Source organism: Carettochelys insculpta, chromosome 2 (genome assembly GCF_033958435.1).
Source record: "Carettochelys insculpta isolate YL-2023 chromosome 2, ASM3395843v1, whole genome shotgun sequence".
Classification (NCBI taxonomy): Eukaryota; Metazoa; Chordata; order Testudines; family Carettochelyidae; genus Carettochelys; species Carettochelys insculpta.
Genome location: NC_134138.1, coordinates 253,609,626 through 253,897,983, shown reverse-complemented (window position 1 = coordinate 253,897,983; position 288,358 = coordinate 253,609,626). Strand labels below are relative to the sequence as shown.

At 43.8% G+C, this 288,358-nt stretch overlaps 3 protein-coding genes across 4 annotated transcripts; 1 reads left to right on the top strand and 2 right to left on the bottom strand.

Annotated features, from left to right (window-relative positions):
• Positions 1–37,783: 37,783 nt before the first annotated feature.
• On the top strand, positions 37,784–43,961 carry FZD8 (frizzled class receptor 8). The gene has a single exon (XM_074985008.1). It carries the CDS (start codon positions 38,141–38,143, stop codon positions 40,148–40,150), a length of 2,010 nt encoding a protein of 669 aa, XP_074841109.1. The 5' UTR covers positions 37,784–38,140; the 3' UTR covers positions 40,151–43,961.
• A 12,259-nt stretch (positions 43,962–56,220) lies between these two features.
• On the bottom strand, positions 56,221–60,367 carry GJD4 (gap junction protein delta 4). The gene is made up of 2 exons (XM_074986292.1): positions 60,304–60,367; positions 56,221–57,380 (listed from the first exon to the last, which is right to left on the bottom strand). The coding sequence occupies exons 1-2, from the start codon at positions 60,365–60,367 to the stop codon at positions 56,221–56,223; spliced, it is 1,224 nt and encodes a 407-aa protein (XP_074842393.1).
• Positions 60,368–83,940: 23,573 nt separating this feature from the next.
• On the bottom strand, positions 83,941–281,291 carry CCNY (cyclin Y). Of its 2 annotated transcripts, none has more exons than XM_074985006.1 (10): positions 280,701–281,291; positions 160,848–160,922; positions 155,507–155,541; positions 134,350–134,450; positions 131,148–131,183; positions 129,063–129,120; positions 128,835–128,954; positions 109,219–109,385; positions 98,614–98,776; positions 83,941–86,588 (listed from the first exon to the last, which is right to left on the bottom strand). In XM_074985006.1, the coding sequence occupies exons 1-10, from the start codon at positions 280,852–280,854 to the stop codon at positions 86,472–86,474; spliced, it is 1,026 nt and encodes a 341-aa protein (XP_074841107.1). In that variant the 5' UTR covers positions 280,855–281,291; the 3' UTR covers positions 83,941–86,471. The 2 variants fall into 2 exon arrangements, with proteins under 2 accessions (XP_074841107.1, XP_074841108.1); XM_074985007.1 differs by lacking the exon at positions 280,701–281,291 and adding an exon at positions 243,411–243,543.
• Positions 281,292–288,358: the final 7,067 nt, after the last annotated feature.

Here is a 288,358-nt window from a genome sequence, read left to right as displayed (position 1 = left end):
TAATATCACCATTGGGGCAACATGAGGCATAAAAAAACACTGCTGCCTAGAAACTCCCTGGCCACCCTTGTAAGATTTTACCCCTAAGTTATTTAAGTCATTTACTTGGATTACTGAAAATTGTCAATTAGCAGTTTAAGGTTTGAACTCCAAGCTTCATAAAGAAGTTACTTTACCACTTTGGACTATTAAAGAACCTGCCACAGGCTCAACTACTGCTTTCTGTAGCATATAGAATATGACAGTGGATAAATGTTTTAGGATGTTTCGTTGGCAAGCTTCAGTCAGCATTGTTAACAAGGCACAGTGGGTAAAGTTCCACACACAGAATATTTCTGTTACTATGAGCCAATATTATTTCTCCTTATAAATATATAGAAATACCTTCAAATACCTGACTACACAGTCTCCAAAAAAGACTCTTTTTTAACTTTTGCAATTAACACTACTCTTTGCTGGTTGTTAGAGAAATTTTTTTTCTTTTATGATTTCTAATGACACAAGCTGTCAATGTGCAATTTAATACTCTGGTTAGCTCTAGTCACATATTGTGTTTTAACAAGAATGATTCAAGGACATTTATTAGAAATTAATACTAAATATATCCTAAATACTTAAATCTGCTTCAAGGTTTAATGTCAAACCCTTGAAGAAGTAATTATTCAATCTACATCAACAAAAAATTACCTTTGAATGAATTCCATGCTCCAATGCAGGGAAAGTCAAACAAGTTATAGTTCAAGGCATTGTTATTTAGGTGGTTTGGGGTTTGGATTTTTTCTTCTCTCTTTTGGTTTGTTTGTTTTTTTCCCATCTGCTTGAATGCTTAACCAAGGGGCTCACTTTCTCCGTTAAAATGTAGCGCAGGGTTCACCTCCTCACACACCATGTTAATATTTAACTTGGCATGGTAGAATGGAGAATTCTCTCAGCGTTGAGAGAATCAATGCACAGTGACTGGAAGAGCTAGTACAGACAATACATTCACTCAGAGTAAGGCCAGAACTCTCCAGTGTATCTGTGTGTTAAAATGAAGGCTGCTGGTTTTGCAGTTCAATTAAACATTACCCTAGCAGTCAGCTAAAAGTCAAGCTTTGCTAACAAGTGCTCCTTATTTGTGGCACAATTTTTAATTGCATACTCCATGCACGGATGTCTGCACTGTAATCAGAGGTGGGAGGGCAGTTTGTTTAGACACACCTGTGCCAGCATGGCTAAAAGTAGCAGTGCAGCTGCAGAGGCGAAAGAAGCATCAGCAATGCAATTAGGTGCACAGGGTCTCTAACAGCCTGGTACAGCCTGTGCCAAAGTGGGACAGCCAGGGACAGCTGTACACAAGCAGCTGTGAAAAGCCGGCACACATCTGTGGATGCTCAGCCAGATAGGCAGCCTGAGAGGTGAAGACGCAGGCTGGGGAGGGGCTGCTTTTGGACCCCTAATCTCTGTACCCTATGGAAGTTAGCAAGTCCACCACAGCTCCCCACAACTGTCTTGTCTTCCCAGGTGGGCTCCACTCTGGCCTGGCAGCGGGGTGAGGCCTCAGGGAGAAGAGGAGAGGAAGGGGCGGTGCCTGCCCCAGGTACAAATACATGGGCCAGTCCCCACCACCACTCCATTCCCCTTAGCTGCCATATCTACACTGCTATTTTAGCCATGCTAGCACAGGTGTATCTACCTGAGAGGCAATTCTACCTCTGACTGCGGTGTAGACCTACCCCCTCACCCAGTAGCTTCCATCTGCTGCTCATCCATGGAAAGATGAGGTGTTGAGCTGATGGACACAGGCAAAATTTTCCCATTTCTGAAACCCTGACTGAGATTGACTGATGCTGTGTCCACCTTCTTCCAATCACCATTTCCAGAAACCTAAATTTCATTATACTTTGTGTACCACCTGGCTTCTCTAGGTCAGATATAACCACTAACTTCCACCCAGAATAAATACAAAGAAACCATTACAATCAGGTTTCCTGCCAAAACACAGGCACATCCAAGCCCACTCAGGAATTTAAACTATGCAGGCAGGGTCTTGGCTGAGTATCGTGTGGATGTAAGCTAGAATCAGGCCAGTGAAAGAGAAGCAGTGAGAAAGCCAAGCAGACAGGGACAGGAGCACTGCTAATGCGTCCCTGAAAGAAAACTTTCCAGCACAGAATAGTAACAGAGAGGGAGCCGTGCTAGTCTATATGCTATCAAAACAAAAGAGCAGTAAAGTAGCTCTTTAAAAACTAACAAAATAATTTATTAGGTGAGCTCTCATGGGACAGACCCACTTCTTCATATCATAGCCAGACCAGAACAGACTCAATATTTAAGGCATAGAGAACCAAAAACAGTAATCAAGGTTGACAAATCAGAAAAAAATTATCAAGGTGAGCAAATCAGAGAGCAGAGGGGCAGGGGGGCGGGGAGTCAAGAATTAGATTAAGCCAAGTATGCAAAAGAGCCCCTATAATGGCCCAGAAAATTTGCATCCCGGTTCAAACCACGTGTTAATGTGTCAAATTTGAATATGAAAGAGAGTTCAGCAGTTTCTCTTTCCAAAGCAGACTGAAAATCCAGTGACCTAACCAGGTTATTCACAAAATCACGGGCACATTCTCATGCTCCTCAACTAACATCATATATGCCATCATGTGCCAACAATGCCCAGATGCTTTGTATATTGGACAGACTTCAAACTCTCTCAGACAAAGAGTTAATGGGCACGAAAGACATCCAAACGCTCTTGATCCACAATCCAGTTAGTCTACATTTTAATGGAATGGGTCATTCTGTTAATGACTTAAGAGTTTGAGTGTTATTGAAGAAGAATTTTCAGTCTGCTTTGGAAAGAGAAACTGCTGAACTCTCCTTCATATTCAAATTTTACACATTAACACGTGGTTTGAATCGGGATGCAAATTTTCTGGGCCATTATAGGGGCTCTTTTGCATACTTGGCTTAATCTAATTCTTGACTTCCCCCACCCTCTGCTGTCTGATTCACTCACCTTGATAATTTTTTTCTGATTTGTCAACCTTGATTACTGTTTTTGTTCTCTATGCCTTAAATATTGAGTCTGTTCTGGTATGGCTATCGTCTGAAGAAGTGGGTCTGTCCCACGAAAGCTCACCTAATGAATTATTTTGTTAGTCTTTAAAGTGCTACTTAACTGCTTTTTTTTTTTCTGACACAGAGCATGCACTGGAAGGGCAGGCTTGGAACAGGGAGCCAAGAAAATGTCTCCTGTTTAATTCCCACTGTGTTCACGGAAACAGGACTTTAAGTGTAATCTTTGTAAATAAACAAGACTACATGAAAGGAAATATCTATCAGATTTATCAGTTTGTATCTCCTAACTGGTACAATCCACAATATCCCAAATCTAATTAACTGCCCAACTTAAGCAGAAAAAACACATTATCCTCGCTCTTCCTCCTTGTTTCAGTTAAGTGAAAGCCTAATTCTACTCCCACTGAAGTCAACAGAACATTTGTTATTCATTACAGGCTGTGTCTACACTAGAGAATTTTGTCAACAGAAGGGGCCTTCTGTCGACGTAATTCAGGGAGCATCTACACACATAAAGCATTCTGTCGACAGTCTTGACAGAACTCTGCATTTGTTTCAACAGTGTTATCGCTCGAAAATTTGAGGCATAACAATTTGTTGACAGAGCTCTGTCAACACACCAGTGCAGTGTAGACACTTATGTCAACAGAGAGGGCTTATGGTTCACCAGGCAGCCCTGTTTGCAGAGCTTCAGGTCAGCCGTTCTGTCAACAGAGGGCAGGGCAATCTGTCTGTCTCTGTCGACAGAATGGATTGCTCCATCAATCTACTTTTGTGTGCAGATGCATTCTGTTTCTGTCAACACAACTCTTTTGACAAACATTACTATCGACAGATGCTGCTAGTGTAGACATAGCCTAGATGTAACCACAGGGAATAGGGCTAAGCCCCAAATCACCAAACTTCACAATAGTCTAATTTTACACAAGCATTCAGGTAGCTACATAAATTCATCTAATTTCATCTCTTTCAGTCAACAGTAAGTTGCAGAGAAACCATCAAATGAAAGGAAAGAAAACTTGATCAATTGTTGACTTCTGTTTAGACAAAAAGTCACTCATCTTTCAGCTATACCTAATGTCCTGAAAAGAACAGGTTAAAAAAATTAATCAGAAAAAAACTTAAACAAAACAAGTCCCAAATTTTACAGTTCTAGTAGGTATCCGCAGTTAATCCTACCATGTAATTCAGTCAACCAGCTGTGGGTAAAAGCAATTTCCAGAAGACTGAGTTAGAAAAGGAGTTCTCTGCATTGCTGAACCTTAACAGGAAATGCTTATCTGCAATTAAAAGTAGATTCTATGATAATTTTACTATTTGCTGGATTTCTGGTCCCATCAACAATGGATCTTGGAGCCAGGCTTGAAACTTGTTTGGAATTTGGTTCCAGGCAAACATAGTTTATACACCATGTCCATCCTACTCCTAATCAAACTTTACAACTGTGCATTGTTTTAGCTCACATCAAGACTTAATCTATAAAGTATCTGTGGCTCAATCAATTTACTCTAAAGCCTCCTCTCTACACTAAAAAATGTTCTAAATTCCCCTCTCCTTATGACTAGCACCAGTTCAGTTCTAGCATTAGCCACACAACAGTAGATGGGCTGCCAATATTTTTAACACCATTGTGTAGCCTTGTTCCTTCTGGACCAGATTCTGGTGCCCTTATTCAGGATGAGTATAGCTGACAACACAAAAAGAGCCATAAGACATTAGTCAGTTACTAGCAGGACTAAAAAAAACCAAGCAGTACTGTAGCACTTTAGTTTAGATCTCCACATCCAGAACTTTTTGGATATAGTGGTGTACCAACATAGCTGCCTGTGTCTAAGAAATGCACCCATTGCAGCAGGAGTACAAGGCTGTGTTGAAATAGCGCTTTATTTCAGCATGTGTAGCCATTTAGGCAGCACCACATTCTGAAATAGTCTATTTCGAAATCATCTCGAAATAAACTACACAGTTTCAAGATTAGGCTGTTGTGTAGACATAGCCCTAAAGACGAACAATGTTATTTATTAGGTAATGAGTTTGCATGAGTAAGAGATGTGGGTCTTAGCCATGAACACTCACTACCTAATAAATAAAATTGTTAGTCTTTATGGTGCTACAGAAGTGCTTGTTTTTTTGTGAATCTACTGACTAACACAGCTTCCCCTCTGAGACTAGCAGGACTGACAGCACCATCTGTTAAGGTTGCCCAATATTTCCCATTATAAAGATCCTCCTTTCAGCTACTCCTAACTTTGCCAGGCTTATGGTTTAGGATGCAATTTTCTATGCTGGCTCTTCACACTATGCATTTTTTTTATTATTTCATCCAGCACAGTTCAACCATTTCTGAGCCTGAGGCTGAAGGAAAAGATGCTGTTTCTCTGTGTTAAAAAAAGATTAATTCCTGGTGACCTTTTCTTTGGAAAGATCTAGTGTCCCATACTTTGTGGCACGGAGTTCAAATGTGGAAGGAGGGTGGCCTTGTGTCAAAGATACTTGAAAATTTGCATTTTAATTTGCACATGCTCACTACACACTTACTAGCACTTAAAAGAGCAATTAAGTATGCTCCGTCCCATCCCCTTACAGCTCTTAGTTTTGGCAGTCTGTGCTTGCCCTATCCCCTCACAACACCTGGACTGCACATGCACCATCCCTGCAGAGCGACAAAGCATGCTTCCTCCAGCTTGAGGCTTCAGGAGCAAAGGTGGACTTTGCCAGTAATGGCTGCTCCAGATAAGGGTGGGGCTGGGAACCAGAATAAAGCACGGACCCTGTCTTTCCTGTGACTCTATCAGTGTTCCCACTAATTTTTTCCATCCATGAGCAGAATAAATTTGGTTATGTTCTCCAAGCATGTGTGAATATGCCCCACCAGTAGAAACACATGCTGCCCACTGTGGAGGGCTTCGGGCACTCTGCTTAGCAGGTGGGAGGCACCTGAATCTCTCCTAGGTGGCCGCCCAAGCACTCAGCTTACAGGGAACCCTGGACTACATCCTCTGCTGGCATTCAGGAAGTGTGGAGGAGGTAGCCACTTAAATCAAATAGAGAGGGCAACAAGACAGGAGCCTGGAACAGAGACAGGGACTGGAGACTGACGGGGTGGAGATTGGGAAAGAAGACTAGGAGCTTGTCTACACTTCCGGGAAGATCGACCCAGTCAGGGTTGACATTCCAAGAGTTGATTTTGTGCATCTGATAAAAACATGCAAAATCGTTATATGTGGGGTCAGCAGTGGACCTACTATTGCAGTGAGTAAGGGAGGTCAATGGGAGAAATGCTCCGGTCAACTTTCCTTAGCAAAGAACTGTCACATAAGTCCATTTCCAAAATGTTGATTCTAGTTACGCAATTACCACAGATAGAATTGCATATCTGAAATCAATTTTAGGTCTAGTGTAGACCTGGCTTTAGTCTCAAAGCCAGGAAAAGAAACTGATTGAGACAGAATACAGTTGGGGGGACTGAATCTGAGGAGGAGCCAGGGGAACACTGTGCCTGGCAAGGCTGGGAGACTGGAGCTCGGAGTCTGTGGGATAGGGGCTAGGAACTGGGTGTGAGGAGGTTATTGGAATGGTCTGGGCAGGGACTGGGACAAAGAGCCATAGGAGGCAAAGACATTGAATTTGGATGAGAAGTCTAGTGAAGACTGGTCTTTGGAGTCAGGAAATCTGGTGGGGGAAATGCAACTGGGGAACAGGAGGAAGGAAGGCACATAGACTAGGAAGCAAGTGAGGGAAGTAGTACTGGCTGGGCAGAGACACAAGGCAGGGTGCTAGGGGTGGGGAGAGCCAAGGAATGGATTGACAACGAGAATGGGAGCAGGAATGGGGAGGTACTGAAGAAGGATTTACTGGACAAGGAACTGTAACCAGGATATGAGCCAGAAATGTACAGACTGGAACAAGGATCCAGTGCTGACGCAGGAATAAAACTGAGACAAGAGACAGGTTAGAGGGGATAGGGCAAAACAGATGATGCTCGAGGGGAAGAAGTGAGTGTGTGCACGGGGGCACACTCTGCTCCAGAGCCTGGGATGCAACGCAAGACTCATGAGTCTCGCAGTTCCTTTGCTATCAGCCAATAGTTTTGAAAACCCAGTGTTAAAGCATCCCTCCCCACTCCAGTGCTGATCCTTGCACAGAGGATAACAACCAAGAACTGCTATAAGTTATTCTGTTAGTTCAAGTGGCAGAGATGTGTACAGTGATATCAGCCCCACTGACGAATCATGCAAAACTCAATATAGATAGAACTTTTTAAGTTTGCTTTTTCAAAACAAATCTAAGAAATTGCACACACACAAAGTTACATTAAAACAAGCATTAAGGTTGCAAAATCAAGCACTCAAAAACTGGTAAACACCAGAGGTAAGAGTCCTCGTGCAGCTAAATTTGGCTTCTTGGGCATGCATATGTAGTACCCAGAAGCACTGAGAACTCATCTGGGGTGAGTGACGTCTCTGCTCTACAGCCTTAGCCTGAGAGCCAGCTGGCCTTTAGCTCATGTGATAGAGTGTAGGACTTCAGCCCCTATGCTTGCAAGTTCTATTCCTGGTGCCAGCAACCTGGGTCTGTTGGTATTATAACTGGTGCACTGGCCAGGAAGAACTGCTGGAAGGTATTAGAAGCTCAGGATATGCTTCCTCAGTCCAGGAAAGCATGTAGTACCCAGAGGCATGGAGACCTCATCTGGGGTGAGTGAAGTCTCTGTTCAGCAGACAGTGAGCAGGCCTTTAGTTGATGTGGTAGAGTGCAGGGCTTTAGACCCTACACTCACAGGTTCTAACCCTGGTGTAGGCAACCTGGGTCTGTTGGGCTATGTCTACACGTGCCCCAAATTTCAAAATGGCCATTTTGAAGTTTACTAATGAAGCGCTGAAATGCATATTCAGTGCTTTGTTAGAATGCGGGCTGCCGCGGCGCTTCAAAATTGACGCACCTTGCCGCCGCGTGGCGCGTCCAGACGGGGCTCCTTTTCGAAAGGACCCCGCCTACTTCGAAGTCCCCTTATTCCCATGAGCTCAGTCCTACACTCTATGAGCTCATGGGCATAAGGGGACTTCGAAGTAGGCAGGGTCCTTTCGAAAAGGAGCCCCGTCTGGAAGCACCGCGCGGCAGCAAGTGCGTCAATTTTGAAGCGCCGCGACAGCCCGCATGTTAATGAAGCGTTGAATATGCATTTCAGCGCTTCATTAGTAAACTTCGAAATGGCCATTTGGGTGGCCATTTCGAAGTCTGGGGCACGTGTAGACACGCCCTTGGTGTTACATATATATGGTGATACTCTGTCAGTACAGCATCACATATTATTATTCCACAGGATCCCTGTTGCACTGTGTGGATCTGCGGTGGGGGTGAATCAGGGCTGTATAGTGATGGAAGCTGTTCTCTATAGGACCTTCTGCCTTGTTTCATAAATTAATAGCAGTAAGGCAATGGACTGCAGGAAGAGAAAAGACAGTATGATAGTTAAGGCAGCTGATGCTCTGAAGAATTAGATTATCTCTTCACCTCTGGGCAAACCACTTAAAATCAACTTTTCCAAAGTGGTCACTAAGGCTACATCTACATTACAAGATAAATGTGAACTTATTAATATCAATTTTGTAATTCTGGAATTTTTAAGTTCGCATTTGACTATTCTCACTTGTCACAGGCTCCTCACAAAGTTGACTCATTGCTGCCACACTCAAATTGGCAAGCATCGACTGTTGCAGTAGTGCATTGTGGGAACCTATCCCACAGTTCCCTCATCCCCATAGCATTCTGGGTATGCTCGTTGGTCTTTCACATCATCTTCCCACATTGCATTTTCCTCATTCTCCTCCCATGCTAAGCAAACATCCACTTTTCCCTTTGACAGGAAGGAAACTTAAGGTATCAACACAGATGGCAAAAAAGTTTACAGAAATGTCTTTCTTCTGTAGGTGAATTCTCAGCTCGCCATAATACAGGAACCCTGACTGTATTCTTAAAGTTAGGAGAAAGAGGATAGAAAAGTCTCGGAAAAAACATTTTTGACTTTATTGACACTAATGCAGAGACCCCGAAAAGCATGATGAAAGAGAAGATAGGAAAGATTTTCAGAAAAGAGAGTTGCTGATGGGGAAAGTCTTTGGCTTTCCAGTGCACTATAAGGCTTCTGTGCAATGACCGTGTTCTCAACTGGCCATCCACTGCTGTCCCACCTCCCATCATTGCATGTGATCCCTGAAAATAATACAGTTGCCCAGACTGTATTCTAAAGTGAGAAGAAAGAGGATAGAAAAGTCTAGGAAAAAAGTATTTTTGGTTTCCCCCTCACTATATTGCTTTCAAATGAGGCACACTGGCAAAATGTTTACACAAGAGAAAAAGTAATACAAAGGATAAGAACAATTTAAACAAAGTACATTCTGTAAAAGCTGTCCCTGGACGAATTTCTGCTAAGGTAGTGTTAGAACAAAAGAGAACAACACAGAAAGACTGTCACTGTTGGTATAATAAAGTGATGGTGGAAGCCTCAAATCTCATTGACTGGGGGGAATCAGCTCGTGTTTTTGGGGGTGGAGGGGCAAGCACTAAGGGCCCAGTTGACATGGTCCCTTTATTGGGAAATCAGCCCCCCCCCCAGCTGAGACTTCCCCCCCCCAGAAGCAGCAAAACCCCCAGTATCTTAGCTGCCAAGGGAGACTTCCACATGGAGGCACCAAGCCCTTTTGCCACTGGTGGTGACTTCCCCATATTGGCAGCAAGCCGTCAAATAGGTTAGCCACCTGTGGAGACTTCCCCATGGCGCTAGCAAAACCCCCAGTATCTTAGCTGGTGGGAGAGACTTCCCCGCGGTGGCTGCAAGCCGCTGAACAGCTTTTCTGCCCTTGCAGCCCTAAATGCACACAGTCTATAACATGCTGCTGCCTGGAAGCATGGTCAGCACTGAACAGTAGGCACATCCTTTTATTGGGTGGGGGGCTCCCCACATGATGTGGCTGAGAGAGGGAAAGACCCAAACTGCGTGGCACCTGTTGGGGAAGGAAGGGGGTTCATGCACAAATGTAAACCGCTGAGAAGTTTCTCAGCATCTTATGCAAGCACAACCCCCCACAACAGCCTTGCTGTCACATGGTGCAGTGGGGCAGTGCCTGGCACCAGGCAGTGTAGAAAAAAAAATCACAGGTGTGGAGACAGAGCGACGAACTCCCTGCAGGGGCTATTTGTAATGGGTAGATGCACTCACAGTGCTAACAGCAAAGAGAGAAAGACATTTCTCAGGCATAAAAACATGAGCCCTCAGCCAACGGTTTACTGCTCCTGCTTTGAAATTCACAATCTTCCTATTACTGGAGAGCAATGGCCAGAGTGGGGCACTGAGAGGCATTGTGGATTACATATGGGACACCTTGGAGGCTAATAAATCAATTTTAAGATGTAGCACTTCCACACTGGTCTTTAGTTGAACTTCCGAATTTGAGCTTGGCACCATACCTGTCAGGTAACTGTGATTTTGTAATCTAGATATTATTGCTCCCTAAATTGAGCTAATGGTGTTTACAGTGAAGACAGTCACGTGACATTATCGAGCTAACTGCCTTAAATTCTAATTTATCTTGTAGTGTAGATGCAGCCAAACAGTGTTTCCCCACTTTCCGGGTATGTGATTTTGGGTCTCATTTGCAGAAATGCTGACAACTCACAGCTGCAAGAGAAGGCAATGGGAGTTGTGCTTGACTGAAGCGCTACATAATTAGGAGTGCTGGTTTTGTTAAATTTCATTTTTCAGGGATTATTATTAGCAATTTGACTTTTAAGGAGATGTCCAAAAATTTGCGTGAGATGTGGAGTGGTGTCTGCAGAATCTTTTTAGTACACATCTGCAGGAACTATATAGTCCACTTGATGTGAATCATGTTCGGGGGGGTAAAAATCAATGATTTTTAAAAAAATAAAAACGGATTTTTAATTTAAATCTCATTTTTTATTTTAAAAATCAGGAAACAGTAAATTTCCTCATTTAAAAATAATAAATTACAATCACATCTCATCAAAAACATGCTATACATATACTTACAGTCTCCTAAAATGAATTAATGGCTCTAGTCTGTCCAGCCGAACTACTCGCTCTTGGTTCTTGAAAGCGCTGGGCTTTCAGTTGCTCTTTCTCAGTGGACTAAAAAGTAACCTGTAAAGAAAGACACAAGCTGCCTTTCTGTGCTTATGTGGTGGTGAAGGACCTTGGTCAAGCGCTGCAGAGGAGTTAGTTAAGATACTGTCTTAAAGACAGGGACATGAAATATAGGAAAGGACAGAAGCGTCATAGAAAGGAACATTGGAGCAGTCTACACAGATAAAAGGAAGACATTTTTCTAAACGCACACAGCTTCCTATAGCCACCCTTACTTTTGCCATAGAACAACTGTCATAGATTCTTCGTGTAAGAAAGACCCTATCAGGGAATATTTTGAAGAAATTTATTCTCTTGGTTAAAAAAAACAAAACAGAAAATGTGTCAAATGTAAGCAGTGCAAGAAGATGATACAATTACAAGAATCAAATGTCATAAGGAAAGCTGCTTATTGAATGAAAATGATGTGGCTGAAGATGTGGATATGGCTGAGTCTATCAGATGGTTAGTAACTTCAATAATTCACTTTGCAATGCATCATTCTTCAAGACTCTCTCTATGCCTTTCAGTATTAGGTGATTTGACAAGTAAATCCCCAAGCCGTTTGCTGTGTTGGATGTTGTTAGAAAAAAGAAAAAAACTTTAGTTTGGCTTGTCGAATTAGTTAACTAGATTTAGAATCTATCGCTTGAGCATACAATACACAAAGGGGCAGTAAGAGAAATATAAAGTTGCCAGTTGCCACTGAACATCATTTTCTGATATTCTATTGCATAATACATGCCTCATTTTGGAACCTCATGGCCACAGACCATAATGGTGATGCCATAGGTCTATCTCCTATTTTACTTCAACATAACTCAGCTTTTCCAAGGGAACCCCATTCTGTACTTGTTTTCTCAAAAACCAGATGTGCCAGTGAGTTCAATGAGGTTTACTCTAAAATTAAGTGCACTCTAAGCACAATCAGGCCTAGGTTGTTTTTTTTTCCATAACTTGATTTAAATCTTTTTTTTTTTTGGTGATTTAAATAACCTTGATTCACCATGTTCTCTTAGAGATTTTTGTATGTAACATAAGTAATGGTACTAAAATCTAGCTCCCAAGGATAAAGAAAACAAAAATAGCCTTAGGTTATGGGAGAACACCTGCCTTTTATTTTGTGATTATTGCAATTTCACTAGATGGAAGTATCTCAAAACAGTACAATTTGTCCTCACTACCTCAACTGTGTTCATAAAATGCTGGTGAATAAAACTATTTACTCCATTGTATTCTGAGTGTGGCCCCAATACACAGAAATTCAGACACTAATAACATTGTTCAGCAGGTAGGATCAGTGCTGAGTGAAGTATTTTAGTGAGGATGGGAATTAATCCTAGATTTGATTTTTCTTCTGTCCCAATTTGCCCCCGCACCAAATCAGACACCCACGTGTCTTTCCTTCTGTTAGGGCCTGATCCTACAAATTTATCTGTGTGGGCTGCCTCCTATGCTCTTACAGAACCTCATCATTAGCCACAACCTGTGAAGATTAAAATAGCAGATTGAGCTGTACTGCAGGAAGAGATCTGACACCCTGTTCCACAACAAGAAGTCCTGTGGCACCTTATAGACTAACAGATATTTTGGATCATAAGCCTCTGTGGGCAAAGACCCACTTCGTCAGATGCATGAGTAGGGTTCCAGAGGAGGGTCTAAATTTATAGGGTCATGAAAAGAAGGGAGTTGCAGTCAAGAGGAGGGCCAGAGCTGACAAAGTCAGTTCAATCATGAAGGATGTGGTCCATTACCAGCAGCTAATGTAGAGTTGTGAACATCAAGAGAAGACAAACTAGATTAATTCAGTCAGGGAGGATGTGGCCCATTATCAGTAGCTAATGTGGAGGTGTGAACATCAAGAGAGAAGAAACCATCCACACACTGCATCACTTTAGCTGCTGGTAGGACAAGGAAACAATGAGACCAACACCAAGGGGCATATCTATACGTGCCAGGAGATCAACCCAGTTAGGGTCGCCCTTCCAGGGTTCGATTTAGTGCTCCTAGTGGGGATGCACAAAATTGGGCCATCAGGGCTCATTCCCGGTATTCCTCATTCTTGCGAGGAGTAAGGGAAGTCGACAGCAGCGTTTGTCCCATCGACCTCCCTGGCTATTTGGATGGCCAGAAAAATCAAACTAGGATACAGCGATTCCAGCTACGCAACTGTCATAACTAGAATTGCGTATCTAGGATTGACCCTCAGGTCTACTGCAGACCTGACCTTTGTCAATAACCTGCAGAGGCATAAGAAGATTCTCACATGAAGGAGCACGCCAGGATCACCCACAGTAGGTTCTGGACACATAGGATGTCACCTCAATAATACTAATTGTTCCCATGAATATCATGCTAAACCCCATGCAACATCATCTTGCCAATAAAGCAGCTGAGAGAAGTGACCACTGTCAATGCACACAGGCTGGAGGGATTAAGCCTACTTATATCTGCAGGCTACAATTTAACCATTTACAATAGATAGGAGTATCCAAGACATACGACTCAAAAAGACCATTGCTGGGTATGCCCAGAAGTTGTAACAGATTGAGCCCAGGGAAGAAGAAAGGAAAGTAATGAGACAAGAGTCCTGAAGAAAGAGGCATTAACTCAAACACATGACAAGCCAAGAGGATGTCAGAGCTACGCTGGCGCAGGGGCAGTTACACTAGTAGGATTTGATAGGCCTGCCCTTTCTTAAATTAAAGGCACACATCCAAGAGTTTTACTGTATGAGTTGACAATGACATCTAATGGAATAAATGTCATGGCCAAATTAAGTGCAGAAGTGGGTGTGGGTGTGGGTGCGCGCACGTGCGCGCACACACGCATGCAGTCATGCAGTCCTGGAATTTCTTCAGATTGCAAATGCTTTTATCACTCTTAATGGACTTGTATTACTTTTAAATAGACAGTTTTTAAGTACCCAAAGTTACAAATGTCAGCATTTGATTGATCAGCACAGTTTTGCTGGCTTACCAGCTCTGTTGATATGAACAATTCATTCGTTAATATAGTAAAACACATGTTCAAGATTACAAATTGTTTAATAGGTTTTGACAAACAAGTCTCTTGGTGGTCTTGAAGTTTCTGAGAAGCAGATGGATGAGGTACAATTTCATGCATTCTCTCTCCTATTTCAGTAAAGCTGCTGAGGTCTGAAGTAGGCTTTAGTGCAAACAGGGGACATTGTCAGACAGTAAAGAGACAATTGCCTGTGTTAGCACAACAATTAATTCTGTTTGCTGAGCACCAATCTGTCTATTTGTTACCAGGAATGTGCTAATTATTCCTGCTAATTACATGCAAAACATTCATTATCACCTATATGAGGAAGAGGACCCTTCAGGTTTCAGTGACAAATTAATTACTGTGTTTTCCCTCTGAACCTACTTAGACTGTCCCTGTTATTATCTACAAAATAAATTGGTTAGCAGGAAGCTTGTCTCTCAATGTCATTCTGCAAACTGAAAAGTAGATGAACAAATATTGTTATCTAGTTACTTTTCCCTTTTTTTTTAGACAGATATTTTCTGAAGTTGTCGTAACCATAATATTAATTTACCAACTCTTAATTCTCATAAAGTGTACTGTGTACTGTGCTACGTTCCATTATGTAACTGCTTTCAAAAATCAGAGCTTTATAGGCACCTAAATTATAGAGCAATGGGAAAAAGGCAGGATGGCTTCAACCAAACAAAACAGACAACTGATACAACCCAATGGTCAAACTCCACAACCAAATAAAATTCAGACTCAATGTCATTACTGAAGAATAACTGAAAATTACTAATATGTGAAATGAAGAGGCTGTAAAGAGAGCTGAGGGGAAGGCTAGCTCAGTGGTTTGACTGTTGGCCTACTTGCTAAACTCAAGGTTGTGATCTCAATCGTTGAGGGAACAATTTAGAGTTCTGAGGCAACTCATTTAAAAAAAATGGTAGGGAGGGTGATAGGTTCTGCTGAGAAAACAGCAGAATGGATTAAATGACCTCTGAAGGTCTCTTTGAGGTAGGTATATCTCCTTATTCATGCCTGTAGCCATAGAGATTTTCATTAGCAAATCTCTAGTTCAACAGTCATTTTACCCAAGTCCTCCTTGTACAAGCACATGAATATCCTGAGTTAGGCTGGCTCACCTCCCAGTAGGATGATTTCCAGTTAATTTTAGTTAGACATGTGGTTGGAGGGTTTTTATGGCTGGTTTTGCCCTCAACCACAGTGATTACATCAGTCAACTCCTAATGTGGACAGAGTTATATCAGTATAACAGTGTTCTCTATCACAGTAGCTCACTCATCTAGTTCCTTGGTTCCTACTCATTGTCAATTCTGCAGCCTAGGGAAGGATAAATTCTTGCACCCACACTGATCCCCAGTGCCATTTAAGTTGTCCTGGCTGGTTTATGTGGGCAGTTGTTTGGGTCTTGTCTACATGACAAAAACATGCCATATTTGAACAGGACTGGGTGCACTCAGGTTAGCTGACATGATGCTGAAAGCAACAGGCCTTGGGGTACACTGACTGAAAACTTGTGGACAGCATGGTATGTGCTACCTCAAGTACCTCCAGTAGTAGTTGAGCAATGTTTGGCATCATCAACAAACACCGAGAGGTTTAATAAAAAGCTAGAAACTTATCAGATGACATAGAATTATTCAAGTTAGGATAATATACTAATAATTTCTCTTGCAAAATAGCAGGCATGATCTTTTCAGTGATCACATCCTCCCATTCTAACCCTTTCTTGTCGATCACTCATAAAGTATTGTCGTTACCATTTTTTTGCAACTACTATAGCTGCATTTTCCACTGTAAGTGCCTGTAGGTAGGCTGTAGTGAGCCGCTGTGGCCTTCTGCAGGCTCAGAGGTGGAGGAGGCTGCTCAGAGGCCCTGGTAGGCGGGCCCTGAGCTGGAACACCGGTGCCCCACCCCTCAGAGGGCGGGGCCTAAAATCAGAAGGGCCAGGGCGGAGCTCGGGGCCCATTAACTGCTGGGCCACCATGCTGGGAGGGAGCTCCTGCTCGGGCTCCTGGGCACCAGGGGCAGAGAGCCCACCGCCACCCGGCCTGTCGGCGAGAGCTACCCCCCAGCTGCCCAGACCACCCTGGGCAGCTACAGATACGGATGCCCCAGGGGACCTACCTGGACTTCCCGGATCTACCAGGGCCCTCACGCCGGTGGAGGGCCCCCTCCCCAGAGGGCCCACCAGGCCCAAACGGATGGCCTGGGGCTAGCCACCCAGAGGCCCCGGAAGCGGCCGACCCCGGAGTTCTGCTGGACCCCCACAGTGCACAGGCCCCTGAATGCCTTGGACCCACCGTGCTGCTGCTGCCAGACTACCCCAATGATGTGGAGATGTCGGACTGGCCGGAGCCCCTGAAGGTAGAAGACTTGGAGGGGACCTACCCGCTGGGACCCACCAACCAGGCTGACTGGGACCCTACCCAGATGGAGGCGGAGGTAGGAAGTGGCCCAGGGAATGCTTCACCAGAACCCATGGCGGTGTGTTGCGGTCTGGATCCCCACCGCCATGGTCAGGTGTGAGCGATCCATAGGGCCCCAGGCCAGGTTGCAGTGGAGTGGGAGGGCCTGTGACCCCCTACCCCCTCCCTGGCAGGGTAAACCCTCACCGGGCTAAAGCCAACACCGCGTAGGGGAGAGCTGACTCCGTGTACCTGCTGCCCCGCCCTGCACTAAGGACTGGGCTTTTTCCCAAACTCTGTGTGACTGCAGACTTATCTGTCGCCCACCCTGCCACAAGGGCTGGGGCCATCCCAACTACTTGTGGACTGACTGCTGCCTTGCCCTGAGGGAAGGGCGAGCCTTCAGTGCCACCCCGCCTGGGCCAGAGGCAGCCTCCCCAGCGGGGGCTGACCGCCAGCCGGTTCCTTAAAGGGGACTGAGCCCGGGTTCCGCCAGGACCGTGCCGCCCCGTGGGTGGGGGGGTGCTGTCATAGCATGGGCCTCTACATAGGCACCTAAACCTAAACCAACTGAAGTTTCCACTTCATGCATCTGATGAAGTGGGTTACAGTCCACAAAAGCTTATGCCCAGATAAATTTGTTTATCTTTAATGTGACTAAAGGTGTTGTGGCCTTCCCTGCCCCAGAAGCAGAGGAATACCCCTGGAGGCTTTGGTGGACAGAGCCAGAGATCTCTAGCTCTGCTCTCCAGAGACTGAGGTGAAAGGCAGAGAGTGCCAGAGGTAGGGCATGACATTCTTTAAAACGGAATCCTCTGAGCCAAACAGAGAGTCCCAGCCCAGATCCTGAGAACAGAAATCAAATAGCCCATGCCAAATCAGCAGACTAGCCAGACGTGTCACCTGCCAGCTTCCTGGGGGACACGGACCTGCCCAAGCCTCCGTACCTGCCACGTGCTGCACCTACCCAGAAGACATGTACCTGCCTGACCTCCCAGATGATCCTGAGTGGGATCCCATGAAGACGGAGGTGGGGGTAGGAAGTAGCCTGGAGGATGCCCCACCAGAGTCAGTCTCAGTGTGTTGAGGCCTGGATCCCCACTCACTAGCAGCTAACAATGAATGCTGCTAGGGCTCTGGGCTGAGGCACAGCGGAGTGGGTGGGCCAGTGCCCCCCTGTCCCTCCCCATGGAGAGACAGCTTTTCACTGCTCCAGACCCAGACTGACCTGTTTGCTTGTCTGCTGCCCCACCCTGCCCTGGGGTGAGGTGATTACTTACTGTTTGCCTGCTCAGCCCTAGTAAAGGGGAACTGAGCCCTGAAATGACCACTGCCCCACCCTGAACTGGGTGGCTCCTCAGCTGTAGCAAGGTCTTATGGCCTTCCCTGACCCTGGAGGAAGTGAACTCCTAACACACACATCTACAGAGCCACAGGACACCTCACAGTTTAAACCTGTTCTGAGGCTCCTAAATAAAAGTAGCCTAACATTCAGAGGTGTTGAGCATGCACAATTCCCCCTGAAGTCAATATGCCTTTTATTTAGGTCTCCATATATATAACATTATTGGAATTAATTAACAACAACAAAGAAAAGCCACAAAATATTTCTATGATGTGCACAATGCAATTCTCAATCATCAAAAGCTATACACGGTAAAAGCCAAATTAAGTAATTTTGAGCCACGCAAAGTCTGCAGTTATCAAAGCTGATTTAAATCCTACATGTTACCCTTGACATTTACCATCAAGGGCTTTTATCTTCTGAATATTCCTGCTTACAGAACTCTTGGAACAATATTGTATTTTCTCACACCATAGCTCTTAAATATGGGTATTATTTCCTAGCTAAAGACAAAATATGGCTATAGAGAAAATATTCAGTATCACCTAAGATGTCATTCCCAGGCAAGATTTTAGAAAGGGATCAGCCATAACTTGCTGTGCATAATCAGCACTGGAAGCTAAATACATAAGTATGTCATTTGATTATCCATATAATTTTAAAACAGCTTCAGTGGTAGTAGTTTTATTTCCTGCTAAATGGGATTAAGGTTGCACAACAAGTATTTTCAAACAGGAGCATGTATTTCTGGAGGCACAAAGCTCCTGGAACTGGAGTTGAGAGGGCTTGTTTTTTTTTTCTTTTCCTTAGACTACTTACCCCAAACCCTCCCTGCTCTCTAGAAGACAGTGGCATAGATAAACCATTCCCCATTAGTGCTTATGTGGCCAGCTGCTCCCTTGGAGACACGTTCTCCCTATCCTTCCACATAAACAAACATTAAAATACTGACTAAATGGTAAATAAATGAAGGTGACGTAAATCTATAGATGACTTGAGCAGATAGTTTCTTGCATATGTTGTGGAAGATGTGCGTCTTGAGGACGAATTTAGACAAAGACATAGAAAGACAGAGGCTTTGCAGTCCAGCTCATGGAAAAGACCTCCATGTACAGAGAGCTTCATGGAAGAAAGTGAAGAGTCTGTTATGGGATAAGTGGACAAATAGGTCATCAAGAATCTGAAAAGTAAAGGTTACATGACAGCTGCAGCTAGTGATCATGCAGTGGCCCATGTCCTAATTGGGACATTCTGCAAGTACCATGTCATGCTTCACTGTCCATATCTCACACCAGCTCTACCTTACTGATTCTCCGTCAAGGTCAAGGCACCTGTCCTCGCCTTCAAAGACTTCGATTGACTAGACTTATCCTCTTCCTATGGGGTCCTTTCCTTCCACAGAGCACTGAAGCAGCTACAATTAACAAAGACAGTGTAGCTAAAAGAGCCCATACACAATATCAGAGAATGGATCAAGACATTCTTGGTGGAAGTCTCAAGTCAAGACATTTACCACCAAGGATCAGGCTGAGCTTGTGCTGATTCTATAGCCCTTACATGCTGCATAAACAGATGCAGACGAATGGTATTTTCAGATCAGTGACTGTGTTTGGCTAAAACAAAATATCTTAAATTTCACTCAAGTATTTTATATACAGGGCACAAGTTATGACCTACATATTTCATTAAATCTATTTGATTTATACCAAAATCCATTGTCTCTTTGTGTTTCAAGGGAATGGAAATACACAAGACATTGTGGACAAAATTGATTTCTTATTGGAATAAAATCCAAACAAGAAGCGGGGCAGATTTAAGAATAATCTTTCTTATTATTTCATAACAAGGATTTTCTGAGTAAAGGTACAAGTCATTTGTAGTTCTGATCACTCTAATAGGCTGTTCCTTACCTCATAGTAGAAAATGTTTTAAATATTTAACAAATAAGGCTAAGTATATACAATAATAGAATACTTAGTATAAAGCCTGAAAGATTTCATTTTTCTAATGTTATTTGCTCCTGATGTGAATAACAAGTGAAGAAATAAAAACTACAGACCCGTTAATACTAAGAAGACAGTAAGAATTTGACTGAGGGTACAAGTTAATTATTAAGTTACATTCTTCTTCCACCTCTGCAAGTTATTTTAATTAGCTACTTTATGCCAAATGTGTGTTTTATGTGAGAATAGGAATGTTATTCTATTTGAAACAATGCTTAATAGAACTAAAAGTTACTCAGTGGAGATGTTGTATTGAAAAGCATTTTACAGTATAACCATACCACAGGATTCCTGAGGTATAACCTTTAAGTAATTTTAGAGAGACAACTGAAGGTTCTAATTCAAAGGGTTTTTTTTAAAAAAACTAATATGGAGGTTGCTTTTTTTCATATTAAGTAATTTAATTCAAGCCAGTGAAGATGAGAGAGGTTATTAAGAGTAGTAAGAGCTATTTAATACCATAAGAGCTGCTATTTTTGAATTATTATGATTATTTGCATACATTTACATGCATTGAAAGCAAACCATTCAGAACAAACATGGTTCAACTTATGAAAACAAATGAAGTGTCTGATGGTGTGACAGCACAATGGCTGATTTAAACTTTATTAGTCTCCTGCATTCATTGACTATGTTCTGATGACAGAGGGTCAGTAAAGGATGTCTAGGTCTCTCTGGCCAGGGTGATGGTTTTTATTTATTTATTTATTGGATAAATCCTGAGGCTGCCATTGTTGAGGTGAGAAAGCATGCACTGAGCAACTCTCTAGTCTACCATAACCTCTGATCTTTAATAGGCAATGCTCTATCAAGCTTTCCAAAATAGTGGAATAAGGAGGAAAACTGGTTTAGCAAAAAGACTTACATAGTTCCCTTAACCAGTTCAACATTAAGACATGTATGCATGCATTCCTAGGGCCTGTGACAATAGCAACACTTCCTTTCAGCCTAATAGGTCCTGAGCCCCATCTTTTGTCTGCTGATTAACTGCTCTATTCAATGACCAGACCACTAATTGCATGCTTCTTATAGTTACCCTACATTACTGTAAGAATTAATGAGACACAATTACAGCTCCCAGAAATCTCAGGCCTAGCCAACTGCAAAGCACTCCAACTGAATAAGAACTCCCCAAGAATAAAGAGAAAAATTCAATCCATTGTTCACAGGAAGCAGAATGTTTTTTTGTTAAAAAATTGTATTTATTTGAAGCTGTTTCATAATTAGGCCCTGGAGAAAAAAAGAGGGGGAGAGATTGAGACTAGAGAAAGGACTTGGGAACTAGCATTCATTGAGAAATCACAGTGTATGCTAAGAAACACACAGACACTTAACACAGGAGTAAAAACATGAGGACTGGAGTGCATGAAAAAATGAGAGTTATGAATAATGCAAACATATACAGCCAATCAGCTGTTTAAACAGAGCATGTGGAAATATAAGTGAATCATCTCCAGTCCTACATTTGTCCAAGGTACTTGAAATATGTGCAGTGTAACAAAAATGTGATATGTTATAGCACTTGTGTTTACACCTAGAGGCTGTTTTTATGCCTCCATCCTGCAAGCAGTCACCAAACCTACAGTCATTAGTCACAAAATAGTCAGATGGAAGTCCTGGCTCAGTTGAGCATTGTACATATGGTATAGACTCGTCTCCTAAAAGTTACCAGGTCCTGAAAAGTTGGACATGTCTATTAAAGAGATTCTGTGCACCTTTAATTTGTGAACTAAAGAGCCAGCTATATCCAAGGTCTCAATGCACTTGGATGTGTTAGGTAAGGATTACTTACATGCACATTAACTGTTACTGAACAACTTCTCCAATACACGAGAAAAATAAATCAATCTTCAATAAATCAATCTTAAGTTAATGCAGTCTTTTCTTCCTGCCAATTTATTTTCAACTTAATGTTCATCAGATTTTCCTGACATTATATTTATTTCAAAGACACTGGATGCTTCAGATATACCTTAAGCAAACAAGGACATTTTAAAAGCCCCAGTAAAGGCCTTTCAGCATAACAACCACTCAGAGAACTCAGGATATCAGGCTATAAAAGGATGTCAGACAGCTACACTGCCATGTTTCAGAATTACAACTTTGGTCAGAGAGCGTGCTATCCTCTTTCTAATATAATTGTACAGCAGAGTACCCATCAATTACAACACATTAATTGTCATGGCAGCTTAGATTTATGGAAAATGCGTGTTCTTCTGATGCCATCACTTATTAATGTCACCAAAAAACTCTTTCTTCATGAAGCAGGTTGTTCTTACTGAGAGGTATTGAATCATGAGTGGTAAACCTGGTACCAAGGTCTGCAATACTGCTGTCTCAAGACAGGAGTCATTATCCTCTGACCCAAAGACCTATGGCTATGCAAGAAGCAAGTTGTGCTACACCACAGCTCAGGGTGAAGGTCAGTTGTGGCAAGGATCAAACCTGAAAGCATGAGCCTCTATGGTTTGAGTTAAAAGACCCACATCTGTTATCCAAGGCTGTAACTGGCACTTCAACCTCAGTGTGGCCCAGCCACCAATAGAGGGGGACATAGGGCCACACTGAATGAGAAGGTGTAGCCTGCAGCTGCAAGTTTGACAACATTATTTGAAATGGCTCTCACTGGTGGTAGAAGAGATGTCCAGGCTCTGTATTCATACTATCACATTCTTGGCCCACACCTCTCTGCCCTTCTAGTCCCAGATAGAGGAGAAGGTTAAGGAACACAAGAAATGTATTCCTGCCAAAGTCTTTAAGTGATGTCAGAGTCTTTCCTCTATCACGGTATTTTTTTCAATTTCAGCAATCATGATTTCATATATAAACAGTATATCACCATAATAGCAAGCTAACACCAACTTTTTATGGGCTTAAGGCCAGACTGATTTTTTCAATGAAGATCATCTTCCACCCTGAATAATAATGGAGACAGTTCTGTCTGCTGGGACTGCTACTGAATGCCAACTTTAAGGCAGAGGGTTAGCCATTTTGAGAACACAATGCCAGCCACCATAAGACTGACCTAGAAAATCTCTGAGAATGCGTTTTAAAGATACATGTATATGCTGCAACTTAAGGTTAGAAAAGATCTCCCAGACCAGATTCATCCTCATTTACATCATGTTCACATTGTTCAGTTCTACTCACATCACTAGGGCTCCTCCTGATTTACACTGTATGTCAGCAAGATCAGAACCAGCCACAAAACATGCAAAGCAAGGGGGCAAAAAATGTCCCAAACCCTGCAACTAATGATCTTACCTTTCTGCGCACAATTGAGTCAGTAAAATTCAATAGCTTACCCATGTGTGTAAAGTGCATATGTTTGCAGCCCCCCGAGTCTATTTCCTGGTAAATTATTGATGTAATCCAGGAATTTATCTGCACTACAAAGCATTCCACCAAACCCTTTCTAGTACAGGTAAATCACTTCACAGATTAGTAGTCTACTCTGAAATGGGCTCTGAGCCACTGTTAACTGGTATATTTATATCAGGAAAACCGCCTTATTGAGACTTCTTACATTGGCAAAAGAATATCATCTGCCAGTTTCTCAAATGAAACAAACCATACTGGCAAAAGGACTTTTGCTGACATAACTGTGTTTGCACTTGATCTTTTACTAGCCTGGCATAGCTAGTTACAGAAAATCATATACCTTTCATTGTTATGCAAGCCAAACGTACATGTACATCAGACCAAAGGCTTCCAGCTATGAGAAATCTAGTTCTATACCAGTCATTATGTGAACTTGCAGCTTCTCATGCCCTGAGAAGCCCTTTTGCTTTCTACACGATCAAATCACATCATATTTTCAAATAGTGTAATCTCTCACCAGCACTATGCTATTTTTACCTCTTACAGAGCACGTGGAAATACCAAGGCAATCTGCAAGCCAGTTTGAGACCACATGCACAGCTAAGTATGGTCATGTATATTACATCAACATTATAAAAAGTGAAAGTCTGGGGAAGCCCAGCCTTTTCCATTTTAATTTGTGGGTAGGTTTTGGAGTAAACTAAAAACAAAGTCTGAAAATGTAACTGTTGAATGGTTTCTCATTTTATGTAAACTATAGTAAACTTTCGCAAGGATGACAGGCTAAACAAGATCATTCCCTTTATTTAGTTATGTGCTTGATATTGTGTGTCATTTTAAAGGGAAGTAAGGAGACTGACACAATGTATAAACCACACTCCTTGAAAGTTGAAAGCTACTGTTACACATTGGCTTCAGAAACTAGTCTGTTTTTAAACACAATATTTGCATGTACATTCACAGGACTAGAGTGTGGCATTTAACAATCCTATGTCTGAGCGAGAGCCACAGCACAAGATCCAGCGGTTATACCTGACAAGACTTGTTCCTCCCACACAGTTCTAGAAATAACACAGTGTCCTACAGTTATTTAAACCACTCCCGTGTGATGCTTTCTTATGTTCACTCAGGATTCTGCAGAGGCAGTGAAGGGCCATGGTGCTGCGGCTGCCTCCTCCTTGCCCCCTTTGAGGCAATTTATGGTATACAAGGAGAGATTACTGTTGTTCTTTGGCCTTATGTGGAGCATGTAGTTGGATGCAGTAGCAGGAAAGCTTCTTAACCACCTTTCCATTCTTTCTTCCCTCCGCCACACAAGGACTGTGCACATCCTGGCACTCTCCCTTCAACAGAAGCCTGGTCTTTTGGGCAGTGTTTGAAAGCCTCATGAGATAGGAATTGGAAGGCTGAGCAGCAACAGGACCATCCATGGGCCATCCTCTGCCCCTCCCGCACCGCTCGTGCCTCAGGCATGAGGCCCAGGACAACCCTCAGATGCCACAGCCCCTCTCGACCCCAACATTCCACCTTCTTTCCCGCTCCCCAACCAACCAGGCCAGGGTTACCTGGGGCAGGATGTGGCGGCAGCAGCACCAAAAGGGGGACACCACCCCTTGGCCCAACCCTGCACTCATCACGTGGGTGGCATGAGTTGCAGCCTGCTCCAGTCCACCAAGGATCACACTGGAGTGGTTTAAAAAACACTGTACAGCATTGTCCTCTAATTCTGAGACTGTGTGGGAAGAACAACTCCTCTGAGGTAGAACCTCCTGTGACACTCATGCTTAGGCCTGACACTGACCTCTACTTCTCCACAGGTGGTGGGGAGGTGAGCCCTCTTCTTGCTACCTTGGGAAATCTGGGCTAGTGGGCCAGGAGGGCAAGTCAGAGTGGAGAAGGCTGCTGATCATGCTGCCCACATGATGGATGCAGTGGGGCTAAAGGGAAGAGACCTCCTGCTTCTCCTGCCCACTGCCATGCCCAGACCCAGGTAATCCTGCACCTCCCATCCAGAAATTGACTGGGGTGGCTGCTGTGGGGCCCCCAAAAGCACAGGTCTTGGGACAACTGCCCCAGTTTGTCATATGGGTAAGGTGGCTCTGATTCCAGAGCTCCTGGCTGCCCCCACACATAGTGGCAGCAGCTGGAGCCCCAGCCCCTGTGAATTGTTGGAAATGAGTCATTTTGTACATACCCCCTAATGCAGAGGTATTAGGAATGCCTGAGATTTGTTTCACTATTGCTCCTTCTTTTCTGATATGAATTTTAAATTCAAATTCTATTCTAGAATATCATTTTGAAAGTCTGAGACATTGGGGAACATCAGTCAGACATTGGGGAACACCAAACGTCAGACATGGGGAACATAAGCTGTGCACTTGTGCAACTACTCAGAAGAAATTCAAATGCCTCCCAGCTGATTAGCGGAGTTCCCACAGCTGGTTTTGTGTTTCTACTGGTGGTGCACATTTGCATGTCTTGGTGTGCATAAAATTGTTCTTCACATGAATGGAAAAAAGCTACACATCTGGGAAAGATTTGAGGGAGTGTTGGTCACAGGCATGAGTTCTATCAAGTGGGATGGAAAGTTTGCAAGTCCATTTAGCCTATATCACCGCATTATGGGCTCCCATGGAGCTTCCACTTGGCTGTGCCACTGAGCCAAGACAATAGCACCTAGGATAACTCTTGACGCCTGCGTTCAGGCAGTTAGCTCTCCCATCACAGTTGCCTGGTGTGCCAATAAGCCAGGATAGCAACTCCAGGGGGACTATGGCTCTCTACACTAAGACACTAATGCTTGTGGGGCTTCCCACCACTGCTGATTCATCAGACCAGAGCTGTTCTCTCTCCTAATTCTCACCAGCGATGACTCTGCCTAGCTCAGGCTCTGCTCCCTGTGCCTCCCACTTTCCCAAGAGTGTTCTCTCAATCCTTTTTATCCTGCTTGCCTTCCTACTAGCCCCTTGAGCCAATCATTTCTTGTAATATTTGACATTTAATTACTAGACAATGTGAGTTTTCAAAATTTACATGTTCTTGTCTTAGCACAGAAATGTCAAAGTAAACAGTATAAAATCGTATTTCCGCTAGTCAAAATTGTAATAAAAATTAGGGCGCTGCCTTATTTTACTTTTCTCCAGAACATATAAACTCTTGTAATTAAACTTTTCACCTTTCCAAGTAGCTCACTGTGTATTCCAGCACAGTGGGTGGTTTTCTCTGCAGACATATTGACTTGGAACAATATACAAAGCAGAAATCCTTGAATGGAATTCATGGCTAAATTTAACCATGCATATTTTTAATAAAATTTGCATATCTGTCTTGCAACATTAAGAAAAAATAAGTCCAAATTCAGTTAATTGTAACACTATATTGCTTTGTCAGGGTGAAATAATGAGAGATTTGAATTTATAATTTCCATATTTATTGATTATGTGTGTGAAAGGACATCTATGCATATATTCCTGGCGCTGCCTTTAAGAGATTTCAAGCGTAGAAACATATTAACCTTTCACATGGAGCTTAAATATGGAAAGGGATCTTCCCCTATTCAAAGATGCCAGAGGGCAATTATAAAAGTGCTAGGGGAGAGCCTCTAGAGTTCAGGAAAGCAGCAGCTCTAACCACGCCATCGCAGAACCACCAAATTTTGTTAATAAAAAGCGCTAATTTATTTTGAAAAAGTGCTTTTTAAAATACCTTTAAACTGCTAGTCTTGAATTAAAAGTTTTTCCCCCCTCCAAACAGGTTAATCAATGTCAATTTCTCAGCATCCGTTTTTTTCTTTGATACATGGCCACAGCATCCCTTTATTTTATTCTTGAAAGCAATTTAGCAGACAGTAATCAGCAGCAGAAAAATTCTCCCCTTCTCCCAGCCTCTTTTCAGACTGTTTGCTTTTTTTTAAATAGGGCTGTTCCCATACACCAACTGACCATTTTTTAAACCCCTCAAAGCTAAAATTCTTGACTATACCAATAACTAAGTTTTCACATGTCAGAGGAGTCACCCTGTATCTGGGGAAAAAACACACACACAAGAAAGAGTCCAGTGGAAACTTAAAGTCTAACAGATTTATAAATATAATAAATCTGTTAGTCTATGAGGTTCCATGGGACTCATTGTTTTCACTAATTCTCAGTGATACCGACATAACCATGCTCAATATCAGGCCTGGTCTGTGCTTAAAATTTAAGTCAACATAGCTAAGTTCATCCAGGCAGGGAGTGAAAGGTGCACACCCATGAGCAAAGCTGTTATGCTGACGGAACCTCCCACACAGACACCTCTAGGATGACAGATCATTGTTTCTGTTGAGCTAGGGTGCATCTACACTTGACTGACAAAACTTTCATCTTGCACGGGTGCTTAAAACAATGTGTGTGCACACACCTTGAACAGAGTTTGCTCCAGCAAATGAAAACGTGAGGGCTGCTTTGTCAGCGGGAGTGGTCTCCTGCTGCCAAGGTGAAAACCACTCGGGGGGTGGGTGGAAGGATTTTGTCGGCAGGAAGTGCCAACCAGCAATGTTTTCACACACTGACTTTTAGTGACAAAAATGCTGCATAGTGTATGCATACCGTAGTTACTGTCCAAAAGGGAGGTGGTGCTCCTCCACTAAAAGAAAAAAAAAAACAACAGCCATCAGTGTAGGCTTCTTCTATGCTATGGGACTATGCCAGTATATATCTACAGTGTTGTAGCTATGCCCAGTGCTTTTTTTGTGTCAGTACTTACCGGTACCAAGTACCAGCACCTCGGCAGTCCCCGACGATGGCTTGGCTGGGAGGGTGGGAACCATCTGAGTACTGGCTCCTTACTTTTTTTTTTTATAAAAAAGGCACTGGCTATGTCTCTCTGAGTTCTGAAACTGTTTAAACCTGGCCTTAGCTTTTCATTGGTGAGCTCTCCAATGCTGTCTGCTTTCCACAGCCTGAGCCGCACTTAAAAACTTAGTCCAGCATAGCTATGGTGCTCAGGGATGTGAAAATCTCCATCCCAACCTGAGCTGTGGTATAGGCTTAGATAGGACAATGAAAGAATGTTTCCCTTAAAACCATTGATCGGGGACGTGACATTCCTACAGCAATGGAAAGACCTCTTCCATCACTGTAACCAGCATTGAGACCATGGGGCCAAAAAACAGCATAGCTACAACTGTGTAGCTATGTCACCGTATCATCCATAGTTCAGACTTGACTTCCCACTACTTTGCTGTTTTACTGGGTGTTAAAATTAGACCTAATCCTGCAACAGGATGTGTCCAGGCAGTGCTCATTTTGAGCACGTGGAAGATTGTGATACACTTTTAAGGTCCAGCCACAAAATAGTCTCCACTTCTGTGGAGCATCAAAATGAGATATTACTTTCAGCAGATTGTGCAGGTATTCTGTGTGTGTGTGCGTGTGTGTTTTCATTCTGCCAGCTCCACAAACTTCGTTCCACTTGAATGAGCAACAGTGCATTCATGGACTCTTCTTGGGCTCATCTCCTTTTGGCAGAAGAAAAAAAGAGTGATGGTATCTCCCAAAATGCCATGCATCAGAGTAATCAGAATAGCACATCATTCCCAGCAAATTTGTGGCCCACCTTCTTCTTTCTTATATGAAAAACTGAAACAGTCAGCTGTATTGTTCTTTAACCCCTCATTACTGGCCATCTCAGTTAACAGCTCATTCAGATGAATGGGGTAGCTCAAACCTCTCAGGGCTGTTCAAAACATCCTGCAAACTCATGGACCTCTCTGCAATCTGTTACATGGTTCACACTTTAATTTTTCTGTAACTACAACCACTATGGATTTATTTAATAATGAAAGGTGAGATTACAGCAAACTATGTCATCTCTCCTGATGCTAGGCATCAGATGAATTCAAGGCTGTGCTGCAAGCAGAATCTACCATCTGTGCAGTCCTACTGCAGCCAGTGACATTCATGAGCATATTCCCACATAGGTTGCAGTGTAGGATTAGTGTTTTACACTGATACAAAAGGGATTTTTTGCAAAATGTCATGTGTACTCAGGGCTTGTATTCTTTCCTAGCAAGGATCAATAGGGCAGCAATTGGTCCAGCAGAGGCTGATTTATTGATTTTAGCATAGACACAATAATCAACTGCCGATCGCTCACCTGTCGACTCTGATACTCCACCTCAACAAGAAGCACAAGGGAAGCTGATGGGAGAACATCTCCTGTCAAGGCAGCACAGCGAGGACACCATGCTAAGTACAGCTAAGTGTGTTGACTTCAGCTACATTATCTGTGCAGGTGAAGTTGTATAGCTTAGCTTGATCTTCCCCTGTGGTGTACATCTGCCCATAAGAAGAGACACAGACCATCCAGAGAACAAAGTCATTTTATTCTACAGTGCCGTTAAGTGGAGGTCACCATGAAAATCATGTATGCCCAGCTCTTGCCTTACCCAAGTAGGTCTCCTTCTTAAGAAAAAGGTAAAGTAGAGTAACTGACAAAGATCCAAGCAAGCAAGGTGCTGAATTCCTCTGGAGCAGTACTTCGTGCCCGCAGGTAACATTGAAGTCAATGGCAGTTGAGATCCTCAGCTCAGGGTTTGGCCACTGATCTCCAAACATCAATTTCTAAGTAGAAAATGCACCCACCAGGTCATTCAATTCATAAGTGCTATGTACTGAGAGTAATGAATTAAAGATGTATTGACTTACTAGGTGTGTACATGGTCATCTTGTGGGGCCACAGTCAGGAAGACAACAGATCTTAGCAGATCCCACTCCACCTCAAGCTAATTAGCAAGTATGTTGAATATCAATAAAAGCAGGAGGTGGTAAATGGAAAGGGATGGGAAGTTATACAGAGCGTCAAACTGATGCTTTGTGTCAATAAATGCCAATAAACTCTTGCCTTTCATTTAACCAGTTTAGTTTATTTACAGATGGGATGTACCAAGCACCATCCCTGATCCCTATTTGACCTAATCCCTAAACGGCCTCTTCAAGGATTGAATTCATAACCCCCTGTTTAGGGGGGCTAATGCTCAAACCACTGACCTATCCCTCCCCACCTTCTGAAAGCACTTTTCATCCCTGCCAATAGAAGCCCTTTCCCCGCAACCTCTCTAATGTAATCCAAGTCATTGGAAATGTCAGTTATGTTCATATGGAAGAAAACACCTTTCAACATGTGTAAGAAAATAAGAATGTACAAACTTTATTAACCGGTATATACATGTGAATACACAGACATAAAAACAGGAACATATTTCAACATTTTTAATGAGCTGGATGAGCCTGAGACCCATCAGCTGACCGTCCTGTGCCCCATTTGTGAAATTTCACACACCCCTGAGAGGGTCCACCCACCTCCCCCCTCCCCCCCACTGTGCGCATCCCTGCCTTAGTGCATTGGAAATCACTTTGCAATGGTTTGAAAAAAGCCAAAAAGAAAGCAATGCAGTGCACCATACTGCAACTTATACACTGTACATATTGGAAATTTTAGATGTTCCATATCTGAACTCTTCAATCCCCAATTAGTTCATAGAATAGGAAGAGGACAGATGTGGCATTGCTAATGCAATAAGAACAGAGAGCTGTGCTTTGTGACACAGTAAGGGTGATGCTCTAAGCCTCAGAAAATTATATGAAAAACTACTAATAAAGAATCACAATGAACTTGCATTAAAGAAATAATATGTTGCAGATTTCCTTGATAGTATTGGACAGAACAAAAAAGCAGAAATGTAGCACTTTAATAGTGCTTTTACACTTTAAAGTGCTACATTTCTGCTGTTTCGTTTTGTTGGAGCACAGACTAACACGGCTACCTCTCTGCTACTATTCAGAACTGGACAGAGTCTGCGTAAAAGAAAAACTGATCTGAAATTGCATCCTGCTTGTATGTTGCTGTTAACACAGTTTCATGTGTGTGTGTGTGTGTGTGTGTGTTTCCATTGACTCCAACAGGCTTTAGTTCATAGCCATAATAATGTGAATACATATAGCTAGATGAGACATTAGTGAAGTTTACAAAATTTCTGTAAAAGTGAAAAGAACCCATGAACAAGATACCTGAGACACAAGATTCACAATTTAGTTTACATTCATTACAACCAACTATATTCCACTACTTGATCATTCTTATGTGGTTTGTGCCTTTCTCCAAAGCATGCAGTTTTCATGCTGAAGGGTTAGGAACATTAGATCATGAACCTCTGGCTTTGAAGATCTAGTTCTGCTAAATATCAGTGAATAATTATTTGCCAAATCCTGGATTAAAGCTGTCTCACATACCACTCTGCTTGGGCCTGTGACAGAACAACATTTATGTTGCTGATATTATCCGATATAGACTATATCCAAATTCTATCAATTTAATAGCTTATATTTGGAATCTGAGCCCTTTCAATAAAAGCAAAATTGTTACATCCCTTGAAACAGAGACTGTGAGGAAGACAGAGTCTGTCCCATGAGGTCTGTTCATCCAAGTACCCTCCAAGGGTTATAGCATGTGATGGGTGTGACAAACTAAAAATACCTAGAACCTTGCCAAATTAGTGTTGTTGAATTAATCCAGACGCCCTGCACTGAAGAGGTGTAGGTTAGATATTAGGAAAAACTACTTCACCAGAAGGGTGGTGAAGCATTGGAATGCGTTGCCTAGAGAGGTGGTGGATTCTCCATCCCTTGAGGTTTTTAAGTCCCGGCTGGACAAGGTCCTGGCTGGGATGACTTAGTGGGGGTTGATCCTGATTGAAGCACGGGGCTGGACTAGATGACCTCCTGAGGTCCCTTCAAGGCCTAGGATTCTGTGATTCTGTGAATGATGATGAAGTGGGTCTTGCCCATGAAAGCTCATTACCTAATTAATACAATAGTTACTCGTAAAGGTGCCACAGGACTGCTTGTTTTTTGTGACTGCCTTAAATGAGATTGGGCCTTTAGTGAGCCCATGTGTTTCAGGAATAAAGCGCTCGTCAGAGCCACACATGCGGAACGCCCTCCGCTCACTCTGTACACACACCCCACCACTTGGTGGGATAAGCATGTGGCGGCAGCAGCTCCTCCTGTGGTGCAAACCCAGGCTTGGCCCCAGGTGTGATGGTGGCTCAAGCCATGACATAGCTCATGCAGCAGTGGCTCCAGCCACAGGGGGGTCCTCCAGCAGTACCAGCATGAGGGGTCTCCAGCAGCAGCAGGGAGGGCAACTTGTGTGGCAGCAGGAGGGCCTCTGGTGAGTCACCAGCAGTTTGAGCAGCAGGGCAGGTGCCTGGTTCAGGGGTCAGGGACTGTGGCAATTGTTACATTTCTTTTGGACATCACCAGTCTAGGACCTTACCTCAGAGGCAAGCTGCAGTTTTTAAAGCCCATGCTTCGAGGTGCCTAGAGGTAATACAGGGAGAGGGTGAGACCCAGGCAGCCCATCCACTATTCTGACTCCCAGCCCAAGGGCCTCCACAGCAGCCTTGTCCCACACTCTCCTCCTCTACTGCCTCCTGTTCTCTGGACCTCCTGGCTCCTGCTTGGCCCTTGCATCAAAGCCTACAGCGTGGCAGATATCAAACTGGAGCCTCTCTTACCCTGCATCCCCAAGCCTGCACAGCACTATTACATAAAAAGTGCTTCCCTCCAGCAACTAGTCCTGTACCTTCCCTGACCAGGACCCAACTGCCCACTACTTTACTAGGCAGCTCTTTATAAACAGGGCTGCCTCAGCAAGCTGCCCTATGATTGGCTCTCTAGAAGCCTTTTCCTGATTGGCCAGGGCTCTGCACAGGCTCCCTCCAGTCTGCTTTAATCCTTCCAGCCAGAGGGTGATTATGTCTTCCTTAGGGAAGCATGTGTGTGTATGGCTGTAAATAGATTTCAATTAATTGAGCTCTCTAATGCAGACAATGTCATCCTAAAGCACAGTACAATACATTAGGTGGGAGGTATCTCAGTTAATAAAGAGAATTAGTTAAAATACACTTGTAAAAATAGCCATCTCAGAGGGGTAGTAGCCTTGTTAGACTGTAACTTCAAAAACAACAAGCAGTCCTATGGCACCTTAAAGACTAACACATTTATTAGGTCAGGAGCTTTTGTGGCTAAAACCCACATCTTCAGATGAATGGAGCGGACGAAGTGGGCTTTACTCAGGAAAGCGCATGACTGAATACATTTGTTAGTCACTAAGCTGCCAGAGGACTGCTTCTTATTTCAGTTAAAATTCTTGAGCTTTTCCCTTCAAAGACTATTCAGGAAACAATCACTGGGACATGATATTAGAAACTCTGTATGGTTGGTTATTTGCTTGCTACTCCCTAACATCCAGGGCACAAGATTATATCTAATAAAGGCTACTTTAAGACATTCTAGAAGCCATCTTAGACTATCCTTTGCAAATTATTCAAATCCTTGGGCACATCAAATGATCAGGAGTTTGCTTGCCTAAAGTAACAGAATACCTGTGACAGCTGGGACAGAAGGAAGAGTTCTAGCTACTTGTTAACCAATACTTTTGCAAAGGATTATATTATCTGTAACTGTTCATTGCCTTCATCTGCTGGCTTTCTACTTTTGCATGATTTGACGATTGGACATCTGTTCTGAACTTGCTCTAAGTTACACATCTTACAATAGCAGAGCCCAGTTTTTCAGAAAGCAGCTGCTGATTTTCTGAGGAACACACACAGGTTAAGACCTGATCCAGCATTCCTTGTACACCTTGCACTATCCATAGTCTTCAAGGGAAGGGTTAGGTACACAAGAAATGCAGATAGAGTTGATTTCCCTTGCTTTTAATCAAGCCAAACCTTTCTTCAGCTCTCTCCACAAACATCCTCATTGTGCTTCTTACTTTTTACAACTTTTATGGTAGTAGCTGTGGTTGTCAAAACAGGATTGAGAGGGTGTAGACACTTCCTTCATTAATAGGCCAAAGCAATAATCAAGTTCTGAACATATAACACCCTACAAGCTTATTCTACTATTTTCAAGCTAATGCTTGATTTGCTTAGCAAACTTCACTAATGCAGAATTCGGTTACTGAATGGTTTCTGATTTCTGTAGTGGGGTTACAGCTTCTTTCCCAAAATAGGACAAAACAGCAAACAGAACAGTGAGTGACAGTAAAACATGAGCCAGGCTACTGAGAAACTCCCCAATTTTCCTCTAATTGCTCATTCTAAACCGTAGCATTCAACCCCTCTCCTGAGTTTCCAGACTGAAATACAGCCGTGGAAACTTTACAGCATCTGTTGCTTTTGGAAACAGTCACTTCACATCTGTTGTCTCTGCCATGCAGCGTCTGAGCAGGCAGGGCATATAAAGGTACTTTGTAACAGCCAGTACTGCTCCAGTCAGAGTGGCAATTTACAGATCCATACCAGATCCTCTCACTGGGTTTCCTCCTTTTTAAATCCCACAGAAACAGTTTTAATGGCTGTACTTTTTTGGGGTAGGAAACAAAGACACAGGGGACCTCTCTGAACATGATGCTCAGCAGACAGCCCCATTTCTAGTGAGTGGCCTGCAAGAGGCTTTCCCAAGGATTACAGGGCTGAACTTATTAGAAAGGTGCCACGTTTTCGCAGTTCCTTTCCTTGTATTCTGAACTTCTCTGGGCCCATCAGTATTTCTAGCAGGGGAGATGCCGCAACCTGGCAGCATTCTAACACACACTGCTAATGCCGGGTATTTAAGTGTGGGTCTGGGGTGTTTTGCTTGTAACGATTGGGTTTCCCTGGGGGTGGAAGAGGGTAGGACAATTTGAATGTGGCAAGTTACCAGCATGATTACATAGGAAACTTGTTCACTGCCGTGGTACTGCCCATTTCCTTCTACCTAGATAACCTTTGCATGCAGTTAACTCCAAAAGGAAGGGGCAGCAGCCCCTTAGCTGGCTGTGGTTTTGTGCCACTGGTTTAATACTCACTTAACAGCCTGAGCAGCAGCTTCACATACCTCCCCCTCGCAACTTCATTTCCTAGCAGTGGATTTGGCTGCTTCAAGCCCTGACAAGTCAAACAATTTGCCACCCCCCCACCCAAATAAATCCCACCGTATTGCCACCCTCCTGGCTCCCTGAAATGCTTGTTCCTGCGATTACAGTAATTACAGCCCCAGCGTGAGCTCCATGCAAGCGCTAAATGAAACAGCACATCAATTAAAAAATAAACACTCCGGTTTAGGAGTAAGACAACCCCCTGGGATGTCCTAACGAGCGTGAATGAACCTGCCAGGCTGCCGGCTCCCCGCCTCCTCCCCCGTTTAAGGTGGCTTGGAAAGGAGGAGGGGGAGGTTAATTGAAGTGGGAGATAAAGCTGCCAAACCCCCCCCCGGGTTGTACCTCTTCCCGGGAAACTAGCGGCTTGCTCCGAACCCAGGCGACTGCGGGAGTCACCGGGGAACTAGACCTGGAAAGAACTAAGCCAACACGGCCAGCCCTGCAGAGCAGTGCGCCCAGCAGGGGGCGGGTGTTCTGGAGCTCGGCCTTTCCGAGGGCGATGCTGTGAATTCTGGATTAATTTGGGGTCTTTTTCTAAGTCGTTCCTCCTTTGGGGAAGGGTGTTCGCGGGGGTTTCACGGCGCCACGGCCTTCCTCCTCCCTTCGCAAATCTTAGGCTCTCCCAGGCAGCGTTTCAGGGTGCCTGTGTTTATAGGGCGGGCGGATCTCTGCTGGCATGGGACTGTGGAAGGCCCGATTGTTTCCAATGTGGGGAGCAGTACGGTGCACATCCTGGCAGCCTGTATCTCCCCCCCGCCGGCTGGCAACTGCTCTGAGTGGGAATCGGGAGGAAGATGGTCCCATATTATCTTCTCAATGTGTCTCCCCCCGCCCAGAAAAACTGGTCTGAGTCACACCAACCCGATCACTCAGCCAGCGGGGGCCTTCCAAACCCCAGCCCGCCAGCATGCCAAGCAGGCGGTTGCATGGAGTTTACAGAGTCAAACTCCAAGCAATGAAGGTGACGTTGTGCCATCGGTTACGAACCAGAAACCTTTGTTAACGTCACTACCCCCTTCAGGGAACTCCTCGACTTCGCCTTCCCCGCGGACGCCAAGAGCTGGCCTCTGGAGACCTGACAATCGGGGGCACAAAAATGCGGCCGTATGTAAAGGACCGATGTTCTTTCATCTGTAGCTCCCCCTACAAGCAAAGAGCACGTGGGGGTGGCGGGCTGGGTCCCCCCAGGCCCTACGCTGTAGTCATTCAGAATGGATGGTTTAGTTATTCCGCAGGCGCGCAGAGATACGCACAGCGGGCCACTCGGGAGCCGAGCCCCTTAAGTCCCCCCGGCCCCCTCTCTGCGCGGTTGCAAAACAATTCTCCACAGCTCCGTAAACTTGTTCTCTCCAGGCAAGGGACGGGGGTCAAGCTGAACTCATCTGCGTTCCCTGAGCAGCACCCAAGCTCCGACCGAAACGTCCGCGGCAGGGCGGCAGGAGCCCGCCCCTCAGTGCCAACAGGGTCTGTCAGGAGCAGCGCCCGGCGAGGAAGCGCGGCCGCTCTGAAAGTGACACGCGCAATGTCAGTTTCACGGGGCTCACGCAAAGGTCCCGGCTGCCCGCGCTGCCCCCTCTAGGGCGTGCAGGTTTGTGACTGACGGGAGCTCCGGGACTAACGAGCACTTTGTGGGCTGACGCTTCGGCTGCTCCGTGTGCTCGGCGCTAACTGGCGTCGTTACACCTTGGAGGCAGGTGCGTGGAAGGGGAGGAGAGAAGCGCCGGCTTTAAACCCCTGCCCAGACACGGACACGGGTGTCTCAATCTGCCCGGAGCGCCGTTGTCTGTCCCCAGTGTCCCCACTTCGCCACTCCCGGGAGCGCCCACCCGGCCACGCTCCGCTCTCGCTGGGAGACCCGCAGCCCTGCGCACTGCTGGCGGGAGGGAGCACCGCGCACCCCCGCCCGTGGCGTCTTCCCAGCGCTGCAGTAACTAGTCTTCAAAACGCCGATGAAAACTTATTCTGACTCCCACGCAGAGCGGCGGCCGGCGACCCCGGACAGCCCCCACCCAAGGGAAACGAACCGCCCCCAACGGAGAGCGGAGCCGGCTGCCTCCGGCGCGTCTCGTCACGACTGGCCCAGCGGGGAACGCGCGCGGCTAAGAACTACTCCTTAAAGGGACAGGCAGACTTCTTGGGAAATCATGGGCTGAGGGGAGTGCGTCCCGAGGTTCCACCTTAAGAGCGCTGGCGGGCCGGCTTCCAGACTCCGCCCCGGAGCACGCGCGATAGGCGGCTGGGCTGCGCGGGGCGGGGCCTGCCAGCGCTCCCTATAAATATTCATGAGAGCGCTACGACGGACCTGGCGCTGCCGGGGCCGGAGAGGGAGAAGTTGAGCTAAGACCGCTGGGGCTGCCGCGAGCCAGGCAGCTCCGCAGTGCGGCGCTGCGCGGAGTCCGGGGTGCCGGCCACGGCGCCGTGCTGCGGCTGGGTTGCACGGCTGCAGGGGCCGGGGGCAGCGGAGGCCGGGGCCGGGGCCGGGAGCCCTCAGCCATCTTGGCTGGGCACCGCAGGAACCGACGGCGAGACTTGCGGCCCCCAGCCGAGATGAGAGCGCGGCGGAGGAGCCTCCCTCGAGCGGACTGAGCGCCCAGCACTTGGAGCGCGGCAGGAGGCGGCGCCGCGGCCAGGGCAGAGCGGGCAGTTTGCGAGGCTCCCCCGGCGCCGCACGGGCGCCAAAAGGCGTCCGCGGGGCCGTGTCCCGGCCAGCCCTGCTGGGTGCGGCGGGGCGGTCCCGGCACCTGCGGCAGCGGGACTCGGGGCTGCCCGCAGTCCAACACGCTCGGGCGGGAGCGGGCATTTCCCGTGGCCCCGCCGCCTTCAGCTAGCCAGGCGCAGAGCGGAGCCGGAGCTGCCGGGTGGGCGCCGCCTCTCGCCGAGCATGGAGCGGAGTTACCTGCTGGCCATCCCCTCGCTGCTAGCCGCCTTCTCCCTGCTGCAGCGCTCCGGTGCCGCCGCCGCCGCCGCCTCCTCCTCGGCCGCCGCCGCCGGCGCCTCGGCCAAGGAGCTGTCTTGCCAGGAGATCACCGTGCCCCTGTGCAAAGGCATCGGCTACAACCACACCTACATGCCCAACCAGTTTAATCACGACACGCAGGACGAGGCGGGGCTGGAGGTGCACCAGTTCTGGCCGCTGGTGGAGATCCAGTGCTCGGCCGACCTGCGCTTCTTCCTCTGCAGCATGTACACCCCCATCTGCCTGGAGGACTACAAGAAGCCGCTCCCGCCCTGCCGCAGCGTGTGCGAGCGGGCCAAGGCAGGCTGCGCACCGCTCATGCGCCAGTACGGCTTCGCCTGGCCCGACCGGATGCGCTGCGACCGGCTGCCCGAGCAGGGCAACCCGGACACGCTCTGCATGGACTACAACCGCACAGACCTCACCACGGCCGCGCCGCCCCCGGCCAAGCCCCCGCACCGCGGCGGGAAGGCAGGGGGCGCTGCGAGACCCCCCGCCGCCGCCGCGCCCCCGCCGGAGCCGCCACGCAAGCCCCGGCCGCCTCCTCCCTGCGAGCCGGGCTGCCAGTGCCGGGCGCCCATGGTGTCCGTGTCCAGCGAGCGCCACCCGCTCTACAACCGCGTGAAGACGGGGCAGATCGCCAACTGCGCGCTGCCCTGCCACAACCCCTACTTCAGCCCGGACGAGCGCGCCTTCACCGCCTTCTGGATCGGCCTGTGGTCCGTGCTCTGCTTCCTCTCCACCTTCGCCACTGTCTCCACCTTCCTCATCGACATGGAGCGCTTCAAGTACCCGGAGCGGCCCATCATCTTCTTGGCCGCTTGCTACCTCTTCGTCTCGCTTGGCTACCTGGTGCGCCTGGTGGCCGGCCACGAGAAGGTGGCGTGCAGCGGCGGGGCCGGGGCCGGCGGGGCTGGAGCTGGCGCGGCGGGGGCCGGCAGCAGCGCCGCAGCTGGGGCTGCGGGCGGGCGTGGGGCAGCAGGGGGCGCTGCGGAGCTGCAGCCGGAGCTAGCCGTGGCAGAGCACGTGCGCTACGAGAGCACAGGCCCGGCCCTGTGCACTGTGGTCTTCCTTCTGGTCTACTTCTTCGGCATGGCCAGCTCCATCTGGTGGGTCATCCTCTCGCTCACCTGGTTCCTGGCCGCTGGCATGAAGTGGGGCAACGAGGCCATCGCGGGCTACGCGCAGTACTTCCACCTGGCCGCCTGGCTGCTGCCCAGTGTCAAGTCCATCGCGGTGCTGGCCCTCAGCTCTGTGGATGGTGACCCCGTGGCTGGCATCTGCTATGTGGGCAACCAGAGCCTGGAGAACTTGCGTGGCTTCGTGCTGGCGCCGCTGCTCATCTACTTGGCTATCGGCTCCATGTTCCTGCTGGCCGGCTTTGTCTCACTGTTCCGCATCCGCAGCGTGATCAAGCAGCAGGGTGGCCCCACCAAGACACACAAGCTGGAGAAGCTGATGATCCGCCTGGGGCTCTTCACTGTGCTCTACACTGTGCCAGCCGCCAGTGTGGTAGCCTGCCTCTTCTACGAGCAGCACAACCGGCCCCGCTGGGAGGCCACGCACAACTGCCCCTGCCTCCGTGACCAGCAGCCTGATCAGGCCCGCCGCCCTGACTATGCCATCTTCATGCTCAAGTACTTCATGTGCCTGGTGGTGGGCATCACCTCCGGGGTGTGGGTGTGGTCCAGCAAGACGCTGGAGTCCTGGCGGGCCCTTTGCACCCGCTGCTGCTGGGCCAGCAAGGGAGCTGCAGCTGCTGGGACCACGGGGGTGGGAGGCGGGGGGCAGGGGGCGGCCATGGCGGTGGGGGGACTCGGGGGTGGAGGCGGCGGTGGCTCCATGTACAGTGATGTCAGCACTGGTTTCACATGGAGATCAGGCACAGCCAGTTCTGTGTCCTATCCCAAGCAGATGCCCCTGTCTCAAGTGTAAGCAGGGGCACGGGGTGCTGGCTTCTAGGAAATGTTCCCCTGCTGCTTGGTGCCATTAATGAACCCCTAATGGTCCCCATTAGCCACCGCTGGTGCAGAACAATGCAGCCAGCAGAGGCCTGGAGCACGAGCCCCCTCCCTCCTGCTCTCCATTCATATGCAGGGAGCATGTACTCTGTGTGGGCAGAAGAGGCTGGAGGCTTGGCCTGTCCTGCTTGCTGCAGCTTCTGATGGACTTTCTGGACTTACATCTGGGGCTTTCCTTGCAGCCAGGCCAGTGGCTGAGGTTGATGGGACTACACTTTTTGAATTTTGGGGTATTCTCCATGACCAGGCAAATGCCTTAAACACACACGCTCAACTTCTGTCTTAATTATACACCCAAAATAAATACGGGTTTTGCAGTAAACAATGTATTTATATAATTATTTGTTACTTTGTACAAATATGTAATATATGTATATATCAAAGCTATACAGTCTGTACATTTTTTGTAAAGTTTTAGAGGCTTCCCCCTGTAAGAGCAAATATTTGAGTATTCTATTTTGTCAATAAAAATGACTTTTTTTGAAAAATGATTTTTTTTCCCCATAATTCCCTGTTCCCTACCCTCATTCTTCCAGCTGTTAAGAATTAGGGCCATCTTTGTGTCAATTACATATAGGCAACTGAATTAAAGATTGCATTGCTAATATAACTTAGGTTGAAATGTCTCTTGAACCAAATCAGTGTGCACAGCGACTTGCTGAATGCTCTAAACACAGCAGTGCCTTACAAAATTCTTTTCTGCTCCCTGCTTTACGAGCCATGACACTGTATGTAAACTGAAGTTGTTGGATAAGGTAGTCATCTTCCCCCATGCTTTATGTAGCATGTAAAATAGATGTTATTTTTGGAAAGTGAAGACTTAAACTACCTCTCCATCACTATTGTCTGTTTTCGTAAGCACCTGCCGATAGAGGAGCTGTATGCTGGTCAAGTGTAAAGGTTAATGTCTCAGATCCATAGGGATTTTTAATTGTAGAATACAGTTGAATTTTTAGATCTCTCTTTCCTTAACAGATTAAATGAGCAGGTTAACATCTTAACCTTTCATACTTAACTTTTGTATATCAAAGAGGGTTCTTTGCCAAAAAGAAAAGGTATTGTTCTTCTGTCAAGACTAAGCTAATTTATGTGAGTAGAAGGCTGTTGAATTAACAGAATGCTTTGGCAATTGTTGAACTTTTTACCTGTCTGCTCAGTGGCTCAGAACATCTTTCCTTTTAAGAGGAGTTAAATGAATAGGGTTAATCTGTAGGGAACTTGGTCTCTTTTGAGTTTGGAAAAAACTTTGATCTTTTCTCTTCTCTAAACATGAAGTACAGTTTGAAGTTTCTTTCCCTGCTGCTGCGGTCCTCTTGTTGCAGACCAATTGGCCACCACCGAGCCTTAAAGTTCTTCAATTAAAGGGATGGGAGACTTTTTTAAAAAGAGGAAGACTTGTAACAGTTAGTGAACAGCAGAGGGAAAAAGGAGAACAGCTTTTTCCTGCATTGTTAGCCAGGCTGCAGGCAGCAAGGCATGGTTGGGAGTAGTATAGAAAAGAGGCATGAATGCCCTACAGGTGGTCTGCTCACATAATCTACCCAATTTAAAGCATTTTCCTTTGCAGGACAATCACATTACAAAACTCTCTCTTCTTTTACTCTTAATTGAAGTAAAGAACAACTATTATAAACTAAATGGTTATCCTTTAAAATCCACTTGGCTGGAACTTAATGACTAAACTGGTATGTTTAGAACAAGTAAAATCTGCAGTGGACACTTCTTGGCTCCTGATATTTTTATGCCTCCTACTTATTTTCTGACAGATAAGCAAGTGGTTAGGTTGCATGTTAGGGATGAAAAGATAGCCGCAGGTCCCTTATTAGCCTGTCACTCAAGATAAAGAGATGGGCAGTTGCCCTACTAATGACACAGGCATCAATCACCCTTGGTGGGAAAAACTTTGTCCCATTGATTTTGGACTTGATTATGGTGTCCCTTTCAGGAGTTCCCATAACTAGCTAAATAGGAACTTCCAATTTTATAAAGTTACTTGAGTCATAAAAAGGTTGGGGGGGGCACTATAGGCAGTATTTGTGGCTCATTTTCAGGGAGATGCACTTCCTTGTAAGATTTCAATCTGCTGCTAATTTATGCAGTATCGTAGCAAAGCCTGTCTTAATACTTCATTTCAATATTGTACCGCTCAACAAGACTTTTATAGACATGCCTTTTTCCTTCAGTAAGTCAGTGTGGTTTTAAAAAACATACTTCCTACACTATGTGTGCCACCTATAAAACTAATGTGGTGTTATCTAGCACTGCTGCCCTTGGGGGTGGAGAGACTGTCTCTGTGGGCTAGGAAGGGAGTTTTCTCCTGCAAAAGAATGCTTGACAGAATCACTCATTTTTGCGTGACCTTGTGCCAGATAACATCTGGGCTCCTGTACCTACAATGAACTCTAGAATGAAGGGTTGAAGAAATTTATCTAGAAATGTTCTTTTACGAGAATTTGTTGAGTTGTAGCTGCCAGCGGTAGGTGTAGCAGGATACCATGTACTGTATATAAAAGCACTTTTAGTAAAAAGGTTGGACCATGGCTCAGTGGTGTGACTTGTATAGGCAGCAGCTGAGGAAACCATCTTTGACTATGCACACGTGAGTTTCGAACACTCTGAAAGACTTGGTAGTAGCTTGCCAGCTACTTCATTGTTTGAGAAATATCCTACCACCTAGTCCTGAGTCCTCAGACCATCTCTTCAGCACAGGTACCATCTATTTCACTTATTACTTAACTAATTTGCAAAACTGTCTGATTACAGACAGTGGTTCATCTCATACACCTAATCACTGGCTTAAAAGGTGGTTAGCAGGTAGCATTGCTTTTATCAGGGGGAAATGGGGCCAGGATTGAATAATGGTGCAATGACAATGAAATGCATTTGAAGTTGGAACATCAAAATTTATGCTTGGGCTAGAGAATTTTTATTAGTGTTCACTTTATCAGACTAGGAATACAAGGAAACACAGAAATCAGAAACAAAGCATACTAACCTATGGTTTTTAAACTAGACAGTGACAAAGCATTCCACTACAGTTCATCAGTGTTCAAAATCGGTTTGGTTCCAGATCAAAATAAGCAATGGGGACTGTGAACTGTTACAGAGCAGTTTTAAAGTGTGATGAACTTCCATATGCCCAAAGTTACTAAAAATAATTACAGTAGAAATGCATACAGTTTTAAAATGGACTTTTGGCCGTAATTTATACTACAGCACCACCTACTGGCCAAAATTATGACACTACATACACATTAGGGATCTACAGTAAACTCTTTCGTATCCCAGAGGTAGCCGAGTTAGTCTGTATCTTCAGAAACAAGAAGTCCTGTAGCACCTTATAGACTAACATATATTTTGGAGCATAAGCTTTCATGGGCAAAGACGTGCTTCATCAGACTATAAGGTGCCACAGGACTCCTCCTTATCTTTCATAGCCAGCAGCCCTAGGACTGGGGGGTCCTGGATAGTCTAATCTGTCTAATAGAGAGGTATACCTAGCAATGCATAACACTAAAGAAAAATAAGATTGGATATTAACAAACAAAGATGTATGCAGAGTACTTTATTTAACCAACAGTAGTCTTGTACACTGAACTTACACTGTAATTGCTGTGTTTTTGTATTTACATTCACTTATTTACATTTGTATACAAATACACTTATTTGTATTTACATTCACTATACTTATGGAAAATGTAATTAAAATTTACTTATGGTTAAAATGCCAGTTATTTGAAAGTTCTGGCTAATAGAATGCCAGATATGAAAGGGTTTACTCTATGGGTTTAAACAGCACCTATGCAAAGTTGTATTATTTCACACAGTACTTTTTTTCTTGAAAAAAAAGGTGCCAGAACTCATCTGAAGATTCTCCATATGGGTTATGGTGTTCAGGTTTAATACCTTGATCCTCACACTGCTACAAGGCAGCAGGGGCTCCTGCCTGAGTCCCCATGCTGCTGAAGGGCCAATGGTGAAAATTTTTCTGGTGTTCTAACAGAAAAAAGATGCCAGGACTCCATTCTGGTGAATTGCAGCAGAAGAATAGGCTGTAAAATCAAGGCTTTCTACATAACTGAGTGTGTCAGTGACAGCCTGCCTGGAGTTAATACGAGGCCTTAAAGCTTAGTAGCCAAGCTGAGTTCAGTACTTGCGAAGAACTTTGCCTGCTTTAATTTTTCCCTATCTCTTGGCCGACATATCTTGTAAAATGTACTTTTTCTGGATTCTTTTCCTAATATGATCCTTCAGAAAGAAAATATGTGGGTTGTTTATCCATAATACACCCATGCAGATGCAGTGCTGTAGCTTTCTAAGGAACGAAGCCCAGCTTCCTGCGGGCTTTTTTAATGAGGCAAAACTTCACAGGTGTGCTAGAATGCTGATGAACAACAACCCACCATGGGTTTGGTTCCCTTGGAGTTATATGTTAGCTTCCTGGCTAATATTCCCTCTGCTTTTTTTTTTCCATGTACACACAGAATAAATTTGATGTACACTGAGACATATGAATATATGCACAAACCAGTAGAACAAACATGCTGCTGGCTGTGTGCCCTCTGCTCATCAGCTGGGTGGCCGTCCAAGCACTAAGTTTACAGGGAACACTGCTTTGATGTTTTCCCTGACGTGAGCAAAGCATACAGCTGCCACAAATGATTAGCAGGAGTTAGTGTGACTAGACTTGGGTGGGCGAGGGTGGCTTCTGTGTAACTATACTGAAAAAGTATAGCTGTGGCTGTAAGAGTCAGGCATTCTGGGAGACTTACTTTGGTCCATGCCGTAAAAGAACCCTTACTAAATAGTCACTACAGAAGCAAGAGATGCTTTAAAGGATGTGTTAAGAATGTGTGGGTATTGTGGAGCCTCCCCATGTAATATTTTTAAAAGGCAAAGTATCACAGTACTTTCTAACTTCAGAGTTCTTTGAATGTGCTTGACAAACCCAACACCGGGGAGAAAGGTAAGCAATATTGCACCCAATTCTGCGTGGGGAAGGGGACTTCAGGCTGAAGGACAAGTTCAAGTGCCCAAGGTCAAAGGAGATGCCAGGGTCTGAGTTAGAGGCATTTGAAAGCTGGTAATCCAGCCCCCAGGGAGGTCTGTATTAAATCACCTATTGAGTTCAGTGGAGTGTGGCAACCACTTGCTCCCAAGGCCCATGTACAGTCGGTCATCTTAATTTGTAAAGTGTCCATAGCAGAAACAGGAAGTGTAGCTCAAGCCTGCTCCACTTTTCTTGCCAAATACTACAAAAACACCAGAGCAGAAAGGAAGGTCTTTGCTAGGGTCACTAATAAACTAGAGTGCAAAGAGCATAAAGACTGGGGTGGGGTGTATGTTTTGGCCAATGCAGAGAAAAAGGAGAGAGACGCAGGACCTCAGGAAAAGCCAAAAAAACTGTGCTTCTGGCCAGGAGGAGGAAGTCCAGGGTCATAATAGGGGTTATCTGTTAAGGAAACAGACTCCTCCTGGGTACAAGTGGGAGGAGGGCAGAGAACAATTATTACAAGCTGGGTCACTTTTCAATATGTTTACATTACCAGGCAGCTCCTATCGACTTAGCTTTTAACAGGAGTGCCCGGTGCTCTCGCGTATTTAACATAGGACAAGCAGGAATTGTGCAGCACATCACCAAGAGGATGATGGCATGGGAAGAATAGAGTCTGTTATAGGTTAATGCAATTTAAGCTTGGCACACTGCCTTAGGGGCTATCTACTGTTTCCAATCCAGCAATGAACTGACCCTACTGGAGGGTATGATAATAATTCTCTTCATTCCTATTGGATTTTAGTCTATGGTCTCTGAGCACTTTATATCCACAAATGAATTCTCACAAAGAAAATCTCCACAGGAAGCAAGAGATTACCCTATATTCACAACCATTCTGTGGCAGGTCTGGGAATAGGGCCCAGGTTTTCTGACTCTGGGTCCGGCCCTTTTGATCATCTTTTCCCTCTCACATGATTCAAGGTCATTTACTATCAATAGCCCCATATGCATCCACACTTGCTCAGCTATGATAATGACACCAGACCTACCAGTGCATCTGGCAGCCTTTGCTCATGCTCAAACTGCCATCTTCAAGTTTTGCAACTGTTATGACTTGGCTCAGAGATGTACACATAATTCATTCTGAGGTCTGGAGTGATATGAGAAGGGTGATTAAAAGAGAAACAAAACCACATGTTGAATGGGTTTCTCTGGCTTCAGCCATGAGAGAGGAAAGAGAAAAATGGGAACATGGTATTATAGAATAAAGAGGAAAAGAAGAAACGAGTGCCTGAAAACTTCAGCTTAAACAGTGCAACTTCAAAGCATATTGAAGCTCTCCAGTTATCACAAGGTGATTGGTTATCGTTAATATGTTTATTTAACAAGGCTTATATTAACATACACTGCATGGCAAATATTGATCTGAAAAACAATTGGGAGAGTAACTGATTCTTCCCTTTCTCAAACAACCAATAAATCCTTATGAACAACTCTTACAGAAACATCCATACTTATAAATTAGTGTCTGATGAAAATCACTGTGCAGAACAATAACAACAGAGAGGGAGCCGTGCTAGTTGATATACTATCAAAATAAAAAGCAGTCAAGTAGCACTTTAAAGACGAGTAAAATAATTTATCAGGTGAGCATTCGTGGGACAGACCCACTTCTTCAGACCAAGTTACCTTTGGCTTCTGGCATAGGCCTATGTGAATGGCAGGAAAAGGGTTCTGGCTTCTGGCTTACCACTGCTGTGTTAATGAGAAGCTAGGAGTACCCTCACCTGGCCCAGCAGTAAATGCCACCCTCTTTTTGCCTAATTAATGACTGGCAGTTGTAGATCTGGGCTCCAATTCATCTCAGCCTGCACACTGAGCCATAGTGGGGACCAGGAGGTCATCCAGTCCAGTCCCCTGGATCCAGGAAGAACTAAGTGTTACCAAGACCATTCTTGAGAGGTGTTTGGAGATTTTTAAGAACAGATTAGACAAAGGCTGAGATTTTCTAACCTCCCTGGGTAATTTGTTCAAGTGCTTAACTACCCAGATAGGGAGCTTTTCCTAACGCCTAACCTAAATCCTTCTTAGTGCAATTTAAGCCCATTTTTCTGCTGTACCACTTGTTCTGTCCTCAGTGGTTAAAGAGAACAATTTATCATCTTCCTCTTTGTAGTAGCCTTTGATGTACTTGCAGGGCCATCCAGTGAGCTGTGAGGAGGCAGCACAGGGCAACTTTCCACCCCAGTCCCCATCCCTAGAGGATGTGGGTAACGATGAGGGTGCTCAGCTTCCGACCATCATTATGAAGTGGAGCACAGGGGGTTTGGAAATGGGCAGCATCAGCAGGGCCAACAGTCACCGCAGACCCGGGGCAAGGTGGGAGGGGGGCATGGCTCCCCACCCAGAAGGGGTGTGGCTTAGGACAGTCAGCCCTGCCCACCGCAACCTCCCCCAGAGCTGCACATGGAGTGGTGGCACAGCTCTGCTGCTGCACTTCAAAGGGGTTTGGATCTACTTGAACAGCAGCGATGGCCGGAGCTCTGGGCCCCTTTGAAATGTTGGGCCCTGAGGCAACTGCCCCTTTTGCCCCTCTCCACCATTGGCAGGCCTGTGGAATAGGCTGCTGGGTCATTCCAGCTCCTGCAGCGGGTGCAGGGAGGGTTCAACCCTTGCTGCTGCCCTGCACAAGGCCACACACATAATCCCATGTGCCTCACAGGTCCCATCCATAGGATGGCTGAGGGGGTGCACTCGGAAACAGTTATGTCCCTCCCAGTCTTCCCTTCTCCAGCTGAAACAAATCCATTTTTTTCAATCTTTCCTCAAAGGACACATTTTCTACACCTTAAATCATTTTTGTTGCTCTCCTCTGGACTTTATCCAGTCTCTTTCAATCTTCCCCAAAGTGTGGCGCCCAGAACCTGACACAGTACTTTAGCTGAGGCCTTATCAGAGATGAGTTGAGTGAAAAATTTACTTTTTGTTTCTTGATTAGAACACCACGACTAATACATTCCAGAATGATATTCTGCTTGCTTGTTGGTTTGTGACAGTATTCATTGAACTATTTAATTTGATCCACTATAACACCCCCACTCCCCTTCTGGAGTACTCTTCCTAGGGCAGTTATTTCCCTTTCCGTATTCTTGCACCTGAGGAGTCCTGTCTAAGGGAAGTACTTTGCATTTGTCCTAAGTGAATTTCATTCTATTTATTTCAGACCATTTTTCCAGTTGGTCAAGATCATTTCAAATTTTAACCCTGTCTTCCAAAGCACTCACAACCCCTCCCAGCTGCATATCACCTACAAACTGTATATGGGTATTCTTTATGTCATTATCATCTTTGACTTCAGCTAGATTTAGGCACACAAGTAAGCATTTTGCTATATCAGGGCAGTGGGAAACATTTCTCATCAGAAATAGGAAACAATGAAATAGGAAACACTGTCAACCTGACACACTTTGTCCTGTGACACTTGCGTGGAAAATATTAATGAAAGGATTTCTACCTGCCAGTAAGACTTACCTGTAGGTCTGAAGCTCATGGGAGAAAGTCCTCTCTGGAACTGACCACTTCATAAGTCCCTTGGTCCTAGAAACACTTAAATACTTGGGTGACATATAGACAGTGAGACTACTCACGTGAGAAAAAGTGGTGCTCAGGATCAGAGCTGTAAAGAAAAGCATTTATTCATGGAAGACTAACATATTCCTATACTTAGATAAACAAGCTCAGGTGGCTCATTCCCTTCTCAGAACCTTGCCTCCAACTGACTTCACTACCCATCCTATTTCCTGCCATCTTCTGGATTCTCTTAACTTCTGCTCCATATCTTTCTTTTCATCACTTCCTTGACAGTTTTCCTCATATTTTTCTCTGCTACTCAGCTCTCTGCCGCCTGCTAGGGCAACGCTTTCTTTTTCTTCTATTTCTCTTTCTTTATCCAAATCACTGAATTCCAAGATGTTCACAATTTTCTGGTTCCAGAGTTAAACCCTTCTCTAAATCTTTCACTGTTTGATACTATTATAGCAGTAATGCAAGAACCTACATTACAGACCTGTAAAACATTTGCTTTAGCACATTTTTATATTTAGCTAGGGCTATGTCTACACTAGCACACTATGTCGAAGTAGCCTATTTCGACGTAAGATCATCAAAATAGGCTACTTTGACGCGTATTGTCTACATGTCCTCCAGGGCTGGTGCCATCGATGTTCAACATTGAAATAGTGACAGAGACTGTCGAAAGAAGCCGCCCCGGAAGGAAATGCGAAGTGTCCACACACACAAGTGCTCCCCATTGAAATAAGGGGCCAGCAAAGCCCCAAGCCACTCCCTCAAAGGGCCCCTCCCAGACACACTCAGCCTGCACAGCACAAGATCCACAGAGCGAACAACCAGTTGCAGACCCTGTGCATGCAGCATTGACCCCCAGCTGCAGCAGCAGCAGCCAGAAGCCCTGGGCTAAGGGCTGCTGCACATGGTGACCATAGAGCCCCACAGGGGCTGGACAGAGAGTCTCTCAACCCCTCAGCTGATGGCCGCCATGGAGGACCCCACTATTTCAAAGTAGCGGGACGTGGATCGTCTACACATGCCCTACTTCGATGTTGAACGTCGAAGTAGGGTGCTATTCCCATCTTCAGATGGGAATAACGATTTTGATGTCTCGCCGCCTAATGTCAATTTCAACGTCGAAATAGCACATGGCGCGTGTAGACGCAACGCGTGCTATTTCGATGTTGTGCTGGCTACTTCGAAGTAGCCGGCTCATGTAGACGCACTCTAGCTGTGGGTGTGTAGAAATTTCCAGCCTTTCTAACCAGTTTAGACTAACTGAAAAGGGGTCAGTGTGCTGACATAGGATGGCATCATCTTGTGAGCTATCTGAAGGTACCAAAAATACAGTGGCCCTGTCATACTGGGTGTCTTGCTTTACTGCAAAGTAGAGATAGGGTCATCAGGCAGGACTTCTCGGCATTCTAACCGCATATGCCTATTTTAGGAATTTGTACACATGCATATTCAAAGGGGTGTCTTAGTGTGATCCTCCAATCAAATGTGCACGCCTTCAAAATGTTAATGTGCAGAAGTCTAGTTTTGGTTTCAGGAGGCCTGGCCAAAGTGACGAAGGAAGGCCTATAATATCTCAGGGTTGATAGTGTCACTTGATCAGTCAACCAGTCATCTTTCTTCCGCAAAGAGAGAATTTTCTTCCTCAAACTCTCCTTTATTTTTTCTGTCCAGGAGTACTAGTATATCTTTTAATCTGTCACATTCCTCTGCTAAAATACTCTTACCTCTCACCATCAGCAGAGTTAGGCTGGTCTTTCAGCTCTTTGAGTCTTTAGGAGGGAGAATGAGTATGGCATTATACTAAGCATTTATAATTGTACATGTAGGTTGCACTTTTGCTACAAAAGGTAGAGACTGAATCCATTTACGTGGTCATCACCATAGCCATATTATGGTGTCTGATTTTAACACCAATTGCAATCAAAATTGTTTCTGGAGTTGTATTTTTCACTGTGTGATTGCTGCAGGTCCTGAGACCTACTTTTATACACAGAGCTCTTCTAGCTCTTAACATCCGTAGTCTGAGGTAGAGGGCAAACATCACAGCTACATAGTTCTTTAATAAAATATTTTCCCAAGAACCGAGGGTTGAAACGATAGTTTTATCACAAACTAGAGAGTTGGGATGTCTTACCTGAATGCCTCTATAGTCAGTAATTGGGATAAAAAAGAATGTATTAGTTGTTCGTCCCTGCAGGAGCATGCAACCCCAAAGGCAAGTGATCTACCAGCTGATCTCTTACATCTTTCACAATTGTAAGGGCAGTAGTCCATCAGTTATGCCCTAGTTCAGAACTCTAGTAAAAACTACAAAAAAGGAGCTGCCCAACATTTTTACATACTTAGACCATAAAAGGCCTTTTTGAAAAACTCACTTTACATATATAATCTTTTAACATGGCAGGCTCCTTCAATTCCTCTAGAAAGCAACCAATAGGCTTAAATAAAGTATTAACATGAACTTGTGAAATACTCATGAAACAGAAGAACCTGGTACCGGAAAAAATGTATACTTGCTATCTTTCTTATGCACACTAGCTGGAGAGAGAAAGGAAGCTGAGAATTTTGAGCAGGGGGACTTCAGGAGAAACATTATAACCAAACATTGCAGAAGTGGCTTATCTCTAATGGAAATATTTCACACATGTAATTCTGAGTTATGGAGAAATGTGACACTTGAGAACTGGAAAGTTAAATTTTGGATAAAAACCAACATATCTAGGGCCTTATCCTCGGATTTCAAAGTAATGTAAGGGAATTGTGTCTCCCAGTGAATAGAATCCAGGTGCCTAACCCTTCTAGGTGCCTATGAAAAAGACAATCCTAAATTTCCCAGAAGACACTGAAGGAGACATAAGTGAGCTGAAGAGTATGCAATTGTGACTATGAATGCTATCCTCTGGGTTGGTTCCAGAAATAATTCAGCCATAATCTTTCCAAAATCCCGCATGTTGTAAGACAAAAGCTGCTCCTTAGATTTCTTCCTATATGTTGTTCTCTTCTTGCCTTCTTATCACAACATTGTGCTGGTAGGAAATAAAAAGTAAAAGCCTAAATCTAAACAAAGCTACTATCAGGTTCGAAAATTTGGTGAAACATCAAAGGCAGAGGAGCCAACGAAATGAGAGGCAGGGGATGATTATTTTTGTCCCTCTTATCAAACCTGAGCCAATATTGTTAACTAGACATCATGAAATATGGTCTCCAGTTGTAAATGATTTATTCAGTTGCTTGGAAGGAGGGTTTCTATGTGGCCCTTATCTGTGTAAATGCTAATCATTCAAACATATGGATAGCGTCCACCATGAAAAGCTAGAATACCTCCCAGTCTTTTCTTGACGACTAGGAAGATCATATTTGGAGTATCCAAGGTCACTGCCTGGCCTCATGTGCTTTGAATTTCAAGGATTGAAGACATGACACAAGGGGAAAGCCAGATGTGGGGCGAGCCCATTTCCCAGAATCTGTTTACACATTAGACAGAACAAGAGTTTGCTATGTTTTGGAACAGAAGCTCCAGAACACTATTAAGAATTCAATTCAGCATGAGACTGTTACACTGTAAAACCACTTTATTGCTTAGCAGGGAGATCAAACTATGAAACATTGTACAGAAGTTAGAAATTAAAGAACAGCCTCTCACAGTTCCCCATCCCTTTCTACTTTACATACCATATTTTGATGGTTAAATTATCCTAACACAACATTTGCACCAAATAACTATTGTATTCAATCATTTTAAATGTATAATTTAATATTCCCTTTCTCTGATCAGATCATCACTGCAATAATAACCATGTAAGGGGAGACTATTTTAGTAGTTTGTTATAATATATTAAGGAACTCAATACATCTGTTAACTCAGATTTTCGTAACTTTCTGCTCTGAGCCGAGGGAAACAGAGGACAAGTCTTGCTATGGGTAATTACACATTCACCAGCCAATGGACTAGAGTCTCATTCTGAGAATTTGATGTAGCAGTTTTCCCTTCAACCAGGGTAAGAAGATAACCAGATAAGGTCCCTCCAACTTTGGGCAAAAGGAGAGATATTGATCTTCCTGGGGCAGGCAGGCAGGAGTCAATTTGTCGCCTTCCAGTTTTCAGTCAGCCCTAAGCTATCCATATTGTGTAACACCTGGGACTGACTGACTGAGCAACGAACACAGCTACTGTTTCATAGCATGAGGTAAAGCTGGAATAGCAAGTTGTTGCTCATGGTATATTTGCCTTTTGACCTGGATCCCATTCACTCTCTGAATGTTAGGTCCGAACTTCCCCACACTTAAGGAGGACTGTATCCTATGTTCTGGTCTGGACCCAACTTTCAAAAGGCTTTGCTAAAGAAGCAAGGTTAAGAAGGGATTTGAAGGAGACTCAGTAAACTTAGCATTTGGTCAATGGCAGGCTCCTCCCAACAGAAAGGAACTCACTGAAATAAGTCACAAAGGAGAGAGCAGCAGCAGATCCAGCTATTTCAATGTACCTTTTCTAAGCCAAGATCCTACAATAAAGTAGGATCTGAATTAACTTCCTGTCAGAAGGTCGTTACCTGTCCTCCAGATATTCTAAGAAGGGTAGAAATGTTGCTCAGTGGACTTGGATTCATTCAGTATTTGACCTTAGTATTCCTGGATTCTTGGTGTCAGTAAAAAATACTCTATTCTGGGGTGGGCAATAATTTTTGATGGGGTTCATGCCAAGATTTTGGCAAGTGGTCGAGGGCTCCGCTTTTCTATGGAAGGTGTGCGGGGTCAGGGATGGAGGATGGGTGCAGAAGGGAGCTCAGGTGCAGGATAGGGTGTGTGGTCTGAGAGGGATTTGGGTGAAGGAGGGGACTGTGAGCAGGGCAGGGGCTTGGGAGGCAGGGTCCAGAGGGGGATGGGTGCAAGAGAGGATTCTGGTCTGGGGGAGAGGTATGGGACGAGGTCAGGGTTCTGTGAGGGAGTTGTTGGGGGGGTGCAGAGGGTTTTGGTGGTGACGTGGGGCAGAGATTGGGAGCTGGGTGCCAGAGGCAGGCTTTGGCTGGGAGGCACCCACCTAGGTACCCTGAGCCAGGCTCCCTTCCTGCTGCAGCCCCAGACAACTCAAAACTGCTGCCTGCTCCCTCTGGTTCTCTGCTCCAGACCTCGAGGCTTTGCGTGATGCCTCTCCCCACCAGCAAAATCTCTCCACTCCTATTGGCCAGGAACTAAGCTGAGAGATTTTGCTAGGGGGTGGGATCAGCATACTCAGCCTCCTGCTCCCTGTGACATCTGGAGCAGGAAGCCACTAAAGGCAGAATGCGGCTGCTGGCTGCTATATGCCTGTGAGCCCTAGTGGGGCAGTATGTAGGCCTGATCCATTGTCTTGGTGAGTCTTGCCCACCCCTTCTCTATTCCCTTCATCTCCCTAATATAGCTGAATACTTTTGTTTTTCCTTTCAAGCTGTTTTCCTTTGCCTGATGTCTCTTGCTTCCATCACAGCTCACACCAAATTTATCACTCCTTCTAATCAGCCTTCAGTTGTCCATGCCCAGGACTGCAGCAGGGAGCAGTATAAACACCTACAAGCATCTAAATGAACAGTTTTTGACTTTCCCATGTTTCCACCCTGTTCCCTCAAACGGGTTTTAAAATGACATTGATAGACCTGCTAAGCAGTGGACTACAACTCCAGAACTCCCCTGCAACTGCACAACTGGCCAGGTGCAGGGAGGAATTCTGACCAAGAAGCAAGAGGGCTCTGCTGTGGCATGGTGAGCCAGGAGCTTCAGAAAGATGAATGCACAGATAAACCCCCAGGAACCATACACGGAGCTGTGTGTGAAACATTACAGCCAGTTGCAGGCCTGTGCAGGACTGGGGCTAATGTGGGTGGAGAGCAGCAGCCGGGCAGTGAGCCAGGGCAAAGAAGTCCCAGTGAAAGACCCACTAAGTGATTCTGGCTCGGAACCAGCAAAGTCATATTTACTTGAACAGAAACTGAACTGAAGAGATAATTCCAGACACAAGGCCTGAAGAATCCTCAGGACCATGACCAAGACTTCCCCGGGGAGGGTCAAACAAGAACTGCTGTTGCTCATTTGGAACTGTTTAAGCCTCTGTACCTTGAGTATTTGCAGCTTTTTCCTTTTCTTGATTGTGCTAGTTAAATACCCTTTCATGTCAGCAAGGAGCTAAATGGTTAGTGGAGCCCACAAGGACTAGCACCTACAAGGCCTACCTGCCGAAGCACCTCCAGTGTTTGCCTCTGAGCTGCAGTACACCTGGCACACTCCTGGTACCTTAAAGGTGTGGTGTACTCCAGCTCTGAGAAGCTGTAACTATTACAGTTTCTTAGCACACCAGAGTTAGAAGTAGGCTTGAGTCAGGCAGATATTCGTAAGAGTGTGTTGAAGATTTTATAGTCATGCTAAATGCACAGCCTGAAAGCTCCATTGTTATCATTGTCCATCAAATTCCACATCTACTGTAAGTTTACAGAATTGGCCTCACACTACAGGGATTCTCAGGAGGCTAAAAAACAGACAGAACCCTGACCTGAAATTAAGGGGTCGTGCAGATCAGTGTTTAGTAACTACAAACTATTGAATGGAAGGAGGAAGATGGCTATTAACTTTGTTCCTTTCAGCCACAATCAGGCTCTCTCTTATTTACTGGGGACTCTAGTCATTTAAAAATAGATAGGCATAAAGACAAATAAGCAAGCTCTGCTACAGCATCTGCATTATTAATCCACCTGTCTGTCCACATATCAGTTTGGGAGCTATACAAGATACATTTAACCCATGTTCGTTCCCCACATTCCTTCTCTCAGCTGATAAATTACAGTGACTTACAAAAGGTTTCTTTTCCCTAACATTTTTGTGATTCTACAGTGTAATCAACACTGATCCCATTGAAAAGACTTCAGGGACTGGAGAGCTAAATATTTAATACTTTTCTATTTATGATCAGTTTAATAATTAATGTGGTTCCTACTAAGGACATGGTAAAACCCATCACCATCACACACGAAAAGCTAAACAAGCCAGACTAATAGAGAAAATATTATGTTTGACTATAACAATAATGAAATTAATATATAGCTAAAAGAATAAGTAAGAAACCACATCAATATAGTTATTTGGTGGTACTAGATTCCCTAACATTCAATATTAGACATTGCAAACAGAAAAAGTTACCATCTGAATGAAATCTGCCAGAAGGAGTTATCAAAAATGTTTCATACAATCCTGTCATAGGCACAGCAAGTTCTGTTTCCTGTTTTTCATTTAGCCAGCAGGATGTTTGTGAAATGATATTTTTACATGCAAAAATGGAATTTAACCTATACCGAGGTTTTCTTTTGAAACTAGGCGCAGTAATGCTGTGAAACATGTAGCATTCCAAAACTGTAAATGCAATGCTCAATCACTGCTCTTTAGACCCATTCAGACTTTTTGGATTTCAACTTGTCAGAACTACTACAACTTGAGCGTCCATTAGAAGCTCTTAGCTCCACTGAAGAGTAATGCCCTAAAAGCTTGCTCTGACTTACAGAAGAGTAAACACCAAGATGGGACTTGACATGGGTCTCCTTGGTGAAGGCTTGCTGTTGTCCACTTCTTGTCTGCCTGCATGGAATTCTCTGCTGATCACTAATACACAGAGGCACTTCGTTGCCGCCTTGATTAAAAGCGAGGCTTCCTGCTGTACCCAGCTTATTGCTGTTACTGTTGAGGTTAGATATGGCAGTTGGCTGGGAGATAAACTTCCTGTCTTCCTGAAATTCTTCATCTTCAGAGTGAAGTGAGCAAGATGCTTCACTGTCCGGACTGTCATGTATCACTAGATGGCCCCTGTCCCCTGGAGATGGTGGAGATTGCTCCTGCATGCCAGTTGGAGGCAGAACTGCACTGTGCTCATCCTCTTCCATGCATTTTTTCTGTCCATTTCTTCCTGCCGTTTTTTGGATAGCAAAGGCTAGATCGATGAGGCTAAGTAGAAAAGAGAGGCCACTGACCCCCCAAATGAAAATCATCATGATGGATTTCTCAGTAGGCCTGGAGATGTAGCAATCGACCATGCTGGTACAAGGAGACTGGTAACAGGAAAAGCGCTTAGGAACAAAAAATCCAAAGAGGTAATACTGTCCAACTCCAAAACCAACCTCTGCCAGTGTTCTCAGAAAAAGATGAACTGTGTATGCCGAGGAAAAATCAGGGATACTCAACTTATCTGTCATGCAAGCTGATCTAGTGACTGAAGAGCTTTTGCAGGGTTCCTTCAAAGCTTTATTGCCAGCTAAGCACTCAATTCCTACATATGTATATGTTAAACAAGGTGCTTTCACAACATGTATGGCTACCTTGTGCAGAACATAGACACTGAACATGGCATAAGGTAGCAGGACAGACACTGTCTGAATGAGCCAAAATCGAAAGTGAGAGACAGGAGAGAAAATATCATAGCACACATTAGAGCACCCTGGTTGCAAGGTATTGCAGATGAACCGTTCTTGTTCGTCTTGGTACAGGGGGTACCCGGCTAATACTATCACCAACATTCTCAGCAAGATTACTAATGTGAGCCAGGTCTTTCCTAAAGAGGAAAAAGAAATGGTGATAGATTCAGAGCACAGAAAGCGAAATCTGGTGAGTAAAAGGCCCATACAGTAATGGTTCAGCATGTATCATGTTTATGAACAAAATACAATTCACATCTTTTCACTAACTTCAGTGGGTTTTGGATTAACTCCTTAATTCTACAATCTTTACTTCATTAAAACTTTTAGTAATATTATCTCAGGATCAAGCATTAATTGTTTGGAGTACCTCTTTTTATTTATTATTTTTTTCTACCAGACTCCATGCTGTGTGGGACCGATCTCATCTTTGTTAGATCTTTGCCAAGTAACACATAGGCTGACACTGCTCTGAAAATGAATAAATTTTTGAAAAAAAAAGTCTTTCCAGGGCTGTGGGCCTCTGTTGGCTTGGGGAAAAAGGGCAATTTGAATGAAAAAGCTTTTATTTAAGTCTAGGTTATAAACACAGGAAAAGCTGAGGAGTTTTTACTATGTATTTGGACAAACACTCACCATGGGAAAAATCCAACCCTAATACTAAATATTCTTAAAAGAAAAAAAGCAAACAAAAAAAATTAGGACTTAAACTTGAAGGAAGTTTGCAACTTTCACTGGTATGGTTACTGAAACTTGGTGCTACCTCTAAACTGATTAATATATGCAAGTAGACTGAGTTTGAAGCCTGAACAATCTGAGTTTCAATCCTGGCTTTGCCAGTATCTATGGTCTTTGAAGAGTCACTGAATTTAATAATGTTTCTGCCTCAGTTTCACAACTATAAACAAAAAAGGGGAGAGAGGTTGGATGAGCAATACACACTATCTGCATTACTGCAGGATAAAGGCTAAGGACCAATTCTACTTTCAGATACATGAAATGGTAAAAACCTTTAACAGTAGGAGCAGGAGCGGGTCTGAATTAATGGTTATGCACAGCACTGATAATATAAAGGACAGAGTGGTTTTCTCAGATATTTTCTCACACGTGATTTTACAGTCCAAGAGTTGGGAAAATAACCCCAGTGGGTATTTTTAAAAATAACTCTTAAAAGCAAAATCTTATTTCTGTAGAGCATATGCATGTATATAGTCTTAGCCAATAGCCTCTTCTGCTTGCCAAAAACCTGCATACTTTTATAACGTGTGAGTCTGAAACATTTAAATGTTTGTAAAACAGGGGAGCGTCAATATTTTATTGGCATGTATTTGAGATGAGCAGCATGCCTCTCTTGTGGACAGCAAGAGAGAGACTATACTAACAGAATAACAGCACCATAGCTCTCAAGTTGTGAAACCAGGAGACAGTACATAAATAACTTGTCAGTTCCATAAGACTGCAGAACAGGTGATCACGTGAAACCCTCCCATAACCAACTAAACAATACATTATCTAACCACAACCCATTTCTGTTGGTATCCTTGGTGTTTTCAGTTGGCTATTCTGGTGGAGAAAAAATGGCTAGTACATGAAATGAAAAGTGAAAAAAAATACTTTCAGAGGGTTACCTGTGGTTCTGTAGCTTCCCTGAGCATTCAATAGAGGATTTAAAAGTAGACCTTCTGCAAAAGGATTTCACCACAAGATTACAGAGAGAGACATCTGAATTGGAATTCATCTGTAAATTTAACACCTTAAAACCAGACTTAACAGGGATCTCAAATTATTTTAAGCATTACAAGGGCAATTTCCCCATCTTCAGTATTCACAGGAATGGCACACATTCCACTTAACTTAATTTGCTCTTCTGCTGGTCCTATTAACAACAGTTAACCCCCACCCATGTTTTTACTGCCCCCTCCCCTGCTATATAAACCCTGGATTCTAATTGTCTACTCCAAATCTGAGGAAGTGGGTCTTACCCACAAAAGCATATTACCTAATAAATAAACTTGTTAGTCTTTAAGGTGGTACAGAAATAATACTTGGTAATTTTGTTGCACTTTTAATGCAAGGATTTCAGTGTTTCAAAACCATTAATTAGTTAACACTCTGGGATGTATTATGCCATCAGTTTTTAATTAGAATGTATACATGAAGGAGTTCTGCTTAAAAACCACTGGCTCCCTGGCAGGTCGATCAGTCGTTAAAGAGACAAGGTAAGTGAGGTAACTCTGTCTTATTGGACCAACTTCTTAGTGAGTGACACAAGTTTTTACAGATAACTCTATGCATCATTCTCCCTAAGGGCTCAAGTCCTGCAAATAGTTACTATGGAGTCATTTCATTGAGAACGTGCAGGATTATTGCTGTAGTGAGCAGTGCACCATAATAGGTATTTACAGGACTGAGTTATAAAGGCCAAAGTCCATAAGAGTCAGCTGTCCTCAGTGGTCTTTGGATCTGGCCCTGAGTTACTTGCTCAAAATCACACAGTGAATCAGTGATAGCATCTCATTTAAAAGAAAAAAAAAAAGACAGAGGTCACCATCTAAGAAAATTCAAGTGCGTTTTTACTTTGAACTTGAATGTTGTATACTTGTGAAACCCCATTTATTAGCAGCAAGATTGCTTAGTCACCAAACAGTTTATTGAAAGCAGTGTTCTTTACCCCTCTGTATTATTCAAGTCACTGGTAGAGCAGGCTATGTCATGGAATGGAAAAATGTACTTTTTACAGCTGCCCTGCACATTGCATGTCCCATTTCAGTTCTAATGGAATTGGGAGGAAACTTGGTAGGTAAAAATAGATAGATTTGAGAATTCCCACCCCCCGCCTCATTTCTAACATTTAGAAAATATTAATAGTAGATGAAGTCAGGATCAATTTAAGAAAAAATCCCAAGTTCATGTCCCCATAGCAAAGCAATATGAACTCCTCTTTTGGGGGCACTGGGTCAAACTGTGGCTGGAAATAAAAGCAGGTTAACAGGAAAAAACATAAATGATTTGAGGATATGAAACTCTAAAAGAAAGAACATACTTTTAAAAGATACTTACCTACCATTGTAACATTGTAGTTGAGAGTGATAATCAAAAACCCCAATGAGTCCCAGTGCTCCATCTTAGAACTAGTTCTTTATATTTTCAGCTTCTGAAGGCTTGAGAAGAATCCTGGTGTTTTCAAAGTAAACGAGACCTAGACAACAAGTGAAGACAATAAATATTTGGGGGAAAATACTCAGCTACTCGCAACTTTATTGAAGAAGAATATTTTGATAAAAGAGCTGATTAGGGCTGCTGTTTTTGCAAATTGAGAACAAACCCTTCCTAGGAGGCAAAGTTAATTTCACAAAAGTTCTAGCTTCACAGATCTATTTGCTGCACTTACCTCTGTAGTCCTGACAACTGCAAGTAGACAAAAGGCAACAGGGGTAATCTCAACCATTGTGGGCTATTCTTACCCTCCCAGAGCATTCCAGCCTCGTGGCATTGCTGGGATATTTCAGTGGCAAAAATCAGACAACCGTGCAGGAAATAATAGACACTTCTCTGTCCCTCCAATAGGAATACGGATGAAAAATACAAGGAAAGAGGATACAAAGGCACCCACATCCCTGTCTTTGAAAGGGATTTTCAGTTTAACAACTCTTTATTAGGAAGGTATTCCACTGCAATTTTCCCAAAGCAATTTTATTAATAAAACATGCCCTCTCAGAGAGAACATCATGGTCTTGTCAATCACAGATGCACCAAAAATTCCATCACTTGCCTTCAGCCTGACAGGAGAAAAAGCCCTACCCAGATGGAGGACGAAATTGACAAAATCTTTGTGAGCATTTTGGAAAATAAAAATCTCTTTTTAAAGTTAGTTTTATTTGGATGCGTTCTTCCTGTGTGCACTGTTGGGCATTGTAATTATTGCTGGGAAGAAGCGCCTGGTAGAAATTGCCTTAAGAACTGATAATCTAAGCAGATATTTGTGATGTTTACTACAAGTTTAACTTCTGTTACCTGGAACTCTCTCATCTGGTATTCGTAATCTGGCATGATTTTCATGAGCCAGATGGCCACTTCTGATGGCTGTGGCCAAGTTTCCCATGGCACCATAAAGTTTGTTCACAGCCACCAGTTCTGGCTCAGTGTTCTGTGATGATCTTTAGTGCTAATTTACCCCAACATATCTTCTCTGAACCCAATAAGCAGTGGAAGTGTCAGTAACGTGCTGGGCAATAATGACCTTCTGTTGTCTGGTAAATTCTCTTGTTCGTCACTGATCGGGTTCCAAGGGTGCTGGAGGAAAGAGGTTTCAACCTCTGTTTAAGAAGTAACCCATGATTGAAGCATGTAAATACTAAATGGGACTTTTCCAATCTGCTCTAAATAATGAGCACAGCATCTCCAGAGCAAACAAGAGGGAATTCTGATTCTAAGGCTGTGTTTATACTTCCAATGGCATTTAGAGAACAGCAGGGTGTTTCCACATTGTGGTGTGTAGCTATGCACGGCAGTGAAAGGCTCCAGGAGCAGAGAAAAGGGCAGCTGAGAAAGGCTGTAGCAGTGGGAGAAACAGCAGTGTGGACTGGGGAGACCCTAACTGAGTAGATAGAGAGTCATGTACTTGAAGTGTCTGGTTCTGCCCTCTACATGCCTAAGCACTTCCTCTCCATCTCCAGTGTTCTCTATCCCTGTGCTACATGGATATGCAGCTCAAGTATAGCTTAAGTCATCCCTAGCTCCAGAGAGAAAATCAGCTACTACTGTCAGAGACTAGGATCCTTCCATTCCCCACCACCTACATTGTGTGGTGGGGGAGGAAATAGTGGCCCAGAGTCCACTTTTTCCTTCCCTCTCACACCCCTTGGGGTGACCCACAGTATGCGCTGTGGTTGTATGGGTCATTCACATCTGCACCCTAAAGTACTAGAGTGAAGAGGAGATTAAAGCGAGAGGAGTGTGTATATACGAGAGAGAGAGAAAGAGAGAATGTCTATTTAGCGCTGAAGAAAAGCCTCTGTTGAGCCACAAAACACAGAAGTGCAACCTTGTCAGTGCTATCCGGTGAATGAATTTCTACCTGGTGATCACCATTGCAAAGGTAGTGGTGATCATTTATCACTCTTGAGGTCCACACAAACCTGGGCCTATGTGTAGATTTGGCAGAATTAGTTTTTAAATGTAACTATGATAGATTAAAAGTAATAATTGATATTAACATGATTTTATAGATCTAAAATTTCACAATCGTGGGCTATTATGGGAGTCTTGGATAATGTGGGAGAGCAGACATTATTTAGTGATTGTAGACATGGATTCAAAAATTATAACCCTTAAAAAGGCATTGTCACCAACACATCAAAATATGCAAAGTAAATATCTTTGAACCAGACTCTAAGAAGTTCTCTAGCACCATTTTTTTCTTACTTTGCCTATCAGTAATTTTCATTTATTAGCATAGAGATGTTTTTTCCATTGGCCTTGTGTGTGTATATTAAAATTGATATTTACCCATTAAATATATCTAATCCTTCCAATCCCACCTACCTGATGAAACTGTCAAAAAGTGCGTCAGCGCAAGACGCAGCATGGCTGGCTGGTGTGAGATGGACACTGGTCCATTGGTAACTGGATAATTTCCCATTTGTCTGCCTCATATTTTCACAACATGTGATGATTCCAGAAACATTTTCTCTAGGCACTCTCTGAATTAAAGGAGACCTAATCTGGAATGCTCCAGACCTCAGACAGGACAACAAGAGAATCATTTGTTAGTCTGCCTGAGACCAGAGAAACAAAAAACTGTGTACAGTGATGGAACTTCAAAAAAATAAAACAATGATTTACCCAAGTAAAAGGTTTTAATCTGAAGGGAGAAATATATGTAGTATTGTGGTTTTAGTATTCTCGTAAATTAATAAACCCTTTTTCCATCCAAAAGGAAGTTCCTTAGTAGTGCATTGTACAGTTTTTACAGGTCTTTGGCATGGGCAGTTGGGAGTTAGGAAAATAGCAACTAACCTTATTATTAATTCTGGAAAAGTAACTTACTCTTGTGAAACTTCCTATATCAAAAATAGTCCGGAATGTTAAGATGCTGACAGGATACTAATGCACAGCAGCTGCATTGACACAGTAGGTCATAAATTGTTCATCAAGTCAAAAAACCACAAGTTAAAATGTCCTTAGCACTTTTAATATGATAGGCCATAACATATGTGAAGAATAAGCATATTTTGTCCTTAAAATCCTATCTGCCACTATCTTGACTGTGGCAGATGAGGAAACCATGGAGCCTTTGTGCCTAGATAGGGAGATATGCTGAGGTGGGTTTATTTTCTTCTTTTAAAAAAATAAAGCATTATTCTCTAGGCTTATACACTGTGATGTAATCTATGCCCCGGTGAAGAGGAACGTGGGCACAGTAAGGAGACCTTTGTTCTACTCTCTCCTATACTTTGCGACTTTAGGCTAGTCTCTTCAGTTTTCTGTGTATCTCTTTTCTCTGTCTTGTCTCTTTAGATTGTGAGCTCTTTGAGGCAGGGGCTATCTTTGCTTGTTTTTGCATAATGCATAGCACACTAAAGCCTTGCTCATTTGCAATATGGAATTACTTATGTAATACAATTAACCATAAATGTTAGATGCAGAGCCATGTGGTATTTCGATGTTGCCTATTGAATTATGCAAAACATTAGCTGCTTCTTCACTACTGTTCATATTCAAAATGTAATGTTTTTATCTTTCAAGGAACTGGAGGCAGAAACAGCTTCAGTTTTCCTTTACCTCCTGAAAAATGAAAAGCAGTCATGAGAATTTCCCCACACCGCTGAAGTTGTCTTTCATAGATGTCTGATTCCTTGATGTTTACTATTCCCCTTCCACTCTTACCTAGGATCCTTTAGAATTTATCGTAAGTTGTAAGTGGGAAGAAGCACAACTAGTTAAACAAAACTAATAAGCAATCAGAGAAGTGAGTGGTTAAGAGGAAACCTAGACTAAATTAAGGGAAGCCAACACAACTTGGCAATAAGTGTGTGTCTCGGAAGGACCCGCATTTGCACACACCACATGCATTCTTTAAAGCAGTCCAACAGCGTGAACAATTCTTTCACTACAACTGCCAAAAAGGAACTAAGGTAACGTAAAATACCTAGCGAGAGAGAGTTTTCAAAGGCACAAAGGGGAGTAAAAGATTCAAGTCCTCTGGACTGTCAGCGGGAATAGGGCACCTAACTGACCTTTGTGTCTCTGCAAGCTTTCCCTTAGGTCTCCATCTTGCATTCACACAGCTAATTACTGCAAGTGAGAAATAATCAAAGTAAGTCACGCTGCCCAGTACTAGCACTCCTACAATACCAGCAGAGGAAGCAAGAAAAACACAACGAAGGAGCAAAGGCTGCAGACCATATACAACGTAGGTATTGATGCTGTTCTGGAGAAGCATATGTTTGACACTACCCTTTATAGAGGTTCTTTGCCACAAGATGTGTCTGCTAGGAAGCGGTCTTTCCCCCTTGCCATTTCCTTTTCAGTCTCATGGGGCCTTAATTGGGTCTTCAGAAACAGCCGGTTAGCCACTTCCCCATCAACTACTTTCAGGGAGTCATCTGGTTCTGTCACTGCCTGTTCTGCTCCCGCAGAGCTCTTGGAGAAATGCATGTGAGATTTAATGGTTTTAGATTCAAGTCTGGGCAGCGGCTGGGCTTGATACTTGTGTGATATCCAAACTGGCTTGCCCATCCCCAGTTATTAGGAGAATATATGGCACATGAGGTACATACAGTAGGCTATACTTGTTCCCTCCTCCTCCAATTGTTTTAGGATAGGACCACTGAGGGTTGATCCATTCTGATTCCTGTTTTACCTCAAGGTAAATTACCCTCTCTGCAAGCATCTGGAGAGGTCCCCGTTCTTTATGAAGCTTGCGTTCTAAGATAATACACTATCCAAGACTCTGATTCAGTAAAGAAATTAAGAACATAATCCCATGCCTATTCAGAAAAGCACTTAGACACGTGCTTAACTTTGAAAACATTTAACTCTGACTTCATTGGACCATGAGCATGTGCTGACGTGCTTTGTTAAATCAGGAATTTGGGACCTGCTTTGTCAAACCTATCTAAGTGTCTCAGGATGCAGGTAGGCCTCAGTAGCATTTTCAAAAGCACCCAAGCAGGGAAAGCACGTCATTCCCATTGGAATGTGTAGCATTACCTCCATATTCCATACCTATTTTGCTCCCATGTAATTACTTATACCACTGTAAAAAGCTCTGGTACAGAAGGGGACTAGGCTATGTTGTGACTCAACATTTTTACATGATACTCCAGATTTGGAATTATGCTGTACACAGTAAACAAGAGTCTCAAAATGCTGAACACTTTCTGGGCTTGATTCCAGTGAGGGTAAATGTGGGCGAAAAACGTTTACCCACTCCTCATTTGGATAATATAGACTTTCATGCAAGTTTATCCACTTTTTTTTTTAAACCATTATGCCACTGGCTTGAACATGCACTCTTAAGAGCATCATTTGTTTGCACCAGTGCCCACTATCTGCTACTCACTTTTCAAACACAACAAGGGCCCAGCCTCTGATCCATAGAGCTCAATGAACTACAGAAATACAGACAAAAGACAAGGGGAGAGAGTGAAGCAAGTTGGTAAAGTGGATTTGACCATGGCCTGGTAATAAGGCTAATTGCTCAAGTTTATCCTTCTGGAGTTATTACTAGTCATGTCCAAGCGTGGCAGTGTAATCAGCTGGCTTCCTAGTAGTACCACAACAGAATGGGATTTGAGCTCAGAGGAAGGAGTACCCTTGCTCTTGAGCTTTTTTAATTTGCCTAAATAGGGAGTTCCAGATCAGCCCTTTCAAGAGCACTTTGCAGCTGTCGAGTCGCACTATAACCTTGTTTTAGTCCAGCCAGAGACAAAGAAAACATAAACTTGCAGGTAATGAAAAATAACTGGGACAGCAAAACATCAGAGAGATTTTCAAAGCCACAAACAAAAGGTATGCACCCAACTCTCATTAAAAATCAACACTAGTTGGATGCAGCTCCTATGTGTGCCTTTGCAAAACTTCCCCAAGCCACAGTAGGATGACTTGCTTAATTTGCTGGCTATTTCTTCAGCTCACACAAATCCCATTGGTATGAACGTGAGATATGCACATATATCACAATACACCATAGCCGAGAATCAAGAAATTAAGCAGTCTCTATAGTATGACTTAAGAGATTCCTTTAGCCTAGTTAATTTTATTTAGTTTCATTGGTATTGTTTGTGGAAGGATTTCATATGTTAAGGAAACCTGGGTACTAACCATGTGGCATACCAATTAATACCATGGAAATTATTAAAACAAGATTTCAACATCTGCAAATACTAAAAATAATCAAGCAAATTTTAACATTGACTAGACAGTATAATAGTACATGGAATATCTGACTATAAGTTCACAACTCAGTGCTGTATATCCTGGTACATACCAGGAAACAGAACTCGAAACACAGCCAGGTTTGTGGAGAATAAATGGATTACTGTTTCCAGCATTCACAACTAAAGAAGTTATTGTGCTGGTTTTGGTCTTTGGTAAATAAATCTGTCATATCAGGTTTAACACACAGGCAGCCGTTTTAGAATTAAAATAGGGTTCTTTACACCTTCTTGTATTTCATGGCTAACCATTGTAAGAAACAAAACCCACACTGTTATTTCAGTTATTGAGGACTGAGACAGCTTTTTCTTACATTAGAGACAGATGATTTGTAGTAAGATGGTCATTCAACTCAAGAAAACCAGGTCCCACAAGGAAATGGCAAATGTTTAAGTGAAAAAAAGACTGATGGAATAAGAAATATACTGACATTTCCCTTTCTCGTTTTATTTAGAAAGGAAAATTCAGAATGCGAAAGAGAACTAGTGAACATTGATTTCTTCTTGGAGGCAAAGCATTTCTTCACAATAGACTAAGTTCATTTCTGTGCAGGCCACCAGCACAAAACCTATGCCTCACATGAGTCCTGTGGAACAACCCTCATGTTCCAAGATTTATTAAAAAAGTAATTAATAACTCAGAACTCAAAAAACAAGCAGCCTTGTAGCACCTTAAAGACTAGCAATTTTATTTATTAGATAACGAGCTTTTGTGCGCAAGACTCATTTAATCAGATTTGGTGCTAAATTAAGAATCCAGGTTTTATATAGTGTGTGCGTGGGGATGAGGGGGAGAATGGGACAAATGGAAGTAGAGGAGAGGGGAAAAAAAAGAAAGTGGGGGGAGATCCTCTCATTACTATGATCTGTGAAAGAAGTAAATTAAGTGGGATGGGTGCCATTCTGCAAATATCAAAAGTGGGAAAATTGCCCTTTAATATGTAAAATAACTGAGATCTCCATTAAGTCCCAGGTTAAATGCTTCAGACTTTCAAATGAATTCCAATTCAGATGTTTCCTTCACTAATCTTGTGGTAAAATCCTTTCACAGGACAATGGCAACTTTAAGATCCATTATTGAAAGTCCAGGGAGGTTGAAGTGCCCCTACAGGTTTAGGTATAATACAGTTACTGATGTCTGATGTATGGCCATTCATCCTTTGGCACAAAGACTGTCCATTTTGTCCAATGTACATGACAGAGGAGTATTGCTGCCACATGACAACTTATCACATTAGTAGATGTGCAGGTGTATGAGTCCCTGGGGGTGTGGCTGATGTGGCTAAGTCCAGTCTCTAGTATACATATGAGGACAAAGCTGGCGATGGGGTTTATTGCAGGGACAGGTTACTGAGTTAGTATTTCTGTGGCATGGTGTGTGGCTGCTAGCGAGTATTTTCTTGAGGTTGGGTGGCTGTCTGTGGGAGACATCAAGCAGACAAGGAGAACAAGGCTGTCTATAGGAGAGAGTAGCAAGGCCTCAGAGTGATGGATCATGTTCCAGTATAGGTTGTAGATTGTCAGTAATGTGCTGGAGGGCCTTAAGCTGAGGGCCTTAGGTGAGGACAAGTAGTGTTCTGTTATTTTCCTTCTTAACTCTAATGGCTGTAGATTTTTCAGTGAGACGTTAGCCTGCCTTTTCAGCTTTCCTGTATTTCCCAACTGCTGATTCGTACTCACTGATATCAGGTTTCCCCTTTTGTTATTTTTTTATTGCTGCCCCTTTACCTTTTCCCACTAAACAAGTTTTTTCCCCCCCCCAATCAAAATGCCTTCTTTTGTGATTGTGAAATTGTATGCGTGGAGGGGGCAGACAGGAGTTAGGCATCTAAAAAAGTATTTTTAAACAATTTCCCATTATTCATATTTTTGTGCTTAAATGTTTCCTCCCATTCTGGTTCAGGATTGCGTCAGCTTTAGGAAACTGGGTTTCTAAAGCAGCAGGCACATATTCCTGGATGAGACTATATCCATTTCACACATAACAAATGAAAAGTTTGTGATCACTCAGACCAGGGCAACCACACAATGATCAATTAATTTTCACTCACTAGAATGAGGTCCAATTTAGAATTATCCCAAATCAGGTACAATACTCTAATCTATCTTTCTAGAACCTCAAAGACTGTTTTACCACTGGCAGCATGAGACCTCCAGCAGATGTCTCCCAGCCTGAAATTTCCCAATAATGCATTTTTTCATTCTACCTATGCAAGATGAGTGTCTGCTCATCCTGTTCCTTCATCTGATTTGAAGTCAAGAGCAGCCTCCCACCATTATCCCATTTTGTGATTTATCAGGTAGAACACTGAGCCACAGGTATTCCAAGTCCCAGCCCTCTAAACTGTTAGTATCTCTTGTGCAGACTGTCCCTCCCACCTCTTCTGCCTATTCTATTGTTCTTAAATGGAGCATATCCAGTAATTTTAACATCCCAGACATATGACTCATACCACCAGATTACTAGTGTCGTGTAACACAAGTGCCATTACCATAGAACACTAATATAACCTGCAGTGATTTCACAGTGGCATGCATTCTTGGGGATGGTGGTTGCTAGGAGATGTCCACCTTCCAAACAGGTCTTCTGAAACTGAAAGTGGAAAAGATCACGAATACAGGCCGAACCTCTCTCTCGTCCAGCAACATCCATAATCCAGCACGATTTTAGTTAGCCAGACAACCATGTATCACGTCTGTGGCCAAGTTTCCCATAGTCCCATAAAGTTTACAGCCACCAGTCCTGGCTTTCAATGTTCTGTGCTGTTATTTAGTTCTAATTTACCCCTAAATTTCTTCTAAGAGCCCAGTAAGGCAGTGAAATTGTTGGTAATGTGCTAGCCAACGTTGACTTCTCATGGTCTAGCAAATTCTCTCCTTCGGCACCAGTCAGGTCCTGAGAGTGCCAGACAAGAGAGGTTCAACCCGTACTGTTTATTTGGCTAACTGGTTTGCTCTGAACCAGAACTTAATTCCACTACCTCCTCTCTGACCTTATATTTGTTGATGCAGCCCCCCAGTAACCACAGTTATATCTACAAGTATCAGCATTTTGGCCTACTTTATGTGCTTCAAAAAAGACCATTTATGGCATTACTGAAACTCAGGCATACACCCAGCAATTACTGGGAGACTCAAGGGTCTCACTGTAACGTATGGAATAAACTCATCCCAGTGTAAAGTCAGTTAGGAAACCAAGGAGGGAAAAATAGCTTCATTTCCCCAACACATCCTTGCCAGATCTGGACACTGATTAGGGTGATCATCCATTCCGTATTAGGTGGGATAGTCCCATATTTGGGATGCCAAAAAGGCATCCTGACTTCTTTTTTAAAAAGGGACTAATAGTCCCGTATTTGAGCCCTCCCCATGCTGGCTGGAGTCACTTCCCGGAGCCTAGGGGAAAGTGGGGAGCATGAGCAGTTGCTGCAGCCTTGCCACTTCCATGGGGCTCAGGGAGTGCTGGTGGCTGCCGCTTCCCAGGGTTCCTGGGAGCACTGGTAGCTGCTGCCTCCTTTCCAGCTCCCTGGTGCTTCGTGGAGCTGGGAGGAGCCACCCCTCCCACCCATATCTCCCTGTCCCGTATCTGGGACATATATAATCATATAACCATACCTATGAGACTGTATGTATATATTGTGTATATGTGTATATAATCAATTCTATAATCATACTTATGAGACTGTATGTGTATATTGTGCACATATAACCAGACCATTCAAAGATGTACAAATTTGCATATTAGTGTCATAATTATCCACAAGGGGGAGTAGGAGGGTAACTTGTTTGCAGTAAGACTACTGTATGGGTTTCAGGCCTGCATAGTTAAGGCCAAGGCTGTGTAGGGCTATAGATTTCTCACCACTGCTTCATAGATCCCAGCACTGAAATGCTCTGTGTAAGCTTTCAACTGGTCTGAAGAAGTGGTCCTTCTTCTCCCTGTTTCGATAGCACCCCACACTTGTTTTTGCTCTATGTCAGAGGTCCCTCTCTCAAGTTCTCAGGGTATGGTAATTTGAAGGCTTTTAAAATCTTCCTAGATTTAGAAGAAGTTGCAATGAGGACAGAGACTTTTATTTCAGTGCAGGTTATACAATAGAAGAGTGGGGTTGAAGAGCTTCTGATGTACAACAGAAGCTGTGAGAGAAATTGTGTTAACTCCAGCTTTCAGGTTTGTTCAGGAGTGTAATTTTTTAGATAATTTGTTCGTGTTACTGGCTGGATGGCAAACCTGGGAGAGGAGTGGTCTCATTTCCTACTAGGAACAGGTATCAGATTAGTGTATGCCAAAGGAGAGCAAAAGGATGTTAAAATGTTTTCTTCTATTGTCACAATATGTTACAGGGAGTCCTCAGTGTACATCGGAGATGGGGGAGAGGTTGTCAGAGGCTGCAACTTAAAGCTAAATGATGTATAATGAAGGTTTTTCTCCCAAGAGAAATAATATACATAGAGGGGAATAAGGACTGTAAGAATATAAGTTTTGCCTGTGTGACCATCTAAACCCTACTGTACCAGTCATTTACTGCACCATACATTTAAAGCATTTTATGCAACATTTAAAGAAATGATCCAAACCCAAAATACATTTTAAACCATTCTCATCTTATGTGCAGTATGAGCCAGAGGACAGTCACAGAGGATGCTGGGAAGGTATGCTTATTTTCCCTTTTCTAAATGACATAACTTAAGTGCAAGGAATATTTACACCATGTTCCTCAACTTTTCAATGGTGCGTGAAACAACTTATATTGGCATGACTTACAACAAAGATTGACTGTACCACACAATTGCCATTAGAATTCATTATCTAAATGCTAGTAGAAACATAAAATAAATACTAAACAGGCTCAAGTTAAGGGAGCTTCAGATCTAATTCATGCACACACAACCTTCTGAAATGAGATGGGGAGAGAAATCAGATACTGGTCTGGTAGTAGAATCGGTGTGATGCCTCATTTAAAATTAATTTTTGTTCCTTATTTAGCGAGCAGTAGAAAAAGACAGCTAGCAAAGCTAAAAGGAAAATGTCACAGCTGGATCCAAAGTTCTGAGGCAAACACAGAAGTTCTAATTATATGTACAGTTTCATGTGCAGAATATCTTGGTTCAGCTACCGGCTAACAACAAACCTTTTCAAAGGCCAGTGCATTGTAATGAGAGGATGGAGGAGGGGGTGCTGTGACTTAATTATCTGGGATTTCATATGGGGCAAATGTACTGGAAAATATTTTAATTAGGATTCACCACTGGGTCATTAACAGTCATGTGGCCAATGAAGAAAATGGAAAAAGAATCTACATGTCCTTCCTTCTAGTCAGCCAATACCTTATGTAACAACTTTGTGATCCACCATTACCCCTAAAATGCAACACTGTGAACTTGCATAACAACAATGATACAACAAAGAGGTAAAACCTAGTTCTTCTATATTCTTGTGCAACATTATTTGGCATTAATTCCTCACAAGGAAGTATAATGACTAGGATGCCACAACAGTTAATGCTGAAAATACTTTCCATTCTACTCATACATATATACAAACTGATGCTTCATAGCAAAAAATCATTTCTTGGGCTAAAGTTTTCCCAAGCTAGGTCTCTGGGTGGGAGGGAGGTGAACTTGTGTGTGTGTGTGTTAAGTCTGAGCTAAACCCCTGCAGCCATTTTCTGAGTTATGGGAGATTAGGAAAAGTGCTTCTCTCTGTAAAATATTGAAGCTAAGATGTCACACATTACACAGTCAGAAACTGAAGTCTAAAGCAAAGCATGGATATAGTCTTCAGTGAGGACTAGCTCTTTCTTCTGTTCTGTATTCCACTTTAACAAAGAGCATTTTCAAACTGTGTGGGCAAATGTTTGTTGTCTTTAGATTGTCATATAGGTCATTGTCCTACCCGTTTCCTCAGAGAGTCTCTAGTAGGCTGGCAACCAGTGCAGCTACACTGCCTCTGGGCAGGAAGCATCTCTGGAGTATGTCAGAGGTGCACACCCCCACGTGGAGCATAGAATCCATTGCCACATTGGAGCCTTTGTGCCAACCTACAAGAATAATTCAAGCTGGGGAGGGCAATGGGACAAATGGGGAAAGGGGAGTGAGGGCGTTTGCTGATGCTAGCATTTTCCTTCCATCCCCCATTTCACAGAAACTGCATGGAAGTTATTAACCTTCAGGAGCACTGAAGAAAATTCCTCCCCTCACCCTGCTGGAGGAGAGCAGGGCACAGCCCAGAAGCTCAGACATCTAACCCTGGTTCTTCTGAGTTACAGGTTATGTACCACCAGGTCCTCTTTCCTGCCCTCCACCCGCCACCCCCACGGCCTCTCTTTTTATACCCCATCATCTCACAGTGAAATCTGAATCCACCATTGCCAGCAGCTTGGTTCAAGATTAGGAGGAGGAAAGTGGGAAATAAAAAAGTGCAGATTGATTGTACCGGCCTAATGAAAACATTTTTGAGTTGAGGTGGCAGGCTAGGAGCTGCATGAGCATATTCACGTTCCTCTGTGATATTACAGGGAAGTATTTCTAGCAAATCTTATTCTTATGAGACTTGCTCTGCTGGGGCCAGGGAGAGCTGGAATTACCTGTCACATATGAGTGACACAAAGCCAGGCACTGGAATCACTATACAAAAATGTAACATGCACAAGTGGAGGCCCACATTCTCAGCTGTGCTCCAGGAACACTAGGCACAGCTGGGAATGAGGCAGTGGGGGACAGGTGACTAAAAGAACTGGGTTTGTGCCAACCTGGTTCCAAATTGTACTCGCGGCCTCCGGCCCTTTGACTCCATTCCATCATACAGCGATCAAGTAGGGCAAAAGGATGCACCCGCCCCACGCAAGGGGCTGCATAGGCATGGTGTATGAGTGTGAACACAAATGGCTGAGTCTGAAATGAATTACATCAACATTATCTGAAACTAAGTGCCTCCCTTCGATTGAATTAATTCACATTTAGGAGATTAATTAGTGCTTGTGCTAAACATTTATTTCCATCTGGATTTTGTTAAGAAAACCAAGTGCTAATTTGGCATTCCAGAGAGCAGTACTCTGCATTGCACATGCAGGTCACCTGAAAATAATGAAGACAATTCCAAGCTGCCCTTTCCCCACTCAAAAGCGATCTCTGCAGCTATAGATTCTTTGCAGATTTATCCTCACCTTGCAAACCAGATGGATTCACAATTACACAGGTTCCTCTACAAACTACTGCAATATTTTTCCACAAACTGTAGGATAGCTCATACCTTTTAAACAATGCAAGCAAAAGGTGTCCATGAACAATGACACTGGGCCAGGCTTTTCGTATACAGATGAGCTCCACAACCCACCTGGGGCATGCGTGTACACTACCATTTCCAATGAGGTTCTAGTGTGGGGTAATTAATAAGATTACAAATTGTAGCATGTGCAAGTCCTTGGTTCTTACACTGCTCCAGACATCTTTCTGTGTTTTCTGTGCTGAATTTTTCAGATCTTTCCTTATGCACCAGGCTATGTTTCAATGGGCTGCACTTTGCTAGTAGCTCCCTGAATTTTCCAAACTCTTCATTCTTCAGCCATCACCATTGGCAAGTCTTACCATTTTTGTTTCCTTTAAAGCTTTTCATTTAGCTTTGGGGAATGTGACCAAAATTAAAGTAATACTATGGTTTCATATTTACGCTTTCTGGCAGCCAAGCACGTAGCCACTTAGGCTATGTTTACACAGCAGCATTGCTCCTGAATAAGCTGTTCTGGAAGAGGTATTCCAGAGTAGCTTTATTCCTAAATAGCGCAGCTACACACCAAATGCATGTTGAAATAGTGCTCAGCTATTTCAAAATAGAGCATCTACACACAACAGAGCCTATTTCAAATAGAGCCATTGGACACACTGTGGCTTATTTCAAAATAGGCTCTGTTCCCTCTCTACACGGACCCCATTTTGAAATAGAATTATAGAATACTAGGACTGGAAGGGACCTTGAGACGTCATCGAGTCCAGCCCCCTGCCCTCACGGCAGGACCAAGTACTGTCTAGACCATCCCTGAAAGACATTTATCTAACCTTTTCTTAAATATCTCCAGAGATGGAGATTCCATAACCTCCCTTGGCAATTTATTCCGGTGTTTGACCACCCTCACAGTTAGGAACTTTTTCCTAATGTCCTACCTAAACCTCCCTTGCTGCAGTTCAAACCCGTTGCTTCTTGTTCTATCTTCAGAGGCCAAGAAGAACAAGTTTTCTCCCTCCTCCTTATGACACCCTTTTAGATACCTGAAAGCTGCTATCATGTCCCCACTCAATCTTCTCTTTTCCAAACTAAACAAGCGAAATGCTTTCAGCCTTCCTTCTTAGGTCATGTTCTCTAGACCTGTGATTATTCTTGTTGCTCTTTTCTGGACCCCTTCCAATTTCTCCACATATTTCTTGAAATGTGATGCCCAGAACTGGGCACAATACTCCAAGTGAGGCCTAACCAATGCAGAGTAGAACGGAAGAATGACTACTCGTGTCTTACTCACAATACACCTGTTAATGCATCCCAGAATCATAGTTGCTTTTTTGCAAAAGCAGCACACTGTTGACTCATATTTAGTTTGTTATCCACTACAACCCCTAGATCCCTTTCTGCCATACTCCTTCTTAGGCAGTTGCTTCCCATTGCTTCTAACTCAAAGATGTGCAGGGTAAAATGAAAAATATTATTTTAGCCTGTTATGATCTGGAAGCTAATTTCACTCACTAGTTTCATTAGAAGACAGCAGATTTAGAGTCTATGAAATTGTGGAATTCATTTCTTCAGGCAAAAAATAATATTGTGGTAGACATTATTAAAATAATGAACAATTTAATGACTAATCACATTTAAGGTTATGAACACAGTGATATTTTCCTGGTTTTGGGAGCAAAATAATCCCACACAGAGGGCAGAATCTTCTACCACTGCTCATACTTTTCTGAATAGCATTCCAGAAGGAGCATTATTGGATTAAGGGCAGATTTATAGCTTAATTATTGGGCCCCCACCCACACAGCTCACACCTATTTCAGAAGTTGAAAGTATTGTCTATCACTGCAAGCAGCAGAATAGACTATGTTGACCTATGAGATGCTCAAATAGTCAGATCTGTTTCCACATATGCATATAATGATGCTGTCCACACAGATACAGTTTCTGCATGTTTCTTTATGCAGAGGGACTATGAACGTAAGAGCAGAGCTCTTTAGGCATTTCAGCGAATGTGCCAGATTTTCTGTGTAGTCTGCACCTGACAGCTCCTACACAGAACAAAGCCTGGCGAGCACACCCAAAAATCTGAGTACGTTTATGTGCCTAAATAGCTCAGCTTTTTAGAAAGCCCAGTCCCGGCTTTGTCCTTAGTTATTATAAAAATTAAGCCCTTGGTGGGGTTGTTGATTCTCACATTTCAGATACTGATGGAATACCTAGTGCTGTCCAAATACAGGACTATTTAGTTCCTGCTGTGAATCTTTAAAAATACAAAGAAGATGGATATAATGTACAAGTAATAAATTATACACTATAAATTCCTCCTTCTCCCTACACAACTTAACCACTCATCTTTCTGCCCACACCAATTCTCAGCTTCGCTTCTGTCTTTCCTGGAGGGTAGATTCTTCCCTCCCCCCCGCCATCTCCATGCTGCTTTTATATATATCAATATAGCGCCCCCCCCGCCACACACACACTGCTCTGTTTTCCCAAAGATCATTTTGCTACTTTCTTTGAAACTTAAGACAAAATTAAAATGAAACACTAACAGACTTTGAGCATTGGCCTTCTAAACCCAGGGTTGTGTGTTCAGTCCCTGAGAGGGCCATTTAGGGCTCTGGGGCAAATAGCTCAAAAAAAAAAAAAATCTGTCAGGGATGGTAGTAGGTCCTGCTGTGAAGGCAGAGGACTGGTCTTAACCTCTGAAAGTCCCTTCCAGTTCTGTGCACTAGGTAGGTATATCACTTACCTGGGGAACTTGACTAATGATTCTGGCTTGCTGGGTGGGGAGCCCTCCTCTTGTATGTTAGAAAGGATGACCAAATTTCGAACCACACACTCCTCTTTTAGTGCTTTTCTTGTGTGTTGGTGTGGATGCTTTTGCATTACACACCATCCGTATTTTACTATACTACAGTTGCACTTTTCAAGTAAGATCCAATACAATGAACAATAAAAAAAGTTTGTCATTCTGTTTAAAATACACATTGTTTCCTGGAGAAGTAAATGAGCAGCTCAGGGGAGCTCCAGAAAGCTGGCATTTTGCCGTACATCTCCTCCCTTTTCTGTCGATGAGCACTGCAGTCACACGAGTCTAGTTATACCCCTAGTGGATGGCAACCTCGATGTGTGCCAGTGGCTTGAGCGTGCCTATGATTTTGAGAGTGATGCTGTCAGGAATCTTGAACTCCTGAAAAGGTCACCCAAGACAAAGATCAAAGGCGAGGATCCCGACAGAGAGCAATCCGATCCCCTCCCTCCCAAGTTTTCCATGGCAGAACAGTGCGGTGGGGGTCAGGCCAATGGAGTGGCACCCAGCACGCACAGGCCATCCCCTTGTCTCTCCACAGGTCCATTGTCGAGAAGCTGCCACAGCCCACCAGAATGGGCTACAGTGGGCCGGGACGCCAACCCGTCACCCGAGCCTGTATCCCCCCAACACCGGGCCTCCTGGAGACAATACTGGGGGACAAGGCGGTGGCCATCAAATGGGCAGTCATGCAGATGATGACCAGGGTGCTCCCAGACTGGCTAGCAAGGGAGCAGGAAGTGTAGGGGCAGGGGTCACGAGCTGGGACACCATGGCCCAGGCCTTAGCTGTCAGCCTCCCCCAACCCCACTCCCCCAACCAGCCCAATGCGCAGCCACCCCTCTGGCAGCCACCTGCCATGTGGCCAACTTGTCGCTAGCCTCCCACCTCAAGCTGGCTTCATGGCTGCTGGCCAAGGTGGGCACACCTGGCTCAGTCCCAGTGCCCCCTGCCCTCCCCCACACCCTGTGGAGGCTGAGCCCATGGCACCCCCACCCCAGCCCTACCTCCCTGTGGTCCTGGCCTCATCGCAGCCCCACAGGGGGCTCCAGACCTGGGGCAGTAGGGGCAGCCACTGCCACTGCTGCTTCCAGTCCCCCAGGCGACTAGCCTTTCTCCCATCCCAGGCGCCTGCTCTGTCCAGTACCCTCACCTAGCCCCGCCCTTCCCTCCTGTGAACCATTCCTGCCATGTAACGTAAATAGTTTCACACATTCTGTTTTGTTGTACAACGACATTTATTCCCCAACGTAAAGTTTATTGTTCCCACCCTAACCTTGGTAGGAGAGTGGTGTAGGGGGGAAGTAAGAGGGTGTGCATGTGGCTGAGAAACGTGAGGGGTGGGGGAAGTTGGAGGGCCCATGGTGCAGAGGGCAGCTGGGAGGCTCAGGGCAGGCCCTGTGTGAAAGCCTGACACAAGGCCTCCCAGACCTTGACCGTGTCCCGTTGGGTCTCACAGCATGGGGCAGTGGCCAGCTGTTCATACCCAGCCCCCAGGTCCATGGCCCAGCCCTCCTAAAGGTTGTGGAGGACACAGCAGGCGGCAACAACTAAGGGAATGTTTGGGAGGCTGACATTCAGCTTGGTGAGGAGGCTGTGAAACCTCCCTTCAGCGTTCCAAACACCCACTCTACTGTGCCCCTGGCATGGCTGAGGCACTCTTTAAAGGTCTTTGCCCTGGACTGATGTGGCACGTCCGGTATAGGGCCGCATGAGTCATGGGTGCAGGGAGTACGTGGCATTGCTCATGATGCAGGGAGCCATCGTGATGTCTCTGAGCAGGAGCTCCCGGGGGGTACATACATGACCTGCATCTGGCGTCCCAGCCACGAATTCTGGAACACCCAGGCATCATGGGCCCTGCCCGGCCACCCCACGCACACATCCAGGAAATGGCCCCTCGCATCCACTGGGGCCTGGAGTACCACCAAGTGGTACCCCTACCTGTTAAAGGTAGGTGCCTTGGTTGTGATCTGGAGCCCTGGTCACAATGTGCGTCCCATCCAATGCTCCTAAACAATTGGGGAAGCCCAGGTCCATGAACCCAATGAGGGCAGCTTCCAGGTCCCCCAGTGTCATGACACATCACCCGAGCACCCTGTTGGTGGCTTGGCATCATGTTGATGGCTTAGATAACCTGTGGTGGGGGAAGGAAGGCACATCCATGAACGCCTGACCAGAAGGACCCACTGTCCCCTCCCTGCCAGGGGCCTCCTTCCCCTGTCCTCTCCCCAATGTGGGTCCATGGTGGGGGTCAGGACTTACCTCTATCACCAGCACTCCAACAATGGCATTGCCAATGCCAAATTGGTGGCTGATGGACCAGAGGCTGTCAGGGGTGGCCAGCCTCCACAGCGTGATGGCCACTCTCTTCCACATTGGGAGCGCTGGCTGTATGCATGTGTCCTGGTGCTGGAGGACTAGGGCGAGCCAGTGGCAGAGGTCCTTGAATGTCTGGTGGGTCATCCGAAAGTTCCTCAGCCACCACTCACCATCTCAATCCTCCAGCACCAGGCAATCCCACCACTGGGTGCTGGTGACGAAGCCTCACTGGTGCTGGATCGGGGGGAACCTGGGGGACAGGCAACAGGGCCATGGCCAGGGCCTGTAGGCTAGCTCCCACGTGGGCAACCTGGCCCCGCCGCTGAAAGAGCAGGGCGACCAGCATGGCCGCCAGGGTGGAGAGGACATTGGATCTGGGGAAGGTGTGAGGGGGCATGTTGATCAGCTCTTCTCCCCAGCACATACTTTGCTGCTGTCTGCAGCCTAGAGCATATGCAGGGTGGCATGGTGGGAGGGGCCTTTAAGAAGTCAGCTGGCTGCGAGCCTGGAAGGGCTTGTTGGCCATGCAACCCCATGCCTGAATCATATCCTGGCTCCTTACTTCAAAGTAGGAGCTAATTGTGTGTAGACATTTTACTTCAAAGTAGGGGTGGCACCTACTTTGAAGGAAGCCAGGGTGCTTTCTATGTGTAGATGCTCTACTTCGAAGTTGCTTACTTCAAAGTTATACTTCAAGGTAAGCAGCTTCCAAGTTACTTTGCAGTGTTACATGCAGCCTAGGAGCAATTTTAGTTTTTTAATGTACATTATACAATACAATACCAGAGGTATAGCTAAGGGAGTCTGTATATAAATAAATGCATTTAAAAAGAACAGAAGCAAATTAAAAGGGTTATTATGAACTCTGATGATAGGTAGATTCTTTATTGCAAGAAATAATTTATTCATACTGCTCTGTCAGATACTTACTGTGAATCTGTCTCCTGCTGTTGCTGGCCCTCTTGGGGCTGCTTTCCACTTGCCTAAGGATCTAGTAATGTTACAAAAATAAACAGAAGTGCTATACGTGAGTTTACACACTTAAGGTGAAACAAAATACCAGCTGCTCTACTAATATCAGAAAAAAACTTCATCATTTTCCTTTTTTCCCTTGAAGTTATACTGTAGATCTGTGCCACACACAAAGGGAGACTAGTTCAAAAGCTTGATGCCATTTAAAAGAAACTCCAGCTCAAGGGTCAACCTTTCCAAGGCAGCGTGCCATAGTTTGACATTTTGACCTCTATATACCATCTGAGTACTGCTGATACTTTTTAAAGTCACTAAGAGTCCTACTTACAATAGCTTCATTAATAAATTAAGATGCAGAGCCTTACCATTTAGGTGGTGGTTGGTAGCATTAGCTAGTCATTTATTAATCCACGGGTGGCCTGGCTTTGAGCTAGGGCTACCATCTATGCTGTTTTGGGCAGGACACCTCTGTATTTCAGGCACCATCCTGGTATCCTGATTTATTTTGCCAAAGGGACTAATTGCTCCATATTCTGGGTTTTTTAGCAGGTGGCAGCCACTGGTTCTGGCTCCCCGTGGCTGGGTGAGCTGGGAGCCAGGAGCCAGCCCCGTGTGTCTGCTGCCCAGCTTTCCCCAGCTGGAGGGAGCCAGACCCACACAGCTGCCTCACAGCTTTTTAGAGCTGATAGCCAGATCCACATGGTGGCGCAGCTGCGAGCCAGACCCATATGATTGCTGTCCAGCTTCCCTCAGCTGGCAGGAGCCAGATCAGTGCAGCTCCTGCCCAGCTTCCTGCAGCTGGTGGAAGCCAGGAGCTTTGCTTATGGGGCAGTAGTTCCATTCCTGGTGCCCCAAGTCATAGGTCAGCTGAGCACTACAGCTGCCCCCACATAGCCACTCCAGCATGGTGGCAGCCTCCACAGGGAAGCTACCACCTGACTCCCAGGTGGGGTGACCATCCATTCCATTTTGGCTGCGATGCCCCCATGTCCCATTTGGCTGGAGGAGGTAGGGTCATCCGACTTAGAGCAAGCTCCCACCTGCATAAGGGAGGAGGGGTTGGGCCGGGCCGGGCTCCTGTCTCACACATGCCAATGAAAACTGGCTTATGTGCATTCTGGGGGTTGCTGACTTCTGCTCTAGCTCAAGTAGAAGACATTGTCTTGCTAAAGGAATCATGGGGTAAAATTCTAGACTTCTTGTTAGGCCGAAGGTCCAACTAAATAATTTAAATGGTAATGTCTGGCCTTACCATCTGCCTATGTTTTCTTCTGTATCTATGATCAGCTTCTTCTTTTCTTGAACTTTCCATCTCTATTTAAACACATCTATTCCTCACAATGGTTACAGCACATCTTATGTCAGCCCCTCAGTTCTATGCCAGCTCCAGCTCCCACCTCCTTTTCTGTGATCTCTCAGAAATATGCAAATAATGTGGCTGGTGATAGCCCTAGTAGGAGACGAGAGAAGGGGTCTCCTCAGAGGAAAGACACTGGTTGCCTTATATGACTTTGCGGGTGGCAACCTAGGAAGCTGTGTTCATGACATAGTCAAGTTCAGGATCCTGGCTCAAGGAAGAAAGGAAAGGAGAGTGGCAAAATATAGACCCTGGACTTCATGAAAGCAGACTTTCACTCCTTCAAGAAACTGATGAGCAAGGACACTAAGATCAGAGGAGTCCAAGAAAGTTAGCTGTATTTTAAATAAGTTTTATTGAAGGCACAGGAACCTACCATCCTGATGTGCAACAAGAAAAGCAAATATGGTAGGCGACCAATTTGACTTTACAGTAAAATGTTTGGTCAACTTAAACACAAAAACTAAAAACTTACAAGTGGAAACTTGGATAGATGACTAGGAAGAGTATAAATATATTGCTTGAGCATTCAGCAGTGTAATCAAGAAGTCCTGTGCACAACCTCCATCCCAAGAGGTATTTAAGCCCTAGATTGACAATGCCCTGGGATGATTTAGTTGTGATTGGTCCTGCTTTAAGCAGGGGGTTGGACTCAATGACCTCATGAAGCGTCTTCCAACCCTATGATTTTATAAACACTTAGTTTCTGTATGGATTTAAGTCCTCATATCCATGAATACTTGTGGCCTTTTTACATCAAAAACTCTAGTTCTTTACTCAAAAATACTAGTAGTACCAAGAGGGATCAGTCCCAGATGTCCCCCTTGTAGGGAGAAATGCTAGCACACTTCATAATAACCATCACTTGGACTAATAATATATTTAACCAGTACCTTTTTTCACAATGGCTGGGGCTCCTAAGGGGCTGGTACTCAGTAACAGCAAGTACTGTAATAAAAAGCACTGTATTTAACTATTTATATTACAGGGATGGCACGTACAGAGTTCTATAAAACTAGTGGTTCCAAATGGTTAAGGTAAAAGCTGTGGGTGAATATTCCCTGATAGAACACAGAGATCACTGTAGTTCAGAGCAAGCATATCCACCTGCAGTTTAGATGCATCATTAGAAAATGTAACATTTGTGAGCAATGTGCCACTGTAAACAATTTCTGTTGCTTCATCTGTTATGGCTTTGTTTTCTCAGGCTCATCACTCTTGCAGTTTTGTACCCCCTCCTACACAATGCTATTTTCCGTAGATAACCAAGATTACCAGATGTCACTTTGTCATCTGCCTCCATACACAAAAAACTACTTAGGAAGCTTTGTGAAGACTCACGAGGTGAATGCAACTTCTAGGCTTTGCAACATCCAAAATAAGAGAGAAATGTACAAAAAGGATAATGGCTGCATTAAAAACATACATGTGGTTACTCAAGACATTGGTCTTTGAAGCATGATTTGAAAGTAACACATCCAGGCTGTGCAGCCCCTGAGAGTGGCAGAAAATGGCAAGCAGTGAAAAGATGCTCAGCCCTGGTCCACGAATTTTAATATTTTTATTAACAGAAGTGGTGTACGTGTTTATACAGTTTAAAAAGCTATAGGTATCACTTTGTTATTAAACAATTCTTTCCCATACAAAGCTATTTATATATTGATTCCCCTATTTAAAATCTTCATGATATAAAGCCTCAAGGACGAGCAGTTATAAAACAATAAAACGGCTGAAATGATTTAATATAACACCAGCTGTTGGTTAGTGAGAGTAGGAACACAGATTCCTGTTTGCAATGCCTTTGATTGTAAAAAAAAGTGCACAGAAAAAACATAACATGTCATCTAGAAATATTTTTCCAATTCTCACTAGAGTGCAAGGGCCCATGGGCTCCAAACAGAATATAATTAAATAAGATAATGATAACTGAGGTGGACTTATGTGAAGTCTTCAACGCCATTCTTTTCTTAAGACAATAGCTAAATAACAAATTCAGAAACACCTTGGCAGAGTTTTGAAATGACAAACTGATATTGTAGACATTGAAAACAAATCCATTACCTATTTGGGTTGATAGAAATATCAAACTTCTTGGACCAGGGCTGAGCGTCTTTTCACTGCTTGCCATTTTCTACAGCTCTCAGGGGCTGCACAGCCTGGCTGTGCTACTTCCAAATCATGCTTCAAAGACCAATGTCTTGAGTAACCACATGTATGTTTTTAATGCAGCTTTTATCCTTTTTGAACATTTCTTTCTTTATTTCAGATGTTGCAAAGCCTACTCGTTGCATTCACCCCATGAGACTTCACAAAGCTTCTTAAGTAGTTTTGGTGTAATGGTGTTACATTAAAATTTAAAACTGTTTTATCAACCCAAATACGTAATGGATTTGGGTTGATTTTAAAATTTAAAATTGAACATCATGTAATGGTGTTAGATTAAAATTCCTGGACCATGGCTGACCATCCTGGTTTGGCTTCTTTTGATTGTTCTCAGGAAGAAATCTTCCTCCTCTTAGGGTGATATTTACCAGCCAATGATATGTCAAAAAAAAGACACAAACACACATCATAATCTGAAATAATTAATCCCATTTTTAATTACATGGAATTGGCTACCTTGTAAACAAATGATACTCACTCAGATTTGTTAACAACTGTTGTATTGTGGTGTGTGTCTGAGGCAGACTTAGAACAAACCAAAACAGAAAGCAAAGCATTCCACAACCATGAGAGAAAGGTAAGTCCATCCAAATGTAAGTGATTCCAAATGCAAAACCAAAACTAAAGAAAAAATACACAGATTTTGTTTAATTCTTAGTGCAAGAAACAACCAAATTAATTACAGAATCAGTACTAATTAAAGATATGGAAAATTCTCCTATACAGAGGTAGAGTCCAGTGCACAAGGCTAAAACGATATTCAATAGTTTAAACGTGACTGAGCCAGGTTTTACAGAATCCACTTTTTAAAATCAGAATGTATGTACATACATACAATAAATAGACTATACAATCTTTAAAGTAGTTTAATAAACTCCACAAAAATTATAGCAGATGCACTGAAATCTTTACATAGTTCAGAATTCATATCACTGAAAAATATGGATAAAACTAATATTAACTGAAAATTGTTCCACAAAGTCCTGATAAAGCAAACATTTTACATATCTGCAAAACCTAAATTTATACTTGGGAGGGGAAATGCTAGGAAAATGTCCTTTTACCTATATTTTGAATTGAGCTTCAAATGTTCTCAACTTTTATTTTAAAGAGTGGTCTTTCATTCAACGTTCAAGGAAAAGGCACGGACCTGGGTACTCACAGTTCTGATGTATTGACACAGGGATAAAGGATGAGAATTAGATTACTTTTAATGCCCTGAAAGACACTAAGAGAATATATGGGCAAAACTTTGATCTCATCTTATATAGATCTCATTAGAATATTAATAGAAAATTTTTTTGGCATTAGTACTTCAATCCTTTCCAAGCCTCTCCACTTTCAAGGCATCTAATCAGCATCGCACTGGGAGTGAATTATGTATTTATGAGCCCCTACGTCTTAGGGTGTAATAAAACTGATATGAATGCTATCATTCACTGAAGAAGTGCAAAAGGAAGTCAAATACAGAAAGTCTGCTGCCATTTGCTTTAAGGATACTTGCCAAAAAAATTAGGGGACCCAGATTTTTCAACTGTATCTTGTAAAATATGCAAAAAACTTCATAAAAGACGCACATAAGCATTAGAGAGCAAACAAGTGTTTTTACATAGATACGTTATTTGATATAAAAGGTTCTCATGTGGCAAAAGACATGATTAAAGAAGGGAACCAATAACAGAAGAGTACAATAATCAAAGCAGAAAAGGGCCTTCACAGTTTGAATTTTCTTTAAATTTCTCTAAGCACCTACACTGAAAAATGCCAGGGATTTTTTATTTTATATTTTTAAGATTCATTCCATCTGTGACAAATATCTTGGTAAAAGATTAATACGCTGCTCTTCTATGGACCTTTTCACTGGAACATTTTTTTAAGTTTTTGATTTTATACAAACTAACTTTGATTTACAGTAAACATATAAAAATTGAGGCTATTGCTTGCAACAACAGACCTGGAGGTGAAGGAATGAATTAGTTGGGTCATACAAAACTCCCCTGTCATATAATGAATTCTGCTAAACTTCAAATGCTATGAAAATCTGCAAAAAGGAGTACAGGATCTGAGGGAAATTTCAACAATTTGGCCCAAGTCTCAATTAAATCCTTTAACAATCTTTACCTTAAGGAAATATAAATGATTCTAAGAACTCAGGAAGGCACACACCCCTACACAGACTATAAATAAAATACATCATGAAATTACAAATGATCACCTGATCTCTGTATACACTTTTGGTTCAGCATTATGGTCAAGTTACTTTAAGTACAAAAAAAGGCATAAAAACATAGCATATGCATAATGATTATGAAGAATAATGCAAATAAATCAGCTTACAGAGAAAAGTGCAATAAAAAAACACCAATACTATTTATTCAGAGGTTTGCGCTACTCTAGATACAGACTTTGTATTTGCTGCTGTGCAGAAGAGTATGGAAAATAACCCAAAGAAGCAGCAAGGAATGAAAAAAAATGATAGAAGATACTAAGGAGAATAATTTAAGATGGATAATTCAACTCCATTCCTATAGTGCATGGCCAAACTTAGTTGTGTTTTGGTTTCAGGCCACCATTTCTGCTGAAAAGTACAGCCTAATAAAAAAGGGCACAGTCCTTTAATCTCTTTCTCTCTCTCTCCTCCTTTTTTTCATTTTTAATTCCAAGCATTTGATCAGCTGTTTCCTTACCAAAAAAAGAGTAAAGTTGTGAAGAAAAGTGACCAAAAAAAAGAGTTGCTTCCAGTCTCCTTTCCTGTATACTGTACTGATTTCTCCTTCCACTTAATTAATTTGTATGTGCTACACAAGGGGGAGGCACTATAAAGGCAGCTTGACAGATCTAAAAGTAAAAACCCAAAGGTCTCTTCTATCCCTCATCACCCCCCCAAAAAATCTGGATGGATGAAACAGTCCTTCCATCAGAATACCCCAGACTCCATTGTTAGGATATGATGGCAGGGGACCATCTAATCACAGTCAGATTGTCAGCACTAACTGACCGTTTCTTCATAGATTTCCTGAAGTCTTTATACTTGTCTTCACACAAGCGGGAGATGGCCTGAGGAGGGAAAGGAGAAGGAAGTTCAGGCCCTCTGGCAAGGTCAAAGAGGATGCCAGTACACAAATCACACAACCACATAGTGCTATTTTTCACATATAGGCAGAATTACCATCTGTCACTTTATGAAGCAATGCAGGTAAGACATCAAAAATGCGCAGTATGTGCTGGGAAGTTCCACCGTCTACATGTTAGCTTTTAATGGTTAACAGAGAGACACGAGCTTTTTCTTCGCTAGGAAGTATAATCCTAGTTATGCAATTAAAATGAGTTGACACAATGGTTACCTCTTACTGCAGACAAACTGTGCTTATCAAACATTAGCTGTCATGAGGAAACACTACTGGCATGAAGAACCACCTCATGACTAGCTAGCCTAATGTCCTTGTCTACACTGACCAGCCCTGGTCATCTTCACATTCCCAGACTACTACCATTTATCTGAAAAAACTAAAAACACCCCAAACTAAACCCTGGCATAATTTCATAGTGGAGCTGGCCTCCCAGAGAGAAATGTTTTCTTTTTTCACAGTAGTCAAAACATCTTTAGTTTGGAATGTTTGCAGGTGAGTTTAAAACAATCAAAAGCAGAAGCAGTCAACAATTCCTGAATTCTGAGTTTGATTTAAAAACCAAAACATATTCATTTAAAATTTAATAGGAAAAATTCATGTTTTGTAGTTGAAGTTTTTTGTTTATCAAAAACTTTTTAAAATCTACAAAAACTGAATGTCTACGAAATTTTATTGGATTTTCAACCAGCTTTATTCCAAAGTAATATTTATAATGAAAATAATCTTAATACTATGAAATAGGGTGGAGATTAAAAACCAAAGTGTTCTCATCTGTACATAATGAAGAGGGGGAAAAAAAATGAATTAAAATATGGCTGTCTCCAAACATCTTGGGCCTAATTCTTTTTTCCACCTGTACTGGTCTTGCAGGGTCTAAATTCCTTTCATAACCACGAAATTACATCAGTGTGAATTTGTGGGGGAAGAGTTAGGCTTCTTGACTGGATACAACTTCCATCTTCATAATGCCCGAATTTTTTTTTAAAAGAGTTGGGTTTGGTTGTCCTGGTCATTTTATCAAGGAATAGGATTTATTTTGTGTCAGACAATGGCCTTTTCCTAATATGCGAAACACAACTACACTGTCAGGCTTTTATACTAATTTAATAATATTGTACTTGATTAAAGTACAGTATTATGGTTTATAAATGCAATGTGATGCGTACTGGAAACCACAATCCCAACTATCCATATAAAATGATTGGGTCTAAATTAGCTGCTAGCACTCAGGACAGATCTTGGAATCATTGTAGACAGCTCTGAAAACAACTCAATGTGCATATAGTGGAATTGGAAAAGGTTCAGAAAAGAACAACAAAAATTATTAGGGGCATGAAGTGGCTGTCATACGAGGTGAGATTAATTAGACTGGAACTTGGCAGCATAGAAAAGATGACAATGGGGGAATATCATACAGCTCTATGAAATCATGACTATGTGGAGAAAGTACATAAGGAAAAATGTTATTTACTCCTTCACATACTACAAGAACTAGGAGTCACCAAATTAAATTAAGAGGCAGCAGGTTTAAAACACGCAAAAGGAAGTATTTTTTCACACAACACATAGTTCAACTGTGCAACTCCCTGCCAGATGATGTTGTGAAGATCAAGACTATAAACAAGGTTCAAAAAGACCTAGATAAATTCATGGGAGATAGGTCCATTAATGGGTATAGGCCAGGATGGTGCCTCTAACCTCTGTTTATCAGGGCTGAAAATGGATGACAAGGGTTGGATCATCTGATGATTTTCTGTTCAGTTCATCTGCTGTGGGGCACCTGGCATTGGTCATTGTCAAAAGACTGGGCTAGATGGACCTTGGGTCTGACCCACCATAGCCACTCTTATGTTTTTCTGTACTATGATAGCTTCAATATTTATTCAGTGGTTAAGAACAGAAGATGCCTTAGACTCATTTATTAAAATAAATGCTAACCTTGTTTCATAGTACAGGAAATAAAATGACTAAAATAAGAAAAAATATCACAAGAAAGAAATTTTCTTAATGGCAGATCACTGAGGGTTGAAATTTATCAGCCTATTTGGAGAAGCATGGAATGTTTTCATGAAACGTAATGATAATGCATCATTCCTTCATTTCAGGAGACTTGGAGTTGACAGATAATTTATATAATCAGTGCAAGAAAATATAGACAATATTAAAGAATAATTTAATTTAGAAGAGACTTGGTATACGCAAGTAAATTTAACATCCTTTAAAAAGTACAAAAATTGTTCTAGTCTCAACAATGTGCGTCTACACTAGGAACTAACTTTGGAGTTAGGCACTACATCGAGGTAGCCAGCAGAGAGTCTACACACATTTTCCATTACTTAGAAGTTAACTTCGAAGTAGGGAGCCCAACTTCAAAGTCCTTACTCCATTCCCAGGAATGGAGTAGTGCCCTACTTCAAAGTTTAACTGCGAAGTAGCGTGTGTCTAGATGCTCAGCTTCCAAATTGCTTACTTCAAAGTAAGCCATTTCAAGTTATTTTTGTAGTATAGACACAGCCAAGAGACACTCAAAACTCCTTGACAAGTATTAGAGAGGTAGCCGGGTTAGTCTGTTTCTTCGACAACAAGAAGTCCTGTGGCACCTTATAGACTAACAGATATTTTCGAACATAAGCTTTTGTGGGCAAAGATCCGCTTCATTTGATGAAGTGGGTCTTTGCCCATGAAAGTTAATGCTCCAAAATATTTGTTAGTTTATAAGGTGCCACAGGACTTCTTGTTGTTCTTAAAACTCCTTGGCTACGTCTACACGTGCAGCCAACATCGAAATAGCTTATTTCGATGTTGCGACATCGAAATAGTCTATTTCGATGAATAACGTCTACACGTCCTCCAGGGCCGGCAACGTCGATGTTCAACTTCGACGTTGCTCAGCCCAACATCGAAATAGGCGCAGCGAGGGAACGTCTACACGTCAAAGTAGCACACATCGAAATAGGGATGCCAGGCACAGCTGCAGACAGGGTCACAGGGCGGACTCAACAGCAAGCCGCTCCCTTAAAGGGCCCCTCCCAGACACAGTTGCACTAAACAACACAAGATCCACAGAGCTGACAACTGGTTGCAGACCCTGTTCCTGCAGCATAGATCCCCAGCTGCCGCAGAAGCAGCCAGAAGCCCTGGGCTAAGGGCTGCTGCCCACGGTGACCATAGAGCCCCGCAGGGGCTGGAGAGAGAGCATCTCTCAACCCCCCAGCTGATGGCCGCCATGGAGGACCCGGCAATTTCGACGTTGCGGGACGCGGATCGTCTACACGGTCCCTACTTCAACGTTGAACGTCGAAGTAGGGCGCTATTCCTATCTCCTCATGAGGTTAGCAACTTCGACGTCTCGCCGCCTAACGTCGAAGTTAACTTCGAAATAGCGCCCGACGCGTGTAGACGCGACGGGCGCTATTTCGAAGTTGGTGCCGCTACTTCGAAGTAGCGTGCACGTGTAGACGCAGCTCTTGAGACTCATTAGACCAGCTCTGGAGACACATGATTTTATTCAGTTTGTCCTTGGCTGATATTAGAATGAATGCATGTGACACAGCAGAATATGCCTGTGGAGATGCTATGAGATCATACATATTTTTGAAAACTGTACTTCAGCACTGGCTTACAACATTCTTTATCTCCATTCAGGATCAGGATTGTCACTGATGACCAGGGTGCACAATAATCTGCATTAAGTCCTTCATACTCCTCAAACACATGATACATGTTGGGGAAGCAGGGCAAAGCCAAGATTCATTCTGATACCAAGCACCAGGTTCAGATGCAGAAGCCCTGATTCAGGAACACTCTAAACACATTAAGAACAGTGTGTGTTTCTGAATCAGGGCCAGAGACAGCAGTGGCAGACAAGATCTAAAAGCTTCTTTATCTCCTCCAATAAAGTTGGTGGACAGGGCAGTACTCAAAAGAAAGAAGCCAAAGATAGGTAGTCAAAAGGGAGAACGAGGAGATGGGGGCAAAGGGGCAGGAAAATCATGGAGGAGTCAAGGAAAACAGAAGTGCAGTCCACAGCTGATGACACTGCAGGACATTGTACATGAGAGCTATCTACTGCTTTGCTTTGCTTGGAAAAATGAGGTTGTTGGAAGAATATGGTGACACTTGTACTCCTCTGAAACAATTCCATACCTTATGATCTAAGGATGCACCTATCCAGTGATTTCTACACTCCTCATCTCTCTGAAAATTGGATGACAAATCACTGCAAAGAAAATATTTTAAACTACAAAGTAGTAAATGGAGAACCAGAGAGAGGGTGTCAAAGTCACCAGGTACAATGCCAGAAAGAAGGGTACCTTTATGACTAGTCTCACAGGCCACAGAACTTCTCCAAAACAATACCTAAAGCAGATCTTTTTGGGCAAAAAGTAACACTCAATCTAAATTTAATAATTGCTAGTGATGGAGCACTCACCATGAGCCTTGATAAGTTCTTCCAATGGTTAATTACCCTCAGCGTTAAAAATGTGTGACTTATTTCTGGTTAGAATTTGTCTAGCTTCAAATTCTAGCCTTTAGATTGCGTTATACGTCTGTCAGCGAGACTGAAGAGTCCATTATGCAGGTACATTATGTAGTCCTCTGGGGGTGCCTGCATCCCAAACCCCTTAACACCAGTATCCCTGCCCCAGAGCCTGCACTCCAGCTGGAGCCCTCACTCCCTACATCCCAGCATTGTGCCCTAGCCCTAAGCCTCCTACCACATTCCAAACCTCTCAGCTTCACTCCCACCACACACATATTGGTGCACATAAAATTAATTCTGCACAAGCACGGGAACAATTTCAGGCAACATTGCTCATGGCCTTCTCTGATTTAGCAAGAAGCTGATCTATCTTCTTGCACTGTGGGCACCAGAACAACACAAAGTATTCCCGCAGAGGATGTGCCTCAGTGCTAAATACAGAGGTAAAATAACTTGTCTGCTCCTAAATCATATTCCCCTGTTCAGACAAATGAGGATTACATTAGCCCTTTTGATCATGGCACTGGGAACTCCCGTTCAATGGATTATCCACCCAAGGGCCGAAGATCTCTCTCACAGTCACTCTTTCCTAAGACAGCTTACTCCATCTGGTATGTATGGCCTGCCCTCTTTTTCCTAATGTACACATTTAGCCATATTAAAACTCACATTGTTTGGTTGCATCCAACTTAAACAATCCAGGTTGCTTTGCATCAGCGACGAGTCCTTTCATTATTTATGCTCCCCCAAGCTTTGTGGCATGTGCAAACTTTGTCTGTGGTGACTTTATGTGCCCTGACAAGCCATTGATAAAAAAGGAAAATAGCCTAACATCAAGAACCAATCACTGAGAAACGCCGCTAGAAATACTCCTGTTCTCTGAGGATTCCCCATTTACAATTATATTTTGGGGCAATTTTTAATCAATTAAGCACTAGCACCTCTCTCATCCAAATTTGTAATCAAATTTTTAAAAAAGTGACAGGAATTATTTTCCATTAACCTACACGTACGAGTCTGGGGCCATCTTACAGGGCCTTCTTTTGGCTGGATCCCAGCTTGCTCTTGCCTAGGCCTATAATACTCTCATTTGTTGCTTGTCAAGATATTGGCCATTCTAAAAAAGACATGCAAGCGTCAATCTGCAACTATTCTGAAAAAAGTCTGACATTTTCGACACCGTAGGAAGTTTTGCCCCTTATGTAACCGGGTCTGTAGATATCTGAGAACATGATCACAACAAAAAATGAGGTTACTCTCTGCTGGGGCACCTGAACATAACATTTATAAGCAATACTTTACAACCCAAGTCACTTACAGGTCCTTAGTAAGAATGAGGTTCCAATTATGAGACCATTTCCGCATTTTATATCAAATAGATACCACAGCAGCATTTCAAAGTCAAACAGAGGAGAAGGTTTTTGTGGGGCGAAAGACTACTTGGAAAGTAAGTGGACCTGAGATAGAACTCACATCCATTTGCTTACAAAGCAGTCCGTAATTCTTAGCCAGAGCACGAGTTCTCAACCAGGAGCACGTGTACTCCCTGGGGTACACTGATATATTCCTGAGGGTACATCTAAATATCTGCTACTTTGCAACAGGCAACTAGCGCAGCAAATACAAAACTATACTTTCATACAACAATTTGTTTACACGGCTCTGTATACTATACACTGACATGTAAGCACAATATTTCTATTCAAATTGATTTTAGAATTGTGTGGCTAAATCGAGAAAGCAAGCACATTTTCAGTAATGATGTGCTGTGAAATTTGTATGTTTATTTTGTAAGCAGGTAGTTTTTAATTGAGGTGAAACTTTGGCGTATGCAACATAAATAAGACTCCTGAAAAGGGTACAGTAGTCTGGAAAGATTGAGAGCCACAGAGCTAGAGGTCCATCAGTGGCCATTTAACCAAGATGGTTAGGGATGCAGCCGCATGCACAGGGTGTCCCTAAGCCTTTGAATTCCAGATGTGGGGATTGGAGGACAGGGGAAAAATAATTCAACAATTGCTCTGTTCTGTTAATTCCCTCTGAAGAATCCAGCACTGGCCACTGTTGGAACACAGGACAAATTGACCTGATCCCATGTGGCATTCTTATGTATTCCACAGAAAAGTACTGCTCTGAACAGCAACCCAAAGTAACTTGGACTTAGGAAACAACAATTTTCTTTAGAAAAGGCATTTCCTATTTCATCTGCTCTATCCACCGAGCAAAGTTAATTCTGATTTTATGATGGTCTCATGGGGGACCAGTAACCTTTGAAAGAGTTAATGTTTTGTAAAAATGAGATGAGAAAAATTTCCAATAAAGATTCAGAGATGGAAAATTTAATAGTTAAATTTATGTTTTAATTCCACAACCTCCTGGGACGGGGGGGCAGCAACCTTTCTGAAGCGGAGTGCTGAAACTTGACCCTTTGACTTAACGTATGGCCCGAGTACCAGTGATACTTTTTAAAGTCACTAATAGTCTGACTTGCAGCAATGGTGGGGGCTCCAGCCACAGACGTGCTGCAGGGGGGCTCCAACTTGAACCCCACAAAGGGGGCTTAGGGGAGGGAGGCTCAGGCCTAATCCCCATGCTGCAGTGGAGGACTCTGTGCCAGGGCTCCCGCCCCGGCCCTGTGGAGAAGGCTTGCGGGGGGAGAAGGGGGCTCTGGCCCCAGCACCGTGGAGGGGACTCTGAGGGAGAAGGCAGGTCCTGGGCCCCCACCACAGCTGGGGCTGCAAGGGAGGCCTCCAGCACCCGCCCTGTGCTGCAGCAGGGGGTCCATGATATGGCCCTGCTCTCTGGCCCAGCCCCACAGAGAAGGCTTGGGGGTGGGGAGCCTCTGGTCCAGGAGGAAAAGGAGTGGGTGCTCCAGACCTGTGCTCCCACCCCCTCCCATGCTGCATGAAAGAAGGAGAGGTCGGGTCAGCTTGCCTGCCATGTGCCACTCCAAAGCAGCTTGTGTACTGCATGAAACAGGTGCCAGGGGTTGCCAACCCCTGTCCTAGGAACTGCAGTTGTGTTTCTGTTGTTTTAAGAAATTCAGTCCTCTTTGACAAAACATTCATTTTCCATTAACTTTTAATGCCAGGTTTTTGTAATAGGATTATGTATTCGCACAGATGGCTTTAGTGGTGCAAAACAACTAATATGTTTCAGGACTGTAAAAAGAGGTCTGTAACTCTGTCCTATGATTTACAAGATAATGGACTGTCCCTTATTGGACCTGGTTATAACGCATGTGATCCGCTGGGAACATTCTCTCCAGTGTTATAAAAGTACACACTTGGAAAACAGCTCCTTAAACCAAAGTTAATGATTCTGGGCAAGACTGTCATTGGCAGGAAAAACAACAAATAAAGCTGCCAGTGAAATCTGGGGTTGCAAATCACTGTTCAGTGCAGGGAGGAAATATTCCCAATTCTCTAAGGCTCTGCTGCCACACACTTGGGATTAATGAATGCATATCTGGTTGTTTCATTACCAGGAAGACTGACATACTTGAGGGTGTTCGGCTCTCTAATACACTCTCTCTCTCTCAAATCCCTACAACAAAAAAAATCCAAGCTCCCCGAGTAAAACTCCCATAATGCAAAAAACAAAAAAGTAAAAAATCCCACTAAAATAATAAAATAAAATAAAAAAAAATAGTGGTCTGCAAGAACTTATGTTTGAGGTAAATAAATTTAAAAGATAGTGGAGTATATGTTTCTTAGCCAAATGAAGCCAGGAAACACTCTGGACACCAAGAAGCTAGTGACAGACGAGTCACATTAATTAGGGAAAAACAGCATGAAGAATCTCTGCCCATTTTTTTTAAATCAATTTTTACCCATTTTTCTGTCCAAGAAAATTTTCAACACAAATTTATCAATGGTTGAAAGTGACTAGTTGTCAACCTCCACTTCTGCCACAGGAGAGGGTTTAAAAGACATCATTCTTTGTAGGTTATATCCCTTTCTCCTACTCTCTCTGTCAGGTATATCTAGACTGTATATTCTTCAGAGCAGGCAGTGTACTACCCTATGTAAAGTGTCTAGTACAATATGGCCCTGGGTTTGGTTGGTCCCTAAGCATTTCATTAATACAGATAAAACATTTAGATAAAATGCATCCATTTAGTTCTGGGCATGTCACAAAGGATTCTCTTGCTAACTTCTAAAAAAATCCTTAGTGTGGGAATTAAAGGGCCACTCTGGGCCACGTGTTTTGCAGGCTCAACCAAAATAACCAAGTCTGTGTGATTGACTGAACCAAAAATATTTTTTCTAAATAAATGAATCCACAATGATTTGAATGGCATACACAGTGATGAGAAAAAGAAACGTTTTTGGTTGCTGCACGGAAATATAACTAAGGCACAATAGGAAAAGAACTGGAAGGTTTAGGCTAGATTTTTGGAAAAGTTTCCTGGAACTAAAAATCAGTGAGGCTATAAAATAATTTCTCATGAAGTGGTAAAAGGCTAAACACTTGGCACAATTAAAGTTAGACCACAAAATACACGAGAAGATGTGCAGAATTGTTTCTTGTAGCACTGGTAGATAGACGGCCTTGATGATTTAACCTTTGGGTAAAGGTCCCACTTGTATCTCCTTAAACTGCGTTCAGTACAAAGCAGTATACAGTAGACCCTTGGTTTACAAGTGGGTTCTGTTCTCATGAACCCTCAGGTAATCCAAATTTTGTGTAAAGTTGGGGGCAGCTTTTTCCCTGGCAGAACGCAGGTTCTGCAGCCGGGGAAGCAGCAGAAGCAACTGGAGCTCCTTTTGGAAGGTAAGTACTGGGTGGAAGGGCAGTTGGGGAGGGTTAAGCCCAGCAGTGGGTTGGGGCCATGGAAGGGAGGCACGGGGGTTAAGCCTGGGGTGGGTTAGAGCTGCAGGGGGGCGGGGATGGAGGTGAGCCGGAGCCACATGCAGGGGGAGGAGTAGCATTTGAACAGGGGGAGCAGGGGATCGAGCCAGAGCCATGGAGGGTGGGATGGGGGTTGAGCCAGAGCCACGCATGGGGGTGGTGAACCAGACCCCTGCAGCCAGGGGATGGAATTGGAGCCGTGCGTGGGAGGGGTTAACCAGGGCAGAAGGACAGAACTGGAGCAGTGCATGGGGGAAGCCGGGGGAGGGTGTTGAACTAGTGCTGGGGAGCATGGCAGCCGGAGCCATGCATGAGGTAGGGCGACCATATCTCCCCGTCCCCAATATGGAACAGATATGTGGCGGGGAGGGGTGGCTCCTCCCAGCTTTCCCCAGCCCTGAGGAGTTGGTGCACCCAGCTCCAGAGCCCCAGGAAAGTGACGGGTGCACCTGGCCCTGAGCCCAGGCAAAGGGGTGGCAGTTGGAGCTCCTGCCCCCATGCCCAGAGGGCCTAAATATGGGCCAACTTGTCCCTTTTGAAAAATAAGCAGGGACACCTTTTTGGTGTCCCAAATACAGGACTGTCCCGCCCAATATAGGACTGTTGGTCGCCCTAGCATGAGGGGTGGTGAGCCAGAGCCAGAGCTGGGCGCTGGGGTGAGCCAGAGCCATGCGTGGGTGGTGAGCAGGTCTGCAGCGGGGAGGAACTGTAGTCTCTAGTTCAGATTGGTTTGACTAACACCTTCACACAGACTGTGGCCTATTACTATTCTGTACCTTGGGCTAGAAAATCTATTTTAAATTAATCAGTGAAAGAAAAAACTCCTTCTGAGTGTCAAATTGTGGACACAAGACATGGCAAGACATTCTGCTCTTCCTTGGGTGGTTGTTCTTGTGACTAGCTATACTGCTTGGTACTGCGTATCAGCCCAAACAACATGTATTAAGGCCACTTTTTAAAAATCTTATTCTACTCATCTTTTAAAAATGTATTTTTCTCAGTAAGTACAAATTACTTCATCTGCTTTTAGGCAAAGAATGTGAAAAATCCCATAAATGCTAAGACTACGTGTGAGCTGCCTCAGTTATGTGTATATTTATAATGCTTCAACTCCCTTTCTTTTTACAGAGATAATAAGCTATTTTCTTTTTCTTGAGTCTGTGAGACCAGTCACAAACTTATAGTCGAAATGAAAAAAAAAAAACAAAAACAAACTTTACCCAGGTGTTTTATCTGGTGGTAGATACAGACTTGGGTGACATGTTCCACTATATTTTCTTCTATGTGTTTTTGTGCCAAGTTAACAGACATCAATTCAATATATTATAGAGCCATTATCAGAAGCAGATACCTACATTTTAACAAAGCTATCTCTTTACGCATAGGATCACTAGCCTGTTAGTATTTTCATACTGTTCTTTTGAATCACTAGAGAAGATAACTTTGTACAAATTAGCATGGCTTGTTATTTAGGGAACAGTTGTATTCTCAGCTGTAGCTGCCTTGGATGTATTTTACGCATTTTTCAATGGAAAAGGAAAATTTTGCTATATTTTTCATTAATTCCCTCTCTACCATGTTTCAACCACCTTGATTGAGGTTATTTATTTTAATTGCATGGCCTGGACAAATCTATTGATCCTTTTGTGGTTTTGTTTGCCCTTCTGGAAAACAGGTTTAGTAATGTCTGAATACTTCTCAGGAGCACAGAGTCTTAATGGAAAGCTTTCAAATGCTCATCTAAAGAGCATAAGATGCAAAGCAATAGCATTCTTAGAGGGAAGTTAAGGTTTGTCAGCAATCAAAGGCAGATTTCAAATTAGCAGCAACATGTACACTCATTTAATGATGTTAGTTACATTAAAACCCCAAGATCAAAGGTTCAAAAGATACTCCTGCAAAATACTGAGCTGCTGATATCCCTAAGCATCCATGAGAATTTAGGGTTTTCAGCACCTTAAGGATCAGGCCCCATGACACAATGACATATTTTTATAAATCAAATCCTGTAAGATTGATCTTAAGGTCTGAAACACCAATAGCAATTCCTCTCTTGCACTCATAGAATAAGGAGTAACTGCACTGAAATCAATGGAGTAACACTGGTGCAAGAGTAAGCAGAATGAAAAAAAGGTATATGGAATGGGAAGCTCCAAAAAGATTTGTTAGTACTGCAGCTGTGACAAATATTTAGAATGAAAATAGGTCTTACATAACCAAAAGGACCAGCAAAAACTGGTCAAAGATCCACTCAGAGACAAACAAAGGTCAAGCTAAAATATACTGCAAAAGTTGCAGGTATTTTCTGATGGTCAGTTTAGATAACCGCTACATTCTAGAGGTGGGGCCTTAGCGCAGACCTCACTATATTGAAACCAGGTTAGCAGAGTTTAAAAAAAAATTACAAAACAAGCCAAGAGGTGAAGAATACTTAGCCCAAAAACCTGTCCAGAGAGCCATAAAACCCGAGAGCACTTGCAGAACAGCTAATGACAGTAATAAAACTCAGGGTTCATGAGTTTATGGCTTTTCCATCAAGGATCATTTGAATAAAAAAAGTGACCCCAAGATGTCTCCTCAGCTCTGTAATAACACGAAAGGGAAACTACCTTACCTCAAGTTTATATGCTCTTTCCCTGCTGAGAGGCTCCAAAGGAAAGCTCAAGTTATTCGCTTCTGCCAGGGAACGCAAATCAAAATAATACTTGGCATAAACACTGGAGGGAACATTAATGTTGAACTGCAGCAGCTCAAGAAACTGGCGCTCCAGTTCATTCCTGTTAATGAGAAAATAAATGTGAAAATGTGTTTTAGGCAGTGTGTGTGTACAATCGCCTGCCACCACTGGAATATAACTTACATCAAACTACAACAGACCGAATGATGCAACTTCTTACCCATAAGAGAAAACAACCCTAGCTTCAGTTTGTCACAGACAGCTCTCACAAGTGCTGAAACATCCCCGAAGCCATGGGGGCGGGGATTTTTTTTTTTGAAAATTTACTCGTTTTAACTTCCGCTATCAGCTGTAAATTATTCAGGAAAAATATTAGTTTCCCATCATTCCTTGTCTTTTTTATGGCTACTTCTGATAAGACAAAATGAGGTTACTTCCCCCACTCATACATGCAAGCAAAATTCACACTAGACAACAAAAATAAAACAAAACATTTGTTTACCAATGAAACTGCTAGTAAGAGAGACTATATTGATATTCCCACATGGAGCACTTTGTAATGTATGTGCTAAGGTTGCCTGACTGCATATCTTACACCAAAGAGAATGGAGATGAGTGGATTTCCCACCTGTGTTCCACAGAGCCCTAGTGGTTTAAGGGGTCTACATTATATTGTCATTATCAGAGAACACTGGGTTTCAACATGGGACAAAGTTTATGAGGAAGACTTCCAAATAGGTCCTCACCTTCCTTTGAAAATATTTAGTGTTCTATAAATGGAAAAAAAAAAAAGTGAAAATCACTGCAGTAAATCACTGAAGTTATAGTTTTCATAAATATTGCACGATTTTCTCTATATTGTTTGAGATGTAGTTGTGCACAGTAAACAAGGTAGGTTACCATAATGCAAATGGCAGCTACAAACTATGTTTTATAATGCCTAAAAAAAATGAATGAGGGATCAATGTTGTAGGTGATTACTCTAAAGCCAGCATTCAATTGTATGGGAAAATTGCAGAATTAAAAAATGTGTGTATACACACAGACTGCAGGTTGATTGCACAGGACCAGTGCGCTAAAAATGGGCAGTAGGTGATGGAAAGGAAATAGCTGAGGTTGAGAAAGGAAAATGCCAAGTGGAGCACTGATTGACAACCAACTTTTTTGCTTCTTCCGATAGACTGAGGCCATCACCCTACAGCTTTCAGAGCACATCCCCGCTCCCTATTAAATTCCCACATTCATCTTTTCAACTTTGATATGTATCAATATTGAGAAGAATGGGGCACTCTAATCAAGGATTAAAATCATTTTTTTTACAGGTACTGTCCTATCACAATCTGTCCCCCCATCCACGTTCCTGAGCTGTGTTGGCAATACAACACATTTCTTACAGGTATTAAGTGTGGGGTGGAATGCAGGGGGCTCAGGACAGATGGTTAGAATGGGTAGATTGGTGAAGTGTTAGGGCAGGGGACTAGGGACAAGGATGCTGGAATCACAGGGTGCGGGGGTATGAGGAGGGTTCTGGGCAGGGAAGGATATGGGGGTACAGGATTCAGGACAGAGGCTCTGGACAGGGGTCTGGGTGAGTGCAGGGGGGGACAAGGGCAACATTGTGGAGGTGGGGGTGAGGGACTGGTATACGTGGCTGCAGTGCCTGGGTGTTGCTTTGTTTGCTGTGGCTAGGGAGTGAGGGGAAGTGCAGACTCTGTGGCATTCCTCTCCCTCCCAATAGCACAGGGGAGGGGCAGAAGAAGAAGAATGCACCACTTTCACCTCACTCCCTGGTCACAAACAGGAAACAACAGGTATGAGTGTCTGCAGACACCTGCCCACCAAAATGGAGGCAGGTGTGGGGGGGAGGAATTTGAGGCTGGGGCAGTCCCAAATGGGGCACCCCCAGCCAGCCCCTTTAACTTACCTGGCTGTCTGCTGCTGAGCATGACAGGCCGCAAGAAGTCAGGGGCTGAGCTGGGAGAATCCCACCTCTTCCCCTGCAGCTGATCGCCCAAGCTCGCTGGCTTCTTGTCAGAGCACCGCACTGTGGCACACCAGCTTTCTTTCACCTCTGGCTCTAACAGCTCTTTAGTAGCACTAACGTAGTCCAAGTTTTACAGAAAATTCACATTGGCATAAAACAAGTTCAGAAGAGTTTGCCATCAAAGTGGAAGATCTCACTTTGTCCAAGCTATTCCTTGGGGAATACGATTGAATGTGAAGTTTGCTGAGGGAGAGAGAATGTTTATGTACTGGGTAATATATTCATGTTTTGAGAAACCAGTATGCATTCTCAGACTCCTTTTTGGCTATCTCTTGGCTCCCAGATTTCCAGGTAACATCAATAGATCATTTACAACTGACTAGCAAAAATACAGACACCTATCACAAGAAACATTCCTCGTCTGACCTAATATAATTAACCAATTACACAATACTTTATTGCAATGTACTATACTTACGGGTGACAAGTATCAGAAGGGTAGCCATGTTAGTCCATATTTGCAAAAGATAACGAGAAGTCCTGTGGCTCTCTATAGACTGACAGATTTTTTGGAGCATAAACTTTCTTGGGCAAAGACCCACTTCATCAGATGCACGTAGATACTGAAACATCCTCAAGCCACAGTATTTTTTTTTAAAGATTATTTACTCATACCAGCTTCCACGATTAGTTTTAAATTATTCAGGAAAAAAAAATTAGTCTCCCATCTGATGAAGAGGTCTTTGCACACAGCAGCTTATGCTCCAAAAAATCTGTTAGGTTACATCTACACTAAAGACTTCTGCAGACAAAACTCGTGGAGCATCTACACAAAATGTATTTTGTAGACAGAAACTGTCAACCTAAAAGCTGTGGAGATGCTGGGGGGAGGGCCTTTGGTTGACAGAGGGGATCAAAAGATCCATCTGCTTTTCTGTGTAAACAGGATCTGTTGACAGATGTTTTGTCTGAACATCTCTTCCGAGAGTAACTTCAGTAGACAGATACTTCTAATGTAGGCGTAGCCTTAGTCTTTGGGTGCCACAGAACTTCTCACTGTTCATGCTTATGGCTACCCATCAAGTTCACAGGATGCTAGCTCAAAACACAACTATATTTTTGAGAGTAATGTGGGTTGGTGCATTTCAAAACCTACAATTAATTTTCTACATCACCTGCCTGTTTGCCCCCAGTTGCCAGCCAAAGTGTTGCTAGTAACCCATAAAGGTCCAAATGGTCCAGATTCTAGTAGTCTGAAAGAGACCTTCACTTTGTACCTTATCGCTGTAGTTAAGGTTTTGACTAACAGTTGTGTTCTGGAGTCATTTTGCATTAAATTCAATTTTTAAAGCCCTTGACTGCCTATACGTTAGGGTGCGTAGAAAACTAATACTTGAAAAGCCTTTGGAAAAATTATCTATATAAATAACCATGTTGGTTAGGCATTCTCTGAATTCTGTGATTATGTGTTTGGTTTCTCCCTGAACTAAGAGCTCAAAGCCTGCAAAGTCAGCTCACTCTGGATCATCTTATGAGGAGCCAGCAAGCTTCCAGCTTTCAAGATCCATTCATGAGAGCTACAAGAAGTCGGTCAGAATAGATACAAGATGTTCCGTAGGATTCGGTTACACATAAGATCCAGGGCATGAGGACAGGGATGACTGGGGAGCTCAATCTTGGTCAGCCAATAATCTTCATAGGAGCTTAGTTTCATTTAGTCTTCAGAAGACAGGATTTTGGAATACTCAAGAATTTTGATAACATATTTAGATAAATCTAGTCTGACTAACAGCACCAGCATTCATTCTGCCCACCTTTTTGTTCTCATGACTCGAGAATATTGCCTCCTTTCAAATGTATCTTCAAATTCTTCCTCTTCAAATGCACCTTTGACAGATTCAAAACGATGCTAAAACTGACACAATCAATCACCTTAGGTCTGATCAATCTCAGGTAAATTGTCTGAAATATCATGCGACCATCTTCATTATAGCATATCAAAACTCTGAGCTGCCCACATCTAGGCAGGAAAAACAGCAACTTCAAAACCAATTTTTAAAAAAGTGAGATGTGCTCCTCAGGAACTATGCTGCAGAGGGAGTGAAAGCAACTCTCAGAACCCAAAAGTCTGGAGCACAAAAACAAGACCACGCAGGGCAGAGTAGATGATCAAAATCCATTATGAAAGCACTGAAAACAGACAAGACAACCATGCAAAACTATACAACATGGAAAAATCTGCAGAGGCAGAGGAAGGATCATGTGACCTTATACTAGTAGGTCTTTCCTAGCTGTACTTTGAATTACTTTTTCTAATCGTGGCCTGTGATTTTGTTGGACTAGAAGTGGCCACAACATTCTACTGAGTACTTTTAATTATTACAATGACTTTTGAATTTAAAACCCACAACAGCATTACCCTTGTGTAATATGGGTATGTTCTTCCCCCTACTTTGTGGGTGAACATATGATTTAACACAACTGTCGGGGGGGGGGGGGGGTTGGCCCATGACAATAAGACCTCATTATGAACAGATTAATAATAATTGATATTAAAACTACTGTGACAAAGTCTGTCCTATTCCTGGGCCTCTGGCCTCTACTCAGTCCATTTGGCCCACTCAAGGGCCCAGTTGCCCTCGCTGGGGCAGGAGATGGTCTGAAAGGAACCCAGCCCCCGCCCACCTGTGCCAGGTTGGCCCAAGGACCCTATGCAGCTGTTAGTGGGGAGGGTTGACTCCCTTGGGGCAGCAGTTGTTCTCCCTGGGCCACTTCCCCAGACAATCCCCCCCACCGTGGTACCTTCTTCAGGCTGCAGCTGTAACGAGTCCCTCTCTCAACCTGATGCAGCTCCTCACGCTCCTTCTGCAGTTCCTGGTGTTCCTGTTCTGCTCCTTTCCAACCTGCTCTCTCCCACTGCTTCTGGTCTCCTTTCCTCTCTCCACTCGCCTCTCACACACTCTCCCTGCCTTTCCCACTATGAGGGATTTTTAAAGGCCTCTTACTAGTCCAGTCATTGGGTCCAGCTGGCCTCAGTTAGGCTGAGCCATCTCCCACCCAGCTGCCTGTGATTGTCCTGCAGGCCCTTCTGTTTGTTTGGGCTCCCTCTGAAGGGCCCTCCACCCTGGCCCTGCCACACTACATAATAGTGCAGCAATAACAGGTCACATTCTATGAAGCTGTTCCCAGGCAGGACATCCCCAACGTGCTTAATATTAAGCACTCATCTGAATCCTAGCATTCATCCTTTCTTTTATAGATAATTTTGAGATCATCCATAAGCCTAAGAAAGCGTAAATTAACTGGAAACTCTACTGGAGATGCTCAAGGAATAATGCTTGAACTTTTACTTGTTTGAAGCTGTAAACAGATTTTTTTCTTTAAATGTGTCTCTGTATAAATATTTATTCTCCTTTCCCCTTCTCCAGCCTCCAGTTTAGCCACACCAACTATCCAAACTTTCGTTAATGGTTGTGCATTTACATGATTTTAAGCAGAGACCAGATGGCAATACTTTGCATTACACACTCACATCTCATGCTAAAATAATTCTCATACATAAAATTCAAATATGTAGAATCTACAATAAATGTGTCAAACAGTTATTTAATTAGGATTTTATTTCTGCTCGTCAAAGTTGGTTAGTTTTAATTAGAAAAATTCCCACTGAGTTTCAAGTTTTTAGTAAGGTTATAAATACTGCAATAAAACTATCAATGGTAGAAAATTTCTTTCAAGGTAAATGTCTCCTTTTAAGAGAGTTTTTTTTGGAGTCTATTAACCATGATATCAGTATTATTCCAGAAAAGTATATAATTGCCATAAAACATTACAGTAAAATACCCATACTTTATGAGTTACATAATTATTCAGAATATGCAAGGAAGCAAAATTCACTTATTAGATTTTTGTCTCAACAGTCATCCTAAATCACTTCTTCCTTTTAAATTCCTCTTTTCCAATTATAATAGCTAGAGATCAAAAATGATTTCAAAATGTATGCAAACTGAAAATTATGTAAAACCTAGGGTCGTCAAGTGATTAAAAATAATCACGCTTAATTGTACTGTAAAGTAATAACAAAATACCATTCATTTAACTGTTTTGGATGTTTACCTTTTCAAACATTTTTACTTCAATGACAGACTACAAAGTACACAGTACTCACTTTATATTTTTGATCAAAAATTTGCATTAAAAATAGCATTTTTGAATTCTGCCATTACAAGTACTGTAATGCAATGTCTGTCATGAAAGCTGAACTTACAAATGCAGAATTATGTACAAAAATAACTGCATAAAAAACCCAACATAAAACATCAGAGCCTCCAGGTCCACTTGGTCCTACTTCTTATCCACACAAACGAACATGTTGTTTACATTTGCAGGAAATAATGTGGCCAACTTCTTGTTTACAATGTCATCTGAAAGTGAAACCAAATATTTGCAGAGCATTGCAAAATATTTAAATACTAGATACACTAAAGATTCTTCCATCCCATCACACATCTGCCACCATTCCAGAAAGTGTGTGTACATGTTGCTAACAGGTTCTGCTCAATAATGACCCAAAGTAGTGTTGATCAACACATGCTCATTTGCATCACCTGAGTCAGAAGCCCCCAAAGAAGGCTGATGTTCTTTTTTTGGTGGTTCAGGTTCTGTAGTTTATGCATCGCAGTGTTGCTCTTAAGACTACCAAAAGCATATTCCACACCTTGTCCCTCAGATTTTGGGGAGTACTTCAGATTCTTAAACCCAGAATCAAGTGCTATCATTATCATTAGAAACCTCACATTGCTACTACTTTGTGTTTTGTCAGATCTGCACAGAACCTGTTCTTAAAAATAAGCAACACGTGCTGGGTCATCATCCAAGCCTGCTATAACAAGAAATATATGGCAGAAGGCGGGTAAAACAGAGTAGGGGATGTACAACTCCTGAAGCTGAGTCACAGATTTAGTTAACTCATTTTCTTTTTAAGCAGCATCATCAGCATGGAAGCATGTCCTCTGGAATGGTGGCTGAAACATAAAGGGCACACAATTTAGCATATCAGCCATGTGCACCTTGTAATGCCACTATGAAAGTGCTATGGGAACTCCTGTTCTCCCTTTAAGGTGACAATATAAATTAGAAGCAGGCAGCATTTCCACCTGTAAATGCAAGTAAATTTCTCTTAGCAATTGACTAAACAAGAAGCAGGACTGAGTGGACTTGTAAACTCTAAAGTATTATATTGTTTAGGGTTTGAGGGTACTAATGTAACAATCTACATTCATAAATTGGATTTTCATGAGAGAGAGAGAGAGAGAGAGAGATCACACTACAGTACTTATCTCACATAAACTGAAAAAGACCTCTTATTTTTACAATTCAATATTTGTAAGGAAAAATATGACGTAAACACTGTAAACTCTGTAGTCTGGATTATAACTGAAAATGCAGAATAACATATAGAATAGTTAATACATTTCAATTGGTACTCTTGTTTAGCAATGCAATTAACACACCAATTAATTTTTCAGTTAATCATGTGAGTTAACTGCAGTTAATTGACAGCCCTGTTAAAAACAGAAGCATAACCTACATCAGCATCACCTGAGGAAAGGCAGCAGAAAGCAGTAACTAGAGCTCTTCCCCTTCCTGTCTGCAGAGGGCGCACACAAAGAAGCATGCATGGTATGCTGGCTGAGTGAGCCTGTTTCCCTATGTGACTGATACTTTCCAGGTTGTTGTGTGTTAATGAACCAGGGCCAGGCCTCTAAAGGTATTTAGGTGCCTAAAAGGTAGGTTTCCAATGGCATTTTCAAAAGTGTTTGGCGGCCTTGTGTACAACCTCTACTGTCACCTTAAGCAAAATCTTTAATAATCATAATTCAATATTCTCCTTATGCTAGTCTGAGCATACATTAAATATGATATATACAACTAAACCTACATAACAATCAAACTCAAGGTCTCAATCCTATTTAAATGATCCCAGTAATGCCCCCACTTTCTTTAAAGAAGCTCATCTCTACAGCCTGACCCCTCTTGTAAAAACATATGTTGCAAGCACGCTCTTCACCTTTAGATCCATTCCCTAGCGGGAAAAATATTTTTCAGATAGTTCCCGACCTACGAATGGGTTACATTCCGAACACCTGGTCGTAACTCAAATTTGGTCCTAAGTCAGAAATACCCTTATACTGTAATCCCTCGAGGTAACGAGGGTTGTCTTCCACACAACCCTCGTGTACCTTGAATTTTGCATAAGTTGGGGAGGGCTTGGGTTGGGGCCCTGGGAGGGGCAGGGAGGTTAAGCCTGAGGTGTGTTCGGGTGGTAGGATTGGTGGGAGGGTGCAGTTGAGCTGGGGCTTGCAGGGGGTTCGATCCGAGCAGCAGGGGGTTAGAGCTGGAGCTGGAGCTGTGGGCACAGGTTGAAGCTGGAGCCCACATGCTGGGGAGTGTGAGCTGGTGCCATGGGGAACTGGGGAGTTGAATGGGGGTAGGAGAGGCTAGCTGGGGGGGTAGAGCTCATGTGCCAGCAGCGGCTGATGACAGCCTCTCACACACGCCGGGGGGGTCAGCTGGGGGACACGGGGATTGAACGGGGGTGGGGTGAGCTGAGCTAGCAGGGGGGATAGAGCCCCTGTGCACACTGGCAGCAGCTAACAGTCAGAGCCCCAAGTGTAGGAGGGTGGACTGAGCTGAGGCTGCGGGAGGAAGGGGTTGAGCCAGGCAGAGTGGTTGAATAGGGGATGCACTGGGATGGATGCTTGAGTGGAGGAGGGGGTTGGAGCCCCAGGCATGGATTGAAGTTGGACCCCCAGGCATGAGGGGGTGAGCTAGGGCCATGGGGGCGGGGAGTTGAGCCAGGCAGGGGAGCAGTCGAACGGGGGTGCATTGGGGCAGGGTGCTTGAGTGGGGGGCAGGTTGGAGCTCTGTGAGAGCTGAACCAGCCACACAGGGGGCCGTGATCTGGGGCCACCCAGGGAGTAGGCCCAGATCCAGGTGGCGCGGGGGTTGAGGAGTAGGCAGGGGGAGATTGGGACATAGGGGTTGAAGCTGGGTTTGTGGGGGCTGGAGCTCCCCAGTGGGGGAGGTAAGCTGGGGCATGCAGGGGAGGGGTGTGAGCTGGAGGTTGGTTGTTAAGTATAAATGGCCGTAAATTGATGTGTTTGTAAGTCAGGGCCCGCCTGTATAGAAATGCCTAAACAGACAGTTATATACACAGGAGTGAACTGTAGTTTGCCCTGTGCAGGTGCATAAGGAAGCATTCAGGATGGCGCAGGTAGCACGTTAACTCCTCGATAATACTCATGCAGGATGCGCCAGCCATCCTGAAGAAGTAGTTGCTCCCTAAATACCAGAGGATTGGCTACCACTGCCTGTGGTACAGAACACTCCCAAAGGGCATAACTTGGTGGGTTGAGAGCACAGCCTGGTTCTCACACAAACCTACTATTGCTCAAAGACCACTACTTGGGGCAGTAACACTGTGCTTAATAGTGGTTGCTTTCCAAGTGCATTGGCCTTTTGGAGGTATTCTATCTGATTAGCACAATGCTGGCCTAATGACTCCAGCCTCAACCCATACATACACCAGTAGCTGTATGCAGTGCATGTAACTAAGCGTACAGCACAGGAACATTGCTAAGTGTATTTTCCACACACACACACACACTCTCTCTCTCTCTCTCTCAAAAAAAGAAGTCTACATAAGCATCTGCAACATGCAAACCGAAAATTTCACAGCTGACAATCTACTGGGAAATACAATGCCTATAACTCTACTTTCTTTGCCACATTACTGGGCCCTCTATTACTACTGGAAGATACTTGTTAAAAAGATTTAGTACCTTTAACCAGTATTTGCCCTCCACACAGACTATGCATAGCTGATGCAATGTCACGACAGAGAGATGTCATGAAGCAGAAAGCAGTTGTGGGAAAGTGGGAAAATTTCCCATTCCTAATTATATTTGTGATTTTTAACACCTTGCAAGCTAACTTGGCAAAACAAAGAACAAACCCATCACAGACAGTACTGCTGATTAACAGCAACAGCTGTACTGGTTGTGGGCCAGAGGCACCTAATGACTTGGACATAAGTCAGAAAACACCATTCAGTATAAAATAAAATAGATAATTTTGTACCACTCGCTACAATCAGAATCCGTAGTGGCAGTGATTGTTATTTAAAAAGGCACAGGTAAAGAACTGTCCTGCACCAAAAACCTCCCCAGTAGTAATGTATCTTTTAAGAATAGTGCTGTAATAACTCTTTTACTATACTAATAAATTACAAAATATAAAATAAAATAAAAAATAAAAATTGCAGTACACACAACTTCAAAAATGTAATAATCCCACAGAACAATCGGAAACCTCCATAGTTGAATTTACAATTCCAATACAGTCAGTAGAATCTGTCATCATTCAGTGTCTCTGGATATAATCTGGAGCGCACTAACTTTACATAATTATGTCTGTTAGGGAGTTTAAGAAACACAAAACATATACAAAAAAAACTCTCGGCATCCATAGACTAAGATAAAACATATGGAACTCACATGTCCTCAACTGTGATCTCTTTCAGGATCTGGCAGTAATCCACATTCCACACTGCCTGGTCGTCCCAAACTTTGGATGCCAGTAGAATTGCACCCAGTACAATTCGCTTCCAGTTTGCTGGACAAATATCTATCTCTGCGTAAGTTAACAGTCTTTCAAGGTATACCTGGGAAGACATGTAATAGCCAAGTCTTAGTATATTTTTCTACTTCACAGAAATATTAGGGGAAAAATGTATTCTCAAAATCCTATTTCACGTATTTTTAGCTCAGTAATCTGATCCCTGGTAAAGTTTATTTTGGAAAGGAAAGAAGGGCTTAAATCCATTCATACAAAACACCAAATTAAATATTTGATCTGATCAATCTATGTTTTTGTTATGACTTCTTTCCTCTCTGATCTTAATCTTATCACAAGAAAACAAAATTTTAGAACAGTGTGCAATTACCATTAACGAATCCACTCATATCAATCAGCATTTCAATGCCTTTTGGCACAAGAGTGAAAAACACAAGGTCAGGCCAACAATACTGAACACTGGCAATTATCTAAGCCAACAATAGGTAATCTAGGCTGGTGCGTGGGCCTCCTTCCTCTCAATGGGCCACAAGTTTGTCGTAAGATGGTTTCCCAGAACAGTGTAGTTTTGTTAGCTGTGTTTCTGTACCCAGGATATACAGCATGTGCTGACTGAACAATAGCAGTGCTTTGACTGAATACAGAAGGGAGCGCAGGGCTCTGACTGTCAATGTTGTGCGCTATCAGCGCACACATCTCCTCAAGTGCCCTTGTTTTACATGCCTATCAGTTTAGTAATACTGGTAACTACATGGCTAGAAACCAGAGGAATCGGGCAACGGTAAACAAAATGTCTTGCAGGTCACATACAGAATGCCGATGGGCTGCAGGTTGCTCACCACTGACTTAATTGGTCAAATCGTGGAGAATCAATTATCTAGCAATACGCACCTGTGAAGAAAATTAAAGAGCACACCTCTGATACGTTGGTTTGCACTTATATAGCTTATTTGCACCTTGAGAACTGTGGGATCCTCATTGTCCTGTCAATATTTTATTATTTTAAATGGATTCTGAACCTATAAAAATGCCTCCTTTGCCCCATACATTATAACTATGCTGCCGTCACCAAAAAGAAAGATCAGATACAGTCTCAATGAAAGGACTTTTCCGTTTCTCTCACGATACGTTTCTTCTATTAATGAGAGATTATTTCCAAACCTTGTAATTAACTCTCAGCTTCGTTTTGTTTTGTTTTTAAAAAAACAGTATCATTAAACAAAAAACAAAACTAAAAATCTGTAGGGCACGACAGGTTATTTTAGCTTCTTTAGAAGATAAACACTAGAGATTTCAATGATACCAAGAACAGCGAATGATGTAGAAGGTGAAGGGGGACTTCACAAGATCCTGAAATCAGGATGTGGTAAAGGAGCTTGTTTAGCTATTCAGTCTTGAGCTATAATTTGTTGAGTTGAAACCTACTCTGCGATATGTAAATTTTGGGCACATTTAATTACTAGGTGCATGACTACAAGCTTAGATTTAAATGGAAAACCATACTATTCATTTATCATAATACTTTGTGCCAAATTAACTCATTAAATCATCTCCCCATCATTTGGAGATGGACTGTCATGCTGTACCTAGGTAGTATAATTTCTGTTTACATCTCACAAAAGCTTTGGCCAAAGGACATAATTTCAGACTGCACATACAACTACCATTGAAGCCAAAGAATTCTGATGTTTCTATGTTGCTCATTGATTATTATTATTATTATTAGGTTAGACGTTTATTCTGAAAAGACTGAACCACCTAGTTTAAAGACACATGACTGGCTTTCTAACTGCCTACCAACTTCAATTGCTAGGCGTCAGGAACACCTCTGCTTCTAAATCATCAAAGGCTACTGCAGACATGAAAATGGAAATACAATTTAAAAGAAAAATACATAAGGATCAAAATCAATATTTTTGCTGTTTAGAAAGACAGGAGGAAGCAACTATGTTTCAGCACAACATGGGGTTCAGTCATGTATGGTCTGGGTAATTAACGTATTTTAAGGTTTCTATATTAATTTAAAAATGCAATAATTAAAAAAATACTTTTGGAGTTTGCTCATGCAAGCACTTCAGGTGCTATATGAAAATAAACACTGGGGTTAAATCACATTTTAAGAGACCAACAAAGATCCACAGGAAATTAGAAAAAATAAATGGCAAGGAAAGATGTGGAAAAAAGCAAAGATAGGACTGATGTGGATGGTGAAAAGGAAAAATTTCAGTATTGCAAAGCCCACCGCTATGACTCTCAACCTGCTAAAATCAACCTCCTAGTGATCAGATCTTTGAAAAGGAGGCAGTGAAAAAAAAAGTTTCACATGTAGCCAAAGCCTAGTCAATGGTGCCAGTTTAAAAACTCAATCTCCCACTTTACAAACTGCCCGTGTAATGAATATAGGGCACAATAAAAGTTCATAATGGAGACATGAATCTTCTCTCTAGTTCAAATAAGCCATAACCAACAGGAACATCCTGTTGAGACAAATCAAACAGGATACTGAATTTTGGGAAAATGCTAAGTAACACATTAAAAGAAAAATGATCCAAACCGAGGCAGATATCCTGTGGGTGGGAGAAACTTATGGAAACTATAATGGTGAAGGGACTCAATGCCAAACTCAATTATGTTGTAAAATGGAGCAACTCCACTCAAATCAGTTGGAGTTACACTTGCTGTATGTCAGCACTGAATTTAATCCCCACTGTTGGTAAACAGCACATTAGATGTCAATTTACAAGAGACCCATTGGGAAATTCTATACTTTGAGCTTCATATAGGCAGTTACATCTTACCACATCTAACAGAAGTAACAGTCCTTCTCTACGCAGTTGTAATTTGATCACAATATTGTATTCTGATACAGCACGTGGGGGGTGCACAGGAGCACACATGCACCTCCCCCAGGGTCTGGCCCCTTCCTGCACTCAGCATCATGCCATGCAACTTCTGGTGAGCATGTGGGGCGGTCTTACCCCTCCCTAGTAGTGGTGTGGCCATAGAAGTATGTGAACTTCCTACCTCGCACTGCTCTTGGCTCATGCTGCTCTGGTGGTGGGACAGGACTACCCTTGCGCTCACAGAAAACAGTGCAGCACTTCCAGAGGAAAAAGTAGGTAGGGGAAGAGCAGGGCTGGAACAGAGGCACATGGCTGATGCTGGCCCCCCTGCTGGAACCACCCTCACCAGTCACCATTCTTTGGACTGGTGAAGCCTTCTAGTCTGGTACTCTTGTCCAACAACCATAATTCAACATGATTTTAGTTAGCAGGACAACAGCTTATGTCCGTGACCAAGTTTCCCGTGGTCCCATAAAGCGTGTTTGCAGCCAGCAGCCTGACTCCCAGTGTTATGTGTTATTTAGTTGTAATTTACCCCAGATGCCTTCTAAGAGCCCAGTAAGAGTGGAAGTGTTGGTAATGCTGCTAGACAATACTGACTTCCCGTGGTCTGACAAATTCTCTCCTTTGGCATTGGGCAGGTCTTGAGGGTGTCTTTATTCAATTCTGGGCAGAAGCAGAAAAGTATAGTAAACTTTTATATCCAGCAGTCCTAGGACTGGCAGGTTGTCAGATATTAAAATATTCTGGATAATAGAGAGAGGTATACCTAGCAATGCATAACATTAAAGAAAAATAAGACGAGATGCTAAGAAAGAAAACAAAAAGTATGCGAAGTACTTTATTTACCAACAGTAGTATTGTACAGCGTAAATTTATAGGCCACATCTACACACGCGGCTTTTGCCAGAAAAAAAACGCAGAACATTTTCAAGGCAAATGTGTTTCGTCAACAAAACCTGGCACATCTGAGGGCAGTGTTATACCTCTCCCCATTCAGGTATAAAGCCTCTCTCGACAGTTTTCTGTCGACAAAACAGCCATGTAGACACTCCAGGGCCCTTCTGTTGACAGACAGGACTTCTGGTTCACCTTGGCAGCCCTGTTTACACAGCTTCTGTTCAGCTGTTCTGTCAAGAGAGAGCCTGAGCAGTCTGGCTGCTTTTGTTGACAGAGCAGATTGCTCTTTCAGTCTTCTTTTATGTGTAAATGTGATCTGTCAGAAGAAGTTTTGCCGGGAAATCCCTTTCGACAGTTACTTCTATCAACAGAGGCTTCTCATGTAGACGTGGCCATGTTGTATTTGTTTTATCTATTTGTATTTACTTTCACTGTACTGTACTTATGGAAAACAACTAAAATTTACTTATGGTTAAAATGCCAGTTATTTGAATGTGAACATTTACTGTATTGACAAACTAGAGGGAGCTGAGAGAAGAGCAAGGGAAATAACAGTTGTAGAACTAGGCATTTAACAGCCTGTGTGCAAGCAAGCACATTCGAGCCCCCCAACTTTTTTTTTCAAAAAGACAAACTGTGTTAGCATATCATAAAATGATTGTATTTATTTTTGCATATTCATATAATACATAGACAATAAAAGCTATTGTATAATTCTTTTTGATGTCCCAATAATTTTCACAAATCTTTTAAAATCCCTACAACATCCTTCCAGATAACTTTGAAATAAACTCACCGACAGATACTAAAAAACAAACCTGGACTGAAAATAAATTGTAAAAAAATACAGATACTGCAATGACTTAATGGCAGGAAACATACTCAGACATAAAATTGCATTTCTGTTCACAGAAAAAATAATATGGGTGGTATTCCATCACTCACAGTGAGACTTTGGCTAGAATAAACAGCCACCTCTCCCAATGACACACAGAAGAACAAAAGGGACTCAAGTTTAAACAAAGAATCAATTTACCTCAGATGGATATTTAACAATTAAATTACCAGCATAGCATCTGACTGTTTACAAAGCAGAAGCCACCCTTCATCTGGCCTTTATATGCACAAAGACAGCTTTTGGGATACTTTTTAAAGTCGTTAGTAGTCCTACCTACGACAGCTTCACTCAAATAAAGATTCAGAGGTTTACCATTTAGGTGGCGGTTGCTAGCATTAGCTGGCTTACTGTTAATCTACAGGCAGCATGGCTTTGAGGAAGCTCCCAGCTGCATGGGGGCAAGTGGGGCAGGACTGAGACCCCACCTCATGTGCCAATGAAAATTGTCTCACATACCAAGAGTGGTAGATTTTCGGACATACATTCTATGATGAACTTACATAAGGGAAGGCAGTCTGAGAAATGAGCCTGGCACATGGGAGGTTTGTAATGGTCCTTAGCTTCTGTAGGAGTTCCTTTCACAGCCTCAGACCAGCTCCCAAGTAATCTGTCTCCTGCCAAGATGAGCTTTACCCTTCTGATAGATAGAGAGTTAAAGTGTGCCAGAGGAATGGAGTTGTTGGCGATGGTCTTCATCCCAGAGTTTTAGGCAACCTCTTAGGCATGTTAGGCCAAGACCAAGAAGAGCCTTGAAAATAGAGAGAAGACTATGACCTTGACTCAATATTCCAAAGGAAGCCAGTGGAGAAATTGGTGAACAGATCTGATGTCCTCATGGTTGCCTGTTACACTGAGGAAATACAATGTAATATTCCTCTGAAGCTCCTTGGGAGAAATGCTAAATCAGCACCAACATTTGGTGCTGACAGAGCAAGGCTCTTGGATTATCACCACCATTGTATCCGTGAGTTTAAACAGATTCATTGGTGATGAGGGACCAATACCTGGCTTCTGTCAGAACAAGTCAGGAAGTGGATTTGGGTGCCAAAAAACACCACAACCAACCAAAAAAATCAAACCACCACAAAAACAAACAATGCTGGGTACTTACTCATGCAATTTGCCTTAGTGTTCACATTTGTTGTGCAACTAAATCTCTGCATATTGAACACTGGGGTAAGCATACAAACGCTCATTCATCTCATACAATTTATGTACTGAAGACTTAAAGATGTACTGGGTTTTTATATGGTCATTGCTAAATTCATCAGACTCTAGTTACAATGACTCCCTCTTTCCTGTCTTTTGGAACTGCTGCTATAAAGTTGAATAATACACAGGATTTTAAAAGTTCATTTTTAGGTCATATACTATAAAAATGTACTAATCTGAACACTGAAGGAAATAAGAATAAGCAGAAGCAATTTGTCATCTTTACTGAAGACTCATTACCCTATGACTTCAGTACTTTTTATTTTTTTGTTACAGAACCATAACTACAGTAAACTCTCCATTTAACTGACTAAGGGAGGGCAAAGACTGTCTGCTCTTCCCAATAGTGCATTAAATACAAGGATTTACTTCCCCTCCGCACAGGCTCTCCCAGCCCCAATCCCACCCCAACCTTCCCCCAAAACAACCCCCCCCCCCCCCAAAAAAAAAAACACACCCAAAAACACTCCCCCGCAACAAAAAAAAAAAATACCTTCTCCAAAAAAACCCCAAACCCCTGCCATTCAGTTGTTCTGCTGGAGGAGCCACTAGAGCCCGCTGGCTGGAGGCACCTAGTTGCATGCGGTGGCAGGCGCCTGGCCTCGCGGCAAGAGCCTCCTGGTCCCATGTGGCTGGAGCCATCATGCTGTGGGCACCTGGCCATGAAGCTGGGGCCACCTGGCTCTGCATGGCAGGAGTAGCCTGGCCACAGGGTACATGGTCTCGTGGCAAGAACCACCTGGCCCCACATGGCAGGATCTGCCCAGCCACCTGCAGCAGGAGCTGCCTCACCATGAGTGGCTGCAGGGGCCACCACGCAGCCTGGAGGAGCCACTACAGGAGCATGCAGTGGCTCTGGCAAAGGAGGTGGCAGCATCAGAGGCTCCTCCAAGCTGCAGCACGAAAGCCCCTTAGTTTTTTTGGTGGGGGGGTGGGAGGGACTTGAAGATTTTACTGACCGCCCTATTTAGGAACAATGGGGGACCATCCATTGTTTCTAAAGTTTGCTAAATTGGGGTCCACAAAATCGAGGTTTTACTGTAATGTACGTATCACGTATGGTGTCCAGAATCCATGAATTGCCTTCACCCACTTAAAATAGTTTGATCCATTTTTAGAAATACTACTAGTGCCGTAACAAATTGCAGACTCTAGCAATAGCACTTTATTTCCATGTAACTGATCCCTAGAGACTCATCTTTCAGACACTGGGCTTATGCAGATGAAAGTTCACAACGCTTCCCTAACTAAATATTCAAAGACCCAGATTCTAAAAACTAAAAGCATTTGCCAACTCCAGTTCACTTCCTACTTCCTCTCAGGATTTCCATGTCCTCCAAAATCCATCTTTAACCAGTTATCATCATTAGTGTGGCCATACGATTCCAACAAATGCAACTTTGGAGTCTACTGTTTGGGTTTTGGACTGATTGGCAACAAGACTGTCACATTGGGAGACTACCTCTTACTTAAAAAAAAAAGAAAATCAACACGACATAAAACCTTGGTGCATTGGTCAAATAAAACAAAACTTTGCTTTTATCATCCAAGGCTGCAAAACAGGTAGAACCTCCACACACTCCCCGCTGCATCCCCCATACACTAATGGCACTTTGATTTTAAAACTTGTTTACATATTTTATGTATTTTTATAATACAAATATAAATCAGAATTAAAGATAATCTCAAACAGAAATAATTTTTGCATTTCCTTGGCCCTTTCACAGTCCAAAAATCTTTAATTATAAGGCTGCCGAAGTCCTAAGTATAAACACAAACTAAACTGCTTAGGTGATTTTTTTCAGTGTTGAGAATACCCCCCTGGTGACACAGTAGTAGTTTAATAATTATTACACACTTCAAAACCCACCAGAATGATGCAGAACCTGCTGAAGGAAAAAAAGAGTGGAACTAAAATGGTGTTCATCTGTTTGCTTTGAAAGAGAGCTTGGAAAATGTTAGAATTGCCAATATTGCCAAAATTCTAGTATTTCAAATTTTGTTTTCTTCCTAAATTGGGATAAAATGTTAAATACGAAATTTATGTGCAATGAAATATTCAAAAAACTTCCATTCGGAAATATTGAACCATTTCATTTCAACATTTTCTTGTCCAAGCAAAGCATTTATATAGTTCAGAATTTGAATGTACTTTTTTTGGCTCATTGAACAAACCCCAAACACTTAATTTTGAATAGTAACAGAGAGATAGTCATGTTAGTCTGTATTGAAAACAAAACAGTAGTCATGTAGCACTTTAACAAAATGATTCATTAGGTGATGAGCTTTTGTGGGACAGACCCACTTCTTCAGATCTATAGAATTTCTAGTCCAGAGCCAGTTATATCCTACAGAGTTACAAAAAACATTGCAATAAAAATTGACAAATCAAATACAAAGAACTAAAGCACTGGAGCAAAGGGTGGAGGATGTTAAGTGTCTTGCCTGAGATCATTACAAACACCAAAGGAAGGGTATCGGTCCTCGTAATATGTGAGATAATTACTGTCTTTTGTTCATACAAAGCTCCCAACATAATCTGCTTTTGAAGTCTTTGTGTTGTAGGACACATTGTCAGGTCTTGTAGCCAGACAGAATCCCCCTGCTCGACTCCATCTTGCCCCTCTTAGGTGACTCTGAGCACAAAGCCCAAGGAAACAGCGCAGTCTTAGAATGTTTGAAAAACATAGATGTGCTGTCTCAGCATGACCCTGAACTGAAGAATACAGACAAGGGGGCTAACAGGCTAGCTGTTGACCACAGGGCCTCAAACTGCCCTTGGCTAGTACTGATAATTGATATGCCCACACTTCATCCCAGAAGAGGAACCTCCCACCCATATGAAAAGAATGTCCTGTTTTAATGATTTAGTTATCTCTATCTTACAAGTGTAAATTAAATTGCAATTGCCTTGTAAGAACTGGCATCACAAAGACGAACCAGCGCAACTGGTACCTTTAGATAAGGAAGAATGTGAGTGACCCAAGGGGTATAAAGAAGGGTCCGGCAGACCACTCTAACTGAGGTCCAATTACTTATACCTGCCGGTCAGGTAAGGTCTCTGCCTCCTGAGGACCCAGGGGACGCCCTTGTACTGTTCTTCCCAAGGGAGTCGGTGAATGACACTGGCTACGCCAGGAGTCGAAGGACGCAGGGGTGAGAATTATACCTGGAATGTATTTTGTGCACACTTAATAGTAACAGCTCTTTAGGCTGAGGCGTCTGGTCCTCAAATGAGTAACTTTTCACTTGTAATCTAACTGGCATGTCATATGTATCATCCTACTAGTAGTTAAGAAGACAGAGCAATAACCTTGTAACCATTAAGATTCTTGTTTCTGCTTTTAATAAATAGCAACCATTTAATCTTTCAGTCTGACTCCTTCCAGTTACTGTAACTCGACTGAACACAAAACAAAGAACCTCAGCTGTTTGGCTATATCAGCCTGGTCAGTGGTAAGGGGCAGTAAAAGCTGAGCGCTGAATTGTGTCGCCTCCATGGGACAGACTCCTGGGGCACCCCTGGCTGCCCACTGCAAAGGGACAGTCAGTCTGAGCAGTTAAAGACTCGGGTGGAATAAGCTCTCTGCACCAACATTTGGGGCACCCGTCAGCCACACTGGCTGTCCGCTGAAAAGAGACTGCCTGTCCTAACAGTTAAAGACTAGGGTGGATCTCTGGGGCATCTGTCAGCCATTCTGGCTGCCTGCTGCCAAGGGACAGTCTGTCCTAGCAGTTAAAGACTCGGATGTGATTAGGCTCACAGACCACTCATTATCCGGCCATCAGCTAACAGGTCTTTAACAGAATGGCCCACTCCACTGAAATGCTCACTGACTGGCTTATATGTATTGAGATTCCTAATGTTTGCTCTGTGTCTATTCATCTTTTGGCAAAGTGTTTGCCCAGTTTGTCTGACACGCGTTGTAAAGGGGCATTGCTGGCACATAATGGCATGTATAATATTGGTCAAAGTACATGAGAATGAGCTCCTGATCATGGAATTAGTGTGGTTAGGTCTAGTGATGGTATCCCCAGAAAAAATATGTAGACAAATTGGCAACGTGGTTTGCTGCAAGGAAAGTTCCAGGATTAGTATTACTGCGGTGTTGCCTGCGATTGCTAGTGAGAATCTTTCTTAGGTGAGGGGGTTGTCTACAGGAGAGGACAGACCTGTCACCTAGGGCCTTCTGGATTGTACCATCATGATCTAGAATAGGCTGTAGGTTTTTAATGATGCATTGCAGGGGTCTGAGCTGGGGGCTGTAAGTAATGACAAGTGGTATTCTGTTATTGATCTTCTTGGGCCTATCTTAAAGTAGCTGGTTTCTGGGTATTCATCTGGCCCTGTCAATCTGTTTTTTTTCCACTTCTCCCAGTGGGTAATTAAGTCTTATGAATGTTTGGTAGAGGTCTTATTTTGTTTCAGGAAGAAGGGTTCTTTCGAAGGTGGGGTTTATTTTTGAAAAAGCCCCATCTGCATTGCTTTCTTTTGAAAAAATCTCTTCCCAAAAGAGATATTGCAAATGAAGTGAAAGATATGTAAATCAGTGCCTCATTTGCATTTTTTATTTCCCTCATCTGCATTCCTCTTTCGAAAGAGGAATGCAAGTGTAGAAGTAGCCCATTTCTTGTAGCTGCCTAAATATGCATTTAGGTGCCCAAATTAGAAAATATTCATCGAAGAACTTTAGAAATCCCAGTCCATTTCAACAAGAAGCAATGAAGTGAGAATGGCAGAGATTAATTATGTCCAAGGTAAATTTACTGCAAATTTGGATATAATCAACTAGCTATCATGAAAACTGTAGCAGAGGTAATTTTCTAGACTGGATCGTGATGCTTTTTGCTGAAAGAAATGTGGGAAGAGAAGATTCAAACTGTTCATTACATAATCCAATTAAAGTAAACTGCTCAGAAATGACTGGAGACAAAGAAAAAAAGGGTACACAAATTTATTATCCTGTCAAAATGGCTGATCACATGGTGAAAAATGTGTACTGTAATGACTATCACTGGGAAAACTAACAGCCAGATTACCTAGTGCACCCTGAAAAGATAAAGCAGCACATGTGCAGCATCAATAATTACATTATGTCTAATATGAAAGTCACTTGTTAGCTGTTCTTGAATGCTCTGGGAAAGAGAACACAGAGAAGCAAGCGGGCAGCCAACATATGGCTGACATTGGCTGAAGGAAATCACCTGGCATTATCACAATGTTCTAACATTCACGGGCAAAACACCAGCAGTAGGAGCAAGGCCTCTGCCAAACATATGTCCATTCCCCACCAGCCAGCCATCAACCCCACCAGAGAATGAAAACTTTTTAGCATCAGAAAGATACTGTGCTTCTTCTCATGATATTATCACAGTGCTATAGGTCAGATTCTGATGTGAATTTTACCAGGGAAAATGTCATTGACTTCAGTGGAATCACTGGATTTACACCAGTGTATCTGACACGAGTGTCCAACTTTTGGTGTTTAAGGGTCCAATTCTGCAGCTATGCTTGTAGGGAACCCCATTTGCTCCAGTGGTGCTTCCTATGAGTGCAATAATCTGCCCAGATGCTATCAATTGTAAGTCTGGAGTCTAAATGCTGTCATCTCTCACACACCACAGGAAGACAGTTTCCTTCCCCAAACACATCAACAAAGTAAAAAGGAATAAGCACATCTGCTTCTTTACAAATACAAAAGCTTGGTGCATCCCAATGTCTGAAACTGAAAGGGATCTGAATGAAAAGAGTATTCTATGTACTGGTGCTAAGATAACTTGCTCAACACTGGAACATGCTTACGGGCTCATATCCAACCACTGAACTGCCCTATGTGTCTGTTCTGAGAGATTAGCCAGCTCCTTAGAGACTCTCTCCAAAAAGAGCCTCATGCTTTTCACTTGCTCAGCTGGGCACCTAGACTGCTCCAGACAGGCCTGTTGACACCCATTTTGTGGAAGAGGACATCCACGCATGATTCTGCTGGCACGATCTCTCTTTAAAAGAGATCAAATGTGAAAAGTATCAAAGTATTTTAGGTGCAAAAAAATCTCTGAAAAAGGCAGGAAAACAAAAAATGAACAATAACTAATAACAATTAATAATAAACAAACACCATATATTAAACATCAAACCTTAAATGCTTCTGGAGAAACTCAAATAATCAGAACCTTAGACTTTCATCCAAGTTTCTCTTAGAAAGAAAGATGCATCTAAAGGCACTTAGACAAGGTTCCCACTAATCTTTTTCATCCATGTGTGAATTTTTTTCCATCCAGGTGCAGAATAATTTTATGTGCACTGAGGCATGTGTGAAAAGTGCACCATCAATAGAAACAAAACACATAGCTGGACACTCTGCTAATCACCTAGGTGTTATCTGCATTTCTCCTGAGCAACTGCACAAGTGCACAGGGAATACTAACGAGACTATTATATGACATTTATTTTTCCCACTCTCCTTGTAACATTGGGCCTCACTGTTCCTTCCTAAAACAGCCAGGATTCCCACTGACTTAAGTGGAAGTTCTGGGTGCACAGGGAAACGAAGATTTTAGAAGTCTGAAAATAAACACATGTTCCCTGAATGAATTTGTCCTTTTTCCTTTGGAAAAACAGATTCCCTCCGCTTCCCCCCATTCTATTAAACTTTGCTTTTTGGCAATGTTTTCAGTGAAGCAGAAGTCAACTCAATTCCATTTCGTTTTCTTCTATGATTATGCACTGCAACTGATGCTATAGCAGGGAACTGCACAGCTCCAAAGAAAAGCATTTGTAGTCATTACTGAAGAATTAAATCATCTGGTTTAGGTATTTTCTTCTTAAATCACCACAGGGTATACACCATTGTATGGAAGATGCAAAAAACTGAGCCCAACAGGAGTTTTAGGCTTTGTCTCACTGCTGAAAAAAGAATTAATAGGCAGTGATTTTAAACTTCCCCTAGTCTGTGAATTTAGAATTGATGTAATATGGAGCAGATTTTATGTTAGATGATATCATAGAATCATAGAACACTAGGACCGGAAGGGGCCTCGAGAGGCCATCGAGTCCAGTCCCCTGCCCCGATGGCAGGACCGACCACTATCTACACCATCCCTGATAGACATCTATCTAATCTGTTCTTAAATATCTCCAGCGAGGGAGATTCCACAACCTCCCTTGGCAACTTATTCCAGTACTTGACCACCCTGACACTTAGGAACTTTTTCCTAATGTCCAACCTAAACTTCCCTTGCTGCAGCTTAAGTCCATTGCCTCTTGTTGGCTACGTCTACACGTGCCCCAAACTTCGAAATGGCCATGCAAATGGCCATTTGGAAGTTTACTAATGAAGCGCTGAAATGCATATTCAGCGCTTCATTAGCATGCGGGCGGCAGCGGCGCTTCGAAATTGACGAGCCTTGCCGCCGCGCGGCGCGTCCAGACGGGGCTCCTTTTCGAAAGGATGCCACCTTCTTCGAAGTCCCCTTATTCCCATGAGCTCATGGGAATAAGGGGACTTCGAAGTAGGCGGGGCCCTTTCGAAAAGGAGCCCCGTCTGGACGCGCCGCGCGGCGGCAAGGCTCGTCAATTTCGAAGCGCCGCTGCCGCCCGCATGCTAATGAAGCGCTGAATATGCATTTCAGCGCTTCATTAGTAAACTTCGAAATGGCCATTTGCATGGCCATTTCGAAGTTTGGGGCACGTGTAGACACAGCCGTTCTCTCCTCAGAGGCCAAGAAGAACAAGTTTTCTCCCTCCTCCTTATGACACCCTTTAAGATATCTGAAAACCGCTATCATGTCCCCACTCAACCTTCTTTTTTCCAAGCTAAACAAGCCCAATTCTTTCAGCCTTTCTTCATAAGTCATGTTCTCCAGACCTTTTATCATTCTAGTTGCTCTTCTCTGGACCTTCTCTAATTTCTCCACATCTTTCTTGAATTGGGGTGCCCAGAACTGGACACAATATTCCAGCTGAGGTCTAACCAGCGCAGAGTAGAGCGGTAGAATGATTTCTCGTGTCTTGCTCACAACACACCTGCTAATGCATCCCAGAATCATGTTTGCTTTTTTTGCAACAGCATCACACTGTTGACTCATATTTAACTTGTGATCTACTAGAACCCCTAGGTCCCTTTCTGCTGTACTCCTTCCTAGACAGTCTTTTCCCATTCTGTATGTGTGAAACAGATTATTCCTTCCTAAGTGCAGCACCTTACATTTATCTTTATTAAACTTCATCCTGTTTACTTCAGAGCATTTCTCTAATTTATCTAGATCATTCTGAATTATGACCCTATCCTCCAAGGTAGTTGCAACCCCTCCCACCTTGGTATCATCTGCAAACTTAATAAGCGTACTTTCTATGCCAATATCCAAATCATTAATGAAGATATTGAACAGAACAGTCCCAAAACAGACCCCTGAGGAACCCCACTTGTTATGCTTTTCCAGCTGGATTGAGCACCATTAACAACTACTCTCTGGGTGTGATTAGCCAGCCAGTTATGCACCCACCTTATTGCAGCGCGATTTAAGTTGGACTTGCCTAGTTTGTCGATAAGAATATTATGCGAGACCGTATCAAATGCTTTACTAAAGTCTAGGTATACCACATCCACTGCTTCTCCCTTATCTACGAGTCTCGTTATCATGTCAAAAAAAGCTATCAGGTTGGTTTGACATGATTTGTTTTTTTACAAAACCATGCTGGCTGTTCCCTATCACTTTACTGCCTTCCAAGTGCTTGCAGATGACTTCCTTAACTACCTGCTCCATTATCTTTCCTGGCACAGAAGTTAAGCTTACTGGCCTGTAATTTCCTGGGTTGTTCTTATTCCCCTTTTTGTAGATGGGCACTATATTTGCCCTCTTCCAGTCTTCTGGAATCTCTCCTGTCTCCCATGACTTTCCCTCTTCTATCAGCTCCTTGAGGATTCTAGGATGCATTTCATCAGGCCTTGGTGACTTGCAGACATCTAATTTTTCCAAATATCCTTATGCTACCACCAGACCCTTTCCACACAATAGGGCATCAAGATTAAACAAAAGATAAAATAACAGCATTGTTGCAATTCACTTTTATTTTTTAAAACAAAACAAGATTCTATTAAATAGATACCCAGGACAGCTGTTAGAAGATTATCACTAGCAAGAGGAATGCTGGCCAGCATGTAGAAGGGATAGAGGTGTGCCTGCAAGCAGCCAAGCACAGCTGTCATCCACCAGGCCCACTGGGAAGGGCTGCAGATCTGGCAGACCCTGAGGGAGAGATTCCCCAAAAGACCCCAGTAACTCTTCCCAGAGTCCCCCAAGCAGGGGGCCTTGTGCCTACAGCCCTACCCCATACCTATCAAGATCCCTCTCCTGTCCTCTTTTCCACCCCTGCATAAAGACAAATGCATATGTGGTGAACAATTAAGTGGGTTTTACTGAACAAGAGGCATACATGCACAAAAGAAAAACTGCAATTCAAAACTATTTACAAAAAAGTGATGTGCAGCCATCTGTGGACCATTTGCAGTATGGGGGGTGGGGCTTTGGACATGGGGTGGAAAGCCTCAAAACATGGGAAGGGTGGGGGACCATGAATTGGAAGTGGAGCAGGATCCTGAGCAGCATCAGATTCAAGGCCCCTGTCAGGGCTAGGCTGGGACAGGTATGGATGAGGAGTGACTGCTGTGGGGTACGGGCAGGCAGGAGGGGCCATCGCCTTCACCCATGGGATGGATCAGACATGAATCCAGGGCATTGTGCAGGTGGAGAGGAGGGTGCAGGGTGGCAGAGAAGGCCATGGGCAGCTGGGCCAGCATGTCCTGGCAGACACTGATGACAGTATCATAGCAGGACATGAACTCATCCCAGGCCCGCGATCACCACTCCACCTCCACCCTGAGGTAGCGCGCCATTGCCCTGTGTATGTCATGGACCACTGTGATGTGCTACTGCATCAACTCCTCATGAACCCCCGCATTGACTCCTCTGGGTCCGGGGGCGGCCTGGTGGTGTCGTGAGGTGGCCCAGCCATTGGGTGGTGCAGGGCTGGCTGTACGGAACACACGGAGGAGAGATGGTGAGTCATTCATGCAATGTGTCTCCTTAAGCTGGGTCCCCCACTGTGAACATCAACCAACACCCCCTGGGCCAAGGGACAGAGATGTCCCAGGAGCAGAGCCATGTGTGGCCTGCACAGCAGGCCCTGCTGCACGGGGGCTCCATGGGGCCTCTGGGAGTCTTCTGACCACTGGGGGCCCCACCCCTGCTCCATAGGCTAGTAGCCAAGGGGCAACAAAGCAGTCCCCTCATGGATGACACATGAGCTGGGAGCAGCCTAGTCCTCCCCGTGGCCCACTCATACCTGCAGCTTCCAGTGCTGCCCAGGGAAGCAGTTGCTTCTTCATGCCTGCGGACATGCCTGTGTGCCGCATACCTCAGTATGTCTAGTCTAGGGTCAAACTGACACCCCTGTGGCAAGCTGCTTCCAAATATAGCAGGTGTGAGTGGACCTCAGGGAGGGCCAGGCTACCTCCCATGAGCCTGGCAGCAGAATGCCTTGCCTGTGCCCGTGGGCTGCCTGCTGGTGCACACTACTGCTGCACATGGTTCCACTTGCTGGGACTGCAGTACGAGGTCCCACCCGAGCGACGCTTGCAGCATGTGCTGGGCACTCACCAGAGGGACCCACACCAAGTTTGGAGGATGCCCGGTAGGTGGCCTGGCTGCTGGAGACTTGATGAGGATGAGCACCATGATGAGGCTGCTAGCATTGGAGTCTGGCTCCCACAGGGTTAGCCCTCTGGTGGCTGATCCTCTTCCTCCTCCCTGGGCTCCTGCTCCGTTGTGGGGGGGCCTTGAGCTGTGAGTCGAGACTCAGGCCAGTGCATGAGGTGTTCCTGACCCCTCAGGATCTGGGTAAGCTCCTGGTAATAGGGGCAGGAGGGTGGTTCTGCCCCCAATTGGCCTGTGGCATCCCGTGCCTGGGCATAGCCCTACCTCAGTTCCTTCACGTTAGCTCTCACTTACTCTAGAGCACAGCGGGGGTAGCCCCAGCTGGCCAGGGCCTCGGCCATAGACCTCAGTGTTGCGGTGCCTGGCTCAGGGGTCCTGCAGGACTTCCTCCTCTGCCCACAAGTATAGCACAGCCTGAATCTCAGGCCCACTCCAGGAAGGGACCTCTCTCTGGGACCTCTGAGGCTGCTCCCTCAGGGAACGTGTGTGTCTCAGTTTCCCTGCTGCTCTGCCATCTGGCAGTGCTCTCAACAAGGGTGCAGCTGTGAGGGACCACAGATGGTAGCTCTGCTGCTCACATGCCCTCAGCTTCCTGGCACAGGATTCCCCGGTTCCCTACTGCTTAATGACGGGCCAGAGGCAGAAACCATAGAGTGCTGATTGCTGTAGGCAGGGTGTCCACCACAGCACCTGTGTGGTGTCCTGAAGGCCTTTTCTGTCAATAGAAAGCCTCCCCTGCAACATCCAGGCCCACATTTTGTCTACAGATCAGAATCACATGCCATAGAGATGGAAGGGATCTCGGGAGGTCATCAAGTCCAGTCCCCTGCACTCTTGGCAGGACCAAGCACCGCCCCCCTTCTTTTTTTTAGATCTATTAGCCCCAAATCCCTAAATGGCCCCCCTCAAGGATTGAGCTCACAACCCTGGGTTTAGCAGGCCAACACTCAAGCCACTGAGCTATCCCTCCTTCCTCAACAGTGCAGTAAGCAGGGTACAGCTTTCAACAAAAGTGCTCCATTCTATCAACTTACTGTTGACAAGCTTGGTTTGCATTCTGGACTCTCCATGGGTTTTATCAACAAAACCCTGCAGTCTAGACATAGCCTGAGCTATGAATGTTTTGCCCACGCTCATACAACCCAGAACAGAGCCTAAGTCATTTGAGATTATGTCTCAGGGTCCAATCACTAGAGGTGCTCATTAGTTAAGACAAAAGTATTGTCAATAATTCAAATGGTATGCTCAACTGATCAAAAAAATCAAATCAGTTTGCTCTGGGCTTTAATTATTTGTTATTTCTCTACAACAGGAGTAGAGTACTGTCAGTTTCCCTCAAATGTGACCAGATTAACAAGATCTAAGGAAGTACAGAGCTGTGATGTCACAGCCTGACACAAAGCACTGTTGCTAAATTATGGCCATGAATAATACAAGCCTTTCTTTTCAAACACAATGAGAAATCTCTTTCACAATGGTTCATATAATGTAAGTTTGGATAACAGGAGTTCCTGCAAGAGTGTCCCATTGTATATGACAATAAGCTCTTTAAATTAAGCACTACTTCTGCATGAACAGAGGAATAAACTCACTGTGTGAAACTATGGATAGAGGCTGGGCCAAACAGTTGATTTGCAGCATCCACCAATACCCATGTCCAACTCACAGGTGGCACTGACATACACTGAAGGGAGTCAGGAGCACAAGCTATACTCTCTCAGGCTGTGTCTACACTAGCTCCGGACTTCGAAGGGACCATGGTAAGCAAGGTGTTGGGAGACTATTAACGGAGTGCTGCAGGAAGTCCCTTTACTCCTCAGATCTCATTAAAGTAAAGGGACTTCAAAGTTGCCCAGGCACTTTGAAGTACCAGAGGGTGAGCCGCAGCTACACACGAGCCGACACTGTAAAGTTGCCATAGGGGAGCATTAGCTTAATGAAAGGCTGCATATGCACCGCAACACAATCTCCTGGACACCTTACTTACTATGCTCCCTTCGAAATAGGGAGGTAGTGTAGACAGCCTCAGAAAGGGAGAGTTTTCAGTGATGCAAAGCTATAGTAATCGTCAAAGAGCAAGAATGGGGTCAAACATCAAGGCTCTGTCTCTAACTTCACCTCCTGCACCCCAAAAATAAACCAGGTAAAAACAGACCTACAAACCCTCTTGGAAGAGGTGAAAATAACTAACCTATTTGCTTTTTATAAACCCTGAGCCAAGAGTGTAGTAAAAACCAGGCCTGAAACCTGAGGAAGCCCATCAGGATAAGTGGGATTGTAAGTTCAGGCCAAATTCTCAGCTGGTGGAAATCAGACAACCTCTATTAGCCCATGAAATCAGTGGAACTATGCCTATTTAAATAAGCTAAGTATCTGGCCCTTCATCTTTAGCACTCTATTTTTAGGTAGACAAACTTCATACGTAGCTATTCCATTGTTCACTCATCTGACATGCTCCCAAAAGACACGTACACGACAAGAAAAAACAGTAGCCACCAACATGCTCCAGTCACTCATGCAGCTTTTGTGCAGCCATAACCCTTACTAATGCCATTAAGCTACTGACAGTTGTCAAGAATTATCTTGCCTGGAAGCTATCATGATATACAGTAATCCTGACCAAAGTGGAATGATTTCAGTGCCTAACATTCCACATGACCAAGACACTTATCTCACCTGAGTTTTATTTAGTCACTGTGGTGGTCTGTAATGTTATCATGCTGTCTGAGCAAGCTGTAAACCTGACTGTGACATACAAGCAATGCAGCCACCTGTAAAATTTCAATCATTTCTTCTCCAAGACAACAGATGCACTTTTTCCCTCTCAAATAACTTCCTTCATCTTAAAGTGTAATGAGAACAAACTCCCTAACAACATCCTAACATCCATCTCAGTCCAGCTTCACAGGAACAAATTCAGGAAAGCAGGGTGGATCTGTTGAATGATTGATGTCATTTCACAGACACTCACCAGGGTGACAATGGCACATTCAGCTGTCAGTTGAGCAGCACTGAACAAAGTCCGAACAAAGCGGTAAATCTGTTTCTGCTCTGGGTCATGTTTGTCATAGTCCGGTGGCACTTCGGATTTCTGGGGAAGAAACAGTTGCAGACAGGTGACTGAGTCTAAAACACACAGGCACAGGGAAAGGCAGCTGACTCGGTCTCATGAAAGACTGTAAGAGGTAAATGAGTTTACCGAAAGGGGGTGAAGGTTTTCATCAAAAATATCTAAGAGCGTTCTTCCCTCTGTGTCCCTGAAAGGAGAAAAAAAAAAAAAGCAACATTGCAATGTCATTGCCTAACATAGGACTGAGAACATCTTTTACAAACTAAAGTAAGTCATCACCAACTGTAGCACTGGTTCTGCTGGTAATCTTGGTTATAAAATGGTTCCACTTTGATATTACAACCAAATCCGATCTACTCAAAACCAGCCAGGAATTAACAATATTTGATATATCCTATGTAAACTGCTGCTTCACTTTTGGTGCTAGGAAACTAAACTCTTGGAAAGTTATTACTGTTCCTCAGGCATGAATGACAGTGCTGCCCTCAAACGGTTACTTTAATCCAGACAGTCATGAACAATCATCATTTTAATCTTGGGTTGTGGACAGTCATTTCATGTTTGTGTTTTAAGAAAAGGGAATAGAGCTTTCTTCACTTCTACCACTGCTTCTGAAGAGTACAGCAGAGGGCGCATTTACAACATGCTATGCATCAATGCACAGCTACAGAAAATAGTGTAGTAGTTCTTTCTGGATAGATTTACCTCTCAGAATAGTAAGAGCAGCCAACTTTTCCAACAGGAAAACGCCTGGCACACAGCTCTCAGATTATTGACAAGGATGCCTTTTAGATATAAAATCAAAATGAGAGCAGAAAATATTTGTCAGTTGTGTTATTAAAAAAGTGGGGGGGGTAGGGAGGGGGGAAGAGGGCTCTATCCCCATTTATTCACCTAATCCTCACCCAGGGTGAATGTCCTAAGCATTACATTTGAGACATACTCCTCAAGACAACCCTGTAAACACTTTTACCAGTGCTTATCTTGTGTACCTACTATAGTTTCAAGCTACTCTCTCACTCAAGTCTGTAGTATTCTACATAGTGTCAGACGATTACTATAAACTGAAAGAAGTTAGCAAAGATGTCCACTTATCTGTTTTTCAGCTTCCTTACTTTGCACTTCTAGGTCCCAATCCAAAGCCCACTGCAGTCTATGAAGTCCTTTGATTGACTTCTGATATGTTTTGGATCAGGCTTTTACAGCATTTTTATAAAGTTAGTTTAACTGTTTCCCTACGGATGCTGCACAGGTACATGCTGAAGCAGCCACTCCCACCCATGTAGACAGAGTCCCACCGGCTTCAGCGTACATGGATGTTGATACAAAACTGGGCCACGCTGAGGCTCAGACCTGCCCAGGCACTCAGGAACATCCATAACATTAAACATGTGAGTAGGTGCATTGAAGTCAGTAAGATTATTCACAAGGTTAAATGTAAGCATGTTTAAATGTTCTGTTGGACTGAGACCAACTCATTTCCTCCCCTGATTAAAAGACCTGTTTGAAAACAAAACATCAGAGAAGGTGAAAGCCCTTCCAAAAAAATTTGGGAAAGATTATTTAAAGAGTGTTCTCGGAATTGTTAAAAAAGTCAATTTATTCACTTTATGCTATCAAAGAGTTTAACTTTATAGTTAATTTATAATATTTTCTCTCTCACCTCCTTCCTAATCTTCATCTTTGAATCATGACATCTGAGCTAAAGCCAAACAAAAACATTACCTGGTATAGGCACACTTGCCCTGGTGAATAATTTTGCCCCTGAAGCTACTAACTTACTTTCAATGCCGTTCTCTTCCCACAATATAGGAATTTTTATTTCATGCCCAATCACTGCTGGTAATTACTCACTAACACAATGCTTTCTACAGTGAATTTTACAAAATAGCAAACTAGAAACCATTGCAAGACAGTTTAAATTTGTCATAATTCATACTCACATTTTTATTAGTAAGGTGATCATAGTGTATGCAACTGAAATTGGTAAACACATGCCCAAATTTCCTAATACAACAATGAATTTGAACCACACATCATCATTATTATTAAATTATTTTTAAACTGTCAAGTTATTCCCAAAAAACCAATGAAATCTATAGAGAAGTCTCTGTAACATGAAGGTAAACGGGGGCGGGGAGAAGCTACAACCTATGGGGAAAAAATTAAAACTTTATTTTAAATAGGCATCTTCAATCAGAGACGGTTACATACCTGTTTTTTATGTGGTAATATATTGCAAGAGCTACACTGTAAATAAAAATACAGAGTTAATACCATGAAACCAGGTTTAAGATAAATCGCGCTCTCTCGCTCTCTCTCTCTCTCTCTCACACACACACACACACACACACACACACAAACTATTACAAAATTTAAAACAGAAAACAGCTCAGATAAGCAATATGATCTAAAACACATTTGCTGTCCAGGATTTGATGGTAGTGAAATCCACTGTAGAAACAGATTTAGGAATATTTTGCTCACCAGCCTGTGTCCACTTCTCACTGTGGATAAATTGCCATAGGGAACATTCATATTTTATATATTGAGTCACATATTTCCATAATTTTTTTCTTCCTTCTGGCTCATCTCATGTTCTTCATACTGTATCTTCTATTTAAAGGCCTACTCCAATTTAAGTCAATGACAAAATGCTCATTGATTTCAAAGATGCAAAATAAGGCCTTAGAAGAACTAGATGTTCTCTGGTATGCAAAAACGGTCAGTCATTAATAAAAGGACTTTCACCTATTATCTGCTCTCTGTTTTCGTGGTTTTGCTAATGCTATTGAGCTAATGTGAATTATTTCCCCTTTAGTGGCCCGTGTGACTTCCACTTTTAAATCCAGTACCTGTTGGCTGTCTCCCAATTTAGCTATCAAAATACCAGCCTCCTAATTTTTTTTTTTTGCACAATTTCCCCTCAGAAATTTTATAATTGTAAATTTTTAGTAGCTTACAATTTACTTATTTTTTCTTAGCATATTTATGCATTTTTCTTGCTCTCAGTCCAGCATTATATTTGCTCATTACTTGAAATTTAAACTCAAAAATAAAACATGAGAGTATTCACACGCACTTCAAAAATGTTAGTTGTGTGCAAATATGACAAACTAATCTAATTAACACCCAAGAACAAGGAATATATGATGTCCTCAAATTATTGTAGAGTTTCTAGCTCCTGACTATAAACAATCCCACAGCTGTGGAAAGTAAACACCAAAAACAAAGCATAGCTACCAACCCAACTGCTTGTTTTAACATCCTGAGGAGCTGCCAAAACTAACAGGGGAATAAAGACTGAGAATGCAATTGATGGCTCCCTTTCACTGATAATATGTTCTATCAATGATTCATTGTTACATTCTAATCTAGTATTTCCCTTTAATATATCAGACATAGAAGTCACCATTTAAAAAAGTGAACTGGTTGTTTCACAATTTCTCATCAGAAATTTTATAAGACAATTGTGGTTCAGACGACACCCAACATGTTAAAAAAAAAAACTCATCAGATTGCAGCTATACTGTGTGTGTCCCTTAGTGGAATTTCATATGGTAGGCAACAAAGCAGCTAAAAAAGTTGCGGAAAAGATTTTTTTTCTCAGATGAAGATGAAAGCTGTATATTGCACACTACATTTTGTTTTGGCAATATAGGATTTAACTGTTGGAGATGGTTGCATTAGAATTTTCTAGATTTAACAGCTTAACCATATCTGAAATTACAACTTTAAAAAAAAAAGATGTTAAAAGATACTAAATATTTCACATAACGCATACGCACCCCCACGCACAGGGGGTGGGAGAGAATGAAAAAAAATTTGATTTGACTGAAAAAAATCATGAAGCTATGAGTTAAGACAAAAAACGCATCCCAGATTCTGTCTGCACAAACACCACATGGAACACCATTAGACTTCAGTAGACTGACCTATGGGCATCTGAAAGCATAGCCCTACTTGTTGCCCTTAATTAGAGGGTCTGAATCAAAATATCACTCCACAGAGAAGAAAAACACCCACTGTTTGGAAACCTATGGAGTAATTTGAGGACAGGGTGTGCATTTCCCAACTTTGATGGATTAAGTCAGATGCCTAAAAATTTTAACTTAAGATGGTGTGTGGTATGTTTTTAAGTAACATATTGGATCAGACAGCAATCAGCGTATCTGGAATAGAAGGGGTATGTGGACGTAAGTAGCTTTCCATCATCCTTCCATCCAGCTAAACCTGGAGTTCTTCAGGAGTCAATCCAGCCCTTTCAAAAGTACCATAAGGGCTATTCTTACTTACACTGGTAAACAGCAGCCCCAAAGGAGTCACTCCTCCAGCAGGTACTACCAGAATGAACATTGTTCTGGCCCTCCCCTTCCTGTTCCTGACACACTCCCTCTCCATCCACTCTGAAATATCCCCTACAATAGGGAGCCAATGCTGTGCCCTCTCCTTTAAACTAGGGCCAATATCAAGTAATGCAATGAGACAGCTTTAAGTGACTTTGGAACAAGCCCCAACGACCTCGCTCAGTTAAGAAGAACAGGACAAGATGGGGCTTTTGTGCCGCCCCTCTGTCCTCTACTTTATTATTTTTAATAAAAATTTTAAAAAAAGAGCAATGAAACATACGGCAATATACCAGAGGGGAGGAAAAAAAAACACACAGCTCAGGAGACATTGTACAACTCATAGGTAAATGCCTTTTTATAGCAATTAAAACATGACAGTGACTGCTAATGCTATAGATGAGTCTGAATGTGTTCATCTCTTACGTAAGTATCTTTGCAGCATAAATCATTATTTAAACCTTATATCAAAATGTGGGTATAGAAAGATAAAGATACTACAGATGACTTCAACCTGAACAGGATTGATAAGAGCCATCTTTTTTGGGGGAAAAAACAAAAACAAAAAAACCCAACATCATCTACTCTCACATTTTTCCTCCACTGTACAGAGCAAAGAACAAAACTCTAACAGGAAAAAAATTTCTAGTGAAAGTAGAGCATAAACAAGCTGTGCTGAGAAGCCAACAGAAGATAAGCCAGAGGTACACTCCTTAGACAAAGCTTACTGCTGTGCAATGCCTCCCTACATTGTGTGTGGAAGCCAAATCTGGAGGTACTTTTTTCATCTCAAAAGAAGCAGGAAGTTCTGGAAATCTTAGGAAAAACATCATGGCTAAGCAAATATGCATCTTAACTTTTGAGTGCTCATTCAAAGTAAACCAGCCAATCAGACTGCTTCACTCATCACTAGTTAAACTGAAATTCATCACTACATTCTTGTGGGAATGTGTGCAGTGTGGATTAAAAAATCAACTACTTTGCAGCTTGGTCTCTGCAGTGCTTGCTTAGTGGCTGTTCAGAAATAATAAAAATGCATGTTTAAAATCAAAGAATTGAACACCACCCACCATTTAATTGTATACTTGAGGTTTGGTTGACTGACTGTGCTGTCATCCAGGAAAATAGTGGAGCAGGAACTGTATTTCCTTCTCAGTTGCCCATGCGGATGCTAGAAAATAACATGCAAAAGAACAATGGCCATTATGTAACAAAAATCTTTTCCTGAGGAGGTATCACAATTAAGGGGAGAAAGTGAGCGAGAGAGAGAGAGATATCACTCTTTCAAAGATGATCACGTCCTGAACACATTCAGAAATGTCAAAATCATCTCATTTCCACCCAATGGTTCTTTCTTAAAAGCATGAGAAGCCACAAGTGATCTAAACACCTACCAGAGAATTCATTCTGTGACCTCACCTGCCTCCACAAATACTTTCAGCATCCACATTTAGAAAGCAAACACGAGCAAGTTCTCCACTCTGGACCTTATTCCAAAAGGATCAAGGAGCATGAGCATCCGTGGAAAGGAGATGATACAGGGGATTTATAAATGGACGTGATACAGATAATGTGGAAGAGCTTGATGGGAGAAAAAAAGAATAAAAAACACTGAAGATTATACAATGGGCAAAAAGGAGAAAGTCAAGGGGAATACACCTGGGAGACCAGAAGGCTTAGAGCAAAAACACCCCAAACCACAAAATATTTAAACTTGTGAGGAGAAAATAAGATTCCTCTGAAGAAAAACTCAGACACTAGAAGTCATATTTGTTTTAATTATGTTCTAACTTTTATTTACAAAAAATACAAAATTTGCTTTCTGCAAAACTTCTGCCACCATCTGAGCAGCATTTGAACTTGGTGGAGAGCAATGGCCAGAGGGAGCCAGTCCGAAACTGAGTGATAGGCACCAGACCAAAGAGAGAATTTCTTAAGCAAGGGCCTTTCCATTAGCTACTTAAGAGTAGCTAACACTTTGCCTCCCTAAAGAAAAAATTTAACTGTCTCAGCAGCTCTCAGTTAATGACTTTTCAAGGGTGATGACTAAGTGGATGAGATTTGGGTCAGCAATTAACAGAGACAAATGAAACTATGCCAATTTGTACCAGCTGAGGATCTGGACCATGGTATCCTGACTTGCTGTACTCCTCTTCCTATTTAGTCCATGCAACGCGTCTTGTATCTGTAAATGCACATCCAGGACTCCATTATGGCAATCTAATCCTAAAATGAAGGCCTTCTCCCATTAAATTATGGACCTCCTTTGGTAACATGCACTAGCTCAACTCCAGTGATAGAAACTGCATGTGTATCTGTTCCTGTTCTTTCCCTATGGTTGGGCAAAGGTACTAGAAGATGCTTGCCACTTGGAAAACAGATCAGGTTTTTATGATGCTCTCCTAGGGAAGTTTGTTCAAATGATTCCAAAACTTTCCCACCCACTCTGTCAAGGGCCCTGACTTCAAAAATCAACTTTCAGGTCACCAACATTTTCATGGAGATTTCAGAAAGGGTGCAAAATATGGTACAAAAGCAGAAAATTAGCTGCAAGCTTACCACCTTTCCAAAATACCCAGGGGTCCAGAAATACTTGGGGATTCATTTGGTTTTATCCAAGCTATTAGCACATGGAATGCAAGAAGTAAAAGAGTGAAGGCACTCAGTGATAATACTGTAAAATATATTATTTGGCATTACAGGAAGCGGAAGAACGACTAAGCTTCACGTGACTTACAACCTGTTTCCTATCATCTTCTATTTCATATTTCTATATTAAGCTCACCAATGCATTTCACATTCATGATGCTCATGGTCTGACAGGAATAAAACCAGAGCATCTCAGATTCATTAGCAGTGGTTCTTAATTTGACAGCTGAACAAAATGGACAAATGCAGACAGAAGAGTATCTCTGCCCCCTACCTCCCGCACTGCAAAAGAAAAGGCTTTGAAAAACATAATACTTTTTAAATATCAAAGAACATTTTTGTTATAAAATTAAAGATAAATAGGACTGGATTCACTACATATAAATCAACAGACTTTTCTACTGCAATAAACAACAGAGAGCAACGTCATACCACCCTCACTGCTTTACACTTACACTAGTAAACACTATTTATAATTTAAGCACTAAACCAAAGCCCTAGCATGGCACTACTGAGCACTGCATTTCTGAAAGTACCATCGTTCAGCCCGAAATGGACAAGGGACCTACAAGACAGCGACAATGGACCTGTAAGACAGAGCAACATGTCCAATTCCATGTCTGCAGTGCCATCTGACACCCCTTCTATGGCAGAGAATGGATTCATTGTCCTTCCCTGCGCTCTCTGTGGAAACATACATTTGCTTCCACATCCCATTGTCATGACCTAGGTAAGAGGTTAGTGGAAGGAACCTTGCCAATAAACTAAGAGCTTATAAACTAAGAGCAGTTTGGAATTTTTTGATTGAACTGTTTTTACTAGAAAATGCTGCTTCATTGAAAGCATCACTTTAAGTGAGACTGTTTCTATTAAACTGTCAGGAAAAGTTTGCAATGTTTGAAGAAAAACCACAAAGGGGGAGAGATAGAGACCCTTACCCAAGAATAGCCAATACCTTTCTAGTCAAGGCGCTCACCAGGGATGTGAGAAATTTACATCTAAGTCAACAACTAACTCAGGCAGAGCTAGAGGCTGAACCACACATCCCATGTAAGTAGCCCAGGCCATTGACTGTTCCTGGGTGAGTCAGCATCACTCTCTCTCAAACATCAAAAAGTCTCAATTCTGTGCAGATGGACAGCAGGACATTTTTCAAAATCTGAAGTTTTAACAAGACACGAAAATGAGATATGGAACTGAAAGGGCATTATCGAGTGTCTTAGGATTTGTCTAATATATGTAGACACGCCATAAAAAGTGCTAAGGCAAAGGAGTTCACTGAAACCCAAACAGAGGGCAACAGTCCAAGAAACAAGCAATGATCCCTAACATACAGCTAATCAATATTGTGGCAAATTGCATTCAGTTGAATGGGGCAAATCTGCTTCTGAAAGCAGTATTGTTGGAACTGTATCTCATGTGGTTCCAAATAGTACTATCACATTTGTTGATATGCCATGGAGGTGGGATGAACTGCAGAGGAGAAAGGCGGCTGGCAACTCTATTGTAGCACATTGTCTTCTTTGGAGAGACCACACAAGTCACAAGATAGCAACGGGATGGAGCATGTGTAGTTTGTGGTACAGGAGTTGAGAGAAAGGGTTTTCACTCCATCTCAGGTCAGAAAGTCATATTACGTCAGCAAGGCCTTGCAATTTTCCACTCAGAATTGTAAAGGAATAAGAATTTTCTCCCACATAATTCAAGCCTTTGTGGTCCTTGTCCTTAGAAGCACCTTGGATTTCGATATTTCATGTACTGACAACACAAGGCATGTTGGGTGGGCATCGCTATATTCAAATGCAGATTGAGGGACCTAACACCATTTCTCTCCTTGTTTTGCAGTTGGTATTGTGCTTGCCACAAGGACCTATCTGGATTGAGCTTCCCTTCTTTTGTGAGGAAAATGCATCTGGCCCAGTGAGGGATTAACACCACACCAAAAACCTTAGAGATTCTCAGACTGAAGTTTCAATCCTTAGAGTCCCAGCAATTCTCATAAGGACCCTTTAAAATGACATGAAATCATCTAGTGTAGGTATTAGTGCCAAAGACACTGCCTTATTCAGTGACAAAGATAACAGATCCTTTGATATTGATACAGGATGTTGCTCTTACTCTGTCCCAAGGTCTCGATCTTCCAGGCAACCTAGCTGGTATAGGAAGTCTGGACAGAGAAACAGATAGGGAAGACACCTCTTCCTCAGGTCCTAGAGGCTCATGTGGCAAGGTTCCAGTAGGCTCAATAGGTCCATGACATATACTGCAAGAGTAAGGCTGTGCTGTTTGGGATCAGCCAGTCCAACGCCATTTCCGCTGCACAGATGGCTGAGCCCAGAAGCACTGGCAGACTTTTCAGTGATGTTGACTACAGATTTCAGAGTGTTCTTTCTCAAAGATGGCAAGAATGTATGTCCTGGTGACTAAGAGGAGGAACAAACCACTATGGTGGGTGTTGCCAAGACAAACACTTTTCCAGGACTGGAATCAGTATCAGCAGGTGTCTTGGTACAGATGACATCCCTAGCTTTCCCAGGGGCCCAGGCTGCAATGCCAGAGCTCAGATCAGGACTAAAGAAGACTGTCTGTGCCTCAGTCTGTTGCTTACCACCAGCCCTGGGGATGGAGGTGGGCTTCACTTCAAGACCTTTGGTAGCCTGTCCTCCTAAGAGGAGTAGAACTCTGGTATCTGCCTCCGTGCTTTGGAGCAGCTCCCCTCAGGGCTGCACTTCAGTGCTGCCATCAGCTCCAGTTCCAAAGGTGTTTGTGAGGCCAGCATGGTCTGCTTCAATTGTGGGACTACTGCTACACATAGCACTGGAGGCAGCTGGCCTGTCTAGTGCCTGGACACTGCAGCTTGTCTCCTCAGGATCCAGAAACACTTTCACAGATTGCTCCAAAAGGTGAAGCTTCAGCTAATGCATCTCATGACTCACATTTGCCTGTGGAGAATGAAGAGTGAAGTGAGCAGCACCTGGACATGCAGCAAGCAGCACCTTGGCATGCAGCTATCTCCCAAGCAGAAAAGGCATCTGCTGTGTCCATCTTTCAATGGAATTAGCCCATTGTGGGATTGGTAGGGCTTGAGGCCTGCAGGTTTCTAATTTGCCATGTTGAGAAGCAGTGTGCAGGGAAGTATGCACTGTAATAGTGTATAACATTCCCCCTTGAGGGGCAGTATCATTTATGGAAGTTGTATGTCAAGTCAGCACTATCCGTGATTTGAGCCCTACAAATTCACATATATATCTGCTTTAAATATGTAGGTATCTGCATCTGCAGAGGTGGGTATCTGGTGCTCATTTTTGCAGATATGGATGTGGGTACTGATACAATTTTTACATCTAGAATCCTGCAAATATGTGGCTATTCACTTTATAGCCACAGGTCCTGGCATCAATGGATATGAATATCGATAGACCATATTTGGCAGATGTGGACACCAATTCCGTATCCATGCAGGTATCTACCAGTGATGCTTGTCTAGAGCAAGGGTGAGCAAACTTTTTACATGGGGCCCCACTCTTTGCCCTGGCACTTAGCAGGAACTACCCCCCACACCCCAATCTGTCTGTTATCCACACTAACTGAAATTTCAATTATGTTCATATGAAAAAAAACACAACTTTTGGCATGTGTAAGAAAATAAGCATGTAGACTATAAAAGAGTTTGTAATCTTCTGAATGTATATATTTCTATTTGTGTGTACATATCACTCCAGGAATTGAGGTTAGACACATACAACTGTTTATATATCCAGATGTGCTAATGAAAACCATTAATACTACTCTAGGAACTTCATGGTCCCAACTCGTGACAATTACCTTTGAATAATCTTGTGCTTACTGTAAGCCTGGACTACCGTTCATCCTGCCAAGACAGGTGATCAGATCACCTGATGCTGGAACCTGTTTTGGATGTGGTACTTTTCCGTGGGAACATGAAAAGGTTGAAATGGAACACGATGGTTTCTCCCCTTCAGAAAGATCATTACATAAGCAAGAAATCAGACAACAGGTGAGTTAACAGAAATCCTCTGCTTACCACCGAAGTGAGTTCTGGAAATATTTAAACACCGAACGGGGGGAAGGATTGGGCCCAAACTAGGAGGCTGTCCAGTCTGCTAGAGCTACTGTTAGGGTAAGAAATTACACATAAAAAGATTCTTAGGAGTATTAACCTTAGCTGGCTTGATTTGTCTTTTACTGCTTAATAACTTAGTTTGATATGTTTGTCTTCACTCGCAACTACAGCTCTGAAGAAGTGCGTCTGCACCACCAAAGCTCATCACCTAATCAATTGTTTTGTTAGCCTTTAAAGTGCTATATGACTGCTGTTTTGTGTTGCTAGAACAAAGACTAACACGGCTACCTCTCTGTTACTTTATATCTTCTTATACCCAATAAAATCAATTTTGTTCATTATTAAACCCGCTATAAATAATTTTTACCAGGGTGGAAGGGAGTTGTGCCTACATCTCGTTTACTGCTAAAGTGGGGAACATCTTATGAGCTCACCTCATATAAATTTTATGCATAGTGAGACGGATTTATTTGGGGATCTGGTCCCACAGGGGCTGTGGACCTGGATACTGCGTCACATGCCTTTGACTGAGCCTGCCCACAGCTGAGCTGCTCTCAGTGTCTGTGTTGCTTTGCTGTGGGCTGTTACCCCAACTCTGTGCCTTGCTGGGGGAGAAAAGAACTTCTGACTTAGCAGAACAGGGTGGCTGGGCACCCCAGAAGGCAAGGAGGTGACAATTTTTTCCTTTCATGTGCAGAATAAGTGTTATGTGCACTGAGACATGTGCAAACATGAACGACCAGTAGAAACATATGATGCTGGCTGTGGGTGCTCTGCTAATCATCTGGGCAGCATTTGAGTTTCTCCTCAGTGGCCACCCAATTGCTCAGCTTACAGGGAACACTGGTAGGCAGGCTCAGTGGTATGATCAGTCCATCAAGTGACAGTCTTAAGTGGATCTCTGTGACTGAACCTATCACAGGGATAGCAGTTGAAATCTCAACTGGGGGGTGGCCAGCTCCTCCCTCTCTATAATAAAATACCATAGATTTCCAGAAATGGAAACTTAGTGCCTACAGCTAAGGAATGGGTAAAATTGCTCCTAAGACCCATTTCACAGGTTTGAGATGTGCTTCTGAAGGATCTATACAAAGTTCTTAGGGTACAGAGGAGTTACACTCTTTCCTCCAGAGAAGCTCAGGGTCACCAGCATTTTCCTGATTTAGTTATAGGCCATCACAGGAAATAAAACAGTGCATATTCCACAGGATTTATGAGGAAGAGGCATACAGAAGGGGAGAAATCAGACTTGTTAATTAAGTAGCTACATATTTATACATCAGGCATTGAGAGACTAGAATTCAAAGTACTTTCATTTCATTCTGGAGTTCTTTGAGCTGGTAAAATCAGCTGTTTTCCGTAAGACATCTGTAACTCTATGGGAACACTGCTGCTTTGTTTGATAGCATATTCCATCCTGCTATTCTCATAACTTCCAATCCAATAAAAAGGTATTGCACTTCACCAGCCCCGTCTGTTTTTCAGAAAATGCTTGAATTACTTGATCTGCTCAAATCTTAAACATAAGGACTACATCAACACTATCGCCATCTGGCAACACAAGTTACCATCAGAAAAGATCATCTGGCAGAACTTCTGTCGGCAGATCACATCCACACATGAGCAGTAAAAGCAATCCGCTCTGTCAACAGAATGGCCAGACTGCCCAGCGGCTCTCTTGACAAAGCAGCCAACCGGAAGTTCAGCAAACGGTGCTGTCTGGTGAACTGGAAGCCCAGTCTGTCAACACACAGCCCCCCTGAGTGTCCGCACAGCTTTTTGAGGAGTAAAGGGACTAAAGGGAGTAAAATTTTGTGGAGTAAAGAGATTTCGAAGTTGCCCTGGCACTTCGAAGTACTGGCGGATGAGCCACAGCTAGACACATGCCAGTACTTCGAAGTTTAAAACTTCGAAGTTGCAGTGGGGAGGAATTTGCTTAATGAAGTGCTGGGTATGCATCGCAGCACTTCATTAGTAAACTCCCAACATCCTAATTACCATCCTTCCTTCGAAGGAAAGTGATAGGGTAGACAAGCCCAAGATATCTTACCAAAACTAGAACAGCTGTAAAACCAGCACTCACTGAGTAAAGATAAAAAACACAAGTTCTGCAGAGAGAACAACAAGAAGTTTTGTGGCACCTTATAGACTAACAGATATTTTGGAGCATAAGCTTTCATGGGCAAAGACCTGCTTCATGCATCTGATGAAGCAGGTCTTTGCCTACGAAAGCTTATGCTCCAAAATATCTGTTAGTCTATAAGGTGCCACAAGACTTCTTGTTTTTCTCGAAGCTACAGACTAACACAGCTACCTCTCTGATACTTGTCACCACGCAAGTTCTGCAGAGTTTGTTCCACAGATGCTGCTGTCAAGAGAAGACAAGATAAAATTTAAACTGCCTTAAGCTTAGTATGTGCAAAAAGGGTGAATCCCAAAAAGGCTTGATTTAAAAATAACTAAAGACATTGGATTGTGTTTTGTTTTTGGAGGCTTTTATACCCAAGGCACTGGCAAGTTAGTTTTGTCGTTAGCTCCAGGGAAGTAGAGGCTGGTGACATCTGCAACCTCTCTAGGCAACTTACTCCAATGTTTAACCATCCTGACAGTTAGGAAGTTTTTCCTAATGTTCAACCTAAACCTCCCTTGATGCAATTTAGTCATTTGATCAAAGGACAAGAAACAAGAAGTTAAGGAGAACAATTTTTCACCCACTTCCTTGTACAGTAAACCCTTAAAATGTGCAATTGCAAGTTAAGCACAACTCAAAATCATGCTCCTCCCCCCGACCCATATGGTCCCAGTTCAGCCCCCCCACCGGCCCAACAGCCCCACTTACCACCCGCACATGGCTCTGACTCACTGCCCCAGTTCAAACCCTCCCAAAGCCCAGCTCACTACCCAAGCACAGCTCCGGCACAACCTCCCGCCCACCCTCCAGGTTCAGTGCCCCCCACACATGGCTCCAGCTCAAACACCCCTGCCCATGCACAGCTCCGGCTCACCCCCCGCACCCGCCTCTGGCTCACCCCCCATCACACACAGCCCCAGTTCAAACCACCCCATCCCCCTGGCCGAGCTCATCACCTGAGCATGGCTCTGGCTCACCACCCCCATGTGTGGCTCTAGTTCAACCTCCCCCCTCCCCACCCTGGCTCAACTCCAACCCCCTGCCCCAGCTGCAGCTCTAACTCACCCCAGGCTTAATGCCCTCGGCCCTCCCTCTAACTGCCCCAATCCACTGACAGGACTTCCCTTTCAAAAGGATCTCCAGGTGTTCCTACCGAGTCCCCAGCTGCAGAAAGTGCATTCCACAGGGAAGAAATACCCCACCACAACTTACGCAAAACTGCAGTTAAGCTCGAGTGTGGGGAAACAATCCTCACGTAAATCAAGACACTACTCTAACACCCTTTTAGTTCGTAGACTGCTGCTATCACATCTCCTCTTTTCCAAATTAAACAAAAATGTTTTCAGTCAACCCTTGTAGGTCATGTTTTCTACAAACTTTAATCGTTTTTGTTTCTCTTCTCTGGACCCTCTCCAATTTCTCTACATCTTTCTTGAAATGTGGTTGGTGCCTAGAACTGGATACAATACTCCAACTGAAGCTCAATCAGCTCAGAGTTTAGAGTGGAAGAATTACTTTGTGTGTCTTGCTCACAATACTCCTGTTAATGTATTCCAAAATCATGTTTGCTTTTTTTCACAACAGCATTGCAGTGTTGACTCATATTTAGCTTATGGCAGTACTCATATTTAGCCTTCTGCAGTACTCCCTCCTGGACAGTCATTTCCCATTTTGTAAGAGTGCAACTGATTGTTCCTTCTTAAGTGTAGAACTTTGCATTAAACTTCATCATATTTACTGCAGAGCAGTTCTCCAGATCGTTTTGAATCATGACCCTACGCTCCAAAGCACTTGCAACCCTTCCCAGCTTGGTATGATCTGCAAACTTTATAAGCGTACTCACTACCCCATTATCTAAGTCATTGATGAAGATAATGAACAGAACCAGTCCCAAAACTGACCTCTGCGGAACCCCATTTGTTATGGCCTTCCAGCATGGCTATGAACCATTAACAACAACTCTCTGAGAATGGGTATCCAGTCATTTATGCAGCCACCTTATAGTGGCCGCATTTAGGTTGCATTTCTCTGAGTTATTGATAAGGTCACGCAACACTGCATGAAATGCTTTACTAAAGTCAAAATATACCCCATGTGTACTGCTGCAATTAATACTCAGTAACTTCATTAAGGACTATTTTTTGTGGTATTCTCTCACCTTGAAAAACAGTGAATGAAACAAAACTGACTGCTACCTTCTAGTATTTCACCCTTTAAAAAAGTTTTCCATTTCATATCAGAATAACAGCTGGTCTCCTTTTTGGTAGGGCAAGTGAATGAGAACGTCTGCAGCTTGCACGGGAAAGGAGGAGACAGCAGATTAGCAATATTTACCAGAGAAAAAAGTGTGGGAGCCACTCAGTAACTCTTCCAACAAGTATTGATCTTCCCTTCACACAAGTAACACTAAATCAAAATATCTTAAGGAGACCGGCACATATTTGAACTGGCAACAAAGTCATTATTGGCCTCGGATAGTCCATATAATAAATCACCATAATACTTCAGATTTACATTCTGCTTTTCATCCCAAAAGGATCAAAATGCTTTACAAACTATGCCCTCCATTCACATGCCTGACCTGAAGCACAAGTACCTCAGTAAAGCAGAGCCCGCAAGGTGATCCACACATAAGGGCCCTTATAACAACACAGAGGACCAGTGAAGTTAGAGGGCCTTCACACGGGTGCAAGAGGCTGTGTATCATTGTAGGGTCAGGGTACAGGAAATGAGGCATTTCTAGAATGGACAGTGGCAGCCAGTGTACTACCATGTAGAGATGAAATGTGGCTCAGGACACGAATGGACACTGATCCAACTTGACATAAAACAAAAGTCTCCTTGCTCCCAAAACAGCTACTGCAAAAATAAAATACAGGTTCCTGTTTGCCTTCCTTCTGAAGGCAGAGAGAGGGATGTAAATTTCTTTGTCAGCCAAGAGGAAATGCCACAATCTTTTTTGTCCTCTAGAGTAGCTTGACAAAGGACAAGTGTACATTAAGACACTGCACCAGTGCAACTACAACAGTGGAGCTATGCTGCTGTAGTGCTTTAATTAAAATGTTCTCTAATGATGGGAGAGAGTTCTGTCAGCACAGTTAATCCACCTCCCAGAAAAGCAATAGTTTAGCTAGTGCTATCTATACTGGGGATGACGCTGATATAACTACATCATTCAGTGATGCGGCTTTCTTTGTACCTTGTGGAATGTAGTTATAGTGATACAGCTCTGCAATACAGACCAGACCTAAATCCCTGAGAAAACCGAAATAGATAGATTAAAAGCAAAGTATTAAAGGCCTAACAAAAACCTTATCACTTCAGTCTGAAAGGAAAATGGAATCTGCTACAAAAATTAGATTAAAAATTGGCTGGAAGAAAACATGAACACCTGACAAAAGGTGCCTTAGCTCCTTAGTTAAATGCTGATTTTGATAATTCCCACTAAAGTGAGTATTGTAATGGTAAATGGGTTTCAGCACTACTCTAAAATCTATCATCTTAGTCTCTCTTTGAAGAAGGGTCACAGGACAAAGTGCTATGCTGGATCAATCATCCCTATATGTTAATTCTTCAAACAAAAACCACTTAGCTAGATCCTTGAATGTAGAATTGAAACTTTTCAGGTTGACTATCAGAGAGTTCAGTAAATCAGAACAATTCTAGGCCACCTTGCTTGTGATTAGGTAAAAGAGAAGTGATTTACACCTAGCAAAATTACTCTACAAAAGCATACTAGCCACTATGTTGGTAAAGTACATTTGAAGTGAAGAGACCAACAGGAAACTAAATCCCACGAACCAAAATTGGCCACTTGATAATACTGTCAATTAAGTGACAGAAAGCTACTCAGGAAACAGTGAGAGTTTGCTACATATGGTAGCAAAAAGGAGCTATAACTAACCACACAGCTCCTGAACTGCTATAACTTTTTGTGTAAAAACCTACACATTTTCTTATACAGAACTAAAACTGCATGGGGAAACACATTTTCCAAGATAAGTCTTTTTCACTTCCGGTTACTTGCTATACCCTGAACTCAGAACATGTCTACTGCTTACCAGATCAAACCATTCAAATATAGTATAGAGAATACCAATTTTTCATTCAAATACAGTACAGAGAACAACATTTTCCTAAGTACTAATCTTCCTGGTTATAGATCACAAAAGGAGAATAAGTAATCTGAGAAAGCTTAAAACCAAGTAATGATCTTGGGGAGGAAAAAATAAACAAGAAAAGTTTTTTTTCCTCTGTATTGTGGCAAGCAGTTTTTGAACAAGGGAGGCAACACAACCACCCACAGTTTGTGTCCTCTTGTCTGTTTCCCTGTACCAAGCCACATTTTCAAATGTGATCATCTATTTTGGGTGCTCAGCTTTAGAAATCTGAAGCCTGATTTTTTTAGGCAGAGCTGAACACCCTCAGCTATCACTTACTTCAACTGAATCTGAGGTTGTTCAGTACCCTTGAAACATCAAGCTGTAAGTTATAAAGTTCGGCACTCTTCAACTTAAGAATCCCCAAAATCAGATGCCACTTTTGAACACTTAGGTCATTTGGCCCTTATGTTCTTCAGCAGATGCAGCATGGCTAATTTCTACAAATTGATTACCAGTCTATATGGATAGAAACTCATGGGTTTTTTACAGTAAGAAACAGCTGTCAAGAAAAATGTGTTAGTTTTAGAATGTATGAGAGAGATTTGGTTAATATACATTGAAGCAGAAAGAGAAGTTACTCACCGTAGTAACGATGGTTCTTCGAGATGTGTCCCCATGGGTGCTCCACAATAGGTGTCAGGCCCGCCCCGGTGCCGCAGATCAGATCTTTCCAGCAGTTCTGCCGGACCGCATATGCACCGGCATGCGCCGCTCCCCTGCGCGCTCCCAGCCACGTGCGCGATCCGGTCCACGCCAGTTCCTTGACCAACCGCCTCGGATGCTCCTGAAAAACACCAAACAGATCTGAAGCGGGGAGGATGGGCGGGTGGTGGAGCACCCACGGGGACACATCTCGAAGAACCATCGTTACTACGGTGAGTAACTTCTCTTTCTTCCTCAAGTGTCCCCGTGGGTGCTCCACGAGAGATGACTACCCAGCAGTAACCCAAGAAAGGAGGTGGGTAATCAATTCATGTGCAGCTTGCCCCCGAAAGGACCGCTGTCGAGAGGCGGATATCCTCCTGGAATACCCGATGTAGGGCATAATGCTTGGCGAAGGTGTCATAGGATGACCAGGTCGCCGCTCTGCAGATGTCTTTTAGCCCGATGCCCTTGAAAAAGGCTGTTGATGCCGCCACCGCCCGGGTGGAATGAGCCCTAGGCGGGGCCAGTAAAGGAGCCTTTCGAAGTTCGTAGCACATCTTTATGCAGGACACAATGTGCTTCGAGATTCTCTGTGAAGAGAGACCCTCTCCTTTTGATCTGGGAGCGAGAGAGACTAAGAGTCTGTCCGTTTTCCGGAAGGACTTAGTTCTGTCTATGTAGAAGGCCAATGCCCTCCCCACGTCCAGGAAGTGCAGGCGTGCCTCCTTGTTGGAGCTATGAGGCTTCAGGTAAAACGAGGGTAAAACTATAGGTTCGTTAAGATGGAACTCTGAAGAAACTTTCAGAACAAAGGCTGGGTGCAGCCGTAAGGTTACCACCTCCTTAGAGAATACCGTGCAGGGCGGCGTTGCCATAACTGCTGCGAGCTCACTGACCCTGCGAGCTGACGTGATTGCAAGAAGGAAGGTTGTCTTTATCGTAAGGAGATGGAGGGAAACCGTGGCTAAGGGTTCAAAGGGTGGTCCGTTAGCGCGCTGAGCACCAGGTCCAAGCTCCACGATGGTGGAAGTGGTTTCCAAGGGGGGTACAGGTTTACCAGCCCCTTCAGAAACTAACAATAGGATGGGCAAACACCGTGGGCCCTTCCTCTTCATGCCGAAAAGCTGATATAGCAGCGAGATGGACCTTCAACGAGGAGAGGGAGAGCCCGCCTCTCTTGAGGTCCAGTAAGTATTCTAGTATGACAGGTATAGGCACTTCAAGGGGAGCTAACTGCTTGGTGGAACACCATGCAGTGAATCGAGTCCATTTCTGTTTGTAGGTCTTCCTGGTGGAGATCCTTCGGCTACTTTCCAGGACTTGTACTCCCTCCGTACATGTACTTTCTAGGGAGCTGAGCCATGGATTAACCATGCTTGTAGGCGCAGGCCTCAGGGGTGTGGATGCACTATGGACCCCTGGGCCTGCATGAGCAGGTCCAGCGCTACCGGAAGGGGAAGTGGTGGACGATCCAACATGCAGAGAAGCAAGGGGAACCATTGCTGTCAATCCCATGTTGGGACCACTAGGATCATGCGGGCTCTCTCCCTCCTGGCTTTCTGCAGGACCTTGTGGATGAGCACTGTGGGGGTGGGGGGGGGGAGAAACGCATAAAGCAGTGGGCCCTTCCACGAAATCACGAACGCGTCCCCCAGGGGCCCCCACCCCAGTCCTGCCCTGGAGCAGTATTGGGGGCACTTCTTGTTGTGTTGAGTGGCAAACAGGTCTATCTGGGGAAAACCCCATGCGTGAAAAATCGGTCGTAGCAGATCGGGACGGATCTGCCACTTGTGCGTGAGTGCGAAACGCCTGCTCAGCTGGTCTGCCTTCACGTTGTGAGCGCCTGGTAAGTACGAGGCTTTCAACATTATATCGTTGGCAATACACCAGTTCCACAGCCGGACTGCTTCTGCACATAAGGCACGGGATCGAGCTCCGCCTTGTCGATTTATATAAAACATGGTGGAGATATTGTCTGTATTGATCCCGACTACCTTGCCTTGTATGTGGTCTTGAAAGTGTTTGCAGGCATTGAACACCGCTCTGAGCTCCAGTATATTTATATGTAGTGACTGTTCCGTAGGAGACCACAGTCCTTGCGTCACCTTTTCGCCAATATGTGCTCCCCACCCTATGTGGGAGGCGTCGGTGGTGAGAAAAAGAGAGATTTGTGGTTGGTGGAACGGTACCCCTGTTAGCATGTTCTTGGGGTTTACCCACCATTGTAGGGATCTGTGCACCTCTGTCGTGGGCGACACCACCCTGCAGACGGTATAGGATGCCGCCTTGTAAACGCTCGCCAGCCAATGTTGTAGGTTGCGCATATGCAATCTGGCGTTCTTTACCACGAACGTTCCTGCTGCCATGTGGCTGAGCAGCTGCAAGCACGTTAAAACCGGCACCGTGGGGCTGTATGTAATGACTTGTACCAGGGAACCGATGGCGCAAAAGCAAGCGTCGGGTAGATAAACGCTTGCTGTGACAGAATTTATGCGTGCCCCTATGAACTCTATGTCCTGTGTGGGGTCGATCTTTGACTTCGCAAGGTTGATGACCAGGCCCAGTGAAGAAAACGTGTTTGCTGTTACGCGTATCATGTGTAGTACCTCCGCCTTCGAGGCCCCTTTCAGTAGGCAGTCGTCCAGATATGGGAATATAAATACCCCGTCTGTGCAGGTAGGCTGACACCACTGCCAGGGTCTTGGTAAAGACTCTGGGGGCCGAGGAGAGGCCGAACGGCAGAACCTTGTATTGGAAATGGTTCTTTGCCGACCATAAACCAGAGAAAATGTCTGTGAGCCAGGTGGATTGTTATATGAAAATATGCATCTTGGAAGTCGAGGGCTGCAAACCAATCTCCATCGTCCAGTGCCGTGAGTATAGAGGCGATTGTGATCATCCGAAAGCGTTGTTTGCGCAAGTACCGGTTGAGGCCTCGAAGATCTAAGATGGGCCTCCAGCCTCCTGTTTTCTTCTCTGTGAGGAAGTATCGTGAATAAAACCCTTTCCCCTGAAGTCGCTCCGGCACTCTTTCGACCGCCCCTATAAGCATCAGGTGGTCCACCTCGTGCTTGAGTTTCGCCTTGTGGGAGGCATCCCTGAGATGAGGCCTGGGCGGAGGTCTTGGCGGTGGGAGCGACTGAAAGGGGATCACGTAACCCGTGGCTATGATCTCTAGTACCCACTTGTCTGTGGTGATCTTTTGCCATTGTGAGTGGAACGGTCGGAGGCAATGATGGAATATTAATTGTGGATGACATTGTGCGATGGTAGTAACAGTGCAGCTCTCGACCTGTCCATCAAACTTGTTGCCTTTGGGCCTGCCCCGAGGATGCACGGCCTTGCTGGGAACGTCGCCTAGGAGTTCTATACTGTTGTTGCTGTTGATGCCGCCCTTGGTTGTAGCCCCATTGGTACTGAGCACGCTGAGGTTGGTACGGGTATCGCCGTTGTTGAGGGTAATACTTTTTCTTTCTGTATAGAGGGGTATAAATACCCAGGGTTCTGAGTGTGGCTCTTGAGCCTTTACCGGAATGAAGGACCGAATCAGTTGACTCTGCAAACAACTTCTGCATGTCGAAAGGGAGATCGACAATTTTTGCCTGCACATCCCTCGGGATACCCGATGTCTGGAGCCAGGATTCCCCGCGCATGACCACTGCCGTAGCCGTTGAGCGTGCCGCCGTGTCCGCTACGTCCAGGGCGATCTGGACTCCCGTCCTCGAAGCTGCATAGCCCTCTTGCACAATGGCCTTCAGCACCGGCTTCTTATCTTCTGGAAGTGAATCCATGAGAGTAGTAAGCCTGGAGTAATTGTCGAAATTGTGGTTCGCTAGATGTGCTGCATAATTAGCCATTCTCAGCAGCAGGGTGGAGAAGGAGTATACCTTTCTGCCAAATAGCTCTAGCTTCTTGGCATCTCTATCCGTTCCCCCCGCTTTGTACTGGAAAGTCTTCTATCTCTGCTAAGACGATTCTACCCCCAGAGGATTTGGTTGTGGGTGACTAAACAGGAACTCCATGCCCTTTGCCGGGACGAAGTATTTCTTATCCACCCTCTTGTTTATAGGTGGAGCGGAAGCCGGGGTCTGCCATATGGTAGTAGCAGACTCCATGATTGCTTCGTCGAGCGGGATAGCGATTTTGGATGAGGCCGGAGGCCTCAGGTTTTTGAGGAGCTTGTGGTGCTTCTCCTGCACCTCTGCTGTTTGGATGTCTTGCGTGAAAGCCACCCTTTTAAACAGCTCCTGAAACTGTTTGAGGTCATCTGGGGGGGCAACATCCCCAGGGGCCGTAGCCTCGTCAGGGGAGGACAAGGAGGAACCACTAGGGTAGACCTCCCTTGAACTCCCAGGGTCCTGCTGCCGGTGGTACACCCTCTCACTAGAGGCTTGCGAGGGAAAATCTCGGGGTTCCAAAATCAGCTCCCCTTGAGAGAGCTGTGTTTCCGTCCCCGTCCGTGAGTGCCCACGGGGGTACTGGGCGGTCGAAGGGGACCTGCCCCTGGGTGTATGCCTGTGGTGTCTATGCCCAGCGTGATAAGGATGACCGTGGCAGCACGGGCACGGTTCCTGGGATGGAGACCTGGACCACTCTCCAGGTGCATACCCCCGATGTCTGGGGGAGCGAGATCGTCTGGATGATTGAGACAATGGTGAAACTGGTTTGTGGTAGTACTCCAGACGGTCAAATCCCAGAAAAGGTGAGGGTGGCCCGAGCCATGGTGACGCTGGTTGGAGGAACGGAGAAGGCGGCTCTGGGTAGGCTGGGGGAGACCCATGTCTCCTGGCTGGTGTATGCAGCATAAGGGAAGGACTTGTTGAGAGCAGCCCTGCAGCCCTGTCCAGAGAAGGGCTGTGGTGCCGGGTTTTCACTGCTGCCTTTCCCCTCCCCTGCGGGGTTGGCTCCGCCCCTCCCCGTGCCGGGGATCTCAGACACGCTGTCGGCACCGCGCTCGGCACGCTCATCTGCGGTGCCACGCAGGTGGTCTCCTCCGGTGCCCGCAGGCTACGTGCCTGTTGGTCCTGCACCGTTGGTGCTGCGGGGGTCTCCACCGCTTGCAGCGGTGCCGCCAGTTCCGGCGCTTGCCTGGCTGACGCTCTGAATGCGCGGGCCAGCTGCTTAGTAATCGGAGGCTCAGCCTCTGCCACGTGTGCTGCTGAGCTGCCGCTTGCTTGTGACTGAGGCTGGGGGCTGTGTGCTACTGCCATCCCGCTCGCTGTGACCGCCGGCAGGGATCGGGCTGGAGAGAGCTTCTTCCGTTTCTGCACCGAGGGGGTGAGGGACACCGCCTTCCTTTTATGGAGTCCTGTGGGTCCCTCTGGTTGAGGCCTCTCCGGCACGTCTGGCTGGAGAGCCTTATCAAACAGCAGCACTTTCAGCCGCATTTGTCTATCCTTTCTAGCTCTGGCCGTGAGCTTTGCACAGAAGGAGCATTTCTGGGTGACGTGTGATTCCCCCAGGCACCTAATACATTGACTGTGCCCATCAGAGGCCAGCATAGCTTTGCGGCACGACTTGCACTTCTTGAATCCTGAAGACGACATTGCGGTGAGTCTTTGAGCTGTTAATAGGGTACTTAGCACCTTCTCTGCGCCTGTTCCCCTCTCACGGACTCCAGACTGCCGCAGCAGGAGGCCTACTGGCCTTCACGTCCCTGGGTTGCCTCCGCTCCTCCTTCTCGTTACTAAGACTATATATATATATATTATTTTTGCAATAAAGAAACAAACAATTTAAGTAAGAACTCTGAAAGAAAACTCTAAATACGCTGACTGTGGCCACAGCCTGAGCAGATTCCGTCTGCAGCCAATGGCGGTTAAGAAGGAACTGGCAGGGACCGGATCGCGCACGTGGCTGGGAGCGCGCAGGGGAGTGGCGCGCGCCGGCGCATGCGCGCTCCCGCAGAAACTGCTGGAAAGATCCGATCTGCGGCACCGGGGCGAGCCCGACACCTATCGTGGAGCACCCACGGGGACACTCGAGGAAGAATAATATTTATGTTAGGGAGGATTACCTTAAGCACTAATGAAATAATACTACTGAGCGCTTTTTCCTTCCCTCCGTAAAGGAGCTGTTTTATCCCTGTGGATAGTCTTGTCATTCCACAACTTCTGTCATCTACTTAACTCTTAGGACCTGTCTACACTATGCAGTGGATTGATGCTTCTGCAATTGATCCACAGCCTGGTGAATTATCATGTGTGCCCTAGATGTGACACCTAAATCTCCGAGCTTGCTCCTGCTGACACCGGTAGTGCACCAAGACAAGAAGAGCAGCCCCCACAAACCTTACCAAACACATACGTCACAGCAATTATGTCGACTTCAGCTATGCTACTTGTGTAGCCGACATAGATGAACAGCACTGGTAAGCACAGACAAGGCCTAATTCAAAGTAAAGTCTGGAAATCAGCCCACATAACATTTAAAAATCAGCAGGACAGTAACACAAAATATACGGGATAGCTCTTTTTTAGAAACATCCATGTCAGTTCTGTTGTGATTTTAACCCTTTAAAGTCTAGCAGTAAGCAATCTCTGTACATTTATACTGTGCACATACTACTAATGACTTGTCAACATGCAGTTGCTTCTCTAGCCAGAAATGATATTTCACACAAGGAAAGCATTTGGATGGTGTATGATGGTTATCTGAAATACTTAATTTCCATACATCTGGAGTTGATAAATTGATTTCATTTAACCTAGCCTGAAATAGATATGGTCAAGTTGTAGGAATTTTATTTGACATTTTGCGTGCCGTCCTCAAGAAAGGAAAACAAGGACCTGTATATTACCATAAAACAATAAATATCACATCTTTCAGTCTCTACTGCTGTGACTGGCTGCTGAGTCCCACACAAGTTGGATGTTTTTTCCATGCACCACACTCTTATACCTATCACAAAACCCCACTGAAGCACACCATAAACGTTAAAAAGATCAGTTTTAAGTCCTTTTAGAAAATGAATACCACATACTCTTCAAAGTTCTTTAATTCTTATTCTTTGGAATACAAAATAGCAAACAAACAATACATGTACACAACACACTTACAACAGCCTAGATGGGTGGGGTGGAAAGAGGATTTCTCTCTAAGCCTCAGCAAGGTTCTATAGTCACAACAGGGGCTGAACTTTTCCGTTGCTCTTCTAAGCATAAACTTCAACTGCAGTTGGGATGCGTGGTGGCAGCTTATTCAAATATATCCAGGTTAAAGATAACTTGCTCGACTAAGAGTAGCAGCGAAGCCGCAGTACGAATGGCAAGAACATAGAACTAAAGACTGTCTTCTTCACTTTCATAAGAGGAATTCCCCACCAGCTGGGATGGGCCCATTATTCTGTTTTAGCCCTTTTTGCAGATTGTAAACGGATCAAGGTAAGAGTAGAAAAATCCCATCCATAATGAGCAATGCAGTGGCAAAGTCAGATGACAGCTAGCTGTGCTGCATCTGGACAATAAAGAACTCAGAAGATGAAAAAAAGTGCCCACTTGGCAGTTTTCTAGCACGCATTGGTAAATTCACAAGAATCCAGTACTTGGAATTGTTACAAAATGACTTTCAAAGGTAGTTTTAATCCAAACTATTCTTATATGCAGGTAAACAATAGAAACTAGTATTTTAGGAGAGGAATATTTGTTGGTACCTAGTGTTGTTAAATCTCACAATTTTAGTCACAAGTCTTGCCGTAGGCCGTTTTTCTTAAAGCCTTGGCTCTTATGATTACATAAGAAAGTCAGATGTTTTTCAAGTAAGTTGTTGACCTTATTGTGACACAGACAAGCTTGGAAGTGTGACTCAAGTGCACAATCAAGGCACAGAAACTAGAAGGCATATAAAAAGACCCTCTCTATTCTGTGTTATTTACATATCTCATAATTTACTGAAACATGACTCATGATTTTTGAATATTTGAGGCTGGCAGTTTTGCTGATTACACTCATGAAAATCCCTGATCCAGAAGTATGGCTGGTCAATGCTTAGGGAATACAAAGCGTGACTCTGTACCTAAACACAGCCCACTTGAGTTTTGCTCTTCATGTCAATGAAAACAGCCGCACCATGAATTTATTTAAAAAGAACAGAAATAAGAAAACGGTAAAGGATAAAGATTAAGACACCTAACCATTCCAACATTTACCATGGTCTGCTATGCATTCTATCAGTTTGGATATAACAGCTTTGTCATAAAGAATGGTGACATTCTACAAACTCTCCAAATAATACCAACTTACACACTGCAAGCAGGTTTTTTAAGTAACACATTTTTGTGCAAAAATGCAGTCTGAAGTAATATGGTAACCCACTAACACAGTAAGGCTGTCTGTCCCTTCTAATGCCTATTCCACAGATACAAGTTTGTGTGAACGCTACTAATTCTGAGCGAAAGACTCTGGTCCTTGAGCTCAAAACAGTAAAAACCCATGCTTGTATATACTCAAGAGTAACATTACACTCAATGTCACATAAGGAATTTACTTACAAGGACTTAGTACTGCATAATACAGACAACAATGTAGAAAGCTGCAGAGGGAGACATTGTCACTTACGTGGTTTATATAGAGACTCTTGCGTTTTTCTCTCACTGCAAAAACATAAAATGTAATAGAAATATTATAAGGCTGTATTGGTCTCAGTTAAGCTCGTTACACAATTCAGCAAGCAAAAGAGGAGAGAATGTATGTGTAACATCACTGAGCTACATTCATTATCTGACCACAGGTAGCACAGCTCACATACCTGCTCACTTTACTAAGACGGCATGCATTAGAATTCTGCTTCCTAAAATGACTTGGTGCAACTCAGCAGCCATTACTCACATTGTGCAGTTGGTTGAAAAATCTACAGGACTCATCTGGGTAAATCCTAGTCAACATGAGTAATAGCTACATAATTAGGTCCACTGTTAGAAAAAATGCTTACAAAGGAGCAAATTAAAATACACCTGGTTTTATGTATTGTTTTCCCTGTTGTGAGTACTTTTCTTATTAACTCCTCCCTCCAACAACCTGCAGAGCTCTGCTCAACAACTGTGATAACACTTCATGTAAGATGCCACCTGGAAGCCAGGAATGGATTAATGCCCTAGGCAATTAAAGGCACTGAGGTGTGCATGGCCCCGCTCTTTTTCTCTCTCTTGCAGCACGCCCCTCCACCATGGTATCTGAGTGACAACTAGCATTGATCATATGAGAACCTTTCCCCAACACTGTCTCTCCCTGGAAGGAATACCATGAATATTTTTAAAAACTTTTTACAAATTTTGATTCTATGCCTGCATATACTTACACAAACACACACACAATTATTTTGGGTGTTCACACGTACTCTCTCACTTTTGCTTCACACATGAGATTACCCACTTAGAAAACTTCTAACATTTGCTTTTCATCCAACAAGTCTAGGACAGATTATCCCAGCAGTTTGGAACACTCAGTTTGCCAGCTGTATTGGACTGTGCAGGTCACAAAACATGGGAGAGGGGTATTCTCACTGGCTAATAATCAGCTAAGCTGTTTGACCTCCTGCTGAAATGCTGCTCTGTTCTGAAGCTTCAATCAGAATTTTATTCCACCAGCTAAATAATGAATCTAAAAATATCTACCATCATTTAGTTACTGAACATCTGGTCAAAATGTTTCTCTATTGCAAAACACAACATAAATGAGGTAAATGATTTTTACAACCTGCAGGCAAACACTTTACCAAGCCAAGATGTAATTTCATAATGGCACAATTTATTTGGGACTTGATCAAAACTTGAATTTACACTTAAATATGCAGTAACATAGCTTGGTTCACGACATTCAAATTACATGTTTTGGCATGCAACAAAATTAATGATAAAACACAACTATGACCTCAGTGTTAGGTTTGAACTGATTACAACCCACCCCATTCACACTAGAAATAAGGACAGCCGGTATTGGAGATAGCGAAGTTACTTTTGTCAGCTTTCCGTCACCAAAGTGTCCTTGTACAGAGCGAATTTTTCACGGGCTGCCTAAGGACACTCTGCACTGCATACATGATACAAAGTTTCCTTGGGAAAACCGAACAACTGGACACCATTTTAATTAACAGTTACCTGTAACCCAGACTCTTAGATACAAATCAGTTATGTGGCTTCAAGATTATTGGTTTAAAATGACGTTAAGCTGGACTTAGACTCACAGTTTATACGTTGGGACTCTTAACACCCTGTTCCTTTGTCTATTATTTCCCGCCCCCTGCTTGAACTTTCACAAAACTATCATCCTGGGTGGATTTTGTCAGGCCGACTAACAGATGGGAAAGCTGCCCAAATTTCTTAATTGTTAAAACTGCATCTTTTGTACAGCAGGATGAATTAATTAGCCAGAATTAAAATGGAGGAGATTTTTTTTTATTATTATTGTGCTCTTAGCACTCCTTTGTGCAATGTGCACAGGCAGTTTTAATGGCAGACTTCAACAGGATAAAAGGTAATATCCCCAGGTTAATAATTACACATCAATCAAAGCCTCATGTTTTGAAGAGTTCTTAAATAATTTAGTACAGGAATAAAGCTACATTCTCTTTTGTTAGATAAACAAGGGAATTTACTGGTTCTGATCTGATGGCTGGTCCACATAAACAGAGCACACACTGTTTTATTCCTGTTCCTTCCACAAACTGGGGTTTCCTTTGAAGCTAATTACTGCACCAGTGCTGTTGAATTCAGCCAAGTAAGTAAGGGCTTAACATAGGTGGTGGAAGGAGACCAATTTTAACTAACGAAAAGGGGGATTTTCAAAACACCAGAGTGCAGTCAATCAAGTATTGCCTAACTATTAAAGGAGGGGAAATTACTTTATTGCAGAGGCTGGCTTTATAAATCCTTGATTAACCACAGCCTCCACTTCAACCTCAGTGTGCATATGCAAACACGCACCTTTTGTTTCCTGTCAACACATGGACCATTCAAGGAAGGCTTTTAATTTTTTAAAGCGAGTACTCTAAGTTTAAAAGCTATCAAAGATGGTACAGTTTGAACCTCTGTAGTTCGGCATCATATTCTTTAGCTGGATGTCCACTTACCATGGGTGTGGCCACATATCCCACAACCCCATAAAGTTTGTTTACGGCCAGCAGTCCTGGCACCCTGTGTCCTGTGATGGTATTTAGCTCTAATTTACCCCTAAATATCTTCAGAGCCCAATAAGCAGTGGAAGTGCTGGTAACACTACTGGAAAATATTGACCTCGCACAGTTCAGCAAATTCTCTGTTTTGGCATTGCTCAGGGCCCAAGGGTGGCAGACTAGAGAGGTTCAACCTGGAATCCCAATGTGCTATAAAAAAAGGAGGATTGTCAGCAGGCTTAGCACCTTGAACAGTCACTGTGAAGAGGAAAAAAAATCTGAAGACATTTTGCACAAGCAGAGCTCTCAGCCTACCAGATACAGTATATGCTAACATGACTGAATTTCAGTACAGGGGCCAAGACAACCTGAGAAGTTTAATGCTTACTCTGCTTTACCTGCTACATAAAGCATGTTACTGGAGTTTGATGTCATGTAACATGACTGAATATTTCTTGCTTTCCCTGAAGAGCTGATCTCTTTATGTAATGGATCTGAAATTGGCATTGGGTTTACTGCTGCAAGTGAGTCCACAGAAATGGGATTGTTCTGGTCACTTCACCCAGGAGTATTTGCAGGACAGCCTATTACTTAGCAAGAGAGTAAGACGTAATTTATTGTTTCATTATCACCAAGTCAAAAAAGCTCATAAGCAACTTTTATACCTCAGCTGGCAGATTTCTGAAGCCATGCAGCAAGGTTGACATATTTTGTGAAAATAATAAATTCTTTCCTTTTCTGTCAATAGAAAGAAGCTGCACAATTCAATCAACTGTGCTGTAAGCAAGCTGGTTTGGTATGTTAATTGCCATTTTTAAAGTTTTGCATAACCTCCACATTACAAAAATCTAATCACTAACAAAACAATTATAATAATTGGAGTGGATTGAATATTTTCAAACATGATTTTAAGACATTTTCCATCATTTCAACTAGCTCTTGCAACAGTAGCTAGCATTGTTAGTATTCTGCACTTTCAAAATGCTGTACAGACACTAATCCTCAAAATACCACTGTGATGTAAGGAAGCGTCACCATACCCAATTCACAGACAGCCAAGCCCAGAGAAGGGTGAGACGGGTGTGTGTGGTTAAGTGACATACCCAAACCTCACAGCAAATCAAAGGCAGAGCAACAAGTTCCTGGCTCTTGTTCTTTCCCCATTATATCATTCTGCCTTTAAATAAAGGCCCCAGTCTTGCAGATGCAGTCAGAGGCCTCCAGGGGCAGAAAAGTAACCACACAACCCATTGCAGAGTCAGGGCTTAAATGAACAACAAGAAGTTTTGTGGCACCTTATAGACTAACAGATATTTTGGAGCCTAAGCTTTCGTGGGCAAAGAACCGCTTCATCTTAGGCTCCAAAATATCTGTTAGTCTATAAGGTGGCACAAGACTTCTTGTTCTCGAAGCTACCAACTAACATGGCTACCTCTCTGATACTTGATTCAGGGCTTAAATGACTCTTGTCTGTACAGAAAGTTTGTAAAATTACCAGAAAACCAACAAAAACTAAAAAAAAGTTGCAGTAGAATTTCTGAAATACAAATGTGCACTTAGCTGCACAAAAAAACCACAGAAAAGTATCATTTACTCAGTAAGACTAAAACAGAGATCATATGCACACTAACAACAAACAGCAGCAGAAAAGTTGCTTAAAAAGTTTGGGTAGAAAATAACATGCTTTGTAGTCATTATTCCTGTCTACTTGTGGCAATACATTAACATCACACAAACAGGACACCACAGATTCAATTAGCCAAATGAAGTGGATTCCACTCAACTAATTACACCCAGGGGCTCCCTTAAAACACAGGCTTAATTTCTATCAGGTTATTTTTGTCTCCAAGTATAAAAAATCCAGATAAATAAAAGATCCTGCTGAGCGATGCTGATCAATAAAACTCAAGGGATGTTTCGGTTTTTAACACCCACCAGCAAGCTCATGTGAACTAGGATTGATAGTTTTCAGCCTATCCGGGGGAGACACCAGGCTACACATCCTCAGCTGGTTTAACCTGCCATTGGCCCAGCTAACTTATGCCAATGTGCATTAGTTGGAAACTGGCTAATGCTGCTTAGTTCTGAAAGACAATGGTCCTGAAAGGTTTACACTTAGTGCACCTAATTCTTTACATGTTACTGGTATTCATAGCTCAATTACATGTCCTAAACTTACAACAGACAACAACTACAGGCCCCAATTCTGTAACCATTTATTCATAGGCCTGATCTAAAGCTACCTGGACGTCAATGGGCTGACTGCCACTGACTTTAATGGGCTGTCCCTCAGGCCCTATGTCAATCTCTCTGCATATCCATGGGTCCAAATTATTTCAATATGGTGACTCAATTTCTCCTGGCCAGCCACCCAAGTAGACAGCTTACAGGGAACACTGCTAAGGGGCTTATCCTGAAGTCCATTCACAAATAAGAAGGACTTTAAGTCAACTTAATTTTTATTGTTTTAAATAAAGAAAGCAGGATCGTACCTTACTGTGCATTAATTACTAATTAAAAACCACTGTAACCAGATCCTCTCCATATGTATCAGCATAGCTGCAACAACCAAGGATCTGTCCGATTATATTTAGACAACCATTAAGCCATTGCTGTGTATTGTCCTCTGAAAGCATGCCAAAACATCAACACAAAAAAACCCCATGCTTTACATTTAAGTCACTAACTTACACCAGAGGCAAGCAATTCAACTTAACTGTTCAGTAGTTTAACCAATGAAATGTTTAGAAATATTCTGAAAAGAAAAAACTAATAAATCTAGTAACCTACCATCTGTTTGAGATTTGCTGAGGAATATTGTGCTGGCCCTTGGGTGATCCGATGGATTGAACTCCATGTTCAAATCTTGAAAGGGAGAAAAAAAAGTTACAATGTGTTAAAAAGTTTATAATTGCCCAATGCCAGAAGCAGATTTTCTCTTATTAAAACTAACTGATAAATCTGTTACACTAACATCATAAATATACAACCTTGAGGCCCAGTCCTGAAGACTTTAGTCATACAAATGGTGCCCAGTGCAGTGAGGACTACTAGCATCAGAGAGTGTTGTAGGATTTGGCCTTTGGTGCAATGGTTTCTACTGGATTACGAAAGGTAAGTAGCTTTTTAAAGTTTATAATAAAAACGTCCAGAGTCATATTTTTCACTCATTTCCCTTGCACTTCCCTAAAGACTTTGTCATGTTGAGGAATAAGATCTTCTGAATATCACGTAGGAGAATTAAGTACTGTAAAACAATTTACGTAGAACCATGCTGACACTATTCAGCTTTCCACTGTTACATATGATTACAATAAACAACTACTGCTGGTTAAACAGGTTACTCTGGACCAGAGTATTTAAAAAGGACACACTTTTAGAAAACTAACTTCTCCCAGAAGTCCAGAGGAAACATCCTAGAATGGTACACTTCCTGCTGTGGCAACTTCATTTCTAAAAAGAATGCACCAAGATAATCACAAGGATGCCCGGTAGTACCAGGTCACCAAATAAGTCATTACCAAACTGCTTCCTCCTTTCACAATATATGTAAACTTCCAGAAAGTATCACTTTCCTTGGCAAGATTAACACCCTCGCAAACTCACCTGCCTCCAAGTCCCCCTCTGCCACAACATCTTCATACATCTTACTTCTGACCAACCACATGAGCACAGAATAAAAACAGGCACCTCATTTCCCAACCTTTTTGCTTTCTCTTCAAGCACAACCTCCGCAACCCCATCTTCTCATCTGCCCTTCTGTTGAGCCCTAGAAAGCATTTCTTCCTCTCATCCCAGCATAAACGTTTGTCTCAAAGTCCAATAAGCGGGTTGTTACCTTTCTGTCAGGTGACACTGTCTCCCCCTACGTTCCCCTCTCAAAAACGTCGCCATATTTGCCCTTACCCAACAAATCTCCTGGCAAGCAAAGCAAATCTGAAATCAAGCTCCGTTCCTCGTCAAGATGAAAGTGGGCTTTTAAAGCTCTGTGATTAGGTTCTCCCCCAGGCAGGAACCGCCCTTCTCACTGCTCTATGCAGCTCCTTTAGGTATGTTAATAGATAAGGTTACTGGGCACTGCTAACTAGTAGGGGCTGAAGCCGCCTCGCCTCTCCCTCCACCCCTGCTGATGCAAGCAGAGAGTTCCTCCAGCCCCGTGGCCCCCCTCCCCGCCACACACATGCACAGGTGAGGGAAGCTCCAGCATGGTTGCAGCAGCCCCAGCTACAGCAGCCCAAGGCAGAGGGGTGGCCAGCACAGTTGGGGAGGCTTCTCCAGCCCAGCCAGATTGGAGTGGCCTCCTGACACAGTCAAGGGCTACTCTGGCCAGACTGAAGTGCCCCTGCCCATGTTGAGCTGGGGACCAGGGCTGCTGTGGTCAGGATGAGTTCTCCCTGCCCGCAGCAGCACAGCACGCAGGTAATCTCCAGCCCGGCGACAGCATCCCAGGTGCTCACCATGCCATGGGCCAGGGGGCTCCAGACCAGCCAGAGCAACCTGGATGCTCAGCGTGCCGTGGGCAGGGGGCACCCCAGCTTGGCCAAAGCAACCTGGGTGCCCAGCCCAGCTGGGCTGAGGTGACCTCCCCAGCTGCACCCTCCCCTTTAATCGGTTAACCAATTAAATAGTAGGTTAGCCTCCCATTTAACTGGTTAACCAGTTTAGTGGTATAAAATCCCATTTATCTCCTTAGCTTTTTTATTTCCCTCCACTTATTCCCCTCCTATATCCTGTCCTCTTTACCCAAGCCTCTGACCTTGCCTTCTTCACTTTCCTTATCCTTTTTGTCCAGTCCTGTTTTCACTACTTCCTTCCACACATTCTTCCCTAGCATCACAACCAGCACCTCCACTCTGTCCCTCAACCTTAATGGTTTCATGGTCTCATTTGCATCCCAAGCATGGTCCTCACCTGCAACATACAATGCAAACACTGTTTATGGGGGCATTAGTTGGGAATATCTGGACTCAATAGCCCATGCCTACCAGCTCAGCCTCACATGCCCCAAGTGACACACAGACCAATCTATACAAGGCTGTCACTGTCAACTGGAGAAGGGTTCATGATTGCCTGCCAATTATTCCAGCACACTTTACAAAAGAATCCTGACTAACCTGGTCACCCCAGCATTTTAGGAAAGTCAGATTACTGAGCCTAGAAACCATAACTTGTTATGGTGCTGACAGAAGATTCTGAGAGGGCCATCGTATTTCTCTGAGAAACTCCGAACAACAGGACATGACTACACACAACATTTCTCACATGGCTTTCCATAACTCGCTCAGAAACAGCACTGGAGAAATTGGGGGAAAAAAAAAGGCAAATGAACTACTGCAAGAAGATGTGTGATGCTACTACGATAATTATCCTTTCTGAACCAAGATGCATTGTGTCAGGTAGAAGAATAAATAGTACTTTAAAAGTATGTACTGTGTCATCTTTCATATTAATAAAACCAATATGCTTTCATCCTACTTTAGAGGTTTCCATGCAACTTGTATTTACAGTACAGCAAGGTAAAACCTGTCATGAAAGCAGTCTGCTGAACATGTCGCTCAACTCTGACATTTAAACAAAGCACTTGAGCAAGCAGGTGTTTCCTTTCCATCAAGTCTAAGGCCCATAGGAACCGCCTCTCATCTTTTTAGCACATAGGGACATCTTGGCAAAGGTTCAGCCACTATGTTCAGGGAGAAAGAAAAACCATTTACTACATCTAAGCTGCGTTTCCACCTAATAAAGGAAGGACACTATGAAGGGACATACCATGGAAGGAATACAACAAAACAAAAATTAAAAGGTGACAGGAATACAAACTGATATTTACTTAATTCTTCAGCTATAAAGTCCTTCTCGGACACCATACTAAAAAATGATGAGATAAAAGAAAATGCTTGAACGCCAGTGGTTTTCAACCTGTGGGCTATGAAACCCTGTGAATCTGCAGGTTATGCCTAAGATTTCCAGAAGGATCCACCCCCACACACTTAAAAATGTAAGGGTCTGCAAATGAAAAAAGGTTGAAAAATCACTGCTTTAGGCTATAATTGTTACTACTGAAGCATCGTTATTGGATGAAGATTTATATCGTGTGAATAAGCTTTCAGGCTCTGGCTGAACTGAGTTAAGTAAAATCTCCATTTCCTGCACAAACGCAACACACACATGCACTCTAATTTAAACATCAACAACCTCCATTAAAGAGATGTAATTAAAACTTGTGTAGAAGAGTCTGCAGCGCATGCAAGCGGAAAAATCAGAGGTACATACACTGTGTTAAGTTTCAAAGCAGTTACTGAATGACAAAGGTCACATTTATCCTGAAATTAACTTAATACTTTCCCACTACAAGTCTCCAGCACATTTCTTCTAACTTAGCAAACATCTTTTGATACCTCATGTACTATTATTCTACCTGTAACAGATATGTCAACTTCATTTGGGGGACCATGTATTAAAATGTATGAATGGTTCACATACTATTGTGTTCTACTCCATGGAGAAGCAGAACCACAGTTCTACAGGAAGAAAAACAATTGGGGATAATGAACTTCCAGCGTGACTTGCATATACCTTTTCCAACTGAGTTTTCCAGAAACCAAGAGACAAAGAAAGGGTTTGGAGTATGAAAGGTTGAGTTTAAACTGACACAGACTTCCTTTTCATTCAAGAAGCTGCCAGGACCCCATGTCCAAAGGAGACTTCAACCCTGGCTGAAAGTTTGGAAAAACTGTTTACCAGGGTATATGCTGTAGTCAGGGAGGACTTCAACGTACCAACTTCTTTGTTTATTTCTCTGTAATGCTTTCCCATAATCATATATGTAGGCTGCCGAGAAATACCTGTGTGGTAACTTGTAACTGCTGGTAAACTGTTCATACCCCTCAGAGAGAAAGAGAGAAAGCACTGGCTGCTCAGCAGACTAGCTTGCTGGGAACAAGAAGAAGTCCTGTGGCACCTTATAGACGAACAGATATTTAGATATTAACAATAACTGTTCGTCTATAAGGTGCCAGAGAACTTCTTGTTGTTCTCAAAGATACAGACTAACACTGCTATCTCTCTGATAGACAGCTGGGGATATCACAGTCTAAGGCTCAAGGAGGCCATGCAGCCTTAAAACCTGGTCACGAGTGCAAGAAAAAGTTCCTGTCCAGAGACTGGTGACTGACAAAGTTGAGACCTGATGGGAGCTTCTGGAGTATACCATACAAGGGAAAACAAGAACAATTACCCATTCCCAGTAGGGCAGCAGTGGACAAAAATCAGCCCTGGGGGCCAGATCCCAGACAGCCAAGCATATCTCTCTGGCCTACCCAGATGATTAACAGAGGATGCATACTTACAGCCAACAGCATGTGTTCCATTTGCAGCCGAGCCGCTCCTAGGATTCTCCCTCAAGCTGTGCAGAATGGGAGGGGATGGAGGGAAGAGGATAGTGCTGAAGTCAGAGTGTTCCCCTGCCCTGCACCCCATCTCTGCAGAGCTGGAAGAGGGAGATACACAGGAGCGCTACTCCAGTCTGAAGCACAAGAGTGTAGAGCAGGGGAGGGGGAAAGAAAACAGAACAGGACATATTTCCCTTAGAGAGACAGAAGAAGGCTTCTCTGAGCAGCAGCCAGCACATATTCACACTTATCCAGTCTGTACCACACAGAGTCACTGTCACATATACACTGAACCACACAATCTATGTCAAAGTCTCTCTCACACAAACTTTCTCTTTTACTCACCGTCTCCTTCTGTAGTCCCCGCCCCCAAATGGTACCAAAATTCATGGAGCAGCTCCTTTATGAAAATTATTGCCCGCCCCTGCAACAGGATAGACCAAGGTACAAAGAAATGTTAAGCGATCTGAACAACCTTCTGCAATTGGTGGGAAGGAGAGAAATGAGAGCAAGCAAGGAAGTTGTAACATATGTGACAATGTATGGATCATGTAGATTATTGCTATTACTGTAATGTAATTGCAATAAATCTTGCAAAAGGTGTATCATGTAAGGTATCAATACAAAAGTTATGACTTGCTGAATATGATTATCCTAGTTATAGGAATGAACCATTTTTCCATCTTAAGTTATGAATATTGACTATGTAGCTGTATTTCAAACATGTTTGGTCCTGTGGTAATGCCCAGAAGGCAGTTTACATCAAGTCTACTCAGCACAGTGTGAATTGAGTATTTGAGCCATGGCCCATCAACAAACACAATGGACCATGAAAGAAGCTTATTCACACATGATAGACTTCCATGTGGATGCTCTAGCTAGCAAATGGCTCCTGCTATAACTCATGGATGCATGCAAGGGCATGTGACTAGATCACATGACAAACTATCCTGTACCGAGAGTTTTTTTTCCACCCCCCAAAATACACTAAAGGCTTGGCTTAAAATAATGAGTTTCCCTCCACAAGGCAGATGTTATAAAGGCTCAGGACACCTACGCTTTGCTTCTTTCTTGCTCTGATGTCTGGCATGTGAACTTATACAAATGGGAGCTTGCTAACCAAGGGACTGAGCACTAAGGGACTGAAAAAGCCAATAGTTTATTTGGGCAAAAGTCAGCATGGTTTCTGCAGAGGGAAGTAGTGTCTAACTAATCTATTAGAATTCTTTGAAGGGGTTAATAAACATGCGGACAAGGGGCACCCAGTGGACATAATATACCTAGATTTCCAGAAAGCCTTTGACACAGTCCCACACCAAAGGCTTTTATGTAAATTAGGTGGTCATGGGATAGGAGAAAAGATCCTTTCATGGATCGGGAATTGGTTAAAAGACAGAAAACAAAGGGTGGGAATAAATGGTAAATTTTCACAATGGAGGAGGGTAACTAGTGGTGTTCCCCAGGGGTCAGTCCTGGGACCGATCCTGTTCAACTTGTTCATCAATGATCTAGAAAATGAGGTAAGCAGTGAGGTGGCCAAGTTTGCAGATGACACCAAGTTGTTCAGGACAGTCAAAACCAAAAGGGATTGTGAAGAACTACAAAAAGATCTCAGCAAACTGAGTGATTGGGCAGCAAAATGGCAAATGAAATTTAATGTGGGTAAGTGTAAGGTAACGCATGTTGGAAAAAATAACCCAAATTACACGTACTACATGATGGGGTCAAATTTAGCTACGACAGATCAGGAAAGGGATCTTGGAGTTATAGTGGATAGCTCTCTGAAGACATCCACGCAGTGTGCAGCGGCAGTTAGTAAGGCAAATAGGATGTTAGGAATTATTAAAAAAGGGATCGATAATAAGACAAAAGATATAATACTTCCCCTATATAAAACTATGGTACGCCCACATCTTGAGTACTGCGTGCAGATGTGGTCTCCTCACCTCAAAAAAGATATATTGGCATTAGAAAAGGTTCAGAAAAGGGCAACTAAGATGATTAGGGGCTTGGAACGGGTCCCATATGGGGAGAGGCTAGAGAGACTGGGACTTTTCAGTTTGGAAAAGAGGCGATTGAGGGGCGATATGATAGAGGTATATAAAATCATGAATGGTGTGGAGAAAGTGAATATAGAAAAATTATTTACCTTTTCCCATAATACAAGAACTAGGGGACACCAAATGAAATTGATGGGTAGTAGGTTCAAAACTAATAAAAGGAAATTTTTCTTCACACAGCACACAGTCAACCTGTGGAACTCCTTGCCCGAGGAGGCTGTGAAGGCCAGGACTCTATTAGGGTTTAAAAAAGAGCTTGATAAATTTTTGCAGGTTAGGTCCATAAATGGCTATTAGCCAGGGATAAAGTATGGTGCCCCTAGCCTTCAGAACAAGGGCAAGAGATGGATGGCAGGAGATAAATCACTTGATCATTGTCTTCTGTTCTCCTTCTCTGGGGCACCTGGCATTGGCCACCGTCGGCAGATGGGATGCTGGGCTGGATGGACCTTTGGTCTGACCCAGTATGGCCATTCTTATCACTGCTTCAAGTCTGATCCATGAACTTGGCAATTATTATAGGTATTTGATTCTTTTAAACAATTTTAACTCTCTCCTCTTTCTTTCTGGCTAAAAATAAGACTTTATATATTAGATGGTAACGGATTGGCAAGAGCACGATTACTTGGTAAGATCTAAGTTATATATTGACCAGGGTATGTGGCTGGTCCTTCGGGATCAAAAGAACCCCTTGGTTGATTAAATTGGCTTTCGATAACCTGTCAGAATTAAGCGTCGTCACTGGGCGTTGAATACAGAACCAGAATACCTAAGAGAGCTTCATTTCTTACTCTTTGCTAGCTAGTGTGTTAAGACAATTTACTTTGGTTCCTAATTTACAACATGTTATGGGAAAATGATCAACAGTTTGGGAGGGAGAGAAGGCTGCTCTATTTCACAGCAGTCTGTCCTGAATTTGGTATTCTCAGGTTATGACCCACTAAGGCACTGTAACAGAAGTCAAATACAAAATATGAAGGAAAAAAATACAAGGCTCCAATTGTCATCATTTCACCATATGCAAAAAGCTGCTGTAAAAAATGTCTATAAAAACTTGAGATGCTGAAAGTTTAAAGATCAGTCTCAACTCCTTCAACATACGATACTCACCTTCTCCCCCCAACCCAAAAGAAACGTTTACCTGTATTTGCTAGTTGTTCCTGTTTGTTTCAAGCTTGTATTTCATATTCCCTGTGCAGCTGTTCATTGCTTTTAACAATGACAGGACACAGGGAGATAAATTGCACTGGCAGATTGTTGCAATTCATAAGGAAACACTGTTTAAAATTTTATTATGAAAGGCAATTAAATGGTTTAGATACTAGATATTCCAGAGATGGAGCATTACAAGGATAGTGCTTATAGTAATTTAACACACATTACTGTAAGTCCATAGCCCACTGAGAAAGGTAATTTAATCTGGAGCAGCGACAAGAAAAAAAATATGATTTTTTTCCACCAACACCAAGGTTGGAACAGTAGCTTTCTTAGGAACACAACAACAAATTAACTACAATGCTGGATCAGACACAAGTCCAGTACTCTAACCTTGATGTGATGTACCATATTTCAGACAGGAAAAAAACTGGGCAGCATCCTAGCTAGGAATATAATAGAATAGCCAGTTTTGTTGGATCATTAATTAATGCTGCCAGATACTCGCACTATCCCCTCCCCTCTCCCCCAGTAAATAGGGAGTGGCTGGCTCAGACTCCATCCCTGCTTACCCTGGGATCAGACATTTAAAAGGCTGAAGCAGCACACAGGCCAACTCAGCTTCTGCACCTCCTCCTCGTGCTCTGCAAGGTATCTTCAGAGAGCTTGTGAGTTATCAAGATTCAGTCATTGCAAGATGTATGTATGTATGGTGTATCCTGATCTATGGATTACAGTAGACCTCTGACTTATGCAGAGGCTGTGTTCCTGGCAACCCCATTTAAGTTGAATTTTTGCATAATGGAGGAGCCGGGAAACTAACCAGTGCAGCAGTACTGATAAGCTTCTCGTCTGCCTGGAGCGGCAGAGAGCTGGGAGCCAGGCTCCAGCTGCACACCACTCACAGGAGAGTTTCCAGCATTGGTCGGTTTCCTGGCTCCTGGGAGCCACAGGCAGCTGCCAGCCTGGCTCCCAGATCCCCTGGTCAGTTTCTTGGCTCCCCGAGTTACGCAAAAATTCAGCGTACATGAAGTTGCCAAGAACGCAACCTCCACATGAGTTGAGGTTCTACTGTACAATATAAAGCCAAATGAAACCTAGGGGCCAGAATGAGTGATACTGAAAGAATACATTAACTATTCTGAAAACATGCTTTGTGATCTTGGAGTAAAAGTTTGTCACTAGGGGACTTGAGCAGCTAACAACTGTCACATCTCTCTAGTTAGTCCATTCAAGCAACAAGGAACTGTCACAACTCTCTAATTACCAGTGATATAATGAAAGGCTCAACTGTCAAGCCTTGTGCAATTCCAAAAGCCACTTGGAGTTAAAAAAAGAGGAACAAGTCTCAGTTTTCCACATCTAAAGTGGGTCGTCCCATGAAAGCTCATCATCTAAAATCATTTTGTTAATCTTCAAAGTGCTACAGGACTGCTTTTTTGTTTTGTGAAGATAGCCATGTTCGTCTCTCTCTCTGGGAGTGTACAATAAACATTCACAGACATTCAGTGCTGAACACACAACTGCAAGAATCCCTACAGACTAAAACTGCATACCTCAGGCAAACCTAAGCACCATGCCAGTGCTCGCTCAAATCAGTGTAAAGACTTCTACTGACTTAAATGAGTGCTGATCGTGCCTTGCTCTTATGCTGTCAAACCAGAGAAAAGCCTTTGTTTGTGCCCTCTCTCACTCACACACACACACACACACACACACACACACCCACCCACCCTTACACTCTGTCCAGCTCACAGGCTTGCTTCTCTTGGTACGTATGTGAAGCAGGCACAGAGAAGGTGCTACTTCTCCTGCATGCAGGTGAGAAAACAAGGATGAGCAGTGACTGGATCCTTGGTTTCACTTACCAACGTTCCAGTCAGTGCAACTAAGAGGATATGGGCAAAGTTACAGGTTGGAAGTGGAAATCTGCTACAGGTAAAGAGCCTGAAGTTACTTGCCCCCAAGAACAAAGGGATGAGGAGACAACAGGGGAATCTAGATAAGAAATGTGTCCCCTTACACTGGTCTAGACATAATCTCAGGCCAGGTCTACACAACAGGGAAGTGTTGAACTAAGGTACACAACTCCAGCTCATTTCGGGTATCAGCACCCTTACCACCGGACTATCCAGTTACGTGGACTCCCTCCTCAAACCCTATGCCACCAAAACCCCCAGCTATCTCCAAGATGCCACTGACTTCCTGAGGAAATTACAAGACATCAGAAAAGTTCCTGATAACGCCATCCTTGCCACAATGGATGTACACTAATATTCCACACAAAGACAGATTACAAGCAATCAGAAACACCATCCCTGATGTCACCACAGCCAATCTGGTGTCTGACCTCTGTAACTTTGTGCTCACCCACAACTATTTCGGATTTGGGGACAATTTATACCTCCAGATTAGTGGAACTGCTCTGGGCACACACATGGTCCCACAATATGCTGATATATTTATGGCTGACCTGGAACAACGATTCCTCAGCTCTCATCCCCTATTACCCCTCCTCTACTTAAGATACATTGAGGACATCTTTATGATTTGGACCCATGGTATAGAGACTCTAGAAGAAGCCCACAGAGACTTTAACAATCTGCACCCCACCATCAATTTATGCCTCGATTACTCCACGCGAGAGATACATTTCCTGGACACTACAGTACAAATCAAGGATGGCCTGATCAGTACCACACTCTACCGGAAACCCACTGATCGCTATACTTATCTACACCCTTCTAGATTCCATCCTGCACACATAACTCAATCCATTGTTTACAGTCAAGCCAGTAGGTACAATCGCATTTGCTCTGATCCAACTGAGAGAGACCAAAAACTACAAGATCTCTACCAAATATTCATAAACATGAATTACGCACCAGGAGAAATAAAAAAAAAAATCGACAGGGCCAGACGAATACCCAGAGACCAGCTACTCCAAGATCGGCCCAAAAAAGCCAAGAACAGAACACCACTGGTCATCACCTACAGCCCCCAACTCAGACCACTGCAACAAATTATTAAAGACCTACAACCTATCCTTAATCAGGATGCCACACTCCAGAAGGCACTAGGTGACATGGCTGTTCTCTCCTACAAACAACCTCCCAACCTTATGAGTATCCTCATCAACAGCCACAGTCTACACCCCCAGCAATACCAGACCTGGAACCTTTCCGTGCAACAAAGCCCGCTGCCAGCTTTGTCCACATATCTTTTCTGGAAATACTATCACTGGACCAAGCCAGGTTATTCACAGAATCATGGGCACATTCTCATGTTCCTCAACTAACATCATATATGCCATCATGTGTCAACAATGCCCCGATGCTTTGTACATTGGACAGACTTCAAACTCCCTTAGACAGAGTTAATGGACACAAAACAGACATAAAAACACTCCATGTCCACAAACCAGTTAGTCAACATTTTAGTGGAATGGGCCATTCTGTGAATGACTTAAGAGTTTGCGCGTTATTGAAGAAAAATTTTTGCACCACTCTTGAAGGGGAGACAGGCGCACTGTCTTTTATATTCAAATTCAGCGCATAAACATGTGGTTTGAACTGGGATGAGAATTTTCTGAGTCACTATAGGGGCTCGTTTGCATACTCGGCTTAATCAAATTCTTGACACCCCCCCCCCCCCGCCCGCAACCCTCTACTCTCTGATTTGGTCACCTTGATCATTTCTTTCTGATTTGTCCTCCTTGACTACTGTTTTTGGTTCTCTGTGCCTTAATACTGAGTCTGTTCTGGTATGGCTATGGTCTGAAGAAGTTGGTCTGTCCCACGAAAGTTCACCTAATAAATTATTTTGTTAGTCTTCAAAGTGTTACTTGACTGCTTTTTTGTTTTGATAGTATATAGACTAGCATGGCTCCCTCTGTACTATTTAACTCCAGCTACGTGAACAGCTCAGCTAGAGTTGATGTACCTTAAATTGAGTCACAATGGCATCCCCACTGTTAACTAAATCTTGCACTTCTCAGAGTTTCAGAGTCAAGGAGATTGTAATCCAGGGTCAATTTTGTGAACCTTTACTACACCACTAAACTGACCCTTAGAAGACTGATCTCTGCAGCATCAACCTTTCCGTAAGCATAGAAAATGCTTCAGCTTAGTCCTAAATGACTGAAATACGTCTGCTGCTCTTCTATATTGCCTTTTTCACTCTGGTGGATGGCTCATCTCCATGTAATACTGATTAGCCATTTGGAGACATATTCTCATGACTTTATAAACATAATCCCACCAAGATCAAAGAGTGTTAATAAGGATGACAAGTGATTATCTCCCTAATCACTATCTTGTCAACAAAAAACCAGAAACCCAATGATTATTTGCTCTAAAGGTGGACTTATAGGTGAAAAAATCCCACTCCCAACTCATCATCTCCTTGCATTGGTGTTACAAAACCTCTATAATTTATGCGATGACGACAAAGGATACTATCTACACGTGAAAAGCCGAATGACTCACTCAACTCTGCAGCATTTCCAACTGGATTCTTTCACAATATGTTCTTTGGAGTTGATTATGTAATAGCATATCAAACTCTGGGAGATAACCCATTCTCTTCACAAGTCTCCAACTGTCAAAGCCCAAATCATCAGGCAGCATTATGCTTTGGGTCTAAATCATATAATATGAACACTTCGGATATAACCATTTCCTCAGATTACCATCTAAAGGATTGCAAGTTAAAAACCAAGTTTCAGCCAGCATCACCCCAACCTAATTCTGCGATGTATACAGAAACATATCTAAGTATTTACGGCCATAATCCAGCAAAACACTTAAGCAAATGAGGAATACTTGGCCAATCAGATTATTCATGTGCTTAAAGTTTAATGGATATTGAAGTGATTTGCTTCGTTGGGGCATTAGTGGTGAGCAAAGAAATGAAATAGCCAAAGAAACCATTGCAGCCTGTGTTTTCTCTTGGTTCCTTCACTTGCCAAGTGTAAGATTTGTATGTTAAACTGATTTTTTCAAGTTTATTCAATAGGCACGATTCCTGAAGTAAGAAAAATCAATAACATTCAGCTTAAACTATGTTTCAGATGTAATCAAGGTTGGTTTAGCATGTGTCTTCCTCCAACAGAGGGGCCTCCTTTGGAAAGCATCTGGCTCCCACACAAGAGGGCCTAAACCACAGGTCTCTACAGCCACACAGTCCCCACGCAGCTTGTATGTCTTGGAGTGGTGCAGAGGGTAAGGTGATCTTCGTGCACGAGGTCACAATCATTCCAGGGAACTGTAGAGGTTGTCATCAGGTGTAGGAGTTCCCTTCTGAAGTGAATGCACAGCCAGCAGAGTTGGCCTTTGGGGGATATAACGCAGGTGGCTGAGTTCTTTAAGTCTTCTGCTTTCTTTTGGAAACTGCAATTTAGCTTCATGTTCAGTGAGATGCAGTTACGTAACTGGAAGCAGGCTAAAGCCTGGACCACCATGGGTGAAAGAGAACGATGCAAGTTTGATAAATTTGATACAAAGTCCTGGCTGGTAGGATTTAGTTCAGTTGGTCCCGCTTTGGGCACTGGACTCAATGACTTCCTGAGGTCTCTTCCAGAACTAGGATTTTGTAATTCTAAATTTGCTAGTGAAAAAAAAAAGTATGATATTCCCCCTATATAAATCCAGGGTACACCCACATCTTGAATACTGCATGCAGATGTGGTCATCATCTCTCTCTCTCTCTCTCTCTCTCTCTCTCTCACACACACACACACACACACACACACACAGTATATACTGGAATTAAAAAAGAGCAACAAAAACAATTAAGTGTATGGACTGACTACCAGATGAAAAATTAATGAGACTAGGACATTTCTCTTGGAAAAGAGAGGAGCAAGAGGGGATATGACAGAGGTCTACACAATCATGACTGGTGTGCAGAAAATATATAAGAAACTGTTGTGTGCACTTTGTAACAGAAGCCAGTTTATTACACAGAACAATTCAGCTGTTCAAAATTTGGCTGGTAACATTGAGTCCAAAAAGAAGATTCATTTAACTTCTTTTATACATTTAAGTGGCTTTTAATTATTAACTATAGATGTTAGAATCTTCAGCTGTCCTTCATTATACTTTCCAGGATAGCATCTGCACCTAAATAGATTCCTCCCCAAACCACTATATGCTGCTTAACACCACATGTGAAATTATAATAGGCCTTTTTCTCTCTAACACCTATACAATTAATTCCCATTGGAATATCCCAGTACTGAACGCAAGAGCTTTGCACTTGTTAATTGTCAATGATGAAATTTAAAGTTGCACCTACTTAAATGATATCATCAGATAAGTGACGTGTAATTGAATTATCTTCTCACAGCAAAGGAGGAAATAAGTAATTTCTTCATATTAATGGAAGTATCAGCATGAACCCAGACACCAACCCTTCTGTGTTACATGAACAGAAGACCTCTCAGTCAGCTTTCCATTAAGTCAGGGGCACCTCTCTTTCTCAAACTCCTGCATGTTAGAAAAAAAAGGTTATCCTTGTGTAAAATGCCAAACAGTGCATAATTCTCCACTTCTTGGTGGTTACTCATTAACAAGGACATCTTTGTGTCACCCTCATATTTGTCTGTCCATTGACGGTTGATCAGCCCAATTCTGGAGCTACAGATCACATCACAGAAGCGGCAAGTGTTGGTAGCTGTTGTGGGGGGGGGGAGCAATTTTTGACACTCCTTTTCCTCTTCCTGGCCTCTCCTCATCTGCACTACATCAGCACCTCTCAACTTGCGCTACCCCCTCACAGATTACCATCTTCCACTGGAGACAGTCTTGGGGAGGGACTGATCAGACATCCTAACCATGTGACCAGTCTAGCAAAGTTGATGATGAGTGATAATGGCTTCAATGATGGGTCATGTTCAACTCTTCCAGGATACTAATGTTTGTGCACCTATTCTCCCAAGAGATGTTGAAGATTCTCCTCAGGCAGCATTGATGATATTGTTTAAGGGCCTTCATATGACACCAGTAATTTGTCCACATTTCACAAATACAGTAATGTTGGAACAACCACTGCATGGTATACAAAGAGCTTTGTCTTGGGGTCGATGTCCTGGTTCTCACAGACTGTCTCATGCGGATGAAAGTGGAGCTTGCACAGCTCAGACGAGGCTTGATTTCCACATCACTACTTATTTCAGTGGATACATGACTTCCAAGGTATGGGAAGTGCTCCACATTTTCCAGCAGTTCTCCACAGACCGCATGGATGTACATACAAGAAAATTATTTTCAAGGCTTGTGAGCATAAGATGTAGACTGTTCCTTCCATTAAAGGAACTCAAAAATAATGACATCTGCAGCTTTGAGAAAATAAAATACTGGAAGGAAGAAGACCAATATAACTAAATGACATACACTAACACGCTGGCAATCCAATATACTTGGTCTTAACTCAATGTCCTAACCACTATATGCTACCTATCATACTTTTTAATAAACAAACTGACATCTATATTTTTATTTATGTACAATAATTAAGGAAAAAGGAATAGTGAAGAATAAGTCTTATCTAGCATACAAACTTTTTTCTTTTAATATGATGGTGCCAGTCTGTATATGACTATATAAAACATTTGAACAACACTGTGCATTTACGAATTCTTTATGACATGTTTCCTAATCTGAAGATCAACAACATGGATAACAGCTCACAAGTGGCAGGTAGCAGATGTGATGAGAAGGAAGGCAGGCAAGCAGGTATGATTTTATGAAGAGCTATATTTTAAGGAGACAGAGGAAGGCGATGCAATAGAGTGACTGAAGGCTAAGCACAAGATCAACCACCTTTGAGAGGATTTTAGTATCAGTGCTTCAGATGCCACGACACCAGGACATCTGTAGTTGTAATCATTGTGTTTGCAGGAAGCATGCCCTCTCTCACTCACTCTCTCCCACACACAGTATCTAAATATCTCAGAAGGCAGAATTATATATATCACTCTAAGTACCAACTTTCTGTCAGGCAGCAACTAGAACTGAAGACTGCAACACTGGATTCCTAAAACCTACTCTCAGAGGCATTACTGACCTTTTGGGTTACCTCGAATAAATCTCTTAATCTCTCTACATCTGAGTTTCTCTGCCTGTAAAAAAGGGATTATGATTTTTGTCTATGTCTGAAAAACTCCAGATTTTCAGATAAAAAGGCACAAAGGGACTGTGAAGTATTATTAATTTAGATGACAGTCATTTTATAGCAAATGGGAAAATGTGTCTAGTTTATGGATATTTTGATTCTGTTCAACTCTTCTACAAATTTTACACTGATATCTTACTCCAGGTATTAGTTCCTTCTGTGAGACAAATCAACACACTCTTGTTCAAAAATCATCTTCTATCCTTCTAACAGGGAACATAGCTCCACTAGAGATATGAAAGTTGATGAAAAAACAAAGGGAACACCTTAATAGCTCTTGGGAGAACATTTACGTGTGTGTAGATGGTCAACATAATACAGTGAGAAGAGGGTTTAATAAAGACTTAAGTGGTACTTAAGATCTGTGCCAATGCCCTGTTTAGGGATATATTTAACCCCAAATTATTTGGAACTTAAGTAAAGCTTGGTGAAATCTGAATGTTCCATTGCTCACACCTTACTTTTCCCTTTCTGATCTCTTAGTATACTGTGGAACGCATTTCTCATCAAATGATCTAGAGAGCCACAGCTTAATTTACCAAAGTGTCTTTCCAGGGCCAATAGAACTCAATGAGATTGACAGAGCTCTGAACATACCTTCTGAATCTGGCCCCACAAATGAGTTAGGAGAGCAAATCCTGATCCTCCCCTCGTTCATGCGTTGCTCTAAGACACAGGCTTCCAGCAATTTGACATGGAGATTAACAGGTGCCTAGAAATTTTTTACTAAAAACTCAAGGTGCTGAGCAAGTTTAGGCACCTTCAAAGTTCAGTACAGGTTTCACCTCGCTGGCCCCACACCCTCCAGACCCGAGTGGTCTTGGACCAGAGATATTGCCAGACCAGGGGAAGTCGATGCTCCCCTGCAGTCTGCTGGCCCTGCTTTGGCACTCTGCTTGGGGCATCGGCCCACTCCCAGCCGACAGTCCTGCTGGCCCTTGCCTCCCCTGAACTGAGGCTCCTGCTTCCTGTCCCTCCCCAGCGCCCCCAGACTCCTGCTTCCTGGCCCCACAGCATCCTGGCCACCCAGTCCCAGCTGCAGTGGCCCAGCCCTGGCTGTGGCTTCTCCAACTGTGGTGGCAGACATGGCCATCTGGCTCCCCAGCTGCTGCACCCAATTCCCATGGCCTGGCCCTCACTGGCTTTCTAGCCCCTGCCAGCTTTGTACTGCATCTGCCCAACCTCAGCCAGGGCTTCCACCCATGGGACTCTCAGCTAGTGCCCACTCCCTGTCACCGGGGCTCTCTGGTCCAGCTGGACCACAGATGTTGCCAGATGAGAGCCATGGATTTCATAGCAGCTGAGTATGGATTTTGTGACTCTCAGTTGGGCCTGAATTGGGGATTTAGGCATCTATAGCAGCAGTTAACTGTTTTTAGGAATCCAGCCCTCAGCATGAAGTCCACCACACAGAGACCAGATCTTTTCTAGGGACCCAATCCAGCAAATTTACTCAAAGTAGTATTGTCACTGAAGCCAAGGGAAAGCAAAGCTAAAAGGCTCCTATTGAAAACAATGGGAGCTGTAAGCACAGGATCTGGATTTGTTCTCCGGAACACAAAACTGTTGACAAGGATTACTTGCCAATGGTTTCCCAAAGCTGACTTCCTCTTAACATGCTTATTAAAAACAAACAGCGAAGAGCACTTTCTTCACAGTATAAGCTTTTCTTTAAAAATATTTCCTGTCCTTTTGTATATGGGTCAAGAGGAAATGGGGGACAAAAGAGTATATACAAAAGAAAGAAAAACTTCACCTTTGTTCTGCAGTTCCATGAAGTTGTTAATTTTCTCATTTTTGGCCTTTCCAACTTTGACCAGTCTCCAGTTCCTCTGCATTCTTCAATCAAGAATGCAAAATTTGAGTCCCTGATTCTCCTTGGGATACTGGCAGACAAGCATATTGCTGTGATTTCTGGAGTATGGAATCATCTATCCAAAGGCAAACTTGCCTGAATGGCAAGATAGAGCTCAAAAGCGACTGCACAAGAAGTCTTGTGGCACCTTATAGACTAACAGATATTTTAGAGCATAAGCTTTTGTGGGCAAAGACCCGCTTCATCAGATGCATGAGTGGGGGGCAGGTTTCAGAGGGGTATTTAAAGAGTGGGGTCCCAGTAAGAGGGAGGGACAGAGCTGACAAGGTCTATTCAGCAAGGTGGAAATGGCCCAGTATCAACAGTAGTTATCAAAAGAGGAAAAAACAAGTCAGATCAGACAGGGGGATGTGAGCCTGTCAGTGTCTAATGGGGAGCTGTTAGCACCCAGAGCAGAGAAACTGCTTTTGTAAGCTGCGAGCCACTCCCAGTCTCTGTTTAATCCATGGTTAATGGAGTCAAATTTGCAAATAAATTGCAGCTCAGAGATTTCTCTCTCCATTTGATTTTTAAAATTTTTTTGGTTCAGAACTGTCACCCTTCAATCTGCCACTGAGTGTCCAGGGAGATTGAAGTGTTCACCCACAAGCTTCTGTACATTACCGTTCCTGATGTCTGATTTATGTCCATTTATTCTTTTACGGAGAGAGACTGCCCAGTTTGGCCAATGTAAATTGCAGTGGCGCATTGCTGGCGCACGATGGCATACATTATGTCAGTAGATGTGCAGGTAAAGGAGCCCCTGATGGTATAGTTGGTGTTAGGTCCTGTGACAATGTCACTGGTGTAGATATATGAGCAGAGTTGGCAGCGAGGACTGTTCCAGGGGCTGGTTCCAGGCCTAGAGTCACTGGTTTGTGATTTGTACTGGCTGGTGAGGATTTGTTTAAGGTTGGCAGGCTGTCTACAGGTGAGAGCAGGCCTGCCTCCCAAAGTCTGTGAGAGTGAAAGATCATTGTTCAGGATGGGTCGCAGATCACTAATGATGCACTGGAGAGGCCTTAGTTGGGGGCTGTATGTGATGGTCAGTGGTGTTCTCTTGTTTTCCTTGCGAGGCCGGTCTTGTAGCAGGTGGCTTCTGGGTACCCATCTGGCTCTATCCATCTGTTTCCTCACTTCCTTAGGTGGGTATTGTTGTTTGGAGGAAAGCTTAGTAAAGGTCTTGAAGATGTTTGTTTCTGTCTGGTGGATCAAAGCAAATAGAGTTGTACCTTAGTGCCTGGCTGTAAACAATGGATCATGTAGTCTGTATGGGTACATTTCTTCCCATCACCTAGCAAATTTGCTAATTAGCTAGCTGATTAGCTAGTGAAATAGCTGGAATCAGTTAGTAATGACCTGATAAAGAGCTACACTGAGTACGTATCAGTGGTTCTGGAGTTTCCTAACAAACAGAACAAAATGAGTTTAGTTTGAGAACTTCCTCAAAGGAAATTATTTGGTAATAAAATTTTGGAGACAAGAGAAGTGGAAATAATATTTGAGTATCTGAGGTAGCCCCTCTATATTTCTTTCAGTAGTGTTTAATGTGGTATGATATGAACTGCCCAAGGCTTGTAACACCTTGGCACACATACAAAAAGTTAGGAAGATCACCCGGAGCAGAGAAACTGCCTTTGGAAGCTGTAAGCCGCTCCCGGTCTCTGTTTAACTCATGGTTAATGGAGTCAAAATGACTCCATTAACCATGGATTAAACACAGACTGGGAGTGGCTCCCAGTTTACAAAGGCATTTTCTCTGCTCTGGGTGCTAATGCTTCCCATTAGACTCTGACAAAGGCTTATATCCCCCTGTCTGATCTGACTTGTTTTTTCCTCTTTTGATAACTACGGTTGATACTGGGCCATTTCCTCCTTGCTGAATAGACCTTGTCAGCTCTGGCCCTCACTCTAACTGGGACCCCACTCTTTAAATACCCCTCTGAAACCCCCCCTCATGCATCTGACGAAGCAGGTCTTTGCCCACGAAAAGAGAAGTTACTCACCTGTAGTAACGATGGTTCTTCGAGATGTGTCCCCATGGGTGCTCCACAATAGGTGTCGGGCTCACCCGGCGCTGCATATCGGAATTCTTCTAGCAGTTTCTATTGGATCGCGCAAGGGCCGACGCGCGCCGCTCCCTTGCGCGCCCCTGGCCATGTGCGCGATCCGGTCCGCGCCAGTTCCTTGACCAACCACCTCAGATGCTCCTGAAAAACACCAGACAGAGATCCGAAGTGGGGAGGATGGGCGGGTGGTGGAGCACCCACGGGGACACATCTCAAAGAACCATCGTTAATACAGGTGAGTAACTTCTCCTTCTTTGAGTGGTCCCCGTGGGTGCTCCACAATAGGTGACTACCCAGCAGTAACCCAAGTAAGGAGATGGGTAATCGATTCATGTGCAGCTTGACCCCGAGAGGACTGCTGTCAACAGACGGGTATCCTCCTCGAATACCCAATGTAGAGCATAATGCTTGGCGAAGATGTCGTAGGATGATCAGGTCGCCGCTCTACAGATGTCTTTTACCTCGATGCCCTTGAAGAAGGCTGTTGACGCCGCCACCGCCCTGGTGGAGTGAGCCCTAGCCGGGGCCAGTAAAGGAGTCTTTCGAAGCTCGTAGCACATTTTTATACAGGACACAATGTGCTTTGAAATTCTCTGTGAAGAGAGGCCTTCCCCTTTTGACCTAGGAGTGAGAGACACCAGAAGCCTGTCCGTTTTCCCGAAGGACTTAGTTCTGTCTATGTAAAAGGCCAACGCCCTTCTCACATCTAGGAGATGCAGGCGCGCCTCCTTGCTGGAGCTGTGAGGCTTCGGGTAAAATGAGGGTAAAACTATTGGTTCGTTAAGATGGAACTCCGAGGAAACTTTTGGAACGAAGGCTGGGTGTAACCGTAAGGTTACCGCCTCCTTTGAGAATACTGTGCAGGGCGGCGTTGCCATCACTGCCGCAAGCTCGCTCACGTAATCACAAGGAGGAAGGTTGTTTTCATTGTAAGGAGTCGGAGGGGTACCGTGGCTTATGGTTCGAAGGGTGATCCCGACAGCGTGCTGAGCACCAAGTCCAAACTCCACGACGGCTGAAGCGGTTTTCAAGGGGGGTACAGGTTTACCAGCTCCTTCAAGAACCTTGTGACAATAGGGTGGGCGAATACAGTGGGCCCTTCCTCTGTATGCCGAAAAGCTGATATAGCAGCGAGGTGGACCTCTAGCGAGGATAGAGAAAGCCCGTCTTGTTTGAGGTCCAATAGGTATTCTAGTATTACGGTTATAGGAACGTCAAGGGGAGCTAACTGTTTGGTGGAACACCAGGCTGTAAATCAAGTCCATTTCTGTTCATAAGTCCTCCTGGTGGAGGTCCTTCGGCTACACTCCAAGACTTGTTGTACTCCCTCCGTACACGTGCTCTCTAAGGCGCTGAGCCTAACCATACTTGTAGGAGCAGTCCCTGAGGGTGCGGGTGCACTATGAACCCCGGAGCCTGCGTGAGTAAGTCTGGTGCCACCGGCAGGGGGAGTGGTGGACGATCCGACATGCTTAGAAGCAAGGGAAACCATTGTTGCCGGTCCCAAGTTGGAACTATGAGTATCATGCGAGCTCTCTCCCTTCTGGCTTTCTGCAGAACCTTGTGGATAAGCGTTGTGGGGAGAAACGCGTAGAGGAGAGGGCCCTTCCATGAAATCATGAATGCATCCCCCAGGGACCCCCACCCTATTCCTGCTCTGGAGCAGTACTGGGGACACTTCTTGTTGTACTGGGTGGCAAACAAATCGACTTGGGGAAACCCCCATGTACAAAATATGCGCCGTAGCAGGTCGGAGCGGATCTGCCATTCATGCGTGAGTGCGAAGCGCCTGCTCAGCTGATCTGCCTTCACGTGATGGGCGCCCGGCAAGTACGAGGCTTTTAACGTTATGTTGTTGGCGATGCACCAGTTCCACAATTGGACTGCTTCCACACACAACGCACGGGATCGTGCCCCTCCTTGTCGATTGATGCAGAACAGAGTGGAGATATTGTCGGTATTGATCCCGACTACTTTGCCATGCAGGTATTCTCGAAAATGTCTGCACGCGTTGAACACTGCTCTGAGCTCCAGTATGTTTATGTGCAGTGTCTGTTCCGCAGGGGACCATGGCCCTTGCGTCACCTTGCTGCCAATGTGCGCTCCCCATCCTATGTGGGAGGCGTCAGTAGTAAGAAAAATAGACATTTGTGGTTGGTGGAAAGGCACCCCCACTAGCAGATTCTCGGGATTCTCCCACCACCCTAGGGATCTGCGCACCTCCGTCGTGGGCGACACTACCCTGTGGACAGTGTGGGATGCCGGTTTGTAAACACTCGCCAGCCAATGCTGCAGGCTTCCCATGTGTAACATGGCATTCTGTACCACAAATGTTGCTGCCGCCATGTGCCCCAACAGTTGCAGACACGTTAGGACCAGCACCGTGGGGCTGTACGTCATGACTTGCACCAGGGAGTTGATGGCGTGGAAGCGGGCGTTGGGCGAGTATACTCTTGCTGTGATAGAGTTTATGCGTGCCCCTATGAACTATATATCTTGTGTGGGTTCGGTCTTTGACTTTGCGAGGTTGACAACTAGGCCCAGCGAAGTAAACGTGTTCGCTGTGACGCGTATCATGCGTAGGACCTCTGCCTTTGAGGCCCCTTTCAGTAGACAGTCGTCCAGATATGGGAAAATAAACACCCCCGTCTGTGCAGGTAGGCTGATACCAGTGCCAGGGTTTTGGTAAAGACTCTGGGTGCCGAGGATAGGCCGAACGGAAGAACCCTGTACTGGAAATGTTCCCCGCCGACCGTGAAGCGGAGGAAGCGCCTGTGTGCCGGGTGGATTGTTATACGAAAGTAAGCATCTTGTAAGTCGAGGGCTGCAAACCAGTTTCCATCGTCCAGTGCCTTAAGTATGGAGGCAACTGTGATCATCCGAAAGTGTTGCTTGCGCAAGTAACGGTTGAGGCCCCTAGATCCAAAATCGGCCTCCAGCCTCCTGTTTTCTTCTCTGTTAGGAAGTAGCGTGAATAAAAACCTTTCCCTTGGAATTGTTCCGGCACTCTTTCCACCGCCCCTATGAACACGAGGTGATCTACCTCCTGCTTGAGCCTCGCCTCGTGGGCAGTGTCCCTGAGATGAGGCCAGGCGGGAGGCTTCGTCGGTGGAAGTGACTGGAAAGGGATCGTGTAACCCGTGGCTATAATTTCTAGGACCCATTTGTCTGTGGTGATCTTTTGCCATTGGGAGTGGAACAGTTTGAGGCGATGTTGGAACATGAGATGAGAATGGCATTGAGTGATGGTATTGATAGTGCAGCCCCCAACATACCCATCAAACTTGCTGTCTCTGGGCCTGTCCCGAGGGCGTACAGCTTTGTTGAGAAGGTCGCCTGGGAGCCCTGTACTGCTGCTGCTGCTGACGGCGCCCTTGGTCGTAGCCTCACTGATATTGAGCGCGCTGTGGTTGGTAAGCATAGCGTCTTTGCTGAGGATAAAATTTCTTTTTCTTGTATGGGGGAGTATAAATACCCAAGGTCCTACGTGTGGCCCTCGAGTCTTTGCTGGAGTGGAGGACCGAGTCGGTTGAGTCCGCAAACAGCTTTTGCTTATCAAAGGGAAGATCCACGATCTTCGCCTGTAGGTCTCTGGGGATACCAGACGTCTGGAGCCAGGATTCCCTACGCATTACCACTGCTGCGGCTGTGTCCGCCACATCCAGGGCAATCTGGACTCCCGTCCGTGACGCCGCATAGCCCTCTTGGACAATCGCCTTTAACACTGGCTTCTTGTCCTCCGGGAGTGAATCCATGAGGGGAGTGAGTCTAGAGCAATTGTCAAAGTTATGGTTTGATAGATGTGCCGCGTAATTTGCCACTCTCAATTATAGGGTAGAGGAGGAATAGACCTTCCTGCTAAACAGCTCTAGCTTCTTAGCATCTTTATCTGACCCCCCCCTCCCCCGATTTGTACTGAGACATCTTCGACCTCTGCTGGGACGATTCGACCACCAAAAAATTGGGTTGCGGGTGACTAAAGAGGAACTCCATGCCCTTGGGTGGGACGAAGCACTTCTTATCCGCTCTCTTGTTCGTAGGCGGACTAGAGGCCGGAGTTTGCCATATGTTAGTGGCTGACTCCATAATGGCTTCGTCCAGCGGGATAGTGATTTTAGATGAAGCCGGGGGGTCTCAAATTTTTCAGGAGTTTATGGTGCTTCTCCTGCACCTCTGCTATTTGAATATACTGTGTGAAAGCTACTCTTTTGAACAGCTCCTGGAATTGTTTAAGGTCATCCAGAGGGGAGACATCCCTGGGGGCCATGGCCTCATCTGGGGAGGATGAGGAGGAACCGCTGGGGTAACCCTCCCCCAAATCCTCTGGCTCCCAAGTTCGGTGATATACTTGCTCCCTGGAGGACTGTGAAGGGAAGTCTCGAGATTCTGGACGTAATTCCCCCTGGGACAACTGTGTTCCCGTCCCAGAGCGAGAGTGTACACGGGAGTATTGACGGGTAGTAGGAGAGGACCTGCCCCTGGATTTAGACCTGCGGTGTCTGTGTTCAGCATGATGAGGACGACCATAGCAGCATGGGCAAGGGCCTGGTGATGGAGACCTGGACCATGATCGGGGAGTGTACCCATGATGTCTGGGAGAGCGGGACCTCCGTGACGACAGATAGTGGTGAAGCCGGTTTGTGATAGTACTCAAGGGGATCCATGCCCAAAAATGGTGAAGGTGGCCCGAGCCACGGCGAAATTGGTTGGAGGAATGGAGAGGGAGGCCCGAGTTAAGCCGGAGGAGTTACAGCCCAGCAGTGCCGCGTGTGTATGTCGGGGGGGGGGGGGGGGGGGCTGGGTGATAAGGGCAGCGCAGCCCTGCCTGGAGATGGACTAAGGTGCCGAGTTTTTGCTTTTGCCTTGCCCCTCCCCTGTGGGGTGGGCACCTCCCCCTCCCGTGCTGGGGATCTCGGCCCCGTTGTCGGCAGTGCCGCGCGGGTAGCTTCCTCCGGCACTGATAGGCTCCATGCTGGGTGCCCCTGCAACATCGGCGCCGCGGAAGCCGGTGCCGCATGCGTCGGTGCCGCCGATTCCAGCGCTTGCCACACTGGTGCCCGAGGCGCCTTCCGTGCCGCCTGTTGTGTAATCGGAGGCTCAGTCTCTGCCACGTGCGCTGCTGTGCTGCCGCTTTCATGAACTCGCAGCTGGGGGCTCTGCGTTCCGCTCGTCCTGCCTGCTGGGCCCGCCGGCAAGGATTGAGCTGGGGAGAGTTTCCTCCTCTTCTGCACAGAGGGGGTCAAAGAGGCTGCCTTTCTTTTATGCGACCCAGAGGGCCCTTCTGCGTGAGGCTTCTCCGGCAGTTCAGGCTGGAGAGCCTTATCAAACGAGATCATTTTGAGCCTCATCTCTCAGTCTTTCCTGGCCCTGGCTGTAAGCTTAGCGCAGTGGGAACACTTCTGGGTAACATGCGACTCTCCCAGGCAGTGAATGCATTCACTATGCCCATCAGAGGCCGGCATAGCCTCGCGGCATGACTCACACTTCTTAAACTCCAAAGAAGCCATCGCGGTGAGTCTTTACTGTTAATAGGGTACTTAGCCACTAATCATTGCTTTCTAACCCAAAATAACATTCACGGCCTTCAGGGCAGCAGACGGCTTAACAGCCTTCTTGCCCGCCCCTCTCTCCTTCGTTCCTCTTCTCTCTGCTGTCTAATCTTCTCTCTCTCTCTCTCTTTTTTTTTTTTTTTTTTTTTTTTTTTTTTTAAATAGTGACAAAAACTAACTACACGTAAAAAAACAACTCTCTTATCTGTCTCTGGCTTTAGCTGGAGCGGATTCAGTCTGCAGCCGATGGCGGTTGAGAAGGAACTGGTGGGGACTGGATCGCGCACATGGCCGGGGGCGCGCAAGGAGGCGGCGCGCGTCGGCACATGTGCGATCCAATAGAAACTGCTAGAAGAATTCTGATCTGCGGCGCCAGGCGAGCCCGACACCTATTGTGGAGCACCCACAGGGACCACTCGAAGAAGCAGCTTATGCTAGTCTTTAAAGTGCTACTTGACTGCTTTTTGTTCCAAAATATCTGTTAGTCTATAAGGTGTTACAGGACTTCTTGTTGTTCTCGAAGCTGCAGACTAACACAGCTACCTCTCTGATACTTACCAAAGGCGACTGTGACTGCATATTCAGACTGTTGTAGTGCTTGAGAAGTTCATAAGTGAGGCTGATATCTAAGTATACAATACTCAACCACTTTGGGGTTTGTGCCATGTACCTTAACAGTCTGCCCTGAGGTTGATACTCATGGTTATGAGCCACTCGATACAGCTTGATACCCAATTCCCTTTTAACACACAGCATCTGATGAAGTGAGTCTGTGCTCACGAAAGCTCACGCTCAAAACTTTTCTGTTAGTCTAAGGTGCCACAGGACCCTTCATTGCTGTTACAGATCCAGACTAACACGGCTACCCCTCCAAAAATTAACCCAAGTACCTTAAAGGTCATCAGATCAGATTTCTATTTAACTGGCTGGAATCACTTCTCTTTCAATTCATTTTTTTCCTGAGTGACTCTGTTTTGTACAATACAGCATGGAATCACAACCTATACACTTTACTGATTGATTCAAATGGGTTTTGCCAACCCTAGTGGTACCTTATTTGTGAAAGTCAGTGTCACATCTAATCATGTATAGGTAAGAGGTGAATAAAGTTGCTGTCTTAACACACTACAGAAGGTACAGTGCCTTCTCATTTAAAATCATAATCGAAGACATAAAATAAACCTTCAATCATATCCTGACAGACAAACTCTCATACCAAATTTTCTCCTACCTTAGAAACGTATTTTAATACCAAACACCAAAGAGATTTTAAACTACAGACTCCCTGAACAATGCTGACAGTAATGCTAGCCAATAATGCTACACGTTTAACCCACAAAACACACGAGCTGTCAGGCTTTTTTTTTTTGGAAATTTTAATAGAGCAAAACAAACAAAACAAATTACCAAACCAAAGTTAACACTGAGTTACACACATACAGAAATTTGGCCCTGACCTGATGTTAGAGAGATCCAAGTTTATCTGAAAAGCTTAAAATTCATACTGGAAAAAGATCAGAATCATCACCAGTCTTATGGATCAGACATAAAGATACTTAAGTGCTAGATGGTAGCATTGACCCCAACTACACATCATGGCAGTTCCCAGGTCCACCAGCCTATGGTGATCATAAGGAGGCACCCAGAGCTCCCCTCTTTTGCAGTAGTAGGGAGTGTAATACTCTCATAAATGCATTCTGCTCTGCAGACCTTATCAGTATGTTGTCCTCTTTGTCTGGGTGAAACTCAGTTGCAACTCCTGAAGTTGTGTCCTACTTTGATACTACAGCGTGGATCCTTCTTACTACTTCTCCACTGCACAGATTGATAAGGGCCAGACACATCCTTGCCCTTCAAGAGGTGACTTTCAACTCTGCAATACAACAACTGAACTCAGGTCTTTTCCCCGCCAAATTTTGCAACTGAAATTGGAGTGTTTACCAAATAGTTTTATCCATAAAACATGAATGAGGCCAGAGGTTCCTAACCTTGTTGCTAGTGCAGATCCTCCCCTTCATTGTCCCTGCAAACATTTCACTGTCCTCCAATTACTGCCCCTGCCCCAAAAGAAAACTGTTGGCAGATCCCCATCAAAGCCAATTGTAGCCACTACGCACAGTTCATTAAATGAAAAAGGAAACCACAGCATAGATTTTCAGACAGCAAACAACATTATCGGAAGATATTTAATTTAAAATAATAATGCAGTGTAACTTCGCAATTTATTTAAAAAACTTATTTTCTATGATCATTTTTACTTATTTTTCTTCTTTTTTTTGCCATGGGGTCTGCCTGCAATATCCTTGTGGACCCAGAGGGTCCAGATACCAGATTGGAAACCATTTAACTAGACAAATCTGTTCAGATCTCTCTGAACATTTTACTGTGGTACTTTAAAAGTACTTGCAGGGATATGTCTGTGTTTCAAGGGCAGAGGCTGCTTCTTTAGTATGCAAAAATATAATTTGGCAATGTTTTCTAGAGAACAAAACACAATACTTAGTAAACGACAATAATGTTAATGACCCCCTTCATTTTCTCCACTGTAGAAGTACATTCACATGGTAACAAGAAGAAAATTACCATGCTAGCAAGTGACAGTATTAAAATCAGTTCCAGATATATATTACTATCTAAGCTGTTAAACCAAGAGGAAAAAAAATCTGCTTATGGTAAACTAAAAATATGAGTGGTTACTTATCTTGCGTGGTAACTGGAGTTCCTTGAGAGGCACCTGGATCACTAGTGGACAACCTGCAGATCCCTCGCCTCCTTTTGTCCCCCACAGACCTTTCAAGTACTGGAGCCCTGCACTTCCTACTTCTCCCCCTCTCTCAGCACTGGCTGCTTCATGTGCAACTCTGCACTGCAGGAAGAGGGGCAGGGCTGTGTGTGCTGCCCCTACCCCAGCATACTCTCTCAGCTCTTATTGACCAGAACCAGCCAATGGGAGCCAAGAGATCGTACCGGGGCAGAGTACAATGCTTTCCTCTCCTGGTGCAGAGAGGCGGACGGAACAGACAGCCACTCTGAGCCCCAAGACTGCTCCAGGCCCGAAACTCCTTGGGCCACATTCAAAGGCTTGGTGGGCTGGAGCCAGCCCACAGGCTGTAACTTGCCTACCCCTGAAAGAAGATATAACAAAAGCAAAGAAACTAGAACAGCTTGTCAAATAGTATTGAAACAAACAGACCATTCAATAGTTTTCACTACTGAAGAATGTATTCAATTAACACTTTTTTGGTACACTCGGATCATCTCCAACAGCTTGTGATATTCTATTTGGTGAATATATTTCATTTATACTAGTGAAATTACCTGAATAATAAATAGGACAATTTTTTTTAATTTGACTATTCATCCTGTCCTTGTAATAAGTCGCCTTTTAAACTGTAAAAGCCCAGGAGGTCCTCCCATGCAAAGAAACATGGCTCAACTATTTCTTCACTTCCCTCCATTTCCCCCATTAATACATTATTCTTCTTGGAACACATGGAAGAGGATTTAGCATTTTGCCCAGCTGGGCAAGAAGGACAGTACTGTTCTCACGTATGCTGGACATTTGGCTGTCCTTTGAATTGCAGGACAAAAAAAGGTGACTTAAAACCATATTTGTCCTCAGTGATCTGCCCTGCGTGGACAGACCAGAGTGCCCGACCCACAATCTGAATCCAATCCAGAAAAACTGGTTCTTCACCAAAAGAAAGAATCCCTCATTTTTGTTGTGTCCCTGAGAATACTGCTGGCCCAACAGTTCCTGGCACTCCTTTAAATAGCTAGAACTGTTAATTTCACTTAACTGTTTCTACTTTGTCCCTATTTCCAGTGGCATGAAGCATGCACAAGATCTGATTATATAATCTCCAGATATGTGGGCGGGAACTGCAATCTTGCCTGAAAAATCCTACAGCTTATGCACTCAGAAGCTCAGCTGCATATTCTTCCATGGCACATCAGTGTAGCTGAGATTACAAATGAGCCCTTACAGTCTATTCTGTAAGGTAGACTAGCAGATAAAGTGCTGAAAAGAGATTTAAATGATTTAAATAAAAGAGATCTTAGGCTAGGTCCTCCTCAACTGTAAATAAACACAGATCCTCTGAAGTTAATGGATCTAGACCACTTCCTATTAGCTGAGGTTCTGGCCCCTCTTAGAGATGTCTACTCTGCAAAGTCAGCCCAGGGTTCAAACTCAGGCTCAAGCCTCACTCCACTGCTGGCTACTCACAAAATGTGCTAAGCCAAAGCTTGAACCCAGAGTTCCAGGACCCCATGGGGGTGGAGGGTCCAAGCCTGAGTCAAACTGGGACACAGGCTTCAAGCTCGGTTGCTTTGCACTGTAGCTGCCACTTTGGGAGTCCCCAGGAGTATTCCACAATCCCACGGGCCAAGTTCCCATGTCCTCTGAACACTGAGGGGGTGGACAGTGAAGATTTCCCACATTGGAACACATATCCGGGGCCAGAACAACAACAAGATTTTGGGAAGGTCCACGAAAATCTGGGATATGGATGTTTGAACTCAGGTCCTCAGTGTAGACGTAACCGCCCTTAGGGAGGCTCAAACCTGTGACCTCTAGAGCTTCGTGCAGGCACCTCTACGGCTTGAGCTAAAGGCCCGCTGGCTCTTAGCTTAGGCTGTAAAGCATACATTCTCTCTCTGTTAAGTGGTCTAGGCACCACTACATGGGACAGTTTAATCACACATAGGTGTGTGGGTTACAAACTAATTCCTAACCTAAGGCGTCATTTATAATTCTAGACTAACACACCCAGGGTCTGCTAACTCAAGTTGTATGAGCCCTGCACTTACATGACAATCAACAAACCTGCTGTAAAATAATATTGATAGTCCCAATCCAGGCACCAACAGGTTAAAAAAACAAAAAACCCAACAACATGTTCTGATACTCTTGTTCTATGAGATACGGGTGTAGACTCACAGCTGAAGAAGTTTGCCTACCAGTCCTTTTAGATGTAGTGCTGAAACCCTGTGCCCCTAACTTCTCCTTCTGGTTCCATAAAATCAGTGGTGCCCTGTCTCCCCTCAGTTCCTTCACACCAAATATAAGAGACTCCAACGCTGAGAGGATGCAGGGGGACCATGGAATTCAAATTTGCATCCACACCTTAAAGAACAGGTAAGGAACCATTTTCCTTGAATGGTTGCAGATACATATTCCAACTGGGTAACTTACAAGCTGTACTCATGGGAGGTGGATCTCAAAGTCTTTTTAAACAGTGACTACAGGACTGTCTTCCCAGAGATTGCATCTGATATGGGAGATGTCATGACAGCACAGTGCTTGGCAAAAGTATGCAAATAGGACCAAATGCCAGCCCTGAAAAATGTCCAAATTTGAAACCAAGGAATCCTAATCAATGTCACTTGGCCTCTTGTTAAATGGGCCCTCAACCTCCAGAGGCACAGTCTGAGCTACCTCATCACCTGCTGTAATGCAGCATGTTATCCACCTGGAGACCACGTGCACAAGGACTGCCAGGCCCTTCATCCATTCCACAAAAGCTGTTGAAATAATCTTCTCAATGCAGAACAGCCAAAGTTTCATTGCCTCCTGACAAATCTGTCTGGAGCAATTCTCTCCCTGCCTCTTATGTTGCAGTGATATTATTGGCAAGTATGTAAACTGTTGAGCACATGAGCACACAACTGTTGAGCACACCTACCTGAAAGCTTGGTAGGTATTGTAAACAGCTCACAGTTAAAGGATGTTGATATGCAGGAAAGCCACAGTACTATTCCAGTAACAATAGAAAAGCAGGAGCACATCCCAAACAGCGGATCAAGTAGATCAAAACAAATGAGAAACTCAGAAATGTGGTACATGTCACCCAGCTCTTAATACTATATGGTGAAGCCGCATTTCATAGCGCCATAGGACTTCAAGGGACCAGAGGAGGTCTTCTAGTCCAGTCGCCTGCACTCATGGCAGATCGAAGAAGGTTGTGCAGACTGAGCATCAAAGCAGAAGAGAATGGGAAGAATTCCTTTTTGATACACGTCTGTCTCCAAGCAAGCACACAGCCAAGATACAAAAGTGTGTGTGCAGCTCTATGAAGCTTGGTTTTGTCTTCATTTATAGTTGACAGAATTGAAAAAGGTTTTTGTATTGATCTGAAAACGTGTATTTGGGAGCACACTGGGGGTTTGTGATGGCTTAACTGTGAAAACTCTCTGGGTGTGATGCAAGAAAATAAACTAGATGACTTGAGATGTACTGCCTTCACACAAAATATGGAAGACAAATAGAAGAATATTTTTCCTCGAACTTTCAACCTCAGAAAATTAGTTTCAAATTCCACTTGACAGTATCCAGAAACCACCCCAATGATCAGAATTTCATGTATTTTCTCTCTTCATAATTGCATGTTCCGCATATCTCGTATGTCAAGACCAAAACAACCCACTGCCATACAATAATGATTTAACAAAATTCAATTCTACTGACTTCATCTCAAAAGACACATTTTGCTAGTTTCCACCACTGTGGTTCCATCCAGCTAAAAGAATATTTGGCTGGCTTGCATCCACTGGATAAAGTTAGTGAACAACACCACAGATTACAGGGAACACTCTTTAGGCCTACTGATCTGAGCTTGAGTCATTCCTACTGATTGGAGCCAAGGGCCAAAACTGAAGACAGAGGCAGATGCCAAGCCAAAAGTCTCAGCCAAAGACAATGCCAGGTACCACAATGAAGATCACAGCTGGAGATAGTGTGAGGGGTCAATCCAGGGATCAGAGCCCAGAAACAGTTTCAGGGGTAAGATAAAGGAGAAGAAATCTGGAGCACAGCGCAAAAACAAGAAATGGAACAGGACATGAGTCTAGATAGGAACTAACAGCGCATGAGGAACGAGAAACCAGGAAGAGGCATAAATGCAGGGCTCAGGATTCAGCTAATCAGGAGAGTTCCATGGTAGAAGCTAGCCAGGGATTCTTGTTTTCCTGACACCTTTCTGGTGTTACTGCCTTGTTGATATGGAGCTCCTCTGTCAACCAGGGGGACTCCAAGCATGAGCTTTAGGGTAGGAGCCCTCTGAAGCTTGCCCTTCACTGGACTATTCCCTGGTTTCTCAGGTGAGCAACTGCCTGGCCCTCATGGCCTCAACACAGCCTTGGGACCCATGGGCCTGTACAGAGAGATAGATAATGTAAGGATCATTTTGGAGAACCCCTGGCATGCCACACCTACACTGAGAAGGGATGGCACCAGGAAGGTCAACTTGGGGAGAGATGACATGTGAAGACAACTGCTGGCAATTTACCACTAACTTCTCCTGTGAACTGGCACTTCACAAGCTCTTAGCTGTTATTGCTGTTCTTTAAACCTCCTAAAACCGAGGCTGACAGCTTCAGAGACAGAAAGCTCTGGAACAAGGCACCCGTGTTGGCCTGACCCCATGCAGTGGACTGAGCTGGCATCCAGAGAAGCATAATTCCACACACCAATGGGGTGGTGGGGAGCAAAACACAGACAGAAAAGTTCTCAAGAAGTGCACAAACCACCTCTTTGTGGTTGGAGTGAGGAAGACAGGCAAATTAATAAAGGATAGGGCTGGTGCTTAGCATGTTGTTAGAAGCCCATTAACAGAATTTCCCAGTGTATCCTTTTTGGACTGGCAGAGGGACATGCCATAAGAAAAACAAATACTGAGCTTCCACAGTCAACATTCAGAGGAATATTTAAGCTTGCAGTGTTTCTTCCTGCTATCAGACCTCCAGTCTACATTGCTGACACTAGAGGAGAAACACAGAAGGAAGGTAAAGGAACATGCACGTGGTTTTCAGAGCAATATCTTCAGGTGTTACCGGGATGCTGTGATCTGGCTGCAGAACTTTAACAATATTGCTTCTTCAGTGAACATTCCTGTGCCTCATTCGTACCATGCTAGCAGTGAATATACCTATTCAAAAATGATCGCTTCTGGGTAATCTCTTTTCTCCCGCATCAAAGCTGATATTAGGCCTTCAATGCAGCAGCTCAATTCTCAGAAACAAATCACTTGACTTGCCAGTGGGACAGCTAGTACAAAAATGTGAAAAAATGTCTTACGGCACCATGAACAAGAAGTTAATGCTAGCTCTTAATATAAGAGAAAAATCTCCTTTTAAAGCAAAAAACTAATTAGTTTAAGCTTAGTCCAAAATTCCTCTGGCTTACTTTACACAGTTCAATTGAAGGAAGGAAATCTACAGCAGCTGAGCAATTTGTACATGCTTTGCACTTTTCTTGAAAATTTGAAACAGTTTCCCTCTTTGGAATCCTACATCCTAAGGGCTACACCCTTTGGAACTCATTACAATCTTACTGTTTTTCCTTAGTTAAATCCCAATGGCCTTTTAAAATTAACTTGGACACAGTTATTATAAATACATAGAGATACTTAATGTCTTTGGGTATTTAAACAGCTACCTGATACAACTGTCAGTGCAAGCACCCTTTAAAAACAAAGTACCGGGGTACTTACTGTTTTTTGATGAGGGGGGGAAAAAAAAAAAAAAAAAAAAAATCAAATCCTCCCCTGCTTGTAATACTTCCATCTGAATCATCTATGTTACTGAGCTATTTATTTAGGATCCAAATTAGTTCAAGAAGATTTTTGGTCAAAAAATGAGTGTCCTATGGTATTCAGTCTGCCTCTTTCATTTTTGTTTAGTCGAGCTCCATTGTATGACAGAACCCACTGTCTAAGTTTGGAGACAAGAATTTGGAGGGAATTTTTTTTAATTAAGTTTGTGATGGCAACTCAGAAGAAAAGCAAGTGCAGTTCTCAGTACTAATGTACACTTTTGCACAATAAAAGAGCAGCACGCCAAGTCAGGGGAAGCAAAAAGGGACTGCACAGAGTATGTGCTTAAAGTTGATTTACAGTGCAGTACCAATATTTGGAAATAAGCTGCAGTGACAGCAACAGTGTCTGAAAAAGTGTTGTCGACCTCAGGGAACAATTTAGAACTTTAACAAGTGGGTTGCTCACACATTGTACTTGTTTACGCTAATTGGCAGAAGACCCTGACTCTCCTGCTTCCTGCTCCAGATTTGCCAATGGCTAGAATTTTCATCAAGAAAATCTCCACACATTGTGAAATTTGCCAACTTCCATTTCCTGAAGTCAAGTGATGACATAACTTTCATGTAAACCACAATACTAACTAGCACAGCTATATAATAATGACTGAAAATGACATTTCTGCACACTCAAAGTGGAGAGCAAACAAATAACCCCACATTATTTTTAAGCCAATCTAATAATTTTGGGCAGGGAGGAGAGAGAAAATCTTCCTTCACTCATGATTTTGGAATGCTTGGGGTTTAGCATGTGAGATAGGACCCTGGGGAAAGCAGACTCTAGAGATACTAAGCAAGCAAGATATTCTCTCTCAGCACCTTCCTCAATCACCACCACCTTGGACCTCATTCACCTTCTCTCTCTCTTCCTTGTGTATTCATTTCCTTACATGTCCTGCTGAGTCTACCCTCTCCCTATGTGCCCGTTACTTCTCCTAAGGATCTGGTAAAATAGATTAAGAAGTTCTATTTTGAAAATTAAAACCCTACAGTTAAACAAAATGCTAAAAATAGCATGAAAAGAAAACAAAGGGGGAAAAATGTCTCTCTCCCCCATTCCAGCTATCATAATTTTATGTCTTACCAAGCCAATAAGACCTGATTGAAGCTCTGCTACCAAAGTGGAGCTTCATGTTCACTAACAAGAAATAAAGCAACAAGTGCCTATAAAAGCCACAGGTACTTCACAAAAGATTTTCCTTGTGGTTTATAATAAGTCGTCATGAAATAATGCAAAAAAACATAACAAGCAGATCTATTGTTCCTATTTCTCTCAGATCATCATAGGCAAAAAGTGTTGGCCTTTGGGCAAAATTCAGCTCTAAATTATAAACTTCAGTGCTGTCACTCCAGATTCACACAGGTGGAGCATTATTGATCTTTGAAAAATAAAAAGATTAAAAGTATATACAGCAAAATGCGAACCACATTTCAATTCACAAGGTTTCACAGAATTCCAAAATATTTTTACCACAATCGTTCCAGTGTGAAGGGTTTTACACCAGCACAAACAATGAATATGCTTCCCACTTTGGGTGTAAAATGGCTCCACAAGAATGACTTCTTCATGAAAAATTTGAGTGAGATGAATAGAAGGTTGGTATTTGGAATACATTCTCAGAAAACCTAACAAAGCACAAGAAAATATCCGTTGGGCTGCTTTGAACTCAACAGTTCATTTGGCTGCTTTGCTGCAAGTCTAATTGCAGCAACATGGCAGACCGCTACATTACCTTCCTGCCTTCCAAAACCAGGACAGTGCAAGATTTCACAAAAATTTCCCTTTACACCCTGGGGAAAGTGGCTGAGGCAAATCTCTTTACCCGCACTTGTGGACAGAGAGTTATCAAACCACAACCCATCAAAAGCCCTGTAAACCTAGTTGCTACAAAACCTGATGCGCCCTCCCCCCGGCAGCTTTTTTTAAAGGAACCGGACACCAAAGGGGATAAATTATTGAACAGCCAGAGCAGATCTTATTTCCTAGAAAGCAAGTAATATCTAGTACAACTAATGCCTGAAGAACTTGAAATTTGCAACAGTTAAGGGTGCCTTATGGAAGCTTTCCTAAAATGCCACTTTGGGGATAATTAATGTAGGCTAAAGAGATCAACTTGCTGCCAAATAAGCACAGCCACGTAAAAATGTACTCAAGAGCCAGGGTACCGACCCCTGGAGTCTCTGTGAGGGGAAATGCTGGCTTGGTTTAACATGACAATATGAATATTCTCTTCCCTCATCCTCTATCATACTTAAAAGTATTGGCATCCCCACAATAATTCAACAGCCATATAGGGTTTCTGGGCTTTCAGCCCAATACAACATTAACTTAATGGGCTTTCAAACATTTTGGAATTAACCCAACCAAACCAAGACATCCATCCAAGCTTGCAGCTTATTGATCAGAGGAGTACATGCCAAGAAAGCAAGTGACTACTAAGAAAAAAAAAAGTGGATTTATCAGGGTGAATTGATTTAAATTACACATACATACACACACACACACACACACACACACACAGATTTAAATCAAGTTAGCAAAATGCTAAGACTGAGTGTGCTTAGAATGCACTTCATTTTTGAGTAAGCCTGACTGAACTCACTGGCACTTTTGGGTGTTTTCTCAGAACAAACAAGTATAGAATGGTGTTCCCTTGGAAAAGCTGAGTTATGCTAAGTAAAAACGGGAAATACACTGATGGCATCACCACGATCTGTGGCCATGACATTCCAAAATAAAGAGCATTTATTTTGTAATATCAAATAAGAAAATGACCCTCGATAGTAACTAGCAACTCTAGATTTCTCTTATTGCAGATTTCTGTATTGTATACTTGAGTGATCGATTCTAAACCTAATTAACTAATTCAACAACCCATGAGGATTAGCAAAGCTAACATTTTTTTAAAAGCAACATCCAACATAACAAACAGCTTGGGAATTTACTTGACAAATCACACTTATACTAAAAGGCATAGGGAGCCGACGAATGATGTATTGCAAAATGCATTACTGAAGTTGCTAACCAGTTGATCCGTTCTGCCATATCCACATCTTCCTCCTCAGTTTCCTTATATTTTGTTCTTCCAACTACATCCTGCATCATCATCATCATCATCATGCATTTCTTACACTTGATAAAACTTCCTTTGTTACCCAGGAAACAAATTTCTTTAAAATATCCCCCGATACGGTCTCTCTTATGCCAAGTTTTTCTGCAGCAAAAGTGTGGATGAAATATAGGAAGTTGTGTATTTGGTAAATAAGGTCTTCCCTTCTTGCCGCTCCACTCCACCTTTCCGTGCTGCCTCCATCCTTTCCCATCTATTGTCTCTCTCTGTCTTTAAGACCATGTTGTAATTAACTCCTCTGCCAAGCTTGGCCAAGTTCCGCTATCACATAAGCATGGAACAAAAACAATCCTATCCAGATTGTGTCTCTTTGAATGTGTTACTTTAGTCTGCTGAGAAACTGAAATTGAAAGCCCAGAACTTTAGAGAAGCCAAAGCTGCTATTTAGACTGGACACCCGAGAATCATTAATTCATTTTTATGAGACTAAGTGCACATGTAGAATGTTTGTGAGGAGATTTATCTAATTTATTTTTAAATGAGAAATTTATTTTATTATTTAAAAAAATTAAAAATCCAATTTAGAAAATCTTTTTTTTAAATCACTGATTTTCATCTACCTTGGGGCCTGTCTGCACTACAGGAACTACAACTGCACAGTTATGTTCCCATCTATGATTGCACAGTGTAGACCCTTGTTACAGCAATAGGGGTGGTTTTTCCTTCATGTGCTTAATTCAAGCCTTTAAGAGGAAGCATTCTGTCTACCTAGCTATATTTATACCACGGCTTAGGTCCACTTTACTTCGTCTCTCAGGCAGGTAATAAAATTCATACCCTTAAGCAACATACCATCAAACTAAGTTTTTAGGGTAGACTAGGCATAAGATTGAAATTCTCTGAGATCCTTCAGTTCATTTGATACACCTGTTCTTTGTGCACAGAATGGAGGGGCTTACAAAAAATATGATACATCATGGGGAATAATACTCTGAACACTGTATCACTGCACTTTTAAGGAGAGGAGAGGAACATGACACCCAACAGGAAGGAACAGAAGCAAAATTTAAACCGCCCAACTTTTTTTTAAAACCCTCCCTATGGCGCATCAGCAAGTTATCTTAAGCTTTATTAACAGGAAAGTCTTTCTAAAGCACTATGAAATTTGTTTAGAAAACTCACTTTTTATTCAAAGACACTTCCTGTAGTTTTCTCCAAGTATCATATCAAACCTCCTCCCCAGACCCAAAAAATTACATTAAAAGAACAAGGTGGAGGGCCTGCACAAAAAATATTACATATTGACTTACACACTATATATATATATATACATATATATATATATATATATATATATATATATATATATATAGGGTACTCTAACTGAAGACCAACATAATGCAGATTACAAAAGGGGACCTAATTAAGGCTGAGCAGGTATCCTTAATCATGGCACTTCTGAGGACATGAGTTTGCAACGTAATGTTCTTTTAATGCAGTTTGCATGTAAGTCCAAAGGCACCACTGACTAACTTTTGGTCTTGTGAAGCAGTGTCACATTTACATCTTTTCAATATTCCTATTTGCTAGCAAAATTAAAGGGAGAGGAAGTAAAGTTAATATTTGACATGAGCTTAGTTCCTAAATTTGTTTCTTTCCATCTAGGTTTTGATGAGGTCATTCATCACCATGGTATCTGAGCAACTTTCACAAGAAAACACACACTAAAAATACTGCTAAAATCCTTTTCTAGCCCATCAAACAGGCTCGCTCTCTCTCTCTCTTTTTTTTTTTTTTTTTTTTTTTAAAGTGTGAGGATGCTTAAGTCTTTGAGAGGACTATTGGGGGAAAATCACATCAAACAGACCTAGATGCATGGTCCAGTTAACTTATGTAAGAAAGTGGACAGGCCAACACATTCTAAACCATATGGAACTTACTGGGGCACTGGGCTTTATTCTTAGATCAAGGAAACTGCTTACACTCCATCCATTAAAATGAGAGGCAGTCCTCTGATTAGCAACACATGGACATGGATTTTGTTTGGTATGTGGGCATCTAAGTACAATGGAGTCCCTGATGACCTTCCAGGTCATAGACAGAACTAACTATTGGAAGAAAAAATATGGCTGTACTGGGTAAGTTCTTGAATTGCTGTTCTCTTGCTACCAGCATCACTCCAGTCTGCACATCAGAATCAAACGTACATTACCAATGGTTCTGAAAAAAATTATATATCTAATAAAATTGGTACTAAACCCAAACATTTATTCAACAAGAGATATTCATGGTAAACATATCATAGTGCCAATAACTGCAGTCAGCACCTAAATCGGTACAGGCAACTGTTATCGTAAAAGTGTGTTTCCATTTTAATTCACCACTTTATTTCACTTTTACAAAATGCTGGAACTGGCCTCACAAACTAGTAAAGTGTACTATAGATTTGTTTTGTTTCTCATTCAAATCTTTCACAGCAAGTACACTCATTATTACCAGTAGCAATGGGCTACTACCTTGATAGCTAACTTGATGTTAAGTATTGTTGCCACAACTTAATGTATGTCTTCTGACATATCTCTAAAATGTAATAAATTATAGGTAGATACAATATAACAAGTGCAACTATTTGAATGCCTCTGGTTATTTTCCTTCCAAGTCTCTATGTTATTTTATATAAAAACACTACCTGTACTATGACTCCCCAAAGAAGCGCACAGTTAGAGCATTTAAAAAGAGGTGATAATTATACAACAATTCATCTAATTCTTTAATGGGAATATGGAGGCATTTGTTTACTCCTACCACTTTTTGTGTATGATTTCATCTAATGCCATCTCCCATTTACCTGGCACAGTTATGCCAAAACTTGACAGACTGCAAGACCTAGATAATTCATTTATTAAATGGTTGAGGTTATTTCATTCAGCAGGGCTAACAGCTGCAACAGGCCCTGGTGCAAGGTGTGGGGAGGAGGGATAGACTTACAACCTCAGAAGAGGTGTGGCTCGACTTCAAGGGCCAGGGCAGCCAGCTCTCAGCACCCCTGGGATCACGACACCTGTCTCCCTCCCCACGCGCCCTCAGAGCTGCATAGAGTTTGAAAAGTGGCACTCCAGCAATGATTCAAAAGGGGCCCAGGGCTCTAGCCACTGCAGTAGCAGCAGCAGCAGCAGCCACTGCCATCTCCCCTCTCCCTGCCTCCACAAAATCTGCAGGCCTAATTTCTTATTTTATATGAGAAATATCCTTATTTATGGAGATTCTCCCCACCAGCTGGGGGAAGCCAAGGAGAAGTTGCACCTGGCTCCCAGAGTGGTGGGGAGCCAGGAATCAGGCAACAACCTGGCTCCCCTGCACTTGAGGAAGCTGGGAAACTGATCAGCGCATCAACCTGGCTCCCAGCTCCCCGCCACTCCAGCAGCCAGAAAACTGACCAGCACTGGTGCATTTCCCAGGTCCTGAAAGCCCAGGGGAGCCAGACTGCCGCCTGCTTGTTAACTCCCCCCACCACCGCACCCCTGGGACTTGGGTGAAATTTGAGTTACATGAGAGTGAGCAGGAGCACAACCCTCGTGTAATTCAGGGGACTACTGTAAAACACTTATTAAATAGCTTCAGCAAGAGCAAGAGAGTTAGAGATGGTTAACAAGATTTCCAGAGTGCCATCATGTAAGTACAGTCAAAGCCAATAAGTTAGGCGTTTTTTATGGACCTGTAATGGACCAATAGGTTCTTTAAAGTTTTCTATGAACTATCTGTATGTAAAAGGATAAGCATGTTGCATGTTCAGAGACAGCACAGATTTTAAGAATGTAAATAACTACCTATCACTTTCTGTAAATTTTTATTCTGACTGAGACAGCAAAGGTTGCTCAAAATTTATTTCTATGATAGAAATCATATGTCTGCCCTGGCTTGTTACTATGCTAAAACCCAAGGCCTGAAAAAGCCATTAGTCCATTACAGGATATGTACAAGAGAACATGCACTAAGAAATTTTTACACTTTTAAATCCACTCAATCAGGAATGACAGGTCTATTCTGAACTCCTGGACTAACATGCAGCAGCAGAAATAACTGCTTGGGGGGAAGAAAAAAAGTGAATCATCCATTTTTCTTTTCTCCCTTACTTCCCTGTGCTGTCCTGTTTCTCTGCTGTCCTTCACTGACTAGGTACTAAGCAATGAACATTTCTATCTTGTGAAAAGTTTAGTTGGAAAAAGATTATAGGGTTATGCTAAGATCAACATTATTGTGTTCAAGGCCCTTGTAGTGAGTTTTGGACTAAAAAAAATTGCATGTTGTCAATATGTGTCCTGAAAAACTGAACCTGAAAAATACCTCAGACCAAATTACAGGTCCGACGCCTTCAAAGGGGTTACATAGTGATAATTTATTGGTCCCTATATTTGCAATTAAACAATACTAATGGTGACAATGATGCACAAGACAAGAGAACCCAACACCTTCCTACACCTTCCTAACAAGCTGTGTTAGAGCTATAGCAACAAGACTGAATTATTAAAACGTATCGGTGAAAACAGCTAATCTGACTCAATACTAACAATAGCTTGTTCTCCTGCACGAGTGGGTGAGTAGGGTTGTTGTATGTCTAACCACGGAACACTAAACACCCTTTCCCTGAGGCCCTGTTCCTTCGCCAAGGCCCCTACTCCCCATTTACTCTGTCTCCCCTTCCCTCTCTTGCTTGGTTTCACCTATTCTCATTCAGTTTCACTGCACTGGGGGCAGGGGATCAGGCTCTGTCTTGGGGTGGAGGCTTCTGGGGTGCAGCTGAGGATGAACTGCGTACAGAAGGCAGATCCCAGAGAGGGGCTGAGGGGGGTAGGAATATAGGAGAGGGCTGGAGTGCAAGGAGGGAGGGAGGGCTCCATGTGGTGGACTCTAATTGAGGGCCAGCAAGAAGAGCTGGGGGTATAGAAGGGGGCCCTTGGAGGCAGATGAGGGTTTCAGAGTCCAGGAAGAAGCTCAGGACTAAGGCAGTGGATTGAGGGTGGGAAGAAATTTGGGTTGCAAGCTCTGGAAGGGGACACAGGATGCAAAATGATGCTCCTGGATGGGACAACAGGATGGAGTCTGGGGCCGGGGGGGGAGAAGACTCTGGCTAGGAGTGCTGGCTCTGGGGTGGGGCCTGGGATGAGAGGTTTGTAACCCTGGGGGTAGGGCGTCAGAACTTGAAGTTGGAGTGCAGGAATGGGTGGAGCAGAGATGCAGGGTGCAGGAGGGGTTCCCAAGCTGAGGCAGGGGATTGGAGAAAATACAGGGCTTGGGGTTCAGGCTTCAGGTGGCACTTAGCTCAGCAGACTGTCAGAAGCAGCTTGCGTGTCTGGCTCCTGGGAGGAAGGGAAGCCAAGGAGCACTCTGCATTGCCCCCACCCACAGGTACCACCCCCGCAGCTCCCATTGGCCATGTCTCCTACCCACTGGAGTGCTTTGGAGCTGGCACTCAGGGGAGAGGCAGCACAGGGAGCTTCTGTGGCCACCCCTCAGCCCAAGAACCAGAGGGACTTCTTGATGTTTCCTGAGGGCTGCCTGCCAGCTCCACTGCACTGTCAATCAGAATTTTAATGGCCCAGTCAGCAGGGCTGACCAGAGCTGCCAGGCTCCCTTTTCTAAAGCATGTTCTAGCCAAAAACCAGACGCCTGGAAACACTAAGGGTGACACTATTATACAGTCACTTCCCAGCATATCACGCTTTCAGCAGCATTTCATCCGCACGTGTAGTGCGCTGTCACGTGCCCCTGACAATGCTAAAAGGTTTAATCAGGCAACCCTAGGAAACAGGGTGTGCCAGACTGTAGAATTTTCTGGAGGGCATTCAGGTTCGCTCCTGGGGACACACGTGACTCCACATCCCCCACTGCTATGGGCGCATCAGAGGAAAAGCTTCTGGAGAAGCATGACGCTGCAGCGTCATTCTTCTAGATGGGAGTGCAGAGTAGTGGGAGCAACAGCATGCCAAGCCTCTTCCCTCCCCCTCCTGCCAGGGTCCAAACCACAGGTGTTCCCAGATTTAGGGACACCTAGATTATGGACCTTCAAGTTACAGTGGTTCCAAAGAACTGCTGTATTTTCCTCCTAGTACAGCTGTACTTAAGAACAATCCTTCCTTGTCTTGTGAACTGGGGGTGCTTTAATGAAAGGCATTTGGCAAACATTCATCTAATTTTTGGGAGGTTAAGGCCTTTGTCAGTGCCTGCTAGTTGTTTCAAACAGTAATTCTTCATGGAGCTATGGCCTTGGTCTGTCTTGGGAATCAAGTGGGCCCAAGTAGGCCAGGAAACGAAAAGTGGAGAGGGCACTGTGGTCTTCAGCCTTTATCTTAGGATGAATTGTTTTAGGAGATCTCATATTACAGTTCAGTGAAGCTGTGGGCACTTGGCATATGTATTATGCTATTGTTGTTCTCACCCAAACAGGAGCAAGAGCTATGGGGCACCATCTGCAGGCAAGGCAGGGTGCAAAAACACCTTCAGCCCCCTCTCTCTTGCGGGCCACACATTGCGGGGATGGCACATGCCCGTGTTGTTTCCACTCGGAGTACAGACAGCAGGACAAGTTGGGAGCCCCTCATTGCTGATGGGAGCCCAGCTGGGAGCATGTGCATGTCTCCACTGCGGTGCCCCAGTCAGCCACTTTCTTACCCATGTAGTGTACTGGGATGCACTGGCCTGCCTTCACCTGTTTCCATTTCACTTTTTTATTAACGGGGCATAACACACAGGTCAACTTCTTGGCTAACACCAAGTACAGTCTAGTAGACTACATCATGTGTTGGCAGGAAAACTGACCCAGTTATAAACACAGATCTTTTCCATTTCTAATTAAAAATTAGCCTCAGTGCCCCTTACAATGCTCAAACATCCTTCGGCATTAATAATTTTATGATGCAAGTAAAATAATTCCAGCTGAATTAAAGAATGCAGGTAAATTTTATCAGAGACTGTTTAATCCAAATGCTCCTTCTGAACAGCAATTACATATTTACTCTCATATGCTGTAGGAACAAAGAAATAAAGGCTAATTTGTCATAACACATTTTCTTGATATGAGCTGAAAAGACCATTCACAGTTTAACTAACTAGAAGCAGTCATTTTCCTTTCTGTGACTGGTCTTCGTGGTTGCTGGTAATCATTACAATATATCCATCAACAAACGACAAGTCACATCAGGGAATCTATGACACTTGGAATTCCCTTGTAACAAAAGCCACATGCAGACATCTAAAGAAACAAAACAAAACAAAAGCACAACAAGGCAGCCTTGAAGCTCGGAAACTGCTTTTGTGACATGGTGCTTAGGAATACATTATTCACTTTCACTCAGGATCCATCTGTTCTGCAATCCTTCAAAGTTCCATAAGCAGTCATACATTTTTTAGATGTCTTTCAATAAAAAAGTTTAGCATCAGTATAAAGTATGATTTCTAAACTTTGGGATATCTGAACAATATTTCTAAGGAAAAGATTGAAATGATTTGATTGTTTAAATTACTACTATTTAGACTCAGTTGACAGCAGCTGTGGCTCTTCATTGTTGTTTACAAATACCAATAAACATGAATAAACACTTTGTAGACACGTAAGAAACCAACATACTTGACCCAGAAAAAAATTACCGAAAGGACGATAATCCCCCAAGCAGGGATTAGAGGAGAAGCTCCATGGGTAACATCCTGGCATCACTGGAGGCAGCAACAAGGCACAAACGTTTTCCTAATGTATCTTTCAGGGAGGGCAGAAAAATGGTAATGTTGATGGCTCACCCTGAGCACTGTGTGTGGGAGGAATGATGGCAATATTTTATTGATAACTCATAATTTTATCAGTATGTGTGTGATATTTGGTGCTTTATTTCAAGCCCAGTTCCAAAAGAAAGTGAATATTAGAAAAAATCAGCTGTCACTTAAAAAAAATAGCTCCTAGCCCTCAGTTATGGGCAGGGGTCTGCAACTTGTGGGTCCAGAGCCACATGCAGCTCTTTAAGGACTTTTGTGGCTCCCGATGCTATAATTGCAAAGTGGTAAAAAAAAATCCTGATTATTTATGATATTTCAATGATCTTCTAAAAGCCAGACAATGAACAACTAATACCTCAATTTCAAACAATACATGGACCTCAAAACATTGGATAACTCCCTTTAGTATGTGCAGTGCATTGTGGGATGCGTGCACTGTTCTTAAAATAGGGGTTACAAAAAGTATGGTTTGATTTTATTTGTTAAGGACCATCCATACACACATGCATTGTGGCTCCTGAATTGAGGGTTTGTTTGTTTTTTAAGACAAATTTGAAAAAAATGGCTCTTCTGATCGGTGACCCCTGGTTATGGGGAATTTAAAATAAAGCTTGAAAGTGGATTCCAAATACACCACAAAGATTCAAAACACAGAATTTTTTTTTTTTTTAAAAACCCTTATGACTTTTTAATGTTGGGAGGTGACTATGTTGCAGTTGACTCCCCTATGACCACAGAGTCTCTCTGAAGTCCCCCTAGAAGGGCTGACCACAAAACTCTCCAAAGGAGGGAGCATTCCATGGCCTGGAGGTGTGATAGCCGAGAGGTAACCTTCCTGAGCGCATCTCACGCTTCAGTCCAGACCCCTCTCCATTCATGAAATGTGGATCACCACATAAGTCTCTCTACAGATTCAAAGTGTGTGAAGACAAATGCAGACCATAGAGACAATTCTCCTTCCTGCCCCCAACCACATCCTCTCTTCATTCCACTTACCTCCAACTGTTCAGTCTGAGGCTTTAAGTTAAGGTAGGAGAGAAAAAAAAATATTCCAACTCCAAAAACTCAGTTCATTCAGGCAACACCTTGCTCTGCTTTCCTTCGAGCCTCTCTCCCTCTTCTCAGATGAACTCCAGGAGTGGGCTGTAATTTACAGGTAAGACAAGGTCAAAGAAGTGCTGTTTCTCTCTGCTGCCTCACTGCTACCTTCTTTAGTCTGTCCCTTTGCTGCATTTCCTGTCCTGTATCTGCAGGTCCCATTCTGGGCATGCTGTGCAGCATTTGGGTTTTTTTAAACATTCTGCAGGCATTCCTGTCTCATCCTTTTGAATATGTCCAATCTCTGCCACTGGCTTCTATTCCAACTTCAGTTCCACTGAAGTAGATTCGTTGGAGGATTCAACAAGGAGAAGTGCAGAGTCCTGCACTTGGAACAGAAGAATCCCAGGCATTATTATAGGCTGGGGACTGACTGCCTAAGCAGCAGTACAGCAGAAAGAGACCCATGGGTTACGGTGGATGAAAGGCTAGATAGAAGTTAATAGTGTGCCCTTATAGCCAAGAAGGCTAACAGCACATTGGGGGTGCATTAGGAGGAGCAATGCAAGCAGATCTAGAGAACTTGTTGTCCCCCTCTATTCAGCACTGGTGAGGCCACATTTGGAATACAGTGTCCAGTTTTGGGCCCTCCAGTATAAAAAGGATGTGGATGTGCTGGAGCAGGTTCAAAAATTAAGGGTCTGGAGCACATGACCTATGAGGAGAGGCTGAGAGATTTGGGCCTATTTAATTTATAGAAGAGAAGAATGAGGGGTGATTTAATAGCAACCTTCAACTTCCTGAAGGAGTGCTCTACAGAGGATGGAAAGCAACTGTTCTCAGTGATAAAAGATGGCAGAACAAGGAACAATGGTCTGAAGTTACAGGGGAGGAGTAGGTTGGATATGAGGAAAAACTCCTTTACCAGGAGGGTGGTGAAGCACTGCAATGTGTTGCCTAGAGAGGTGGTGGATTCTCCATCCCTAGAGGTTTTTAAGTCCCAGTTTGACAAGGTCCTGGCTGGGATGACTTAATTGGGGGCTAGACCAGATGACCTCCTGAGGTCCCTTCCAGCCCTATGATTCTATGAACAATAACAGAATTGCGATCCTGGTAAGGAAGATCAGGAACACAAATGTCTCCTGTAGGTATGGTGGTGGAATGAGAAAGGTAGGCGAGACCTCCTCCATCACCGAGGAAAAGACAGGAATATCTGGTGAGAGTATTCACATGACTGGTGTGCTTGTTGAGGTAGGAGAGGGAGGTCTGAGCTGAGGAGGAGAGGGAGGTCTGAGCTGAGGAGGAGAAAGAGGCCTAAGGAAGGGAGATGGAGGCATTAGAGGCATTCTACTACAATTGGTCCTATCAGAGAATTATGGTAACGCAGTGACAATGTGATAAGCAGGTCAGGAGAAGGGCTATGGTGGCAAGTTTTAGTCTGCACCTTTGCAGGTTGTTGGGCTGTGTGGCTGCCCAAGATCAAAGCACGCAGTTCCGATGGACCAGTGCTGACATACCTGGTATTGCACCCGGTGCCGTATGCCTTGGTGCAGAGTCTGTCAGTGCTGAATGTTTCGACATCATTGGCACCAACCTGTGTTTCGATGTTCTTGGTGTGGGTTCCAGCTGTACCAAGTCCTTAGGTGCCATGGGTTTATGCACTAGGTCCTCTGGTGCCGAAGTTCTCAGTGCCAGGGATGATTTTCTTGGTGCCACAGCTTCTGCTACTGATCATTTTGAGATATGTAAATTCCTCAGTTCCGAGGCTTGACCACATGCCTGTGGTATACACGCTGGTTCCTGCTCTCTAGGCTGTTTGCCCCTTTAGATGTAGAGGGATCACGGCTTCCAACTTCACTCATCCTGCTCATAGGTAACACCAGCAAGGATTGATTGGGAGAAAAATCTCTCTCTTATGGCCAGAGGGAGTCAGAGAGAGGTTGCTTTGCACTTCTGAGGCAGTGATGGACCCTCGGGGGTGGGGGCGCAACCAGCTCAGAGGTCGTAGGCTGGAGAGCCTTATTCAATAAATACCATCTTTAGCTTCATCCTCCTATCTTTTCTGGCTCTTGCAGTTGTTTTGAGCAGTGGGGACATTTCTGAGGTATATGGGCCTTCCTTAGGCAGTGAATGCATTTGCTGTGTCCATTGGAAGCCGGCATGGCTTCACGGCACGCATCACACTTTTTAAAACTGGCCTCGAGCATTTTTTGTTCTTTTTTTTTTTTAAATAAACAAGTAATGGTGTGTGTGTGTGTGTGTGTGTGTATAATTTTTACAAATATCTATATAAAAATAGTTAACAGTACTTAGTCGTACAAGATCATTAACAGCCAATAACAGAATACCACTGGTCATTACCTACAGCCCCCAACTCAGACCACTGCAACACATCATTAAAGACCTACAACCTATCCTTAAATCAGGATGTCACACTTCAGAAGACCCTAAGTGACAGACCCGTTCTCTCCTACAGACAACCTCCCAACCTTATGAGGATTCTCACCAACAGCCACCGTCGATACAGCAGGAACACCAGTCCTGGGTCTTTTCCTTGCAACAAAGCCCGCTGCCAGCAAATTTTCTGGGTCATTATAGGGGGCTCGTTTGCATACTTGGCTTAATCTAATTCTTGACCACTGGCCCCCCTCCCGTCCTACTCTCTGATTTGCTCACCAGGATAATTTCTTTTTCTGATTTGTCAACCCTGATTACTATTTTTGGTTCTCTATGCCTTAAATATTGAGTCTGTTCTGGTATGGCTATGGTCTGAAGAAGTGGGTCTGTGCCCCAAAAGCTCACCTAACAAATTATTTTGTTGATCTTTCAAGTGCTACTTTACTGCTTTTGTGTTGTTATTAACGGACAGTAAGAGCCTCTTAAGCAATTCGCAGCCAAGTTTTAACTAGTTAAGAATTCCTCCTCTCTCACGTCTCTCCTTCTTAAAATACTGCCAAGAGGTAAAATGAAACTATTTACAGACGATTTTTAACTTTTGTTTCAGGCGTGCATAGAGCACAAGCAAAGTCCATCTGCAGCCGCTTGTGACAGAGTAACTGGCTTGGATAGGATCACGCACATGACCCAAAGCGTGCAAAGAGCCCGGCACACTCCTGTACATGCGTGGTCCAGCTAACCACGGCTTGAAAATCTCTGAATTGCAGTGCTGATGCAGGCCTCACACCTAACATGGAGCACTCACAGGGAACACTCAAAGAGCAACAGTACTGTTACCAAAAAACAGAAGACTGCAGTATATAGCCTTATGTTTGGAGAAAACGCGTGCTAAAAATATGAAGGTGGCTGACTGGCAAATTGAAGGGGTAGATTCAAAAATAATAATCTGCACGGAAAACAAGGATGAAAGACGGAAAAGCTGCTAGGGGAAAACACACAGAAATTATATGAAAATAGTGCCTTTCACCAAAGGAAGGTTGCATTCAATTACTATTAGCTTCCACCTTGTGCATAACATTTTACCATGTACATTAAAACAAAAAAAAACAACCTTGAGTAGTTTGACAAATGATGCAAAAAAACTGCAGCCGCCATTCAAAACACAGTGTTTAAATTGCCACTTGACAAATTTCTTGGAATTTTGTAGAGGGGAAAATAGCTAGCTAATACCATTTGGAAAATTATGCAATCATGACACAGAGAGAATAAGGGCCTGAGTGCAAGGAGCTGTTCTCTGACCTTCCCAAACAAATCCTGGGCTCTTCTATTTGTGTCTCCAGTTTCTCTCATCTCCCTACTCATGTCTTAGACTCCTGTCTCTTCACGCAGCTCCCATTACCTCAGCTCTTCCCAGAGCAACTGTTCATTTCACTGAAGATATTCCACAGGGTGAAGCCTTTACGTCCCATTTACACAGTCAATCAGTCTCATCTCTGAAGGGCTCCCCTCCTCTCCAAGGAAGAGCAGATAAATAAAAGGGGGCCAGTTGCCTAAAGTCTCCCAACCTACCTCCTGTGACAATCTACAACAATGACAAGGGCAGGCAGGAGTATTTTACTTATGCTACATCTAAACAGAAAGCAAAAATAGAAACCTACTTTATGTAACAGGCAAATATTTATGTATCTGTCTTGTACACTTACCCACCCTTTTTGCCTAGAGAGTCAAAGCAATTCCTTTGACTTCTGGCTGACAGGTTTATCCTTGTCTGTCATGTGTCTCCAATAAAACAAAATACATGGGCTGCTCTGACATGTAGCTGCCTCAGTCACAGAACTTCTTGCTCTCAAAAGCAATGTGCAATTAACCACACCCTACAGCTCTTGCTCAAAAAGCAAGTTGTCCAGCTTTCTTCTCTCTTAACAAAACACTGTGTCTGATTCTGATACCCTTCTGCTGAGTAACTCCTCACCCACTCTACCAGCACTAACTTCAGTGGGATTACTGGTGAAGCAAGGTATCATTCAATGTTAGTAAGTGTATCAGAAATTCCTATTAGCCTCCAACCACATACCTTGAGCTACCTGTCAAAGTTTTTCTGGTAAATGATTTATTTAAAAATAAGTAAATAAATAAACCCACATAACACAAATCACTTTCGGCTGACTGAATTTGACCTTAGTAACAGAGAGAGAGAGCCATGTTAATCTGTTCTTCAACAAAACAAAACAGCAGAAATGTAGCACTTGAAAGACTAACAGAATGGTTTATTCAGTGATATGTTTTCGCGGGACAGACCTGAAGAAATGGGCCTGTCCCATGAAAGCTTACCAACCACCACATAAATCATGTTGTTAGTCTTTCAAGTGCTACATTTCTGCTGCTTTGTTTTGTTGAATTTGACCTCAGTAGTTTTGCCAGTGTGGGAAGGCCTAGGCTGGGGAGGGGGGATTCAGAGGAGGAGTATGAATCTGTATCACCTACTTCCCTGGTTAGCACCTTCATAACGAAGCTATAGAATTGCTGGCTTGCTCACTTTCTCTGCCACAATAAATATTTAAGTATTTATACAAAGTGGAACAGGTTCAACAGGAAGGGCTGAGAACAACTCACCCCAAAAGACGCCCATAGGCTGGTCATTGGAGCAGAAGGATCTGAGTTCAGGTCTTGCTCCAAAAGCAAGAATTCCACCTGCATCTCCCACAACCATTTTTGGAATTGAACCAAAATTTGTCTTATTTTTCACTGAACTGGTCAAACCATTAAAAAAAAACAATGGCACAAAAGCAAAAATCTATATTCCCCCAGCAATAATAGCAACTTAGTTTCTCCCAGAAGGATTTCCTTGATCCCAGTCTCAGACTTCCACCTCACTATTCAGTTTCTACCCTACAGCTACTACTAATCTCTTTTCACTGTCTATGGTTTTGAAAGTCCTTATGGGGAAAAGTAACCAAAAAGGGTTTCCTACCTCTTGTGGGAGACGGGAGCAGCAACAAACACGTACTTTGGCTCTATCTGGGCAGCAGAACTCTGAATAATCACTCGTTCTGATTTATGACACAAAAATGCCCACCTGATATTCTGAATCTAGTTAACAATGCCATCAAAACAAAACAAAGCAACACAACTGCCACAAAAGCTGCAGCCCACTCAGCCCCCCAAAATGACTCCATAAATGCAAGCTTTTCCCAGCCCTGATTCCATCTTCCAAAAATAACTGTTCTGCAGCATTGCCTCCACATTTAAAAACCCTGAAACTGTTTCAAACCAGGGACACACTACCGCTGAATTCCCCTCAATGGGAACACTCTACAGATAGCCACAGTATTCTCCTCTGACTACCTGAGTCAGTGGTTAGCAACACAGGCATTGCCACAATGGATCAGACAAATGGGCCACCTAGCCCAGCAGACAGTCTGAGGGCAGCCAGCTAACAGACCTTTCAAAAGGTGCAGCATCCTCTGAATAGCTGGATGTGGCACAATACATGTGCCCACAGAGGCACCATCCTAATTCATAAAGATGGGCTTTGAGCACTCAACAGCCATTTTAAAATCCTCCCCTCCATCTTTTCCCCTTTTTGTGGAAACAAGACTTTTGTACCTGGTCATCTACACTGAAAATACAAACCTAACCATTCAACTAAATGAAGGAGCTTAGTTTGTTCAACATGGTACTGCTGAATTAAATAGTTGCACATTGTCCTTTTTTGGGGGTAAAATGTAGGACTAGCTACATTTCTAACACATTCAGCTCTGAAGCAACGTTTACAAAATCTCTCTCAAAACACAAGTACATGGAACCGAGTGTGAAAAATTAAATCACCACATAAATGCAGGAACTGAAAAACCCTCAGACCCAATGTTATGCTAATGATTTCTTCTTTGCTTTGTACACATATTGCTGTTATAAACAAGAAAATCACAAGCTGATTTAAGGCTCAGTCTGTACCTTCATCAGAAGCACACTCAATAACTAATAATATCGTTCAGAAAGAAGAAAGCACATAGGACTGCATTTAGAAGAATTCAGAGCTAATTGTAGGGCAGCTAGCATTCAGTCCTAAACTCAGACAGTCTTAGCTTCCAGGTCTTTATAATGCAACATTATCTTGTTTAGTACTTAAAACGTTAACAGAATTAGATTTAATACAGACAGAACTTTTCAGTAGCACCTCATTATACCAAAAGACCAAAATGGATGAGTATATCAAAAGACATCTAGAACAGAATCAACCTTTTGTGGAGAAAAAAAACTCAGTATTAATTCCATTCTAATGGAAAGCGTTGAACTATCCCATTGCAACTCTCAACCCTGCCCACACAAAACGTACTTTCTTTAGCCTAGCACATCTGTGGAAGAGAAACACAGAATAGTAAGAATATTACAGCACATTATTTTGCATATTACCTAGTAACTGCATTCTCTAGAATGGTAATTTTTAAACAGTGATAGCAAGAGTTATGTGCCTCCAGCTGTAAATTCACGCTTTCCTGTACTGATCACTAAGAGGAAGAGATGAGCAGAGGTGATCATGTTTTCGCACTGTGCTCACCAATATCAGAAAATGAAGCTGTGGAGTGCCATTCAATATATACAAATGCTACAATGACTTGGAAGGTACCTGGGGATGGACAAGACAAGGTAGAAAAACAGTTTAAAATGGCCCATGGAAGGAAAAGGTAAAATGGGTATTGTTTCATAGCCAAAATCAAATTCTTAATAAATTTTAGGAGGAAGAATACATGCTGGGTGAGGGGAGAACAATATTTCATGCATCGAGTTCTGTAAAGGCAGCAAAACAATGAACAAAAATAATACTGAACTGTGTATAACTGTACATTGGTAAAAAGCTTGTTCAACTAAACTCCAAAAAAGGGTTCTGCTCCGGGAATGTGTTAATCCCAAATCTTAACTATAGTCCTGTTCTCATAAGGCTTTTTTCCCCCACAGCGTTTTCATAAGTGACCTTTTACAAGACTGAATTAACCTCCATGATTTTAGGTGCCACGGGATTATTCAGAAATAGCTACTTCAATACTGAAGTGCACAGTCAACATTCAGAGTTCAAATTTTAATTTGTTGAAGGCTGTACCATACTTAGCCTCCCAGATCAGGTTTTTAAGCACACAAAAATACATTTAATACTTTTCATTAGACTCACCACAAAAACAGGAACAGACATATATTCATTATCACCTTTTCAGCTACTACTGAGAAATTACAAAGGTTTCAAGTGCTCTGGCGTTTGGTTACCATAATAAAGGTCTAATAGCAAAACTCCTTCTGGGATCGATGTTCTGGATAATTAAAGATGAACATTAAAAGTCTTACACTTTAAAATCCCAAGAGCCACTGTGGCAGACACTAACTCCATGCAATCCTACGGTGGGCCACTGTATTAAATTTATGAATGGATTACATATGGCTGTTCTACACAGGGTCCTGGGTATAAATATCCTCTTTTGCCTTTTCATTTTTCTGTTTCTCATCTCTGTATCTCAACAGGAAAATGTATTCCAGTTCAGGTCCATTCCCATCCTCCTGTCTGCCCTTTGCAGTACCTTAAGTTACAAACGACAGATGAGTGGATCAGGACTGACAAATCAAAACACGTTCCAGTCGATGATCAATGGATACATCTAGCCTGGGGGGTGGGGGGGGGACAGGGGGACTGCAGCCCATCCACTTAACATCCTGGCCCAACATGCCAGACCCACCTATGCTCCCACACCAGCGCCTATCCCATAGTGCCCACCCAATACTCCCTCTGAAGAGAGGTGTCTGCTTTCAGGGCTCCCTCCCTTGCTCTTTCACCTTCCCCTCTGGCCTGACACAGCATCCGCCCCCTTGATCCTTCACCTTTCTTCCAGGACAGACTTCGCACCCACCCTTTTTCCTGCACCCCCTTTCCTGGCCAGACACCCTACCCCAGTCCACTGTTGCACCTCCCTTGTTCCTACACCTCTCCCCCCAAGTCCAGGCACCCCACTCCAGCTCACTGCTGCACCCTCCCTCCCATCCAAACCTCCACCCTCACACCCCTACCTCCTGGCAGCTCCTCCACACTCACCCACCCACCCACCCTCTAATTCTGGCCTCAATCTGCAACCTGGGGAGGCTCAAAAATCTTACTTTGGAACCCCACAAGAGCCCATTTGGCCTGTGGAAAGCCCTAAAGCTTTGTCCTTCCTACCTCCACCACCATGGGCTAGAGCACCAGAAGAGTGAGGTATCTCAGCTGCGGGTCACATCATGGACAGTTGGGACTGGGGGAGGGCTGCCTTTCATTGGTGTGGCCCCCGGCTGATTTTTTTGGTAGATCAGTGGCCCCTGACTCAGAAACAAGTATCAGAGAGGTAGTCATGTTTGTCTGCATCTTTGAGAACAACAAGAAGTCCTGTGGCACCTTATAGACTAACAGATATTTTGGAGCATAAGCTTTCCTGGACAAAGACCCACTTCATGAGATGCGTGAGTGTGTGTGTGGGGGTGGGGGGAATACTCCTCTGAACGCCACCCCTCACACACACAATCATGCATCTGATGAAGTGGGTCTACCCATGAAAGCTCATGCTCCAAAATGTCTGACTCAAAACAGTTTCCCACCCCTGCTGTGTAGCATTAAAAACCCAGGTCAGAAGGGATTGGGGCAAGATTTCCTGCCTGAGCAGGTGAGGGCCAGAAAACTGAGATGAGACTGTGTAATATCTGGGAGTGGCCCATGGAGGAGCAAAATTAGATTTAGTTATCTTGAAACCGTGGCAATCAGCAATACCAAGTTCATCTTCTCAGATGTCTTTTCAATGGTCAGTGTGAAATTAACTCATTAAGTCTAGTCCCTTATGGACGTGTTCATATTACAAAGAAACAGGCTCACAATTAACACTCATTGATAATCCATGTCAAACCTCTTTCCCCAATCTCAACAACAGATTTAAAAGTAGCAGTCCTACCACAAAAAGACTCCAAAGAGAGACTTCAGAGCTGCAATTCATTTGCAAATTTGACTCCATCAACCAAGGACTGAACAGAGACCAGGAGTGGTTGGACCATGACAAAAGCAGTTTCTCTGCTCTTGATGTTCACATCTTCACATTAACCACTAATAATGGGCCACATCCTGACTGAACTGACTTGATTTCTCCTCTCTTGATGTTCACAACTCCATATGAACTGCTGATAATGGGCCACATCCTCCATGGCTGAACAGATCTTGTCAACTCTGACCCTCCCCTTGACTGAGACTCCCTCTGCTCATGCATCTGTAGAAGCAAGTCTTTGCCCACGAAAGCTTATGCTCCAAATTATGTGTTAGTCTATAAAGGTGACACAGGACTTGTTGCTTTTAAAGATACAGACTAACTCAGCTACCTCTCTGATACTTTCCCCAAAGAACTATTTCCACCTTCCTTTATATCCAAAGGGGATAACAAGCCACCTAAATGCAAAGGCATTGTTTACACTTTGAACACAACAGCACGTTAACGTGAACCAGAGTCTGTCCAGGAAGGAAGAGGCAGGACCTAAGGGAGGGTGCAGGAACAGGCTGGGTGTAGAGTTGCCAGGAGAGAGGATGCAGGAGCAAGGGTGGGTGCGAGAGCAGACTGGGGGGGCAGGAGGGAGAGGGCAGGAGCAAGAGAGGTGCAGGAGCCAGCTGGGATGGGAGAGCTGGGTGGGATCAGGGTGCAGGAATAGACCAGGGCTGGGAGAACTGGGCAGAGGTAGGGATGGCGGGAGGGGGTTGGGGCTATGAAAGCCTTTAACTGGCTGGCTCCCTGCTCCCCCCAGGTACCTCTCTCCTCTGCTCCCATTGCCTGAACTCCAGCCAAAATCGGAACAACTGGGAAACCCTTCCACAAGCAGTTTATGGCACCACATTTCCCCAGTTAGCATTAAGGGGAGTGGCACTGGTAGCACAGAGCTGCCTCCTGCACCCTGGCACCCTCTGGTGGATCATCAATTTCTGTGGTACCTGTGGCCCGCATCTGGCCCCAAGCTCACCTGATCCAGCCCACCATGCTTCTCACCCACCAGCCCACTGTGGGGCAGGTGCTGAGGAGGGGGATCCCCAAGACCAGCACAGCTGGGTCCAGACAAGCCGCAAGGCTGAACCAGACCACAGGCCGTGAGCAGAGAGGGGTTTCCCCACTCCTGCCTTAAAATGTCAATAAAGTTAAGCTGGTTTATAAGAAGCTGAATTTACACTCACTTGAAAGCATATGAGATTTTACATACTAAGTCTCTTTTACAGCGATTCAGTGCAGTCAGCGCACATAACCATCATCAGCAGATACTCTCCAAAACCAGCAAAACGATGCTCTCATTCCACACACAACATCAACGAGAGACTTTCTTGGATTTTTCAGCCCACATTAATAGCTGCATTGCTTGAGGAAGAAAGAAAAAAACTGAACTAAAGTCCCAAATTCAACAGCCCCCAAACTCTTAGTAGCTATAATCCACGTGGTGCTGGTCCCTCCGAGAGAGCAGGGGACTGGACTCTATGACCTCTCAAGGTCCCTTCCGGTTCCATAAGATACATTTATCTCCATATTTTTGTTTTCTAGATTTAGATCTGACTTTTGTAGATTGAACAAGAAGCACTGGTTTGTTTTTCTTCCTTTTATATTTCTGGTGTGGGTGTGTTTGCGACAATCATCTTCATTCACAATATGTATATCCTTCCAAAAGCAAAGAACACTACCAGGCACATTAAAGAGAGTCAACAACACACACACTCTTACTAGTTTTATGAACTAATGTAGCTCAACTGACAAAATCCTGTGTGTATTGAATTATATCAGTTCAATTTGTCCCTGCAAATTTACAGAGAGCAAGCTAGACAAAATTTCACAGCACACTTGGACAGTTCTCGTGGCATACCAGTGTGTCATGGCACTCCGGCTGAAAACCACTTGTGTACACAAAGCCTAGAGCCGGCCTCAGATACACTCTCAATGTCACAGATGAGGGTTCTGAGAGAGACTCTACAATCCTTCGTATCAACGGGGGAATCAATGGTTCTGCAAACTTCTGACTAGGGTGGTTTTAGAGTCATACAGAGGGAATAGCACACTGGTGTGGTCGTTGAAGGACATCAACGACAATGCAGAGGCAGCAGTGAACATGCGGAGGGTTGGGAATTAGGCTTAGAATGAGTAGAGGTACAAGACAAGGAGATCTGATATCACCAAGTACCTTCATCACACATCCAGAGAATGCGATGGACAAAATTAAGGAAGAGGTAGAAGGGATACCTGTACATGGGATGAGAATGAACAGCTTGAGGTTCACAGATGATGCTAATTATCGAAGATGAAGAGAACCTAGTGAGAACTGTGCAAGTGCTGAATGATGAAGTGAAGTGGTACAGACTGATTATGAATATCAACAAAACAAAAACAATGGTACTTGGAAATAAGATGGAAGAAAATAGCAAAGGAGGCATCAGACACCAATGGGGGCTGAGCTTATAGGTGTTGATGATGAAACTTGGTCATGCAGCAGCAGGTGTCTCTCCTACCTAGAAGCTTCTTAATTTCAATAAAGCTCGAAGGCAACTCTTACTACTGTACATCTTGAATTGTGCTTTACCTAAGCTGTGATAAATGGGCTGAAAGTTGCCTAATGCCTCTGAACACTGTGTAAGTACCTCTCTACCTGCAATAGGAAACCATTTAGCTATGTCACAATGCACTACGCAGTCCATTTCCAATGGCAATTTTTGCCTACAAAGCAACAAGCTAACACAGAAAAAACTATTTAGATTCCCTCCCTGCTGAGAGTAGCGCAACATTTTAGTGATAGCTGTGTTCTAGCTCTACCCATAGCAGATACTAACAGGTTGCAGCAGTTCAAAAACAAAGCTACAGCAAACAATGTTTCTGTTTCCTAGTTAGGGAAGGAACAATGGAAGGAGTTAGACTAGGGGCGGGAGCTAATTCCCTATAATTTCCATTAGTACTGACGTTGTGTATTGCTGCAATTTAATTCAAATCAATTCTTCCTCTTCATGACTTCTTTTCATACAGATGTGCCAATTGCTCCAGCCATTCTCTACAGAAGCGCAACTTCCTGCTTTAAGTCCTGGTCAAGTGGTCAGGAACACTGAAAGTCCATGCAAAGCCCGAACCCTCTCCAGTTCTAGCCTCCTGCTTTGGACGGACTGAATGACACAGAAGGCCCACTGAGGTTTTTAATTATTTTTAAGTCACTAAAATTACTATTAAAACAAATCTGAATATTCAATATCCTCCATAAACTGCTGTTCTCAACTGATTGACCATGTCAAGCACACGCAGGAGTAATGACAAATTCACTGGTCTTCGCGAGTCCTTTAACTAACTGCAGGAGTAGAGAACATGCTTCTCTACACTGCTATAAGCCAATGTTACACCCAAAGCAGATTTCTCTCTATAGCTAGTGCTTAAGACAGACGAATAAGCCAAAGGGAACTGACTACAAGAGTGTAATTGGAAAAATGAGTGAGAGAAAGGTCGAGGGAATCGCTGAAGGTAGAAGGTAACTTACTGAACCCTCTGGACTGTGTGCTGATGTTAGAATAGGCCTAAAATGCTTTATAGCAAAGAAAAGCAAAAAGCAAATACATTCCAGGATGGATATAAAAGAAAAACTAACATGAAAACTTGACTAAATGGAAATGATTTTCCTCTCATATGTAGGCCTGATCTAGAGCTAAAACAGGTCAATTTAGCTATGCCACTCAGGAAGACTATGAAAAAACTGGGCACCCTCAGTGCTGTAGTCCTGATCCTACTAGGATCTGAGCAGTGGGGCAGGATCCACTGGGCTCTGGAACCCAATTAATCATGGGGATAACTAAAAAGGAAACAGAACAGGGACAGGCGTGGCGCTCATAGGGTTAAAATGAGAGAGCCAGAAGGGGACACTGAACAGAGAGCCCACTGCTCCCTGAAAGCATGAAGGGAGCCACTGGATGCCACCCAGATGAACTCTGCCCAGACATGTGAACAGAGAGAGAAGCAAAAGAAGGCCCTGCAGTCACAGGCTCTGCCCCCCGCCCCACCTTCCTCCCCAGTCTTCTAAATGGCCATCTCAACCACAGCCAGGAGGAGGTCTGATTTTGAGGGCCCACAGATGGGTGCACAAAGATCTGTAGGTGTGAGGAGAAGTACAGCCAGAATCTCAACAGAAGGTTCTGGAGGAGCCAGAATTGGGCTGGAGCCTGGTGCATTCGACACAGATGTGTGCCAGGGTCTCCCTCATGGCACAAAAGGAACAAGCATCGGGGACAGGGGTGAACCATGCCCGTGCTCACAGCACCATAGAGGAAACAGTTAGATTCATGGTAGGTATGTGCATCTATGTCTGTGGAAGAAGTATTCCACCAATCTAACTAGCTCTCACCGAAAGGTACTGAACAACGCTGATGAAGTAATTCTTTTCATCATTGGAGGAGCTATACCAAGGGTGAGTCAACTTTTTACAATGGGCCCCACTTTTCATTCCTGCAATTAGCAACCCCTGCCCCCGGAAAAAAAGCTTCTAATATAATCCAAATAAATAGAACCGTCAGTTTGTTCATTTGGAGGAAAAGAAAAACAACAACTTTCAGCACGTGTAAGAAAATAAGTATGTAGAAGGTAAAAAGCTATTAATGGGCGTGTAAGTGTACACAGGCCTACATGAAACCAGTAACGTACTTCTACATTTTTAATGACATGGAGGAGTCTAAGACTCAGCAGCCAATCACGCTACACCCCCCTTATGAAATTTCATGCCCCCTTCAGGAGCCCCTGCCCCACCTCGTGCACCCTGGTCTACATCACAGTGGTAGCTGTGTTAGATTTATGTTGATTCACCAAGAGGCAAACCACAATAAGCCCTAATAGGTATGAAGAATTCAACTCCATTTTTAATAGTCCCTCCCATTAAAATTATTTTACTCCCAAAATGCTTTAGAGAGAGTTGGCCACCACAGCTCAAATTAAATAGAATGAGCGTCATTGAGAGAGACAGACAAGGTAACAGATCAATTTTTGGATCAAACTTGAAAATAGATGGGAAGTTGATGATCTGGACACTCGTAACAAGTGGTTTTGTTTGGCCAAAAGAAAGGAGCAAAGAAGGCATAGTCATAAGAGTGCAGGGAAAGATAAATTAGACAGCAATTCCTGTTGTCTTAGTCCTCTCTCTTTACACTGAAGGACAGAGACAGACTAATTTTTAGAGCAGCAGTGGGCAACCTGCAGCCCTCTGGAGTTCCACCTGTGGCCCACAGACCCCTAGCTGTCCCCCTCCCACACACACCTCTCATGCACTGGGCACCACACTTCCTTGCCCCTTCCCATCCCTCTCAGCACTTTTAGAGGGCCACACATCACCTGATTCTTGCTCTGCTCATGCTACCCCCCTTTCCTCCCAGAACTGGAACACTGAATCTGCTGGATACCCTGCAGGCTCTTCCCTGCTGCTCCCATTGGCCAGAATCATGGTCAATGGGAATAGCAAAAGGATGGGGAGGGAAGGGTGGCACAGAGCCATGTGTGCACCCGTGGGGTACTGTGCCAAATAAGTGCATCCCATCCTCCTTCATGCACCCCCAGCCCACTCCTGCACCCTCCCTCCTGCCCAGACCCCCCAACCCCAAACTGCTCCTGCACCCAACCTCCCAGCCACAGATCACTCAGAGAAAAGCCAATGCATTTTGTCATTAGGGATGACTGGCTGGTGGTCTGCAGAAAGTTCTGTATGGAGTGGGGTGCGCTGGAGGGTAAAAATTTTGAGAACCACTGGCCTAGATGGTATTTTCCAAAAGCATCTGAACAAAATCCTTCTCACATAGAAAAGGGACACTGGTGCAAATGAACAAAGTCACATAAGAGACAAGACAATTTGCCATCAGAGGTTTAAGGGGAGAAGATTGATCAAGGATGACAGTTTTACAAAGAGCAAAAATAACGGGCAGCCAGAATACGGAAATGCCACAGAAGACAGAGCTACATTTGAGAATGCTCATGTTACCCTGAAGGTACATGTCTGTATAGAGACGTTAGTTGAAGGAAGCAGAGATAATTTCACACCAAGCATCAAGAAAGTCTCAACAACTGAGATAACGAGTATGTTTAAAAGAAGACTGAAAGTTAAGAGATACTGCATGTTATTCTGCCAACATTGGTACTTGTTGAATCTGACCATCCATACTCAAGCAGACTCGTTCTGCAGGGCTGCAGCTGTGCTAGTCAGGAAGCACAAACAAATCAAAGCCATGACATCCCTCCCCACAAGAAACATTACAAATCACCACGTTTATGACATCATTAACTTGAACATTACATTATGAAGAAAATACAATGTAGGTAGACTGAAAAAAGTTAACACATTTGCAGACTTCAGTCTTTGTGAAGTAACAGCTCTAAAGACACAAAGAGCTATCAGCAGCCCACAACACTTGGCAATTATGTAAAGGAAGTAACCATCAGAAACTTACAATAGGCACACCTCTCCCTGGAGACAAGCAGGAGACGGAAAAACGTTATTCCACAGTGCAGCACAGCCCTTCCCCTCTACTGCCAAGGCCAAACAGAGTAACAGAAGTGTATGACAGCACATAATGACTCAGATACAATGAGCAACAACATACACAGGACATTCAAACTGAAATATCGCAACACATGCGGTACTTTACAGCTAATCCTCTTGATAACCCTGACAGAGCAAGAGAAACACTCTGGGACCCCATCTAGAAGCCCAGATTCTCCCATTCATTTGCATGGAACTCTCTCTTTACAGAACAGGACTCTCATCAGTGGTTTTGAACCCAAGGTCTCCAGATGACTAGGGATCTACAGATCCCTGCCTAAGATTTCCAAAAGGAACCACACCACCTGTCTCAATTTATTAGGGGTCCACAAATGAAAAATAGTGGACAGTCAGTGGCTTGGGTCCCTAGGTACAGAAAATAGCAGTGCGGAACACCTAACAACTTGCTTTCACTAGAAGTTCAGCTCAGTGCTACCTTTTCTTTCCCTTCAAACGTGTTAATATAAACAGCTTTGTTAAAATGCAAATTATACCCAGAATTTGTTTTGTTTAATTCGTTCACTTGTAGTCTTGTGAAACCAAATGCAACAGCACTAGGGTAACTGCTATCCCAAGCATTATACCTACTCATCCTCCCTATACCACAACAGTTATGGGGTGCACGCAAGCACATACAGTGTCAGCCTATTCATGGCATTCCAGCTCCAGGAAGGAAAGAGAGGAGCGAGGACAAAGTGGATTTGTGGTGTTCACAGAGTGCAGGGAGGCAGAGGAAGGAGTAGGAATAGCAGGGCTCTGGTGTCCCCGTGTGAAAGGGGCATGTGGGGCAGGGGGGACAGACAGGGGGTTCACAGGGCACAGGTGGCCCAGCACAGACAAAGGAAAAAGATCTGTGTAACTTCCTTGCCCAAAACATGTGAAATGCCAAAGAAAGAATGGCAGGCAGGAGAGATTTTTATAATCTTTCAATATTAATAAAGTGAAACTATATTATTAACAGAGGTACAGATATATTTTAATTATGCAATTTTTATCTTCACACAGTCCTTTCAAACATTCTTCACGAGGCATCAAGCAGAATGAAACAAGAAGGTGTCAGTTCACTCTCATTTGACTCTTACATTACTTAAACCAATAATTATTTGATGAGAAAAACAGATCCAGCCAAGTGCCAGAATGTTGTGGCTGCACATTAAGTGGTTAACCCCCTCTGGCATCAGCATCCAGTTGTGAATATCAATGAAGCTTTGTTGCCATGAAAATGTATAGTACTTATTTAGGAAGAAAAATGAGTAAGTGTCTACTCTGTAAAGCTGCAGTTTCTCTGTCATATATAAAAGAATTCAGATGATTTCATTCTCAACCACATCCTTATTCTAACCATGCAGAACATGAAAACCAATCTGCTTCATAAAGGGTCTGATGAGCTGATTTGAGAAATGGAGTACGATTTGTAACCAAAGGCTGAAGAACAAAACCTTTTACAGAAGAGCACAGGACAATGAGAAGTGAGCATGCATACTTACCACCTCAATTTACTCTTCATGAAGAATTTGGGTTTCATGGAAAAAAAAATTTTTTACTGTCTAACAGGAACATGAAAACTTATCCAAAATTTTATGTTAAAAAACCAAGCAGTCCCATGACATCTTAAAGCCTAACAGATTTATTCATTAGGTAATGTGCTTTCATGGGTAAGACCCACTTCTTACGCATGAAAGCTCATTAATATTTATTTATTAGGTAGCCTTTGAGGTGCTACAGGACAGCTTGTTTTTTGTGACGCTGCAGACAAACATTGCTACTACCCCTCTGAGAAAGTTCTATGTTAACTGGTTAACAAAAAGACAGATCAGTATCTCATCTCACATGGTAATATGGCCTACCTACACAGCTTTACATTCTTCGAGCTCCCAGGAGATTGGGTTGGTAAATAACTAATCTATGTATGAGGATGATTTTAACCAATACTTTGATGTATACACAAACATGCTCCTTTAATAAAGCAGATGGACTTGGATATTTTTATAGCACATTTCATAAAATGACACATGCCTAAGTGACTGTACAGATTTGGAGTCCTATTTAGCCCTAAACTCAAGCAGAGATAATTCAATTGACTGCACTTGGGTTGCACCCACTCAGAGGTGGGCTGAGTTTAAATACAGATTGAGAGAGAGGATTTAAATTATTTTGCCTATCACTGCAGAGAAGCTACCCCTGAGATAAAACAGTAGAAGTATGCAATAACGCACAGCAGCATTACTCCAGGCGGACCTACACTATGAAGTGTTGTCAAGAAACATACCCCCTTATGCAACAATCATATCAGCAAAACATGCCTTATTGACACCACTCTGTTGTCAGAAGAATACTTTCATTGGCATAGCTAGGGTGGTTCAGTGCGGTGGTGTTACTATGCAGACAAAAAAAACCCAATGCTTCTCAGTGTACACTGTGACTACACTAGGGCTTGGTCTACACTAGGCAGTAAGTCAACTGCAGATATGCAGGTCTAGCTACAGCAATTGCATGGCTAGAAATTGACTTACCTGGACATCCTCACCTAGGAAGGTCAGCAGGAGAGTTTCTCTCATCAACATGCCTTACTCCGCCATGATAGCAGTGAGTACAGGCGTCAACTGCTGACCTGATCGGTCGATTTTGTGCACTCCTACCCAGTGTGTGAAATCAAACCCTGGAAGATCAACCCTGAGTGAGCTGATCTTCTGGGTATGTAGACATGGCCTAGGAGGCTATTACCATAGCAATGCCAGCATAGCTGCACTGGCTAAGACTGTTTAGTGTTAACCGGTCCACAGCCTGACAGGCAGGCGTATGTCTGGCACCAGTTTGTATTCTCCTCCCTACCTACCAACTAAACACATTTCTAGCTCCTGGAAGTTCAGGAAATATCGGACATTCCACATGGAAGCTCTGATAGGGCAGAACAACTATCTATGCTTTGGCTTTTCAGACAAAATCCCTTTCAATATGTATGAAAACGTGAGGTGCACCCAGCACACTATTAGTGTGTAAGAGCAGTGGCTTAAGGGACCCTAGCCTGAAGTGGTGCAAAGGACATTAATGGAAACTGGCCTTGACAGAGAAGTAACACTAGCTTTGATGGTAGGAGGTAAGGAAGTACCATGCTGTTTACAGGTCAACTTTGTGTGATAGTAGTACTAAGGAGCATTTCCCCTGACGGATACACAGTCTTCAAAATGAAGCTTCTGTTGCACATCCCACCCAATGGAGGCGATGCTGCTACTGCAGTAGAAAAATTTACACAAGTGCACAAAAGGGGATTTGGCTGAGTGCCCTAGTCACTTTCCACCTGCATGATTTCACTCTGGATCTTCAGAAGTTCCATCTGCCTTTAACTGCATCCCTAAAATATTGTATAGTAATACTGGTGCCATTACTATGGCTGATAAATTCCAGCTGAGTGACGGAGTCATTCTGATAATGATTGGAATGAAAAGATCCTCATTAGGCATGTGGCTTTCTAATTCTGTAATGATTTGTGCAATGAAAATGCATTACAGAAACACAGTAATAACAATGGGAATTCAATGTGGCCACAGCAGAGAGTTACTGGAGAGAAATATTTGGGAAAAACTCCTTATGACCAACTTCCTAGTACAATGAAGTGGAACAAATGCCTTATTAAAAAGTCTCATTAAACAAGCTGTCTTCTTAAAGACTAACAGAATAATTTGTTAAGTGATGAGATTTCATAAGACGCACCCATTTCAGATCTGGAAAAAATTCTGATAAAAGTCAACTGAATGAGAAACAAAGATGAAGGGAAAATATTAAATGAAAACTGAAGAATAAGCTACATAGGATAGAAGGGGGGGTCAAAGTGAGTGAAAGGGGAAACAAAATTACTTTTCATCACTTAATAAATTATTTTGCTAGTCTTTAAAGTGCTTCAGGACTGCATTTTTGTTTTGTGAAGATACACACTAAACACAGCTACCTCTGTGTCGTCTTAAGACAAATTGCTCATGGAGATGAAGTACAACTTTCAGCATGAGTCAGGGTGGCAGATTTACCACCATCACCAGCAAGTGAAGAAACATAAGTGCATATTACACTCAAACTGGTTACACTGTGTTTCTAGTAAACTATGAATCAAGAATAGAATATGTTTCTGATAGTAATGCTGTTTTGGTGGGGACATATGTTTCCTATAGATTTGAGGAACCATATATACAGAACAAGGGAAAGTTAAATGTCCTATAAAACCACTAGAAATATTCTGTTGGCTTTTCACAGGAACAATCATTCTAAGAGCAAAAACACATTAGTAGTAAGAACAGAGTTTAGATACAACTATGTAGTAATACACAGAGGTTAGTTTCCTATCCACCAGAAAGGATCTTTAAGGATCCTATCATCATCTAAGATTGGTGAGTAGAGGCTGCTTGGAAGGTTTTAAAACTCATCTAACCACATTAAAATATTTATTGTGTAGTTTCTGAATTAATTCCAATAGCTTTGGTTGGCTGCTTAATTCTATCAACTGCAACTCTGTCGTACCACCTACGACTGCTTTCCTTCATCCTGGCAATCACTTCTAATTTTTAGAAAGCTTATTTTGACTTATCTGGATAAGCTTCATCTGTGAGAAAGAATTCAAAGAAAGCTCTGCCAGTCGTTAATCTAACTTAACTTTTGAAATAAGGATTTGTGCAATAATAGAAAAAACTCTAGTTTATACTAACTAAAAAGAAAACCATAATTTGCAATGCAAAACTTCATACAATGGTTGCAAGTAAGTGTCTAATATAAATGACACTGAGTTCACATGCGAAAGATAAAGCTACCCCAAAGCCTGTTAAAGTTAAGAACTAAATTTTGCCATGTCTGTGACTAAATTGTTTAAGCACACATTAAACCATGATTTTTTATAGCTGTTACTGAGAGCAAGCTAAGGTTTTAGCAGAATCTGACAAAGCCCCACCTCTTCTAACCCTCACAGTCTTTCTGCCTTAGCTCCAAAAGAGCAGCTGGCACCTCCAGGCTGCTGCAGGGACAATAAGTATTAGAACCCCAACTCTTCAGTCTAGGGCAGAACACAGTTCAAGGTGCCACAAGCTGAACTGTAACACTTTCCCCAGGCTCAGGTATAGCCAGCTGAGCCAATTTCCCTTGGGCTTCTACAGCTGCCCTAGAAGATCCCTCCCTTCCCTCTAATGTAGCATGTTGCCAGCTGGGGTGCAAATGATCAGTTTTAACAGAGAAGCACTCCCAGCTCATAACAAAAATTATTCCTGAGGCTTCAGGAGAAGCAATGACCCATAGCATTCCTCACCCTCCCCCGTAGCAGTGAGGTGACTGAAATTCCTCCCTTTAAAAGATGCAGAACAAAGTTCAGAGAACACATATCTGTAATTAAACACACATTGTCTTACATTATTGCCTTCATGGGACCCACACGCCCACTAGGTCACAGGTTAGGAAGCCGTGTATTACAGATACTGCAAATGTACCCAGCGTACTGCAAAATCTTGCAAAGGAAAAATTAAACCCTGCCTGGCCTTTACTAACTGGAGAAGGGAGGGAGAAAAGGAGAGAGAGTGACAGTGCCAAAGAGGAGGTCTAAGTTTTGTTTGAAATTTATTTATACCAGTTTCTCTTTCCACTAGTTTCAGAGAAGTAGCCATGTCAATCTGTTTCACCAAAACCAACAAGGAGTCTGGTGGCACCTTACAGATTAACCATTTTATTATACAATTCAGGTAACCTTATGCCATAATAAATTTGTTAGTCTTGAAGGTGCCATCGGACTACTTGTTACGTCCACTGAAAGTAAATAATTGATATACCAAACAGGTAAACTCACAGATTGCTGCCTTGATCTTCAGCCCAGCCTTGAAATAACTGTGTTTATAGTCAGATGACACCAACAACAGAAACGGAACACATTGCTCTCGTGCACCTCAGTAACCTTTATTGATACATGAATTTCAGTGCCTCAGTGAAAAAAATGACTATTAAGCATAGTCTCTCTCTTCACCCCAGCCTAAAATAAAAAAATCCAAAAACCCCATTAAGATGGCCATATGCACCAGGATACCCAACAGGGTCATACTGAAGCTTTCGTTTGTTCACACTGAACAAGTTTATGCTTTAAAAAACAGAAAGAAAAACACTTGGAATATAAAATTATACCCCTGCACAAAATAGGCCAACTTAGTAGGGTTGCAGGAGGCTTCACTTCAGCCTTTCCTAAAATATCTCAGCTGGATAACTTCACTGTTGCTTTAACAGTTTTCTGCATTGATTTATATTAGACTTTTGACAATCTGGAAGTTAAAAAAAATATATTAACTGTCCAGAACATAGCTCAAATACACTTCCCCTCTGCACAACCTGTCAAGAAACAGATTACACATATATATGACATACTCTGTCCCCTTTGGCTGTGTGCTCACCCCTTAAAAACAGACAGGGTACTGAAATATGCAAACAGCTGGGTAGAGGTGCACTTACTGGACTTCTCATATGTTTCAAAGCCATATGAAGAGGAAAAAAGGGAAGAGATGTGCAAGACAGACCATCTTATGCACTCCTGCAAGGAATCCTGGTTTTATTTTTGGCAATCCACCCTAGCAAGTAAGTTGGACTGACAGCAATGTAACCTTCTACTAGAGTGAAGCACGTAACATCTACAAGCACAGACAAAGCCTTTGGCCTCTAAATCCATCATCTGCGCCTGAACCAGGCTAGTAATGTTCAAGAGCTACTTGCCTTTAATACCTGCAGTTTTACTTAGTGAGGGTGAAATGTCTTGGAGTTGTCAGCACTGTTCATGGCATCAGTAATTTCACGGTAGACAATGTTCACAGCACACCTACCACCATCCAATGACATGAAATGGGGAAAGACAGTTGGGTTCTGTTTGCCGAGTTAGACAGGGTCTCTGCATGTCAAAGACACAGACTGGCTAACCTAGTGAGGAGGGCTTTAAACTAGGTTCGATGGAGGCAAGGGAGCAAAGCCCACAGATGGGTCAGAAATGGAAGGCAGCATGGGCAACCATGTCAGAGTAAAAAGAGGGTCAGGGCAAAACAGGGAGGCAAGATCAAATCAATACCTTAGATGCCTATATACAAATGCAAGAAGTATGGGTAATAAGCAGGAAGAACTGGAAGTGCTAATAAATAAATACAATTATGACATTGTTGGCATCACGGAAACTTGGTGGGATAACACACAATTGAAATGTTGGTATTGAAGGGTACAGCCTGCTTAGGAAGGATAGACAGGGAAGAAAGGGGGGAGGTGTTGCCTTATATATTAAAAATGTACATACCTGGATTGAGATGGAGATGGACATAGGAGGAGATGGACGTGTTGAGAGTCTCTGGGTTAGACTAAGAGAGGTAAAAAAAAAAACAACCCAAGGGTGATGTCCTGCTAGGAGTCTACTACAGGCCGCCTATCCAGGGGGAAGAGGTGGATGAGGCTTTTTTAAACAACTAACAAAGCCATGCAGGGCCCCGGATTTGGTGGTGATGGGAGACTTCAACTACCCAGATATATGCTGGGAAACTAATACAGCAGGGCACAGACTATCCAGTACATTCTTGGATTGTATTGGAGACAATGTTTTATTCCAAAAGTTGAAAAAGCTACCGGAGGGAAGCTGTTCTAGATTTGATTTTAACAAATAGGGAGTAATTGGTAGAGAACTTGAAAGTGGAAGGCAGCTTGGGTGAAAGTGATCATGAAATCAGAGTTCACAATTCTAAGGAAGGGTGGAAGGGAAAACAGCAAAAGAGAGAGACAATGGATTTCAGGAAGGCAGATTTTGGTAAACTCAGAGAGCTGGTAGGTAAGGTCCTGGCGGAAGCAAAACTCAGGGGAAAAACAATGGAGGAGAGTTGGCAGTTTTTTTAAGAGACATTATTATGGGCCCAAAAGCAAGCTATCCTGCTGTGTAGGGAAAGATAGAAAATATGGAAAAAGACCGCTTTGGCTTAACCAGGAGATCTCGCATGATGTCAAAATAAAAAAGGAATCGTATAAAAAAAGGGAAACAAGGACAAATTACAAAGGATGAATATACACAACACAAGAATGCAGGAGCAAGATTAGAAGGGCTAAGGCACAAACTGAGCTCAAACTAGCTACAGGCAAAAAGGGAAACAAGAAGGCTTTTTATAAATATATTAGAAACAAGAGGAAGACCAGGGACAGGGTGTAGGGCCACTGCTCAGTGAGGACGGAGAAACAATAACAGGGAACTTGGAAATGGCAAGATGCTTAATGACTTCTTTGTTTCGGTCTTCACTGAGAAGTCTGATGAAGGAAAGCCCAACATAGCGAATGCTAGTGGTAAAGGGGTAGGGTTAGAAGTTGAAATAAAAAGAGAACAAGTTAAAAATCACTTAGGAAAATTAGATGTCTGCAACCAGGGCCTGATGAAATGCATGCTAGAATACTCAAGGAGCTGATAGAGGATATATCTCAGCCTTTATCATCTTTGGAAAATCATGGGAGACAGGAGAGATTCCAGAAGACTGGAAAAGAGCAAATATAGTGCCCATCTATAAAAGTGGAATAAGAATAACCCAGGAAACTACAGGCCAGTTAGCCTAACTTCTGTGCCAGGAAAGATAACGGAGCAGGTAATTAAAGAAATCATCTGCAAGCACTTGGAAGGTGGTAAGGTGATAGGGAAGAGCCAGCATGGATTTGTAAAGAACAAATCATGTCAAACTAATCTGATAGCTTTCTTTGATAGGATAATGAGCCTTGTGGATAGGGGAGAAGCCGTAGATGTGGTATACCTAGACTTTAGTAAGACATTTGATATGGTCTCGCATGATATTCTTATCACAAAACTAGGCAAATACAATTTAGATGAGGCTACTACAAGGTGGGTGCATAACTGGCTGGATAACCATACCCAGAGAGTAGTTCTTAATGGTTATCCTTTTCCAGCAGGATTGAGAACAAGTGGGGTTCCGCAGGGGTCTGTGTTAGGACCGGTTCTGTTCAGTATCTTCATCAATGATTTAGATATTGGCATAGAAAGTACGCTCATTAAGTTTGCAGATGATACCAAGCTGGGAGGGGTTGCCACTGCTTTGGAGGATACTGTCATAATTCAAAATGATCTGGATAAATTGAAGAAATGGTCTGAGGTAAACAGGATGAAGTTTAATAAGGACAAATGCAAAGTGCTCCACTTGGGAAGGAACAATCAGTTTCACACATACAGAATGGGGAGAGACCGTCTAGGAATGACTACAGCAGAAAGGGATCTAGGGGTTATAGTGGACCACAAGCCACATGTGAGTCAACAGTGTGATGCTGTTGCAAAAAAAGCAAACTTGATTCTGGGACGCATTAACAGGTGTGTCGTGAACAAGACATGAGAAGTCATTCTTCAGCTCTACTCTGCGCTGGTTAGGCCTCAGCTGCAGTATTGTGTCCAGTTTTGGGCCCCGCAGTTCAAGAAAGATGTGGAGAAATTGGAAAGGGTCCAGAAAAGACCAAAAAGAATGATCAAAGGTCTAGAGAACATGACCTACGAAGAAAGGCTGAAAGAATTGGGCTTGTTTATTTTGGAAAAGAGAAGATTGAGGGAAGACATGATAGCAGTTTTAAGGTATCTAAAAGGGTGTCATGAGGAGGAGGAGGGAGAAAACTTGTTCTTCTTGGCCTCTGAGGATAGAACAAGAGGCAATGGCCTTAAACTTCAGCAAGGGAGGTTTAGATTGGACATTAGGAAAAAGTTCCTAACTGTCACAGTGGTCCAACAGTGGAATAAATTACCAAGGGAGGTTGTGGAATCTCCATCGCTGAAGATACGTAAGGACAGGTTAGATAGTTGTCTATCAGGGATGGTTTAGACAGTACTTGGCCCTGCCACTGGGGCAGGGGGCTGGACTCAATGGCCTCTTGAGGTCCCTTCCAGTCCTAGTGTTCTATGATTCTATGAAGACTAGAAGGACAATGAGGAAAGCTAGCCCTGCCAATGACAGTTCTATGCCAGTTCTTTCAACAGCTCACTTAATTTTCAAGAGGGGTTAAGCTGAACACTTTCACAAGTGCTAAAAATATTCAAAACATAAACATGCCAAAACTGTTCACCACACACTGATTACTTATTCTGAACATTTATAAATAACATTAGTCAAAGCCTACTGAAGTTGCTTTCTTATCAGCTAAGCAACATACGCAAGTGGCTACCCAAAACTATGTACTCAAAAGCAAAAAAAAATCTTCGTTTTGCATCATACTTTAACAAATTTTTATTCAGCTGAAGATAATTTTACTTTATTCTAAAAGTTTAGAGAGAAGATAGTTTTCAAAAAGCCTGATTTCTTAAATCAACTTTATTACAACAAATATTTTTGTTCTAGTTATCTAGTTTAACACTGACAATATTCCATGCATAATGAGCTTCTACATTTTCCCTCAATTCTGTTATTTCCTTTGTTTGCATAAGTCACTCGCACAAGAAAAGCACTTCATTTTTAAAAAATAGGAACATGTAATTGTGAACACTAACATTTGGGGGACTCAGGAGAAAAGTGAGCATCTAAAGCTGCTTTTAGCATTTTTCCCCGCATTTAAGTTTAACTGGATTCCAAACTAAACACATCCTGTTCCTACTGTTCAGTATCACATAGGCTGTGCCCTCACCTAACAAAACTTAGTGGCCATATTTCTTCACTAGTGTGGCTACAAGAGTGACAGAAATGGTGGAAGTTGTGGTATAGACAACATTTTGACATTATTAGCCTCATATCACCTAACCAAGGCTGCAACTCCCACCAGTGCTACTGTCTTGCCCACAGACAGGGAGAAGATACTTGTTTCAGAATAAGAAATAAAAAATAATGGCCCTGGAATAAGGTATAGGCTGAAGAGGCAGCTGAGTAATCTCATTTGAAACTTCCCATTAATTCACAAAATATAAGCATATATATATATATAAAAGCATATGTTGGTCACAGTCAGATTAGCCAGTAGTGTGTGAGAGACATCATTAAGTTCAGAACAGTCAGGTGACTTGCAAATACTAACAGTTGCAATACATGAGGGCTACATTTGTACTCCTACACATATGATAATTATCAGGGGCATACTGAGATACACTAACTGCAAGATGAGACTAGACAAATTTTGGCTGGAAGTAAACCAAATTTTTAACTGTCTGGGTAACTGAGCACTGGAGCAATACTGCTAGGTCAGTGATGGATTCTACATCAACTGAAGTCCTTACATCACTATTGGAGGTCATTCTAAATGATTTGTTACAATCCATGCAGAAATTGTGGCAATGAAGCAGGAATCACTTTAGGGAAATTCTACAGTGTGTATCTAAAAGGCCAGATGAGAGTAAGATTATGGTCCCTTTCAGGCTTCAAAATATAACACACACACACCCTTACAGGCCAGATACTCAGTGTAAACTGACATAATGGTTACTCCCCATGAGAATGTATTTCTATATCAAGTGGGGAGTGAGTTACAAGGCCCAACCAAATTCACTCCCATGAAAAACATGTCATGGACTGTGAAATCTGGTCTTCTGTGTGCTTGTCATGGTATTGATTGACAGCTGTTGGCACCCTGCCAGCAGCAGCACAGAAGTAAGGATGGCCATACCATACCATGACACCCTTATTTCTTTGCTGCTGCTTTCAGCATTAAGGTGGCTACACAGTGCTGACCAAGGGCCCTGACCTGCTGGCAGCAGTGCAGAAGTACAAGTAGCAATACCATACCATATCTTCCTTACTTCTGCACCACTGCTGGCAGCAGCTTTGCCTTCACACCTGGGCTCCCAGCCAGCAGCTGCACAGCCCCAAAGGCCATGCCACAGCTAACAACAGTGCAGAAGTCAAGGCAGCAGTACCATAACCCTCCCTCCCCATGCACACAACCTTGTGCCCTCCCCACCCAACTCCTTTTTATTTCAGGACCCCTAAAATAACATGAAAGTTGAGATGTAAACAGATGAAATAATTTTTCAAATCCTATATCCATGTAATGGACAAAATGGACCAGGAATTTGGTGGGACCCTCGTAATACAGTAGGATGAAAACTGCCCCCAACAATGGAACAGCCGAGCATGAGCTCATAGCTTACTTTGTTAAAGGGACCTCTCATTTCACCTCTGGATCAAACCCACTTCCTGAGAGAACACCTAGGAATAAGAGATCACACACAGGATGGTACACACGGCAATCATCTTTCTGATTGCAAGGGCACACTTCAGAACCAGAGTTTATATAAGGCACAGGTGACTCACACTACATTGATTTTTGTATTTCTTTTATATAAAAGTTACTTCTTAGCATTCTGCAAATGTTTTAGATCTAGAGGAATTCTCATTGACGTTTTCTATAGCTTTCATTTATTTAAGGACAGCGAGAGGTGGAATTTTCAGAAGTACATTGTAAGCAAAGCACAGAAGTCTCAAATGGGTTTTGTGCTCCTAATTCATTCCAATCTTTCAAGAAACGTCCTCTCTCAAAAAAGAAAGCCTAAGGTTTTTTTTCTGTATTGCACATGACAAATCTTGCAAATAAGGCAGCTGCACTAAAACCTAACAAACAGGGAAGTACTTCATGCCAGATCAGCCCAATCACACAACTGGAAAGGGACTTCCAAGTCTCCCAGAGGACCCCTGATATATCATCTCACTGGGGTTTAAGATTTCAAACTTGACAAGTTGTCAAAGATGCAGAACACACAGCAAAGGAGCAGCTGAACCCCCAGCAGAACAAGGCTGAAAGGTGACCCATGCTGTACATAGTCAGCTTCTGTCAATGCAAGCAGAGTGGAGGGAATTGTCCAGGCATTTATTTATTTATTTTTAATAAGGTGAAACAGATAGAGAGCCTGCATTATATCTTCACCACACTTCTTTCTAGGCAGTTGTCATGTATGTATTCTGAGGTGCTAAACAGCAGCCAGGCTATTTCCTGAGATGGCAATTTACAAAAAAGATTAGACTATCAAACTTTTGAATTATTGTTCATAACTTGTCTCTATTACAACAAACTGAAAAACGTCATTCTGCAAAAACAAGGCATTCCCCCAGTGCTAGTACAGGGACACAAAGAGTTTGCTCCAAATTATATATGTTACGACCTGTTTCACCACACATTTTATACCTCACCAGCTCTGAAAAAGCAACATGAAGCTACTACTAGCCCATGGTTCCAGTAGTGGAGGAACACAGTGCTGTGAGCGTAGTAAATTCTGCAGAAGTTTATCCTTCGTGGTAAATTAACACAACAAACCATCTCTCTCTAGGGAATAGAACAGTGCTGTGTAACTCAGTCATGCTCCAGCTGAAATAAGTGGCAAAACTCTCATCCAACCTCAACAGTGCAGGCAGATGCTCCAAAATTTGCATCAGAAAACAGGAATTTAAAAAGACTTCAGCTGGGGGGAAAATATGGTTAGGAATACATTTAGAATGTTCTCAGGTTACTGTGGAATGAAATACCAATAGTGTGATACAGAAAGATGTATTCTACTCAGACAAACATTTTATATTGAGCCTTATCCTACAGTAAATAAAACCAGACACTTAAAACTGTTACCATTCCTCTAAATAACACTGTGTTAATCCAACCCTACAATATGGGCACAAAGCCCCAAAATAGGGAACGTGCACAAATTCTGGTGATTGGCTTCTTCCATCGTGTGACTGAACACCTTTCAATATGATTTCCTCTCTCCATGGTAATCAACTTGGAGTTGCTAGTTTTGAACAAGCCAGCTTTTAGTAAGGTTAAGTAGGGTATGCTTCTGCTGAAATGTTCTCCCAGAAGCTTTTTGCTTCTGGTGGTGGGCAGGAAGTGCTGGAAGAACACAGGAAGCTGGAAGAATAAGTAGAGGATCTATTTTGATGACTTTACTTAAGAGATGTGTATGTGATAGCAACACAAATGGGGCAGGAATCAGCAGGCTTATATCTGAAGTTTTGTTGCTGTAACATATTACCTTATTTCTGGGTATATCACAAACATTTCAAAGGGGGTATTTTTATAATAATCACTAAGGCTAACAGAGGAATTAGTTTATTGGTATCATTAGGATAAATTTCATTGCAGTCTGACAGCATACTTATGACCACATCTTCACTCTCTCCAGATAGTCACCTTCTCAGTGAGTGGGCTTGTGTGTTCCAATAAACCCAAGAGCAATGCCATAGGGAGTCCCGTACACCTAGCAGGGTCACCCATGGCAGCAAGATCTAAGGGGATCCAGTTAAAGAATGATCCTAAAAGTCCTCAATGGCAGAACAGACAGAGGACAGCAAGGATAATGTTACAACAGCTGTGAAGGTGGATGAAGCCTGGAGGGGACAGGAGACTCCCAATCATCTTGGATCCAATGCCACTGGACATGGCTTTCTATCTGTGAAGGACTGCGCAGTGGCTGCAATGCAACAGTCCCCCCACATTCAGAAAAGTCATGCACCGGAGTTTTCCTCTGTGTACTACTCTCCTAAACTTAAGTCCTATGACAACTGGCAAAAGGTGACAAGAGCAGGATTGTAGAATGCAGAAGCTTTCCGTCATGGACAGGAACGTAGGCAATGGATGTATGTATCAGTCGCCGTTACAATGACAGGAGGTGGTAAAGCGGTCCAGATGCTGCATCCAGAACTGAGCAGCCCTATTTAGGATCAGCTCTGCAAATGCCCCATGTGAAAGGGGCTAGAAAATGTGCCCTAAACATAGTACAATGCACCCCTGCTCCAAATGGATAACCATGGCCAGGGAATTCACCTCTACACAGTCCAAACTGAACCAGAAGGACAGTTAAGAGAAGAAAGCAGAGGGCACACCTTTTTTCTGGAAAGTAACCACAAAGGAAGAAAAATGAATTCGTGGTTGAGGATTTGGCATCAAGAATGAACTCAGAAGAGATCCTATCTGAAGTCCTTGTCGGCATCAATGAGCATCTCATGACTCACTGCCTGAGATTCAACTCACGACACCAAAGATGATGGGAAGGAGAAGTTCTGCACCCAGTCAGACACAGTATTGAAAGCCATTCCCAAAGAAGACAAGATTATTCTCTTGGGGGATTTCAATGCCAACATCAGAAGAGATGCGACCCTCTGGCAGACTAATATTGGGAAAGAAGGAGTTAGCAATAGCAACTCCAATGAAAGTGCTCCTCCTTAATAAAATGTGCAGCACACGAACACCCACTTCCCCCAGAAAACAAATTCAACACCTTAAGGCAACATCCTCCATTGAAGTACTGGCAACTAATAGACTACGTCATCTTCTGCGTTGGAATCGGTGTGCTGTCCTTCTCGTAAGTGCAATGACTAGTGCTAATAAATGCTGGAATGATCACTACCCTATTCAATCCACAACAATGATTAGGATGGTCAGCAAGCGGAGATGTCAAACGAAAATGATCAGCTGAAAGATCAACACACAAGGCTTGAAGGACCCCATCAAACCAAGTGACTTGCTGATAGACCCTGCAAAGGAAGCTGCCAACAGTAGACTCTGAAGATGTGGAAGAACACTGGTGTCAAATGAAAAATGCCATCATTGGAGCTTGTGGAGAAACCACTGTCTACCAGTGCAAGACACATCAGGACTGGTTTGGTGAGAACAATGCAGAAATTGAAAGCCTGATTGGGGCAAAAAGAAAACCCCTGAGGGCCTGGCCAAGTGACATCAACTGCGCAACAGGGAGAAAAAGTGCATGCCAAGGCCAAAGTCCAACATAAAACCAAGACGCTGAACAACCAATGGAGGGCTGAGAAGGTGAGAACTCCAGGATATCTCAGACATCAATGACATAAGAGGTTTCTTCAATGCCACTAAAGATGTTTATGGACTTAGAAACCATGGAATCAATCTCCTGAGATCAAAGGATGTCACCCAGCTTTTGAAAATCCATGAAGCTATTGCTTCTTGCTGGAGGGAGCACTATAACAAGCTTTTGAAGCACCTCTCCACTATGGTCCTCCAATCTTTTGACTAAATCCCTCAGGGCCACCAAGGGATAATTTTACAACACTTCCTACACTGAGTGAGGTCCAAGCTGCCATCAAAGCCATGACATACAAGGCAACAGGACTACATGGAATGGCTGCTGAAATCTTCAAAGCCAGCAGGTCAGAGCTCCAGATACAGCTCCACCTCCTGATTCTCAAGATCTGGGATAGAAAACAGATGCCACAAGAATTCAGGCACACATTGATTATCAGTCTCTTGAAGAAGGGCAACTGTGGAAACTATTGTAGCACCTTTCTGCTGGCAATGGCAGGAAAAATCTTGGCTTGAATCCTTGCAAACTCACACCCGCCACTCTCAGATGAAATTCTCCCTGAATCCCAGTGTGGCTTCTGACATTCTGAGAAATGGTAGACGTGATCTGCACCACCCAGCAACTGCAAGAAAAATGTGAGCAAGACCAAGCCTTACACATGACCAAATCAAAGGATATACCTCAGTCAATTCTAGCACCCTGGGAACCATCCTCTCAAAGATCAGCTGGCCCGCAAAAAATTCATAAGCCTCTTGAGGCTGCTTCATGACATGACTGCCACGGTAGTGAGCAATGACAGATCCAAAAACGACCTCTTTGAAGTCAACATGGGAGTCAAACAAGGCTTTGTCATTGCTCCATCACTGTTTTGCATCTTCACTATCATGACCCTTTACTTCATTGATGGCAAGCTTCCAGATGGTGTGAAGACTGTCTGTAGAATGAACGGGAAGCTTTAACATCTCTGGAGACTGAAGACTAAAAGCAAGATCTCCACAACCTTGCTCAGAGAGCTACAATACGTGGATGACAACCCAGCTGATGCTCTTTCTTCTGCAGCCCTTCAGACAATCTTAAGAACCCTTACCAAAGCATATGAGAATCATGGCCTCACACTGAAGGTCAAAAAGACAAAGGTGCTCCACCAACCCTAGCTGACAGGACAATCTCTTGCACCTTCTCTTGAAGGTGACAGAGAACTGCTGGAAAATGTGGAGCATTTCCCATACCTTGGAAGTAATCTTTCCACTAAAAGTCAACATTGATGCAGAAATCCAGCGTCATCTTAGCTGCACAAGTTCTGCTTTTGCCTACCTTCTGAGACAAAGGGTCTTCAAAAACAGACTTTTTATGCCAAGACAAAGCTCCCTGTATAATGGGCAGTGGTTATTCCAACACTACTGTATGCATGTGAAACCTGGACAACATACAAGCTTCATGGGAAAGCACCTGAACAATATCAATGCTGTCTCAGGAGATTCCTCAATATCTCTAGGCAGGATGGGTGCATGAACAGTAGCATCCTGAAACAGTTGAGCATGACCAACACTGAAGCCATTACCATTCTCCAACAACTTAGCTGGACTGGTCACATGTTTCAGATGTCTAATCAGCACCTCCCAAAACAATCTGTTTTCTGAGTTGAAGGAAGAACAGAGAAGCCTTGCGGGCCAGAGGAAGCGATATGACGACGTGCTAAAGGCACACATGAAAAAGTGCAGCATTGGTGTTGACACTTGGGAGAACCTTGCCCACGACCATCCCCAGTGGGAAGAGGTTATCTGTGAGGGGATGGCACAATTTGAGAGGGCCTAACAGAGTGCAGACGAGGAGAGGAAGGGAAGAAGAGCAGCACAAACTATCCCACACTCTTCCAACAGCTAGCAACACCTGCCCCTTCTGAGATAAGAACCACAGCTACAAAATCAGGCTGATCAGCCATCAACACACTCACAAACAAGAGGGTGACATGAAGATGTCCGATTTGTTATCGAATGACAACCAAGAAAAAAAGACCAACTTACGACTGGCAAGATGAGCTATGCACAGAAATCTCAATTTGTCCTCATTCTCCTGACGTTTGATTTACCAGAGCTCAAAAATTGTCTCCACTAATTCACATAGAGAACACAAGATCAATTCCCAGGCTGGGGAGGACACCAAAGGACTTCTATAGTCGATCATATATTACTGAATAGACTGCAACAGGAAAACTTCGTTACCATGAATGGATTTAGATGACATAACACTTCTGCCCTATTTATTTTATGTTGCTATTTGGCACAACAAACCATTTATCAAAGAGATTACTGGACAAGTGACATATAACTGAAGTCTTGCTCCTGTTCAACAGGATCAGTACAAATCCATAAGCTTCCCCAACATACCCTTCATTCTCAATCGCAATGCAAGAGAACTGTACAAACATAACTCTTCCTATATATCATACACAAACTCACTCATCTAAACACAACCTACTGTTTAGCCACTAAGCTGCCATGAAATTCATTTTCCAGGCTGTCTAGATGAAAGAGGAAAATGTCTATGTCAAAATTAACTAAAATGATTTTAAAATACAACCTTTACCATATTCATAACTAAGAAATGTTTGTTGTTCAACCTCATAAAACCAGAAACATTCAGAGCCACATTTTCAAACTTAAAAACAAGGTCTGGTTCCTAAATCAAAGTGAGCCGGCAGCCTACAACTCCTATTGAAATAGTGACCCATGCATCTCTGGATATTCTGGGGGACGGGAAGGAGAAGAAGGAAAAAAAAAACCCAAAGGAAACAAAGAATTCAGCACAAATTTAAAATTTCTAATACTTAAAAGCATTAAGCCATAGTCTAACAAATCAAAGATATTAAGACAACAAAGGTACCAGCATCTTCTCTTTCTCCATGTGCAGGAACACTAACATTCAACATCTATAACAACTGCTATTTTAAAGACATGTCACCAAAGAGCATCAATTGCCCACCTACCTTTACGTAGCTGTGAGCCACTGACCCAAAAGTCTAAGTTTACAGAAGTACATGTTACAATAGCACTGATTTTTCTTCACACTTCAAAGTGTTGAGAAAGTATGTTAGTACCCATTTAGCAATCATGAGCACAGTGGTCAGCCATCTGAAAAAGAAAAAAAATTGGAACAAGCTTGTCCGGATTAGCTTGGCTCAACAATCAAAAAGCAAATGTTACTGACCCACATGGTGGAAACTGTGAGAACTGACACAAAAGTTAACTTCTGAGAGTCCACTGAGAAGTTTTAAAACAACATATCTGTGGCAGTCTCACTTCAAGTCCCTAGAAAACAGACAAACATCCCTAAATTCAATTTATTTTGAATTTTATCACTGGGAATTCCTAGTAAAAACCACAGGAAGGACAATATTCTGTTTCTCTGCAAAAGGATATGGTAGAAAAATGTGTTGGAAACCTCTCAAGGAGCTAGTTCCTGTATATTATGCCGTCATTCAGTCTCAAGTCCTTAAAACAAACATCACTTCCCCACTATCACAGTAATAATTAGCTAGGTTTATAATTAACATCACTTTAAACTGCATATGGTAAGTCAGAAGGAATGAAAAAATAAATCAAACCCAGATTTAAAAGCATTAAGACTTGAACAAAATTAATAAAATGAAAATGCAGCAAAGACTAACCTGACATCGTATCAGTGTTTCTTAATGAGGATTTTTCTACCATTTAATAGTTTTCATTCAATTTCAGTTATGATGTTTAAGTGCAGGACAGGGCACAGCCTGGGGACTCATGCTCAGAGATTTATGCAAGGCATTAAAATACTAAAACCTGAGATAAACATTAAAAATAAATGCAGAAGAGTTCAAGCCTGGACAAGTTCCCACAAAGTGTTCAGCAAAGCATCTTATGCAGGAGATGGAAAAAGTGATAATTGTGTATCCACAAGGTTAAAAATTTAAGATCAAAATATTTTTTCAAATACAGATTTTTCTCAGATATCTACAAGTCCAGAACCTACTTATCAAAGATAGAAAAGACTGCATTTTAAAAAGGTGCTGCATCAAGTACCTCCTGATAGTAGTGGCCTATGAGGAATAGACAGATACCAATTTTAAAATGCTTCTTTTTAAGGCCAGATCCTACTTCTAAGAATGAGTTATGTACCATTCCTCATTAAGGGACATCTCAAATCCAAGTACTTAAACACTGTTTTTAAAAATTACTGGACACTACGCAACAGTGGGAGGGAGAGGGTAAATAATTTGTAAGTTATGGTCAAAGTTTCAACATCAGATCCTTACCAAACCTCACTTAAGTCAATGCAAGTGTTTTTATTGACTTCACTAGACTTGGTCAGGCCTTTATAGAGGGATATTACAAACCCAAACATGACAAAACCAAGGGGGTTAGTGGATATTACAAAGTATTATTTTACAAACCCTAGAAAAGGGAATGAAAAGTAAACTAACAGGGATGAAAAATCCTATTAGCTCCTTGTGTTCTCAAAGCAATGAAGAGAGACGATGTATTAATTCACACGGTCACCTGTTTGACAACTACAATATAGAAACAGACAATTCTTACAGTTGCATTAACAAATCAAGCATTATACCACTCCCCACTTAAATGCACAACCACCGCTTTCTAGAAGAGGAAAATCCATCAGAATCTTCGCATTTGGCTGTAACCTCCTCCTGGGTTTCTCACCTGAGTACTTCCCAGGCTCACTAACATTCACATGAAGACCTTATACATGCCTGCCCTCTCAGAAATCATAACTTGGACAACTTTGCACAGGAAGCCTGGAAGTGGCAGGATTTTTATGTAGCTCATTCATTGCCCCTCACTGTTAGACCTGAGTAACAAACTATAATCAAATTTAAACCATGAGCTGTTTTAAGTAACCAGTTCTCAAAATAAGTTTCTTACCCTCAGTGCTGCAATACACCATAAAGCAGGGGTTGGCAACCTGTGGCTCCAGAGCCACATGCAGCTCTTTAAGCAGTCATTCGCAGCTCTGGATGCGTCCATCTCACTCCTCTGTGGCTCCCTGCCCTGCCACTGCTGAAACAGCAGAACTAAATTTAATTAGTTTACCATCAACCAGGGCGGAGGGAGAGATCTGGCTGTTAAACCAACTGAATTTAGTTCCATTGTTTCAGCGGCAGCAGGGCAGGGAATGGCAGAGAGCCCCTCGCTCGCCCCACTACCCAACCAGCAGGCATGGCTCAGCTCACCCCCACCAACAGAACACTTCCATACCAGCCTTCCTTCTGCTGGGCGCATGTGGCCACCCCAGCACAGGCTCCCCAGCCAGTGCCATGGATGAGATAGTCCTGGGGGGACATTTTGGGGATGATGTGGGCTAATCCTGGTGATGGGCGGGGGAGGTTTCAGAGGCCAAGAGAGAGCGAGCCTGGGAATGGGAGTATGGGGGCATGGAGGGTTGATGCAAACACTGATCTTTCCTGCTTAAGTGCCTATCCCCAGGTGCAGCATTTTCCTGGTCCTTATTGGAATGAAATTAACTCGGCATGAAAGTAACAAACTTTAACTGCTACAACCCATTGTGTGTTCACTGTTCTCAGAAGAGGAGTGACAAGAAGTATGGTTTGACTTTATTTATGAATGACTGTCACATATTCACATGCATTGCAGCTCTTCAAATACTGATTTTTAACTGAACATGAATAAATGGCTCTTCTCTCTATTTTGGTGGCACACCCCTACCATAAATTATTCACTGCTGACCAATCTGTGTAAAATTAATTAGGGCACGCTCGACAAGTGTCTCAGGCCTGCTCCAAATTAAACAAATTCTGATGTGAAACAAATGCTAACTTCACATGTTGCAGTATTCGCACTGTTCACCCACCAGTCCATACACTATATATCTTTGACACTATTGTACCTGATAAGTCATCGGGGGAGGAGGGGGACTAGAGAGCAGATTCTTCCTTAAATTCTGACTGAGAATAAGCTTTTAGCTCTCAACAGGAAGTCCTTAAATCTAGCACATAGAGCCTTGGCATAAGTGGCTAAGTACTTGCGAAAGCCATATATGGTATTGCATACTCCTAATACAAGGCTTTTTGTTTTCTTAAGACTCCAGAAAACTGGCTTGAGGGGAAAAAAGGAGAATGCTACGTCTCTTTTCAAAAACTAGTTTATCACCACCTCTAGCTGTAAACTGACGTGAAACTGAACCAAGGGTTTCCCTCATGCTAGAAAGCCCCTGGTCCTGTGCTTGTACAACACCACTCCAAGACAGAAACTTCTCATTCTGGACTGAAGCACAAAAGCCATTCCCTCAGGAACATCATCATCATCTCTTGTCAATCCCAGACAGAAAAACCCTTCATCCAAAAAAAGCCATTTAGGGAGTGGATGTGGCAAAAAGGAAGAATTTGCATTATGTAAGTTAGGAAAAGTTAAATGCATTCAAAAATAAGAAAAAACAGGAGACAGGTAAAAAGCAACACTAGGAGCAAAGGCTAGGGTTGCAATGCTGTATTTCTGCTCTTTGCTTCTTGCTTCCAGTCAGTCCCAAAATGGGCTGGGAATGACAAACACAGCCCATTCAGTCCCGGGGAAAGGAAGCCTCGGGTCAGGGCAGAATAGCAGACATCATTGTGTGACAAGTATTCCACAGTGTCTCTATTGTGGGCCTATCCCCAACTAGTTTCCAAAAAGAATGAGGCTATGACACACCAGACTCAAACGACGAGATTTTCAAGAAAGACACCGCGTCTGCCACAGTGACTAACAACGCTTATGTAATGGGGGCACACTGTGTCTGCAAAGTACAAGAGGCAATATCAGACATTTGACAGTCCTGTGTGGTTGCTCCCATCTTGCCAGTGTGTCGCATCAGAGACGCTACTGCAGTGATGGGCAACCTGGGCTAGGCAGTGGGCCACATGAGTGGCTCTCCATCGCAGTGGACTGCTAAATTGTCATAACCAAAACAGTCTCCCAAAATAGAGCAGTTTGCCAACAACCCTTCTGAACCCAGAATTTGTGCGATGTGCCTATTGAACCACAGCAGTGCTTTGATTGGATGCAGAGAGTGTGCATAGCTCTCGTAGTCAATGTTATGTACCTTCAGCACACATCTCATGTCATGTGCCTTTTTTTTTTTTTTTTTTTTTTTTTTTTTTTTTTAAAAGGCCAGCAGGGAAAAAACTATGCAGACAGAGAACGAGAACAATCCAGCAACTCTGCATCTGGGCAACAACAAACTATCTTGTGGGCCCCACAGAACCTTGATGGGCCACATGTTGCCTATCCCCAGATGGTTGCATCACCACTATTTTGCAAAGGTGTAAACATCCCTTCTTCCATTCTGCTCTGGGTACCACAGGAGATCAGGACAGACCTATGACTTGACAGTCCCCAGAATTGAAACTCTCCAGACATTTAACAGTTAGAGTACAAACAGAAGCAGAGTCTTCTCCCTAGCTCCCATCTAGCGGAGAAACGAAAAAAATCTCTATGCCCATTCACTCTTTGGCCTCTCCAAAACCTGGAGGATAAAATATGCGAATATATATTCCCACTTTGGAAGCCACTCCCATTATTTTTGAAAGAAAGCAAAGCAGCTTACTGAAAGATTTATTTGAAAAAGCAATGCTACTGCAGAAATGGTTTTAGCTACACTACGAAACTGTGCACTTTGAGGGGGGAGGGATAGCTCAGTGGTCTGGGCATTGGACTGCTAAACCCAGGGTTGTGAGCTCAATCCTTGAGGAGGCCGATTAGGGCAAACAGATGTCAGAGATGGTACCTGGTCCTGCCAAGAGGGCAGGGGACTGGACTAGATGACCTCCTGAGGTTCCTTCCAGTTCTAGGAGATGTGTATCTCCAATTAATTTTTTTTAATTAAAAAATTTTCATTTTTCCCCCCAGACATTTCCAGGACACAACATTTGTGTGTAATTTCTTATCTTCGCAACTTTACCAAGGACATTACTTTTGTGCAAGTTAAAAATCACTGTTCTAAATATCAGTTCCCCTGGAACTACATTACTGGCACATCAGATTAGAGCAAAGTAGTAAGAATTACACTAGAAGTAGTTCTGCCTACCACATACTTATTCTAGAAGATTGTAAAATATCTTTTCTTTGCACATAGGAGCAAATTTACAGACACTTAGTGATGGGTAACTAGGGATAAAGTGCATGTTGCCTTAAAAGGGATTATAGTGTTCACAAAAAAAAATGTGCATCGTTAATTTATCTGGAATTAACATCAGAGCAAGATCTTCCAGAACTCAAAGTGTTTAAATGTCTGTAAATAATTAATCCAGTAAGGGAAAATAATCTCTTAAAGGTCTGGGTTAAACAGGGATTAACTGTCTCCAACACAAGTAATGATATGTATGCACAAACACACACAAGCACGTCTACTAGGAGGTCGACGCACCCACAGAAAACAAGTGTAACCCTAAAGCTTTGTTTATTTCCTAACAATCGTGAAGTCAGAATCCAGCTGAAAGAGTCCAGAGAAAACACTGTTATACAGAACGCAGCCACAGGCCCAAAAGGCTAGCCATTGTGTGTCACAAGAAAAAAACAACTATCCCAGTAACGCTGCTGATCAATAAAAACACAATGCAAGTCTCATATAAATTTAATACTTAAAAATACCCTAATCCACATACATATCTTAGCTCAAGAGTAACATTTAACAAAAGCATGGATAATAAAACCAAATTATTCTATGGAGAAGGCAACAAAGTTAAAATTTGAATCCTCTGGATCATTTTATTGCCTCAGAGAGCAGAAACAGCCAAATTATTTGTAATTTTAATATCTATATGAAAGTTTCATTAGTAGTCAAGTTCCTGTTTAAGGAACAAATATTGTTCTAGTAAATTATTTTGGTAGGATTATAAACATCTCCATTGCACGAAGAGACTTCTCTCCCCAAACCCATCAACAATGTGCAACTTCTTCCATCTGTTTAATATGCTAGAACATTGGTGCTGGATAAGGTAAGTCGCAGACTAACAGATTGTAGGTATATGCACCAAGTGACCAATTTCCCTTAATTATTTAGCTTCCCCGATTTTTAAATCCTCCATGAGTACATTAGTACTTTCTTACTGATTGACATAGTCACATCCAGTAGCCAAGCTTTAGGCTCCACCTGAACCAAAATGGAACCCAACTGTTGGTATTTCAAAATCAAAAAGGTTGTAAAGTAGCTTTTAAACAAAGAGCTGGGAGAACACCAACAGGTGTAGAAGAGCACGTCTTGGACAGATATCCCGAATGGGAGGATCTACTAATGGAGATTTTCTGTGTCCTAGCAAGGTACAGAGGATGGAAGATAAGATTCAGGCAGGCTCTGATCTGAAACAGTCAAATAAAAAAAAACCCTCCAAACCACATCATGTAATGTCACACAGCACTTAAAAAAAACATATCCCTTTTTCATTTATGTAGCAATGCGAAAAGTATAAATAATGGAGTGAGTAAACTAGTAAGCCATGTACAAAATGAGGATATCGATATTAGACACTACAGAAACCTTTTATCATCAAGGTGTGTGTTCGCTCTCCTGCCCTTCCCTGGACTCATGGTCATTTGAAAGGGCAGGGAACTGCCTCTTCTGTTCCTCTGCCCACACTAATATTAACGTGGGGTGGGTCTTCCTGAACTACCAAGTAGAATCTTGACTGATGGCAGCACAGTGCACAGCAGGACAAAGCATGTAACTGGTGAAGCAGCAGAGTATCTATCACACCCACCATTTTTTAAAGTCATCCCCAGTGCCTCTCTCAGAGCCTCCCATCCAAATGTTAGTATCTATGCTTTTATACTTGATTACCAATTATTTCCTGGTAAAACCCTGGATTTTATTTGTCTGCTCCAACAACCTGAGAAAATAAGTTTTATCCACTAAACCTCATGACCTAATACACTTGCTAGTCTCTAGAGGTGCTACAGGGCTGCTTGTTATCTGCAAAGCTACACACGGACACAGCTACTCCTTTAAGTCTTCCCCACTTTCTGTTATTCAGGATTTTATCGTAGCAAAATATAAGCCCACTGTAATGCTTTTTGTCTTCCATTACTTGTCTTAGGGTACCCCCTAATAAAGGCTACAAGTCACTTCACTGCAATTAAAAAAAATCCATTGGTTCCCGCACCAGACACCCTTCATGGGAACAGATATTTAGGAATTTTGCCATTTTAGAAGTCAAAGTCCTGTCTCATCGATATGTTAAGACTCTCGTCAGATATGAAAACTTAAGTACTCTACAATACAAAACCATAGTCCACAGGAGTGGAGACACACAACAAGGATTTGAGGTGTGTTCTAGCTGCACTTACTACAGCAAAAATACACTGAACTCTGGAAAATGATTTTATCCCTATGGAAAACCATAAAAAAAAAAAGGAGCCACCATTTCTCCACCCTAAATGCATGGCTTTTAGGAAAACAACTGTAAATGGTAAGGAGATATAGTTGCCCTAGGCTGAAAACGGAAAGCACATAAAAGACTACTTAATGCAAAATTCACATTCTGAGGACTGAAGATGTAGCTCTTGGCTTGAGTTTACATTACAAGTGACCCCAAGAAAGTATAAAATTCTTCATTTATGCTCCATGTGTATTTCTCTACCCTTCCTTTATACTTGAACAGAGAGCTCAGATGCCCAAACAACCTTCTGCCCAGATTAATGAGCGTGCACAGCTTTCAAACGAATAATCGATTAAGGCGGGGTGAGCAAACTTTTTACACGGTCACACTTTTCATCCCTGAAATGAGCAGCCCCACCCCACCTGTCCATGTAATCCAAACAAATGGAAAATTTCAGTTATGTTCGTTGTGGGGGGACAAACTTTGACACATGTAAGAAAATATGTAGAATATAGAAACTTTACAAATCGTTATATAATTGTGAACACGCGCATAAAAACTAACCTATTTCAACACTTAATGAGAGGGCTAAGCCTGAGACTCAGCAGCCCATGATGTTGCACCTCACCCCTCCTTATTTAATTTCAGGACCCCCAGAGGAGGCACACCCCCTACTTTGCACACTCCTGGATTAAGAGACCAATAACAGTGGGACATGTTATTTTTGGCTCATTGACTAATTTGGGGGCTTTTTCTTTCCTCCATTCTTGTCTCATTTTTTCCTTTTAATTTATTAACAGAGCAAGATGCAACTGCCCCAACTCTTAGGCACAAGGAGAGAAAAGCACACAAACACCCAACAACCTTCTTGGTGGCTGCAGCTCAATTTAATTTATGGGTTCGCGTTTGGAATACATATGCGCTGACTGTCACCAATCAAACCCCAGAGTTCTGTAAATAAACCCCACAGTTCTGTAAATAAGATGTGGTGCTTTTTAAACAGTGATATGTCAAGTCCATAACACTGAGATCATGTGTTTTATATTAAAACGTCTGATTTTACTACAGGCCCTACGTACTGACAAGAGCTTCTCTGCTTTGTCTCTCGCTCTCTGAAGTGAAAAACCACTTTACCTTTGTCTACACTGCCAAGTTGAGGCTCCAGAAACTGCTGCCTTTTGGTGACAGAACAGCGAGTGTGCACACACTGCAATGCGACTCGTTAGGGAAAACTGCCCAGTTTTGGCAGCAAAGAACTTCCACCCCCCTACAACAGACTTCTCTGCTACCCCCTTTATTGTCCAGTGGGTCTTTGTGGAGACACGACTTTTGTTACAGAATTGGCTTCTGCCTGTTTCCCACCCGCCCAGAACACCCTACTCAACCTTTTGATCTCTGACCTCCTGCAGGTATGCACGTCTCACCTTTCAATGCTCCAGGGAAGCATCTGACAGCTAAACCTACTGCTCTCTTCGCTGAACAAAGAGCACATCACTGGAGTGCCAGTGTTCTGCCCTGCACTAGGAGTGCAGCAGCAGGAGCAGGATGAGCTTCTGTGCTGCTTTCACGTTCCCCAGCAGAGAACTCACAGAGTTACTCATGATGCTGCTGCTCCCAGAAGCTGAGGGGATGGGGAGAACTTGGAGGGAATCCCAAGATAGGGCACGAGCACCGCACTGTGAGATACACACCTACTAGGGCCGTCTATTAACGTGTGTTAATGCCTGCCATGTAATGCATTAAAAAGATCTACATGCATTAACTGCCAGTATTAACTGACACCCTCAAATTTTACACTTCCTGAGGCCACAAAAGGCAGCTGGTGGCCAATAACCAAAACATTTGTTGTGGGCAGGTGCTTCGCTCCGACTGTGGCATGGGGTCACCACTGGGGGTGCAGAGTGCAGCAAGGAAACTTGTGGTGGGAAGGAACAGGCAGCGCCACCCCACCAGGGAAGGGGAGGGGAGCCAAACCCTGTCTGCCACCCCAGGAGAAGGAGGCATGCAGCTGCTGCCAGGGGCAACAGAAACCCCCACACCCACACAGAGTTTTTTCCAACTCCCTCCCTTTGTCCTCAGAGCACCCCTTGCTCACTGCCTGCCTCAGCCAACCCAGCCTCTCCAAGGCCAGCCCGGGGCAAGCTGCAGAGAGCAGCAAGGCATGTGAATGGTGCGCTGCCGGGTGGCCCAGGAACTCCTCTGCCTGCTGCTGCTGCCAGTGGCTGCATGCTGCGTAAGCCCAGGGCGAGCCTTTCTGCCACAAAGCCTTCGTGCTGGACAAAGGAGAGGGGCAGTGGACACTGGGCATCATGTTTGACCCCGCATGGAGGCATAGGTGGGGTTGGGGGGTGCCTCAGCATGGGGACACAGGAGGGAGGATGGGTGCCTGTGTATGGGGATGTAGATGAGGGCTCTGGGTCAACTTGCACAGTGGAGGTACTGAGAGTCATTGAACCAGTTTGTGAATTCTTTACATAATGAAATCACCTCAAGCCTACCCCCCTACCCCTGTATTTCTAACTCCAGCACCTATACGTCTAGCTGGGGGTGTCGCTCTTTGTGTGTGTGTAGGTAGGACAGGGCTGTCTGTATGAAGTGTAGCTGGAGGGTTTAAGAGTATATGGGATGTGTGTGCCTATATGGAGGATGTAGGTGGTGTGTGTGTAAATGGCCTGTCTGTACTGGGGTGTAACTGGGACATGTCTCTTTATGGAGGTATAGTTGGGTCTCTGTAAGGGTTATGTTCTGACTGTGACTGGGGTGAGGGTGTGGAGGTAGCATTAGGGTATGTGTGTGTGGAGTATAGAAGAGATGGTGGGGTTGTATCCAAGTGTGGAGGAGTATACATGGTCAGTACTTTGCCCATCCTGTTGATAATGGTGCTCCCAGTGTGGACATGATCTGTCAGAGGAAGCAAGTGTGAACACCCTTCCGTGATTTGTTTTATCAACTTTTGAGGGTCAACGTAAGTTTTATCAACTAATGTCACTCGTGCAGACAAGACCTCAGAGTCCTTGATAATTAATGCAACTAGGAACTACGCATTTTGACATTATGTTTGAAATTCACTGCATTTTCCTGTCCACTGGGGAAAAACTCTCAGGTTATGATCTGTGAGAAAAGCAACTGGATATTCCACTATAAAACAAACTAAGTCTTTCCAGAGTAAAAGTATGCAAAAAGCAAAAGTCATGACTTAGGGGAAAGCAATTGAGTAAACATGCTGGTAAGCATAGTGTTCTGCTAGTCTATTGTTTTAAAACAGTATGTCCTTTAGCAATCTGGGCATATTTGCAGAATGAACAATGAATGAAAATCAAGACCCCAATATTTGGCATAATGGACGGTTCCAATAGGAGAGACAGACCCCACAGAGAACGGGTACATGATATAGTAGATTGGTGCAGAGCTAGTCTACAGAAACTAAGCCACTCTGCAATGGACAGGAAAAGATGGAAGGAAATAGTGAGAGGCATCAGATACCAATGGATGCCGAGCCCAAGGTTGCTGTTGATGAAGAACCTACTGACATGTTTTTTTCCTTGTAGCTTGAATTTATACCACAAAAAAAAAAAAAAAAAAAACACCCTGCATCCAAATTAAGAGACATACTTCACCATTTCTAACACTTGAAAATAACAAAACAGATCAATCAACTCTATGAACCACCAACCCTCAGCTTGAAGTCATTTCTGTATTTGCCTGCTTAGATCTAACACAAAAGTTTTTAAATGCCTTGTCTGATCAATTCCAGAACGTCAGAATGCTCAGGTCACCCAACTCTCTGGATCCTGATGATTTGAGGTTAGGAAGTGGATACGCAAAAGGAATAATCAAGACACACGGGCCAACTCACACATTTCTCATTAGAGATGCAATTCCTTAACACAGGTAAACTGTATTCATCATTGAGAATTATTCATTCTCAGGATTTCTTTTACCCCCAAACCCCACAAGAACAGGATGTCAACTCCACAATCCAGGAATCTTGCTGTTGGCTGCTTCTGTTCCAGCCTGGAACGTGGGAAAGGGGACCCCACTGCCATAGGAGGATGAAGGAACTTAAGATGAACAGAGGTGAGGCTGGGGGGCTGAAATATGTCCTAGTAGCAACTGAGCGGGTCAACTTAGGACAGTGGGGTTCAGCGCGGGTGAGAGACTGGGCAGAATAAACTTCTGGGTAGGAGACAGACAGATGGGTGAGAGCTCTAGAAGCTGGGGTCAAAATCCAGCACAAATGGGAGAGCAAACAACATGAACGGTCTCTCTCTCTCTCTCTCTCTCTCTCTCTCACACACACACACACCGGAGAGGGGAGGAGAATTTAAAAAAAAAAAAAATCACGTCAATGATCAAAAAAGATTTTTTTTTTAAAAAAAAAAACTTATGATTTTGGAAGGTAGGTTCTGACCCACACCAGCAGCTCCTGACATCCCTTGACTCTATTCCAAGAGATGCCTGTTCCCCACAGGTGCCCACTTTTCCTCTCCCAGGAGTTGTGTGCTGTCCAAACCAGAGCTCCCCACTTGCTGATTTTGGAGAGGAGGACCTGACTCATGATTTTTGATCTCTGGAAGTTGGCAATAACGCGTGTGGGCGGGGGGGGGGGGCGGAAATGGAGCACCTGCCATCTGTTTAGCATAGCCACAGTTACAAGCACTTCTGCTATCAGCTATACAGAACAACAGGTTAATTAACGCCTTTCAGCACAACCATGCCCTTGTTCCTTCTCCCTATTGAGTTTATCATGTTGGACATCCAGCAGCTGCATCTACACTACGAGATAAATTTGAATTTAATTCACTTAGCTCGATATTATCATGTTACTGTCTTCACTGTAAATACCACTAGCTCGATTTTGGGTGTCCTAATCTCAAGAATACAAAATCACAGTTATCTGACAGACATAGTGCCAAGCTCTAATTCAGAAGTTCAAGTAAGAGCAAGCGTGGAAGCACCACTTTTTAAAAGCAAATTTTTTAGCCTCCAGAGGTGCCCCGTATGTAACCCATGATGCCTCTCTCAATGCTCCGCTCTGGCCGATACTCTTTGGTGACAGGAAGACTGAATTTCCAAGCAGGAGCAGTGAGCCGTTAGCTGTGGGCTCATGTTAATACAAGAGCCTGAGAAATGTCTCTTTCTTTCTGTTATTAGTGCTATGAGCGCATCTGCCCATGCAAATGGCCCCTGCAGGAAGTTCGCAGCTCTGTCTGTACACTTGCTATTTTTTGCTGTGCTACTTGGTGCCAGCCCATGCCCCACCATACCACGTCAACAAGGCCGTGCTGGGGGTCAGGTTTGCATGACATGTGGAGAAACTTCTCAGCGGTTTACATTTGTGTGCAAACCCCCTTACCTCCCCCCAGAGGCACCACACAGTCTGCGTCCTTCCCATGCTCTGCCACATCACGTGCATAGCCACCAACCCAAGAAAAGGATGTACCTACTGTTGAGTGCTGACAATGCTTCCAGTCACATGTTTAGGGCTCCAAGGGTGGGAAAGATATTAGGGGCTTTGCTACTGTCATGGGGAAGTCTCCCCCAGAGGTTAAAATATGGGGGGACTTCGTTGCTGCCAGGTAAGGACCACCTAAACGTGCCCTCCACTGAATCACCCTCCACTTGGCCCATACCAGAGCTTCCTGCTGCCAGGAATAAGTCCCCCCGGTGGCTAAAGACCTTGCTGCTGGGAAAAAAGTCTCCCCAGAGACTAAAGGGCTTGGTGCCGCTGGGAAAGGACCACCTCAACTGACCTTCCATTGAACCACCCCCTCATTGACCCATATCAGGGCTTGCTGCTGCTGGGGAAAGTCTACTTCAGCAGCTAGAAAATCTGAGGTCTGGCTGCTGCCATGGGAAACAACCACTTCTACTGCCCTCTCCACCCACTGCACGACCCCCTTTGCCCATACTGGAGCTTACTGCCACTGGGAGGAAACCAAAAACTCTTTTTTCCTGCACTTTTCTATCTTTTTTTCCCCCTCACTTTACCAAACAGTTCAGGCCCATGCTTTATCAGCAGGAATCACATGCACTGATGGGAGGTGGGATACGCAGTGGATGGCCAGTTGAGAACACAGTCATTGCATGGAAGCCTTATAGTACACTGGAAAGCCAAACACTCTCCCCATCACCAATACAGTGAAGGGAAAAACCAAAAATTCTTCTTTCCTATACTTTCCTATCCTCTTCCTTTTCACTTTCAAATACAGTCCTGGCCCCTGCATTCATTTGAGGGATCACATGCACACAATGATGGGAAGTGGGACAAGCAGCTGGCCAGCTGACAATACAGTCGCTGCACACCTGCTGGCAACTGTAATGTGGGGGGAAAAACCAAAAATTCTTTATTCCTGGATTTTTCTATCCTCTGCGTTATTTCCAGGGATCGGGAAGAGAATGAGGAAGATGCAATGGGGGAAGATGATGTCAACACCAGCAAGCGTACCCAGAATCCCACGGGGATGAGGGAACTGTGGGATAGCTTCCGACGATGCACTACTGAAACAGTCACTGCTAGCCAATTTGAGTGTGACAGCAATGACTCGACTTTGCGAGGAGCACAGCGGAAGTGAGGATGTCCAACATTGAACTTATGAATTCCAGAATGAGAAAATCAATCTAAATAAATTTGAATTTCTCTCTTAGCGTAGAGGCAGCCTGAAAGATGTCTCTCCCATACATATCACAATGAATGAGAGTGGCAGGACCAGGCCACACAGAGCTCTTGGCAAGTTGGATGGAAAGGGAAAACGGAGCATAGACAGAGCATTGGTGTAATCTGCACACCAAGAGGATCTAGATCACTGTCCCATGTAGTGGCACCGAGACCATTTACAGAGAGAAACAATCAATCAATTGCCCCTATAGCCTTAGCTGAGAGGCTGGTGGCTTTTAGCTCAACTGGTAGAGATTCATTCCCTAAGCTCCAGAGGTCCCAGGTTAAAGTCCTCCTGTTGGTGGGTACAAGTGGGGAGCGCTGGTTTCAGCAGTGCCCAGAACTCCTGGGAGACAAACAGGGGGCTGTTAGAGGGAGCAAACATGCCATGGACAGAATCAAGGGACACCAGGAGCTTGGTGTGCACAAAAAACTCAAAGGCACATGATCTTCTACTTTTCAAGAGCTAAATATGTAGCCCTAAAAGCTTTAGGTGACCTGTAGGGCTGGTTAAATGTGTTTAAAAACATGAGCCCTAAAAAAGCAAGCACCTGCCACCTCTTGTCTTTTCCCACCAAACCTCAATCCTCAAAGCCTAGGAGGGCAGAGAGCAGCGCTTTCCTGATGAACCTTGTTCATTTCCCTTCAGGGCCGTTTGAGTGAGAAGAGTAGGAATTCAGGAGTTATACTGTATCATCCTAATATTCACAAACCTGAATTATATACCAGAAGTAAAAAAACAAATCAACAAGGCCAGACAAATACCCAGAGACCAGCTACTCCAAGATAGATCCAAAAAAGCCAATAACTGAACACCACTGGTCATTACCTACAGCCCACTACTCAAACCACTGCAACGTATAATTAAAGACCTACAACCTATCCTTAATCAGGGTGCCACACTCCAGAAGGCCCAAGGTGACAGGAATGTTCCCTCCTACAGACAACCTCCCAACCTTAGGAGGATTCTCACCAACAGTCACAGACTATACCACAGCAATACCAATCCTGGAACTTTTCATTGCAACAATGCCCATTGCCATCTTTGTCCACATATCTATTCCGGAGATACCCTCACTGGACCTAACCAGGTTATTCACAGAATCACGGGCACATTCTCATGTTCCTCAACTAACATCATATACACCATCATGTGCCAACAATGCCCACATGCTTTGTGTATTGGACAGACTTCCAACTTTTAGACAAAATGAATGGGCATAAAACAGACAAAGACACTCCTGACTCACAAACCTGTCAGCCAGCATTTTAATGGAGTGGGCCATTCTGTTAATGACCTGAAAGTCTGCGCTTTACTGAAAAGCAACTTTCACAGACGTTTGAAAAGAGAGGCTGCTGAACTCTTTAATATTCAAATTCAACACATTAACATGTGGTTTGAACCGGGATGGCAATTTTCTAGCTCATTTTAAGGACTCTTTTACATACTTTGCTTTATCTAATTCTTGACTTCCCTGCCCTCCCCACTTCTGCCCCTCTGCTCTCTGATTTGCTCACCTTCATAATAATTTTTTCAGATTTGTCAACCTTGATTACTATTTTTGGTTCTCTGTGCCTTAACTATTGAGTCTGTTCTGGTATGGCTACGGTGTGAAGAAGTGGATCTGTCCCACAAAAGCTCATCACCTAATACATTATTTTGTTAATCTTTAAAGTGTTACTGGACTGCTTTTTTGTTTAGATTACACAGAAGAAGTTGCTTGTAGGGATAATGAGATCAACAGAACACTAACAGCCCATAGCACAGGCAACAGCAGACAACTTCAACAACTTTCCACAATAATCTCATTTCAATGCACTCAGTTAAGTTACGTGCCTTTAGGAGAAAGCAGGTAACAAAAGAAAGAACTTCCCATCTCTCAGCTATGCCATCTGTTTTTCAATGTAACTGCCAAATGGATGGGTTTTGGGTCCCAAAAGGAAAATGCAATTTCTGATTTATCTTAAGAAAGAAATGTGAAAATATGTAGCAAGAGAAGATTTACAGCTGGACAGATTAATGTTTGGCAGAGCCCCAATTACAGCGACAGAAATTTAGAAATTCAGTCTGACTTGCAGGCCTTAACATTTTTCGTAAAAATCTGCTTGTAGCTTTTAACAGCCTACATAGCTCAGTGTTCTTAAAGCAGCAGTGGGGGACGGAGAGGGAACCATACACAACAAAATTTAATTTAAAGCATAGCAACTAAGTGGATTATTTGCATGCAAATGTTACCAGAGAAAGAAACTACATCAAAAGATGATCAAAATATAAATTTCTCATGTCAGAAGGCACAGAAAATCAAAAATACAAACCACCACCACTCTGGAAACAATTATTAGATCAGCAGTCATGCAGCCTTGAGAACATAAGGACCAATATTGCTGTCCCTGCAATAAAACCTAAGAGAGTAGTAACCAGAAATGTGCAGCAGCTATTACAATGCTAACATAATGTTAGGATGCATAAAATGGGACTACAAAATAACAATGAAAATTATGAAGCCATAATAAGTACCAACAATACGTTCTCACCTAGGCTACTATGTTCAGTTCTGCTCACCATATCACAAAAAAACAGAAAAAGAAATGATCAAGGAATGGGTGATGAGAAAAATTAGAGGCTTGAAAGATTTTCCACTTAAAGAAAGAAAAGACTGGGATGAGTCAGTTTAGGAAGGAAGCATGATGATGGAGATGTACAAACATGTGAATGGAAGATGTAAATCAGACAGACTATCCGATTACCCTCTGAGAATAAAATAATTAGGGATCAATTTCACACCTCAGTCTAGGTCTTAAGATTACCCTATCACTACACCAGAGCAGACAAAGATGCTGCACTGACAAAAAAAAAAGAAAAAAAAAAAAAAAAATCAACCTTCGAAGTGATAAATTAAACAGGTCTCCCTTTTTCCACAACAGTCAGAGACTTTAAACACACTCAGGTAAGTTAGGAAGAGGCGAAAAACAAGAAAACTTCACACCTGTAAGAAGTCATCTGTTTTTTCAGCTCTTGTGAAAGTTAAGAACCACTGTATTCCAAGACAAAGTTAAAATCAGTATTTCTTTTTCCTAATGGGGAACAAGTCAGGCTCTCAAAAACATATCAGTCACTCAAGTTGACTTTCAGGTTCTCATGCCCCAGTGTTTGGATTGCACAGACTAATTTAAAATATTTATTCTAGAAATAATGGTCTAATAGAATATTAAGAAAAAGCTGGTTTAAAGTTTCGGAAAAGCTTATATTTGTAAAGTAGCACTATCCAGTGAAAGGGGACCTGACAGTATCCCTTAAACTTAAGCCTTGGAATCTGCCAAGCAAACAGTTTCCTGGGGTGCAACATTCAACCTATGAACTATGTGAAACCATTTGTGAACTGAATTACAAATCTTGTTCCAACTCATGCGATTATACAGTACTTCCACTTAACACCACACCCAAAAACCAAGTTTAAGAGAACCTGCCCAGAAATTAACACCATGTGGCCCAGAGTTCCACTGAATATCATGGATGGGTGTGGGATAAAAAACAGAAGAAACAAGAACAAATGAACAGTCAGACCCCATCTATGCTAACAAGTTTTCGGAAAATCAGGCCCTTTTCCAAAAGATCACACAGCACGTCCACATGCAAAATGCGCTATTTCGATCCAGGACTGAAAGAACGCACCTCCTCTTCCAGAAGCCATCTCTCTCTCCCCCGGATCAGGAAGAGCACCATCTTTCAAAAGACTCTTTCAAAAGAAGGTGTGTGTAGCTACGTCGTGGCTCCCTCTTTTGAAAGAGGGGTCTGCCATGGCGCGGGCCAGCTGGGGCGCACGGACGCCCTGGCCAGCGCTCCCTGAAGGGCTTTCTGGACACACAACCCCATCCATGGGGTCTCCTGGCCTGTTCTTTCAAAAGAGCATCTCAGGCTGTGCGGCCATGCTCTTTCCAAAAAGCAGATATAAAGATTGAGCCGCTTTTGATGTATGGATGAGATCTATTGAATGATTATCTTCTTTCGGAAGATCCCTGTAGTGTAGGCATGACCTCAGAGAGCAAGAAAGTCCAGCAGTAACCTGTAAGCACAGTATGGCACCGGGACAGAAAAAGCACTTACGGGTCTGTTGGGCTCAAGAGGCTTGGTGTTTTTTAAGTTAAGAAACTACTTTTTGGTTTCTGACTCCTGCATCCAGAGAAAGACTTAGCACATTCCTTCAACCAAAGAAGACTGCATCAAAGAGAATACTAGAGTCCATCAATGTCTACTTCCAAAGGGAACATCCCATGGCCCTGAAATTCAACTAGCCACTTGGGTATTACTCAGGTAATAAAGCGAAAACTACAGCGACTGGGGGGGGGGAGCACTTTTTTTTAAAAAGCCCAAAACAGTTCACTCAAAAGTTAAAGTTTTACACAAAACAACTGCTTAAAACCAGAATGTTAAATATTAAATAGTGATAAGTCATGCAGTTAAAAAATTAATCATGATAATCACATTTATTTTAATATTTGACTGTTTTCTACATTTTCAAATACATTGATTTAAATTACAACAGAACACAACTTTACAATGCTTACTTGATTTTTATTTCAAATATCTGCACTCTAAAATACATTTTTCAATTCCTCCATTACGAGTACTGTAGTAAAATCTGTATCAAAGTTGAAATGAAATGTATGATTATGTAGTGAAAAAACTGAATTCAAAAATTAAACAACGTAAAACATTATAATAGCTGCGGACAATCTAAAGCCTGCACACAGCCCATCAGGATAATATGCTAGCAGGTCATAATATTTTGCTGAGATGGACTATTTGCAGGCATGGAACCCCTGCCATTCACAGTGGTCACAGCTCCCCATTGCTGGCTAATGGGAGCTACAGAAAGCAAAAGGCCATAGGGATGTGCTGACTGCCACTTCCCGCAACTTTGATTGGTTGGGAATGATGAATCTGGGCCACTGAGAACTGCAGGGGAGGGAGGGGCATGCACACAGATGATCAATGTCAGCAAAATGTCTTGCAGACTGCCAGTGGATTACCCTGATGAGGCACGTGCAGGTCACATGCTGCCCACTGCTGCTTTAAAGCATACAAGTCCACTCAGTCCAACTTCTTCAGCCAATTGCAAAGACAAACAGGTTTATTCACATTTGCAAGAGACAATGCTGCCTGCTTGTTTACTATGTCACCTAAAAGTGAGAACAGGGGTTCACTTGGCACCATTGTAGCTGCAGTCATGAGACATTTACTTACCAGATGTGCTAAGGATTCACATGTTCCTTCATGCTTTATCCATCATTCTTGATTACATGTGTCCATGCTGAAGACCATCCAAAGCAGTATGGAGCAAGGAATGTTCCTTTTCATCATCTAAGTCAGATGCCACCAGCAGAAGGCTGATTTCTTCTCTGGTGGTTTAGTTTGGTAGTTTCCACAATGCAGCCCTGTTCTTCTAAGACTTCTGAAAAAGCGTTCCACATCTCCTCCCACTAAGATTTGGGAAAGCATGTCAAATTTTTAAACCTTGTGACAAGTGCTGTGGCTGTCTTTAGAAATCACACTTGGGAACCTTCTTTATGTTTGTCAAATGGGTTCTTAAAACAAACATGCTAGGTTATCATCTGAGATTGCTGATATATGAAATATATAGCAGAATATGGGTGAAACAGAGCAGCCATACAATTCACCCCACAGAGTTCAGTCACAAATATAATTAAACAACTAATGCATTAATGAGTGTCATCAGCATTGTGGTATGGACTTTGGAATGGTGGCCGAAGCACAAAAGGGTGTAACATATTTAGCTTACATGGCACTTGAATACCATGCAATGCTGCCTACACAAGTGCCATGTGAACATCTGCTCTTTCAAGTGACATTGTAAATAAGAAGAGGGCAGTATTATCTCCCATACATGTAAACATATTTGTTTGCTCAAGCAAATTCCAGAGCAAGAAATAGGACTTAGTGGACATGTAGGCGCTATGGTTTTACACTATTTTGCTTGAGTGCAGTTATGTAACAAAAAAACTACATTTGTATGTTGCAATTTCAAAATACATGGATTGCACTATAGTACTTGTATCAGGTGAAGTGAAAAAAATACTGTCTTCATTTACTTTTCTAGTGCAAACATCTGAAGAAAAAAAACCGTACTGTACACTGTTCTGTGTTGTAACTGAAATCAATTTGAAAATGCTGAAAACATCCAAAAATACTTAACACATTTGAAACTGATATTCTATTTAACAGCACAATAAATCAAGATAAATGTTTTCAGTTATTTGTGTGAAGCAACAGTTATTAATCGACAGCCCTAGTTAATGCTTATACAGCATTATGGTTTTGTAATGACATGAATCTCTGAAGGCTTCAAAATCACTGAAATTCTATTCTTCTTGTATTCAAACCTTTGAAAACTAACACACAAAGCAAAAAAAAAGTTACAACACTAATTTATATTGCACATTTTACTTCTTTCTGTCGTTGGTATCAGGATAGTAAATGTATTTTACTAAAGCAGTAGGTTTGACATCATGATGATGATGATGACCTCAAAAGGCCAATTGGGGAAAAAAGAGAGGACTTTCAGGTGCAGACAGTGCAGTTTAAAAAGGTTAAAAAAAAAAAAAAAAACTTTCTTTTCCACCCCCTTCTCCCACAAATCCCAACTCTGCTAAAATAGTACGTGGAGATTTTTGTCAAGCTGAAATACTGACAACAAGAAGCTACAGAGAAGAAAGTACAGTAAACCCTTAAGATAGGCACAACTAAGTTGCGCTTGTCTTGGGTTAACGCAACTGGCGCCCCGACAGAAGCAGGGAAACCACTCCTGTCAGGTGCAGCAGCTGCTTCTGTCAGAGGCACAGCCAAGAGTCAAGCTGCCACCCCTGACAGGAACAGTTTCCCAGTCCCCTCCACTTGCAGAGCCAGGAAACTGAGCAGGGCAAGGATTGGAGGGGAGCCAGGAGCCAGGCTGCCCCGGTTGCTGGCTCTCTTCCACTGGCTGGAGCCAAGAAACTGATCAAGACTGCTGCCCTGTTCAGCTTCCCCTCTCTGCAACTGGAGCAGGGGGACCAGGAAACTGATCAGCTTCCTTCCACTCTCTGAGCCAAGAAACCGACCAGCTCTGGTTCTCGTCTCCCCTCAACTTGCACGAAAATTCAAGTTATGCAGGGGTTGCAGAAACACAACTCTCACATAACTCGAGGGTTTGCTGTACCCATGGTAACTAATCCAGTGTTAGAGAGACTAGGAGAGGTGAAAAACATGATCTATTGCCTGGGAGGATAAAATTCTATAGCTGATATTTTGTTTTACTTTAAAACAATCTGAGAGCCACATGCTAGGGCATCACTTGCATAAAATGTTGGGGCCCAGTGGTTTAATTTTTTTTTTTTTTTTTTTTTTTAAAAAACAGCCATTTTGCATTTTAAATCATACATATAATCCAAAGGGAAAGCATTACGAGAATGAGTCACTAGCAGAAACCACACTTTGAAGTGTGCTCAGGACTACATACGCACAGCAAACACAGAGCAGCAAACCTCAGAGCTCAACTGACTCAGTTTGCAGGGCTCATGCTGCATGGATAAACATAGCAGCATACAGGCTCACGCTTAGGCAGGATTGTCTGCACTGTTATGTTTAGCCCCCTCCCCCCCATAGCACAAGCCCTTGGAGCTGAAGTCAGTTGACCTAGCCTCAGAGTCCATGCTGCTGAGCTGTTTTCTTATTCTGTTTTTGTTTTGCAGTGTAGACTAGCCCTCTTCTCTTTGAGTACCTTTATTTTAGAAGATTAAAATCACCTTGAAATTAACATCACATATCATAGCTGGACTGAGCTCTTAAAATGCACAGCATAAGAAAATGTATCAAGGAACATTTTAAATTAATTCATAGATAAACCCAGATGCAGTGTCTGTATTATTGACAAAATGTTTTAGTATTTCTCTTCAGCCTGCATCAGCAGAAAATTGGCCTATATATAGCTAATTGCTGCACAGGTTTAATCGCTACCAAAAAAAAAAAAAAAAAAAATCAAACTAGGCAGGGGTATTGCAGGAGGAGTTGGAGACCCTTCCCAAGAACCCTGTCATTGCAGGACATGGACTCCTGCCTCCCATCTACCCAGCAGCGTGAAGAACGTAGAACACTGTATACAGCTATGTCTCTGCAGCTTCCTCTGCCCCAACATGCCCTCACCCACACTGGTAGCAAAGCTAGTTCACTGTTCTCTCTCCGCCTCACACCCTAGAGCTGACTCTTCTTTGCTCCATCACCTAGGGACGCTTCATTGTAAGAGCAGCGGAGCTAAAGAATGACCATCTGGTGGGATCTTTTCTTGCTGTCAAAAAACAAAAATCCTATCACCCCACAAACACTGCTGAGATTACACTTAAAAACTTCCTATTTTTTCAAACTCTCCCATGTTTTCGGGGGATAACGAGCCCTTGGTGGGGCACCTATTCTTCCATTTAGCTCTATTTCACACTTGTCTGAGAGCCTCTTTCCTGGACAACGAGCTGGGTCAGAAAACCAGGCAGGGACTAGACCATGGTTTCCCAAACGGGGGGGGGGGGGGGGGGGGGGCATGCCACCCTGGGAGGGCATGAAGATATTCCAGGAGGGCATGAAGTAACCCAGCCCCCCCATCATTCACCCCACCCAAAGAAAAAACCAGCCTTCGCTTCCAGCTCTCAGCCCCTGCCATTTTACGTGGACAACCCAGTGCAGCTGCTATGAAGAGCAGGCAGCCAGTGAAGACCCACATGGAACTAGCTGCCTCTTGCAAAGGAGAGCAAGTGTGGGTTGGGGAGGACGACAAGAATGGGGTGAGATGGGGGCTGGGAGTGCCTAGCTTGCAGGACGGAGATGGAGTGAGTGGGGAACTGCGGGTGGCTGGCTTTGGGGGAAGGGAAGGGAGGGGCTTTTGCAGGCAGGTGGCTGGCCCTGGCACTGTGGGACTCTGTCAGCTTGGAGGAGCAGCCCTGGCAGCAGAGGGCTCAGGCAGGTGGGCAGCTGGTGAAGGTAGCTTTGGCCACTGGCACAGGGCTCAGGCAGCTGGCCAGCTGGGGCTGCACCAGACACCCATAAGTGGCCAAGAAAAACTATTTGTACTTATTTTTAATTTCAAATAATGTTTGTGTTTATTTTAAATTACTAATTGAACTTTTTGTTGGGGGGTGGTTGGATGATGGTAAAGAAGAGGTAGGTGAGCATGAGGGTTTCTGAAAAATTAAAAGGGGGGCAGGATGCCAAAACATTCAGGAACCACTGGCCTAGACTGTTACACACAAATGTTGATTCCTCAGCAGAATAGCAAATGTACTTTTGAATTCTAAGGACTTTTCCCCAGACCACCTTTGCTACAGATTCCTGTCCAGATACAACAAATCCTTGCCCTAAGCTGCCAGCCATTATATAGCTGTGTCTCCCCTGCACTATCATCCTCTTCCAACCGATAAGTTTTCTTTGCTCCTGCTTACTTTTTAACATTTCTGAGTGTAGCCAAGTCTCTCAAACTTGAGTACCTCCAGTGAATGTCAGGGAGCTGATGTTTGTACGCTAAAATCCTCAGACAAACACTGAAGTTGGAACCTCCTTCCAATCCTTTGTATTTATTCATAATCCACGGTGAAAGCAACAACCTACCCCCCCACCCCACCCACCCCCCCACCCACTTTTTAGGGTGGGGGAGGCGCATGTTATACTAGAACAGTGTTGGGTGGAGTGCAGGGGGTTCTGGGCAGAGGTATGGAGTGGGGGGTCAGGAGGCCGGGGTTGGGATATGGGGCACTGTTCCCTCTAAGACTTTTCATCCATGAGGACACTGAGTTTTGTCTTGTGCACTAATACTGAGGTCACCTGTGCTTGTTCAGATGTGTGCCACCATGGCACCGCACCCATCAGCTACTAACAGAGGCGTTTCTAAACAGGCTTGTACACACATACTACGCGAGAAGGGGGAACCCAGCCCCCACGACCCACACACACACAGAGGGCAGAAGGAGCAAAGCCACGCAGACATACACCACTCAGAGGGAACAGAGGACCCCAGCCTGCCTACACCCATGATAACAGAAGTCAAGAAGGGAAACTGCCCCTGGGCCAGCCCTCCAACGGTGGCTGGGATCTCCTGCTCCCTTTGAACTGACACACAGAGCAGACCAGAGGCCATAAGAGCACTGTGCCTCTCTGCCACTCCACTACCTTGGGAAGGAGCCTGAGGGCTGACTGCCCTCAGTCCTGGCCCTTCCGTCCTTGGCCCCATCCCTTCTGGGGGCATAACTCTGGGCATCCTCCCACCTCGCGCTGGAGACCAGCAAGGCTCTTAGCCCCACTGCTTCCTCTACCAAAACCTGAAATGAAGTCCCCGAAAGTGTGCACAAAAAGGCAGGCCAAGAAATTTCAACTTAAGGCTACTACTGCATCCTAAACTCATCCCAGGGAGTATCTGTAGAAAGCTAAAGGTCTGTGTGCTGCTCATTTCGAAACTATGACCACCATGAAATATGGTTCCTCCTAGTAAAACAAAAAAAGTTACTTCAAATCCCAATATAAACAGAGCAGAAAAAGTGTATGATATGGATTTTTTTTTAAATCTATTTACCCCAGATCCCTAAATAGCCTCCTCAGGGACTGAACTTACAACTCTGGGTTTAGCAAGCCAGTACCCCTGAGCTATCCCTCCCCCAATCTCACATATTAGGTAGTTTATCTTGCAATAAGTGCACCAAGTCCCCAATTTAGTTCCTTTGATCATGGTGACAGAAGTATTTCAGAAAAAAAAATGTTGCTCTAAAATTAATATGCAGTTCAATTTAACAGGTATATACCAAGAGAACATCTTTTCAGATGGAAATAACTAATGTTATTTAGTGTTAATGGAACTTTGAGACAGGTAGAAGATTCACAATAACATCTCCCTTTGCTGACTAGGGCAGCCAAGCTATGATCAGATCTGCCAAGAGAAGGAAGAAATAGGTATGAGAATGGAAACTGAAGGCAACCATTGCCTACCTTTAGTCCACACTGCCACTTAAGTTACTTCACTGAGGGGTGTGAAAAATAAAAAAAAAAATTAACCTCCTGAGCTATGTGACTTACCTTAAACTACTCCAATGCTACACTGTAGTATGTCAACAGGAGACGCTCTACCAGTGACTTACCTTCTGCCATTTGGGGGGTAGAGTACTGAAGCTGACAGGACAGCACTCTCCCATTGACTCACTGAATCTTCACCAGACCTGCTAAATTATCGCCACTGTGAGAGATACAGTAGCACCAATTTAGCATGCAATACGGACAAGCCCTTAGAATTAATGGTACAATACACAGTATACTTCAACAAAGAGTAACCATTTTCCTATGAACATGAGCTTCTGCTTATCAACACAATACTAGCCATTGTTTCTGGGATTTTCAGAGTGGATTGTGGCCACGGGATTTCTCTAAATTGGATTTCATTTTAAAGGGACAGATGTCGCTTAATCATGGTTGCTCAAACAAAATAATGGTTAAATAGTTGTACTGCCTAATCTACAAAGACTACCTTATACAATCTACAGAGAGACAGGCACAAGCCAATGGTTTGAGCGAAGAATAGCATAGCAAGAATGTGTGAAAATTCCAATCCCATCTCAGATACTGACTCACCTACATCATCTACGATACATTACTGAACTTCTTTTTGCAAAGTTCTTCTTGCCATCACAGGACCATTTTGAGTTGTAATTCATTTTTTGTAAAATACCTGGAGCACTACTTAAATAAGTCTCTCTTAGGACATGTCAGTCCATATATTATTGTCTGTCATACTACAGACAGCTAGCAGAGGAGAAGCAAGTGCACAGAAAGCACACTAAGGACTTGCCAGACACCCTCCACATCTGCAAGAGATGCAGCAAGGACTGTCACTCTCGTATGAGCCTTCATAATCACAGTAGACGCTGTGAACGAAGTCCTCAATTGAAACTATAAAGGGCGCGATCCATAGTCTATGCAGACTGAAGGATGCCTACTACTACTACTACTACTAAGTACCTGTATTATTATTGCATTATTTTTGATGCAAGCTCTCTTTAGATAGGAAAGTAGGCGGTTCTTTTTTCATACAATGTAGTTTGCGAATTCCCCTGAGCAATAACCCTTGATTCCAGTGCATTAAGTGTCATATTGTCACTATCTTTGCTTTCAGTAAAGCGAACTTCTCTACTAGCCAGCTTCAACAGTGAAATACAGGCATTATGATCTATTTCTTTAATCAGCTGGTTACATGAAAATTCAGAAAAATTATCTCCAGCAGAACATACTATTGTAAGCAAACTTCTTATTCCCAACCTCGAGTAGTAGTATCTTCTGAACTGCTCACGCCAAACAAACAATCTGTTCCATCTTGCATCTAGCTGCGAAATTCTGAGTAAGTTTCCCAGATCTCAAGCAGAGCTCTATGTAAGGTCAAAAGCTTGTCTCTCTCACTAACAGAAACCGCTCCAATAAAAGATACTACCTTGCCCACCTAGCCTCCCTAGCAGCCTTGTACCAACATGGCTACACTAACATAGCATCCATACCTGAAGCAGTGGTTCTCAAATTTATTTAATCGTGCTCCTCCTCTGCATGTCCATACCAGTTTGTCTTCACCACCTGTGCCCGACAAATATATACACCCATGAAAAAAAGCACATGAAGGTCATTAAGCATTAAAAACAGACAATGATTCAAATGGAGCCAATGATCCATTGTAATAAAATAAAAACTGCAATTATAGTGGATGTTTACTATTAAATGTGCATACTGCTGTGACAGAATCCCCAGGCTACAATCTGGAACTATGGGACCTCTGTGCTCCCTTCTCTCTCCATCCTGAGTGGTCTCTCACACAATGCTGTGTCAGACACAGGCAGGAAAACCCCTCCCGGAGCTGTCACTGAAGCACAAACATGTGGAACCTCACACCCAGCTCAACTGCATGAATCATACAGAGAGGCACCAGCCCATCATCCAAGCCCCCAGCCTTACGCTCCAAAATATACTATCTGATGCTGCTCAAGCCTGACTTGGACAGGGCAAGCTTACGAGTTAGTTTGCCACTATGTCAAAGGAACATGGACATGCATTAGCCATTGTAAGATGAGCTGAGATTCCCCATGCACTTCAACCAAAACCCAACTGTTTTAGGTAACACATAGAAGAGATTCATTCACTACAGAAAGACAAAGTAGCAGACAGATCAGAGTTGGTTACACAAGAAACAAGGAGAAATTCAGTCTAAATTCCACAGCAGGGTTTGAATATGACAGCCTCTCACCCTAATATATGTTACAAGGAGCTCACAGTTCTCGGTTCTCAGCCTGGAATCCATCACCCCACTTCAAATCTGTGTCTTCCTGACAGCTTTCCAGGTTTAGAAATGGCAAATGTGAGAGTGATGATGTCACAGTCCCTTTTTTGTATGGTCTACCGGATGCCACAAAGATCCTCCCTCTGCCACTGATTCAGCAGCCCCCCCATTGAGAAATATCATGCCCCCACTGAGAAGTTTCTTGGAGAGCAGATTCTTCTTGGACAATGATCTCTGACTGGCCACTTTGTCCCTACTGAAAGGCCAGACATGGGTGTCTTACTGCCACACAGCATACCTCAGTAACACATACTGTACTATTCCCTAACTTCACATCTAACGTGAGTACATACAACTCACCAGAATATTAACCCTCAACACATCAAGACTTCAAAAAAAAAAAAAAAAAAAAAAAATCAGACCCCACAAGGCATATTTTGTTCAAACAATACTATAAATCATATGAGAGTGACCACATTGGGGGTTCTAGGGTGCTGCTGAGAGGTAAAAAGGATCACAACTGCATCACAGCAAAAAGATTCAAGTACAGATAGCGGTGACTTGGTAGAATACTATGCAAGCTTACCAGGAATCCTTCAAAATGCACAATGCCATCTAGAATCAAATGCACAGCACCAAAAAAGAGCTGGTATGTCTGGAGTAAACAGCTCTGTTAGCTCCTCACTGCTATGGTTAAAATGTGCCTAACAGGGTCCACGCCCACCCCCAAAACTTCTTACCCCTAGAATACATTCCATACACTACAACCTGAGAATACATTCCAATTCCCCCAACTCCAAGACGGCCTGCTCTCCAATCTGAAAAACTCTGACACACACATACCAATAGTCAAATACTCATTTTAAACATCAGGGAATATTCAAACACATTTTGTACAGGAGGAATCAAGAAATAAGCAGGAAGTTTTCTTTATCTCCTGAATTGTTCCTGATACATCTTGACTTGGCCATTTAAGAGAAAGGTTTTGTATTTTTATGGTCACCAGTCTCACTCCAGGAAGAAAAGTTTCCCCACAGAACAAGCCACACAATTCACCCGATTTCTGCAAGTCAAAGTAGTGATCCACCTGACATTGCTCTCTTTTTTCAGAAGGAAATTAAATTACAATGGAATCAATGCTGGAAAAGGGCATCTCAATTTTTTATTGTGTTCCTTCTATGCACAACTTGTGTAGCATGAACAGCTGCTTCCCAGCACGTGACAGTAATAAATTCTTCCCTGAACACAGAGAAAGCAGGAATAAGTCAGACTACATTTCTATATCCATTAGAAAGCTGAGAAGAGATACCATGAACGCAAGAAAGATGTGGTAACTGCTGAATACTGATGTATGATGGCAAGCACCAAACTAGAAGCAAACTGGGATCTACTGATTTGCAGCTTTGCTCTCAAAGTTTCACTAAGTGGGAGATGCATTGATCAGTTTCACATCATGAAGTGGCAACAACACAGTTCTTTGAGCTAGACCTGCTTTTGAAGTATGGCAACACTAAAAGTTTGGTCTGCAATTCAGTTCACAATAGATGCAGTGAAGCACAAATATTCATCTGTTCCTACTGCTACTACAAACCTAAATTTAATAAGCAGCAGAAAATTCTGCAGTTTGCAATTTCCTAGGGGAGAAAAGGGTTCAGTCTCTGGCATGTTGTAAATATGTTAAATACTGCACTAGCTTTTACTATTAATTATTATGTTAAGGAAGAGGAAAATAAACAACTGACATCCAGAAAACTACTGGATTTTTTGCTTTCTGCAAAGGCAAAAAAGCTACTACTCACAACCTAAAAACTTTACACATGATCTTTAGCAAGGAGTTTAAGGAAAGGCAAAAGTTCATTTTTAATCTGAAGACCAGATCTACTCTAGAAACTTCAACCAACCAAACTGATTAAAGGTGTAATTTTTTGTGATATTTCTCTAACAGCAAAACCCTTGGTGGAGACAGACTGGCAAAAAAGGGATTTTTTAGTTCTTGTTTGTTTTACCAACATAGCTTAATTCATTAATACAATTGGTATAAATTATACAGGCAGATGATTTTTTTGCCCATATAAATTCCAATGGCATAGAAAGATTTAGCAACAGGTATAATATTATAGCTACGTAGGGCTGGTATACAGGTATGTCACACTAGCACTTTTGTCGGTATAAATTATGTCTCTCAGGAGCGTGAATAAGCCACTCTCCCAAGGGGCAGTTACACTGACTAAGTGCCTATGTGGACAGCACTATGTCAGCAGGAGAGCTTCTTCCATCACACCTTAGGGTTGGTGGATTAAATTAGCCAGGACAGAAGAGCTCTCTCTCACACTGGCATATATTAGTAACAGAGAGATCGCCTTGTTAGGCTGTATTCTAGTAAAACAAAACATAAGCAAAGTAGCACTTTAAAAAGACTAACAAAATGATTTATTCAGTGATGAACTCTCGTTGGACAGACCCCAGAGAGCTTAGAGTTGTAGATGCAGCAGCACCACTGTAAACTATCTATTGCAACCGCAGGCTACGTAGAAAACTTACATCAGAACAGCTGAGTCTCTCAGAGGTGCAAAAAGCCACATCCCTAGAGACGCTGCTATGCTGACCTAATCTTTGGTGTACGTAACCCCAGGCTGACAGAAGTGTTCTTCCAGTGACCTTGCTATCGCTTGGCAGATAGGTGAGTTACAGGAAAGAGATAACCCCTCCAATCGCTGCAGCAAATGTCTGCACTGAAGTGCTCCAACAACACATCTGCAGCATTGACCTAACCTCAGATAAGTCAGATTACCTGTGCAAAGAACTAGTGCAGGAGAGGCAGGTTAGTCCTCTAGAACTCAGGACCTCACTGAACCTACCTGAACTACAAGGGTTTATACTAGCTGAAGATCTGCCCCAGAAGGTTTATGGCTATGCTAATGCAGTAAACCTTCAATTTAACAGACCCCATTTTAACATACTTTGGAAATAGTGGATGTTGTCCACCAGCCTCCCCCCACCCATAAAATGCTGGCAACTCACCAGAGCCACTGAAGCCACCAGCACCACAAATGGGACCGCCAGAGCCACCGCTGTGGTTGGAGCTGCTGCAGCTGCTGCCACAGCTGGGGGTGCAAGAGCCACTGCTGGAGCCACCACGCATTCCTCCCACCAAGGGTGGGCCACATGCACAGGCAGGGGGCATGTGCTGACATGTTACAGGTTCAGATTTCATCGACTTTCAGCATTATCAAGCACCTCTTCCCCCCATTAGTCCATTAAATTGAGTGCTTACCATCAATTCTTTGCTAGTTCACAGACATGATATTTTACATCTCAAGAAAAAAAACAAGGATCGAAATGCAGAGTCCATAAGCACCCTCTACAAATGCAGGCAACGGTTTCTGAATCAGATTTACAGCTAGTAGCCAATGTCTTGAGTGTACTCCTAGCTCATGGTATAACTTGACCTAAACTGACTTCCCTTCTACACACAGAAATCTCTAGCTTGAGTTAAGTGATGTTTTGAACTCTAACTAGGCTGTTAATGGGCCAGGGTGGGAGTCCAAATGCTGCTGATGCTTCAGCTGTGCAGTGAATATGCTGCAACAGGCTATGCTCAAATCACCACAACCGCTCACCCTCTAATCCATGCATTCTGCATAGCTGGAGTGCTATTACACAGCATGCCACTCTCAGTCAAGCTAGGTTCACCAGAGTAACAAGCTAGCTATTCCAGCAAAGACAGAAACTTACGATTACACAAAGATAACTCTTAAGTACCAAAGCATCCAGCAGCACTGCTTTAATAGAAGTAATAACCAACATTTAACACAACTTCACATGCAAACGCATGCACACATACAGGTTTATAATCTAGATGTTAAATACTCTTGAGCCTAAAGTTTTTTATTTAAAACATAACATTTCCTTTTTGTTTACACTGCTTTGAAAAACTATGATCATGCTGATTAATTCTTTGAATTCAACAACAACAGCAAAATGTTTCAAAGCAAGAAATGTGCTCATCTTTTAAAGCTCCATTTTCATTAAATGTAATTATCAATCTACAGTAAGGACTACAAGTGATTGAAATTTAAATAAGAAAAATATGAAATTACATTTTAAACTCAAAAGACACCATTACTGGACACTGAATACTAAAATACTCATGTTGCAATACTGACCAAACAACCCTACACAGCATCAGGATTTCTCATTTACCTTATGAAGAGTACATTGAAATGCACAATATTCTCCTTCAACCATTCATGAGCTAAATTTTTGTGCTCTCATGAATCTCAAGGATGAAGTGAAATTCTTGAAAAGAAAGTACGTGATACTGTAACTAAACCAACAGTTACAGTAAGACATTCACAAGAGGACTAGTTTTAACAAGTGCATCTTGAGACTTCCACTTCTACATGTTTAGACATACATTTTATACTATGTGAATTGACCCAATTTCTGCAAATGACACGTGAGGAATGAGCTTTTAAATCAGGCTTTGAACAAGGTCCTGGTAGCCACTTGGCAAAAAGGAAGTAAAAAGGAAAAGAGCTCAGAGATGAGAGAGAGATTAAAAACAACACAAAAAGCAAGGGAAACAACACTAGCATTAATAGAGGAGAGCAGTATGGGTGCCAAGGCCAGGGCAGGAACAAACAAGTTTTAGTAAAGGCTAAGATGTTAATAATGTTTAAATGCATGACCTCCACAAAAAGCCATCAGGAGCTGCAAGATACAGTACTAGAAAGTCAGCAGAGGGCAAAGTGTCTCTGAGGCAGTACTGAAACCATGTTCCAGCAAAGAGCTTGGAAACACTGAACTATGCTGTCTTCCACTCGACATGTAAATATAAAAATTTCAGTCCCAGTACTTAAAAACCATATGGCTCATTTTTATGAAATAAGGAGGTTAATATGAGCAAAATTATGCTTTAAAACAAGTTTAGTCTGTAGTATGCAAGATCACATGCAGACATTTCTCAGGTACCCCACCGTTTCCTGTAAACTCTGCCACTGGGTGGCCAATCAGGAGAGATGCAGGTGCTACCTAGCTGATTAGCAGTGTGCACAGAGCTGGCACCATGTTTCTCTACTGGTGATGCATATCTGCATATGCCTCTGTACACGTAACACTTCCCCCCCCCACCCCCCCACATGGATGGAAGAAATTGGAAGGAACATAGCCCCTGAACAAAACACCCCCAGCTCAAACTCTACTAAGGCATTAGCAAAATGGCTTTTGGGGGTTTGGGTTTGTTCTTTCATGAAATGTGGCCCTAGATATTCTCAAGGTAACTGATAAAATACAACTATCAACTGTGTATCTTTGTGTTGGCTGGTTCTATGGAACAACATTATACATGAGACATCCTAAATATAGACATGGAACGCACGCAATAGTCAGTCACAGAAAAGGAAATATCAACCCCCTAACACTTGAGCTTTTCAATGTACAGATTTACAATCTACCCTCACACTGTCACTAAGTCCCAGTAACAACCAGCTAAAGTCAGAGATGCTTCAAGCCAAATCCTGCTACCCATTATATCTGTGCTGTTCTGCTGAGGTCAGTGAAATTAGAAAAAATGAAAGTGAGAGCAGGATATTATCCCCCAGTTCTGAAACAAACCAATATTCTCATTCAGTAACCCAGACATCTTATAAAACCTTACTACTTTTTGATGTTCTAACTGCCAATATATAAAGCCTCTTAATCCTCAGCAAGTCCCACACACCTGAGGCACACTATGTAATCTTAACTGAGATAGTCTCACAGGGTTACTATTTATTTATCCCTATTTATTTCCCAAATAAACTACTAGAAGAGTTTGTCTTTAAGCTGCAGAAAAATTAACATACCACAAAAAGAGTTGAATAGGTTTATATGTAATAACAGCAATTTACCACACTGGCACATTAAGTCATCTACTATTTTCTCTTCTACTTGTAGCCAGGATAGCGCTAGCTAAGTCTCCTGATGATGAACAACAGATGGGTCATTGTTAGCCGATGGCCAAGGATGTTTGGTGAGGTGCCAGCTATGCCCGTTTTATACCATCTGTGACTTTAACCACTAGGACGCACTGTCCCTTCGCGGCGGGCAGCCCGGGCTAGGCTGATGGATGCCCCAAGGTCCTAAACACCCATGACTTTAACTGCTAGAGCTCAGAGCCCCTTCGCAGTGGGCAGTCAACACTGACTGACAGGTGCCCCAATGGCAGCATTAAGAGCCTTTCCACACCCGTGACTAACTGCTAGAGCTCAGAGCCCCTTCGCAGTGGGCAGTCAGGATTGACTGACAGGTGCCCCAAGAGTTTGCCCCGTGGAGGCGGCACAACTCAACGCTAGGCTCTTAGTACTCTCACCTAATGGCCAGGCTTTATAGCCAAAACAGCTGAGGTTCTTTAATTGTGTTGGCTGCTTTACAGTAACCCAGAGAAACAAGTCAGGCTTATGCACCAACGGTTACCAAAATTTATTAAACTAGATTCTAATCATGTGGTTACAAAATTGCTAGTGCCTACTTATTTAAATGTATAGATGTTACACACACAAACAAGTTACAAAACTGAAGCCACGATCCCAAAGAAAGAAAACAAAGTATAGAGCTCTATTTCAAAATATGTGTACACTAAAGATAAGAGATCAGGTGTGGGTGCTCCTTACCCTCCTTGCATCTCTCGATTCCAGCGGTGCCAAGCCAGGATCGGTCACTCAATTCCGCGGAAAGACGACTAAGGGACAAGGCTTAGGGACCCTTTTAGCTGCAGAAGCCTTGGGAGGCTGTCACTTATCTGACCAGCAGATAGATAGTGAAAAGCACTCCAAAATCATGGTGCTGTAGGTCCCATACTTATACCTCTGTACTCCTTTATTCTCTTTCTCCTTTCTTATGCCAAATTGGGGCTGGTCTGTCTGGGCGACGCCAGCTCTCGCAAGAGTAGTTTACACTTGCAAGGGAGAGAAACAATAAGTTTCGACTACTGGACATTCCTTTTATTAGGGTAAATATTTTCCCACCTAGGATGTTGGTGTGTGTGCATCACGTTATTTAGTAGGGGCTAAGAGCCATGTCTGTCACAGCTTCTCTGTCTGCTGTGAGCCTAATCGTTGTATATGTTCCCAGAGGCACATTGTAGCAGCACACCTGTGCTTTCTCACAGCTTCAAAGGCTGTGCTGGAATTTATGTTAAGTGCCCTGTTGTTTTGGCTCCCTTGTTTTCCCCAGCAATGCTGGTCTGAGAGGGGGCTGGCTGTCTGGGTACAGTCATCCAAATTCATTTAGAAATCCTCAGCCTGTTGTCATAAACTTACCAAAGCAAGATTTTCATGGTTAAACCACTTCATAAACTTTAAGAGTTTCTATGAGCAGCCAGTCATTAAAGAGTGGACAGATGGCTTCGGAGCGCCATACTAAAACTCATCTTTTGTTTTCCAGCAAAATATAGCAGCAAAGCAGGCAACTAGTTATCATTCCTGTCTCTGTCTAAACGTAATCCAGCACCATGTTTAGTTACAATCACTCATCAGGGGTGTGGTCAAAGTTTTCTCTGGTCCCAGAAAGTTTGCGTACAGCCACCAGTCTTGGCTCTCAGTTTTCTGTGCTGCTATTTAGCTGTAATTTACTGCTACATGTCTTCCAAGAGCCCAGCAAGCAGTGTAAGTGTTGATAATGTTGCTAGACAATATTGACCTCTCATGGTTTGGCAAATACTCTTGTTCAACACTAGTCTTGTCCCAAGGGTACCACCCTAGAGAGGTTCAACTTGTATTCTATCACTCATGAAACCCAATGAATCCAACTCTTCATAGGCATGTGTTATTGACTGATGATCATAAAAAAGTGATTCTTGAAGTATTTCCACATTGCCATCACCTCAAAAAAACATTCAGAACAGAAGTTTAGTCTTCTAACTTGGAAGTCTGAACAAAATTTGTTCCCACTCAAACATTTCCAAAATTCCATTCAGTTATACACAGGAAAGTTCCTGATAACTTGCAAAAATGGTTGTTTTTGACAACACAGCATCACTTGCCTCTCTGAGGCAGAATTTCTATTTAAGACAATTAGAGTTCCCTTCTCTTCAAAAATTGCACAATCAGGTCTTGTAACTACTATTCATTGGTACTCCTTCATGACAGTTTCTACAACCGTTTGAGTACAGAGCACAAAACTAACAAACCTCCAAAAGGTTCTGTTTGAACAGGCTTCCCAAAAGCTCATTTATTTACTGGAACAAATTTCATCAACAAAATTAGGCCAGAAACTTTAAGAGAAGAATCTCTCTCATAGGATGGCCATATCATCTCCTTTATTTGGAAATGCCACAATAATCAGTTCTCACTGTACTTGAGCTTTTCCATTCTGGTCCTGACTTGCTCATTTTGCAAACTTTGGTGACAGATTAAACTCAGTTTAAGGAGGTACAATGATGTAGGGTAGTTTATTTTACAAAATTTGCTTCACCCAACCCTAAAAGCTAGAGTCCTATAAATCCTGATTAATGCAAGGAGACTGAAGGCAGACTTGCAGGTAAACAGCAGCAGCAAAAATATTGTGGTGAATAGGATGAATTGAGCTCCTGGAAGCATATTCAGTACTTGTTAAAAAAGTGTCAGTGAATTTGCATCCTCAGGACTTGAACATACTGTATCAGGCAGTGAAACTCTCGCTACAGTAACAGCTGGAGAGAAACAAGATAAAGTAGCATAAGTATCCAAACTGTTTATTTACAATAGTACCAGCTAGTTTGGATTTGTTTTCTTTCAAAAAATAAATAAATAAATGAAATCCTTGAAGAATCTGAAACATTTCCAGATCTGAATAGCTTTCAGGAATGTTTTGTGGATTGTGTGTATTTTGTAGGATTCTTGAAGAACCAAGACCTGATTTTCTCATAAAAAGAACTGGCCACAATACACACCTTCCTTGTTTCACATAAAATATTTTCAAGTTATTGAAAAACAGTCAAAAAAAAAATTACTAAAAATGCACTTTTTTGCTTTCTTCCATTGTCTCACCATATGCATCTGTATGCCAGAGAGTTTCAATCAATCTAAACACAGAAAGTGGATCCAGTCACAGGAAATAAGATTTCAGAAACATCTTATTACATTTTGTAATCAGTCTATCATCTTTGACCGAAGACCTCCAGTGGATTTGACTGGAAGACAACGTATATGCAACAGTGAGTATTTCAAATTACTCTCTTACCCATAATATGCCCAACTGTGTTCAACAAAGAGACACTACCTCACTCTTCATTTATCACTTCAGTGAAAACTGACGGTTCTGACCCTGAGCAAGGCAAGGGAGACAAAACCCAAAATGCGTTATATGCTCCGATTTGAAGACAACTCCCCAATCTGAGATCCTAACTTCATTTGCCACAATGTAGAGCCTGACACAGAGATGTTAAGTTTCCTATTATAATATTTATTTTTCCAGATTCCACTGGTCATGCATGGGGTCCTTTCACTTACTAGTACAGAAGCATCATGAATACACGTGCCATCAGCATTTCTATTGATCTGAACACTGGTCTAACCCAGCAGTTCCCAGCCGAACGTTTGCATGCCCCCACCCACCCCCAGCCAGAGGGTAAGCAGAGGTCATTTAATGTGTCTACACATTTGCAGTTTTACAATTGACTACGTAAAAAACACTAGGGAAGTCAGTACAAACTAAATTTCCTACACTGACTTGTTTATATTGCTCTGTATACTTTTCAATGAAATATAAATCACACTATTTATATAGCAATTCATTTTATAATTATATAGTAAAAATGACAAAGACAGCAATGTTCATTAATAGTAAACTGTGAAACTATCACATTTTTGTCTGATTTTGTAAGCAAATGTATTTAAGTGAGGTGAAACTTGGTACACGAGATAAATCAGACTCCTCATATGGGTGCAGTAGTCTATCAAAGATTGAAAGACACCAGTCTAACCAAATCATGAAGAGAATTCTTAACGAAAAATAAGCTGACAAGGAAAGTGATTTTGAATTTTCTGTATCGCCACTGCATTTTTAAAGAACTCTTCACACACACCCCTGCAAAAAAAAAAAAAAAAAACCAAACCTTTCACTTACAATTACATAGCAAAACTTAGACCTGAAATATCATGCAAAAAGGTGTTCACTGCTAATCCGGACAACACAGTCAGTCAGTCATTCACAATCAACAACTGGATCTCTCTCTCAAACCTGACCATTACACATTTTTCCTTGCTTACAGATTCTGTTAAAGTTCCAATTTTTCTACTATGGAAACAAAAATGTCTAAAAGACAACAGTCACAATTCCAGAATATAATTTCATTAAAAGAAATAGAGTAATTTTACCTCAGGTTAGGATTAAGAGCTAGAAGCCAGATCTCACCACTGGTTAAAGCTTAGTTTGAAAATAATCACAAGCTATGAAAAATATGTTGAAAGAATCTAAATGCATGCCAAAGTGACTTTTTTGGCTTTCCACCAAAAGTAATTTAAGTCAAACTATTGGAAAGTCAATGTTTCACCAATTCAGTTTTAAAACTATTCCAACTAATCAAAAACTAGCATGCATTAAAACCACACTTGAAAATGGGCCAGGTTCTGATTAACCAGAGCATTGAAGAGGATGTTTGCCGATTCCTAAACCAATGAGAATATAGTTTCCCATTAATATTCAGCAGGCTTCTCTGCATCTTGAAAAACAATGAGGAACCCTGTGATACCTTTAAAACTGAGATTTATTTTGGCATAAGCTTTAGTGGGCAAAACTCTCTTTGTCAGATAACTGGAGTGCATCTGGCGAAGTGGGTTTTACCCACAAAAGTTCATGCCCAAATAAATCTGTTAGTCTTTCAGATGCCACAGGACTCCTCATTATTCCTCCATTAATATTACAGAAAGACTATTCAACCACTCCATTATACCAATGTTTTATAACCACTGTAATGGAAGAAAATGTCACTGGAACTGAAGGTTGTTACATGATCAATTTCTCCCACTTGATAGCCATCTGTGTTTGTCCTTTGTGTTTTATTCCCACACCAAGATTAGCACTGGCATATATAAAGCAACAGATCCCCATTAGCCTACAACAGTTGATTCCACAGATGATCTTCTCTCCTGAAATTTGGATGCACTAACATTCACTTGTGAAATTCAAACAGTTGAGTGAACTGGAGCTGGAAGCCATGGACCACTGTAAACAGTGCCACAGCACTCCTTGCTGCATAAAGGGGGAGAACAGACATACAGCTCGTGCAAGTAGCAGCACTAGTCTTTCATTCAATGCCAAGGTGGGATAACCACAAAGGCCTCATATCAGAGAAGTGGGCTATCAGTTAAATAATGCCCTATCACAATGTACACGAATCCACACAAAGAACCCAATACTGAACTACATGCATGAGGGTGGGTGGGATCCCCCAAAAAGTTAAGGGGTGCAGGTGAGGATAAAAAGAGCTACGTCGTGACATATCAGCATGGGGGCAAATAAAGTTGTGTTGTGATGCACAGGGCTAGGAACACCAAAAGGCCTCAGAATTGGGGATGGAGACATAACAGCCCAAACAAACCCTCTGTCTCACCACGTATTTTTGCAACCGCTGAAAGAGCCGTGACCAAAACCTGGGAGGGGAGGGAAGAAGAGAATATGTTTCCCCTAAGGAGAGAAGCGATTAGATACTATACAAGGCAAGAGTGTTGGGGGGACGGGAGTTTCCATATCCCCGCCCCTTGAGCTTGTTCCCTCTGTGCCTGTGGGGCTGCCCAGAGGGGATTTCCCCAGCCCGTGGGTGGGGCGTAGGGGATTCCCCATGCTGCAGGCCGCTCCCCATCCCAGCCGTCCCGCCCCACACCTCCCTTACCGTCGATATTCTCCCGGTCGCTGATGTGCTGCAGGTTGCAGCCCGTGTCCTCGCGGCTGAGCTCGGGCTCGGGGCGGTAGGACTCCAGGCGCGAGTGGGCATTCCTGCGCAGCTTGGGGCTGGCAGAGACGCAGCAGGAGGTGGTGTTTCCCATCTTCCTGCGCCAGGCGCGGGAGGCTGCAGCGGGAGCCCGTCACCAGCGGTGGCGGCGACAAGCCATGGGCAGCAGCCAAGAGAACAAGGAGTCGCACAGGAAGAGGCTCCGGGCTCATCCACGGAGCGATGCCCCGAGCACGCCCGGCCCAGCGGAGGGCGCAACCGCTAAACCATCCTGCCCGGCAGGCGGCTAAGCCCGGGGCACGCGCCGCCCCATGGCCGGCGGGAGCCGAGCGCCTAGAGCCGCTCCCCGCCCGGCGCGCACAGCGGCGGCCCCGCAGCCCCGAGGCTGCCGCTCGAAAAGGTTCCGGTTCAAGGGGGAGGTAACATCTGCCCGAGGGCGCCACCTGCTGCCGCCCGGTCAAGGGACGCGGCGCCCCGGGAGAGGCAACGCAAAGCCCCAATCCCCGCGGCGGCGGCGGCTGCTCCCGGAGCCGCCGCCCGCCCGCAGCAGCGGCAGACACGCGCGGCAGTGGCACCGGAACCTCGCTGCGCGGGGCGGGAGCGCGCGGGGCTCCGCCCCTCCTCTTAACCCCGCCCCTTTTCTCTTAGGCCCCGCCCCGCCCGGGCTGGGAGCCGCCGCCGGTGGGAAGAGACCCCGGGCAGCCCGGACCGGGCCCCAGAGCGGCCCCCCGCGGCTCCCCGCTGGGGCACCTCGGGCGGCTCTCGCGGTGCAGGAGGTGGGGCGGGGGCGCCATAGGCCCTCCCTCCCTCCCCACCGCCAGGATCTCACGCCCGCCGGCTCCCAGGCAGCCTGGCCGCTTCCCCCTGCGCGCGGCTCGCGCGCTCTCTGCTCCCAGCCCTCAGCGAAGCGCAGCCAAGTTGCTTCCAGTTTTAGTTTCCGCCCCGGTCTCTCCGGAGGAGGGTCGCTGGAACGGTGGGTGCTGCCCTTGGGGTGCCCCCGCCGCGCCCGCGGAGCCGAAGTAAGGAGAGCACCTGGTGAGGGCAGGGGCAGCCTGGTTCTGCACAAACAAGGAGGACGGTGGCACCTTGAAAACCTGGGGGGGGGGAACACCAGCAAGGTGCCCCCCCCCCAGCCTGTGCTCTACCCATGCACCTCCTGTCCCTACCCCTGCTGCCTCCCCACCCACTGCACGTCCCCCTGTGGTTCGCCCTGCTTGCCCGGAGGGGCAGCATCCAAGAGCAGCCAGTACTAGGAAGCTCACACTGCTCTGCCCTGCAGCTCTGGGGCAGGGGTGGGGTTGCCCCTGCACTCACTAGAACTGATACCTGGTTGACTGGGAGTGATGCTGGTGGGTGCATCTGAGCCCCGTCCACCCCCACGCGATGCGTCTGTTAAAGATTAACCGTGTGATTAACCTGATGTTCATGCCCTAATAAATCAGTTAGTCTCTGGGATGTGAAAGCACTGCTTGTTGGTTTTGGAATGACAGACTAACACAGGCACCCATCTGAGACATAGAATTACAACATAAGCTTTCAGGAGTTGACAGTTCAGTGGTTTGCAGGACTCCCATTATAAAAACTGGTCCAGCAGCACCAGGCTAGAAGCTTTTACTTTTGCTGCTGAAAATGTCTGGGGGGATCCTTATGTAGACAAACATGATCCATTCATAGGCATGCCTTACACTTTACTGCAGAAGTTCAATCCCCTTGGGGCTTTAATTTAAAAAAAGTCTTCTTTACAGTAATTTTACTATGTCTTTAAATGAAACACAGATCAAAGATTAAAGTAATAGATCTGGGCTGTCCAGGTTGGCACAGAGCTCCAGGTTCAGCTTGGGAGTAAAGCAAGACTAAAGGCAGTTTTATAACACCAAAATCACACAGTTTGTTCTTATACTGTTTTTGCCCCAAATGACTCAAAGCTCACAAGAGCTTCTGTTGGTTTTGTTTGAGTGGGAAGGGGAGGGTTAGACTTATTTTCCTTCAACTCTGAACCAGAAAATAGGCCCATTATAATTTACCATTATTGATCAGACTATAGGACGTGGCCTTCTAATACAAATTACAGCCTCTGTTTGTCCTGCTGGCAACATCCATTCACAAATTATAAGAAAGTTTCTTTGGCAAATGGTATCCTAAGCCATCAGTTTCTTACATATTAATTTGCATAAAATTGTTGCCAGCCCTTCATGAAGGTGACAAAGATAACCCCCTAAATGTGAAGCGAGTGTAACCAGTGCAGCATTGTCTCCCTATCCCCCTTAGTTTCTACCATCATAGCTTTCCCAATCAGCCATGACTCTGTTTCAATGCTATGACAGATCAACATTGTTATCGCTATAAATTATTGTTGATTAATGTGCTCAGTGTGTAGCACACACTGTAGATTGCCAACTTTTCTTTTTTTAAATATCTCATGATTTATTTTATTTATTTTATTTCATTATCATGATTTCAGAGGTCTGATTCACGATTGTTGAACCTGGGATTGTCAATACTGATGGGAAAAGCCTAAACTTCTCAAGTATAGAAAGAGTTTTGTCTTGTGCTATTATGTGCTGTTAACACAGAGCAACAGTCTCATGAGATCTGGTATTTGTCTTAAAACCTCAGCTCCTGGCATCATGTGATTACATGAGATTTTCAGCTATCATCCTTTAAAAAGTACATTCCTGCACTTCATAGTTGTATAAAAATACTTCAACATACCCTAAAGGCCTATTTGAATACTTGAAGTTGGAAATATTGCAAAAGCACCCAAAAAGATATGTAATCTTTATAAATACAGAACTTGTCATGAGTTTCAAGTATCAGAGAGGTAGCCGTGTTAGTCTGTAGCTTCGAGAACAACAAGCCACAAGACGTCTTGTTGTTGTCATGAGTTGTTAGTTTACTTACCCAAAGGCTGTACTGTAGTGATATATCATTAATGGGAGCATCTTTCCTATTTTCTTTTGTTGGGAGTGAATGTCCTAAATAGTCTGAGCTTTATCCAAAGAAAAAGATATCAGTTTTTTTGGAAAAATGTTAGTTTGTGCACTGTAACACATTAGAGTAACATAGTAACAGAGAGGAAGCCGTGCTAGTCTATACACTATCAAAACAAAAAGCAGTCAAGTAGCACTTTAAAGACTAGCAAAATAGTTTATTGGGTGAGCTTTCGTGGGACAGACCCACTTCTTCAGACCATAGCCAGACCAGAACAGACTCAATATTTAAGACACAGAGAACCAAAAACAGTAAGCAAGCAGGACAAATCAGAAAAAGATAATCAAGGTGAGCAAATCAGAGAGTGGAGGGGTGGGGGGGAAGGTCAAGAATTAGACTGAGCCAAGTGTGCAGACGAGCCCCTATAGTGAACTTTCTGAGTCACTATGGCTACGTCTACACGTGAAGCCTACATCGAAGTAGCCTATTTCGATGTTGCGACATCGAAATAGGCTATTTCGATGAATAGCGTCTACACATCCTCCAGGGCCGGCAACGTCGATGTTCAACTTCGATGTTGCGCAGCCCAACATCGAAATAGGCGCAGCGAGGGAACGTCTACACGCCAAAGTAGCACACATCGAAATAGGGATGCCAGGCACAGGTGCAGACAGGGTCACAGGGCGGACTAGCGCTTCCGGGGCAACAGTTAGCCGCTCCCTTAAAGGGCCCCTCCCAGACACACACAGCCTGCACAGCACGCGGTCTGAGGAGCCATAGGCACACAGACCCCGGGCGCCGCAGTCATGGACCCCCAGCAGCAGCAGCAGCAGCAGCAGCAGCTAGAGGTCCACCCAGCCCTCCCGGCAGGAGCAGGGCTTGCCCTGACCCATGCCATGTGGGAGGCAGCTGAGCACCTCCTTGCCCCAGGGGAGGAGATGCCCCCAGGGCAGCAGGGCTCAACCCCTACCCCTGCAGCACCCCGCTCCACCCCCCCGCCTCACACGCCGGCGGCTGTGGAGCTACCCCACCAGCACCGACTGGTGGGAGCGGCTGGTGCTTGGGGAGTGGGACGACGACCACTGGCTCAGGAACTTCAGGATGACCTGGCAGACATTCCTGGAGCTGTGCCAGTGGCTCACCCCCGCACTCAGGCACCAGGACACTGCCATGCGGCGTGCCCTCACAGTGCAGAAACGGGTCGGCATCGCTGTCTGGAAGCTGGCCACTCCGGACAGCTACCGATCCGTGGGACAGCAGTTTGGTGTCGGAAAGGCCACCGTCGGGGCTGTCTTCATGGAGGTAAGCGAACCCACGGGGGGAGGCCAGGGCAGGGGGGCCAGAGCAGGGCAGGGCAGGGGGGCCAGGGCAGGGGGGCCAGAGCAGGGCAGGGCAGGGCAGGGCAGGGCCACGCACACCCTGCTCACCCCTCATTGGTGCCGTCCCATGTGCTTTCTCTGCAGGTCGTGCGTGCCATCAACGCCATGCTCCTGCACAGGCTCGTGAGGCTGGGGGACCCAGATGCCACCATCGCTGCCTTTGCCACCCTGGGCTTCCCCAACTGCTTCGGGGCTCTGGATGGGACTCACATCCCCATCCATGCCCCGCATCACAGTGGCGGACGATACCTCAGTCGCAAGGGCTACCATTCTGTCGTCCTGCAGGCCTTGGTGGACAGCCAGGGACGTTTCCAGGACATTTACGTGGGCTGGCCTGGCAGCACCCACGACGCCCGGGTTTTCCGGAACTCAGGCCTTTGCCGCCGGCTGGAGGCGGGGACCTACATCCCCCAGCAGGAGATCCCTCTGGGGGACACCACCATGCCCTTCTGTGTCATCGCAGATGCGGCCTACCCCCTCCGGCCGTGGCTCATGCACCCCTACACGGGCCATCTCTCGGCTAGCCAGGAGCGCTTCAACGAGCGCCTGAACCGTGCGCGCCAGGTGGTGGAGCGCTCATTTGGCCGCCTGAAGGGACGCTGGAGATGTCTCCTGACCCGCCTGGATGTGGGCCCCAACAACATCCCCCAGATTGTGGGTGCCTGCTGCGCCCTGCACAATTTGGTCGAGAGCAAGGGGGAGACCTTTCTCCAGGGCTGGGCTGCGGAAGCCGGCAGGGCACACTTCCAGCCACCTGCTGCCCCCAGTCGGCAGGTGGACCCCGAGGGGACCCGGGTCCAGGAGGCCCTGCGGGCCCACTTCGACGAACAGGCCGCGGGGTGAACTCTGCCCAGGCCCCCTACTGCCCGCCCCTTCCTCCCCCACACTCCTGCCCCAACGCCCACACCATGGAGCACCCCACCGCCCCACCGCCCCACTTGTCCTGGACAAATGACAGCACGCACTTGTGGCTGAACGTAAATTTTTTTTTTTCTTTCCGAACCTTTTTTTTTTTTGGATGTAAATAAATATGTGAACCACAAACAGAAAACTAGGTACAAACGTTCAACAAAAGCAATATGTACAAAAATAAAACAATCCAAAGAAACAACTGTGTGCCATAAATAATAAAAAGAAAACCAGGGAGGATAAAGGGGAGAACTATTTACATGGGGGGGGACGGGGCAAACGGGGGGACGAAAAAAACAGGGTCCAACTATATACAAGGGGTGGGGGCCACGTCCCGGGCCCCTCGCCCCTATAGCCCGGCACTGGGCGTGGCTGGCCGGGAGCCCCGCCGCGCTTGCAGCCTGGTCCGTGGCTGGGTGGGAGCGGGCTGGACTGGAAGGTATGGGGGCCGGCGAGTGTCAGGTGGCTCCAGGGGTCCCTCGGCGCTCTGGCCCTCGCGGGTGGGTGGCGGGGCGACGGCGGACGGGCCGACGACGGGCGGAGCAGCTGGTGGTGGGGCTGCAGGAGCGGGCAGGGCGGGCGATGGTTCAGCCGGCGCGGCATGGGGGGCCAGGTAGTCCACCAGGCGGTTAAATGTCTGCATGTAGGCCCCACATGCCTCCTGGCGCCAGGCCAGCACCCGCTCCTGCAGCTGGAGGTGCTGTTCCGCGACCTCCAGCTGCCGACGGAGGATGGCCAGCAGCTGGGGTCCGTCGCCGGCGGCGGTTGTAGGCGCGGGGTCCGCCGTCTAGCCCACCACGGGGCCGGTCGGTCCTCGGCCAAGGGGCTGCCCTGGAGCGATGGTCCCGGAGGGCTCTCCGGGACGACTGACGCCTCGCCGGCGCTCTCTTCCGGGCCTTCTGATGGTGCAGGTGCAGGACACAGGAGAGGAGGCGGGGGAAGAAGAATGGAGACAGGGGTTAGTGTGGGCCCCGAGCCGTGGCCTTTGTCCCCCCAGCCCTGTGCTGCAGGTTCCCCATCCCCGTCCCCGGGAGATGCTGCTGTGATGGATGGGGTTCAGGGGTCCCCCTGCCCTGCACCCGGTCCCCTGGTGGGAGCGACTCTCACTTCACCCCGCAGGGTCTGAGAGCAGGAGAGGTTTCTTAGGCCACAGATGGCCAGTTTCTGGCAGGAGTGACAGCACCAGCTGTCGGAAGAGACAGTCCTTCCAACCCGTCGTGGGGAGACGACCCCACGGGGGGCCCCTCTGGGATGCAGCTTTCCCCCTCCTCAGGCTGGCTGCCTACCAGCTCTCCCTTCCCCTAGCCTCTACCTGTGGCCCCCGCTCTCACCCCCAATTCCAAGCCAGCTCGGCTTCTCCCTCCTGTTTGTTCAGGGCAGAGGTGTCACCTGCCAGCTGTAGCGCCAGGATCCTCCTTTGCCCTTGGGAGCTATTCGGCTCTTGTTGCTCATATGTAGCCTGAGTCTCCCTTTGGCACTCCCCCCACTCCATCACATGCTGCTGCTGCGGGGTGTCCTACCCCCTCCTCCCGGGGGCCCCTCGAGGTTCCGCTCCCCCCTGGCCCGGGGATGGGGCATGGCACTGTCATGCGGGGTGGGGGGGGGGGCACGGGTTTATGGCTGCAGTGCTGTGAGGGTCATGGCCCTGGTGTCCTTGGGGCCATGGCCATGTGAGCATGTGGGGGGCCCTGGACACATATCTCTTACCCCCGCCCCTCAAGCCCAGGGGTGTCCACCAGAGAGGGGTACCTACCTGTCGGTCCGCTCCCACGGTCCGGAGATCGCGGGGGGTCGGAGGCCCTGCTGCTGCTCCGGGATGGCAGGAGGAGGATCTGCAGGCTGGATTCTGCGGAGGAGGAGCCCCCCTCCTCCTCCTCCTGCCGCGATGTCCCGGTGATGGCCTCTGGGGGGGGCCCCCGGGGTGCGGGGCTTGCCTCCGGGGCAGACTCCGTCTGCAGGGCCTGCTGGGGCTCATCAGCCGAGGTGTCAAGGGTGGCCAGAGGGGAGGAGGTGTGCCGGGAGCCCAGGATGTCCCTGAGCTCCCTGTAAAAGGGGCAAGTGACGGGGGCGGCCCCAGATCGGCTGGCCGCATCCCGGGCCTGGGAGTAACCCTGCTGCAGCTCCTTCACCTTACTCCTGACGTGGTCAGGAGTGTGGGCAGGGTGACCCCGGGCAGCCAGGCCATCGGCCAGCCGAGCGAACGCATCCGCGTTCCACCTCTTGCTCCTCATTACCTGGAGCACCTCCTCCTCACTCCAGAGCCCCAGCAGGTCCCGCAGCTCGGCCTCCGTCCAGGAGGGGCCCCGCTGCCGCTTCCCAGCCTGGCTGCCCCTCTGGCTGGGCTGGCTGCCCTGGCTCCCCTTGGGGGGGGTCCCCTGG

Coding starts and splice junctions, on each gene's coding strand:
- FZD8 (XM_074985008.1), top strand. CDS start 38,141: ATGGAGCGGAGTTACCTGCTGGCCATCCCCTCGCTGCTAGCCGCCTTC.
- GJD4 (XM_074986292.1), bottom strand. CDS start 60,367: ATGGAGCACTGGGACTCATTGGGGTTTTTGATTATCACTCTCAACTAC. Junction 57,381..60,303: donor CTACAATGTTACAATGGTAG/GTAAGTATCTTT, acceptor TTTCCTCTTTAG/GAAAGACCTGGCTCACATTA.
- CCNY (XM_074985006.1), bottom strand. CDS start 280,854: ATGGGAAACACCACCTCCTGCTGCGTCTCTGCCAGCCCCAAGCTGCGC. Junction 134,451..155,506: donor AGAGTCTCTATATAAACCAC/GTAAGTGACAAT, acceptor GTTATTTTCTAG/CATCCGCATGGGCAACTGAG. Junction 128,955..129,062: donor AAAACCTTCACCCCCTTTCG/GTAAACTCATTT, acceptor TTTCTTCCCCAG/AAATCCGAAGTGCCACCGGA.